Raw genomic sequence first — 288,358 nt, 5'->3', positions numbered from 1 at the left:
TTCTCTGTGATTATCTCTTGGACAACTGTTTCTGTGTCTTTTTACTATCCTGTTGTACTGGAATTTCAAAAATCCTAAAAATTCGTAATTGAATGCCCCAATTCCATTTGGCTTTGTTCACTTTTCTCTGTTCTTTTCTCTTGGAACTTGATGAGTTCAGTTACCCTGTCTTCTAGTTCACTTGTTCTGTCCTCTGGCTGTTCAAATCTACCATTGAATATTTCTCTTGCATTTTCTAATTTAATTATTTTATTCTTCAATTTCACTATTTCTCTCTTTTTTAATGTTTTCAATCTTATTACTGAGTTTCTCATTTTGTTTCCTGATCTCCATTAGTTTGTCTTCTGTGTGTTCTTTGATTTCTTTGAACATATTTAACATTGTGGTATGGAAATCTTCCATTTTTCCCATTAACTTGGTCTCCATGGGAGAAACTTTTGCTTCTTCATGGCTTTCTTTTGATTGGGCTATCTTCTCCTGTTATCTTGAGTGTTTTATTTATTTATTTATTTTTAACATGGGCATTTTAATATCTTACTATATGATAATTTGGAATTCAGATTTTTCTGTATTTCCAGGAGTTATTAACTTCTTTATACTTTAATTCCACATTCTTCCCTTAAGTTCTACCACAGTTCACTCTGGCCTTTTGGTTCTTCTAGCACCGACTCAATCTGAAGTATTTTTGTTGTTGTTGTTCTTAATACAGGGTTCTCCTCTCGCTCCACAGGTTTTAGGTGTTTCATATAATTTTAAGTTTCTGGATGCTTGCTCTGGGTGATTTTCCCCAAGGTGGCTGATGTTACTGGGATATGAAGTTTTCTCTGAGATCTGTAGTTGAGTGTGACTTCAAAACTGGGGCATGCTTTCCTCGTGTTTACATGTGGAGTTGGGATATGACCTCCTCTGTGGCTGATTGTGCCGGGTTGAGGTAGTGTTTTGTTTCCTTACTGCACTAGCAGTCCTGAGCACTCTCTCCTGTGGTGCCTTATTTTTAGGTAGGGAGCCAATTCATTACAGCTGGGTTGCTTGTTTGGTGTACTTTTCTCTTCTTGGCCTATGGATAGGTCCCATGGCTCTTCTGTGGCTCTGGGTCCTCATGCCCTCCCACCTCTGGTCTCAGTGAGACTCAGTAGCACTCACCCTCAGTGTTTCAGCTTTCCTGTGCCCCTCCCCAGGTGTGCTTGGGCTTCCCTGACCCCTGCTTGTAAATTCCCACAGCCAATCTGCACCACTTTAGTCAGATCACACTTTCCTTAGTTTCCCAGATTATGCCAATATGCCACTATATCTCAGTTGTACCCCGATCAAGAAGGCATCTCCACCCCTTTTGTCAGGCCTTTTTTGAGGCTATTTACCTAGTATCTCTGAGTCCTCGGTATAGATGCCATCTGGGTTCTTTGTTCAGGAGCGTTGCCTGTCCACATCCCAAAATAGCTGCAGTGAACTGAGCCGGCAGTAGAGTGCTGGCAGTCAGCAAACCTCAGCCTTTCTGCTGTCCACCCCCCCGCCCCGCCCCCTGCCCGGTTCAGGTCTCACCTCATTTCTAATAATTTAACTGCTTCCAGAGCTCTGAAATCTCTGTCTGTGTTAATGTTATATGTTGTTCACAAGCTTAGTTGTAGGGGGTGTAAGGGAACGACTGCTTATGCTGCCATCCTGCCCCTTCCACTGCTTAATGTATATTTGTCGGATGGATGGATGGATGGATGGATGGATGGATGGATGGATGGATGGATGGATGGATATCCTCTGGGCTTCCTACCCACAGAGGGGTCTGTAGGCCTCACTAACCTGTGGCACCCCTTCACACTGACCCAACCTGCCCAGAGCCTGGCCACCTGCCACCCCATGTGAGAACAACCCTGCCAAGGGCAGCTGAAATAAAATTGAGAACAGATTGGGGGTAGAGGGCTTTGTGCTGGGAGGGGATTTGAGCTCTCAAAGCATCCCCCCCAAACCTCTTTTGCCCTCAGTGCTGCCAAGAAAACACAGAAAGGGGCCCTCTTCACACAAGACTGGACTGAGGCCTGGAGGGCATGAGTTCTGGCCTCTGGCTGTTCAGTGTTTAGAAGACTGGCATCTCTGGGCATTAGTTTCCTCCATGAGAAATGAGCAGTCCATTCATTCTTTCAACCACTGTGTGCAAGGCACTGTGCTTGGCATGGCGACAGGATGTGAAGTAAGACAGGCATGGATCCTGCCATCTGGGAGCTTCCATTCTATGGGGGGAGGAGATCTATGTTAAGTGTCCTACTGTGAGTTCCCTAGAAGTAGAGCCTGAAATGGGTGTGTGTGACCTAATTTGTTAGGGTGCTCTCCAGAGAAGGTGGGAGAAAACAGCACAAGGCTGGACAGCACTAGACAAGGATGCGGGTCCCCCTGGATTCCGGCCTGGTGTCACAGGAGCTCTGAGGTGTGACCTGCATACCTGAATAGTCCCACCTTAAAGCGAGCCTGTCAATGGCTGTGGTCACCAAGGTGGGGGAGCTTGTAGACTCTCAGCCATTTCTGAGAAAGGTGGCCTCTACTGAAGGGGCAGCAATGAGCCATTCACATCTGACCCAATAAGGGGGTCTGGGTGGGGCACCCATGGTATGTCCCCAACAAGCAAGAACAGCACAGCACAATCCTTGGGCCATCATAGGCAGTGCCAGGGGTATGCAGGAAGAAGACACAGGGGAGCCTGGCTGGAGGATCAGATGGGCCTCCCTGAGAAAGCAACTTTTGCTCTGGTTTGTTCTGGGACCTGAGGGATGGGGTGGGGAGGGGCTTGCCAGGTGACTAGGGGAAGAGCACCCCAGGAAGACGGATCGGCACAAGCCAAGGCCCTGAGGCAGTAGAAGGCACTGGAGACAGCAAAAAGAGGCAGCTTGGCTGGAGTGAGGAGGTGGGGTCCAGAGAGCTGGGTTGTGTGGCTGCATGCACACATGCAGACTCTGGCTCTCACATAGTACGTCAGCTCCTGTGGGCCTCTGGGCAGCGTCTCCAGTCACGCTCCCAGACGTCAGCCCTGCAGAGGAGTAGGTAATGTTGTCTCTTGCTCTCTGCCCTGGCCCAGCACCCAGCAGGTGCTCATTGCTTTGCCTGTCTGCTGAAGCTGCCACTTATGATGTACAAGAACCGGGTGATCTATGGGGTTGGTGCTGTCCTGTCTTGTTCCTGGGAGGGGCCGGGGCCTTGCCTAGGGTTGCCGGTAGTAATCACTGGCAATTGGGAATGGAGAGGATGGATGGGCCCTGCAGGCACTAAGAGGCCTCCTTAATGAGGATGGCAGCCCTGAGGCACAAGCTCAGAGTCCACTGCCCAGAGGTGCAGATAGTTTCTGTGCCATGGACTCTATCCCAGGTTAGCACTTTTTTTTTCCCCCTACTTTTTTCTTTTAAAAATTTTACTGTGGTAAAATATAGATGACAAAACTTTGCCATTTTAGCCATTTTAAAATGTACAATACAGTAACATTGATTACACTCAGAATGTTTTTAAATGCATAAAATTAAATACATAGGGTTGCAAAGGAAACCAATTGTCTTGAAATGCAGCTATCAAAATATTAAAATAAATTTGTGGTACACTGATAGATGCGTTTTTTATTAACCTGTTAATTAATTAGCAAGAGCCAATGGTGGGTCCAATGGTAACTGGCATTTCCCACACAACTGAGCACAGACTCCTCTCTAAGTTGCCTGGATAGGAAAGAAGGTGCCTTCGATTCACTGGCTGTGGCTTGTCACCTCTATTCATGAAGGAAGGAAATGCTGAATTTCACCTCTGGGTCAGGCACAATCAGGATGTAGCTGCTTTCTTGTCAAAGTCCATATACTCCTGAATTTCACCCATGGGGCCTTGAGGGGGTATGTACTTCAGCTCCAGCCCCCCATAGGCTCATTTGGTGTGTAGAGGGGCTTGCTGTTTTAAGGCTGGGCTCAGCTAGCTGTTTTGATCAAGTGCCTGGTAGAAAATATTTTCCTCCTGTGGACCACTCAGCTCTGTGCTGTGGCCGAAAGCCTGTAAATGGGTAAGCATGGCTGCCTTCCATAGAACTCCATTTATGCACACGGAAATTTTGAATTTTCTGTAATCCTCACATCACAAAATGTTACTCTTCTTTTGATTCCCCACCCCTGAGTCATCTAAAAACAAAAATTGTTCTTAGCTCGAGGGTCATAATGAAAGCAGGTAGCGGCCAAGGGCCAAGTTTTCCAGCCCTTCCCTAAGGTGGAAAAAAAAAGGACCTGAGTTCTATTCTGTATACATGGGATCACCACGAGTCAGCATTGACCCACTGGCAACTAACAACAACAGCCTGGGGCAGAACAGAAGCATGCATTTCTCAACAGTCCCAGGTGGTGCTGTTGCTGCTGGCAGGGGACCCGATTTGAGAGCTGCTGCTCTTAGGCCAGAGAGAGAGACCAGCAGCCTCTGAGGGGATGGAGCCCAAGGGGTCTGTGATGAGACCCCAGCCTGGGCTCTCAGCCCCAAGGTCATAGCCCCTTCCAGGTAGGGGACTGGAGATGGGGCCTGAGGTAGCCCCTCAGTGACCGTCAGTTTCCTGCTCATGGGTGGTGTTGCCTGGAGCTCTGAGTCCCTGCCGACAGAGATCCTGGGCAGAAGAAGGGGAGAAAATGGCAGATGGAACCATTTAACCATCTTGTCTCTTGCTTATCTTGTTGGGATGAAAAGAATCATGGTGCTGGCCTGGCCTCTCACCTGTAATATGGGGTTGATCCTCAAATAGGTGGGTCTAGTCAGCCTGCCCTTGACCTCTGACATGTCTCACTAGCCCACTGTCCACCTGGTAGCTAAACAGAAGAGATAAAACAGCTCCCTGTCTTGCTCACAGGGCATAAATGGCTGTGAAATGCTGAGCCCAGCCAGCACGGACCCTTGCGCTGTGAGGCTGGACGGTGCCCTAAGCTCTGAGCTAGGACGTGAAGACCAGATAACCCCCAAGGGGCCCTTCTAAGTGATGCCCTGATGGCCCCGTCCTGGATGACCATAGCGTGTGGCCCAGGCTACCAACCTGCTCACCAGGAGCTGTGTCGCTTTAGCGTCAGCTCCCCTGCATTGGAATCCCAGCTGTGCTACCGACCGCCTGTCTGACCCAAGCAAGTAGCTTACATCTGAGTCCCAGCTTTCAGTGGTACAGAATGAAGCAGACGATCCTTTATGACAAGTGTAAATATTTGAAGCTTTAACAAGATTTATTAGTCATCCACGGCCGCATAACAAATGACTCCAAACCTGGTGGCTTAAAACAACCCATGCTTATCATCTCATATGTCCCGTGGGCAGCCAGGAGTGAGTGAGCTGGCTGGCGCTGGGTCTCTCTTGAGATTGTGAGAGAGATGTGGGCCAGGACTGCCATCACCTGAGGCTGAACTGGGGCTAGGGGATCGGCTTCCAAGCACGGGACAAGAAGCTTCAGTTCCCCACCACTAGAACCTCTCTGCTAAGGCTTCTCATGACATGCCTTCCCACAGAGCAAGTGGTCAAAGAGAGAGAGAAAGAGACACACACTGAGAGGGAGGGGAAGAGAGAGAGACACATACACAGAAAGAGAAAGATAAAGAGAGATACACAGAAAGGGGAGGAGAGACAGAGTGAGGAAGAGAGAGATGAGAGACACACAGTGAGAGAGGGAGAGACAGACAGAGAGAAAACAGGAGATGCCAAGATGGAAGCTGCAGTGTTTTATAACCCAACCTCCCATGTCTTCTGCCAAATGCACTTGGCCACATAGACGAGGTGGGAGGGGACTAACAAGGGGATGAGTCCCAGAAAGCAGGTCACCAGGGCCATCTCTGAGGCTGGCTCCCAAAGCTGATGCTTGCAAACCACCACTGAGTGTGGTACTTGGCTGTACTACACACTCAGCAAATCTTTCTTGTCCAGCCTTCAGAACCCCACCCAACCTGGTACAGCTTGGGCAGAACTCACACTCGCTGTGACTTCTATACAGCTTCCTGCAAGTCTGGCCTGGGCCTAGCCGCCAGGAATCCAGGAGAGGGCATGGGAGTCCTGAGCTCTGTGCCCCCCCCACCCCATAGTCCTCACGGTGTACAAACCTCAGAGCCCCCTTCCTTCACCCAGCCCTGGACACCACCCGCAGCATGTCTGAGACCTTCCCCCAAACCCGCCCCTAACCCTCCATGGCTTCATAAGCCTTTCTGGACTTTGGGTCTGGAGGGTCTGGGGCTCCCTGACCTCAGTGAATCAGTTGGCCACACTGCCTGGAGGCTGCTTCAACAGGCAAACGTTCGGCTGGCCCAAAAGGAGTAAATCGGGGGACCTGAGCCTGGCTACATCCTCCTCGAGTGACTCTGCCAGCTGCAGCCCCTCCCTGGTTCTCAGTTTCCTCATATGCATTCTGACTTGTGAGGAATGTGGCTCTCAGAGGGCCCTGAGTGCTGGGCTAGGACGTCTAGGCCTAGGAGTGCTGGAAGACTCGTCCTCTCCCTTCCTGGATCAAGAGGTCAGTGCCCAGGGCCTATGGCCATCTTACTCCCTGGAAAGGCTCGGTGCAGAGGCTACACTGGGACTCTGGCCACAGCCTTAGGACAGGGCCAGCTCCAGAGCAGTACAGCTGGACAGGTTGTGCACTCCACTATCCCAGGGGTGCCATTCACAACCTACACAATCATGCATGGCAGGGGCAGCCTCAAAGGCCTCTTGCCTCTCCTTGCTGCCTCAGGGCACCACGGAGAAGATGTTCCTGGGCTCAGCAGGAGGAGCCACAGTGGCATGGGGGCCAGAGGCACCACGGGTCTGCTTCTGAGGCCAATAGCAGCTTTCTTGTGAACTCATTAACTGGCCGAAAAATGTTTGAAAGGGTGGTGCAGACTCATTCCCACACATGCACATAGACATGCACACACATGCACTGAACACACAAACTCAGAAGAACACGCAGAAACAAAAACGCATGGACACATGCCTAACACATACACACAATGAATACACAAACTCATACAAACACACATAAACACATGGACACACACAAACACATGGACACACACTTAACATGCACACAAACACTATACACACAAACACATGCACACAGCAAACACACACAAGCATGCACACACACATACACCTAACATTCACACAAACATACCAAACACAAACACATGCACACACACACATGCATACACAAACACACACACATAGCCACACAACTAAGACACATACAAACACATACCTTGAGCTCACAAACACACACAATACAAACACATGAACACACCAAGTGCACACATGCATGTACACACACACACAAACACCATATGGAATATGGAGTATTATAAAGCCTAATGCCTTTTTTTTTTTTAATGCCTGCAACACCATGGATGAATCTCACAGGCATAATGTTGAACAAAAAATATGAAATTGATATGAAATTTCTAGAACAAACAACATGATACATGATAGGTGGTGATAGAAACCAGAATAGTGGTTGCCTTTGGGGGGCAGTTGTGGTAGTGACTGAGGGGAGGGCAGAATGTCCCCAATGGAGCAGGTGGCCTGACTCGGCTCCAGGGACACATGCGAGGGGCTAACAAGGCCAGGACCCCAGTCCAGTGCCCTGCCCAGCTGAAAGTGCCATTTCACAGCGGGAGTCCAGAGGCAAGAGGCTTGCCCACAGTCACACAGGAGTGAATGGTGGAGCTGGGGCTCCAGCCCAGGCTGCTCCCATGCTCTGCTATAGCTTCTTCTTGGGCTTCTTCCATCTCCCTGGTTCTTCCTCTGTCTCCATATCTCTGATCTAGAACTCCATCTCTCTGTCTTTGCTTCTCCAACTCTGTCCCTGTCTCTCATTGTTTCCATTCTTCATCTCCATCTCCATCTCTGTCTGTCTAGGTCCCAATCTCTCTGCCCCTGTCCTCATCCCTCTGTTTTCCCCCGACTAGAACAGAACATTCCCGAATGTTCTTTTCTAACATAAACAAGCTTCTTGACTTGCTTCTTTCTGAAATCCCCTGTGAAGGGGACCTCAGCCACACACACACACAGATACACAATGCACATTTGTGCATGCACACAGCCACACGCAAAAAACATGCATATACACACACATACGCACATACAAACACACATAGGCACACATGCCTGCATACACACACTCCCTGTGGGCCCCTGGCCCCAGCCTGGCCACAGGAAAAGAGCCCCAGCTACCCCAGCCTGCAGCCTTGTCCTCTGGATGAAGTCTATGGGTGACATTCAGGGAAGTCCCCTACCTAGCTCTGCAACCCCTCCCTACCCTGGGCCTTCTGGGTTGCCCTGGGATCCTGTATGAGTCCCCTGTGTCCTCTGTGACAAATGACTCCAAAGGTGGTGACTTACAACAACAGAAATCTATTCCCTCAGTTCTGGAGGCCAGAAGTCTAAAATCAAAGTGCTGGCAGGGCCACACTCCCTCTGGAGGCTTCAGGGGTAAATCCTTCCTCGCCTACCCCAGCTTTCGGCAGCTTCGTTAACATCACTCAAATCTCTGCTTGGGCAGCCTCCTCCTCTCTGACTCAACTCTCCCTCAGCCTCACTTGTCAAAGGATTTAGGCCCACTAGGATTATCCAGAATGATCTCCTCTTGAAATCTTTAACTTAATTATATCTGCATAGACCCTTTTTTCCCAGTAAGGTCACACTCACAGGGTCCAGGATATAGGCATATCAACCCACTACAGATCCAAAAGCAGCAGAAACAGCCCCTCAGTCCACCTCACACTTGGTGAGTCACTGTCCCAATGCATGTCTCTTGTACTTTTCAGGACAGGGACTGGGTTATAAACCCCGTGCCCAATATAGGAGACTGAGACCCAAAGGGGCGGGGTCTCACCCAAGACCACATAGCACCCTCTGTCCTGTCAGACCACTGCTAGGAGACCTTGTGGGACCATGCAGCTCAGGCCAGGGTCCTAGCTTTTCTCCTGTGAATCATGGAAAAATCCCCAGGGCTTACGCTAGGACATGGGGAAGGGGGGATTGCAAAGTCAAGGCTCACTCTGGCTTCTCTGTGGAGGAAATTTGGGGGCCAAAGGAGGAATCAGGAGTCACCCAGGCAAGACGTGAAGGTGGACCAGGCCAGGTGGGGTGGTAGAGGCAGGGAACAGGGCTGGGGCTGGCCAGGCTGTGGAGAGGAGGAAGCTGCAATGGTAACTAGGGGGGAGGAGGCCCTGGTTTGTTGGTAGGCAAGGGGCAAGTGCCATTCAAGATGCTGGTATGGGCTCTAGGTCTCCCAGCAACCCCTCAACACAAACACCTCCTCTTCCCCATCATCCAGCCTGCCCAGGGCAGCCATCTCCAAGCCAGCCTCGCTTTCCTTGCCCTCTCAGGAACATCAGCTGGACTCAGGTGGCCAGGGATGGTGAGTGGGGTGTGGGCGCAGATGGCTGGTAGTTAAAACGAAGCCATCATTCTAATTACCTTTGTTAGTCTTGTTGGGGGCGGGGGATTCCAGCCGTGCAACAAGTGCCCCAGTGCCCATAGGCTCAGTCTGTGAGGTTCAGGCCCCAGTGGGGCTGGGCGGGACTACTTTTTGAACCATGTACTGACCCTCAGTGGCCAAGTGTCCCTCTCTGTCCACTGTTCTTTTGGCCAGGCAGCCCCCGTGGACCACTGGGAAAACCAAAGAGGCCATGCAGTCTCCCCGGTACCCTGCTCCGAGGCAGGGCACAGTGACCATGCTTCTGTTCACTGGGAGGTGTCTTAAGGGCACTTCCGCTGTGCATGGTGTAGAAGCGCTAAGTGCCTAAACTCTACAGAGCAAGGGGGTGGAGGAGAATGAGGACAGTCCAGAAGGGCCCTTAGAGGAGGCAACTCTCATGCTGGCCTGGAAACCACCCAAAAGTATCCCTGGGGGCAGCTGGAGTGTCCAGGAACTTTGAAGGTGGCCCTGAGCGTGAGCCCTGGCACACCTCTCCCTATCTCAGGGCCCCTGGCCAAGTGAACTACGTCTGTGTGCTCAGCTTTCTCCTCCTTAAAATAAGAGGATAATCCTTGCTCCCCCTCACATGGCAGTGTGCGAGGATTCAGTAAGTAGGAAACACAGCAACTGCTTGTAACAGTGGCTGGTGCATAGCCAGTGGGAGTCTGAGCCCCCATGATCGTTATCAGAAGCCTGAGGAGCCCCATGTCTTGAGAAGCAGGAGCAAGCCTGTCTGGCTGCTGCCAGGTGGGAGACAAGGACTGGGTCCAGAATGAGGAAGAGTGATGGCCAGGGCGGGGTGGGGTCTGCTGACTCATGGTTTGTTGGGGGCACCGGAGACCCATGACTTGGCTGATTTTTAAGGAGATGGCTCTGGCCACCACATAGAAAATGGCACAGTGGAAGGCACCAGTGTGGTAGCGGAAGAAGAGGTGGGCCTGAGACCAGGGAGGCATTTGGAGGAGTGGGGGAGTTAGGCCAGGTTCGGGAGGCTGATGTGACCCCAACTGTGGGCGGGAGGTGCAGTGAGAAGTCTAGGCTGACTCTGTCAACTTTGGTGTGAGCATCTCAGTGGATGGCCAGGAGCAGGCATGGGGCAAGGGAATAGTTTTATGGGTTGAATTGTGTCCCCCCAAAAGATATGTTGAAGCCCTAACCCCTGTACCTGTGAATATGACCTTGTTTGGAAATAGGATCTTTGAAGATGTTATCAGTTGACATGAGGTCATACTGGAGTAAGGTGGGTCCAAATCCCATCTAAGTGGTGTTCTTATAGAAGAGAAGAGTCATACGCACAGAGAGAAGGTAGCCACGTGAAGACGGAAGCAGAGAGTGGAGTGATCTACAAGTCAAGGAATGCCCAGGAACACCTGGGAATGCCAAAAACTAGTAGAGGCATGGAATACGTTCTCACTCAGAGCCCCCAGAAAGAACCAACATGGCTGCTACCCTTATTTGAACTCCCAGCCTCTAGAACTGTCAGACCGTACATTTCTGTTCCTATAAGCCACCCAGTTTGTGGTACATTCTTGTGGCAGCCACAGGGAACTCATATAGATGACATCTCTGTAAATTTTAAGACGCCAGCAAATAACACAGCCACTTTGGAGGTCAGTCTGGCAGTTTCTTATACAATTAAGCATACACTAATCATGTGACTCAGCAGTCTAGCTCTAGGTATTTACTCAAGAGAAATGAGAACTTAAGTTCACTCAAAAACCTGTAAGTGGTTGCTGATAGCAGCTTTATTTGTAATTGCCAAGAACTGGGAGCAACCCAGATGTCCCTCAACAGGTAAGTGGATAAATAAATTATAGATGATATATAGATACATTGAAATATATAAATGGTAGAGATAAACAGATGGATAGACATAGATATATAGATAGGCAGACAGAAGACCGACAAGTAAACAGATGGAAACACAAACCAAGAGACAGACAGAAGGTAGATAGACATATGGGAAGAAATTTAGACAGATAAACAAGTATACAGAGAGAAGGAGAGAGGCAGATAGATAAAGAGATAGAAATATAGGTGGAAAGACAGAGAGATGAAAAGTAGAGAGAGAATGTTTTCAGAGAGATATACAAACAGACAGAAAGAGATGGATAGACAAATGGACATGTAAAGAGATAGAGAGACAGACTGAGAAACTGGCAGATAACATACAGACAGATAGATAGAACCAAAGGCAGATACAGTTGAAAGTTTAGTATAAAGACAGGCAGACATACAGACATACATAAAGTTACATAGCTCTTTATAAAAGATATAAAGATAAATGGATGGATTGAAAGATAGACAGCTAGACAGAAAAACAGAAAGATAGGCAGCTAGACAAATGGACAGATGGACAGATAGACTGGTAAGTAGATAAACAAAATTAGACCAACAGACAGACATATAGAGAGGTACACATGGACAGACAGGTAGCCAAATTGAGTGATACAGACAGACAGAAACACTACCAGACAGGCAGATGGATAAATGGATACTTAGTCAGACAGTTAGATCGATAAATATATTGTGAGATAGATAGGCAGGTAAGTAGATATAGATAGATGTTGACGTTGTTGTTGTTAGGTGCTGTTGAGTCAGTTCCAACTCAGGGACCTTATGTACAATAATATGAAACACTGTCTACTCCTGTGATATCCTCACATTCGTATGTTTGAGCCCATTGTTGCAGCCACTGTGTCAATCTATCTCATGGAGGGTCTTCCTCTTTTTTGCCAACCCTCTACTTTACCAAGCATGTCCTTCTCCAGAAGCTGATCCCTCTGATAACATGTCCAAAGTACGTAAGACAAAGTCTTGCCACACTTGATTCCAAGGAGCACTCTAGCTGTACGTCTTTCAAGACAGACTTGTTTGTTCTTTCGGTTGTTGTTGTTGTTAGGTGCCATTGAGTCAGTTCCGACTCAGTGACCCTATGCACAACAGAACGAAACACTGCCTGGTCCTGAGCCATCCTTACAATCATTGTTATGCTTGAGCTCATTGTTGCAGCCACTGTGTCAATCCACCTCGTTGAGGGTCTTCCTCTTTTCCGCTGACCCTGTACTCTGCCAAGCATGATGCCCTTTCTTCTCCAGGGACTGATCCCTCCTGACAACATGTCCAAGTATGTAAGACACAGTCTCACCATCCTTGCTTCTAAGGAGCATTCTGGTTGTACTTCTTCTAAGACAGACCTGTTTGTTCTTTTGGCAGTCTGTGGTATATTCAATGTTCTTCACCAACACCACAATTCAAAGGTGTCAATTCTTCTTCAGTCTTCCTTATTTATTGTCCAGCTTTCACATGCCTATGATGCGATTGAAAATACCACGGCTTGGGTAAGGTGCACCTTAGTCTTCAAGGTGACATCTTTGCTCTTCAACACTTTAAAGAGGTCCTTTGCAGCAGATTCACCCAACGCAATGCATCTTTTGATTTCTTGACTGCTGCTTTCTTGGCTGTTGATTGTGGATCCAAGTAAAATGAAATCCTTGACATCTTCAATCTTTTCTCTGTTTATCATGATGTTGCTCATTGGTCCAGTTGTGAGGATTTTTGTTTTCTTTATGTTGAGGTGTAATCCATACTGAAAGCTTTGGTCTTTGACCCTCATTAGTAAGTGCTTCAAGTCCTCTTCACTTTCAGCAAGTAAGGTTGTGTCATCTGCATAACGCAGGTTGTTAACGAGTCTTCTTCCAATTCTGACGCCCCGTTCTTCTTCATATAGTCCAGCTTCTTGTATAATTTGTTCAGCATACAGATTGAATAGGTATGGTGAAAGAATACAGCTCTGATGCACACCTTTCCCAACTTTAAACCAATCAGTATCCCCTCATTCTGTCTGAACAACTGCCTTTTATCTATGTAAAGGTTCCTCATGAGCACAATTAAATGTTCTGGAATTCCCTTTCTTCGCAGTGTTATCCATAATTTGTTATGATCCACACAGTCGAATGCCTTTGCATAGTCAATAAAACACAGGTAAACATCCTTCTGGTATTCTCTGCTTTCAGCTAGGGTCCATCTGACATCAGCATTGATATTCCTGGTTTCACATCCTCTTCTGAAATATACTGCTGCAGCCATTTTTGAATGATCTTCAGCAAAACTTTGCTTGTGTGTGATATTAATGATATTGTTCTGTAATTTCCACATTAGGTTGGACCGCCTTTCTTGGTAATAGGCATAAATATGGATCTCTTCCAGTCAGTTGGCCAGGAAGCTGTCTTCCATATTTCTTGGCACAGACTAGTGAACACCTTCAGCGCTGCATCTGTTTGTTGAAACATCTCAATTGATAGTCCATCAATTCCTGGAAGCTTGTTTTTTGTCAATGCCTTCAGAGCAGCTTGGACTTCTTCCTTCAGTACCATTGGTTCCTGATCATATGCCACCTCTTGAAATGGTTGAACATCATTCTTTTTGGTATAATGACTCTGTGTATTCCTTCCATCTTCTTTTGATGCTTCCTGTGCCATTTAATATTTTCCCCATAGAATCCTTCACTACTGCAACTCGAGGCTTGAACTTTTTCTTCAGTCCTTTCAGCTTGAGAAATACAGAGCATGTTCTTCCCTTTTGGTTTTCCATCTCCAGCTCTTTGCACATGTCATTATAATACTTTACTTTGTCTTCTAGAGATGCCCTTTGAAATCTTCTGTTCAGTTCTTTTACTTCATCAATTCTTCCTTTTGCTTTAGCTGTTCGACGTTCAAGAGCAAGTTTCAGAGTCTCCTCTGACATGCATCTTGGTCTTTTCTTTCTTTCCTATGTTTTCAATAACCTCTTACTTTCTTCACGTATGATGTCCTTGATGTCATTCCACAACTCGTGTGGTCTTTGGTCACTAGTCATGGGGAAGAGCTGCCTCCTCAAAGTAGAGTCAACTGTAATGACGTGGATGGATTAAAGCTTTCGGGACCTTCATTCACTGATGTGGCACTACTCAAAAAGAGAAGAAAGAGCTGCAAACATCCATTAATAATCGGAACCTGAAACGTACGAAGTATGAATCTAGGAAAATTGGAAATCATCAACAATGAGATGGAATGCATAAACATCAATATCCTAGGCATTAGTGAGCTGAAATGGACTGGTATTGGCCATTATGAATCGGACAATCATATAGTCTACTGGGAATGACAACTTGAAGAGGAATGGTGTTGCATTCATCATCAAAAAGAATGTTTCAAGATCTATCCTGAAGTACAATGCTGTCAGTGATAGGATAATATCCATACGCCTACAAGGAAGACCAGTTAATACGACTATTATTCAAATTTAGTCACCAGCCACTAGGGCCAAAGATGAAGAGATAGAAGATTTTTATCAGCTGCTGCAGTCTGAAATTGATCGAACATGCAATCAAGATGCATTGATAATTACTGGCAATTGGAATGCAAAAGTTGGAAACAAGAAGAAGCATCAGTAGTCGGAAAATATGGCCTTGGTGACAGAAACAATGCCACAGATCAAATGATAGAATTTTGCAAGACCAACGACTTCGTCATTGCAAGTACCTTCTTTCACCAACATAAATGGTGACTGTACACATGGAGCTCACCCGATGGAACACACAGAAATCAAATTGACTACATCTGTGGAAAGAGATGATGGAAAAGCTCAATATCATCAGGCAGAACAAGGCCAGGGGCCAACTGTGGAACAGACCATCAATTGCTCATATGCAAGTTCAAGCTGAAACTGAAGAAAATCAGAGCAAGTCCACGAGAGACAAAATATGACCTTGAGTACATCCCACCTGAATTTAGAGACCATCTGAAGAATAGATTTGATGCATTGAACACTAGTTCTTTTGGTAGTCTGTGGAATATTCAATATTCTTTGCCAGCACCACAACTCAATGACATCAATTCTTTGGTCTTCCTTATTTGTTGTCTAGCTTTCAGTTCATATGAGGCAATTGACACTACCATGGCTTAAGTCAGACGCACTTTAATCTTCAGAATGACATCTTTGTTTTTGTTTTTTTTAACACTTTAAAGAGGTCTTTTGCAGGAGATTTGCCCAATGCAATACATGTTTTCATTTTCTTGACTGCTTCTTCCATGGGCGTTGATTATGGATCCAAGTAAAATGAAATCCTTGACAACTTCAATCTTTTCTCCATTTATCATGATGCTGCTTATCGGTCCAGTTGTGAGGATTTTTATTTTCTTTATACTGAGGCATAATCCATACTGAAGGCTGTGGTCTTTGATCTTCATCAGTAAGTGCTTCAAGTTCTCTTCATTTTCAGCAAGCAAGGTTGTGCCATCTGCATAATGCAGGTTGTTAACGAGTCTTCCTCCAATCCCGATGCCCCATTCTTCTTCATATAATCCAGCTTCTCAAATAATTTTCTCAGTATACACACTGAATAAGTATGGTGAAAGGATATAACCTTGATTTTAAACCATGCTGCATCCCCTTGTTCTGTTAAAATGACTTCTTCTTGACCTAGGTACAGGTTCCTCATGAACACAATTAAGTGTTCTGCAATTCACATTCTTCATGACGTTATCCATAATTTGTTACGATTCACACAGTGGAATGTCTTTGCATAGTCAATAAAACAAAGATAAACATCTTTCTTGCGTTCTCTGCTTTGATCCAAGATCCATCTGACATCAGCAATGATATTCCTGGTTCCACGTCCTCTTCTGAAACCAGCCTGAATTTCTGGTAGTTCCCTGTCAGTGTACTCCTGCAACCATCTCTTAATTGTCTTCAGCAAAATTTTACTTGTATGTGATACTAATGATATTGTTCAATAATTTCTGCATTATGTTGGATCATATTTCTTTGGAATGGGCAAAAATATGGATCTCTTCCAGTCGGTTGACCAGGTAACTATCTTCCAAATTTCTTGGCATAGATGAGTGAGCACCTTCAGTGCTGCACCCGTTTGTTGAAACATCTCAATTGCTATTCCGTCAATCCCTGGAGCCTTGTTTTTTTGCCAGTGTCTTCAGTGCAGCTTGGATCTCTTCCTTCGGTACCATCAGTTTTTGATCTCATGCTACCTTCTGAAATGGTTGAACGTTGGCCAAATCTGTTTGGTACTATGTATATTCCGTCTGTCTTCTTTTGATGTTTCCTGCATTGTTCAATATTTTGCCCATGAAATCCTTCAATATTGCAACTCTAGGCTTGAATTTTCTCCTAAGTTCTTCCAGCTTGAGAAATCCCAAGTTTGTTCTTCCCTATCTCCAGATCTTTGCACAGTTCATCGTAATACTTTACTTTGTCTTCTTGAGCTGCCCTTTGAAATCTTCTGTTCAGCTCTTGCACTTCATCATTTCTTCCCTTTAGCTATTCTACATTCAAGGGTAAGTTTCCGAGTCTCTTTTGACATCCATTTTAGTCTTTTCTTTCCTGTCTTTTTAATGACTTTTTACTTTCTTCATGTATGACGTCCTTGATGTCATCTCACAACTCCTCTGGTCTTTGGTGATTAGCGTTCAGTGTATCAGAGCTATTCTTGAGATGGCTTGCAATTCAGGTGGGATACACTCAGGGTCATATTTTTGTTCTTGTGGACTTGTTTTAGTTTTCTTAAGCTTTACCTTGAACTTTCATATGAGCCATTGATGGCCTGTTCCAAAGTTGGCCCCTGGGCTTGTTCTGACTGATGATATTTAGCTTTCTCATCATCTCTTTCCACAGATGTAGTCGATTTGTTTCCTGTGTTTTCCATTCAGTGAGATCCACATGTACAGTCACAGTTTATGTTGTTTAAAAAAGGTATTCGTGATGAGTAAGTTGTTGGTTTTGCAAAATCCTGTCATGTGTTCTCTGGCCTCATTCCAATCACCAGTGTTATCAGTGCATCTTGATTGCATGCTTGATCAATTTCAGACTGCAGAAGTTGGTAGAAATCTTCAATTTCCTTATCTTTGGCCTTAGTGGTTGGTACGTAAATTTGAATAATATTTGTATTACCTGGTCTTCCTTGTAGGCATGGATATTTTCCCATAACTGACAGTGTTGTACTTCAAGATAGATCTTGAAATATTCTTTTTGACAATGAATATGATGCCATTCATCTTCTCTTTGTCATTCCTGGCGTGGTAGACCATATGATTATCTGATTCAAAATGACCAATATAAGTCTATTTCAGCTCACTAATGCCTAGGATATCGATGTTTATGCATTCCATTTCCTTTTTGATGATTTCCAATTTTCCTAGATTCATACTTCATACGTTCCACGTTCCAATTATTAATGGATATTTGCAGCTGTTTCTTTCTCATTTTGAGCATGGCACATCAGCAAATGAAGGTCCCAAAAGCTTGATTCCATCTGTGTCACTAAAGTCGACTCTACTTTGAGGAGGCAGCTCAGTAAAAAAAAATTTCTCTGACATAAAATACTGATTTAAAGAGTATCCTGTTTTCTGAGTATTAAACTTTACCTCCTGAGTAAGATAAATAGGACTAGCCCACAGTAATTACACCATCCCCACACTTCTCCATCCCCTGAAAGATGTTGACTGGCCCTTGGCTACAAAGACCCAAAGGATGATAAGCCCCCACATTTATGCTCATAGGCTTTGGGAAGATTAACGTGTAACGAGCTGGGCACACTTTTATAGTTAAAAAGGAGAAAAGAAGTTGTGCATGAAAAATCAGATTTTGAGTCACAGCTCTCATCAGCTTAATATCCTCCTGCTTTGAGAGTGCTCGTTCCAAATGTATTCCTTTGGTTATACCAAGAAAAGAAAAAAGGAGATGTGTGCAGGTCAGCTGTGATTCAGGAGACACCATTAACAGCACATCTGTCTACACCCACATCTATCCTAGGGAAAATGCTCGGTACAGGAGAACAGCCTGTAGGGAGAGAATAAGCTGGGGAATGGAAGATCACAGTGCAGTGCCACTTTCATTGTTCAGGTGGTGCCGAATAGCTTTTTTTGAGCCATGTGAAGGTACTGGGAAAATTTGGGTCTAGAAGTCAGAATTTGGGTCCACACATGTGAGTTTTTGTGTGTGTTCCTGTGTAAGTTCCTGAGTGTGTATTCCTGTATGTGTGTATGTTTCTATATGTGTATTTACCATGTATATGTGCTCCTGTGTATGTTCCTGTACATGTGTGTATGTTCCTGTATATATGTGCTCCTGTGTGTGTTCCTTTGTATATTACTGTGGACAACATGTGTTCGGCTGAATTTGGTGTAAGCTCTCTGGATTCAACAGTGAAAATCCTTGTACCTTTGTGGACAAAACCAAGTAAAACTCACCTGTAATGTTAAGACTTTGTCAGCTTTACTTATGTTTGGATGAGTCACATGTTGCATTCTTTCTGCTTTATATTAGGACTCGCAGTTGAGGTTCCCTGCTCAGAAAATGGCACAGGGAAGCCACTACAATAAAAAGCCTTTATTGAACTGTGAATGCTTAGATTCCGGCTGAAATGTTACAGCGTTTTGATGATGTTCAAATGATATAAAGGGCAAAACAAGTTAAATCTGTCATCTATTATGGGATCAAAATATTTTTCACATTTTTATTTTCTTTTTACTTGCTTTGTGTTCTAGGGGGAAATTTCATAGAAATTCTACCCTGAAGACATTTTCATTGAACATATCTAGGTAGCACGCAGTTTGCACATGGCTGCTAACCTAAACATTGGTGGCTCAAACCCAGCCAGTACCACAGAAGAAAAGTCCTGATGATCTGCTTCCTTAAAGATTACAGCCAAGAAAATCCTATGAAGCAGTTCTGCTCTGTAACACACGGAGTCACCGAGTCACCGTGAGTAGGAATCGACTCACCAGCAGTGAACATTAAACAAGGGATTCCAGTGGTAACCAACAGAGGGCATTTCGTGCCCTACAAGAAATGCTAAAGGAAGTCCTGGCTGAAATGAAAGGACACTAAACAGTAACTCAAAGCCATATAAAGAAATAAAAAAAAAACTCTGGGAAAGGTAATAGAACCCTGTTGGCACAGTGGCTAAAGCACTCAAAAGGTCAGTGGGTCAAACCCACCAGCCCACTCCATAGGAGAAAGACGTGTGACAGCGGTGAGTAGTAAATTAGGTAACTGCTTTTTTTTTTTTAAATAGGTATATGTAAATCCAGTTATGATATTTTTGATTTGTGACTTCTCTTTTTTCACCAAAATGGAAAAATTAATCTTTATATGGAAGGAAAAAAGGCCCCAAGTAAGTAAAGTCTTATTAAAAAAAGAAGGACAAAGTAGGAGGCCTCGTACTACCTGAGCTCAGAACCTGCTATACAGCCAAGGTAGTCAAAACAGCCTGGTACTGGTACAACAGCAGACATGTAGACCAATGGAACAGAATTGAGAATCCAGACATAAATCCATCCACATAAGGACAGCTGATCTTCAACAAAGGACCAAAGGTTACCGAATGGGGAAGAAACAGTCTCTTCAACAAATGGTGCTGGCAAAATTGGATATCTATCTGTAGAAATATGAAACAGGATCCATACCTCACACCATACACAAAAAGTAAATCAAAATAGATCAAAGACCTAAATATAAAACCTAAAACTATATAAAGATCATGGAGGAAAAATTAGTGACATTAGGAGCCCTAATATATGACATAAATAGATTACCAAACATAACTAAAAATGCACACACAGAAGAAAATGAACTAGATAAATGGGACCTCCTAAAAATTAAACTCGTTCAGCAAAAGAATTCTCCAAAAGAATAAAAAGAGAACTTACAGATTGGGAAACAGTTTTTGGCTTCAACATATCTGATAAAGATCTAATCTCCGAAATTTATAGGATACTTCAACAACAACAACAAAAAGACAAATAATCCAATTAAAAAATGGGCAAAGGAAATGAACAGACACTTCACCAAAGATATTCGGGTTGCTAACAAATGTGAAGAAATGCTTATAATCATTAGCAGTTAAAAAAAAAAAAAAAACCAAACCTTTGCAGTCACGTCGATTCTGACTCTTAGTGACCCTATAGGACAGAATAGAGCTGCCCCATAGAATTTCTAAGGAGCAACTGGTGATTAGAACTACTGACCTGACCCTGTGGTGAGCAAACGTAGCTGTTAACCACTACACCACTAGGGTTTCCAAAAATCTGTTGCTGTCAATTCTGACTCATAGCAACCCTACAAGACAGAGTAAAACTACTCCATAGGGTTTCCAAGGAGCAGTTGATGGGTTAGAACTGCCGACTTTTTGGTTAACAGCCGTAGCTCTTAACTACTAGCCACCAGGGTCTGTCCATTAGCAATTAGCAAGTAGAGAGATGCAAATCAAAACTACAGTGAGATACCATCCCACCCCAACATCACTGGCACTAATCAAAAAACAGAAAATAACAAATGTTGGCAAGGATATGGGGAGATTGGAGCTCTTCTACGCTGCTGGTAGGAATTAAAATGATACAACCACTATGGAAAATGGTATGGCACTTCCTCAAAAAGCTAGAAATAGAAATACCACATGATCCAGCAATCATACTCCTAGGTATATACCCCAAAGAAATAAGAGCTGTGACACCAATAGACATATGCACAACCACGTTCATTGTAGCATTTTTCACAACAGCAAAAAGATAGAAACAACCTATGTGTCCATCAACAGATACGTGGATTGAAAAAACCCTGGTATATGCATGCAACAGAATACTACCCAATGGTAAAGAATAATGACAAGTCTGTGAAACATCTCACAACATGAATGATTCTGGAGAGCGTTATACTGAGTAAAATAAGTCAATCACAAAAAGACAAGTATTTTGAGACCACTTTTATAAAGTAACAACAAAAGGGTCACTATGAATTGGAACCGACTTGGCGGCAACAGGGGTTTTTTTTTTTAATGGTAACTACTGGAGTCCTGGTGGCAGAGTAGTGGCACAGTGATTAAGAACTCAGCTGCTAACCAAAAGGCCGGCAGTTTGCATCCACTCTGTTCTATAGGGTTGCTATGAGTTGGAATCGACTCGATGGCCACAGGTTTGGCTTTTTAGGTATAATGGTTACTATAAAAAAAAAAAAAGCATAGACAATCTTGAAACAATAGAACCAACAAAAAATAATCTACGAATTGATAGATATCCAAGAGGTGAGGGGGTGAGGGACAGAGTAGGGGACACACCCACGAGCAGATACAGGTTCGGAGGTGGAAATTTCTAAATACATAACTGTAGGTGCTCTTCATATATTAATAAAGACAATAGAGCACACAAGTGGCACAGCCAGGGAAAACTCTTAGACATAACTAAACACCTCACCGGATGAAGTTCTCACGCTCAAAGGCAAAGGACCTGTCTAAGTTACCTAGTGCTGCTATAACAGAAATACCATAAGCGGATGGTTTTAACAAAGAGAAATGTATTCTTTCACAGTCTAGTAGGCTAGAAGTCTGAATTCAGGGTGCCAGATCCAGGGAAAGGCTTTCTTTCTCTGCCAGCTCTGGGCGAAGGTCTTTGTCATCAATCTTCCCTGGTGGAGGAGCTTCTCAGCACAGGGACTCCAGGTCCAAAGGACGAGCTATTCTCCCGGCTCTTGTTTCTTGGTGGTATGAGATCCCCCTGTCCCTCTGTTGCCTTTTATATTTTGGAAGAGATTGACTATCTTGTAGATTGAGTCCTGTCTCACTAACAAAACTGTCTCTAACTCCGTCTTACCAACATCATAGAGGTAGGATTTACAATGCATAGGAAAATCACATCACATGACAAAATGGTGGACAGTCACACAGTACTGGGAATCATGGCCTAGCCAAGTTGACACATATTTTTGGGGGACACAATTCAATCCATGACAGGACCATATGCCTGGGGGAACCTATGTCACTTGGCACAACATAGTTCTTAAAGACAATGTTCTACATCCTACTTTGGTGAGTAGTGTCTGGGGTCTTAAAAGTTTGTGAGCAGCTGTCTAAGATACAACTATCGGTCTCTTCTAGCCTGGTGCAAAGGAAAAGGAACAAAACTAAAGACCCAAGGGAATATTTAGTCCAAAGGACTAGTGGACTGCATGAACCACAGCCTACGGGACTTCGAGACCAGAACTGGATGGTGCCCAGCCACCACTACTGATCACTCTGACTGGATTACTACAGAGGGTCCTTGACAGAGCAGGAGAAAAATGTAGGACAAATGGCCAAATTGAAAAAAAAAAAGACCAGACTTATTGGTCTGATACTGAAGCAACCCCCGAGACTATAGCCCCAAGACACCCTTCCATCTCAGACTTGAAACCAGTCCTAAAGTCCATCTTTCAGCCAAAGATTAGACAGGCCTCCAAGACAAGCAAGAACACACATAAGGAACATGTTTCTTAGATCAATCAAGTATACAAGATCAAATGGGCAACACCTGCCTAGGAACAAAGACGAGAATGCAGGAGGGGCAGGAAAACTGGATGAATGGACATGGTGAACTCAGGGTAGAAAGGGACAGGGGGAGAGTGCTGACACAACGCAAGATTGCAGCCAATGCCGTGAAACAATTTGTGTATAAATTTTTGAATGAGAAACTAATTTGCTCTGTAAACTTGCACCTAAATCACAATTAAAAAAGTAAAATATCAATTGCTGACAAGGATATGGAGCAACAGAAACTCTCATCCATGGCTGTGGGAATGCAAAATGGTATCCCCACTTTGAAAGGCACTCTGGGTATCTTACAAAGCTAAACTTAGTCATAGTCTTACCATATAATCCAGCAATGCTCCTAGGTATTTATAAAACTGATTTGAAAATTTAAGTCCACATAAAAAACTACACATGGATGTTTAGAGCAGCTTTATCCATAACTGTCACAAACTGGAAGCAACCAAAATGTCCTTCAACAAGTGAATAGATGAGCAAACCATGATACATTCATACAATGGCACATTATTCAGCAGTAAAAATAAATACTAAATGAGCTATCAAGTTGTGAAAAGACATGGATGAATCTTAAGTGCATAATACTAAGTGAATGAAGCCAACTATACGAAGTTCTGAAAAAGGCAAAACTATAGCAACAGTAAAAATTCAGTCATTGCCAGGGCCTTGTTGAGGGGGGGTGGATTTAGGAGATGAAGCACAGGAGATTTTTTAGGGTAATGAAACTATTCTATATGAAAAAAAAAAATTCTATATGAGCTATACTGAAATTAGAGATACATGACACTATGCTTTTGTCAAAGTGCTTACAATTTTATGGCACAACGAGTGAGCCTTAGTGTATGTAAATCAAAGGAAATAATTTAAGAGATTGGAAAATTCCAGAATGTAATACAGAATGTGACAAAGCAACCTAACTGCATTACAAATGTATGAAAGAACCTTCAGTAGGCAGGAGGGGGCTTGCTGCAGGGAAAGGGTGCTGGCCAAAGTAACTTTGGAAATGAGTGGAGACTGTAAGACTAAAGACAAAAAGAACTGCACCTAAGAACTGTACTCAAGTTAATAAAGTTGTTTCCCCCAGGAGTATGGGTTAATAATTCTGATACTACTATACATGTGTACTAAAAACAAACCTAGAATTGAACAATTACATAAATGAATGGCAAATGGCAGGAGCCAGGTTTCTCACTGTTGGAGAGGAAATTTATAGAGAAGCAAGAGGAGGAGGCTAGAATGATACATGCTGTAATGGGTTAGAGTTGGAGATATCGATGTGAGCTCATGTTTAACTCAATATACATACAGATGATTACATATAAAAATATTTATAGGCATGTGGTTTGGTATATGAAGCCATGGTGGCTCAGCTGTTAACCAAAAGGCCTGCAGTTCAAATCCATCAGCCACTCCTTGGAAACCCTATGAGGCAGTTCTACTCTGGCCTATAGGGTCATTGTGAGTAAGAATTGACTCGACAGCTATGAGTTTGGTTTTGGTTTGGTACATACATAGCTTAGTGTACACACATATATTTCCTTGCTCTGTCAGCTGAGAGGTCCTAGAAGCAACAACACCCCAGTAGCAATGAGCACACCTAACATCCAGATTTTGGTTTCTAATATCATTGTCCAATAAAAGGAACCTGACTCCTTTTGATTCAAAGACTGAGGCAAGAAATACACAAGACTGTAGCATCTTATAGTGCTAGAAAATAAGAATGTACTGAAAACAACAAACAAAAAAACACCATGATGAGGGTATATCAAAAGAACACAGAAGCCAGCTGAAATAGCTCCAAAGTTGGAACAATTTGAGCAAAATGATAGTAATAATAATAGCATAGTTTGGATTATAACCCAAACTACAAAATAGATATCCATGAGTCCACACTGGATATAAATAAACATAGAGAGGTGACAAATCTCGATGCCCCAAAGAATTCCGAGTAATTAATGAAGATATTTGCCCCCAAGAAGATAGAGCATCACTCCCCACTCCTTCAGTGTGGGCTGAGCATAGTGACTTCATTCCAAAGAGCACAGTATTAGGGGACAGGGAGGAAGTGTAACATTACAGTAGACAAATGACAAATGTGACCTCAGCCAGGTGATCAAGATTCACATCAGCAGTGATAAGTCATGTAGATAGTGTGTATCCTTGATACGATATGATGAGAATGGCACTTCCTTTATGGTCTTTTTCCCCAAAATCTAAACCCTTAGTCTAATTATGAGAAAAACACCAGACAAATCTCTATCGAGGGACATTCTACAAAATACCTGATCAGTACTCCTCGATACCACCAAGGTCATCAAAAACAAGGAAGGTCTGAGAAACTGTCCCAGCCAAGAGGAGCCTCAGGAGACAAGACGACTAAATTCAATGCGGTGTCCTGGATAGGATCCTAGAACAGAAAACTAAGCAAACCTGAATAAACCCTTTTTTATTCAGATTTCTTGTAACAAATGTACCATAAGACCTGGCAGTCTAACTCTGAAAAAATTGGCCAGTGAAAACCTTATGAATAGCAGCAGAACATTGTCTAGTATAGTGCCAGAAGATGAGCCCCTCAGGCTGAAAAGCACACAAAATATGTCTGGGGAAAAGCTGCCTCCTCAAAGTAGAGCCGACCTTAATGACATGGATGGAGTCAAGCTTTCTGGACCTTCCATTTGCTAATGTGGCATGACTCAAAATGACAAGAAACAGTTGCAAACATCCATTAATAATTAGAACATGGAATGTACAAGGTATGAATCTAAGAAAATTGGAAGTCATTAACAATGAAATGGAATGCCTAAACAGTAGACCTTCTGTGATTGTCCACCATTTTGTCATCTGATGTGATTTTCCTCTGTGTTATAAATCCTACCTCTATGATATTAATGAGGTGGGATTATCAGCAGTTATGTTAATGAGGCAGGACTCAATCTACAAGATTAAGTTGTGTCTTAAGCCAATCTCTTTTGAGATATAAAAGAGAGAAGGGAACAGGGAGACGTGGGGACCTCATACCACCCAGAAACAAGAGCCAGAAGAATAGCACATTCTTTGGATCTGGGGTCCCTGTGCTGAGAAGCTCTTCAACCAGGGAAGATTGATGACAAGGACTTTCCCCTAGAGCTAACAGAGAGAGAAAATCTTCCCCTGGAGCTGGCACCCTAAATTTGGACTTCTAGCCTACTAAACTGTAAAAGAATGAATTTCTCTTTGTTAAAACCATCCAGTTGTGGTATATCTGTTATAGCAGCACTAGATATCTAAGACAAACAGTCACTGTACCAAAAAAGAATTGGTCAATGCTCGGCCATTTCAGGAGATAGCATACGATCAAGAACTGATGGTATTAAAGGAAGAGGTGTGAGCTGCACTGAAGGCATTGGCAAAAAACAAGGCTCCAGGAATTGACCGAATACCAGTTTGAATGTTTCAGCAAACAGATGCAGCACTAGAAAAACTCACTCATTGATGCTAAGAAATTTTGAAGACAGCTACCTGGATATCTGACTGGAAGAGATTCACATTTGTACCTATTCCAAAGAAAGGTGACCCAACAGAATGTGGGAATTATCGAACAATATCATTAATATCACACTCAAGCAAAATTTTGTTGAAGATCATTCAAAAGCGGTTGTAACAGTACATCGACACGGAACTTCCAGAAATTCAAACTGGGTTCAGATGAGAACTTTGAACAAAGGACATCATTGCTGATGTCAGATGGATACTGGCTGAAAGCAGAGAATACCAGAAGGATGTTTTATTGTGTTTTATTGACTATGCAAAGGCATTTGGCTGTGTGGATCATAACAAATTGTGGATAACATTGTGAAGAATGGGAATTCCAGAACACTTAATTGTGCTCATGAGGAACCTGTACATTGACCAAAAGGCAGGCACTAAAACCGAACAAGTGACGCTCTGTGGTTTAAAGTTAAGAAAAGTGCACTTCAGGGTTGTATCCTTTCACCATGCATATTCAACCTGTAGATTGAGCAAATAATCCAAGAAACTAACTATATGAAAAAGATCAGATTGGAGGAAGACTCATTAACAACCTGCATTATGCAGATGACACAACATCTCTTGCTGAAAGTGAAGAGGACTTGAAGCACTTACTGATGAAGATCAAAGAGCACAGTCTTCAGTATGGATTACACCTCAACATAAAGAAAACAAAAGTCCTCACAACTGGACCAATAAGCAACATCATGGTAAATGGAGAAAAGATTGAAGTTGTCAAGGATTTCATTTTACTTGGATCCATTATCAATGCCCATGAATGCAGCAGTCAAGAGATGAAAAGATTAATTTTGGGAAATCTGCTGCAAAAGATCCCTTTAAAGTGTTAAAAAAGCAAAGATGACACTTCGAGGACTAAGGTGCATCTGATCCAAGCCATTATATTTTCAATTGCCTCATATGCATGTGAAAGCTGGACAAGGAATAAGGAAGGCGGAAGAAGAATAGATACCTTGGAATTATGGTGTTGGTGAAGAATATTGAATATACCATGGACTGCCAGAAGAATGAACAAATATGTCTTGGAAGAAGTACAGCCAGAATGTTCATTAGATGTGAAGATGGCGAGACTTTACCTCACGTACTTTGGATATGTTATCAGAAGGGACCAGTCTCTGGAGAAGAACATCATGCTTGGTAAAATAGAGGTCAATGAAATAGAGGAAGACCCTCAACATGATGGATTGACACAGTGGCTGCAATAATGGGTTCAAGCATAAAAACAATTGTGAGGATGGCATAGGAATGGGCAGTGTTTCCTTCTTCCTTGTACACAGAGTAGATATGAGTCAGAACCAACTCAACAGCACCTAACAACAACAATATAAGATGCTAATGATACAGGAAACTGGGTATGGTGTATGTGGGAACTCTCTGTACTATCTTTGTGATTTTTATGTAAATACAAAAATGTGTTAAAAATAAAGTTTATTTAAAAGAATTTAAATATGTAGATAAAAAGCAATCTACCAGTTACATACTGTATGATCCCATTTATATTGACATTCTGGAAAAGGAAAAACTATAGGAATAGGAAAGAGATCAGGGATCGCCAGGGCAGAGGTAGGGGAGGGGCTGTCTATAAAGAGAAGGGGGTGAAACTATTTTCGGTATTTTAATTGTGGTGGTGGTTATACAAAGGAGGCCTTGTGGCACAGTGACTAAGTGCTCAGCTACTAACTGGAAGGTCAGTGGTTCGAACACACCACCTACTCCGCAGAAGAAAGATGTGGCAGCCTGGTTCTGTAAAGATTTATAGCCTTTGAAAACCTATGGGACAGTTATACTCTGTCCTACAGGGTCACTATGAGTCATAATTGACAGCAGTGGGTTTGATTTTGGTTTGGTGATTATAACGGCTATGTAAACTTACAAAACTGGAAAATTTTTTTAACTGGAAGTGTACCTTTTATGCTTGATACTGGAGCATGAGGTCAGAGTTCTCACTTGTACAAGATTTACACTCAAACAAAATAGAAGTTTAGTTACATGTATTTTAAATACAAGATAAATAAGCAGAATAAATATGGCTATATTGGAAAGGTATAAAAGCAAATATGTAGCAAGGAAGAATGTGAAAGAAGGAATATATATAATATATTTTGAAAATCTACTATTTTCCATGTGCTATTTTTTATGCTAGGAAGTCTACAATTTGTTATCATCTTTAATCCCTTTAGCAACCTTTCAGGTAGACTAGATAGTTACTTCTTTTTTTGTGTGTGCTTTAGGTGAAAGTTTGCAGAGCAAATTATTTCCTCGTTCAACTATTTATACACAAATTGTTCTGTGGCATTGGTTGCAGTCCCTGTGATGTGTCAACACTCTCCCCGTCCCCACCTTGGGTTTCCCATTTCCATCCGTCCATTCTTCCTGTCCCTTCTTCCCTTCTTGTCATTGCTGTTGGGCAGGTGTTGCCTACTTGGTCTTGTATACATGATTAAACTAAGAAGCACGTTCCTCACAAGTGTTGTTTGCTTTATAGATCTGTCTAAACTTTGATTGAAGGGTTGTCTTAGTCATCTAGTGCTGCCATAACAGGAATACCACAAGTGGATGGCTTTAACAAAGAGAAATTTATTTCCTCACAGTAAAGTAGGCTAAAAGTCCAAATTCAAGGCGTAAGCTCCAGGGGAAGGCTTCTGTTGACTCTGGAAGAAGGTCCTTGTCCTCAATCTTCCCATGGTCAAGGAGCTTCTCAGGCTCAGAGGCCCCAGGTCCAAAGGACGCGCTCTGCTTCTCGTCCTGCTTTCTTGGTGGTATGAGGTCCTCAGCTCTCTGCTTGCTTCTCTTTCATTTTATCTCTTAAGATAAAAGGTGGTGCAGGCCACACCCCAGGGAAACTCCCTTTACATTGGATCAGGGAGGTGACCTGAGTAAGGGTGATGTTACAATCCCACCCTAATCCTTTTAATATAAAATTGCAATCACAAAATGGAGAACAACCACATAGTACTGGGAATCATGGCCTAACCAAGTTTATACACATATTTTTGGGGGGACATAATTCAATCTGTGACAACGGTGAACTTTGGGAGTGGCTTCAGTTCTGAGTTAAAAGGGTGTCTGGGGGCCATAATCTTGGGGGTTCCTCCAGTCTCCATCAGACCAGTAAGTCTGATTTGTGTGTGTGTGTGTGAATTCGAATTTTGTTCTACATTTTTCTCCCACACTGTCTGAGACCCTCTATTGTGATCCCTGTCAGAGTGGCTGGTGTTAGCCAAGCACCATCTAGTTGTTCCGGGGTCAAGCTGGTGGAGGCTGTGGTACTTGTGATCCATTAGTCCTTTGGACTAATATTGCCCTTGTGTCTATGGTTTTCTTCATTCTCCTTAGCTCCAGATGGGACTGGTAGAATGTATATTATGATGGCCACTAACTCTAAATTTTGCTGTATGAAATTATACCTTATTAACCTGATTGAAAAACAAATCAAAATCTTCTAGCAATGATTACAGCTACCCACAAAGTTCCCCAATCTCAGACTTTTATTTCTTGCAAAATGTTATCTGGTGTTCTGAAGGCTACCTTTTAGAGTGCCTTGGAATTAATTTCACATATAGTATGTAAATAGGCTATGAATAAATGAAGATTTGGAGTTTATTTTGTATTAAGGAGCCCTGGTGGCTCAATGGTTAAGCACTTGGCTGCTAACCGAGAGATTGACAGCTTTAACCCACGGAGTGGCTCTGCAGGAGAAAAACCTGGCAATCTGCTCCTGTAAAGATTACAGCCTTGACAATCCTATGGGGCAGTTCTACTCTGTCACATCGGGTCACTGTGAGTTGAAAATCAACTGCATGGCACCTAACGACTTACCAGAATAAGGTCCTTGCCTCTCACTGATCAAGAATGAGTAGGTAAGTCACGTAGTTTTCCACAGGAGCAAAGCTTTATTGAAGAAGCTTGCAAGCAGAGAAAAGGAGGGCCTAGAGCAATGCTTACCCTCATCTCACAGAACAAAAGACAGCCCGAGTTTTTAAAAGTTCTTGGGTGGGAAAAGATTTATGTTTATTTACAGGCATAGGCAGGGATATGTTAACTAAGGGGTGGGCGAAGCAGCTTTCCAAGGTGGCTCCTGTCCTGGAGGCCTCTGGGATTCATAGCAGGACTTATTATGGGGTGTCACGCCTGCTCAGCCTCTCATTCCCTGGATTTGATTCCCTGGCTAGGGCTGTAGCCCCTCACTGCCCCTGGTGGAAGGTCACACAGTGGTCACAGGTGTATGTTCTGCTCCTGTCCCTGGGCTTGGTTTTCTCCAGCTGCTTCTGAAGGGCAACTTTAAAGAAATTTGTGGGCTATTTTTAGATACCCTACTCCATTGTTCTGGGGGATGGCTTTGTTTCTGCGCCCTGGCCTATTTCTTGTTACTTTGTTTGCAGATTTTGGGGGCCCCTCTGTTCTCTGTCTTACTAAGTCTCTAGGTTCCACATTCAACCCCCTATTACCTCCCTGATAGTATAGTCTATTTCTCTTTTACTTGCTTCTCCTCTAATCACACCAGTCCCTTCGCTATTTCTCAAACAGGCACCCTCAGATCTCAGGGCCTTTGTTCCCTGTCTTACAACAATAACAAATATATCAATTAATCCTTCCACAAATATTTAGTGCCTGTGGGGGCCTGGCAGTATGCTGGAAGCTGGGGAACAGCAATTAGCAAGAAGGACCTGGGGGGCCTTCCTTCCTGAGGAGACCAATAATAAACAAACCAAAGAGATATTGTTAGGATCACAAATGGGTATATCTATGAAGGAAATAACCAGGGTACTGTCTTCATTTGGTTTTCCTTCAAAGCAGACCCCAAGGCAAAGGTTTAGATCCAAGTAGAGCTCAGCTGCTAACCAAAAGTTTGGCAGTTCGAATCCACCAGATGCTCCTTGGAAACCCTATGGGGCAGTTCTACTCTGTCCTATAGGGTCATTGTGAGTCGGAATAGACCTGACGGCAACCGGTTTATTTTGGAGTATATTTGGGAGGTGGTACTCAAGGAGAAGTGGGAATTTAGAGACAGGGAGTGGAAGGAGGACAGTAAAAAGTGCAGTGATGAGTAGGGTACCACTCTAGGTAATTGAGCCTTGATCTCATTGTGATCCCTATTCAAGATTGTGTAGAATATTCCTCATAATTGTCTCTCCAAGGGGCAAGATGGCTGGAGTATTTCCCCACCAATTCCCATCTTTCATTGATTGAGGGCTGCTCCTGGGCTGTTAACTCGCTGGCCAAGCCAGCTGAGGGCTAAGAAGATCCTGTAACCAGAGCCTGCTCTCAGAAAGAGAGATCTACGTGCTTAAGTCAGGAAGTTGTGGGTATGTGCTAGGACTGTCCCCAGAAGCAGTGAGGAATCTCGGGGAGTGGCGAAGATCTGGTGAGAGCCCCAACAGCACTGCTATAGATGTTTTTATAGAGAATGGTGGGAAGTGGTGGCTGCCATGGTAGGCCTCCAAGAAGGTGGTTAGGAAAGAGAAGTGGTTAGGAACTACTAGCTAGCTAGACCCCCAGTATGTCCTGTTGTTTTGGTGCCCAAAGGGCCCTAGTAACCCAGCCATTCATTGTTTTATTCTGTAGCCTGGCATTGAGCACCTACTGTGTACCAGAGGCTGCAGAAGTGTCAACGAAGCCTCCGCTGAGGCTTCCCCTGCTCCGCCGAGGTTTCCACCCTCCCCTGCTTGCAGCCCACCAAGCCTTGGTTTCTAACTACAGTTTGGCCCGACCACACCATGACCCTAACCTCAGTTTGAATCTGGTGCCAGAATCCTGTGCATGCACGAACCAGGATCTTGGCGCATGCGCAGGACCTGAAGACCTGTGTTCTCAGCCTGACCCCAGACCTGAGCATGGCCAGAAAGGAAGATATCTTCTAGCACACCATGGTGCCTGAGCCCGTTTACAAAGTGAAAGATCCCTTCCTTTGCAACATGACTCAGCACCCAGATCTCCAAATATGGGTGTGGAAGGGATCGAAGGTTCAGGTTTCCGGAGCCAATCCCTAAACCCCTGGGGACTCGAAGTCATAAAAGCTTCCTGCTTCCTTGGGACAGGGAGCTTGTAGTCTTTCAGCTGCTAGGCCCCACCTTGCTCCTTGTTTGTGCAAACAATAAATTTCCACTTTCTGTTTCCCTTGCAACTGGTGGTATGGCATCTGTCTTATTTCGATCGGCCAATAGTACAGGACAAGAACCCGCATTCAGTTACACCAAGGATCCAGTGGTGAGGAAGACAAAGTCCCTACCCTCAAAGAGCTGATGATCTCTAGTGGGGAGACAGAAAATCAACAAATACAAATATAATGTAATGTCAGGCATGATAAATGCCAGAAAGAAAAATAAATTCAAGTAAGGGATAGAGAGTGACAGAAGGTGCTATTTTAGCTTGAGTGGCCAGGGAAGGCCTATCTGAGGAGACGGCACTGGAGCAGAAACCTGGATCAAGTGAGGGCATGAGCCAAGCAAATCTCCAAGTGAGGGGAAGGTACAGCAAGCCCAAAGCCCCGCAGGCAAGAACGAGCTTTTCATGTTTCAGGGTCAGAGGTAAGGCAGTAGTGCAGGAAGGGAGGCAGAAGTTGATGGGGACAAGGTTACAAGTAAAAAGGGCCCAGATTAGGGAGATTTGTAGACTATGGCAAAGACTGCGTTTTATTCTTTGTATTTGGGAACCTATGGTAGCCTTTGGAGCAAGAGAAGCATCATTTTATTTGTCTGCGTCTGCCTGCAGGTGCGGAATTAACAGCGAATGAGAGCCGGTCCGCTACTCTCAAAGGTTTCATAGTTGGTAGAGATGACATCGGACAAATCTTGCCCATGCAGAATGTTGATTTTTTTTTTTCTGAATTACTTTAAGCATTTTGTTCACATAAATGTGAATAAATATTGGCTTGATACATGAATATGGTTCAACAACGTATAGAAAGCCATTCAGTGCCAGAGTTCTTTTCCATCCTTGTACTCCACCTGCCCCAATTCCCATTCCCGCTCCATTTGCCTTCCTTTCCCTAACTGTGCCTGTGCGTGCCTTCGTCCCGCCCTCCGTCAGTCCATCCAGAGAGTGGTAGGTCTATCAATCAAGAGGCTTGCCATCAATGAATGAGCACGTGCCGCAGCTGGGCCAATCAGGCTCCATCTTTAGGGCTTTTATTTTCATGGAGATGTAAAGTCCGAAAAAGGGGGAAAAAAGGTGTGTGTGAGGGATTGGCGGATACGTTCTAGAAGCCGGTGCTGTCTATCTACCGTTTAATTCCTCATCTTTCCTTCCTAAAAAATCCTTTTTTGTCATCGTAACAGGAATCAATATTGATCCTATCTACTCTTCCTTAGTATCAAAGGACCCCGGTCTTCAGAAGACCACGCGGCTTCCCCCACGAGGACTACATTTCCCAGGGCTCTTTGCGCAACGGCGGGGCCAATGAGGTGAAGCAGTCGCACCATGACGGAATCCGGGCGCCCAGGCAAAGCGATGGCGGTGGTCCTGCTCGTGTGCTACGGTTCCGGGGACTGCGGCGTGCTTCAGTGCCCCGTTTGGCGGCTTACAGTTACAGAGGGGTAGTTGTGTTCAGACCCTGGACCACGCTCTTGGGGTGTTTGGCCCGGGCTTGCCTGCGGAAGAAGCAGCAGAGTCAAATGACGGCTAAAGGAAGGTGTAGCCCGCCCTAGGGCCCAGCGATCCCACTCCTCGGTATATTGCCTAGAGAAAGGAGCCTTTGTCCACCAAGAGACGTGCCAGAACGCACCAGCAATTTTATTTGAACAGCCATAAACCGTAAAAAACCGAAATTGTCCATCAACAGATAGATAAGTTGTGGTGTAATCTTACAACGGATAATTAACACAGTCACGAAAAAGGATTAGCCACAGGCAATATGCATGAATAGATGGGTGAAAGAAGCCAGACGGGGTCGGAATAGCGGTGACCTGGGGTGGGGCTGGGTGTAGTGACAGGGAAGGGGCGTGAGAGAGCCTTGTGGTGCGGTAATTAGTCTCTGTCTTGATCTGGGTGATAATTACGTGAATGTACATATATGTAAAAATGCATCTAGCTGTACAGCTGAGATTCGATTCGTACACATTATTGGACATATAATTTTATGCTACACCTCAAAAAAAGAAAGATTCTTGGGTCTATGTTTTCCACCAGATCTAAAACCAGACTACAAGGTTTTAGTAAAAATTTCTACTTTGGTTTTACTCAAAATCTCATTTTTAAATAAGTTACTCCCTACTTTAAGGCAGCGAGTTAGCAGGTACTTTAAGGCTGAGAGGCCCTGGTGGCACAGTGGTTAAGCCTTTCGCTGCTAACCAACCGGTTGGCAGTTTGAATCCACCAGCCTCCTTGAAAACCCTATGGGGCAGTTCTACGGTGGCTATGAGTTGTCCACTAGATGGCAGTGGGTTTGATTTTTTGGTTTATCTTAAGGCTGAAGTGCAAACTCTCTTGATTAGTAACTAATGTATATAATATGGTTAAGGGAGCAGGTTCTGGGGCCAGACTTCCTGGGCTCAAATCATTTCTGCTGCCTCCTAATAGCAGTGTGAGCCCGAAGAAATTAGTTAACCAGTCTCCTAACCTGTAAAAATGAAATAATATTACCTACAATTTTTTACCTCATACCTGTTGGATAGGAAAATTAATAAGACATCTTACTTTGATTTGAAGGGTTTTTTTAATCCACGAAACCAAATATTAATCACAAAAAGACTGCCAGAAACTGCTCTGCAGCAATGTACATTTGTCTTATCTTGATAGAAAAGGATAGTTGTCAAACCATTACCTCCTGATTTAAATCTCAACAAATCTCTTGGCTGCAGGTGGGTGGAGGGCCAAGTTATTGGCAGCCAGGCCAGAAGTAACCTGATACCACTGGATCTCAGTTAAGGGGAGAAGGGTTGGTTCAGTCAATCATGTTAAGGTTAGCCAATGGTCACTTCATCAAAGAAGACATTCAGGTGGCTAACAGATACATGAGGAAATGCTCATGATCAATAGCCATTAGATACTTGCAAATCAAAACTACAATGAGATACCATCTCACCCCAACAAGGCTAGCGTTAATCCAAAAAACACGAAATAATAAATGTTGGAGAGGTTGTGGAGAGACTGGAACATGGAGGAATCTGGAAGTCATCATGCTGAGTGAAATTACTCAGTTGCAAAAGGACAAATATTATATGAGACTACTATTATAAGAACTCAGGAAAAGATTTAAACACAGAAGAAAACATTCTTTGATGGTTATAAGGGTGAGGAGGGAGGGAGAGGGGTATTCACTAACTAGATAATTAGATAGTAGATAAGAATTAACTTAGGTGAAGGGAAAGACAACACACAATACAGGGGACGTCAGCACAACAGGACTAAACCAAAAGCTAAGAAGTTTCCTGAATACAACCAAACACTTCGAGGGACAGAATAGCAGGGCAGGGGTTTGGGGACCATGGTTTCAGGGGACACTGAGATCAATTGGCATAACAGTTTACTAAGAAAATGTTCTGCATCCCACTTTGGTGAGTGGTGTCTGGGGTCTTAAAAGTTAGCCAGTGGCCATCTAAGATGCATCAATTGGTCCCAACCCACCTGGAGCAAAAGAGACTGAAGAACACCAAAGACACAAGGAAAATGTGAGCCCAAGAGACAGAAAGGGTCATAAACCAGAGACTCCATCAGCCTGAGACCAGAGAACTAGATGGTGCCTGGCTACCACCTATGACCACCCTGACAGGGAACACAACAGAGAGTCCCTGACGGAGCAGGAGAAAAGTAGGGTGCAGAACTGAAATTCTAGTAAAAAGACCAGACTTAATGGTCTGTTTGAGACTGGAGGGACCCCAGAAGAAATGGCCCCCCGGCTCTGTTAGCCCAAAACTGAAACCATTCCCAAAGCCAACTCTTCTGACAAAGATTAGACTGGACTATAAGACATAAAATGATACTCGTGAAGAGCGTGCTTCTTAGCTCAAGTAGACACAGGAGACTAAATGGGCAGCTCATGTCTGGAGGTGAGATGAGAAGGCAGAAAGGAACAAGAGCTGGTTGAATGGACACAGGAAATCTGGGGTGGAAAGGAGGAGTGCGCTGCCACATTATAGAGAGAGTAACTAGGGTTGCATAACAACGTGTGTATGAATTTTGTACGAGAAACTAGAGCTGTAAACTTTCACTTAAAGCACAATTAAAAAAAAGAATACATGATGTTATTTCTTAGTATTACTGTTGGCACACACAGCCCTTCATGATTTATTCCTTATCAACCTTCTAGCATCATCTCTCCCCATTCACCCTCAGTTCTCACCCACCCAAGTATACTCTCTTAGCTTCTTAGTGCTGCTGTAACAGAAATACCACAAATGGGTGGCTTTAAAAAACAGAATTTTATTTTCTCACAGTTTAGAAGACTGGAAGTCTGAATTCAGAGCATAGCTCTACAGGGATGTCCTTTTGTCTTTTTCACCTTCTGGTAACCAGCAATTCTTGGAGTTCCCGGGCTTGTAGATTCAGCTTCCTCCATTGCCATCGGATAGTCACCAGTACCCCCAGTAGAGGGCCAAGGAAAATGAAGGAAGCCGTCAATGAGGTGGATTGACACAGTAGCTGCACCAATGGATTCAAACATACCAAAGATCGTGAAGGTGGTGTAGGACTGGGCAATGTTTCATTCTGTTATACGTAAGGTCACCGTGAGTCGGGGCCTACCTGAAGGCAACGACAGCAAAAATTTCAGGCACAATCCTAAATAGTCTGTGAAGTTAATCAACACCCACTTTCCTTATGTAAAATAGCTGGGGAAACCCCCCCCAAAAAACCCAAACCCAGTGCCATCGAGTCGATTCTGACTCATAGTGACTCTGTAGGACAGAGCAGAGTTGGCCCTTAGTTTCCAAGGCCGTAAATCTTTACCAAAGCAGACTACCATATCTTTCTCCCATGAGCTGGGGAAAGGAGGAACAAAAAAAAAAAAAAAAAAAGGAAATTGATTAACATATACAAATATAAACAAAGACACAAGTATGCAAATCCACTTCATTCCTCTTTAACTGGCCATAACTGATGTTTATAACTTCTGTCCTCCACTGCCCATTCCACGTTCCCTTTGCACTCAGCCAGCACCTCAGCTGGTCAGGGTTCTATACTTGGTAAGTGACCTAACGCTTTATTCCTGAAGGATCTGAGCCTTTAATGGTCCCATTTTTATTGGGTTGCTGTAATCTTCCATTGACTTTTACTACTGGACATGAATGTACTGACACCCCAGAGAACCCCCTAGGATGTAGGCATAGTCATTCCTCAGCAACTCTTTTCCCTTTGTAATCAGAATCAATTACCCAAGCCAGTACAGTAACTCCCTTAACTGTCTCTTGGTTCAGTGGAAGCCCAAAATAGCTAGGTGGCAGTCTCAACTTCTAGTTCAATAGAATAATTGTTCCTTTGAAGCATTCCTCTATTAGGAGCTAAGACCTCCAAACCAGCCCAGCCCAGTGTTGTAGGGGTGAGAAGCAAAATTTTTCAAGTGAAGTATTACGTGTAAGAATGAAAGGAATCACAATTCCACCCATGATTTCCAGTTCTAGGTGGTCTGGCTATGGGGAATACAGTGTTTCTAAGTCTATGCTGCTTCCTATAGGACAGTGTCCCCCTGGTGCATGTCCTGCCTCTCAGCTGATGCAAAAAATTACGTCTTCTATAGGTCATTCCAATGGCTTAAAAACCCCAGAGCCTTTCAAAGAGTCTGGGCTCTCACACCAAGGCATTTCTCAATGCGGGGTGGAGGCAGTGTTCTCTGGTGACTCCCAGGGGACATGTTGGGGGAGGGAGTTCAGGCAGGTCACACTTGATAAATCCTCTCCAACATCTCTGTCTCCCTCAGCCTGGATTCTGTCCTCTAAATCAATAGTTCTCAAACTGCAGTCCCCAGACCATCTGGAAACTTGTTACAAGTGAACATCATTGGGTCCCATGACAAACCTACAATGTTAAAACCTTTAGGGGTGTAACTCATCAATCTACTTTTTAATGAGTCCACTCCCCTACTCCCCACACTCCCCATCAAGCTCATGCTTGAGAACTACAGCTCAGTATTGCACTAGGGAAGTTCTGATCTCTCTACCTCGTTGAATATAGGTTGAGATAACCCCGATTTCATTCTGTGAAAGCCGTGTCAAGCTACTCAAGCTAGTAGGTCAAATCCAGAATTTCTCTAAGTAAACGATTATCCATCAATTCTGTCTAATCCAACAGCATGGTTTCTTCTTGATCGAGCGCTCTTAGGATACATTTCCACGCATTTCGCTCAGGTTTTGGCAGAACTAAATTAGTAAAATCTTATAATTCTTTCAGTACCTTGTAATTCTTTCAGTGTGTAAGCTAGTCCCCTCTGCACCACACTACGTACTTGTCCCCACGGGACCTGCTGGGATCTGACTTTAGTTAGGGTCTGAAGGCAATGAGGAGAGATGGGAGTGCGACTTGAGAAAAATAAGTAACCCCTTACAAAGGAATTTTTTTTTTTACAAAGGAACTGCCTCTGATGAGGTTGTTACATGTTCTTCAAGCAAGGGAAGACTTAGGGTGAGTATGAGTTCAGGGCTCTCAGCTTTATCCAAATTCACCCAAATGTTCTCATCTCCAGTTCTTTCCTCATCATTGCAAGGGATCGGTTAAAGTTGAAAAGGCTGGAGGGGCAAAAGAGGAAAGATGGTGTTATCCAGAGATAAGGAAGCCCACCAGGCCACATTTTTACCACGGCTACTGATGAAAGAGTTGTCAGCAGCAGAAAAGTTCCATCTTTCCTTCCAGTTTCAAATCGCACACATCTGCCGCCCACTGGCAGAACCTAATTGGGATGCATCTGACAAGGCAGCCTGGGAAGTGTAGTTTTCAGGCTCCCATCTCCGGCAGAACATGGAAGACTGTATCCCAGCAGGTGTGAGGCTGAGTACCCCCAGACAATACCTGGTTGTATTTACATATTTTTTATTCTTTCTTGAAAAAATTGATACATGCCCATGGTCAAAACATCAGACCTGCAAAATAGGAACATCATAAGCCTCCATCCATATCCCTCTTCTTCCTCAGAGGAAATGGTGGTTACTAGTTACTGAAACATTGTTCTAGAGATACTCTATATACATTATACATAGTTTTGCATATTATAGGGGTAACAGGGGTAGACTGTGATATCTTTTAGATGTGTCTACTTGGTTAGGCTATGGTCCCCAGTAATTCAAACTAATCTAGGTGTTGCTGTGACAGTATCTTATAGATGTGATTGAAATCCATAACCTAGATAATGTGAGCCGGCCCGATTCAATCCATTGAAATAACCTTAAAAGCAGGGCTGAAGCTTCCCCAAGAGAAGAAATTCCACCTGTGGACAGTAGCTGTAGTCTCCGCCAACGAGTTACAGCCTGTCCTTCCGGGCGGCCTGCCCTACAGGTTTTGGACTTGCCTAGCCAGCCTGTGCTATCGTGTAAGCCAGTTCCTTGCAATAAATCTCTTACTAGTCCTGCTTCTCTGGTTGAACCCTGGCTGATGTACTTGCTTGATCACACATACATCCACCTCTCTATCTATCCAGTAAGTCATTATATTTTTTGATGCTTTTCAAAGTAAATTGCAGCCATCACACACTTCCCTCTACATACTTCAGCATGCATATCATTAACCAGAGTCCAATATTTGTTCGGATTTTTCTTTTGATGTAAAATTTATACACAATGAAATCCACAAATATTAGGTTGTGCATGCTGTGCTTTAATGAAATCATACACGTGTGTAACTCAAAACATATCAAGATATAAAACATTACTATAACCCCCAGAAAGTATCTTCATGCCTTTTTTCAGTCACTCCTCATCTACAATCTCCCAGAAGCCCTCATTGTTCTGATATTTTGCAACATAGATTTATTTTTCCTTTTCTAGGACTTCATGGGAAACCCTGGAGGTATAGTGGTTAAGTGCTATGGCTGCAGACCAAGAGATCGGCAGTTCGAATCCACCAGGAGCTCCTTGGAAACTCCATCGGGCAGTTCTACTCTGTCCTGTAGGGTCGCTATGAGTTGGAATTGAGGACTTCATGTAAATAGAATCATTGCAGTATGCTCCCTTTGGGAAAGTTAGAGTATGCTACTTTTGTATAAGGCTTCTTATACTCTGCAAAATGTTTTTGAGATTTATCTACATTGTGGATAGCAGTGATTCATTCCTTTTTATTGCTGAGTAGTATTCCAATGAACGAATTTGCCAGTTTGTTTAACCATTCTCCTGTTCGTGGGTTCTAAGGCTGTTTCCAGTTTAGAGCTATTATGAACAAAACAGTCGTAAGTATTGTTGCATAAGTCCTTTTGTGAAAATATATTTTCATTTCTCTTGGTACACACCCAGGAGTAGAATGCTGGGTCATAGGGTAGGTGAATGCTTAGTTTTACAAGAAACTCCCAGAACTTTTCTCAAAGTGGTTATATCAGTTCCCATTCCCACCAGCAACGTATGAGGGTTCCAGTTCCTCCACACCCTTACAAATATTTGATGTTGTTCACTAATTTAATTTTAATCATTCTGATGAATGTGTAATGGTGTATAATGGATGCATAGTTTAGTTTTAATTTATATTTCCCAGATGATTAATTATGTTGAGCACTTTTTCATTTGCTTATTGGCTATTCACATATCTTCTCCAGCAAAGTTTCTGTTGTAATCTTATGCTTACTTTTAAATTTAGTTGTTGACCTTTTTATTATTGAGTTTTACGAATTTAAAAAAAGTATATTCTGGGTGCTAGTTCTTTCTAGGATATATGTTTTGTGACTATTTTCTTAATGCTGCCTGTTGATGAGCAGAAGCTTTTAATTTAATGAAGTCTATTTTATCAATTTTTACCTTATTGTTTGTTATGGATTAAATTGTGTCCTCCAAAAACCTGTATCAACTTGGCTAGGCCATGGTTCCCAGTATTGTGTGATTGTCCACCATTTTATCGGATGCGATTTTTCCTATGTGTTGTAAATTCTACCTCAATGATGTTAATGAGGTAGGATTAGTGGCAGTTATGTTAATAAGGCAGGACTCAATCTACAAGATTAGGATGTGTCTTAAATCAATCTCTTTTGAGATATAAAAGAGAGAAGTGAGCAGAGAGACAGGGGGACCTTAGACCACCAAGAAAGTAGAGCCAGGAGCATGTATCCTTTGGACCTAGGGTCTCTGCGCTGAGAAGCTCCTAGATCAGAGATAGATTGATGACAAGGACCTTCCTCCAGAGCCAACAGAGAGAGAAAGCCTCCCCCTAGAGCTGGCACCCTGAATTTGGACTTCTAGTTTCCTAGGCTATGAGAGAGTAAATTTCTCTTCGTTAAAGCCATCCAGTTGTGGTATTCCTGTTGTAGCAGCACTAGATGACTAAGTCATTGTTACTTCCTGTGACCTAAGAAACTTTAGTCTACTTCCCAAATCCCGAAGCTATCCTCCTGTTATCCTCTAAAACATTATGAGTTTAGCTATTACGCTTAGATCTATGAATCATCTTGAGTTAATTTTGAATTTTTTATGGTATGTGATATGGGTTGAGGTTCACTTTTTTTTCCCTAGTAAGGACATACAGTAATTCCAGAACCATTTGTTGAAAAGTCTTCCCTTTCTTCATTGGATTGTTTTGGTGCTTTTATAAAAAACCTATTTCTGGACTTTCTATTCTGTTCTGTTGATCTGCCAATCCTTCTGCCACTACCATGCTGTCTTGGTTACTGTAGTTTCATAGTAAGTCTTAAAGTAGGGTGGTATAAATTCTATTTGTTATTCCCTCCTCGTTAACATAAACTCTCTGTCCCCTAAGGTTCCTATCTAAGCTTTTGAGTTCCTGTTGTCAATTTGATCCCATATAGATAGTTCTTAAAAGAGCATTATTTTCAATGCAGACCTTTTTTACTAGGTAAGCTAAACTATAGTTCCATTTTAAGATGGCTTCAGAGGATATTTTTGGTTTAAGGTTTAAAGATTGTTTATGGGCAATAATTTCAGGGATTCATCCACCCTCCATGGCTCCAGAAATGCTAAAGTCCATGAGAGTTTGAAATTCTGTTCTGCATTTCCACGCTTTTGATCCGGATTCTTCTATGGAATCTTTGATCAAAATATTCAGTAACGATAGCTGGACATCATCCAGGTCTTCTTGTCACATAGAAAAGGAGACAGTTGTTCATGGAGGCAATTAACCATACATTCTGTATTCTCCTCTGTCTTAGTTATCTAGTGCTGCTGTAACAGAAATACTACAAGTGGATGGCTTTAACAAAGAGAAATTTATTCTCTCACAGTCCAGTAGACTATAAGTCTGAATTCAGGATGCCAGCTCCAAGGGAAGGCTTTCTCTGTCAGCTCTGGAGGAAAGTCCTCGTCATCAATCTTCCCCTGCTCTAGGAGCTTCTCAGCACAGGGATCTTGGGCCCAAAAGATGCGCTCTGCTCCTGGTGCTGTTTTCTTGGTGATCTGAGATCCTCCTATCTCTCTGCTCGCTTCTCTCTTTTATATCTCAAAAGAGATTGACTCAAGATACAGCCAAATTTTGCAGATAGATCATACCATGTTAACATAGCTGCCTCTAATCCTGCCTCATTAACATTGTAGAGGTAGAATTTACAACACTTAGGAAAATCACATCAGATGACAAAATGGTGGACAATCACACAATACTGGGAATCGTGGGATTTTGTTCCTTGTTTTGAAGGTATAGAGTCATGGTTTCATGGGGCATTCCATTTAATTGGCCTAGTAATGTGTTTAGTGCTTCTGTTATACCTCCTAGTTTATTGCATAGTGCCTGGGGTCTTAAAAGCTTGCAAACAGCCATCCAAGCCACAACAATTTGTCTCTATTCACCTGGAACAACAGAGGAAGAAAGAAAGTCAGGAATAGGAGGATGTTAAGGACTGAATTGTGTCCCCCAAAAATGTGTGTCAACTTGGCTAGGTCATGATTCCCAGTATTTACCTTTTCTTGTCTTTTTCTATAGGTGAGTTCATACAATATTTGTCCTTTTGTGATTGGTCTTTTTCACTCAGCATAATGTCTTCAAGCTCATCCATTCAGTAGCATGTATCAAGACTTCATTTCTCTAACTGGCTGAGTAATATTTCACTGTATGTATGTACTACATTTTAGTTTATCTATTCATCTGTTGATGGGTATTTAGGTTGTTTCTGCCTGTTAGCTATTGTGGATAGTGCTGAAAAAATTGGCCAGTGAGAACCATACGAGTATCTGTGAAACATTGTCTGGTATAGTGCCAGAAGATGAGCCACTCAAATTAGAAGGCACTCAAAATACGACTGGATGGGAAAGAGCTGCCTCCTCAAAATAGAGTCGACCTTAATGATGTGAATAGAGTGAAGCTTTTGGGATCTTCGTTTGCTGAAATGGCATGACTCAAGATGAGAAGAAACATCTGCAAACATCCATTAATAACTGGGACATGAAATGTACGAAGTATGAATCTAGGAAAACTGGAAGTTGTCAAAAATGAAATGAACTGCATAAAGATCAATATCTTAGGTATTTGTGAGCTGAAATGGACGGGTATTGACCATTTTGAATCAGACAGTCAGGTGGTCTACTGTGCCAGGAATGACAAATTGAAGAGGAATGGTGTTACACTCATCATCAAAAAGAACAGTTCAAGATTTATCCTGAAGTACAATGCTGTCAGTGATAGGGCAATTAAGGAAGGAAGACCAGTTAATACAAATATTATTCAAATTTACCCACCAAACACTAATGCCAAAGATGAAGAAACTGAAGTTTTTTTGTTTTTTGTTTTTTACCAACTTCAGCAGTCTGAAATTGATCAAACATGCAATCAAGATGACTTGAGAATTACTGGTGATTGGGATGCAAAAATTGAAAACAAAGAAGAAGAACTGGTATTTGGAAAAAAATAGTCTTGGTGATGGAAACGACGCAGAAGATCACAGGATAGAATTTCTCAAGACCAATGATTCCTTCATCGCAGATACATTTTTTCAACAACGTAAATGACAACTACACAGGTGGACCTCACTGGATGGGAAACACAGGAATCAAATCAACTACATCTGTGGAAAAAGACAATGGAAAAGCTCAATACCAAGCATCAGAACAAGGCCAGCGGCCAACTGTGGAACAGACCATCAATTGGTCATATGCAAGTTCAAGTTGAAGCAAAGAAAATTAAAACAAGCCCACAAGAACAAAAGTACAACCCTGAGTGTATCCCACCTGAATTTGGAGATCATCTGAAGAATAGATTTGATGCACTGAATGCTAATGAATGGAGACCAGATGAGTTGTGGAATGCCATGAAGGACATTGTACATGAATAAAGCAAAAGGTCATTAAGAAGACAGGAAAGAAACAAAAGACCAAAATGGATGTCAGAAGACACTCTGAAACTTGCTCTTGAATGTAGAGTAGCTAAAGGGAAAGCAAGAAATGATGAAATAAAAGAGCTGAGCTGATGATTTCAAAGGGCAGCTCAAGAAGACAAAGTAAAGTACTATAATGCAATGTGCAAAGTCCCGGAGTTAGAAAGCCAAAAGGGAGCAACGGTCTTGGCATTTCTTAAGCTGAAAGAACTGAAGAAAAAATTCAAGCCTCAAGTTGCAATATTGAAGAATTCTATGCAAAAAATATTGAACAGTGCAGGAAGCATCAAAAAAAGATGTAAGGAATACACAGTCATTGTACCAAAAAGAATTGTTTGACCTTGGGCCATTTCAGGAGGTAACCTATGATCAAGAACTGCTGGTACCAAAAAAAGAGATCCAAGCTGCACTGAAGGCACTGGCTAAAAACAAGGCTCCAGGAATTGACAGAATACCAGTTGAGATGCTTCAACAAATGGAGGCAGCAGTGGAAGCACTCACTCATCTATGCCAAGAAATTTGGAAGACAGCTACCTGGCAGACTGACTGGAAGAGATCCATATTTGTGCCCATTCCAAAGAAAGGTGATCCAACAGAATGCAGAAATATTCAAACAATATCATTAATATCACACAAAAATAAGATTTTGCTGAAGATCATTCAAAAGCGTTTGAGCAGTACATCAACAGGGAACAGCCAGAAATTCAAGCCCATTCAGAAGAGGATGTGGAATGAGGGATATTACTGCTGATGTCAGACAGATCTTGGCTGAAAGCAGAGAATATCAGAAGGATGTTTACCTTTGTTTTATTGACTACGCAAAGGTATTCCACTGTGTGGATCATAACAAATTATCGATAATATTTCAAGGAATGGTAATTCCCAGGCACAAAAAAAAAAAATTTTTTTTTTTTAATTGCACTCATGAGGAACATGTACATAGATTAAGAGGTAGTCATCCCAACAGAACAAAGGAATACTTCATGGTTTAAATTCAGGAAAGGTGTGTGTCAGGGTTGTATCCTATCACCATATTTATTCAATCTGCATACTGAGCAAATAATTCAAGAAGGTGGGCTGTATAAAGAAGAACCTGGCATCAGGACTGGAGGAAGACACACCAACATCTGTGATATGCAGAATCCACAGCCTTTCTTGCCGAATGTGAAGAGGACTTGAAGCACTTACTGATGAAGATTAAAACTCCAGCATTCAGTATGGATTACACTTCAACATAAAGAAAACAAAAATTCTCACAACTGTACCAATAACCAACATCATAACAAATTGTGAAAATACTGAAGTTGTCAAGGATTTCATTTTACTTGGATCCACAATCAATGCCCATGGAAGCAGGAGTCAAGAGATCAAACAACGAGGTAGGAAGAAGATGGCAGAGTAGTCAGGTGCTTCCTGTGGTCCCTCTGTCTTGGTTATCTAGTGCTGCCATAACAGAAATAAATACCACAAGTGGATGGCTTTAACAAAGGGAAATTTATTTTCTTGCAGTCTAGTAGGTTACAAGTCCAAATTCAGGGTATCGGCTCCAGGAGACAGCTTTCTCTTTCAGCTCTGGAGGAAGGTCCTTGTCCCCTCAATCTTCTCCTGGTCGAGGAGCTTCTTAGGCACAGACACCCTGGGTCCAAAGGACGTGCTCTGCTCCCGGTGCTGCACTCCTGGTGGTATGAGGTCCCCAACTCTCCACTTGCTTCACTTTCCTTTTTATCTCTTAAGAGATAAAAGGTCGTGCAGGCAACACCCCAGGGAAACTCACTTTACCTTGAATCAGGGAGGTGATCTGGGTAAGGGTGGTGTTACAATCCCACCTTAATCTTTTAACATAAAATTACAGTCACAAAATGGTGGACAACCACAAAATACTGGGAATCATGGCCTAACCAAGTTGATACACACATTTTCGGGGGGACATAATTCTTTTTTTTTTTTTTTCCAATCCATGACACCCTCTTACAACAAAGACCTGAAAAAACAAGTGAATTGATTATATATGACAATCTAGGAGCCCTGAACATCAAAGGCAAGGTTGAGGAATTAGACTGAGTGACAGGGGGTGGGGGAGACGGTTCAGAAGCAGCAAAGAGTTGCCAGACCTGACGCAGTGGGAACCAGCACCCTGCAAGCCAGATCTGCTGGCATGAGAGTGGTAAAACAAGTACTGGCATTCAGGACACATTTTTCACATTGGGAGAGACTGAGTGGCAGAGAGTCAAGTCACACCTCCAGAATCAGTGAACAGCAGCACTCAACTGGGAAAAGATAAGTACATGCATCTAACCTACCATGTGGATCAAACAACACCCCTTTGGGAAAACCTCTCTCCTATTTACCGGCCCCATTCCCGTGCTGCACTGGGTCCAAGCAGGCTTCAGAGATTGCTGCGTTCCCTGGGCTGGAAGTAGGACCTGCCATGCCCCCTGAGCCATTCTCCCTGCCTTGGAAAGGGGAAAAAATTAACAAACAGGAAAAAATCTGCTGGGTCTCCTAAGGCAGAAACATTGGGCAGGCACAGCTCTTTTGCTTAAGCACAGGCATAAGGGGTCCATGGACTTTGAATGCACTTCACCCCTGCAGAGAACTGTGTGAACCCATTTCAACAGCTGTGGCAAGTTTGTGACATATGACACTGCTCTGCCTATTAAGCAGGTTTTGCACTTACCCATATCAGGGACCTGAGGACTGGTGGCTCCACCCATGCCACCTAGCCACCCTCAACAGGACTCCAAGAATAAGTGATGCCTCCCAGTCCTTACAGCCAACAGCGTTGGGTGCCCCTACTCCAGCTGTAAAACCCACCCACCTATGCCCTCTAAACAATAGGGAAATACTTTCTTCTCAGACACTTGGGGCAGCTGTCTGCCCCCTGCTTTGCTCAGATAGTGACCCCCACTGTGGCCAGGCACCCATACCTACACCAATCACCCCTGTCCATCTAGGACTATAGGTGAAAGCATGCACCACACACTTGGTGACTGACTACCTGGACCCCTGAGCTGAATTCATACAAGAAAAGTAAATGGACTTCTTGGCCCACAGCTCTAGCCACCTGATGATAGGATGTGAGACCTTCAAATGTGCCAATAATCAAACTAGCTCACACAGGCAGCCTATTGGAGCACATCAAAACAAAACAGAGGACTTTCGGCCAAGATGGCACCATGGACAGAAGCACCACAATGTCCCTCCACAGCAAAGACCCGAAAAACTAAGTAAAACAGAGACAAATGTCAATTCTGGAACCCGAAGTGTCAAATGAAGAGGTAAAGAACTCAGACAAGCACTAAATGGAATAAGAAATTGACAGAGAAGAGAGAGCAAGGAGAGATACGTGCAGAGGTCTCCTATCAGATAACACACCATGGATTCGCCATCCTGGACTCCTGTTGGAGATCGGTGGACAGGGAACAGAGGAAAGCAGCTTCATGGAACTCCCAGCAGGAGACAGAGCACCCGGTAACCAGTGATACATGCTTTCCCACCCCCCATCCTCTCTCCACTGCTCTACCTCTGCACTTCCTGGCTGGCGGTGGTGGCTTGGCTGGGCAGGAAGTGAAGCGTGTGTGCTGATTGGATTTGCCCGCCCACATCAGAGATCAGCTGACAGAGAGTAAGGGAAAGCAGCTTCTCAAGTTTTCCAGCAGGAGACAGAGCACCCACTGGACCTGCCCAGGTGCACCATAGCTGAGTGACTGGCACTTCACATTGGACAAAGAGGTGAAAAGTATCATGATCACAGATGAGTAAACAGCAAAGAATGCACAGATCACCTGCTCAGACATAACCAAATTAAAAAAAAAAAAAAAGGCAGGACAAAACAAACACATCTACAATCAATAAATGAAGAAAATAATGACTGAATGTCTCTGTTGCTGTAGCGGTTAAGAACCATGGCTGTTAATCAAAAGGTTGGCAGTTCAAATCCACCAGGCATTCCTTGGAAACTCTATGGGGCAGTTCTACTCTGTCCTAAAGGGTAGCTATGAGTCGGAATCAATTCAGTGGCAAAGGATAATGGTCCTGAAGACAGAAGATGATATCAAAACATAAAAAAACAGGACAGGATGGTTCGAGTAGGCTTCCAAAGTAAAACAACAGATAACTTTCCAGTAGATGAAATGGCACTAGAACTACCTGACAGAGATTTCAAATCTCTAATATTCAGAGCTATCCAAGAATTGAATCAAAAAGCAGACAAAAATGAGGAAAAAATTAATTCATGGAAAAGGCAGACAAATTCATGGAAAATAAAAAAACGGAAAATACAGACCAAAAAAATGAAAGAATTCAGGGAAATAATACAGGACCAAAATGCCAAAATAAATTGACAACTAGAAATCATACAGAAACAACTAGAAATCCAGAAGATAAACAACAAGATTTCAGAAATGGACAGTGTCACAGAAGGGCTGAGGAGAGGTTTGAAATCCAGGAAGACAGGAACAGCAAAATTGAAGACAAACACTTGGATACAACTTCGCTTGAGGAAAAATCAGAAAAATGAAGAAACCTTGAGAATTATGTGGGATAAAATCAAAAGCAAAAATATGTGAGTGATTGGAGTTCCAGAACAGGGGGAGAAAAGAGAAAACAGAGAGGATCATTGAAGAATTTCTGACAGAAAGCTTCTCTAATATCATGGAAGATGAAAATCTGACCATCTAAGAAGCTCAACGAACCCCATATAGGATAGACTCCAAAGAAAATCACAAAGACATATCATAACCACACTTGCTATAACCAGAGACAAAGAAAAACCCTGAAAGCAGCTTGAGAAAAACAAAAAGTCACATACAGAGGAGAAACAGTAAGACTAAGCCCTGATTATTCAGCAGAAACCAGGCAAGCAAAAAGGCAATGGCACGACATATATAAAACCTTGAAAGAAAAAAAATTGTCAACAAAGAATAATACCCAGTGCTGTCAAGTTGATTCTGACTCATAGCGACCCTATAGGACAGAGTAGAACTGACAAAGAATAATATATCCTGAAAAATTCTTGCTCAAATATGGTGGTGAAATTAGGACATTTCCACATAAACAGAAATTAAAAGAATGTGTAAAAACAAAACCAAACTTACAAGAATTATTAAAGGTAGTCCTTTACTCTGAGAACAAGTAACATCAGACCACAGCCAAAATCTAGGATGAAAGATTATACCAGCCAGATACCAACCTAGGAAATGAACTCTCAAGGACTATCCAAAACCAAAAGAATTACAACAGGGAACCAAAGAGGTTAATCTATAAATGACAACAATGTCAGAACAATAAAAGAGGGAATAAATGGTGTAGTTATAGAACTTTCTAATGAAGAGGAAGGCTAGGTGATACCAAGTAATGATAGACTGGTTCAAACCTAGGACGATAAGGGTAAGTGTCAAAGTAACCACTCAGACTGTTAACAAACTACTCATCAAAATAAAAAAGAAAAACATAAAATCTCAATAAAACCAAAATCTACCAATAAATAAATAAATAAAAATCCATAAACAAAAAGAATTCAGCACAGGAGAGTAAGTGGAACAAAGAAAATGTCAGCACCACAAGAAAAAGCACTACACAATGACAGCTATAAACTCACACCTATCAATAATAACACTGAATGTAAATGCCCTCGATGCACCCATACAGAGACAAACGTGACAGAATGCATTTAAAAAGCTGGATGCACCAACAAACTGTCTACAAGAGACACACCTTTGAAACAAATATGTGTATTTATTAAAAATCAAAGGATGGAAAAAATATATCAAGCAAATAACTACCAAAAAAGAGCAAGAGTGGCAATACTAATCTCAGATAAAATAGACATTAAAACAAATTTACTATAAAAGACAAAAAAAGGCACTATTTAATGATTAAAGGGACTATCCATCATGGGGACTTAACCATAATAAACATCTACACACCCAACGACAGTGCTCCAAAATACATAAAACAAATTCTAACATCACTGAAAAGAGAAATTGACAGTTCCACAATAATAGTAGCAGATGTCAACACACCACACTTGGTAAAGGACAGAACATCTAGAAAGAAACTCAACAAAGACACAGAAGAGCTAAAGGGCGCTATCAGCCAACTTGACCTCGTAGACATATATAGAATACACTACCCAACAGCTGCAAAGTACACATTCTTTTCCAACATACATGGAACATTCTCCAGAATAGACCACATCTTAGGCCACAGAGCAACCCTCGACAAAATCCAAAACATTGAGATAATACAAAATATCTTCTCTGACCACAATGCCAATCAAAGTAGAAATTAACAACAGGAAGAGCAAGGAAAAAAATCAGTTACTTGGAAGCTGAATAATACCTTGCTTACAAACCACTGGGTAATAGAAGAAATCAGAGACGGAATAAAAAATTTTCTAGAATCAAACAAGAATGAAAACACATCACACCAAAACAAAACCTTTGGGACACAGCAAAGGCAGTCCTCAGAGGTCAATTTATAGCAATAGATGCAAACATCAAAAAAGAAAGGGACAAAATCAAAAATTAGCTACACAACTTGAACAAATAGAAAGAGAACAGCAAAAGAAGCCCACAGCCACCCAAAGAAAGGAAATAATAAAGATCAGAGCAGAAATAAATGAAATAGAGAATCAAAAAACAATAGAAAGAATCAACAAAACCAAAAGTTGGTTCTTTGAAAGGATCAACAAAATCGAAAAACCACTGGCCAAATGGACAAAAGAAAAACAGGAAAGGACACAAATAACTTAAACAAGAAATGAGATGGGGACATTACAACAGACCCAACTGAAATCAAAAAGGATCGTAACAGAGTATTATGAAAAACTACACTCCAACAAATTTGAAAACCTAGAGGAAATTGACAAATTTCTAGAAAAACACTACTCACTCAAACTAACACAAAATGATGTTGAAAACCTGAACAGACACATAACAAAAAAAGAGATTGAAAAGGTGTTTAAAAAACTCCCAACCAAAAAAAAAGCCCTGTCCCAGGTGGCTTCACTGGAGAATTCTACCAAACATTCAGAGAAGAGCTTACACCAGTTCTACTCAAACTATTTCAGAACATGGAAAAGGAAGGGATACTTCCAAATTCATTCTATGAAGCCAGCATAACCCTGATATCAAAACCAGGCAAAGACACCACACACAAAAAAAAGAAAATTACAGACCAGTATCTTTCATGAATATAGATGCAAAAATCCTCAACAAAATTCTAGCGAATAAAATTCAGCATCATATACAAATAAATAAATAATACACCATCACTGAGTAGGATTCATACCAGGTATGCAAGGATGGTTCAACATCAGAAAATCAATCCAAGTAATTCACTACTTAAATAAAAGGAAAGAAAAGAATCACACAATCATCTCAATTGATGCAGAAAAGGCATTCAACAAAGTCCAACACCAATTCCTGATAAAAACTCTCAATAAAATAGATATAGAAGGAAAATTTCACAACACGATAAAGGGCATCTATGCAAAAACAGTGGCCAACAGCATTCTTAATAAAGGGAGGCTGAAAACATTCCCCTTGAGAACAGGAACAAGACAAGGATGCCCTTTATCACCATTCTTATTTAACGTTGTGCTAGAAGTCCTAGCTACAGCAATAAGGCAAGAAAAAGAAATAAAGGGCATTCAAATTGGTAATGAAGAAGTTAAATTGTCCCTATTTGCAGATGATATGATACTGTACATAGATAACTCAAAAGACTCCACAAGAAAACTACTGGAACTAATGGAAAGATTCAGCAGAGGATCAGGTTAAAAGATAAACATACAAAAATCAGTGGGGTTCCTATACACCAATAAAGAGAACAATGAAAAGGAGATCAGGAAAAAATACCATTTATAATAGCCTCTACAGATAGATAGATAGCTGATAGATAGGTAGATAGATAGATCAATCGATAGATAGCTAGATGGACAGATAGATATACAAACCAAAAACACCAAACCCAGTGCTGTCGAGTCGATTCCAACTCATAGCAACCCTATAGGACAGAGTAGAACTGCCCCATAGAGTTTTCAAGAAGCGCCTGGCAGATTCAAGCTGCCTCCCCTTTGGTTAGCAGTCATAGCATTTAATCACTATGCCACCAGAGTTTCCAGATAGATATACACATAGGCATAAATCTAACCAGGAATGTAAAGGACCTATACAAAGAAAATTGCAAAACACTACTGCAAGAAATCAAAAGACATCTAATGGTACAATGACATGTACATTGACCAATGGAACAGAATTGAGAATCCAGATGTAAATCTATCCACCTACGATCACCTGACCTTGACAAGGGCCCAAAGTCCATCAGATGGGGAAAAGACTGTCTTTTTAACAAATGATGCTGGCAAAACTGGATGTCCATCTGCAAAAAAATGAAACTTGGCCCATACCTCACACCACACACAAAAACCAATTCAAAATGTATCAAAGGCCTAAATATAAAGCCAAAAACTATGAAGCTCATAGAAGAAAAATTAGGATCAAAGCTAAAGGCCCTGATATACAGCATTAACAAGATACTAACCACAACCAACAACACAGAAACTCCAGAAGATAAGCTTGATAACTGGAATCTTCTAAAAATTAAACACTTAAGCTCATCGAAAGACTTCATCAAAAAAGTAGTAAGAGGACCTACAGACTGGGAAGAAAAATTCGGCTATTACAAATCAGACAAAGGTCTAATCTCTAAAATCTATAAGAAAATCCAACACCTCTACAACAAAAAGACATATAATCCAATTTTTAAAAGTGGGCAAAGGAAATGAACAGACACTTCACCAAAGAAGACATACAAGTGGCCAACAGACACATGAGGAAATGGTCGCTATCACTAGCCATTAGAGAAATGAAAATCAAAACCGCAATGAGATGCCATCTCACCCTAGAATTACTGGCACGAATCAAAAAAAAAAAAAAACAGGAAATAACAAATGTTGGAGAGGCTGTGGGGAGATTGGAACTCTTGTACACTGCTGGTGTGAATGTGAAATGATACAACCATTTTGGAAAATGATATGGCGCTTCCTTAGACAGCCAGAAATAGAAATACCATATGATCCAGCAATCCCCTCCTAGGAATATATCCTAGAGAAATAAGAGTCAGCACACAAATAGACATATGCACACACTTTTTATTGGAGCATTGTTCACAATAGCAAAAAGATAGAAATAACCTAGGTGCCCATCAACAGATGAATGGTTAAAGAAACTGTCGTACATACACACAATGGAGTATTATGCAAAGATACAGAACAAAGATGAATCTGTGAAGCATGTCATAACATGGATGAATCTGGAGGGCATTATGCTGAGTGAAATAAGTAATTCACAAAATGACAAATATTGTATGAGACCACTACTGTAAAAACTCATGAAAAAGTTTACACACAAAAAGAATCTTTGATGGTTACAAGGGAGGCAAAGGCTGGGGCTGGACAAACACTACATAGACAATAGATAAGGGGTAACTTTGGTGAAAGGTAAGACAGTACACAATACTGGGGAAACCAGCACAGCTTGTACAAGGCAAGGTTATGGAAGCTCCATAGATACATTCAAACTCCCTGAGGGACCGAACTGCTGGGCTCGGGGCTATGGGGACCATGGTCCTAGGGCACATCTAGCTCAATTGGTATAACACAGTTTAAAAAGAAAATGCTCTATGTTCTACTTTGGTGAGTAGCATCTGGGGTCTTAAAAGCCTGTGGGTAGCCATTGAGGATATTCCACTGGTCTCATTCCCTTGAGAGCAAAGAAGAATGAAGAAAACTAAAGATACAAGGGAAAGATTAGTCCAAAGGACTAATAGACCACATCTACCACAGCCTCCACCAGACTGAGTCTAGTACAACTAGATGGTGCTCAGCTACCACCACTGACTGCTCTGGCAGGGATCACGATAGAGGGTCCCGGACAGAGCTGGAGAAAAATGTAGAACAAAATTCTAACTCAAAAAAGAAAAACCAGACTTGCTGGCCTGACAGAAAATGGAGAAACCCTGAGAGTATGGCCCCCAGACACACTTTCAGCTCAGTAATGAAGTCACTCCTGAGGTTCACCCTTCAGCCAAAGACTGGACAGGAACATAAAACAAAACGAGACTAAAGGGGTCCACCAGCCCAGGGGCAAGGACTAAAAGGCAGGAGGGGACAGGAAAACTGGTAATAGGAAACCCAGGGTTGAGAAGGGAGAGTGTTGACATGTTGTGGGGTTGTTAACCAATGTCATAAAACAATACGTGTACTGTCTAATGAGAAGCTAGTTTTTTTCTGTAAGACTTCATCTAAAGTACAACAAAATAAATAAAGAAGCTAGGACACAGTATGCAAACATAAAATAAATAAATACAATAACTTCTTGATGGCTTGGAGCCAACAGTCAATATCGAATCTCAGAGAGAGGGAGACCATGATGGCTTCATCAAGCTCCCATAACAAAGATTCAAGAAATCTTCCAGATGAAGATAACTTCCTGGAACTACCAGAGGTAGAATACAAAAGATTAATGTACAGAACTCTTCAAGAAATAAAGAAGGAGATCAGGCAAAACTCAGAACAAGCCAAAGAGCACACAGACAAAGCAATAGAGGAACTTAAGTAGATGAAAAATTTAACTGGCTGCAAGAATCCATAGAAAGACAGCAAACAGAAACACAGAAGATTAACTATAAAATTTCAGAATTAGACAACTCGATAGAAATCATAGGAGCAGAATTGAGGCAATGGAGGTCAGATTGAAGATAAAGCACAATGATGCCAACATATTTCAGGAAAAATCAGATAAAATAATTTTACAAAATGAAGAAACCCTAAGAATTATGTGGGACTCTATCAAGAGAAATAACCTATGAGTGATTGGAGTACCAGAACAGGGGGAGATAACAGAAAATACACAGAGACTTGTTGAAGATTTGTTGGCAGAAAACTTCTCTGATATTTTGAAAGGTGAGGAGATATCTATCCAAGATGCTCATCAAACCCCACACAAAGTAGATTCCAAAAGAAAGTCACTAAGACATATTATAATCAAACTTGCCAAAAGCAAAGATGAAGAGAGAATTTTAAGAAACGCTAGGGATAAATGAAAAGTCATCTACAAAGGAAAGTCAATAAGACTAAGCTCGGACTACTCAGCAGAAACTGTGCAGGCAAGAAGGTAATGGGATGACATATATAAAGCCTTGAAGGAAAAAAAATTGCCAGCCAAGAATTATATATCCAGCAAAATTCTCTCCCAAATATGATGGTGAAATTAGGAAATTTCCAGATAAACAAAAGCTTAGGGACTTTGCAAAAACTAAACCAAAATTACAAGAAATATTAAAGGAAGCCTTCTGTTTAGAAAATCAATAGCATCAGATAACAACCCAAGACTAGAACACAGGACAGAGCAACAAGGTATCAACCCAGACAGGGAAATCACAAAAATAAGTCAAAGCTAAAATGCTGCAAATAGGGAAATAGAGATGTCACTATGCAAAAGATGACAACAGTAAAACAAAGAGGAACTAAAAAATGTAGTCATAGATCTTTCATACGGAGAGGAAGTCAAGGCAATATAAAGAAATAAAGGATTGATTTAAACTTAGAAAAATAGGGGTAAATATTAAGATAATCACAAAGGAAACTAACAACACTGCACATCAAAATAAAAAACATAAATACTTAGCAAACACAAAATCAACAACAATGAAAAAGATGAAAAGAAAATACATGAAGAAAAATGACTCAGCACATAAAATTAACTGGAACAAAGAAACTGTCAACAACACACAAAAAAAGGCATCAAGGTGATTGCACCGAACTCATACCTATAAATAATTACGCTGAATGTGACTGGACTAAATGCACCAATAAAGAGACAGAGGGTGGCAGAATAGACAAAAAAACGTGATCTGTATATATGCTGCCTACAAGAGACACATCTTAGACTTGGAGACACAAATAAACTAAAACTGAAAGGATGGAAAAAAAATATCATGCAAACAGCAATCAAAAAAGAGCAGAAGTGGCAATATTAATTTCTGACAAAATATACTTTAAAGTAAAATCCACCACAAAAGATAAAAGACACTGTATAATGATTAAAGGGTCAATGCACCAGGAGGACATACCCATATTAAATATTTACACACCCAAGAACAGGGCTCCAAAATATGTAAAACAAACTCTAACAGCATTGAAAAGAGAGAGAGACAGCTCCACAATAATAGTAGGTGACTTCAACACACCGCTTTCAGTGAAGGACAGATTATCCAGAAAGAAGCTCAAAAAAGACATGAAAGATTTAAATGCCACAATCAGCCAACTTGACCTCATACACACATACAGAACACTCCACCCAACAGTAGCCAAGTATTCTTTCTTTTCCAATGCACATGGAACATTTTCCAGAATAGACCACATATTAGGCCATAAAGCAAGTCTTAACAGAGTCCAAAACATCGAAATATTACAAAGCATCCTTTCTGACAATAAAGCCATAAAAGGAGAAATCAATAACAGAAAAAGCAAGGAAAAAGGTCAAACACATGGAAACTGAACAACACCTTGCTCAAAAACTACTATGTTACAGAAGATATTAAAGGAATAAACAAATTCATAGAATCAAATGACAATGAAAACACATCTTACCAGAAACTTTGGGACACAGCAAAAGCAGTGCTCAGAGGTCAAACTATAGCAATAAATGCACCCATCAAAAAAGAAGAAAGGGCCAAAATCAAAGTATTAACCCTACAACTCAAGCAAATAGAAAGAAAGCAGCAAAAGGAGCCCTCAGACACCAGAAGAAAGAAAATAATAAAAATTAGAGCAGAATTAAATGAAATAGAAAACAGAAAAACAATCAAAAGAATTAACAAGACCAAAATCTGGTTCTTTGAAAGATCAAAAAAATTGATAACCCATTGGCCAAACTGACAAAAGAAAACAGTAGAGGAAGCAAATAACCCGAATAAGAAACGAGATGGGCAATATCACAACAGACCCGACTGAAATTAAAAGAATCATAACAGAACACTATGAAAAATTGTACTCTAACAAATTTGAAAACCTAGAGGAAACAGACAAATTTCTGGAAACATACTACCTACCTAAATTAACACAAACAGAGGTAGAACAACTAAATAAAACTATAATGAAAGAGGATATTGAAAAAGTAATTTAAAAACTCCCAACTACAACAACAAAAAAAGCCCTGGCCCTGACAGCTTCACTGGAGAATTCTACCAAATTTTCAGAAAAGAGTTAGCACCACTACTACTAAAGGTATATCCGAGCATAGAAAAGGATGCAATACTCCCAAACTCATTCTATGAAGCCAGCATATCCCTGACACCAAAACCAGATAAAGACACCACAAAAAAAGAAAATTACAGACCAATATCCCTCATGAACTTAGATGCAAAAATCCTCAACAAAAATTCTAGCCAATAGAATTCAACAACATATCAAAAAAATAATTCACCATGACCAAGTGGGATTCATACCAGGTAAGAAATGATTTAACATTAGAAAAACAATCAATGTAATCCATCACATAAATAAAACAAAAGACAAGAACCACGTGATCTTATCAATTGATGCAGAAAAGGCTTTTGACAAAGCCCAACACCCATTCATGATAAAAAAAAAAATCTCAGCAAAATAGGAATAAAAGGGAATTCTTTGGCATAATAGAGAACATTTAAACAAAGCCAAGAGCCAACATCATCCTAAATGGAGACAGTCTGAAAGCATTCCCCCTAAGAATGGGACCCAGACAAGGATGCCCTTTATCACCATTCTTATTCAGCACTGTGCTGGAGGTACTAGCCAGAGCAATTAGGCTAGGTAAAGAAATAAAGGGCATCCAGATTGGTAAGGAGGAAGTAAAGCTATCTCTATTTGCAGATGATATGATCTCATACACAGAAAACCCTAAAGAATCCACAAGAAAACTACTAGAACTAATAGAAGAGTTCAGCATAGTATCAGGATACAAGATAAACATACAAAAATCACTTGGATTCCTCTACATCAACAAAGAGAACTGCAAAGAGGAAATCACCAAATCAATACCATTTACAATAGCCCCTAAGAAGATAAAATACTTAGGAATGAATCTAACCAGAGACGTAAAAGACCTACACAAAGAAAACTACAAAACACTACTGCAAGAAACCAAAAGAGACCTACATAAGTGGAAAAACATACCTTGTTCATGGACAGGAAGACTTAATATTGTAAAAATGTCTAGTCTACCCAAAGCAATCTATAGATAAATTGCAAACCCCATCCAGATCCCAAAGGCATTTTTTGATGAGCTGGAGAAACAAACCACCAACTTCATATGGAAAGGAAAGAGGCCCTGGAGAAGTAAAGCATTACTAAAGAAGAAGAACAAAGTACGAGGCCTTACACTACCTGATTTTAGAACCTAGTGTACCACCTCAGTAGTCAAAACAACCTGGTACTGGTTCAACAGCAGATACATAGGCCAATGGAACAGAATTGAGAATCCAGATGTAAAATCATCCACCTATGAACAGCTGATATTTGACAAAGGCCCAAAGTCCGTTAATTGGGGAAAAGACAGTCACTTTAACAAACGGTGCTGGCATAAACTGGATATCCAACTGCAAAAAAAAAAAAAAAAATGAAACAAGACTCGTACCTCACACCATGCACAAAAACTAACTCAAAATCTAAAACAATAAAAATCATAGAAGAAAAAACGAGGGCAACACTAGGAGCCCTAATACAAGGCATAAACAAAATACAAAATATTACTAACAATGCACAGACACCAGAAGAGAAACTAGATAACTGGGAACTCCCCAAAACCAAACACTTATGGTCATCCAAACACTTCACCAAAAGAGTGAAAAAGCAACCTACAGACTGGGAAATATTTTTTTGAGTACGACAAATCCAATCAGGGTCTAACCTCTAAAATCTACAATACACTGCAAAAACCTCAACAACAAAAAAACAAATAACCCAATTAAAAAATGGGCAAAGGGTATGAACAGGCACCTCACCAAAGAAGACATTTGGGCAGGTAACAGATACATGAGGATATGCTAACGACCATTAGCCATTAGAAAAATGCAAAACAAAACTACAGTGAGATATACCATTTCACCCCAACAAGGATAGCACTAATCCCCAAAACACAAAATAATAAATGTTGGAGAGGTTGGGGAGAGACTGGAACACTTATAGACTGCTGGTGGGAATGTAAAATGGTAGAACCACTTTGGAAGTCCATCTGGTACTTCCTTAAAAAGCTAGAAATAGAACTACCATACAATCCAGGAATCCCACTCCTTGGAATATATCCCAGAGAAATAGAAGCCCTCACATAAATAGATATATGCACACCCATGTTTATTGCAGCATTGTTCACAATAGCAAAAAGATGGAAACAACCAAGGTTCCCATTGACAGATGAATGCATAAACAAATGGAATACTATGCAACAATAAAGAACAATGATGAATCTGAGAAACATCTCATAAGATGGAGGAATCTGGAAGACATTATCCTGAGTGAGATTAGTCTGTCACAAAAGGACAAATACTGTGTGAGACCACTATCATAAGAACTCAAGAAAAGGTTTAAACACAAAAGAAAACATTCTTTGATGGTAGCAGGGTGGGGAACAAGGGAGAGGGGTATTCACTAACTAGATGGTACAGAAGAATTATATTAGGTGAAGGGAAGGACAACACACAGTACAGGGGAAGTCAGCACAACTGGACTAAACCAAAAGCTAAGAAGTTTCTTGAATACAACCAAACACTTCCAGGGACAGAGTAGAAGGGGTGGGGTCTGGGGACCATGGTTTCAGGGGACATCTGGGTCAATTGGCATAACAAAGTTTATTAAGAAAGTGTTCTGCATCCCACTTTGGTGAGCGGCATCTGGGATCTTAAAAGCCAGCAAGTGGCCATCTAAGATGCATCAATTGGTCCCAACCCACCTGGAGCAAAGGAGAATGAAGAACACCAAAGACACAAGCAAAATATGAGCCCAAGAGACAGAAAGGGCCACATAAACCAGAGACTTCATCAGCCTGAGACCAGAAGAACTAGATGGTGCCCAGCTACCACCAGTGACTGCTCTGACTGAAAACAGCAGAGAGCCCCAGATCGAGCAGGAGAAAAGTGGGGTGCAGAACTCAAATTCCTGTAAAAAGACCAGACTTGGTGGTCTGACTGAGACTAGAGGGACCCCAAAAGCTAGATAATGAATAAGGAAGACCAAAGAAGAATTGATTCATTTTTTAATTATTGTGTTGATGAAGAATATTGAATATACCACTTTTTTTTTTTTTTTTTTTCCAGAAGGAACAAGTCTGTCTTGGAAGAAGTATAGCCAGGATGCTCTTTGGAAGTGAGGATGGCAAAATTTCATCTCAGATTCTTTGGACATTTTATCAGGAGGGACCGGTCACTGGAGGAGGAAGGCCCTCAACAAGAGGAATTGACACAGTGGCTGCAACAATGGGCTTAAAAGTGGAAATGATTGTGAAGATGGCATAGGACTGGGCAATGTTTAGTTATGTTGCACATAGGGTCGCTATGAGTCCAGAACTGACTCAATGCCACCTAAAAACAACAACAATCCATTTTGAAATTGTTTTCGTGTACGGCATGAGTCATGGGTCCTGTTTCATTTTTCTGCAAGTGGAAATCCAACTTTCCCAGCACCATTTATTGAAGATACTCTTCTTTCCCCATCGAATGGACTTAGCACCCTTGTCAAAAATCGATAGACATAGATACGTGGGTTTATTTCTGGACTCTCAGTCCTATTCCATTGGTCTATGTGTCTATTGTATTATAGGGAAAAAAATCACAAAGTTTAGTAAAGCAAAAAGAAAGTTATTCAAAAAGGCAAAAGTGAGAAGCGGACAACCATGCTGCCAGAGTCATGTCAGCCCAAGTCCAAGGAAATATTACAGAATAAGCAAGAGTGGAAAAACGGACAAACATGCTGCCACAGCCATGTCTGCTTGAGTCCAAAGAATATTACAGAATAGGCAAGAATGGGAAAATGAACAAGGATACTGCCACAGCCATGTCTGCTTGAGTCCAAAGAACATTACAGAATCATCAGTATATATTAACATTATAAAATGGGCAAAACCACTGAAAGTGTCACCTTTTCACAGATTGGCTAGAAAATGTGATACAACGTTTCAAATTGCCTTTCTTAACAATTATTGATATAGGTTTCAGTAATGACAGTCAGGAGGGTCTTCATTGGTTCAACAAGTTTTCTATTCACTAAATGTTAATAGAAAAGGAAAGAGTGGTAAGTCTTTTGTGTTCTGTTTGATTGGCTTATGCAAAAAGTTCCCTAAAAGATATTCCAAGATTATCCTTGCTATCGTCTTTATACCTCAGAGCCCAGTCAATGTGGCCTTGAGAGTCCTTGTGAGCCCAGCTCCAGCCGGGTCACATTCTTTATGTACAAGGAAGGAAATACTGATTTCAAGGTTATTTTCTAAATCAATTGTTATACCAGTAGCAGGCTGTTTTGATTACTGTAGCTGTATAATGCATTTTAAAATCAAGAAGTGTGAGTCCTCCTATTTTGTTCTTCTCTTTTAGCAATATTTTAGCTTTTTGGAGCCTCTTGCCATTCCAGGTAAAGTTGAGGATTGGTTTGTCTATTTCTGTAAAGAATGCTGTTGGAAGTTTGATTGGGATTGCATTGAATCTATAGATCGCTTTGGGTAGTATTGACATCTTAACAATATTAAGTCTTCCAATCTATGAGCATGGAACATCTTTTATTTTAATTAAGTCTTCTTTAATCTCTTTCAGCAGTGTTTTATAGTTTTCATTGTATAAGTCCTTTACGTACCTGGTTAGAAATTATTCCTAGGTACGTTATTTTCTTAGATGCTATTGTAGATAGAATTTTTTCCCTAATTTCTCTTTCATATTTCTCATTGCAGGTGTATAGAAATGCAACTGATTTTTATTTGTTGACTTTGTACCCTGCAAGTTTGTGAAATTCCTCAATTAGCTCTAGAAGTTTTCTTGTGGACTCTTTTGAGATTTTCTGTATATAGGATCTTCATCTGTGAATTGAGAAATTTTACTTTTTCTTTACCTATCTGTGTACCTTTTATTTCTTTTTCCTGTGTTATTGCTCTGGCTAGGAGTTCTACTACAATACTAAAAAGAAGTGGTGAAAGCAGGCACACTTGACTGATTTAAATATTTTTCTTTCTTAATGAATACAAGTTTTCATGGTGACCAAGTACTTAATGGTTACTGAGCTAAAACTAAGAAGTAACTGCTGAAAATTTTTCCGTTTACCCATTGGTATCTATGAGACCTATTGAAACTCAAACCAAGAAAGCACACAGACCTTATTAAATTAAATCATGAGGTATTGAGTTTGATTTTGACCATGCTTTTCTAGCTGGAAAGAGAAATTTACAATGTTGCATAGCAGTTGCTGGTGAAACAACCAGTCAATACTTTTGCAATTTGGGTCGGATATTTTTATGGCTTATTGGAGCTCTGGTGATGCAGTGGTTAGGAGTTCAGCTGCTAACTGAAAGGTCAGCATTTTGAATTCACCAGCCGCTCCTTGGAAACCCTATGGGGGCAGTTCTGCTCTGTTCCATAGGGATGCTATGAGTTGGAATCAACTCAATGGCAAAGGGTGGGGTAAGAAAAACTCCTTAAAATCAAAGTAATATGTCTGTTATTAATTTTTTTTTCTCTCACACACAATCCTAAAATATTTACTATCTGGCCATTTATGAAAAAGTATGCCAACCCCTACCAAAGATGAATGCAGGCAGAATTGGCATCTTAAGAATATTGAGATCTCTAATCCATGAGCAGGTTTTGTGTGTGTGTGTGTGTGCGTTAGGGGAAAGTTTACAGAACAAAGTAGATTCTCATTTGATAGTTTGTACATAAACTGTTTCATGGCCTTGGTTTCATTCCCTACAATGTGTCACCACTCTTCCCATTTCCACCCTGGTTTGCTGTTACTTTTCATCTTGGTTTTCTACCCCTTCCTGCCTTCTCATATTTGCTTTTGGGCAAATATTGCCCTTTTGATCTGTGTAATTGATTGTTTTAAGGAGCACTTTCCTCTTGGATGTTATTGTTTTATGAGCTTGTCCGTTGTTTGGCTGGAAGGTGGTCTCTGGGAAAGGCATCAGTTCCAGAGCAGAAGACTGTCATAGGGCCACAGTCTCAGGTGTTCCTTCAGTCTCTGTCAGGCTCGTAAGTCTAGTCTTTTTTGTGAATTTAATTTTTTGTTCTACATTTTTCTCCCACTTTATCTGGGACCCTCTGTTGTGATTTTAGGGTTGTGTAGGCTGGGATTCATGTGGTCCATTAGTCCCTTGGATTAATTGCTTCCTTTAGTCTTTGCTTTTCTTCACTCTCCTTTGCACCTGATGGGAAGAGATCATTAGTGGTATCTTAGATTGCCACTTGCTTTTAAGATCCCAGATGCTACTCACCAAAGTAGGATACAGAACGTTGTCTTCATGAAGTATGTTGTGTCAATTGATATACATGTCCCACAAATCTATGGCCCTTTGCCTTTGAGCCAGGAGTTTCATCTTGTGAGGTGTTTGGTTATGTCAAAGAAGATTCCCTGACTGTGCCACTTGTGTATTCTATTGTCTATGTTAATACATCAGGAACACCTACAGTCCTGTATGTAGAAATATCCACCACCAAACTTGTATCTGCCAGTGGGTATGCTCCCTTAAACCCTCCCACACCTCTTGGCATATCTATCTACCTATGTATCCATTTGTAAATTATTGTTTGTTAGTACTATTGTTGCATGCTCGTCTGTGCTATAATAGTTACCATAGATGCCCTTTATTCTTGCATTCCTCTCAGAGTCCTCTCTTACTTTGGCCATATTGTGTTAACTTCTCCTATACTGTGTATTGCCTTTCTTTTCATCAATATTAACACCTATCTTCTATCTATTTGGTAATTTCCCCTCCCTCCCCTCCCATCCCTGATAACCATCAAATAATTTTTTTTCTGGGCATGAACTTTTTGTTGTTACTTTATAATAGTGGTCTCGTACAATATTTGTCCTTTTGTGACTGACTTATTTTATGCAGCATAATGTCCTCCAAATTCATCCACTTTGCGAGATGTTTTGTAGATTTGCCATTATTCTCTATTGTTGGGTAGTATTCCATCATGTGCATATACCAAAGTTTGTTAATCCATTCATCTGTTTATGAGCACTTATGTTGTTTACATCTTTTTTTCTATTGTGAATAATGCTGCTATGAACATGGGTGTAGGTATGTCTCTTTGTGTCATGGCTCTTATTTCTTTGGGGTATATACCTGGGAATGGGATTGCTGGATCATATGGTATTTCTATTTCTAGCTTTTTGAGTCAGCACCACATTGTTTTCCATAGTGGTTGTCCCATTTTACATTCCCACCAGCAGTGCATAACAGTTTCAACCTCTCCACAACCTTGCCAACAATTGTTATTTTCTGTTTTTTTGATTAGTGACAGTAATGTCAGGGTTAGATGGCATCTTATTGTAGTTTTGATTTGCATCTCTCTAATTCAGTGATCCCCCATGTGTCTGTCAGCTTATTGTACTGTGGGGGCTTGCCTGTTTCTGTGATGCTGGAACCTATGCCACCAGTATTCACATATCAGCAGGGTCACCCATGGAGGACAGGTTTCAGCTGAGCTATGAGACTAAGACAGACTAGGAAGAAGGACCTGGCAGTCTACTTCTGAAAAAGCATTAGCCAGTGAAAACCTTAAGAATAGCAGCGGAACATTGTCTGATATACTGCTGGAAGATGAGCCCCTCAGGTTGGAAGGCACTCAAAAGATGACTATGGAAGAGCTGCCTCCTCAAAGTGGAGTCAACCTTAATGACGTGGATGAAGTAAAGCTTTCAGGACCTTCATTTGCCGATGTTGCATGACTCAAAATGAGAAGAAACAGCTGCAAACACCCATTAATCATCAGAACCTGGACTGCATGAAGTATGAATCTAGAAAAATTGGAAATCATCAAAAAAAAATGAAATGGGATGCATAAACATCGATATCCCAGGCATTAGTGAGTTGAAATGGACTGGTATTGGCCATTTTGAATCAGACAATCCTGTAGTCTACTATGCCAGGAATGACAACTTGAAGAGGAATGGTGTCGCATTCATCATCAAAAAGAACATTTCAAGATCAATCCTGAAGTACAACACTGTCAGTAATAGGATAATATCCATATGCCTACAAGGAAGAGCAATTAAAACAACTATTATTCAAATTTACACACCAACCACTAAGGCCAAAGATGAAGAAATTGAAGAATTTATCAGCTTCTGCAGTCTGAAATGGATCGAATATACAATCAAGATTCATTGATAATTACTGGTGATTAGAATGCAAGAGTTGGAAACAAAGAAGAAAGATCAGTAGTTGGAAAATATTGCCTTGATGATAGAAACAATGCTGGAGATCGAATGATAGAATTTTGCCAGACCAACGACTTCTTCATTGCAAATACCTTTTTTCACCAACATAAATAGTGACTATACACATGAACCTCGCCAGATGGAATACACAGGAATCAATCAAATCAAACAAAGAGAGAATGGAAAAACTCAATATCGTCAGTCAGAACAAGGCTGGGGCTGACTGTGGAACAGACCATCAATTGCTCACATGCAAATTCAAGCTAAAACTGAAGAAATTCAAAGAAAGTCCACGAGAGCCAAGATACAACCTGGAGTATATCCCACCTGAATTTAGAGACCATCTCAAGAATAGATTTGACACATTTAACACTAATGACTGAAGACCAGATGAATTATGGAAGGACATCATCCATGAAGAAAGTAAGAGGTCATTGAAAAGACAGGAAAAAAGGAGAAGACCAAGATGGATGTCAGAAGAGACTCTAAAACTTGCTCTTAAACACCAAGCAGTAAAGCAAAAGGAAGAAATGATGAAGTAAAAGAACTGAACAGAAGATTTCAAAGGGCAACTTGAGAAGACAAAGTATTATAATGATATGTGCAAAGAGCTGGAGACAGAAAACCAAAAGGGAAGAACATGCTCAGTGTTTCTCAAGCTGAAAGAACTGAAGAAAAAATTCAAGCCTCGAGTTGCGATAGTGATGGATTCTATGGGAAAAATATTAAACAATGTGGGAAGCATCAAAAGAAGATGGAAGGAGGCAGGGCCAAGATGGCTGACTAGGTAGAACTACCACAGATCCCTCTAGCAACAAAGACTCGGAAAAACAAGTGAATTGATCACATACATGACAATCTACGAACCCTGACCATCAAACATGGAGCTAAGGAGTTGACCTGAGTGAGAGGGGAGTGAAAAGCCACGCCCTGATGCAGTGACTGCTTCTGGAACCGGCGGCCTGCACCACAGCCCTGAGCCTTCGTGGTCCCCTGGTGCCAGAGTGTTGGGGCTGATCGCGGCTTACTGAGACGAGGCAAGCACAGGATGCAGCCCTAACCCTTAACCCCCTGGAATAACCTCGGTAGAGACTCAGCCAACACAGGCAGGCTGCACACTGACATGGCTGACAAGAGAATGAGCAACCACAGGGAAGCAGTGACTGTTTTTGGAGCCTGGAGCCAGTGTCCCAGTCAGAAAACCTTGGCGCTTGGCTTTGGACTAAGCACAGAGGAGCTGAGCATGGCTTCCTGAGAAGGCGCAAGCACAGGACTCAGCCCTAGCCCCCTGAAGTAACCTTGGTGGAAACCCAGCCAGCGAACACAGGCTGCACAACGATGAGGCTGCCAGGAGGAGAAATCGTGGGGAGGCAGCGACTGGTTTTGGAGCCTGGAGTGCAGTGTCTCAGCCAGAAAACCTTGGCACTGGGCTTTGGACTAGGAGTGGAGGAGCTGATCATGGCTTCCTGAGACAGTGCAAGCATGGGACGTAGGCTTGACCCTTGCAGGTCTGACCCTCGGGGACAATCTTGACCCAGCTAGGCTACACACAGGCTACACGCCTCTCTGGAATCTCAGATAAAACAGTCATCACCAAGCAAGATAAGTAACATTGTCTATATTGCTGCGGGCTACTCTCTCCTATCTATCTGATCCCTCCCCTCCCTGCCCCAGGTGGCTTCATTAATATTGGAATTTCCTGTGCCAGGAAGTGAAGTCCTCTGCAGGATTTTTTTTCTAACCCATTCTCCTGGCCTGAGAGAAGCAGCAATTAACAACCCGGGGGGAAAAAATCCTTCCCTGACTTCCCTAAACTGGAATAAAAATACAGAACCAGCTCCAGCCATGCATAAAAGACCCACAGTCTTTGGCTTTCATCCCTACAGGGAACAAGGTGGCTATTGTAATGCAAAGGCAATTTTGATAGAGATCTGACTGTAAGTGTTTTAGTGGAGCAGTGGAAACACAAGTTTTTGAGGTCTGATACATCTCTACCTATTAAACAGAGCCCTCACTGATCCACAGCAGGGAACTGAGGCCTGAAGGTCCATCCAAACCACTTAGTCGCCTGCTAAAGGGGTCTGAAGATAGTGACGCCTGCCAAACTTTAGAGGTACAAGAATTGGGTGCCTAAGGTACAGCTGCAGAGCCCACCCACCAAAGTGCTCCAGGAATAGAGACACACCTACCTCACTGGCACGTGGGGGAAGGCTCTCAGCATCCTGCCCTCTTCAGAGTGTGACCCCCTGCTGCTACTAGAATCTGATGCATACAACTCTCACCAGTACTCCTCTAAGTTAATAGGTGACAGCTTACACGACACACTTGGTGACCCAAAATCAGGACACCTAAGCTGAGTCTATTCAAGAAAAGTGAATGGACTCTTAGGCTTATATATCTGGTAACAGCTCAAACCAGCTGGTAATAGGACATAAGTGATTCAAAGGCTACAACAATCAAGACAGCACAATCTAGTAGCCCAACTGGGTATGTTGAAACAAAACAAAGCAAGAAGATAACTCAGTGAGCAGATATAAAATAAATCATTACAATATCTTATAGATGGCTCAGAGACAGCAGTCGATATCAAATCACATAAAGAAGCAGACCATGATTGCTTCTACAAATCCCCAAATTAAAGAATCAAAATTTTTCCCAAATGAAGATACAATCCTGAAATTGCCAGATGCACAATATAAAACACTTATATACAGAATGCTTCAAGACATCAGGGATGACCTCAGAAATGAAATGAGGCAATCTACAGAAAAAGCCAAGGAACACACTGATAAAGCAGTTGAAGAAATCAAAAAGATTATTCAAGAACAGAGTGGAAAAATTAATAAGCTGCAAGAGTCCATAAAGAGACAACATTCAGAAATCCAAAAGATTAACAGTAAAATTACATAATTAGACAACTCAATAGGAAGTCAGAAAAGCAGAATCGAGGAATTGGAATACAGAGTGGGGGAGTTGGAGGATAAGGCAATTGACACCAATATAGTTGAAGAAAAATCAGATAAAAGAATTAAAAAAAATGAAGAAACCCTAAGAATCATGTGCGACTCTATCAAGAAGAAAAACTTGCATGTGATTGGAGTTCCAGAACAGGGAGAGATAACAGAAAATACAGAGAGAGTTATTGAAGATCTATTCACAGAAAACTTCCCTGGCATCGTGAAAGATGAAAGGATATCTATCCAAGATGCTCATCCAACCCCATACAAGACTGATCCAAAAAGAAAATCACCAAGGCATATTATCATCAATCTTGCCAAAACCGAAGATAAAGAGAAAATTTTAAAAGCAGCCAGGGATAAAAGAAAAGTCACCTACAAAAAAGGATCAATAAGAATAAATTCAGACTATTCGCCAGAAACCATGCAGGCAAGAAGGCAATGGAATGATATATATACAGCACTGAAGGAGAAAAACTGCCAGCCAGGAATCATATATCCAGTAAAACTCTCTCTCAAATATGAAGGTAAAATTAAAATATTTACAGATAAACACAAGCTTAGAGAATTTGCAAAAACCAAACCAAAGCTACAAGAATCACTAAAGGAAATTCTTTGGTCAGAAAATCAATAATATCAGATACCAACACAACATAAGGTCACAGAACAGAACATCCTGATATTAACTCAAATAGGGAAATCACAAAAACAAAATATGATTAATTAAAAAAAAACAAAAAATGCTCAAAACAGGGGATCATTGAAGTCATTATGTAAAAGATTACAATAATCAAAAAAGAGGGACTAAATACAGGAGGCATAGATCTTCCATATGGAGAGGAAAACAAGGCTATATTGGATGATACAAGTTAGGTTTTTACTTAGAAAAATAGGGGTAAATATTAAGGTAACCACAAAAAGGTCTAACAATTCCATACTTCAAAATAAAAACCAAGAGAAACATAACGACTCAGCAAAAATAAATTCAACTACTATGAAAATGAGGAACACACAATTTACAAAAAAAACTCAGCACAAAAAAGTAAGTGAAAAAATGAAATTGTCAGCATACACAAAAAGGCATCAAAATGACAGCACTAAACTCACACTTATCTATAATTACGCTGAATGTAAATGGACTAAATGCACCAGTAAAGAGACAGAGCTTCTCAGACTGGATAAAAAAATACGATCTGTCTATATGCTGCCTACAAGAGACACACCTTAGACTTAGAGGCTCAAACAAACTAAAACTCAAAGGATGGAAAAAAATATATCAAGCAAACAACAATCAAAAAAGAGCAGGAGTGGTAATATTAACTTCTGACAAAATAGACTTTAAAGTTAAATCCACCACAAAGGATAAAGAAGGACACTACATAATGATTAAAGGGACAATTGACCAGGAAGATATAACCATATTAAATATTTATGCACCCAATGACAGGGCTGCAAAATACATAAAACAAACTTGAACAGAACTGAAAAGTGAGATAGACACCTCCACAATTATAGTAGGAGACTTCAACACACCACTTTGGGAGAAGGATAGGACTTCCAGTAAGAAGCTCAATAGAGACACGGAAGATCTAATTGCTACAATCAGCCAGCTTGACCTCATAGACTTATACAGAACACTCCACCCAAGAGCTGCAAAGTATACTTTTTTTTCTAGTGCACATGGAACATTCTCTAGAATAGACCATGTATTAGGTCATAAAGCAAGCCTTTGCAGAATCCAAAACATTGAAATTTTACAAAGCATCTTCTCTGACCATAAGGCCATAAAAGTAGAAATCAATAACAGAGAAATCAGGGAAAAGAAATCAAATACTTGGAAACTGAACAATACCCTGCTGAAAAACGACTGAGTTATAGAATACATTAAGGAGGGAATAAAGAAATTCATAGAATGCAATGAGACTGAAAACACTTCCTATCAGAACCTTTGGGACACAGCTAAAGCAGTGCTCAGAGGTCAATTTATATCTACAAATGCACACATACCTAAAGAAGAAAGAGCCAAAATCAGAGAACTCTCCCTACAACTTGAACAAATAGAAAGCAAGCAACAAAAAAATCCGTCAGGCACCAAAAGAAAACAAATAATAAAAATTAGAGCAGAATTAAATGAATTAGAGAACAGAAAAACAATTGAAAGAATTAACAAAGCCAAAAGCCGGTTCTTTGAAAAAATTAACAAAATTGATAAACCATTGGCCAGACTGACTAAAGAAATACAGGAGAAGGAAACCAATAACCTGAATAAGAAATGAGATAGATCATATCACAACAGACCCAACTGAAATTAAAAGAATCATATCAGATTACTATGAAAAATTGTACTGTAACAAATTTGAAAATCTAGAAGAAATGGAAGAATTCCTAGAAACACACTACCTACCTAAACTAACACAATCAGAATGAGAACAACTAAATAGACCCATAACAAAAAAAGAGATTGGAAAGGTAATCAAAAAACTCCCAACAAAAAAAGCCCTGGCCCAGACGACTTCACTGCAGAGTTCTACCAAACTTGCAGAGAAGAGTTAACACCACTACTACTAAAGGCATTTCAAAGCATAGAAAAGGATGGAATACTACCTAACTCATTTTATGAAGCCAGCATATCCCTGATACAAAATTTTTTTTTTTTAACCAGGTAAAGACACAACAAAAAAAGAAAATTACAGACCTATATCCCTCATGAACTTAGATGCAAAAACCCTCAACAAAATTCTAACCAATAGAATTCAACAACATATCAAAAAAATAATCAACCACCACCAAGTGGTATTTATACCAGGTATGCAAATTTTTTTATGCAAGGTTGGTTCAATATTAGAAAAACAATTAAAGTAATCCACCATATAAATAAAAGACAAAAGCCACATGATCTTACAAATTAGATGCAGAAAAGGCATTTGACAAAATTCAACACCAATTCATGACTAAAAACTCTCAGCAAAATAGGAATAGAAGGAAAATTCCTCAACAAAATAAAGGGCATTTATACAAAGCCAACAGCCAACATCATCCTAAATAGAGAGAGCCTGGAAGCATTTCCCTTGAGAACGGGAACCAGACAAGGATGCCCTTTATCACCACTCTTATTCAACATTGTGCTGGAAGTCCTAGCCAGAGCAAATAGGCTAGACAAAGAAATAAAGAGCATCCAGATTGGCAAGGAAGGAGTAAAATTATCTCTATTTGCAGATGACATGATCTTACACACAAAAAAAAAAAACCTAAGGAATCCTCAAGAAAACTACTGAAACTAATAGAAGAGTTTGGCAGAGTTTCAGGTTACAAGATAAACATACAAAAATCATTTGGATTCCTCTACATCAACAAAAAGAACATCAAAGAAGAAATCACCAAATCAATACCATTCACAGTAGCCACCAAGAAGATAAAATACTTAGGAATAAATCTTACCAAAGATGTAAAAGACCTATACAAAGAAAACTACAAAGTACTACTGCAAGAAACTAAAATAAAAACATACCTTGCTCATGGATAGGAAGACTTAACATAGTAAAAATGTCTATTCTACCAAAAGCCATCTATATATACAATGCACTTCTGATCCAAATTCCAACGACATTTTTTAACATGATGGAGAAACAAATCACCAACTTCATATGGAAGGGAAAGAAGCCTCGGATAAGTAAAGCATTACTGAAAAAGAAGAAGAAAGTGGGAGACCTCACTCTACCTGATTTTAGAACATATTATATAGCCACAGTACTCAAAAAGCCTGGTACGGGTACGACAACAGACACAAAGACCAATGGAACAGAATTAAGAACCCAAATATATATCCATCCACATACGAGCAGCTGATATTTGACAAAGGCCCGGTGTCAGTTAATTGGGGAAAAGATAGTCTTTTTAACAAATGGTGCTGGCATAACTGGATATCCATTTGCAAAAAAATGAAACAGGACCCATACCTCACACCATGCACAAAAACTAACTCCAATGGATCAAAGACCAAAACATAAAGTCTAAAACGATAAAGATCGTGGAAGAAAAAATAAAGAAAACTCTAGGAGCCCTAATACAAGGCATAAACAGAACACAAAACATTAGTAAAAACGACGAAAAGAAACCAGGTAACTGGGAGCTCCTAAAAATCAAACACCTATGCTCATCTAAACACTTCACCAAAAGAGCAAGAAGACCACCTACGGACTGGGAAAAAATTTTCAGCTATGACATCTCCGACCAGCACCTGATCTCTAAAATCTATATGATTCTGCTAAAACTCAACCACAAAAAGACAAACTACCCAATTAAAAATTGGGCAAAGTATATGAACACGCACTTCACTAAAGAAGATATTCAGGCAGCTGACAAGTGCATGAGGAAATGCTCTCAATCATTAGCCATTAGAGAAATGCAAATTAAAACTGCCATGACATTCCATCTCACTCCAACAAGGATGGCATTAATCCAAAAAACACAAAATAATAAATGTTGGAGAGGATGTGGAGAGATTGGAATACTTACACACTGCTGGTGGGAATGTAAAATGGTACAAACACTTTGGAAATCGATCCGGCATTTCCTTAAAAAGCTAAAAAGAGAACCACCGTACGACCCAGAAATCCCACTCCTCAGAGTATATCCTAGAGAAATAAGAGCCTTTACACGAACAGATACATGCACACCCATGTTTATTGCAGCACTGTTTACAATAGCAAAAAGCTGGAAGCAACAAAAGTGTCCCTCAACCGATGAATGGATAAATAAATTATGGTATATTCACACAATGGAATACTGTGCATCGATAAAGAACAGCGATAAATCTGTGAAACATTTCATAACCTGGAGGAACTTGGAAGGCATTATGCTGAGTGAAATTAGTCAGGTGCAAAAGGATAAATATTGTTTAAGACCACTATTACAAGATCTCGAGAAATAGTTTAAACTGAGAAGAACACATTCTTTTGTGGTGACGAGAGGGGGGAGGGAGGGAGGGTGGGAGAGGGTTATTTACTGATTAGATAGTAGATAAGAACTACTTTAGATGAAGGGAAGGACAACACTCAATACAGGGGAGGTCAGCACAACTGGACTAAACTAAAAGCAAAGAATTTCCCTGAATAAACTGAATGCTTGGAAGGCCAGCGTACCAGGAGTGGGGTTTTGGGGATCATGGCTTCAGGGGACATCTAAGTCAATTAGCAAAATAAATTCTGCTAAAAAAACATTTTGCATCCCACTTTGAAGTGTGCCATCTGGGGTCTTAAATGCTAGCAAGCAGCCATCTAAGATGCATCAATGAGTCTCAACCGACCTGGATCAAAGGAGAATGAAGAACACCAAGGTCACAAGGTAATTATGAGCCCAAGAGACAGAAAGGACTACATGAACTAGAGACTGCATCATCCTGAGACCAGAAGAAATAGATGGTGCCCAGCCACAACCGATGACTGCCCTGACAGGGAGCACAACAGAGAACCCCTGAGGGAGCAGGAGAGCAGTGGGATGCAGACCCCAAATTCTCACAAAAAGACCAGACTAATGGTCTAAGACTAGAAGAATCCCTGGGGTCATCGTCCCCAAACCTTCTGTTGGCCCAGGACAGGAACCATTCCCGAAGCCAACTCATCAGACATGGAAGGGACTGGACAATGGGTTGGAGAGAGATGCTGAAGAGGAGTGAGCTACTTGCATCAGGTGGACACTTGAGACTATGTTGGCATCTCCTGTCTGGAGGGGAGATGGGAGGGTACAGGGGGTTAGAAACTGGCAAAATGGTCACAAAAAGAGAGGCTGGAAGGAGGGAGTGGGCTGTCTCATTAGGGGGAGAGTAAGTGGGAGTATGTAGTAAGGTATATATAAGTTCGTATGTGCGAGACTGACTTGATGGGTAAACTTTCACTTAAAAAAAAGCACAATAAAAAAAAAAAAAAAGACGATGGAAGGAGTACACAGAGTCATTACACCAAAAAGAATTAGTTGACGTTCAACCATTTCAAGCAGTAACATATGGTCAGGAACCGATGGTACTGAAGGAAGAAGTCCAAGCTGCACTGAGGCATTGGCAAAACACAAGGCTCCAGGAAATGACGGCATACCAACTGAGATGTTTCCATAAATGGATGCAGCACTGGAAGTGCTTACTTGTCTATCCCAAGAAATATGGAAGACAGCTTCCTGGCCAACTGACTGGAAGAGATCCATATTCATGACTATTCCCGAGAAAGGTGATCCAGCCAAATGTGGAAATTATCGAACATCATTAATATCACATGCAAGCAAAATTTTGCTGAAGATCATTCAAAAGCCGGTGCAGTAGTATATTGACAGGGAACTACCAGAAATTCAGGCCGGATTTGGAAAAGGACGTGGAACCAGGAATATCATTGCTGATGTCAGATGGATCCTGGCTGAAAGCAGAGAATACCAGAAGGATGTTTACCTGTGTTTTATTGACTATGCAAAAGCATTCCACTATGTGAATCATAACAAATTATGGACAACATTGCAAAGAATGGGAATTCCAGAACACTTAATTGTGCTCATGAGGAATCTGTACATAGATCAAGAGGCAGTTGTTCAGACAGAATGAGGGGATATTAATTGGTTTAAAGTCAAGAAAGGTGTTCATCAAGGTTGTATCCTTTCACCATACCTATTTAATCTGTATGCTGAGCAAATAATCTGAGAAGCTGGACTATATGAAGAGGAATGGGGCATCAGGATTAGAGAAAGGCTCATTAACAACCTGCGTTATGCAGATGACACAACCTTGCTTACTGAAAGTGAAGAGGACTTGAAGCACTTACCAATGAAGATCAAAAACCACAGCCTTCAGTATGGATTACACCTCAATATAAAGAAAACAAAAATCCTCACAACTAGACCAATAAGCAACATCATGATAATGAAGGAAAGATTGAAATTGTCAAGGATTTCATTTTACTTGGATCCATAATCAACACCCATGGAAGCAGCAGTCAAGAAATCAAAAGACACATTGCATTGGGCCAATCTGCTTCAAACGACCTATTTAAAGTATTGAAAAGCAAAGACATCACCTTGAAGACTAAGGAGCACCTGACCCAAGCCATGGTATTTTCAATCACATCATATGCATGTGAAAGCTGGGCAATTAATAAGGAAGACCAAAGAAGAATTGATGCCTTTGAATTGCGGTGTCAGCAAAGAATATTAAATATACCATGTACTGCCAAAAAAACAAACAAACCTGTCTTGGAAGAAGTACAACCAGAATCCTCCTTAGAAGCAAGGATGGCGAGACTGCGTCTTACCTACTTTGGACATGTTGTCAGGAGGAATCAGCCCCTGGATAAGGACATTATGCTTGGTAAAGTAGAGGGTCAGCGGAAAAGAGGAAGACCCTAACGAGGTGAATTGACACAGTGGCTGCAACCATGGGCTCAAGCATAACAACCATTGTAAGGATGGCACAGGACTGGGCAGTGTATCATTCTGTTGTACATACGGGTGCTATGAGTTGGAACTGAGTCGATGGCACCCAACAACAACAACAACTCAATGATTGTGAACATTTATTCATATGTTCGTTAGCAGCCTGAATGTCTTCTCTGGTGAAGTATGTGTTTACTTCCTTTGCTCAGTTTTTAATTGTATTGCCTTTTTATTGTTATTTATTTAGTGTTGAAGTTTTCTATAAATTTTAGAGATTAGACTCTTGTCATATATGTCGTAGCCAAAATTTTTTCCCCATTCCATAGGCTCTCTTTTTACTCTTTTGGAGAAGTCTTTTGTTGCGCCTAAGTGTTTAATTTTGGGGAGGTCCCATTTATCTAGTTCATTTTCTTCTGTGCGTGCATTTTCAGTTACGTTTGGTAATCTACTTACGCCATATAGTAGGGCCCCTAGCATTGTCCCTATTTTTTCCTCTATGATATTTATAGTTTTAAGTTTTATATTTAGATCTATGTTACATTTTGAGTCTGTTTTTGTGTATGGTGTGAGGTATGGGCCCTGTTTCATTATTCTACAGATAGATATCCAGTTTTGCCAACACATTTGTTGTTGAATAGACTGTCCCTTCCTCATTTAATGGTCCTTTGTTGAAGATCAGCTGTCTGTAGGGGGATGGATTTATGTCTTGGTTCTCAATTCTGTTCCATTGGCCTATGTGTCTGTCATCGCACCAGTACCAGGCTGATTTGACTACCATGTAGGTTCTCAGGTTCTGAGATCAGGTAGTGTGAGGCCGCCAGCTTTTTTCTTCTTTTTATTAATATTGCTCCACTTATTTGGAGTCTCTTTCCCTTCCATATAAAGTTAGTGATTAGTTTTTCCATCTTGTTGAAGAATGTTGTTGGGATTTGGATCAGGATTGCATTATATCTATGTATCGATTTAGATAGTATTGACATTTGCACAATGTTGTCTTCCTATCCAAGAGCATGGTATGTTTTTCAATTTATGTAGGTCTCTCTTGGTTTCTTGCAATAGTGTTTTGCAATTTTCTTTGTATAAGTCTTGTACATCATGGTTATATTTATTCCTAAGTATTTTATCTTTTGGGTGGTTATTGTAAATGGTATTGTTTTTCCTGATTTTCTTTTCAAAGTTTCTTTGTTCATGTAGAGGAATCCAACTAATTTTTTATGTTGATCTTTTATCCTGCCACTTGGCTGAATCCTTCTATTAGTTCCAGTAGCTTTCTTGTGGAATCTGTGGGATTTTCTACGTATAGGATCATATCATCTGCAAATAGGAATAATTTTACTTCTTCTTTACCAATATTTATGCCCTTTATTTCCTTTGCTTGCCTTATTGCTCTAGCTAGGACTTCCAATACAATGTTGAATAAGAGCGGTGATAAAGGGCATCCTTGCCCGGTTCTTGTTCTCAAGGGGAATGCTTTAAGACTCTCTCCATTGAGGATAATTTTGGCTGTTGGTTTATTATGTTGAGTTCCCCTTCTGTTCCTATTTTGCTGAGAGTTTTTATCAGAAATGAGTATTGGACTTTATCAAATGACTTTACTTCATTGATTGAGATGATCATGTGATTGTTTTCCTTTTTTTTATTTATATGGTGGATTATATTGATTGATTTTCTAATGTTGAACCATCCTTGCATACCTGGTATAAATCCCACATGATCATGATATATTATTTATTTACTTTTTGATATGCTGTTCAATTCTATTGGCTAGGATTTTGTTGAGAATTTTTGCATTTTCATGAGGGATATTGCTCTGGAGTTTTCTTTTTTATTGATGCCTTTGCCTGGCCTTGGTATCAGGGTTATGCTGGCTTTATAGAATGAATTCAGTAGTATTCCTTCCTTTTTTATGTTCTGAAATAGTTTGAGTAGAATTGGTGTCAACTCTTCTAAGAATGTTTTGTAGAATTCTCTAGTGAAGCTGCCCAGGTAGGGGTTTTTTTTTAATTGGGAGATTTTTTTAATGACCCGTTCAATTTCTTCTTTTGTTATGGGTCCACGCAAATTTTCTACCTCGATTTGTGTTTATTTAGGTAGGTACTTTGTTTCTAGAAATTTGTCCATTTCCCTTAGGTTTTCAGATTTGTTGAAGTACAATTTTTCCTAGTAGTCTGTTGTGATCCTTTTTATTTTGGTTGGCTCTGTTGTAATGTCACCCATCTCATTTTTTATTCAGGTTATTAGCATCTTCTCCTGTTTTTCTTTTGTCATTTGGCCAGTGGTTTGTCGATTTTATTGATCCTTTCAAAGAACCAACTTTTAGTCTTGTTGATTCTGTGTGATTTCTGTTCTCTGTTCCATTTATTCCTGTTCTAATTTATATCATTTCCTCTCTTTGGCAACTGTGGGCCTCTTTTACTGCTCTCTTTCTAATTGTTCTAGTTGTGGCATTAATGTTTAGTTTTTTGCCCTTCTTTTTTGACGTGTGTTCATTGCTAGACACTGACCTATGAATGTTGTTTTTGCTATGTCCCAAAAGATTTGGTATGTTGTGTTTTCATTCTCATTTGATTCCAGGAATTTTTATTACATCTTTGATTTCTCCTATTACCCACTAGTTTTAAAGCAGTTTTTTCCCCTTGCTCCTCCTGTTATTGATTTCTATTTTATAGTGTTGCAATCAGAAAAGATGTTTTGTATTATTTCAATTTTTTAAAATTTGTCAAGGCTTGCTTTATTAATGTGGTCTATTCTGGAGAATGATCCGTGAACATTGGAGAAGAACGTGTGTTTTGCTGCCTTTGGATCAAGTGTTCTGTATATGTGTATGAGATTAGGTTAGTTGATTGTGGTATTTAGATATTCTGTGTTTTTGTTGAGCTTCTTTCTAGTTGTTCTGTCCTTCATTGGGAGTGATGTGTTAAAGTCTCCTAGTATTAATGTGGAAGTGCCTGTTTCTCTTTTCAGTGTTAGGGTTTGTTTTATGTATTTTGGAGCTCTGTCATTGTGTGTGTATATATTTATTACGGTTGTGCCCTCTGGGTAAATTGACCCTTTAATCATTATGTGATGTTTTCCTTGTCTTTTATGGTGAATTTTGCTTTAAAATTTATCTTATCAGAGATTAATATTGCCACTCCTGCTCTTTTTTGCTTTTTGTTTGCTTGATAGATCTTTTTCCATTCTTTAAGTTTTAGCTTACTTATGTCTTTGTGTATAGGGTGTCTCCTAAAACAGCATATCAATGGGTAGTGTTCTTCTAGCCATTCTGCCACTGTCTGTACTGGTACATTTAGGCCATTTACATTCAATGTGATTATCAGTAGGTATGAGTTTATTGCTGTCATTTTGTTATGCATTTTCTGGTGTTGGTGGTTTCTTTGTTCCGCTTAATTTTCTGTGCTGAGTTCTTTTTGATTGTGGGTTTTCTTTTCATTTCTTTCATTGTTGTTGATTTTGTACGTACTGAGTCTTTATGATATTCTTATATTTTGATGTGTAGGTTTGTTAACTTTCATTGTGGTTATACTGAAATTTACCTTTATCTTCCTAAGTTTAAAGCAGTCATTTATTTATCGATATTGCCTTGACTTCCTCTCCATATGAAAATTCTAATCCTATACCCTTTATTCCCCCTTTATGTTTCGAAGTGGTTGTCAATTACAGACTGATGTCTCTGGTTCCCTCTTTTCTTTTACCTTTATTTTCTTTTTGAGAGTTCTTTATCTGAGTTGATATTTGGAAAATACTCTCATGTGTTTTAATCTCATATGTTGTTGTCTGGTGTTACTGGTTTTCTGTCTGAAGGACTCCCTGTAGCATTTCTTGTAAAGTTGGTCTGGCTTTTACAAATTCCTTTAATTTCTGTTTGTCTGAAAATATCCTAATTTCACCCTCATATTTGGAGAATAATTTTGCTTGATATATAATTCTTGATTGGCAGTTTTTTTCTTTCAAGGTTTTATATATGTCATTCCATTGCCTTCTTGCCTGCATGGTTTCTGCAGAGTAATCAGAGATTAGCCTTGCAGGAGATCTTTCATTTTTCTGAGTTGCTTTCAGGGCTCTTTCTTTGTCTTTGGTTTTGGAAAGTTTGATTATGATACATCTCCGATTCTTCTTTTGAGATCTATCCTGTATGGAGTTCATTGCGCTTCTTGGATGGTTAGCTTTTCATCTTTCATGATATTACAGAAATTTTCTGTCAGTGAATCTTCAAAAATACTTTTTTTTTTTCTGGTCTCCTCCCCTTCTGGGATTCTGATCACACATGAGTTGCTCCCCTTGATAGTGTTCCACATAACTCTTAGGCTTTCCTCATTCTTCTTTTTGATTGTTGCCCTATCCTTTGAGAGTGAGGCAGCTCTGCTTCATGTGCTCATTGTCTCTTAAACTTCTGCTTCCTGTTTCCTTGGCCTCTCGGCCCCTCAGGCCCTTGGCTTCTTGGGCCTCTTGGGCCGGCCTAGCAACTGACCTGCTTGGGCAAGTGTTCCAAAGCATTTCAAAGCTCTTTAGCTCTACCAATAAGTCCATGGAGGCACCCCACTCTGCTAGTTGACCTTGGCCAGAAGGCACTCAGCTCTTTTGCTCCATGATTGGCAAGCCTAGCTCCACTGATAAGTTCCTGAAGGCACGCAACTCCACCAGGAAGCCTCCTGCCCAAAGGCACTCAGCTTTCTTGCTCCTTGAGTTGACACCCGTGCCATCTTGCTGGTCTCCTTGTTCTGCTGCTGCCCTTTCTCCGCTGCTGATTCTCACTGTCTGCGCCTCCTCTGTTGTTACAGCCCTCCTCACTTCCTTCTGAGTCCTCATCAGAGTTGTCTTTGATGCCCATAATTCCACCGACAGTCTCTTCAAGGCAATCTGGGCTTTTACTATTAGGCACTTTAAAACTCTCCTGTACCTGTTACTGAATTCCAAAACTGCTTCCACACTGTAGGTATCTTTTAGAAAAACACTCCACTCCCACTACCAAACGTCTTAGGGGCTGGGTTCTCTAGAAAAGCAAAGCCAGTGAAGTGTGTGTGTGTGTGTGTGTGTATACAAACAAATCCAGTTGCTGTTGAGTCGATTATGACTCATAGTGACCCTATAGGATAGAGTAGAACTGCCTCATAGGGTTTCCAAGGAGCACCTGGTGAATTAGAACTGCTGACCTTTTTGGTTAGCAGCCATAACTCTCAACCACCATGCCACCAGGGCTTCCATATATATATATATAGAGAGAGAGAGGTTTATATCAAGGAAGTGGCTCATGTGGTTGTAGAGGCTGGATAGTCCCAAGTCTGTGCATCAAGCTGGAGGCTTCTCCTGACTCATGTAGCTGTAGGGGCTGGTGAACCCAAGATCAGCAGGTCAGACAGCAGGCCTCTGGCTCACAGGTTGTAGAGGCTGATGAATTCCAAGAACAGAAGGTAAGATGGCAGGCTGGTGGATCACAGGTTGCAGAGGCTGACAAATCCCGAGATTGGCAGGTAAGATGCTAGCTCTATTCCCAAGAACCAGAGGTCAGATGAACCAGAGAGAGCTGCAGGATCCAAAGCAAGCAAAAGCCCTGAGTTTTTCCAGAAACTCCACATATATTGGATGCAGGCCACATCCCCAAGGAAGCACCCTTTCAACCAATTGGCTGCTCATAGCAGGTCTCTTCATGGGGTTGAGAACATTATATCAGACCTCATTATGGAGGTGATTATATCATTACATAGCTGCCAAATTACATCATAACTGCAAAACCAATGAGACGCATGGCCCAGCCTAGTTGACACACAACCTTAACCATCACAAGTATGCAGCTCTTTTTTTTTTTTTTTTTGTACTTTAAACTAAGGTTTACAGAGCAAACTAGCTTCTCATTACATAGTTAGTACACATATTGTTTTGTGACATTGGTTACCAACTCTACGACATGTCAACACTCTCCCTTCTCGACCTTTAGTTCCCTATTACCAGATTTACTGTCCCCTCCTGCCTTGTCCCTGGGCTGCTGTGCCCCTTTTGTCTCATTTTGTTTTATGGTCCTGTCTAATCTTTGGCTCAAGGGTGAACCTCAGGAGTAACTTCATTACTGAGCTAGAAGGGTATCTGGAGGCCACACCCTCAGAGAAGTGTGGTCTTTTTTTGCGAGTTAGAATTTTGTTCTACATTTTTCTCCAGCACTGCCCAGGACCCCCTATTGTGATCCCTAGCAGAGCAGTCAGTGGTGGCACCTAGGCGCCATCTAGTTGTACTGCATTCAGTCTAGTAGAGGCTGTGGTCATTGTGGTCCATTAGTACAAGTATGTAGCTCTTTTTTGCCTAGCTTCTTTTACTCAGCACAATTACTTTGAGAATCATCCACATTGTCATGTGTGTCTGCAGTTCATGCCTTTTTATTGCTGTTTCATGTTCTGTTGCATGGGTGTGCCACACTTTGTTTATTCATTTGCCATTTGATTTGTTTTCAGTATTTAGCTGTTACAATAGAGCTTCTGTGAACATTTGTGTAAAAGACTTTGTAAGGTCATCTGTTTCCTTTTCTCTTGAGTGAATACCTAGAAGTGTGATGGCCAAATCACATGGTAAGTTTTAACTTTTTAAGAAATAGCCAAGCTGTTTTCTAAAATGCTTTCGCCATGCCGTATTCCCCCTGTGAGGTATGGGAGTTCCAGTTCATCTACATCCTCACCAACCTTTGGTGTGGTTAGCCTTTGTCATTTTGCTTCTAATAGGTGTGTAGTAGACAGATACATTTTAGCAAGTAGGCAAATTCACAAATACAGACTCCATGAATAATTAAGATGACCATACTTTAGAGGAAGAATAGCAGGACTTGGGGATGGACAAGAAAGATGAAGCCTGTGAATGCCCAGGGGAGAGCTCCTTGGAGAGAGAACAGCACCAGGAGAGGCCCTGAGGAGGGAGGTGGGGTGAGAGCTGGCATAGGGCTGGGGGAGTGAAAGGATGGTGCATGCTGGAGCTTTCTGGCTACCAGTTGGCCAAGCTATTGCTTCATTTACAAATGTTTACGGGGAGCCTGTCTTGTGCTAGGCACCTTGCTAGGCCTGAGTACACATCAATGTTGTTAAAAATTCCACCTATGAGAAGCTTACACATGGTGCAGGGAAAAAGAAAATAAATACCATCAAAAAGTAGAGTGCCATGGTGTCATGGATTGAATTGTGTCCCCCAAAAATATGTGTATCAATTTGGCTAGGCCATGATTTCCAGTATTGTGTGGTTTTCCTCCATTTTGTGATTGATGTGATTTTCCTGTGTGTTGTAAATCCTACCTCTATGATGTTGATGAGGTGGGATAGGTGGCAGTTATGTTAATAAGGCAGGACTCAATCTACAAGATTGGATTATGTCTTGAGCAAATCCCTTTTGAGATATAAGACAGAAGCAAGCAAAGAGAGAGGGGGACCTCATACCACCAAGAAAGCAGTGCCAGGAGCAGAGTGGGTGGTTTCGACTCAGGATTCCTGCCCAGAGAAGCTCCTAGTCCAGGGGAAGATTGATGACAAGGATCTTCCTCCAGAGCCAACAGAGAAAGCCTTCCCCTGGAGCTGATGCCCTGAGTTTGGGTTTCTAGCCTACCAGACTGTGAGAGAATAAACTTCTGTTTGTTAAAGGCATCCACTTGTGGCATTTCTGTTACAGAAGCACTAGATGACTAAGACACACAGAAAAATATAAATCGGGCTAAGGTGGATCCAAAATGCTGAGCAGAAGGTGTCTGCAACTTTAAATCAAATGGTCAGGAAGATCACACTGAGGATGTGACACTTGAGCCAAGACTTGAGGGAGATTGCCATGTCTAGAAGCACATGAACATTGGACGCAGGATTGGAACGCAGGCAGTAGGGTCCCAGCCTATGCTCTTATCCACTATGCTGTTCAACTAGAGAATGTGAAGTGAAAAGAGAAAAGGGCTCAAGACAGAAGCCCAAGGGGATGGCAGCAATGTGTGATGGGCAGTGTAGTAAACGGAAGCCAGGGTTTGTCTGGTTCAAGCATTCAGTGACTGCTATCATGTCAGACCAGCAGGTGTGCCTATGTGCACACCACACCACACACACACACACACACACACCCCACAGCATACACATCACACACTCACACTCCACACCGCACACACACACACCACACACTCACACTCCACACCACAGACACACAACCCATACACATACCACACACACACCCCCCACACTTCTATACACATACCACACACATAAAGACAGACACACATACAGGCATACCACATACACCACACGCACACCCCCCCACACACACCACCCCACAAACATTCCCACACACACATCACACGTACACTAGACACATACCATACCTCCTACGCCATGTACCGTACCATAAACACCACACATCACACATAATACACACACCACGCACGTATACCCACACATATATATATACACCACACACATACAGACACATGCATAGAGACATATCACATAATACCATACACACACCCAGTACACCACCCAACAGACACACACATACTCCTTCCTTTCTTGGAAGGCAGCCTTAGTCTCCTAGGGCTGCCATAACAAAATAACAAACTGGGTGGATTTAAAGAACAGAAATGTATTGTCTCCCAGTTCTAAAGGCTAGAAGCCTAAACTCAAGGTGTAAGCAGGACCATGCTCTCTCTGTCAGCTCTAGGGGAAGATCCTTCCTCGTCTCCTTCAGTTCCTGGCAGCCCTGTGTCTCTAGACGTTCCTTGGTTTGTAAATGGATCCTCACTTGCTGTCCTCCCCATGTGACTGTTTCTGTGTGTCCTTGTCTTTTGTAAGACACCACTCAGAAGGAGTCAGGATTAGGACTCATCCTTCTCTGGTTGCTGGTAACATCTGCAAAGATGTTTCATCTGATAACAGAAGCTGGTAAAATCTGCAAAAATGCAAAGATGTTATCATTTGATAACAGAAGCTGGTAAAATCTGCAAAAATGTTTCACCTGATAACAGAAGGTGGTAACGTCTGCAAAGATGTTTCATCTGATAACAGAAGGTGGTAACATCTGCAGAGATGTTTCATCTGATAACATCTGCAAAGAAAAGCCCTATTTCCTCAAATAAAGTCTTGTTCACAGGTACAGGGTTAGGATTTCAGAATATCTTTTTTGGGAACAAACTTCAATTCGTAATAGCAGACAGGGAAACTCTTCTTTGGTGTGGAACTCCTTTGGTTTAGGGAAGACTGTGTGGCCCCATCGCCTGTGGCCCCTGCTGGCTGTGCTGTCTTCCCCCAACTGCACGCTGCCTGGCCTTTCTCCGTGCATGTCATCATAAATGCCTTGTCAGGGACCACAAAGATGACATGGAAATGGAAACACAAAAAACGGGGATGGCTTTGTAAAAAAAGAACTTCTGTCTCCTTCCTGGAGCCTCGGGCTGCCATTTCAGCCCAGCCTGCTGTGTGCAGGGACTTCTAATGTGCTGCCCTCTGGGCAGAGACTGCTCACAGCACAGCAGGGGGCCTCTGTCACAAAGCCTGGAAAGCAGCAAGAAGGGCTTGATATTTGCTTCCTAGAGTCCTAGTTGGCCTGTGAGTGGCAGAGTGCAGCTGTCAAAAAGCGTTTTGCACAAAGAAGATTAAACATTCAAGTTCTAAATAGGCCATTGGAATTTCTGGCTTTAATTCTGATGCAAAACTCAGAATGCTCTAGTTTGGTTCCTCTTAGATACGCGTATTCCTAGATATTTTAGGAAAAGTCTTCCTTCTGTGCTTTCCTTTAGGCACAGGAGAATTTTAATAGCTGAACTATTTCAAGAGACCCCAGTGTGCATTGCTAGGACAAACGAGCAGTTTTTTCATTTAGTAAAAATGAATTCACAACATGATACATAGAAATTAGAACCCTTATCAATTGCTGGTAGGAATATAAAATGGCAGAGCCACTATGGAAAACAGTTTGGCCGTTCCTCAAAAGTTAAACATAGAATCACCGTTTGACCCAGCAATTCCACTCCTGGGTACGTACCCCAAAGACTTGAACGCAGGGACTCAAACAGATATCTGTACACAAAAGCTCATTGCAGCATCATTCACAATAGCCAAAGGGTGGAAACAACCTAAATGTCCATCAACAGATGAATGAATAAACAAAATGTGGTACAGACATACACTTCAACATGATTCGGTCATGAAGAGAAATGAAGTTCTCATACATGTTACCATGTGGATGAACCCTGAAAATATTATACTAAGTGAAATAAACCAGACACAAAAGGACAAATTATATAGGGCCACTTACGTGAAATATCTGAAATACTTTGAGGGCTCGCCTGTTGCTGTGATGCTGGAAGCTATGCCACCGGTATTCAGATACCAGCAGGGTCACCCATGGTGGACAGGTTTCAGCTGAGCTTCCAGACTAAGACAGACTAGGAAGAAGAACCTGGCAGTCTACTTCTGAAAAGCATTAGCCAGTGAAAACCTTATGAATAGCAGCAGAACATTGTCTGATACAGTGCTGGAAGATGAGCCCCCCCAGGTTGGAAGGCACTCAAAAGATGACTGGGGAAGAGCTGCCGCCTCAAAGTAGAGTCGACCTTAATGACATGGATGGAGTAAAGCTTTCTGGACCTTCATTTGCTGATGTGGCACAAATCAAAATGAGAAGAAACAGCTGCAAACATCCATTAATAATCGGAACCTGGAATATACGAAGTATGAAGCTAGGAAAATTGGAAATCATCAAAAATGAAATGGAACACATAAACATCGATATCCTAGGCATTAGTGAGCTGAAATGGACTGGTATTGGCCATTTTGAATTGGACGATCATACAGTCTACTATGCTGAGAATGACAACTTGAAAAGGAATAGTGTTGCATTCGTCGTCAAAAAGAACGTTTCAAGATCTATCCTGAAGTACAACGCTGTCAGTGATAGGATAATATCCATACACCTACAAGGAAGACCAATTAATATGACTACTATTCGAATTTACGTACCAACCACCAAGGCCAAAGATGAAGAAATAGAAGACTTGTATCAGCTGCTGCAGTCTGAAATGGATCGAACATGCAATCGAGATGCATTGATAATTACTGGTGATTGGAACGTGAAAGTTGGAAACAAAGAAGAAAGATCAGTAGTTGGAAAATATGGCCTTGGTGACAGAAACAATGCCAGATATTGAATGATAGAATTTTGCAAGACCAACGACTTTTTCGTTGCAAATACCTCCTTTCACCAACATAAACAGCGACTATACACATGGACTTCACCCGATGGAACACACAGAAATCAAATTGACTACATCTGTGGAAAGAGACGATGGAAAAGCTCAATATCATCAGTCAGAACAAGGCCAGGGGCTGACTGTGGAACAGACCATCAATTGCTCATATGCAAGTTCAAGCTGAAACTGAAGAAAATCAGAGCAAGTCCATGAGAGCCAAAATATGACCTTGAGTACATCCCACCTGAATTTAGAGACCATCTGAAGAATAGATTTGATGCTTTGAACACTAGTGACCGAAGACCAGACGAGTTGTGGAATGACATCAAGGACATCATACTTGAAGAAAGCAAGAGGTCATTGAAAAGACAGGAAAGAAAGAAAAGACCAAGATGGATGTCAGAGGAAACTCTGAAACTTGCTCTAGAACGTCGAACAGCTAATGCAAAAGGAAGAATTGATGAAGTAAAAGAACTGAACGGAAGATTTAAAAGGGCATCTTGAGAAGACAAAGTAAAGTATTATAATGACATGTGCAAGGAGCTGGAGATGGAAAACTGAAAGGGAAGAACACACTTGGCATTTCTCAAGCTGAAAGAACTGAAGAAAAAGTTCAAGCCTTGAGTTCCAATAGTGAAGGATTCTATGGGGAAAATATTAAGTGATGCAGGAAGCATCAAAAGAAGATGGAAGGAATACACAGAGTCATTACACCAAAAAGAACTAGTTGATGTTCAACCATTTCAAGAGGTGGCATAACACCAGGAACCAACGGTACTGACGGAAGAAGTCCAAGCTGCTCTGAAGGCATTGGCGAAAAACAAGGCTCCAGGAATTGATGGAATATCAAATGAGATGTTTCAACAAACAGATGCAGTGCTGGAGGCGCTCACTCGTCTATGCCAAAAAATATGGAAGACAGTTTCCTGGCCAACTGACTGGAAGAGATCCATATTTATGCCTATTCCCAAGACAGGTGATCCAACTGAATGTGGAAATTATAGAACAATATCATTAATATCACACGCAAGCAAAATTTTGCTGAAGGTCATTCAAAAACGGCTGCAGCAGTATATTGACAGGGAACTGCCAGCAATTCAGGCCGGTTTCAGAAGAGGACGTGGAACCAGGGATATCATTGCTGATGTCAGATGGATCCTGGCTAAAAGCGGAGAATACCAGAAGGATGTTTACCTGTGTTTTATTGACTATGCAAAGGCATTCGACTGTGAGGATCATAACAAATTATGGATGACATTGAGAAGAATAGGAATTCCAGAACACTTAATTGTGCTTATGAGGAACCTTTACATAGATCAAGAGGCAGTTGTTCTGACAGAACAAGGGGATACTGATTGGTTTAAAGTCAGGAAAGGTGTGCATCAGGATTGTATTCTTTCACCATACCTATTCAATCTGTATGCTGAGCAAATAATCCAAGAAGCTGGACTATATGAAGAAGAATGGGGCATCAGGGTTGGAGGGAGACTCATTAACAACCTGCGTTATGCAGATGACACAACCTTGCTTGCTGAAAGTGAATAGAACTCGAAGCACTTACTGATGAAGATCAAAGACCACAGCCTTCAGTATGGATTGCACCTCAACATAAAGAAAACAAAAATCCTCACAGTTGGACCAATGAGCAACATCATGATAAACGGAGAAAAGATTGAAGTTGTTAATGATTTCATTTTACTTGGATCCACAGTCAACAGCTGTGGAAGCAGCAGCCAAGAAATCAAAGGATGCATTGCACTGGATAAATCTGCCGCAAAGGACCTCTTTAAAGTGTTGAAGAGCAAAGATGTCACCTTGAAGACTAAGGTGCACCTGACCCAAGCCGTGGTATTTTCAATTGCATCATTGAAAGCTGGACAATGAATAAGGAAGACCGAAGAAGAGTTGACCCCTTTGGATTGTGTTGTTGGCAAAGAATATTGAATATACCATAAACTGCCAAAAGAAAGAACAGGTCTGTCTTAGAAGAAGTACAACCAGAATGCTCCTTAGAAGCAAGGATGGCAAGACTGCGTCTTCCATACTTTGGACATGCTGTCAGGAGGGATCAGTCCCTGGAGAAGGACATCATGCTTGGCAGAGTACAGGGTCAGCAGAAAAGAGGAAGACCCTCAAAGAGGAGGATTGACACAGTGGCTGCAACAATGAGCTCAAGCATAACAACAACTGTAAGGATGGCTCAGGACCAGGCAGTGTTTCGTTCTGCTGTGCATAGGGTCACTAAGAGTCGGAATTGAGTCGGAATTGACTCGACGGCACCTATCAACAACAACAACAATGTGAAATATCTAGGATAGGCAAATACATAGAGACAGAAGGTAGATTAGTGGCTACCAGGGGCTGGGGGGAGGGGGAAGTTAGTACTTAATTGGGGACAGAATTTCTGTTTAGGGTGATGAAAAATTTTAGAAATAAATAGTGGTAACATTTGCAAAGATGTTACTATCATCTATCTAGCTTTATTCATACATTTTCTAAAGTGTTAAGATATTTTTTCTCATAGATATACATGCTGATTACATTCTATAATTTTCAGAGAAAGGGTAGCAGTACCTCAATTCATACAAAATAAAATGATTTATGATAAGGTAAAACCCAGGCATACTATTTTCTGAAACTGTTTCAATTGTGTAAATCTTTAAAAGAAAAAAAGAGTTTGCAGCAAAGTAACGTGGGTGAGTGAGGTTGTGACACCAACTGTGACCAAAGCCCTGTCCAGTGAGGATGACCCGGTTGGGGTGTTGTTCACTGTGCAGTGCCTGTGACTAGCACCCTCTCGGTCTCTGGTATTACTGAGAGTCAGGGTAGGGGATTCACATTCTTGGGGGCTCAGTTCATTTACCCTTAAAAGTGGCATAAGACCACATAACTCGTAGGGCCGTACAAGGGTCAGAGGAGATACCATCTGTGAAAGCCCTTTAAAGCCCACAATGGTAGCTTACTTGCATGGTAATACTATTTTTCAACTCTACTTTCCCCCACCTTCTTAGTGGAAAATGTCATCTGAAGTGATGTACAGCAGTCTCTACTTTGGCAATTCGGATGGCTTGATGCAAAACAAGTCCTCTAATAATATGTTTGTATAGTCATCACCACTGTGAAGAAAAATGATCCAAAACTTGGAAATAAGGTAAAAGCAGATTGTGTGACATTTAGTGTTGTGCTAGGCATTATGTATCACCTGCTCTCCGAGGCAACGTGGCTTTGCCTAACCCTCTATTTCTTCTTGAGCAGTACCCAGACGTTTTACAACGTAAGGATCAGTGAATAGGCTACTAATAACGTGTGATTGTTGTCTTTCACGATCAGTTGTGATGGTTAATTTTATGTGTCAACTCGGCTAGGCTATAGTGCCCAGTTGTTTGGTCAAACACTAGCGTAGATGTTGCTGTAAACATATTTACGTGTGATTATCGTTTAAATCTGTTGCTCTTGAGTAAAGCAGATCACTCTCCACACTGTAAGTGGGTCTCAGCCAATCAGTTGGAGGCTGTAAGAGCAAAACTGGAGGTTTCCAAAAGGAGGAGAACTACACCTCAGGACTGCAACAAAGGCCTCCTGCTGGGGTCTCCTGCCTGTTGCCTGACCTATGGATTTTGGAATTGCCAGCTCCCACAATTGCATGTAGCAATTCCTAAAATTATTGGGTCTGTTTCTCTGGAAACCCCTGACTAATACCCTGTAGAAAAGACAACTCCAAAGCTTATGGTTGTATTTCTCTGGCGAGCAGTAGTTCTCAAAGTATGGTCCCTGGACCAGCTGCATCAGTATCAGCTGGGAACCACTAAGAAATGCAGATTCTCAGGTGGACCTATTAAATCACAAACTCTGGGGGTATGGCCCAGCAATCTGTGTTTTAGCAAACCTCCCCCTGCCCCGCCCATGATTCTGTTGTATGCTCGAGTTTGAAAACCACTCTGTAGGGCATTAAACAATTTTTAATCTAATTTAACAAATCTTATCTCAGCATTTCCTTTTTCCCACTGACTGAAAGAATTAAATTCCCATATTATCTATATTTCCATATTATCTTTTTACCTGTTATCTTCTTCTGGTTCCCTCATTAATAATTTAAACAAAACTTTGACATGACGTCACTACCTGTTTATATGAGAATTGCATTTTTAACATTTTGAAAATTATACTCCAACACTGAGAGGGTCCTGAACAATACAAGATGGATCCTGCCTGCAAAGGACTTTGGGAGAGAACCAGAGTACCTTACCGAGTAGTGATCTGGGCCAGGAAAAAACATGTCTAACACCCGACTTCATGGTAATGTCAGCTGGAACCCATTAACTAGTACCAAACCACCCCATCCATCATCGAGTAGACACGTTTTTTCCTGGCTCTCCTGCACATGTCCTCACATGTAAGCACAAGGTATGTAAACACCCATTCCTCACTATTGTGTGCGGACCTCTACCCAGGTGACTCAGTGTCTTGCTGTCTATCGTGGGAATCTCAGCACCTGATCAACCCGTCTTTTTCCTTCTCTTTTATCGGAATCTGACCTGTGCCCCTTGGAGCCACTCTTGCTACTTGTTCAGTGGGGTGCGACAGACACCAACATTAAAGGAAATATATTAGGTCACTATTTCCCTTTGTGATTCCAGTTGGGTGTTGGAGTAAACACTTGTTGGTATCCCAGCATCTCTGAGCAGCCACCCAGTGTTTGCGAATGTTCCGTGCTAACAGTCTGTCCTCTCCAGGATAGAAAAACCAGAAACTAACCTTCTCAGACTCCCTGTCAGCTAGGGTGCTGTCAGGGGACCCAAGCTCCATCCACCAGGTGTGCCTGAGTGAGGTGGCTTCCAATGAATGAAGCAGGGGGGTGTGGCATGTGTTTTCTGAAATCCATTTTCTGGTGAGGGTAACTGTGGAGGGCTGTGAACTCCCAGAGTGTCTGTAGCCTCCCTGAGAGCTGTTAATGTATTCTTTGTCTGCTTGTATCAGCTGAGGTGTGTGTGGCTAATGAGGTGTGTTTGCCAGCTGGGGTGTGTTCGGCAAACTAACTGGCACAGAAAAAAAAAAAGGAAAAGTTTGATCTGGCTTTCTCCTGTGGTACAAAATTCGAGATAATTCTGTGAACTTTTAAGGCGATAAGTGTTATATCAGGTCTAAGCAACGTCTGATTTAGTAGAAATTAGGTTTGGAGCAAATGAGGCAGTGGTGGTTGAGTGGTGGAATTCTCCTCTTCCATGCAGGAGACCTGGGTTCAGTTTCTGGCCAGTGTACCTCATGTGCAGCCACCAACCATCTGTTAGCGAGGGCTTCTGTGCTGCTATGATGCTGAACACGTTTCAGCGGAACTTCCTGACTAAGGCAGACTAGGAAGAAAGGCCCGGCGATCTAGTATTGAAAATCAGCCATTGAAAACTCTATGGATCATAATGGTCCAATTCACAGCTGATTGTAGGGATGGTGCAGGATCGGGCAATGATTCATTCAGTGGCACATGCGGTTGCCATGAACTGGGAGCCAACTAGACAGCAGCCAACAACAACAAAATAGGTTTGGGCCACATCTTGAATCTGTTTTGGATGGTGGGTGGCTTATGGGGTGCTCATCCATGCCTGGCCCACCTGAATGCCAGGAGATGCTAAAGCCTGACCCACCTGAAGCCGCCTCACCAGGTCCTCACAGAACCAGCCCCTCACCCTCTGTCTGCGGCTCCTCTTGTGGGGAGAAAGAGAAGCACATACACAAAATTGTAAACAAGACTGCTGCTGTGAAGAACTGCAGAGAGGAAGGAAGGAGGCAGTACTCAACAGCCAGCCTGGGAACCATATACCCCAGCTCCTTAATACATCAGGAGAACAACCTTCCTTTACACCAAGTAACCCCAAGAGTCCCTCCAGGAATTGCTTTAGCATTTGCAGGGAAGGGAGGGTCTATACACACGAAGTAAAGAAATTTCACTTATATTTGGCACAAAACCAAATTCGATGTAAGATCCTTGGTTGGATTCTGAGTGGGGGAGAAAAAAGCTAGAAAGGACATTCTTGGGGAAACCTGAATATAGACTACATAATGGATAATTTAAAAAAAAAAAACAAAAAACCATTGCTGTCGAGTCGTTTCCAACTCATAGTGACCCTGTAGGACAGAGTAGAACTGCCCCATAGGGTTTCCAAGGAGTGGCTGGTAGATTTGGACTGCCAACATTTTGGTTAGCAGCTGAAGGCTTAACTGCTGTACCATAAGGACTCCTAACGGATAATAAAACCCAGTGTATTGTATTAATGTCAAATTTTCTGTGCATAATCATAGTATTGTGGTTATGTAGGAGAATGAACTAATGCTTTGGAGATACAAGCTGAAATATGCCTGTAAGTAATTCTCAAATGGTTCAACGACAACAAAAAATTAAATTAAAAAATATAGAGATAAAGTAAATGTGGTAAAATGTAAACAACTGGGAAGTTTAGATAAAGAGTTTATGCATGGGCACATATCACTATTCTTACAACTTTTCTTTAGGTTAGAAAAACAAAAAATAGAGTAGAATTGGGGAGGATTAATGGGAGTACATATATATGAAACAAGATGACTGTGAGTTGATCATCGTTTAAGCTGGATGTTGGGTGCTTACTTGAAGGTTCTTATAATATTCTTAACACTTATGTTTATTTGTTTCACATAGTGAAGTTTTTTTTTTTTTTTTTTAAGGCTATTGTATTTGAATAGTCTTAAGAAAAAAACCTCACTATGTGTAGGGTAAGGCTGTTCAGCTATATACATCCCTTCCTAATGGAGTCAGTTTTGCTCTTCCCCAAAGCATGCTGGGGATGAACTTGGGATGGACTCAGACTAAGGTACAAGGCCGGAAGTGGTGTGACTGGGCCAGTGGCCAAGGCCAAGGAATGCCTTAGTGATAAGAAGACCTCCAAGGATGTCCATCTGGGCCTGGACGTGAAGTCCCTGGGAACTCTGGCTGCCCAAGGACCTGGGAGGAAAAACGATAAGCCTTAGCCCCAGCTGGAATGGTATATAAGCTTGTGTCCCTTGCCAGGTGGTTGCAGAGTGCTAACCTGGTCCAGCCACCTCCCTGGACTGACCGTCCCATAAGCAAGCACCCCCAGTAAACCATATGTCATGATCACTGGTTCCAGAGTCTTTCTTTGGTCTCTTGGAGATGCGGTCAAAGTTGGATCCAGGTGCCAATGGGTTGTTATGCAACACTATGGCAAATAAATAAACATAAGTATTAAGAATATTATAAGAGCCTTCAAGTAAACACCCAACACCCTACTTAAATGAATTAAAAAAAAATTTAAGGCTATTACATTTGAATGGAAATCCTGGTGGCAGAGTGGTTAAGTGCTATGGCTACTAACTAAAATGTCAGTGGTTCAAATCCACCAGGTGCTCCTTGGAAACTATGGGGCAGTTCTACTCTGTCTTATAGGATTGCTACGGTTTGGAATTCACTGGACGACAATATTTTTGGCTTTTGGTTTATTACATTTGAAAAGAGAGTCAAATGTATATTTTGGGAAGAAGAGCGAGATCTCAGTCAGTATTAATTCAAAAGAACAAAGGGGAATCTTTTACCGAAGCTCAGTAAAAGGGTTGCAATAGTTGCTCCTGGGAGAAGAACATTCTGGAACTTTTGGGATAATTGAGTGTTTAAGCTGAGTTCTGCAGATTACAGAGGGGCAATTTTCCTCCCTGTTCTCCACTCTGTGGATATAAAAATCCATCCCTGTACATACATTAAGTTAAAAATACATCTTTTCCAGAACTATAATAAACAGCCAAAGACTGCCAGGGACAAACTTATAGTCCAAAAACTATAGGTTTATTAAGCTCCCTGAAGCTAGAGAGAACACTGGGGCTATTCACCAAAGAAAGAAAGAGACAGAACTATTGTAGGATTTGTGAGAAGGGCAGAGTCCAGGTAAAATTTAAATGAAGCAGTGTTTCCATAGGCTTAAAGCAGAGGCTTATGTGCACAGGAATTAACATTTGTCTGAGATGGGTCCTATTTCCTTAGAAACTGCAAAGTTCACATAAATGTGGAATGCTGTGTCCAAAAACCCCTTATCTGAGGCTCTGCACCTGGATTGGCTGCTTCTCTGGGTCAAAGAATGCCTCATTATCACTATTATTTCAAACAGTCCATGATTTTAGAGACCACAGTGTTTCAGTACTATGTTCTTTGTTATTTTCGAGCCTGGGTTTGAGGTTGTCAACAAAAGCTGTAACCCACACACATGCAATGCTTGGAAAAATGCTAGATCCACATGGAGAAAAGACAGAGCAAGGTCAGACTCAACCATTGGCAACAGGTCCACCGTGGCAGGGCAGGTGTTCTGCGTGCACCCCTTTTGTGTCGCAGGTAAAGGACACCATTCCCTCCCTGCTGGGAACAGTTATAGAAATGGGGTTGACCACGTGCCATATGGTGCAGTCACGGACGAAGCAGAAAGTTTACTGTGTATCCAGAATGGGGAGAGAGTTTCCCCAATGAGGAGAAGAAATGGGGAGAGAAAGGGGCCCAGTTCCCAGCCTCGGTTATCAGGACCCAAAACTTTTGAGTAGGCAGTCCGAGTGGAGGTGGAAGGCTGCACGGTAGACTGCTTTCTCACTTTTCCAGCATTTATGAAAAGCAGATTCCATAGGCTCACAATTGTAATCGACACCACCACTGTGAGAGAACATTGCAGGCAACAGCACAGTGAGAGACAGGGGAGGGCCTCCGGGGAGGTGGGGGTAGCTCCAGCCACACCATGGACAAGATGGAGATTATCCTGAGCCCACGGTCACATTATTCCAGAGTTTCCAGTGTCCAGTTGGAACCATAATCCCAAGGTCATCCTCCAGTGTCTCCACATGGCGTAGTCTTCACTCTGTCGGTCAATGGTACCACCAAGTTACTCTGTTTTCCCTACTAGGCTTCCAGAGCCTTGAGTAGTGCCTGTGATTTTTATTTTTATTATTTTAGTTGTGATTTAAGTGAAAGTTTACAGTTTAAGTTAGTTTCTCACGGAAAAATTTACACGCACATTGTTATGTGACCCTAGTTGTTCTCCCTATAATGTGACAGCACACTCCTCCTTTCCACCCCGGATTTCCCATGCCATTCAACCAGTTCCTGTCCCTCTCTGCCTTCTCATCTCGCCTCTGGACAGAAGCTGCCCATTTAGTCTCCTGTGTCTACTTGCGCTAAGAAGCACATTCTTCACAAGTATCCATTTATGTCTTAGAGTCCAGTCTAATCTTTTTCTGAAGAGTTGACTTCGGGAATGGTTTTAGTTTTGGGTTAACAGGGTCCGAGGGCCATGTCTTCTGGGGGTCCTCCAGTCTCAATCAGACCATTAAGTCTGGTTTGTATTTGCTAGAATTTGAGTTCTGTACCCCACTTTTCTCCTGCTCCATCAGGGACTCTCCGTTGTGTTCCCTGGCAGGGAAGTCATTGGTGGTAGCCGGGCACCACCTGGTTCTTCTGGTCTCAAACTGATGGAGTCTCTGGTTTATGTGGCCCTTTCTGTCTCTTGGGCTCATATTTTCCTTGTGTCTTTGGTGTTCTTCAGTCTCTTTTGCTCCAGGTGGGTTGGGACCAATTGACACATCTTAGATGGCCACTGGCTAACTTTTAAAATCCCAGACACCACTCACCAAAGTGGAATGCAGAACATTTCCTTAGTAAACTTTGTTGTGCCAATTGATTTAGGTGTCCCCTGAAACCTTTTTTTTTTTTGAAACCACAGTCCCCAAACCCCTGCTATTCTGTCCCTCTAAGTGTTTGGTTATATTCAGGAAACTTCTTAGCTTTTGGTTTTTCCAGTTGTGCTGACTTCCCCTGTATTGTGTGTTGTCTTTCCCTTCACCTAAGTTAATTCTTATCTACTATCTAGCTATGCTATGAGTCAGAATCGGCTCGACGGCACTGGGGTTGGGTATCTAGTTAGTGAATACCCCTCTTTCTCCCTCCCCACCCTGCAACCATCAAAGAATGTTTTCTTTTGTGTTTAAACCTTTTCTTGAGTTCTTACATTAGTGGTGTCATACAATATTTGTCCTTTTGTAACTGGCTAATTTCACTCAGCATAATGCCTTCCAGATTCATCCACGTTATGAGATGTTTCGCGGATTCATTGCTGTTGTCTACCGTTGTGTGGTATTCCATTATGTGAATATACCACAATTTGTTTATTCATTCATCCGTTCATGGGCACCTAGGTTGTTTCCATCTTTTTGCTATTATGAACAGTGCTGCAAGGAGCATGGGTGTGCATATACATATTCATGCGACAGCTCTTATTTCTCTAGGATATATTTCAAGGAGCTAGATTGCTAGCTTTTTAAGGAAGGGCCAAATCAATTTCCAAAGTGTTTATACCATTTTACATTCCCACCAGCAGTGTATAAGTATTCTATTCTCTCCAAAACCTCTCCAACATGTATTATTTTGTGTTTTGGGGGGGTTAATGCCTAGCCTTGTTGGAGTGAGATGGTATCTCGTTGTAGTTTTGATTTGCATTTCTCTAATGGCTAATGATCATGAGCATTTCCTCATATATCTGTTAGCCATTTGAATGCCTTCTTTGGTGAAGTGCTTGTTCATATCCTTTGTCCATTTTTTTAATTGTGATTTAAGTGAAAGTTTACAATTCAAGTCAGTTTCTCATGCAAAATCTTATACACACATTGTTATGACACCCTAGTTGCTCTCCCTGCAATGTGACAGCACACTCCTCCTCTCCACCCTGTATTCCCTGTGTCCATTCAACCAGCTTGCCTGCAGACAGGAGCTGCCCACACAGTCTCATGTGTCTGCTTGAGCTGAGAAGCACACTCCTCACCAGTATCGTTTTATATCTTATAGTTCAGTCTAATCTTGGTCTGAAGAGTTGGCTTTGGGAATGGTTTTAGTTCTTGGTTAACAGAGAATCTGGGGATCATGACCTCTGGAGTCCATCCATTCTCAGTCAGACTGTTAAGTCTGATCTTTTTATAAAATTTGAGATCTGCATCCCACTTTTTTCCTGCTCCATCAGGGATTCTCTTTCGTATTCTCTGTCAGGGCAGCTATTGGTGGTAGTCGGCACCATCTCGTTCTTCTGGACTCAGCCTTTGCCCATTTTTTAATCAGGTTATCTGTCTTTTCCCCATTTAACTTTTTCCCCGTTTAACTGACTTTGAGCCTTTGTCAAATATCAGCTGCTCATATGTGGGTGGATTTATATCTGGAGTCTCAATTCTGTTCCATTGGTCTATGTATCTATTGTTGTACCAGTACCAGGCTGTTTTGACTACTGTGATGGTATAATAGGTTCTAAAATATAGATAGTGTGAGGCCTCCCACTTTGTTCTTCTTTTTCACTAATGCTTTACTTATCCGGGGCCTCTTTCTCTTCCATATGAAGTTGGTGATTTGTTTCTCCATATCACTAAAAAATGTCATTGGAATTTGGATCAGAATTGCATTGTATCTATAGATGGCTCTAGGTAGAATAGACATTTTTACAATGTTGAGTCTTCCTATCCATGAGCAAGGTATGTTTTCCCACTTACATAGGTCTCTTTCGGTTTCTTGCAGTAAGTGTCTTGTAGTTTTTTTTGTATAGGTCTTTTAATTCTCTGGTTAGATTTATTCCTAAGTATTTTATCTTCTTGAGGGCTGTTGTAAATGGTATTGATTAGGTGATTTCCTCTTCAATGTTCTCTTTGTTGGTGTAGAGGAATCCAGCTCATTTTTGTATGTTTATCTTGTATCCTGATGCTCTGCTGAACTCTTCTATTAGGTTCAGTAGTTTCCTTGAGGATTCTTTACGGTTTTCTGTGTATAAGATCATGTCATCTACAAATAGAGATATTTTTACTTCTTCCTTGCCAATTTGGATGCCCTTTATTTCTTTATCTAGCCTAATTGCTCTGGCTAGGACCTCCTGCACAATGTTGAATAAGAGTGGAGGTAAAGCCATCCTTGCCTGGTTCCCGTTCTCAACGGAAATGCTTTCAGACTCTCTCCATTTAGGATGATGTTGGCTGTTGGCTTTATATAAATACCCTTTAATATGTTGAGGAATTTTCCCTTGATTCCTATTTTGCTGAGAGGTTTTATCCTGAATGGGTGTTGGACTTTGTCAAATGCCCTTTCTGCATCAATTGATAAGATCATGTGGTCCCTGTCTTTTGTTTTATTTATGTGATGGATTACATCTATCATTTTTCTAATGTTGAACCTTCCCTGCACACTTTGTATGAATCCCACTTGATCGTGGTGAATTATTCTTTTGATATGTTGTTGAATTCTATTGGCTAGAATTTTGTTGAGGATTTTTGCATCTAAGATCATGAGGGATATAGGTCTGTAATTTTCTTTTTTTGTGGTATCTTTACATGGTTCTAGTATAAGGGATATGCTGGCTTCATAGAATGAGTTTGAGAGCATGGCATTCTTTTCTATGCTCTGAAATACCTTTAGTAGTGGTGTTAACTCTTCTCTGAAAGTTTGGTAAAACTCTGCAGTGAAGCCATCCCGGCCAGTGCTTTTTTTTTTGGGGAGTTTTTTAATTTCCTTTTCAATCTCTTCTTTTGTTCTGGGTTTGTTTTGTTGTTCTACCTCTAAAATCAGATAGTGCGACTAAGTGCTAAGGCTGCTAACCAAAAGGTCAGCAGTTCGAATCTGCCAGGCGCTCCTTGGAAACTCTATGGGGCAGTTCTACTCTGCCCTATAGGGTTGCTATGGGTCGGAATCGACTCGATGGCAGTGGGTTTGGTTTGGTTTTGGTACCACTGTTTGTGTTAGTTTAGGTAGGTAGTGTGTTTCTAGAAATTCGTCCATTTCTTCTAGGTTTTCAAATTTGTTAGAGTACAATTTTTCATAGTAATCTGATATGATTCTTTTAATTTCGCTTTGGTCTGTTGTGATATCACCCATATCATTTCTTATTGAGGTTATTTGCTTCCTCTCCTGTTTTTCTTTAGTCAGTTTGGCCAATGGTTTATCATTTTTGCTAATTTTTTCAAAGAACCAGCTTTTGGTCCTGTTAACTCTTTCACTTGTTTTTCTGTTCTCTATTTCTTTTAATTCTGCTCTAATATTTATTATTTGCTTTCTTCTTGTGCCTGAGGGTTTCTTTTGTTGCTCTCTTTCTATTTGTTCAAGTTGTACGGATAGTTCTTTGATTTTGGCCCTTTCCTCTTTTTGGATGTGTGCATTTATTGATATGAATTGGCCTCTGAGTACCGCTTTTGCTGTGTCCCAGAGGTTCTGATAGGAAGTGTTTTCATTCTCATTGGATTCTATGAATTTTTTTTATTCCATCCTTAATGTCTTTTATAACCCAGTCGTTTTTCAGCAGGGCATTGTTCAGTTTCCAAGTGTTTGATTTCTTTTCCTGTTATTGATTTCTACTTTTATGTCCTTCTGGTCAGAGAAGATGCTTTCTGATATTTTGATGTTTTGGATTCTGCTAAGGCTTGCTTTATGACATAATATGTGGTCTATTCTAGAGAATGTTCCATGTGCACTGGAAAAGAAAGTATAATTGGCTGCTGTTGGGTGGAGTGTTCTGTATATGTCTATGAGGTCCAGTTGGTTGATGGTGGCACTTAGATCTTCCGTGTCTTTATTGAGCTTCTTTCTGGATGTCCTGTCCTTCACCGAAAGTAGTGTGTTGAAGTCTGCTACTATTTTTGTGGAGCTATCTCACTTTTCAATGCTGATAGAGTTTGTTTTATGTATCTTGCAGCCCTGTCATTGGGTGCATAAATATTTAATATGGTTATATCTTCTTGGTGTATTGTCCCTTTAATCATTGTATAGTGTCCTTCCTTATCCTTTGTGGTGGATTTAATTTTCAAGTCTATTTTATCAGAAATTAATATTGCCACCCCTACTCTTTTTTGATTGTTGTTTGTTTGATATACTTTTTTCAACCTTTGAATTTTAGTTTGTTTTTGTCTTTAACTCTAAGGTGTGTCTCTTGTAGCCAGCATATAGATGGATCATGGTTTTTTTTATCCATTCTGCCACTCTCTGTCTTTTTTTGGTGCATTTAGTCCATTTACATTCAGTGTAATAATGGATAGGTATGAGTTTAGTGCTGTCATTTTGATGTCTTTCTTTGCGTGTTGTTGACAGTTTCTTTTTCCCACTTAATTTTTCGTGCTGAGCAGTTTGTATTTATATGTTGTCTTTTCCTCTTACTCATTGTTGATTTTGTTTTTGCTGAGTCTGTTTTTTTCTTGTATTTTATTTTGATGAGTAAGATTGTTAGTCTCCTTTGTGGTTACCTTAATATTTACCCCTATTTTTCTAAGTTTAAACCTAACTTTTATTTCTTTATATCACCTTGACTTCCTCTCCATGTGAAAGATCTAGGGCATTTTTTAGTCCCTCTTTATTATTTTAATGTTGTCATCTTTTATGTAATGACATAACTGTTTCCCTGTTTTGAGTGTTTTTTTAATTTTGGCTTATTTTTCTGATTTCCCTATCTGGGTTGAAATCTGGTTGCTGTGTCCTGTGTTCTAGTCTTGGGTCAATATCTGATATTATTGATTTTCTAATCAGAGAACTCCCTTTAATATTTCTTGTAATTTTGGTTTGGTTTTTACAAATTCCTAAACTTCTGTTTATCTGGAAATGTCCTAATTTCACCTTCATATCTGAGAGACACTTTTGCTGGATATATGATTCTTGGCTGGAAATCATTTTCGTTCAATGCTTTATATATGTCATCCTGTTGCCTTCTTGCCTGCATGGTTTCTTTTGCACAGTCTGAGCTTATTCTTGTTGAATCTCCTTTGTAGGTGACTTTTCCTTTATCCCTAGCTGCTCTTAAAATTCTCTCTATTTTTGGTCTTGGTAAGTTTGATTATAATATGTCTTGGTGACTTTCTTTTGAGATCTACCTTATACGGAATTCAATGAGCATCTAGGATATATATCGTCTCATCTTTCATTATATCAGGGAAGTTTTCTGACAACAAATCTTCAACAATTCTCTCTGTATTTCCTGTTATCCCTCCCTATTCTGGTACTCCAATAACTCGTAGATTATTTCTTAGGGTTTCTTCTTTTTTTTTTTTTTAATTCTTTTATCTGATATTTCCTTGAATATATTGGTGCCAAGTGTTTTATCTTTGATCTCACTAATTCTGCCTTTCATCTCTTCAATTCTGCTTCTTTGACTTTCTATTGAGTTGTCTGATTCTGTAATTTTGTTGTCAATCTTCTGAATTTCCGATTGCTGTCTCTATGGATTCTTGCAGCCTATTAAATTTTTCGTTACGTTCTTGAATAACGTTTTTAATTTCTTCAGCTGCTTTATCTGTGTGTTCCTTGGCTTGTTCTGTTTTGCCTGATCTCATTCCTGACGTCTTGAAGAGTTCTGTATATTTATCTTTTATATTCTACATCTGGTAATTCCAGGAAGACACCTTTGTCTGGAAGATTCCTTGATTCCTTCTTTTGAGAGCTTGTTGAAGCGATCATGGTCTGCTTCTTTATGTGATTTGATATTGATTGTTGTTTCCAAGACATCTATAAGTTATTGTTTTGATTTATTTTATGTTTGCTTACTGTATCCTAACTTCTTGCTTTGTTTAGTTTTGATATGCCCATATAGGCTGCTTGAGTGAGCTTGCTTGCTTATTTTTGCCTTTGAAGCTCTAATGTCCTGTCACCATATGGCTAGAGCTGTTTTCAGGTATATGAGCCTGGAAGTACATTCACTTTTCTTGTATGGGTTTGACTCAGGTTGCCAGGTAGTTGGTCATCAAGTGTGTAGTAGGGGCTCTGTCCTATAGTTTTAGAGGGGCAGGAGTGATTGGTGTAGGTACAGGTATCTGGTTGCAGCAAGGAATCACGCCCTGAACAGGGCAGGGGGATGACAACCATCCCCTGAGTGTCTGTGAGGAAAGTGCTTCCCTGTTCCTTAGAGCACACAGGTGGGTGGGTTCTGCAGCTGGACCATGGGCACCCAATGCTTTTTGTTGTAAGGACTGAGAGGTACCATGTATCCTTGGACCCCTGTCACAGGTACATGACATGGTCAGAGCCACCAGTTCTTAGGCCCCAATGTGGGTAGTTGAGGACCCTGTTTAATAGGCAAAGCAGAGTCAAACATCAAACACCCACCTCTCTACCGCACAGCTGAAACAGTTGCACTCTCTCAACAAGGGCCTATTCTCCTGAAATGGGCCCACACAGGTCCATGCAGGGGTGAAAGTATTCAAAGTCCACAGCCCGTTTATGCCTGGACAGGAGCCGCTTTTGTCCTGAGCTCCCCAGCTTAGTGGAGCTGGCAGATTATCTTCCTCCCTATTGTGAATTTATTCCTTCTCCAAGGCTGGGAGAATGGCTCAGAGCATGCAGCAGGTGTATCAGGGAAATCAATAGCCACTGAAGCCATCTTGGGGGCTGGGGGCCACAGTAAAATAAATGCAAGTACTTAGCTTTTGCCAAGAGCACTGTTATTCTCTGGTTCCGGAGGTGTGAGTACACTGAGTGGCTCATTGCCTCTCCCTGAGGAAACTGCCGTGGTTGCTCCAGGGGGTCATGCATGAGGGTTCCCATGGAGTCAACTCCGGCAACTCCTCACCACTTCTGAACCATCTTTCCCTCTCCCTGCTGCTCAGTCCGTTTTCCAACTTTACCTTTCAAGTTCAGGGCTCATAGCTTGTCATCTATATAATCGTTTCACTTGTTTTTTTGGTGTCTTCGTTGTAAGAGGGATCACCGAAGCATCTGACTACTCTGCCATCTCGGCCCTGCCTCTTTCTATGGAATCTTTGATCAAAATGTTCAGTAATTATTGCTGAGCACCATCCAGTTCTTCTGGTTTCATGGCAAAGAAGGTAGTTTTTCATGGAGGCGATTAGCCACACATTCCATATCTTGCTCCTATTCCTGACTCTCCTTCTTCTTATGTTACTCCAGGTGAATAGAGACCAGTTGTTGTGCCTTGGATCACTGCTTGTAAACTTTTAAGACCCCAGGCACTCACAGACTACCTCTGAATAATTCCATAAGCTCTGAAGCCCCCTTGGTGAACTGTGCCTTTCATGTTCCTCATGGCAATTGGAAAGGCCCCAGGCCATTTGCAGTCTGTGTGGCTGTAGTTGAATCTCAGCTACTGACTGATGAGATCTGCCTAGATTCTTGTTTGTGACCTGGGTGGACTGAGCTGAATACTCTGGTTGTTATCTCTATAATTCTGTAATACCTTTAAGGGAGGAGTGGTCACAGGGCCTGATTCTCTGGATCACGTTTTAAGTGTGACCTAGCTCTTCTGTTTGCTCATAGAATACTGCAGCTCCCACTCAAGTTGACATGTAAATGTCTTTATTCTCTTAGCTCTGCATCTGTGATGTCCAGTTCTGTAGTTACCAGCCACATGTAAATAGTACACCTGAAATTCAGTTAGTGTGACTGAGGAGCCGAGTGTTTAATTTTATTTAACTTGAATGACTTTAAATTCATATTAGAAATCTGATACCTGATTCAGTTATTAGAAAACTTGTAAGTATGTTTGGAAAAACTTGGGTATGTGGATCTACTCACTCTCCCCTCTTGGAACTCCAATTACATGTATATTAGGCTGCTTGAGTTTGTCTCTCAGCTCACTGATGCTCTGTTCATTTTTGTTTTCAGTCTTTTTTGTTCTGTGTTTCATTTTGGGTAGTTTATATTGCTATGTGTTCAAGTTCATTAATATATTCTCCTGTAATACCTAATTTGCTGTTAATCCTACGCTGTATATTTTTCATCTCAGTCACTGTATTTTTTTGTCTCTAGAAGTTTGTTTTGTTTCTTTTTTGTATCTTTCATGTCTCTGCTAATGTGCTCAATTTTTCCTCCAGCTTTTTGAACATATGGAATATATTTACACCAGCTGTTTTATGGCCTGTCTATGAAATTTGTCATCACTTTTATTTCTGGGTCTATTTCTATTGATTTCTTTTTCACCTCATTATGAGTTGTATTTTCCTGCTTCTTTCACACTTGGTAATTTTTTATTGGTTGCCAGGCATTGTGAGTTTTACCTTTTTTTAATTCCCTTTTCCTTTTTCTATTCCTTTAAATATTGTTGAGCATGTTCTGGATGCAGTTACTTGGAAAAAATTTAATCTTTTCAGGCTTTTAGACTTTATAAGGAGTGACCAGAACAGTCTTATTCTAGGGTTACTTTACCCTCACTACTGAGGCAGTATCAATACCCACGGAAGCAGCAGTGAGGAAATCAAACAAGACATTGCATTGGGTAAATCTGCTGCAAAAGACTTCGTTAAAGTGTTAAAAAACAAAGATGTCACTTTGAATACTAAGGTGCCCCTGACCCAAGTCATGATATTTTCAATAGCCTCATATGCCTGCAAAACCTGGACAATGAATAAGGAAGACAGATGAAGAATTGATGCCTTTGAATTATGGTGTTGGCAGAGAATATTGAATACACAGTGGATTGCCAGAAGAACGAACAAGTCTATCTTGGAAGTAAGGATGGCGAGACTTCATCTCATGTACTTTGGATGTGTTATCAGGAGGGACCAGTCCCTGGAGAAGGTCATCATGGTTGGTAAAGCAGAGTGTCAGTGAAAAAGAGGAAGACCCCAGAACAACTAGATGACTGCTCTGACAGGGACCACAATAGAGGGTCCCAGACAGAGCAGGAGAAAAATGTAGAACAAAATTCGAATTCACACACACACACAAAAAGACCAGACTTGCTGGTCTGACGGAGACTAGAGGAACCCTAAGAGTACAGCCCCCAGACACCCATTTAACTCAATACTGAAGTCACTCCAGAGGTTCACCCTTCAGCCAAAGATTAGAGAGATTTAGGCGACCAAAAATAACATATGTGAGGAACGTGCTTCATAGTTCAATCGTGTATATGAGACTAAATGGGCACACCAGGCCAAAAGAAAAGATGAGAAGGCAGGAAGGGGCAGCAAAACTGGGTGAATGGAAATGGAAACTGGGTGGAGAAGAGGAGAGTGTTGACGCATCGCAGGGTTGGCAACCAATGTCACAAAACAGTTTGTGTATTGTTTAAAGAGAAACTAATTTGCTTTGCAAACTTCCACCTAAAACACAATAAAAAAAAAAAAAAAAAAAGAGAAAGACCCCCGACAAGATGAATTGACACAGTGATTTGAACAATGGGCTCAAACACAGCAAAGATTGTGAGGCTGGCACAGGACCAGGCAGTGTTTCATTGTATAGTACACAGGGTCACTGTGAGTTGGAACCAACTCAGTGGCACCTAACAACACTAAGGCAGTACCCTCTGGGTACTCTACCTGATGTTCTAAAGTTTCTCCACTCTGGCTGTTACAAAAAAAAAAAAAAAAACATTGCCAGCTAGTGGATTCCAACTCATAGCGACCCTATAGGAGAGAGTACAACTGCGCTTTAGGTTTCCATGGAGCAGCTGGTGGATTTGAACTGCTGATCTTTTGGTTAGCAGGCATAGCTCTTAGCCACTCTGTCCGTGAGCTCCAAAAATGATTTTACCTGCTCCTTTCTGGCAGTTATTTTCCCGGTCGTAGGTAGTTTACTTACATGTCTACAATGACCAGAACTCAGCTGAAGTCTCAAAGAGAGCCATCTGCAGATTTCTGGAGCTCTCTTTGTGCAGTGTCTCCTCTCTGGTTATCTGCTCTGTGGGTTCTACAGAGCTTTGAACCAGTTTGTTCCGGCTTGAACCCCCTCTGAGAATTTGAATTTCCACCCTAGATATACTGAATCAGAGGCTACATTTTAACAAGATCCCCAGGTGAACCTTATGTATAATAATTTTTTCCCTTTGAACTTTATTTTGATGTCCTTTCAGACTTACAAAAAAGTTACAAGAATAGCACAGAATTCTCATATACTTTTCACTCATATCCCTCAAATGTTAACATTTGAGCACATTTGCTTTATCCTTTTCTGTCACTTTTATTCATTTATTTTTTCTAATTATGCTTTAGATGAAGGTTTACAGAACAAGCTAGCTTCTCATTAAACAGTTAGTACCCATATTGTTTTGTGACATTGATTATCAACCCCATTGCATGCCAACACTCTCCCTTCTTGAACTTGGGTTCCATATTACCAAATTTCCTGTCCTTTCCTGCCTTCTAGTCCTTGTCCCTGGGCTGGTGTGCCCCTTTAGTCTCATTTTGTTTTATGGGCCTGCCTTGTATAATAAATTTTGAGAACCACTGCTCCACTAGTGGTTCTCAGAATTGGTCCCTAACCAGCAGCATCAGCATTGCCTGGGAATTTGTTAGAAATACAAATTCTCCGGAGGAGTTCAAACCAGAATGAACCGGTTTGAAGCACTGGGGAGGGGGCAGGGTTCTAGGCACCTTTACTTTGACAAATTTTCAACTTAGGTCATTGGTTTCTATTTGGTAGGATGTCCAACCTTCCCAGTTTTCCTAAGACCAGGGAGGGTTCCCAGGAAATAGGACTTCCAATGCTAAAACCAGGATGAGTTTCTCCCCCTATTTTGGCTTCTATTTTCTTATGCTGCAACCTGCAAACTTTCTAGGCTATAAGCTGCAGCGATCAGGGCTCATCATACTTGTTTCCCTTCTTTCAGGGACCACTGTTATGCACTTCCTGTATTCCATGGTCTGGATGTCATTGCTTCTTATATTTTCTTTGATTTTTGTTGTTGTTGCTGCTGTTGTGTGGCACGAGGCAAAATCTGTCCCTAGTACACCGTAATGGATGGAAGTGGAAGTACTCTAATCTAGTAACATTTATTAGGATTATTGATATGTTTGCATTTAAGTCTACTATTTTATTATCGGTTTATTATTTTTTCCCTCTGATTTTTATTCCTCTATTCTTTCTTTGCTGCCTTATTTTGGAATATTTCGATATTTCTTATAATTCCATTTTAATTTATCCATTTTTTAAATTAATAGACTATTTTTACAGTAGTTTTTCCAACATACATATTTTATTTATTGTATGAATCGCTGTCTTAATTATCTAGTACAGCTATAACAGAAATACCGCAAGTGGATGGCTTCAACAAACAGATGTTTATTCTCTCACAGCCTGTTGTTGTTGTTAGGTGCCGTTGAGTCGATTCTGACTCATAGTGACCCTATGCACAACAGAACAAAACACTGCCCGGTCCTGAGCCATCCTTATAATCGTTGTCATGCTTGAGCTGATAGTTGCAGCCACTGTGTCAATCCACCTTGTTGAGGGTCTTCCTCTTTTTCGCTGACCCTGTACCCTGCCAAGCACGATGTCCTTCTCCAGGGACTGATCCCTCCTGACAACATGTCCAAAGTATGTAAGACGCAGTCTCGCCATCGTTGCCTCTAAAGAGCATTCTGGCCACACTTCCTCCAAGACAGATTTGTTCGTTCTTTTGGCAGTCCATGGTATATAAAATATTCTTCGCCAATGCCACAATTCAAAGGTGTCAATTCTTCTTCGGTCTTCCTTATTCATTGTCCAGCTTTCACATGCATATGATGTGATTGAAAATACCATGGCTTGGGTCAGGTGCACCTTAGTCTTCAGGGTGATATCTTTGCTCTTCAACACTTTGAAGAGGTCCTTTGCAGCAGATTTACCCAATGCAATGGGTCTTTTGATTTCTTGACTGCTGCTTCCATGGCTGTTGATTGTGGATCCAAGTAAAATGAAATCCTTGACAACTTCAATCTTTTCTCCATTTATCATGATGTTGCTCATTGGTCCAGTTGTGAGGATTTTTGTTTTCTTTATGTTGAGGTGTAATCCATACTGAAGACTGTGGTCTTTGATCTTCATCAGTAAGCGCTTCAAGTCCTTTTCACTTTCGGGAAGCAAGGTTGTGTCATCTGCATAACGCAGGTTGTTAATGAGTCTTCTTCCAATCCTGATGCCCCTTTCTTCTTCATATAGTCCAGCTTCTTGGATTATTTGCTCAGCATACAGATTGAAGAGGTATGGTGAAAGAATACAACCCTGACGCACACCTTTCCTGACTTTAAACCAATCAGTATCCCCTTGTTCTGTCCAAACAACAGCCTCTTGATCTATGGAAAGGTTCCTCATGAGCACAGTTAAGTGTTCTGGAATTCCCATTCTTCACAGTGTTATCCATAATTTGTTATGATCCACACAGTCAAATGCCTTTGCATAGTCAATAAAACACAGGTAAACATCCTTCTGGTATTCTCTGCTTTCAGCCAGGATCCATCTGACATCAGCAATGATATCTCTGGTTCCACGTCCTCTTCTGAAACCGGCCTGAATTGCTGGCGGTTCCCTGTTGATATACTGCTGCAGCTGTTTTTGAATGATCTTCAGCAAAATTTTACTTGAGTGTGATATTAATGGTATTGTTCTATAATTTCCACATTCGGTTGGATCACTTTTCTTGGGAATAGGCATAAATATGGATCTCTTCCAGTCAGTTGGCCAGGAAGCTGTCTTCCATATTTCTTGGCATAGATGAGTGAGCACCTCCAGCACTGCATCTGTCTGTTGAAACATCTCAATTGATATTCCATCAATTCCTGGAGCCTTGTCTTTTGCCGATGCCTTCAGAGCAGCTTGGACTTCTTCCTTCAGTACCACTGGTTCCTGATCATATGCCACCTCTTGAAATGGTTGAACATCAACTAATTCTTTTTGGTATAATGACTCTGTGTATTCCTTCCATCTTCTTTTGTTGCTTCCTGTGTCATTTAATGTTTTCTGCATAGAATCCTTCACTATTGCAACTTGAGGCTTGAATTTTTTCTTCAGTTCTTTCAGCTCGAGAAACACCGAGTGTGTTCTCCCCTTTTGGTTTTCCATCTTCAGTTCTTCACACGTGTCATTATAATACTTTACTTCTCGAGAGACCCTTTGAAATCTTCTGTTCAGTTCTTTTACTTCATCAATTTTTCCTTTGGCTTTAGCTGCTCAATGCTCAAGAGCAAGTTTCAGAGTCTCCTCTGACATCCATCCTGGTCTTTTCAGTGATCTCTTGCTTTCTTCATGGATGATGTCCTTGATGTCATTCCACAACTCATCTGGTCTTTGGTCACTAGTGTTCAATGAGTTAAATCTATTTTTGAGATGGTCTCTAAATTCAGGTGGGATATACTCAAGGTCATATTTTGGCTTTCGTGGACTTGCTCTGATTTCCTTCAGTTTCAGCTTGAACTTGCGTATAAGCAGCCTTGTTCTGACCGATGATATTGAGCTTTTCCATCGTCTCTTTCCACACATGTAGTGGATTTGATTTCTGTGTATTCCATCTGGTGAGGTCCATGTGTATAGTCGCTGTTCATGTTGGTGAAAGAATATATTTACCATGATGAAGTCGGTGGTCTTGCAAAACTCTATCATTCGACCTCTGGCATTGTTTCTATCACCAAGGCCATATTTTCCAACTACTGATCCTTCTTGTTTCCAACTTCCGTGTTCCAATCGCCAGTAATTATCAATGCATCTTGATTGCATGTTCGATCGATTTCAAACTGCAGCAGCTGATAAAAATCTTCTATTTCTTCATCTTTGGCCCTAGTGGTTAGTGCGTAAATTTGAATAATAGTCGTATTAACAGGTCTTCCTTGTAGGTGTATGGATATTATCCTATCACTGACAGTGTTGTACTTCTGGATGGATCTTGAAATGTTCTTTTTGACGATGAGGGCAACAGCATTCCTCTTCAAGTTGTCATTACAGCCGAGTAGGCTAGAAGTCCAAATTCAGGGTGCCAGCTCCAAGGGAAGGTTTTCTTTCTATCGGCTCTGAGAGAAAGTCATTGTCGTCAATCTTCCCTTACTCTAGGAGCCTCTCTGTGCAGGAACCTCAGGTCCAAAGTACATGCTTTGCTCCTGGCACTGCTTTCTTGGTGGTATGAGGTCCCCTTGTGTCTCTGCTCACTTCTCTCTATTATACCTCAAAAGAGATTGGCTGAAGACACAACATAATCTTGTAGATCTAATCAATATAATTGCTGCCAACCCATCTCATTAACATCATAGTGATAGGATTTAAAACACATAAAAAAATCAGATCAGATGACGAAATGCTGGACAACCACACAATACTGGGAATCATGGCCCAGCCAAATTAATAGACATCTTTTGTTATTGTTGTTGTTGTTAGGTGCCATCAAGTTGGTTCTGACTCATAGCAACCTATGTATCACTGAACAGAACACTGACCAGTCCTGCGCCATCCTTACAATCGTTGCTATGCCTGAGCCCACTGTTGCCGCCACGGTATCAATCCATCTTGTTGAGGGTCTTCACCTCGTTGAGGGTCTTCCTCTTTTCCACTGACCCTCTACTTTACCAAGCATGACGTCCTTATCCAGGGACTGATCCCTCCGACAACATGTCCAAAGTATGTAAGATGCAGTCTCATCATCCTTGCTTCTAAGGAGCTTCCTGGTTGTACTTCTTCCAAGACAGATTTGTTCGCTCTTTCGGCAATACACGGTATATTCAGTATTCTTTGCCAACACCACAATTCAAAGGCTTCAATTCTTCTTCAGTCTTCCTTATTCATTGTCCAGCTTTCACATGCATGTGATGTGATTGAAAATACCAGAGCTTGGGTTAGGCGTATCTTAGTCCTTAAGGTGACATCTTTGCTTTTCAACAATTTGAAAAGGTCGTTTGCAGAAGATTTACGCAATGCAATGGGTCTTTTGATTTCTTGACTGCTGCTTCCATGGCTGTTGATTGTGGATCCAAGTAAAATGAAATCCTTGACAACTTCAATCTTTTCTCCATTTATCATGATGTGGCTGAGTGGTCCAGTTGTGAGGATTTTTGTTTTCTTTATCCTGAAGTGTAATCCATACTGAAGGCTGTGGTCTTTGATCTTCATCAGTAAGAGCTTCAAGTCCTTTTCACTTTCGGTAAGCAAGGTTGTGTCATCTGCATAACGCAGGTTGTTAATGAGTCTTCCTCCAATCCTGATGCCCTGTTCTTCATCATATAGTCCAGCTTCTCAGATTATTTGCTCAGCATACAGATTGAAGAGGTATGGTGAAAGAATACAACCCTGACGCACACCTTTCCTGACTTTAAACCAATCAGTATCCCCTTGTTCTGTCCAAACAACAGCCTCTTGATCTGTGTAAAGGTTCCTCATGAGCACAATTAAGTGTTCTGGAATTCCCATACTAGACATATCTTGGGGGGACACAATTCAATCCATGACAATCATTATTTTACAAGAGTAATTATTTGTATTCTTCATTTTTAAAATCACATTTGAATCACAATAATGCCATACCTTAAAAGTGATCCTGGGAAAATAAAAAGACTGCTCCTCAGTGTAAAGAGATGTTAAGATTTTAAGCAGGTCTTATAAGCAATGATGTACCTTGCTATTCTTTTCATAATCTCTTATGACTTTCAAAAACAGCATTGGATCTGCCATTATAAGTCAGGTCACATTTTTAAGTTTTTTTTTTTTTTTTTTGGTAAAAATATAGGTGACACAACATTTGCTAATTCAACGTTTTTCACTAGTACGATTCAGCGAAACCAATTACATCAACCATGTGCAACTATAACCAACATTCACTGTCATATTTGACATCTCCATAAACAGAAACTGTTGTCGTTGTTAGGTGCCAACAAGTCACTTCCGACTCATAGCAACCGTACATATAACAGAACGAAACATTGCCCGGTCCTGTACCATCCTCACAATTGTTGCTATGCTTGAGCCCATTGTTGGGGCCACTGTGTCAATCCATCTCATTGAGGGTCTTCCTCTTTTCCACTGACCCTCTACCAAGCATGATGTCCTTCTCCAGGGACTGGTCCCTCCTGACAACATGTCCAAAGTATGTGAGACATAAGTCTCGCCATCCTTGCTTCTAAGGAGCGTTCTGGCTGTACTTCTTCCAAGACAGATTTGTTCGTTCTTTTGGCAGTCCACGGTATATTCAAAATTCTTTGCCAACACCACAATTCAAAGGCATCAATTCTTCGTTGGTCCTCCTTATTTATTGTCCACCCTTGCATGCATATGAGGCAATTGAAACACCATGGCTTGGGTCAGGAGCACCTTAGTCCTCAAGATGGCATCTTTGCTTTTCAACACTTTAAAGAGATCCTTTGCAGCAGATTTTCTCAATGCAATGCTTCTTTTGATTTCTTGCCTGCTGCTTCCATGGGTGTTGATTATGGATCCAAGTAAAATGATATCATTGACAACCTCAATCTTTTCTTCATTTATCATGATGTTGCTTATTGGTCCAGTTGTGATGATTTTTGTTTTCTTTACGTTGAGGTGTAATCCATACTGAAGGCTATAGTCTTTGATCTTCATCAATAAGGGCTTCAAGTTCTCTTCACTTTCTGCAACCATTGTTGTGTCATCTGCATAACGCAGGTTGTTAATGAGTCTTCCTCCAGTCCTGATACCCTGTTTTTCTTCATATAGTCTAGCTTCTCAGCTCAGCATACAGATTGAATAGGTATGATGAAAGGATACACGCACACCTTTCCTGACTAAACCATGCAGAATCCCCTTGTTCAGTTCAAACGACTGCCTCTTGATCCATGTACACATTTCTCATGAGCACAGTTAAATGTTCCGGAATTCCCATTCTCCTCAACGTTATCCCTAATTTGTTATGATCCACACAGTCGAATGCCTTAGTATAGTTAATAAAACACAGGTAAACATCTTTCTTGTATTCTCTGCTTTTGAAGCCTCCTCCGAGACTTCCCCCTCTCCGCCATGGTTCCTCACCCCCCCTCCCAGCCTGCCAAGCCACAGCTTCTAACTGCGGTTTGGCTGACCACACTGTGCCTTAACCACAGCTTGAATCTGGTGCCAGAATCCTGTGCATGGGCAAACCAAGATTTTGGTGCATGAACAGGACCTGAAGAGCGGTGTCCTCAGTCTGTCCTTGGACCTGAACATCACTGATATTATTCAATATCTGGACCTCCAAATGTGGACATGGGAGGGGTATGGGCAGAGAGTTCTGGGCACCAAACCCAACCCCCAGACACCATTAGAAATAAAAAGCTCCCCAACCCCCTCAGACAGCGAGCATGTGGCCTTATGGTTACTAGACCCAGCGTTGCTCCTAGTCTGCGCAGACAATAAATTCCCACTTTCCGTTTCCCTTGCAACTGATGGTGTGGCGTCTGTCTTATTTCAAGCAGCTACTAAGACAGGACAAGAACCCTCGTTTGGTTACACTTTCAGCCAGGATCCATTTGACATCAGCAAAGATATGCCTGGTTCTACGTTCTCTTCTAAATCTGGCTTGAATTTCGGGCAATTCCCTGTCAATATACTGCTGCAGCCACTTTTGAATGACCTTCAGCAAAATTTTGCTTGCATGTGATATTAATGATATTGTTCGATAATTTCTGCATTCGGTTGAAATGCCTTTCTTGGGAATAAGCATAAATATGGATCTCTTCCCGTTGGTTGGCCAGGTAGCTGTCTTCCAAATCTCTTGGCATAGATGAGTGAGCACCTCCAGCGCTACATCTGTTTGTTGAAACATCTCAACTGATTTTCCATCAGTTCCCGGAGCCTTGTTTTTCACCAGTGCCTTCAGTGCAGCTTGGCCTGCTTCCTTCAGTACCATAGGTTCCTGATCATATGTTACCTCCTAAAATAGTTGAACATTTTTGGTATAGTGACTCTGTGTATTCCTTCCATCTTCTTTTGATGCTTTCTGCATTATTAAAAATTTTCTCCATAGAATCTTTCAGTATTGCAACTGGAGGCTTGAATTTTTTCTTCAGTTCTTTCAGCATGAGAAATGTTTAGTGTGTTCTTCTCTTTTGGTTTTCTGTCTCCAGGCCTTTGCACTGGAGACATATAATGCATTATATGTCATTATAATACTTTACTTTGTCTTCTCAAGCCATCCTTTGAAATCTTCTGTTCAGCTCTTTTACATCACCATTTGTTCCTTTTTTGCTTTAGCTACTCGATATTCAAGAGCAAGTTTCAGAGTCTCTTCTGACACCCATGTGTATCTTTTCTTTCTCTCCTGTCTTTTCAACGAGCTCTTGCTTTCTTCATGTATGATGTCCTTGATGTCATTCCACAATTTTTCTGGTCTTCAGTCATAATCTGTTCTTGAGATGGTCTCTAAATTCAAGTGGGATATACTCAAGCATATATTTCGGCTCTCATGGACTTGTTCTAATTTTTTTCAGTTTCATCTTGAACTTGCATATAAGTAATTGATGGTCTGATCTGCAGTCTACCTTGGCCTTATTCTGACTGAGCTTTTCCATTGTCTCTTTCCACAAATGTAGTTGATTTGATTCCTGGGTATTGCACCTGGCGAGGTACATGTGTATAGTTACCATTTAAGTTGGTGAAAAAAGGTATTTACAGTGAAGAAGTCCTTGGTCTTGCAAAATTCTATCATGCAATTTCCAGCATCATTTCTATCACCAAGGCCATATTTTCAAACTACCAATCCTTGTTCTTTGCTTCCAACTTTTGTATTCCAATCACCAGTAATTATCAGAGCTTCCTGATTGCATGTTCAATCAATTTCAAACTGCAGAAGTCGGTAAAAATCTTCAGTTTCTTCATCTTTGGCCTCAGTGGTTGGTGAATAAATTTGAATAATAGTCATATTAACTGGTCTTCCTTATACATGAATAGATATTATCCTGTCACTGACAGCCCAGTACTTCAGCTTAGATATTGAAATGTTCTTTTTGATGATGAATGCAACGCCATTCCTCTTCAAGTTGTCATTCCTAGCATAGTAGACCATATGATTGTCTAATTCAAAATGGCCAATACCAGTCCATTTCAGCTCACTAATACCTAGAATATTTATCTTTATTCATTCCATGTCATTTTTGACGATTTCCAATTTTCCTAGATTCATACTTCATACATTCCAGGTTTCGATTATTAATGAATGTTTGCAGCTGTTTCCTCTCATTTTGAGTTGTGCCACATCAGCAAATGAAGGTCCAGAAAACTTGACTCCACAACATTAAGGTGAACTGTACTTTGAAGAGGCAGCTCTTCTCCCTTGTATTTTGAGTGCCTTCCAACATTCTTTCCCTTTCTCATCTTCTGCCGGGGCTCATCTTCTGGCACTATATCAGACCATGTTCCACTGCTATTCCTAAGGTTTTCGCTGGCTAATTCTTTTCGGAAGTAGGCCACCAGATCCTTCTTCCTAGTCTGGCTTAGTCTGTAAACTCAGCTGAAACCTGTCCACCGTGGGCAATCCTGCTGGTATTTGAATACCGGTGGCATAGCTTTCTATCATCACAGCAACACATAAACCTGCACAGTACGACAAACTGACAGACACATCGGGGAACAGAAACTGAATGGTAGCTAAACAAATATTCTCCTCTTTCCCTTTGCCTCCCACCCCGGTAACCACTGATAAACCCTGATCTCTATACATTTGCCTATTCTAAGAGTTTCATATTAGTGACATTGTGCAATATTTGTGTTTTGTGATTGACTTATTTCACTCAGCAGAATAATTCAGCAGATAATACAGACAGTTCTCATATACCCATTAAAGCCATTCTTCATTTCTGTTACAGTGTTTTGATTTCTAGCATTTCCTTTAGATCCTTCCTTAGAGTTTTGATTGCTTTGCTTACATTACCCATCCTTTGTTACATGTTGTCCTCTTTTTTTCATTAGAGCCCTTAATCATAGTTCTTTTAAATTTCTGGTCTAATAATTCCAAAATCTCTGCAGTATCTGGATCTGTTGTCTCTTCAAACTGTGTTTTTTGTTGGCTTTTAACATATCTTGTAATTTTTTGTTCAAAGCCAGACAGGAAGTATTGGGTAATAGAAACTGAGGTAAATAGGTTAATAGTGTGGGCATCTGTGTTTATCTGGCTAGAGTTATGCTGTGTTTACAGTTAGTTGCAGCTGTAGGTGTCTGAGGCTTCAATTTTCTCTAGTGTCCTTATTTTTGTCTTCCTTGTTGTCTTTGGGTTTCCCTAGAAACTTCTTCTGAAAAGTAGAGCCTGAGCTTTGCAGTTCTTTCAGCTGTAATCCTTTGTTATTTTACTGGAGCCCTATTGATGCTGTGGTAAGGTGTGGGGGAGGAGATTCATTCTATAATCCTATAATTCTGGGCTTTGTCTTTTAGTGAGCCTGTTCCCTGGACTGCGACAAGTGCCTCTTGGCTTTCACAACCCCCTAGGCCCCTTAGGTGAGGCAGGGAGTCTCAAGGGGGTTGGAATTGCATATTTCCCTTTCCTCAAGTTGGTTAGGCTATGGTAAAATAGTTTCCCTCGAGGGAAAGGGAAAACAGAACACTCCAGGTGAATGTCTGAATGGTAACCTTCTCTACCCCTCCACCTCCCTCGTATTTCAAAATGGCTAATTTCTCTTCTCCCTGCTGGAAGCAGGAGGGGATTTTTCTCCAGTCTTCACCTGGTGGGGTGCCTGGAGGCAAAATTCATGAAAGTGTCCCCCCCTCCTCCGAAGACTAGGCTTCCCAGGAGTTATAACTCTCAAGCTACTCCACACTATTCCTCCAATAATTCATCAATAATAGTTGAAGTTTTCCTACCCATTCTTGGCTCCAGGGGCTTCTGTTCCTCTGTATTCACCTGTGTTTCCAGTTTTCAGATCATCAGTTTGCCTTGTGACCTTAGTTCTCTGATGAATATGAGAAGAGTTGTCAATTTAAAGATTGTTCAGCTTTTTTCTTACTGTGAGGATGGGAGTGATGACTTCCAAGCTCTTTACATGATAGAGCAGAAACCAGATGTCCTCCATTGACTTTTTAGCTATACTTCTTTGCATTATTATTATAATTATTTTTCAGTGGTTGTTCTAGGTATTATAACGTATATCTTTAACTTTTTACAATCAACTTAGATTTAATATTGTGTCGCTTCACATAAAATATAGAAATATTGTAATCTTGTAAGTCCATTCACCCCTCCTTCCTGTTCTTTGTGTAACAGTTGCCATATGTATTACATCCATCCATATTATAAACCCCTCAATATGATGCTATAATTTTTGCTTTAAATAGTCATATAATTTTTAACTACATTAAGACAAAAACAGTCTTTTATATTTACTCTGATAATGACTATTTCTAATGTTCTTTACTTATTTCTAACCATCCAAATTTCCATCTGGTACCTTTTTCCTTTGCTCCATAGAACTCCTTAACATTTCTTGTAGTACAGATATTCTGGTGACAAACTCTCTTAGATCTCTTTTATGTAAAATTTCGTTATTTTTGCTTAGTTCTTCATGGATACTTTCACTGCACATGTAATTCTGGGTTGATAATTTTTGCCTTTCAGTAGTTTCAAGATGTTGTTCCACTGTGTTCTGGCCTCCACAGTTTCTGATAAAAAGCCAGCATGTATTCAAATCATCACACCTCTCTTTATAATGTCTTGTTTTTCTCTAACTGCTTTCAAAATTTGCTCCTTATTATTTGCTTTAAGTAGTTTGATCATGAGGTGACCAGGCATATTTTATTTTCATTTCTCCTACTTGAAGTTTACTGACATTTCTAAATATGTACATTTATGTCTTTTACCGAATTTGAGAAAAGTTGTACCGTTTCTCTTGCCTCTCTTTCTGGGACTTCACTTTTGTATGTGTTAGGCCTTTTTAAAAAAATTGTGGTAAAAATATACACAACAAAATGTTAGGTCTTTTGGTATTGTCCCACAGGCCTCTAAGACTCTATTCATTTTATTCTTATTATTTTTTCTCTCTCCGATGTTCTGATTAGATAATTTCTATTACTCTATCTTCAAGTTTACTGACCCTTTCCTATGTTATCTCCATTCTGCTCTTAAGTCCACTCAGTTATCTTTTTTTGCTGTTGTTAATTGTAGATACTTTATTTTTCTATTTCTCTGCTGATATTTCCTATCTTTTTTATTTTTTTTAAGCACATTTTCTCATTTCTCATATTAACTCATTGAGCACAGTTATCATAGCTGCTTTGAAGTCCTCATTTGCTAATTTCATTATCCGATACATCTTGGGGTGTTTAGCTTTGACTGTCTTATCTACTGAGAATTGGTCATATTTTTTCTGTATTTTTTTTCACATTTCAAATAATTTTGGATTGTATCTTAGCTTTGTGCATGTTATATGATTGAAAGCCTGAATTTTGTTGTATACCTCCAAAGAGAGGTGATGTTTTTGTCTTAGCAGACAATTTACTTGGCATTTAAACATTTCTTGGGCAGTAGTTTAAATCTATGTTCAGTTTATTTTTGTTGTTATTGTCGTTCTACCTGGCCTGCTTGAAATCTTCTCCACACAACAGTGATTCAGTGATCAGGTAGAATATTGGGCCTAGTTTATAATAGACCTGGGGATTCACACACTGTGGCTCTGTTCTCACTTTTCAGTAGCTTTGGTTGTTTTATACTCTGTCCTCTGCTTCTTCAGCCCAGAAAGACTGGTGGTTTTCTACCAGAGGTTTAGCCTCCCTGCATATGGCTCCACCAAATGTAGTCTGATCTTAGTCTATAAGCTATAAAAAACCGGTTACTCTCTTTTAGCAGGTTCTTTTTTTTTTTTTTTCCTCCAAGTGTCTACCCCTCCCAAGTCTGCCTGCTTTGGCTCACTCTTCAGTGCCTTCATATGTTTGTTTTTGTATTCTGTCCAGAGATCACAGTTGTTTTCTGAAGGAGGTTTGGTCTAGGAGGATCTTACTTGACAATTTCAGAAGCAGAACTCCATGGGTATTTTTAAAATTTTAAAACTAAGAAAAAAATAACAGATATGTGTACAGAGTAACATTTTAGGCCATGTTTGTCCCATAGATGGTGGGAAATGTATTTCGAGGCAAATCTTTCATCATGTCGCTTGATTTTAAAAACTAGTTAACTCTTACCCACCCTTGTAGACTCAAGTAATGCATAGAAAGCCTTATTAGATCCCCTCTACTACTGATGTCTGGATAGGGTTAGGGTTAGAGGTGTTCTGACATTACCTGGATTTCCCTTTATCACTGCAATATTGTATCACTGCTTACGTTGCTGTTTACCCCACTACACTGTGGGATTCTTGAAGTAAGAAATTTTCTTAATCATTTCAATTCCCTGAAACTACTAGACCAATAATTGCTAACGTACCCTGAGCCCTTAATAAATGACAAGCATTGCTAAGAGTTTTGCATGGGTTAACTCATTTATTCCTCACCAAAATCCTGTAAGGTAAGCAAACAATTGAGTAGATGAATGAAAACATGAATTTTGGACCCCCTCCCCAACTGTTTTCTAGATATTGTAAATGGGTGAACTCCAGCAAGTCCTTTTTCTCTAGGGTTTAGTTTCCCTATGCTCCCTTTTATCTGTGATGTTTTGTCATTTCTTTTAGGTTTTAGTGATTTTAAGTACAAAATAGTGCATAAGAGGCAGAGCTTCTTAGACCCAAAAAACTAAGTAAAACAGATACAAATGTCCTTCCTGGAACCCTAAGCAACAAATGAAGGGAAAAAGAACTCAATCAAGCATAAAATGGAAGAAGAAACTTACAGAGAACAGAGAACAAGGTGAGGTATGGAGTGGAGGTCACCTGCCAATTAATGCAGCACAACTTCGCCATCCTGGAAAATAAACACAGCCAGAAACAAACCTGGACAAGGACTACAGAAAGGCAACTTCACAAGGAGCTCCCAACGGGAGACAGAGCACCCGGTAACCAGAGAAACACACTTTCCCACACCTCACCCTTCTGCCCTGTACGCTGTCTCTGCTGATTCCCAACAGGCCTCTCTGCTGATTCCCAACAGGCCACGACTGTGCAGCCGGAGAAACACCAACTCACCGCTGCTCCAGATCTGCTCCGCCCCTACCAATGGGCTCCCATCAAGCCATTTTTTTCCCCTCTTTTTCTTTTTTCTTTTACTTTAACCCTTCCACCAAGCCACCTGCATACCTCTGCCCCTTCCCAACAGGCCTTCCCACACCACTTGGCTGGGGAGGCTCCAGGCCTCTGACACCCCAGGTCTGCCCTGTCCCCAGAGGCTGGCTCTGCCAAGGCTTACTTTTTTCTTTTTCCTTTTCTTCCTTTACTTTCTCCCTCTCACCTAGCCCCCTGTGCATCCCTGCCCCTTCCTGACAGGCCATGCAGTGCCACTTGGCTGGAGACGCACAGGCTCCCCATCACCCCAGGTCCACCCCACCCCTACCAGCCGGCTTTGTCATACCATATTTATTTATTTTCTCTTTCCTACTTTTTCTTTCTCCCTATTACCTAGCACCATGCACTGTCTCTGCCCCTTCCAAATGGGTAGCACCATGCTGCCTGGGGAGAAAGACACCAGCTTGCTAGCACCCCAGTTCTGCCCCATCCCTACCAGCTGGCTCCCTCAGTGCCATATTTTTTTTCTCTTTCCCTTTCTTCCCTTTCTTTTTGCCTTCCACCCAACTCCAAGAACCACCTCTACCTCTTCCTGACAGGCTGCACTGCAGTGCTTGGCTGGAGGGGCACTGACTTGCCGCACCCCAGGCTCACCTTGCCCCTACTGTTTGGCTCCTGCTGTGCCATTTTTTTTCTCTCCTTCCCTTTCTTCCTTTTCTTTCCCCTTTCTACCTAGCCCCATGTGCCACCTTTGCCCCTTCCCAATGGGCTGTACCATGCCTCTTGGCTAGAGAACCACCAGTACAGTGCTACCCCAGGTCTGCCCCGCCCCTCACGTACTAGCTTCTGCCAAGCGGACATTTTTTTCTCTTTTTTTTTTTTCTGTTTTTTCTGTTCCCTTTCTTCCTCCCACCTAGCTCCATACGCCACCTCCACACCATCCTACTGGGCCACATCTCCCTAGAAAGCCATCAGCCCACAGCCACCCTGGGTCAGCCTTGCCCCAACTTGCTGGCTCCTGCTGCGCCACAATTTTTTTTTGCTTTTGTTTCTTTCTCTTCTTTCTCCTTCCCACCTAGCTCTACACATCACATCTCCTCCCTTCTAACCAGCCCTGAGTCCACTCTGCCTCCACTTGCTGGCCCCCCCCCCACACTGCACTGCCAGCTTTTTACATTTTTATTTATTAATTTTTTTAAATTTTCTTTTCTCTTTCTTCCTTTTCCCTCTCCTTGGACCTACCCCCATATACCACCTTCTCACCCTGCCATCAGACCCCTCTGCACTGCCACTTCTTTTCTTTTCTTTTTTTTCTTTCTTTCCTTTCTACCTCCCACCTAACATCATGCACCACTTCCCCCACCTCCATCAGCCCCAGGTCTGCCCAGACTCCCCTGCTGGCTACACTTTTTAAAAATCTTTTTCTCTCTCTTTTCTTTTTTCCCTCCCCCCAACTAGTCCCATATGCCACCCTGCCCACCAGTCCCTGGAATGCCGCCACAGCTAGAGCACCCTCACTGCTCAGGTTAGCCACCATACTGGGCTAACACTGCCCCCCTCCAGCCACTTGACCAACTGGTGTATAGTGTGAAGCAAGCCCATGCCACTCCCTGTCTGACGCCCCCGCCTATCTGAAAAAAGGCTACAAAAACTTTCACACCACTGAACCAACATCAAGAGACAGACAGCACCCACCCAGTCCACCCTCAGACACCTCGCCAAACCAACGTACAGCAAAGCAGGCTTGCCCTGCCTGCTGCTGTCCTGTCCACTGGGACAAGTGGTGAGAACTATCATGCTCACAGAGAGCAAACAGCAAAACACACCTGCTCTGCCCTGCATGTCAAAACAGAACAAAAAGGCAGGACAGAACAAATAAACTTACACTCAATCAATAAATAAAAAATACTTTAATGATTCAGAGACAGTAGAAAATAGTAAAATATATAAATAAGCAGGAAAAGATGGGTCCAGCAAGTGACCAAAATACAGAATCAGATGACCTTTTGGTAGAAGAAAAGGCAGTGGAACTACTTGATACAGAAGTCAAAAGATTACTATTTAGGGCTTTTTTTTTTTTTTTTTTAAGAGATAAGGAAAGAGATCAAAGAAAACACAAAAGCAAGTTTAAAAAATAGACAAAATTCTGAAAAACACAGACAAAACCAGTGAAAACATAGCCAAAATCAAGAAAAACATAGACAAAGCAATAGAATAATTCAGGAAAATAATACATGAACAAAATTTCAAAATAAATAATTAGAAATAATTCAAAATCAGCAGCTAGAAATCCAAAAGATAAGCAACAAAATTTCAGAAACAGACAACTCAACAGAAAGTTTTAGGAGCAAATTTGAAACAACAGAAGACAGAATAACTGAGATGGAAGACAAATCCATGGGCCCCCCACTTTGTCTGAGGAAAAATCAGAGAAAAGAATGAAGAAAATCTAAGAATTATGTCGGACACAATCAGGAGCAAAAATTTGCACATAATTGTAGTTTGAGAGCAGGAGAGAATACTGAAAACACAGAAGATTATTGAAGATTTCCTGGCAGAAAACTTCCCAAATATCATGAAAATGAAAAGCTGACTGTAAAGGATTGAATTGTGTCCCCCAAAATACGTGTCAACTCCTTAGGCCACGTGTGGTTGTCCTCCATTTTGTGATTTTCCCATGTGTTATAAATCATAATCTCTGCCTGTGATTAAAAGGATTATTACGGGATGTAACACTCTTATTCAGGTCACAGCCCTGATCCAATGTAAAAGGAGTTTCCTTGGAGTGTGGCCCGCGCCATCTTTTATCTTACAAGAGATAAAAGGAAAGGAAAGCAAGCAGAGAGTGGGGGACCTCATACCACCAAGAAAGCAGCACTGGGAGTAGAGTGTGTCCTTTGGACCTGAGGTTCCTGTACTGAGATGCTCCCAGACCAAGGGAAGACTGATGACAAAGACCTTCCTCCAGAGCTGACAGAGAGAGAAAGCCTTCCCTGGGGCCAGCACCCTGAATTCGGACTTTTAGCCTACTGGACTGTGAGAGAATAAACTTGTCTTTGTTAAAGCCATCCATTTGTGGTATTTCTGTTATAGCAGCACTAGATGACTAACACACTGACCATCCAAGAAGTTTGGTGAATCTCATAGAGGAAAGACTCTAAAAGAAAGTCACCAAGAAAGATCATAGTCACATTTGCCAAAATCAAAGACAAAGAAAGAATTCTGAGAGCAGGTCAAGAAAAACAAAAGTCACTTACAAAGGGGAAACAATAGAACTAAGTTCTGACTACTCAGCAGAAGCTATGCAGTCAAAAGGCAGTGCGATGACATACATAAAACATTGACAGGAAAAAACTGCCAACCAAGAAGAATATATCCTAAAATCTCTCTCTCAAATATGATGGCGAAATTAGGATATTTCCAGATAAACAGAAATTAAAGGAATCCCCAAAACCAAACCAAACATACAAGAAATGTTAAAAGGAGTACTTCTGTTAGAGAACCAACAGCATCAGACAACAACTGAAGCCTAAGACACAGGACAGCATCAGCCAGATACTAACTTAGGTAACGATCTCTCAATAAAAAAAAAAAAAAAAGGCTAAAAGACTTAAAAACAAGGAAACAGAGACGTGAATCTGTAAATGACAACAACATCATCCTTCAAATCCAGAAATCCAATCCCTTGAGGTGTCTGGTTATGTCTGAGAAGTATCTATAACTGTGACCCCTATATAATATGAATATATATTTTTTTTATATGCTTTACAGTTACATAGATGCATATGGTGTATATATGCATACTCCTATATATACACATAGAAGCCCTGGTGGAGTAGTGGTTCAGAGCTACGGCTGCTAACCAAAAGGTCAGCAGTTTGAATCCACCAGGCACTCCTTGAAAACTGTATGGAGCAGTTTTACTCTGTCCTATAGGGTCATAATGTGTCGTAATCAACTTGATGGCAACGGGTGTGTTTGTTTGTTATGTGTATGTATATATGTTTATACATATCTAGGATCGCTATAGGGTCTCTATGAGTCAGAATAGACTCGATGGCAATAAATTTTTTTTTTATCCATATATATGCCTACATACATACATACATACCCTCGTATATTTTTTATTGTTTTTGCTGTAGTTTCAAAATTATATATGCCATGGCAATTACCAACAGGTCCTTTTTTGTGTTGTGTATTTTTTAGTGACATCATTTACCTTTGTCAAGCTGAGTATACTTCACCCTCATTTGGTGTTACCTTTCCCATCACCAAAAATAGCAAGTGTCTACTACGTATAGAGGAGCCCTGGTGGCACAGTGGTTAAGCACACAGCAGCTAACTGAGAGGTCGGCGGTTTGAACTCACCACTCCTCCATGGGAGGAAGAGGTGGCAATCTGCTTCCACGAAGATTATAGCCTTGAATTTATGTATATACTTCACCCCTAAGGAAGTGGAGCATAACTTTCCCATTCCTTAAATGTAGACTATTCATAGGGATTTCCTTCCAAGAAGTATCATGTGGAAAGGGGAAAAGGTAACTTTACAGTGGAGATACCTGACAAACACTACCTCAATCAGGAGATTAAGGTCAACACCAGCAGTGGGGAGTCATGATGATTGTATGTGTCCTTGATATGATATGATGAGAATAACATATTTACTTTTGTGGTCTTCCTCCAAATAACCTATTTAAAAAAAAAAGTCTTATTATGAGAAAAGTATCAGACCCCATTAGTGGGGCATTGAACAAAATATCTGACCAGTATGTCTTAAAACTGTCAAGGTCATCAACAAGGAAAGTCTGAAAAAGTATCACAGTCTAGAGGAGCCTAAGGAGACATGATGACTAAATGTAATGTGGTATCCTGGATGGGATCCTCAAAAAGAAAAAGGACATTAGGTAAAAACCATTGATATTTGGATAAAATATGGATGTTAGTTAATAATAATGTGTCAATATCAGATGAGTAATTGTAATTAGTGGACCATATTTTTACTAATGTAAGATGTTAATAATAGGGGAAACTGGGTGTGGGTTATATGGGAACTCTCTATACTGTCTTCATAATTTTTCTGTAAATCTAAAACTTCCAAAATAAAAAGTTCATTTAAAAATGTACATATACATATTAAAAAATTGCAGCTTTGGAAACACTATTGAAATCATTTCGGGTTGCTATGAGTCGGAATTGGCCTGACAGCAATGGGTTCTATAGATGGAGTTCTCCCTCCACTCCCCATCCCTGAAAACCACTAATGAACATCGCTGTTGTTGTTAGGTGCCGTCAAGTTTGTTCCGACGCATAGCAACTCTGTGTACCACAGAACAAAACACTGCCTGGTCCTGTGACATCCTCACAATCGTTGTTATGTTTGAGCCTGTTGTTGCAGCCACTGTGTCAATCCATCTCATTGAGGGTCTTCTTCTATACCCCTCGCCCTCCACTTCACCAAGCATGATGTCCTTCTCCAGGGACTGATCCCTCCTGACAACATGTGCAAAATAATGTAAGGTGTAGTCTCGCCATCCTTCCTTCTAAGGAGCATCTGGTTGTACTTTTTCCAAGACAGATTTGTTTGTTCTTTTGGCAGTCCACGATATATTCGATAATCTTCACCAACACCATAATTCAAAGGTGTCAATTCTACTTCGGTCTTCCTGATTCATTATCCAGCTTTTGCATGCGTATGATGGGATTGAAAATACCATGGCTTGGGTCAGGGGCACTTTAGTCTTCAAGGTGACATCTTTGCTTTTCAACACTTAAAGAGGTCGTTTGGAGCAGATTCGCCCAACGCAATGCGTCTTTTGATTTCTTGACTGCTGCTCCCGTGGGTGTTGATTATGGATCCAAGTAAAATGAAATTGTTGACAACTTCAATCTTTTTTCCATGTATCACGATGTTGCTTATTGGTCCAGTTGTGAGGGTTTTTGTTTTATGTCAAGGTGTAACCCATACTGAAGGTTGTGGTGTTTGATCTTCATCAGTAAGTACTTCAGGTCCTCTTCACTTTCAGCAAGGAAGTTTGTGTCATCTGCATAACGCAGGTTGTTAATGAGTCTCCCTCCCCTGATGCCCTGTTCTTCTTCATATAGCCCAGCTTCTCGGAGTTTTTTCTGTATATTTACTTGTTCATGTCCCTTCATAAAGGTGAGAACATACATTATTTATTTATTTTTGTGATTGACTTATTTCGCTCAACATGATGTCCTCCAGGTTCATCCATGTTCCAAGACGCTTTGGGAACTCATTTTTCTTCATCACTGAGTAGTATTCCATTCTCTTGTAATCTAACTTCTATTTATTACTTCATTTTTAAAAACCTGATCCCTAAAGTTTCTGAACATGAGGAAAAGTTTTTTTTTTTTTTAAACATACTTTATTTCGCACAGCAGTTTTAGGTGTACAGAGAAGTTGCCAGGAAAGTACAGAGAGTGCCCACAGTTTCCTTCACCCCTCTGCAGTTTCTTTTGTAGTACAGAGAGTGCCCACATCTCCCTTCTCCCCCTACACAGTTTCTCTTGTTATTAACGTCTTGCATCCTTGTGATATATTTGTTTTGACGAAGCAACATTGATACGTTGTTATTAATGTCCATAGTTACATTAGGGCTTAGTTACATCTTTGTGTCGTACAGTCCTACAGGTTTTGCAAAGGCATAATGTCATGTATCCACTATTAGGTATCATACCGAATGGTTTCACTGGCCCCCAAATGCCCTGTAGTTCACCTGTTCATCCCTGGATACCTCTATCATGATTTCACTTTTTGTTAAACTGATACTCCTTTCTTAACTTGCCTTGACCAGTACTTTATTCTGGGAATGATCTTGTCAGATTCTCCTATAAAATTTTCTTTGAGTTAATTAATTCAACAGATATTTTTGAGTACCTGCATGTCGCAATACTCTGTTCTGAGAACTGAGGGATAGTGTAGTAACCAAAACAGAAAAATCATTACCCTCACTGAGTTTTCATGCTAGTGGGATGGACGGATTCTGACTCACAGCGATCCCATGTGTGTCAGAGTAGAACTGTGCTCCACAGGGTTTTCAATGGCTGCTTTTTTGGAAATCGTTGCCAGACCTTTCTTCTGAGGTGACTTTGGGTGCGTTCAAACTTGTAACCTCTATGTTAGCAGCCAAGCATGTTAACCGTTTGTACCACCTAGGGATATACTATGTCAGATAGTGATACTTTCTTTGGAGAAAACGAAAGCACGTAAGGGAATACGGAGTTTTGTGGGTGGACACTGATATTTTCAATGGGATGGCGGGGAAGGCCTCATTGAGTAGTTGTTTGATAAAGCCCGGGAGGAGGGTTAGGGAGAACCAGCCAAGGACTGTGGGGTGGGGTGGGGAGCAGTCCAGGCAGAAGGCACAGCAAGTGTAAGATTCTAGGGTGTCATGGATTGAATTGTGTCCCCAAAAAAACGTGTATCAATTTGGCTGGGCCATGATTCCCGGTATTATGTGTTTGTCCACCATTTTGTCATCTGTTGTGATTTTCCTATGTGTTGTAAATCCTGCCTCTATGATGTTAATGAGGGGGGATGGGTGGCAGTTGTGTTGATGAGGCAGGACTCAATCTACTGGATTGGATTGTGTCTTGAGCCGGGTTCTTTTGGGATATAAAAGAAGTGAGCAGAGAGACATGGGGACCTCACACCACCAAGAAAGCAGCGATGGGGGCAGATTGCGTCCTTTGGACTTGAGGTCCCTGTGCTCAGAAGACCGGGGAAGACTGATGACAGGGACTTTCCTCCATAGCCAATAGACAGAAGGCCTTCCCCTGGAGCTGACTCCCTGAATTCAGAGGTCTAGCCTACTGTCGTAGGGTAAAAAAATCACAAAGTTTAGTAAAGCAAAAAGAAAGTTTTATTCGGCATATATTAAAAAAGGCAAAAGTGGGAAGCAGACAAGCATGTTGCCAGAGCCATGTCTGCCTGAGTCCAAGGAAATGTTACAGAATAAACAAGAATGGAAAAACAGACAAGCATGCTGCCTCAGCCATGTCTGCTCCTGTCCAAGGAAAGTTCCAGAGTCACCAGTATATGTTAACATTACAAGTGGGCAAAACCATTAAAAGCTTCACCTTTTCATGGATTGGCTAGAAACTGTGATCCTACATTTTGAATGGTCTTTCTTAACAGTCATTGGCACAGGTTTCAGTCAGGAGGGTCTTCGTGGGTCCAAAAAGTTTTTTATTCACTATATGCTAACATTATTATTAAATGCTAACATTATTATTAAATACTAACAGAAAAAGAGTGGAAAGTCTTTTGTGTTCTGTTTGGTTGGCCTTACGTGAAAAGTTCCCTAAGAGATTTTTTTTTCCCTAAAAGATAATTTACAAGATTGTCCCATCTATTTTCTTTATCTCAGGGCCCAGCTGATGTGTCCTTGTGAGTCTTTGGTGGGCCCAGCTCCAGCTGGGTCACATTCTCTGTGCTCAAGGACAGGAAATAATGATTCCAATATTATTTCCTAAATCGCTACTAGACTGTGAGAGAATAGACCTGTCTTTGTTGAAGCCATCCACTTGTGGTATTTCTTTTGTAGCAGCACTAGAAAACTAAGACATAGGGCAAAAGCGTACTTGGCAATTTGTCCTAACCACAGTGCTTTATTCCAGTTCTCAAGCCATTAAACCCTGCAGCTTTATATGCCAGAGGTTACTATTTTATTTTTTCACTATGATAGCTCTTCCACAGTAGCATGCTTGGATAGCAACTGGCAGCTTTCTTTAATCTCCCAAAGAACTCAATGCCATGAGTATAGGTAAGTAGCACCACACCTGATCCAAGATATTGTCCCAGGTCCATTGGGCCTTTACTCCTCCAAGACATCATTTGCACTGTCTTTACAATTTTTTCTACCGGCTGCCCTGGTTCAGTTTTCTTATGTACTGATTGTGGCGTAGGAGTTATGAGATAGGGGAGAAACAGTGACTGAGCCCCTAGTCAAGGAGCCCTGCAACTTGCAACTTACTTACAAAAATTATATGCTTGGCTAATGATGCAAAACCCCAATCCTTGAATGTGTGATATGGAAAGAACAAACAATGTACTCCCTTGTAAGATGTTTTTCAGGGGAACTGGGCCTGGTGCACACGCGGATATCTGCAAGGTAACACACAGATGACTTCTGCCTGATGCCAGTACCCGCGACAGGAATCCAACCAGCACCACGGGAGGGACTGCGTAGGCGTGACACCCCATAATAAGTTTTGCCACCCAATCCCAGGAGCCTTTGCTGTGAGTTCCATCTTGGATTCCAGATGCCCATGCAACCTAATTTAGTACGTACTGCCATTCTGAGAAGTACCTGCCCCTTGAAAGAAACCTGCTAAATATTCATTATTATCCTCGCCAAACCCATATAAGCCCCAGCAAAACCTTTGTTTGGGGTAACAGAGGCTAGCGTTTCCTGGTTCCTCTCTGTTCCCCACTCCTGAGCCTTTACGCTCTTTCTGTCACAATAAACCTTTGTTCATGTGGAACCTCTGAGCCTCTCCTGGTCATTCTTGGTCAGTAGAAGGCAAGAACCTAGGCAGGGCTCAGTCCCAAGGTGGGAAGCCTTGTCCTGCAAGAGTTAAGAGCTCAGGCTCTTAAAACCAAAAAAAAAAAAAAAAAAATTTCTTAGTTTGAATCCACTAGCAGCGCCTTGGAAACCCTACGGGGCAGGTCTACTCTGTCCTACAGGGTCGTTATGAGTTAGAATCCACTCACCGGCAAGTTTGATTTGGATTGTACTTACACTGTCCAATGTGGTAGCCACTGGCACTTTAAACGTGGCTAGCATGAACTGGATGTGCTCTAAGTGTAAAATACACACAGAATTTCCAAAAATTCATGCAAAAAAATGTAAAAATCTCATCAATAATGAAAAAATATTGTTTACATGTTGAAATAATATTTTGGCTATGCTGCATTAAATAAAATATATTAAATTTAATTTTGCCTGTTTCTTTTGTTTGTTTTAAACTCCCCTTTTCCCCTCTCCTCCTAGACCCTGGAAACCACTAATCTTCTTTAGTCCTGATGGATTTTCCTGTTCTAACTACTTCATAAATGTGGATCTATACATTGCCCTTTTATGTCTGGCTTATTTCTCTCAGCATAATGTTTTCAAGGTTCATCCATGTGGTTGCATGTATCAGAACTTGATTTCTCTTTACGATTGAATAACACTCCATTGTGTACGTGTGTGTCACGTTTTGTTTATTCGCTCATCTGCTGACAGACCTTTAAACTGTTGCCACTTTTTGGCGATGGTCAATAAAGCTCCTGCTTTTTTAAAATGCAGCTACTAGGAAATTTACAATTTTAGATATGTGGCTCACGTCATATTTCTGTTGGACAGCGTTGATGAGACCCTCACTTGAAGGTGGGGTCCTGGTGTAGGGGACTCCGTATGCTCCCTTGAGGCAGTGCCACACCCCGGGTGAAGCCGGCAGCTCTAACTCATGGCTACGGAGCTGTGATGCCTGTGGGATAGGCTGCAAAGATGGAAGAGCCCTGCAGAAAGCCCAAAGGAGGGAATTTCTATTGGCAAAGGCATTGCCCGTGACCCAGGGAAGGCAGAGCAGGCCGAGGGATTCCTCAGAGGCGCAGGAAGCAGTTTGCAAGACTGCAGGTTTTGCACCACCCCCAGCCCGTCGCTCCGCCTCTTTGCGGCAGAGCTCAGGCCGGTGCAAACCGGTTCAGAGCCCTGACAGACACCCCGCGTCACCCAATCCACAGCATGCCCCACCTCCCCGGCGATCGGTGGAGACCAGCACAGTCGGAGCCACTGCGGACTGGGCGCTGCTCTGAAAGAGACGGACTGCAATGGCAGCCAATGGCAGTGGTGGGCGTGGCCACGTGGCGGCCCGGCTTCCAATGGAGCTGGCCCAGGGGTGGGGCCTCGGTAGCATCACTCCCGCGGCCCTGACCACTGGAGGCGCGGCGGTCGCTGGGCGCCGGGGACGGGGGTCTGCGGGGCGGGGCGGCGCCTGCGCAGTGCGGCCGGCGGGGGATGCAGTAATCGCGCCGGCACCGCCCAGGTCCCGCAGACCCGGAGCGAGGCGGTCGCTTGCGAGCTTCGTCCCCGCGCCGCCCTGGCGTCGTCCACGTCCTCGTCGCCGCCGCCGCCGCCCGCGCGCGGCCGGGCCCTGCCCCCTACGGCCTCCCGGAGCGAGGCGGAGGGCGAGGCCATGGACGCCGAGCTGGCGGTGGCGCCGTCCGGCTGCTCGCACTTGAGCAGCTTCAAGGTGGACAACTGGAAGCAGAACCTGCGCGCCATCTACCAGTGCTTCGTGTGGAGCGGCACCGCCGAGGCCCTCAAGCGCAAGGTGGGACACCCCAAATGAAGACCCTCAGCTGGGCGGGGGCTGCACACCTCGCGGGTGGCCGGGTGCTCCCAGCCCCCTGGGGGCGAGGGGCGCGTGGGGAGATTCGCGCAGGCGGCAGGGGGAGGGGCGACAGCCCTCCCTCCGTTCTTCCCCCTCCCCCATTCTTCTCTGCCTTCCATGTTCTCCCCTTCCCCATCCTTCCCCCACCATTCATACTTCTCTCTCCTCAGAAGGTTCTCTTCATAACTTTCTCCCTTCCCTTTTTCCCCACCCTTACTTTCCTCCACTCCCCCTTCCCCCTCCCCTCTTTTTTCTCCTCTCTTCCTCTCCTCCCTTCTCTTCTTCACTCCTTCCTTCTCCCCTTCCCCCTCCTTTTCCTCCTCTCCCCGATCCCCCTCCCCCATCACTTTCCTCCTCTTTTCCCTTCCCCCTCCTTTTCCTCCCCCTCCCATTCCTCCCTCTCCCCACCCTCCCTGACCTTCCCTCCCCTCCTCTTCCGTCCCCCTCCCCCTTTCCCTTCTTCTCCCATCCCCCTCTACCAGGCCACCTCTTTTCTTCCCCTCTTTCCCCCTCCTCCTCCTTTCCCCTCCTTCCCTCACCTTCTTTCCCCCCTCACCTTCCTCCTGCCCTCCCTTCGGGCGCGGGGTAGGGTAGGGCGGGGTCTCGGTGGGCTTGTGCAATTCCAGCGGTGGAGAGAGAGGAGCGCAAGTCTGGGAAGAGGCGCCTTTCTCCTGCAGGGTCTGTGCAGAAGGTCTGCGTTTTTCCAACACGAGGAACCCTACAGGGGCGGGAGTGTTGGGGAGTGGGAATAGGGTGCACTGAGAAAAAATAAGACAATAAAGGGAAGCAGTGTCGGAGACTTTTCCGGCAGCCTGCAGTGGATCAGCTCCTGCCATCTTCTCAAGTACCCTTTATGCTAGTGTCCATTCACGTCCAGAGGCGGGCCGTCTGGCCTAAGGAAACTGAAGAGCCATATGGCTACGACCGGGGCCTATTAGGACGTGGTTACAACTGTGGTCCTTGGGCAGAGCCCCGCACCAGATGCGGGCTTTACGGGAACAAATATGGGCAGATGGCGTTCCCACCAACCCTCCCTGCCCCTGATTCAGGCGTGGACGCGGGTGGAGGCGGCGAGGAGTGGGTGGGCAGTTAGAAATGTAGCAAGCCTTGCCGCCCTGTAGAGCCACCGCGAAGCCGGGACTGCTGATTTATATCGAGGTTTGGAGAATCCCTTGTGCTAAATGAGTGCATTTAAAAGAAAAGCTTAGATGGAAAGGTGAGGCAGCAGGAATTAGAGTCGCATGCCTTGTGCGAAGATAAGGAACTGACCCCTCTGTGAGACATTGAGGAAATACAATTGTGTTATGCCCTTTCAGACATAACGTACATTCCCGTGATTAAGCTATTAAAGATTTGGAGATCAGAAATTCTTTCTTCTGAGCTGAATAGACTTTGACAATTTAACAAGATGATTTTGCAGAATATAGTCTGACGTTGGGAGTTGTTAGGCAATTTCCACATGAATAGCATTTTTTATTGGAAAACTAACAGTCTCACTGATATTGTAGGGAATGGGAAGCATTACCTCTTAGCATGGACAAAAATCTGAGGTGAGGTGGATTTCTAGTGGGATCCGTGTGAGAGTCCAGGAGCGATTAAATTATGACTTGCTAATGGAATTGCGGGAATTGAAATGGCTTTCTACAGGTGGTAACCTTATTCTCCCAAGATGCAGCTCTGTATAACTAATTTCTTGATTAAGACTTAAGCATGTAAGATTGATTTCCACTTGGCATTAAGTAGGCAATTCCTGCTCTTTTCCTCTCCTCATTTTTAACAAAACTGAAGGAATCAAGCTGAAACCATCATTAACTTGGCCTTGTTTCCTAAAGGAAAGAATTTTTTCCTATGTTGAAAGTAATCTTTTACTTTTTCCTTTCAGCTGCTTGGTTTGAAAGCTGCTGAACCACATCTTAACATTATTCATTAGTCAGAACTTGAGCTCTGTAAAAGAGGTAATGATACATGTTTCTTTCAAAATTCAGGGCTGTTACTATCGCAGTGCCTTTTGGTAAAATACCAGCCATGAACTCTTACTGGTATCCTCCCATTCTCTCTGAATCTTTGGGAGTCATTTTCTTGATCACTTCAGTTCCTGTATAACTGCATGTCTAGCACTCTCTAGTGGCCCAGTGAAGGAAGACTTGCTTTGGGAAATAGTTTAACCTTGGTGATTAACGCTGAATAAACCATGTTTGACAGTTTGGATGAGGTTCTCAGCAGATCAGTGGGCTCAGTGCATTAGCTTCTAAAGATACGATGTTCCCTAAAAAAATATGAAATTTATGTTACAATTGTGCAGTCAGAGCTGCCTTTGGAGATTGACATCTTAGTAAGAACACAGCTACAAGTTAGCTACAGAAATTAATGCCTGGACGATTGGAAGTTAAAAGTTTTCTCATCCAAGGTGAGTTATGGTTGTGTATCCAGACTTTGATTCTTCTTTTGTTAGACAAGGAATGAGAAGAATGTGGTCAGATTTGATAACTTTCTGCCCAGGTTAAGCTTTTTATGGAATCAAAGTAAAACTTTGGTACTACTCAGTGTAAAAATGTTCTAGCATATTAGGACTCGGTGGTGCAAACAGTTAAGTGCTTGGCTACTAGCTGAACGGTTGGTGGTTCAAACCTACCTAGAGGCGCCTTGGAAGACAGGCCTGGCGAACTGCTTCGGAAAGGTAACAGCCTTGAAAACTATGGAGCAGTTCTACTTTGCACACACACGCAGGGTTGCCATCAGTCACAGTTGACTCAATGTCAACTAATAACAACAATAAAAACATTGCCACGGTGAACTTACTGCTTTACGTTTCTGGCATGTGTAAAATATCTCTAACCACTTTAGAGTTTGTATGTAAAGATGGAAACTGGCAATAAAAACCGTAGGAAGTATGAGTTCTACTGGTTGTTATGACTTGACATACTCTGTATTTTGAATATATAGGCACGTTTTGCACAGGTAATGTTTTTTAGATAATCGTTTAACTCCATTTTCTTTAAACTGTTTCTTTGACTCTAAAATAGCTTATCTTCAAAACTCAGCTGTTTTGTGGATAGAGTAGTTTCAATACTTTAACCAAATGTACTTTCCCCAAAGTGAAGAGTTGCCAAACATATTGTTGGTAATTCTGGTTTAATTTGTGTGGTGATCTAGAGGACGGAAAACTGCATATCAAGGCTTCTGAGACACAGAATTCGGGGCCTAAAGGGACCCTTTGGGTAAAAATTCCTAGGGAAATCTTTGGGTTTGGGAAAGGGGCTAGCTAGAGAGGAAGGGAAGCTATCTGGGAAACAGTAGGTGAGGGGGTAGAGGACTTTAAGATCCAGAAATCATACCTCATCTGGCATTTTTTTTTTTTTTTTTCTGTTTCTGTGTTTGCGGTCTTAACACTGCAATATAAAGAAATTTGGGATAGACACTCTTTGGAAGAAAGTGGGGCGATTCCGTCTTGTTTGGAACTAAGGTCCAAAGTCAGCTCCGAACCCCTAAAGGAGTTGTGGACTTAACCTTTCTGAGATTAGTAAGATACCCCTGAGCTTCTGCCATGAGGAATTGAAATAAAAATTGTCCAATGGCCATGTAAACAGTATGCGTCAAATAGCAAGACGTTAAATGTCTGCCTTAAATTTTAGATGATTTGTAGATGTCAGTGAAAATTCCTGCACTTAGGATAATTGAGTCTGAATACACAAAAGGAATATGTAGGTAATTCTAGATGTTCAAATGTCAGTTGGTTTTATGCTTAAAATTTGTGAGTCTGCATTTTAAAAAAATAATAAAAACGATAATATCCTCAATGGGTAAAAATAAAGTACTCAAAGGTTTATACAAGGTAAGTTCTCCCTGACCTTCAGGTAATCACTGTTGAGGTTATTTTGCTGTCTGGGTCTTCCAGACGTCTTCAGAATTGCAAACGCATGCATATTGTTATGGGCCCTCAAGTTGATTCCGACTCACAGTGACCCTAGGACAGAGTAGAACTGCCCCCATAGGGTTTCTAGGCTATAAATCTTTACAGGAGCACAGCTGCCAGGTGTTTTCTCCCGAGTGCTTAACCCCTGCACCACCGGGGTTTCTGTTTTTTTTATTTGCCCATACATACAGATCTCACATTTTATTCTTTTCAGCTGTGCCCTTAATATTCCATTGAATGGAAACACCACTGTTTATTTTCTACTTTTTAATAAACTCTTTTGAAACTTAAACCCATTTCCATTGAGTCAATCCTGACTCATAGTGACCCTATAGGACAGAGTAGAACTGCCCCATAGAGTTTCCAGGGAGCTCCTCGTGGATTCGACAGCAGCTGTAGCACTTAACCACTACGCTGCCAGGGTTTCCTTTTGAAACTTAGACCTCTGGTAATCAGCTCAAAGGAGGCATAATCTTACACCAGGTATTTTTCACCATATATGTTTTTGTTTGCTGCAGGGTTGAAATGTGAATGATTTGTCTACTTGGTATCCAACGTGAACTGCACAGGCATTTAAAAAGTACACTAAGTTCGAACAGCCTGACAGTGCCATCCGTAGATGCCAACAGCTCTACCATGAAAGCTGGCCCTTTGATGTATACAGAGGTTGCTGCTTTTTTTTTTTTTTTTTTAAATATAATCTGGTTGATAACTGTTGATGGTTACTGAAGCTAGGTGCGAGTACCTGGGAGTTCATCGTGCCTTTGTGTTTCTTTGAAAGTTTACATAATAAAAAGTTAAGCTGTTAAAGAATACATTCGCAGTTTCGTGTATAGGAAACAACGGGATGGGGGGTGGGATAGAGTGACTAAACGGAGAGAAATACAAACACTCCAGGCAAAGCACAACAGTGAACTTTAAAGAGATCCTTTCATAGGGAACAAGTATACCCTCCCGCCTTCCATTTTGTGCCTTCTACGAAGTGAAGGTGCAGGCCATGGGTCTGTGGACACCTGCTTGAGAAGGAGCGGGCCTAGTTACTAAGCTGGGCTTAAGAGGCCGTCCCTGGCCTTGGGTTATAGTGGGGAAAGGGTGATCACTGAAGTGAATGGACTTGTAGTATTTATCTGGAGTCGTTGGTACTTTGCTGTGTGATTTAGAAAAAGATTTATTCCGTGGTCCTATACGGTCATCTCCTAGTTGCCATCCATTTTTATTGGTGTATTTTGGTTCTGAAGTCTGAGATCTTTCTATTAAGATATGACGTTTTCATGTCTCTTATGCTTGAATTTTTTGAGTAAAAACGGTTCTGTTACTGGTTTATACAAACAGAATACCTGGAGGGACTTTCTGAATGGTCTTGTGGGCAGCCTCAAAGTGTTTCTAGCTCACTTTTTATTTGTTACATCCTTTAAAAAAAGATTTTTTTTTCCCAAACTTCCTTGGAGGAGTTATCTTTTTTAGTTGTTGATGAGTTAGATTTTGCAAACCGTTAAAGCAAAACATTGCACATTCATACTAGGTAGGGAATAGTTTTCCAAGTAAAATGTCTAAAAGTAAAATTTTTTTTTCTTCTATTAGGCTTTTTATTTTGAGATTTACGTGCTGTTACAAGAACTGTTACAGAGCTATCCTGATGATGCCTTTTACCTAGTTTCTCCCATGGTAACATCTTGCAAAACTACAGCAGAGTATCACCACCAGGGTGTTGACATTGATACACTTCACCTTTGATACAATTCCACTGATCTCCTGCAGATTTCTCCAGTTGTGCTCATTGGTGTGTATGTGTGTGTTTTTAAAAACCAAAAACCCATTGCCGTCGAGTCGATTCTGACTCATAGAGACCCTATAGGACAAAGTAGAACTGCCCTGCAGGGTTTCCAAGGCTGTAAATCTTTTTTTTTGAGTTATTCTTTAGATGAAGGTTTACAGAACAAAGTAGTTTCTTATCATAGAGTTAGTACACACATGGTTCTAAGACATTGGTTAACAATCCCACAACATGTCACCAGTCTCCCTTCTCAACCCCGGCTTCTCTTTTACCAGCTTTCCTGTTCCCTCCTGCCTTCCAGTCCCTGCCCCAGGGCTGGTGCACCCCTTTAGTCTTGTTTTGTTCCATGGCCTGTTCAGTCTTTGGCTGAAGGTTGAACCTCAGGAGTGGCCTCATTACTGAGCTGAAAGGGTGTCCGAGGGCCATACTCTCAGGATTTCTCCAGCCTCCTTCAGGCCAGCAAGTCTGATCATTCTTTTTGAGTTAGAATTCCAAGGCTGTATCTCTTTGTGGAAGCAGACTGCCACACCCTTCTCCTGCAGAACAGCTGGTGGGTTCATACTGCTGACCTTTTTATTAGCAGCCGAGGGCTTAACCACTGTGCGACCAGGGCTTCTTTCTGTGCTTTTAGCTCTATACAATTTAATAAACTCAATTGAGACTAGTTTTAGAAGTACAGAAAAGTTGCAATGATGTTACAGAGCTTTCCCATATTGCATTCCCCCCCCCGCCAAGTTTCTCCTATTGTTAACAGCTTACATTACTGTGGTACATTTAGCACAACTAATGACTGATATTGATCCATTATTATTAACTAAACAACATACTTTATTCAGATTTGCTTAGTTTTTACCTGATGTTCTTTTTCCGTTTAGGATCCTATTTAGGATCCCACATTACTTTTAGTCATCATGCCTCCTTAGGCTCTTCTTGGCTTGGGACAATTTCTCAGACTTGCCTTGTTGATGACCCTGACAGTTTTGAGCAGCACTGGTCAGGTATTTTGTAGACTGTCCCTCAATTGGGATTTGTCTGATATTTTTCTCAGGATTAGACTGGGGTTGTGGGTTTCTGGGAGTAAATGCCATTCTCATCATAACACTAGGTGATAAGTCCTGTTGATAGGGTACACACTATCAACAGGACCTATCACTTTGACGTGAACCTTGATCACCTGGCTGAGGTCGTGTTTGTCAGGTTTGTCCACTGTAATGTTAATCTTCCTCCCTGTCCCTCCATACTGTGCTCTTTGGAAGGAGGTCACTATGCTGAGCCCACACTGAAGTGGTTGGGGAGTGATGCCGTACTTCCCTGGGGGTGAGTATCTGCATCCATTATTAAGACAAGTGTGAGTCCATGCTGATGTCTCCAACTCTGATCCAGTACCCCCTGGGCCCAGTCTGGCCTTACCCTCTGGCTTATCTGTAGCTTCACTGCCCAGTGTTGGTCCGAGTAGGGGATGTTGTGTGCTTCTCTGCACTACACTGGGGAGCACATGCTGCCAGCTTGTTCCTTACCGGCACTGATAAAGTGGGTTAAGGGGGAGTCTTACAGATGCTCTGCTGTAAAGGTAGCCCTTTCCCTTTTAGTTAATAAACTGATCTTTAGGGTGATGCTTTGAAACTGAATACCTGATGCCCTAGCATTTTTTTTATGCAGTGGTTTTAGCATTCATTGACGATTCTTGCCTGAATCACTTATTACTATGATGGTTATAAAATTATTTTCTATTTTTGTCTTCTACATTTATTAGATGAAATTCTCTTGTAGAGACTATTTAAATGTGTGTGTGTAGTATTTCAGTATGAACTTTTATCGATCCCTTTTTTATTCTGTGTATAATAATTCATTCTTGTTACTGTTCTTTTTTGTTTTTTGCTTAAATTGTGCCTAATTGGGGCCAGCAAGAAATCTTCAGAGGCTCCTATTCCTTTTCACATGTCCTCGTCAGCGTCTGAGGAGAGAAGTCAGTTTGTCATAAGCCAGTTGCTTGGAAGAGATCTAAGTAAGAACGTGTGTGTTCTCATTTAGGAACTTCACGTAATTCGTGAATTGTTTATGCCTCCAGTATGTGGCAGCTGTTCGCGGTGTCTACGGTGATGGCCATCAGTTGTGCTTGAGACAGCACGTAAGGAGGGCCCGAATGAGGGATTCGATTAAGTGCCTTTAAATGTGTATTGTGCCTGGGCTCTTCCTGAGGAAAAAAGATGTAGTCGAGTCGTGTGTATGTATATTTACGCATATTTGTAATGTTCCTTCCCTGATCTTATTATAGTGTTGGGACACGATAAACTTCCGTGCTTTATAGTTGTAGCTGATACGCTTCTGTGTAATTGTAATGGTTTTCCTTTTTGTGCAGCTAAAGTTCCTGAACCCCTTTTCTTTAGGCAGATTTTTCTATGTTGATGTTCTTGTATAAGAAGAACAGATGACACAATGTCAGATTTAAAATTCAGGGCTCTATTTTGGTCTCTTTAAATTTTTATTTTTTTGTATTTTAAAGAGGTGGTGCTGTGTTAAAATTGTATACTTAATACTGATAAGAATTGTGATGAATTTCTATTTTCAGGGTATTGCTAGTGTTGCATTAACTTTTTGTTCATATAAATAGAATTGGGCATACTTGTTTATTAAGCTCACAGAGGAGTTTTTTTTTTTTTTTTAATGTGCTTTAGATGAAGGTTTACAGAACAAACCAGTCTCTTATCAAACAGTATATACATTGTTGTATGAAGACGCTCCTTGGAAACTCTGTGGGGGAGTTCTACTCTGTCCTATAGGGTCGCTATGAGTCGGAATTGACTCGATGTTAGTGGGTTTTTCAGTGGATTATGACATTGGTTAACAACCCCACAACATACCAACACTCTCCTTTCTCAACCCCAGGGTTCCATGTTACCGGCTTTCTGGCTTCCTCCTGCCTTCCAGTGCCTGCCCCAGTGCTGGTACACCCCCTCAGCCTTGTTTTGTTCCATGGGCCTGTTCAATCTTTGGCTAAAGGGTGAACCTCAGGAGTGACCTCATTACTGAGCTGAAAGGGTGTCCAGGGGCCATACTCTCAAGGTTTCTCCAGTCTCACAGAGGAGTTTTTAAAAATCATGGTCATGCCTTTAAAATATCCTGAACGATAAAAATCAAGAGCACCTCTTAATTTTTCCCTTTCTTTACATGCGTGGCGAATAGTAAATAGATTGTGGTTTGTGGCTATAACTAAGAACCTCCAGAAATCCGTTCATAGCATTGTATTTACGTCTGAAAGGAAAATTCTGATGGTATTTGGAAACATCATTTGTTATTCATCAAGTGTGACCGTCTGTGTAATTTGAAAATTCCACCTGTATGCTGAAAGCTGTTAAAGCCTGTTAATTCCTTTGATTTATCACTGGAAGAAGAAATAGATGATACAACCACTACTTCTACAAGGTTTTAGAAGTCTTTAATACGCCTCAGTGTGCATTACATCAGGACGGTGGTTCTTAGCTGGGGAGTGTGGGGGAAGAGACAGCTATTTCTCCTCCAGGAGACATCTGGCAGTGTCTGGGGACAGTGTTGGTTGTCACACCTAGGAGTAGGATTGCTACTGGCATCTAGAGGGAGGAGGCCAGGGATGCGACTCAAAAACCCACAAAGCACAGGACAAGCCTCCCCCTCCCCACCACAAAGAGTTATCTAGCCTGAAATGTCAGTCATTTTAGTTTTAGTTTCTTCATATGTCAAAGGCTTAAAACCTTCTTCCTGGTGTGGCTTCAAGGAGGGAGCCGCAAACTCACAGCAAGTACCTGACACCTGTGTGAAGCACACCTTAGGCATGTAGTATGTAGTGTTTGTTTTGCCAGCCTTTGTGTTTTGAGCCTTTTATATTTTAACCTTTCCTTCCCTAGACCTTATTTTCTACCTTCCTTCATCTCCCCTGTACCCCATCAAAACAAAAGAGAATTGGATATTGTGGTGTTATTTTAGAAGTTGGAAATCCAGTTTGATGATCTGCAGAAGGTTTACAGTTAGTATAACGGTCAAATAGAAACAAATTTGGACTTGGTAAGGAGAGACTTAACTCCAAAGAATTATTGTGTGGGGGGATGGGGGGTGGGAGGGACCACTGGAAGAGGAAGAGGAGGGGGACTATTGCAGTAGGGGAACACTGACCAATTAGTTCAGTTAGCATCTCAAGAGTTAGGCAAAAATGGTGTTTCTTTTATAGAGGTGAGGATAAACAAGACTACAGAGAACCAGGTATGGGGAAGTGGGATGAGCACGATGGGATAGTAAATCAGAGATGGTTTTACTCTAAGGGCAGCCTTTTCTCCAGGGGAGGCCTTTAAGGAGGGGGGGTATGTTACATCAGGCTGAGGGAATTGGGAGGAGAGCTTAACCACTTTGGTTAATAAACATTTTGTTCTGATTGATCAGTGGAGACAAGCAGTTCTTCTTATCATTTATGAGGCAGGGAATGGGAACTCAGAGGGCACGTATCTGGCCTGTCATAGGTGAACAGGGGGACATCCCTGAGTCTTACCCAAGTCATATGGGGAAGAGTGGTTCTGGAACACAAGAGGGTAGGAGAATTTCCTAACCTTCTCTGTTTTCACGGGCTTAGGTAAAATTGAATGTTGTCAGCAAGTGTAATTGTGGCTTATGTGTTTTGATAGTTGAGGCTGTAGGCTGAGTTTTCTTACATGGAGTTAGTTTTGAATTAAAGTAAGTATCTTTAAAACCTATTGCTGTCAAATAGGTTCTGACACGTGGTGACCCTGTAGGACAAAGTAGATCTGCCCCATAGGTTTCCCAAGGTTGTAATCTTTAGGGAAGCAGACTGCCACATCTTCCTCCCACAGAGTGACTGATGGGCTCGAACTGCTGACCTTTCAGTTAGCAGCCCAGAGCTTTAACCACTGGGTCACAGGGCCTCCTTAAGTACCTTTAGGGGTGTTAATAATCAAAACTTACTGAAATTGGAACATTAAGTTTATTCTGAGCAATTATTCAAATATGCTGTTCTAGAATTAAAATGAAGTACAAGTTATTTTTAAGGAGAAGGATAAATCCTTTATTCGGAGATAGACAACACAAAGCACTTGAGGGACACAGCTTACTGCCTCAAGAGGAAGATCAAATTGAGTCTGCCAATTGATTATTCCTTATGCAGTTTATACCATTTTACCAGGAGAAAGAAAGCAGGAAAACCACTCTTGCCAACAATTTTGCTTTGTCATGCTAAAAAGGGGATTTATCAATATATAGGTTATTTTATAAACAAAGATACCTCTCAAGATTGGTTGACCTTTTCAGGAACGATATCTTTGTGCTTAATGGCTGTGTTTCTCTTTTTCTCTCAACTCCAGGCTAGTCAGAGGATGTTTTGCCTGAAATTACTGAGATTTTGCCTAAAACTACTGGTGTTTTGCCTCAGGGAATGATCTTTTACTTAAAAAGACCCTTTATTCTTAGCCAGCTAGCTCAATTCAACAACCAAAACCAGTTCGGTCAGTTCTTCTGGTATGTTTGATTCCTGGAGAATTTGCAGATTTCTTACTATAATCCTAAATCAATCCCTCCTTTGACCATTGAATTACAGGAGGTAAATCGATGATCATGCAGAAGACAATGCCTTAGGCTTAAGTGGCTCCTAGATGGCAGCCATAGCAGGTACTTTAAACTCAAGGCTCTGTTTATCTGGTTCTTCATTAGGGTGACAAGATGACCCCTCAAAGAGCCCGAGTGTTTTAATACGAGGTAGCCAAGCTGTCCACAGTGTTGCAGAAGTGGGCAGAATTCCCATACATCATTTGTTTGGCAGTTGAATTGGTTCTCTAGTACTGGCACTTGGTGACACAAAAAATAGTGTATTTAATTGGGCTGATTACTATTATTACTAAAATTAAAATAATCAGTATGCCTTATAAAAAGGAATGAGCCCAAAACCCAATTCCCTGAGGCAACCACTCAAGCAAGTGAGGGGCCTGTAGGGGAGTGATATGTAACCAGGTAGTTTGTTGGCGAATTTGATTAATACCTTGTCCCACTTCTCCTGTGGACTTTTGTTCAGCTGCTGTTCCGTCAGCTGCTTCGTCAGCAATTTGAGCCATGGTAATGAATAAATTCCGTAAACATTTTTCTAATTTAGCTATTCTGTATGTAGGGACTTAAGCCCTCAAAAATGACCATCCCCAACCTGCATGTTCAACTAACAGGATTATCTGTCTTTTTTCACTAGGTTTATTACCTTTAGTTTACTGGTCCACTGTAAGCTATCATTATAGCCATGAATGTCTAGGGGCAGTCCCAGAGAGCCCAAAGTACATTGCTCCCTCCTAAATGCCACCCACCAACAAAAGGAATAGCCCAGTTATAAGAATTATCTTTAGGAAAAGGATCATAGATACGAATATAATTTGAACCCCCACATAAAAAGGTATATCCATGTGGGGCACATACCACTTCCTTAGAATGGGAGTACCAAATAGAAAAATTAGCTTTCGCATGTGTTAACCAAGTCTCAAGTAAAGAATTATCACATATGGGTAGGCATCCAAAAAGCAGTTCTTGCTGTGAATAATTACGTGAACATTCATTGTCATAAAGTGGAGGAACGTGCTGGTTAGTGGTTACGCGTCTGAGACGGCCTTCATGCCAGTCAGAATAATAGTACTCTGATGCTCAGTCTGAAAATACTCCTGTTTACAGGGTAAGGAGCACTGGTGGCACAGTGGTTAAGAGCTTGACTGTTAACCAGAAGGTCAGCAGTTCGAATCCACCAGCAGTTCGAATCCACCAGCTGTTCCTTGTAAACCCTCTGGGGCAGTTCTCCTCTGTCCTGTAGGGTTGCTGTGAGCCAGTTTTTTTGGTTACAGGGCATGTCTGGATGTTCCCTCGATAATAATTTATCAAAGCTGTTATCAGTAAGCTGGATGGCAGTTAAATTAGAACAAGGAATTGGTGGTGTATGACTAACAGTCGGGGCTTCCATAATTTTACCGTTATAGCCCTCTTAAGGGCTGAGCCAACATTTTTAGTGTGAGGTGATGTTATATGATAATTCAAAAATGAGAAAGCTAAGGGATCAGAGTTTTTTGTTTTTTTAAAATTGTGCTTTAAGTGAATGTTTGCAGCTCAAGTTAGTTTCTCATACAAAAATTTTTACACGTATTGTTATATGACCCTCGCTGCAATCCCTATTATAAGGTGACAACACAGTCCTCATTTCCACACCAGATTTCCCGTGTCCATTCAATCAGCTCCTGTCCCTTTCTGCCTTCTCATCTCTCCTCTGGACAAGAGATGCCTATTTAGTCTCGTGTATCTACTTGAACTAAGAAGCACACTCTTCACGAGTATCGTTTTATGCTTTATAGTCCGGTCTAATCTTTCAAGAGTTGGCTTTGGGAATGGCTTTAGTTTTGGGTTAACAGAGAGTTTGGGGACCATGTCTTCTAGGGTTCCTCCAGTCTCAGACCATTAAGTCTGGTCTTTTTACTAGAATTTGAGTTCTGCACCCCGCCTTTCTCTTCCATCAGGGACTCTCTGTTTTGTTCCCTGTCAGGGCAGTCATTGGTGGTAGCCAGGCACCATCTAGTTCTTCTGGTCTCAGGCTGATGGAGTCTCTGGTTTATGTGGCTCTTTTTGTCTCTTGGGCTAACATTTTCCTTGTGTCTTTGGTGTTCTTCATTCTCCTTTGCTCCAGGTGGGTTGGGACCAAGTGATGCATCTTAGATGGCCGCTTTCTAGCTTTTAAGAGCCCAGGTGCCACTCACCAAAGTGGGATGCAGAGCATTTTCTTGATAAACTTTGTTATGCCAGTTGACCTGGATATCCCCTGAAACCATGGTCCCCTTACTCCCACCCCTGCTGCTCTGTCCCTCGAAGTGTTTGCTTTTTTGTTCAGGAAACTTCTTAGCTTTTGTGTTAGTGGAGTTGTCCTGATTTCCTCTGTATTGTGTGTTGTCCTTCCCATCACCTAAAATAATTCTTGTCTACTATGGTTTTTATCTAGTTAGTGAATACCCCTCTCCCTCCTCCCCTACGCTTGTAACCATCGAAGAATGTTTTCTTTTGTGTTTAAACTTTTTCGTGGGTTCTTATAATAGTAGTCTCATACAATATTTGTCCTTTTGCGACTAATTTTACTCAGTGTAAAGTCTTCTAGATTCATCCATGTTGTGAGATGTTTCATGGATTCATCATTGTTCTTTATATCGTGTGGTATTCCATTGTGTGAATATACCATAACTTGTTTATCCATTTGTCTGTTAATGGCCTTCTAGGTAGTTTCCGTCTTTTTGGAATTGTGAACAGTGCTGCATTGAACATGGGTGTGCGTTTATCTATTTGTGAAAGCTCTTATTTCAGGATCAGAGTTTTTTTTAAACTGACCTGGGATTTTGGTGACAAATCCAGCGATTTATAAGGTCACTAGCACTGGCTACAGGTTGTGAAAATCTGCCGAAGGCATTTTCCTTCCAAGAATGGCCAGCCTCTGTGATTAGTAACAAAAATGCAGTCACCTTAATAATAAACATGATAATTGAAAAACAGGATATAAAATAATCAAAATTTGATTTCGTGCCAGTACATGGATTAAACTATGCTTCCAGTCAATGAATGAAAAAGAGTAATAAACAGAAACAAGCAAAAGTTAAACGCAAAAGTTCAGCTGGAGGCAAAGGCAGCCTTTGATTCCTCTGATGTGCCTACAGCAGGATTCTCTGCATTTAGAGCAGGGTTGTGGTCTTAGGACAGAGCTTCAACTCCAGCTTCAGTCAACCTGTGGCTTTACTGCCCTGTTGGGAAACTTTTGTCTTCTTAAGCTGTGACCCGGGATTTGACTCCCTGCAGTTTTGCAGCGTAATTGTAAGACTAAATATGGCCCCTTCCATCTAGGTTCTAAAGAGTGTTTTTTTTTTTTTTTTTTTTTTTAATGATTTTCGTTGTGCTTAAAGGGAAAGTTTACAAATCAAGTGAGTCTCTAACACAAAAACCCATATACACCTTGCTACACACTCCCAATTATTCTCCCCCTAATGAGACAGCCTTCTCTCTCCCTCCACTCTCCCTTTCTGTGTCCATTTCGCCAGCTTCTAACCCCCTCCACCCTCTCGTCTCCCCTCCAGGCAGGAGATGCCAACATAGTCTCAAGCGTCCACCTGATCCAAGAAGCTCACTCCTCACCAGCATCCCTCTCCAACCCATTGTCCAGTCCAATCCATGTCTGAAGAGTTGGCTTTGGGAATGGTTCCTGTCCTGGGCCAACAGAAGGTCTGGGGGCCATGACCACTGGGGTCCTTCCAGTCTCAGTCAGACCATGAAGTCTGGTCTTATGAGAATTTGGGGTCTGCATCCCACTGCTCTCCTGCTGCCTCAGGGGTTCTCTGTTGTGTTCCCTGTCAGGGCAGTCATCGGTTGTAGCCAGGCACCATCTAGTTCTTCTGGTCTCAGGCTGATGTAGTCTCTGGTTCATGTGGCCCTTTCTGTCTCTTGGGCTTGTAATCACCTCGTGTCCTTGGTGTTCTTCATTCTCCTTTGATCCAGGTGGGTTGAGACCAATTGATGCATGTTAAATGGCTGCTTGCTAGTGTTTAAGACCCCAGATGCCAGTCTTCAAAGTGGAATGCAGAATGTTTTCTTAATAGATTTTATTATGCCCATTGACTTAGATGTCCCCTGAAACCATGGTCCCCAGACCCCTGCCCCTGCTATGCTGGCCTTCGAAGCATTCGGGTTATTCAGGAAACTTCTTTGCTTTTGGCTTAGTCCAATTGTGCTGACTTCCCCTGTAATTGTGTGCTGTCTTTCCCTTCACCTAAAGTAGTTCTTATCTACTATCTAATTAGTGAATGCCCCTCTCCCAACCTCCCTCCCTCCCGCCCTCGTAACGACAAGAGAATGTTTTCTTCTCAGTTTAAACTGTTTCTCAAGTTCTTATAATAGTAGTCTTATACAATATTTGTTCTTTTGCAACTGACTAATTTCACTCAGCATAATGCCTTCCAGGTTCCTCCACGTTATGAAATGTTTCACAGATTCCTTACTGTTCTTTATCAATGTGTAGTATTCCATTGTGTGAACATACCATAATTTATTTATCCATTCATCCATTGATGGGCACCTTGGTTGCTTCCACCTTTTAGCTATTGTAAACAGTGCTGGGTGTGCATACATCTGTTCGTGTAAAGGCTGTTATTTCTCCAGGATATATTCCAAGGAGTGGGATTGCTGGATCATAGGGTAGTTCTATTTCTAGCTTTTTAAGGAAGCACCAAATTGATTTCCAAAGTGGTTGTACCATTTGACATTCCCACCAGCAGTGTATAAGTGTTTCAATCTCTCCACATCCTCTCCAACATTTATTATTTTGTGTTTTTTGGATTAATGCCAGCACTGGGTTTTTTGTCAGAGTGAGATAAAATCTCATTGTAGTTTTGACCTGCATTTCTCTAATGGCTAATGATCGTGAACATTTCCTCATATTATCTGTTAGCTACCTGAATGTCTTCTTTAGTGAAGTGTCTATTCATACCTTTTGCTCATTTTTTAATTGGGTTATTTGTCTTTTTGCAGTTGAGTTTTTGCAGTATCATGTAGATTTTAGAGATCAGGCGCTGATCAGAAGTGTCATCGCTAAAAACTTTTTCCCAGCTTGTAGGTGGTCTTTTTACTCTTTTGGTGAAGTCTTTGGATGAGCATAGGTGTTTGATTTTTAGGAGCTCCCAGTTACCTAGTTTTTCTTCTTCATTCTTTATAACGTTTTGTATACTGTTTATGCCATGTATTAGGGCTCCTAACGTTGTCCCTATTTTTCCTTCCATGGTCTTTATCGTTTTAAATTTTATATTTAGGTCTTTGATCCATTTTGAGTTAGTTTTTGTGCATGGAGTGAGGTATGGGTCTTGTTTCATTTTTTTGCAGATGGATATCCAGTTATGCCAGCACCATTTGTTAAAAAGACTGTCTTTTCCCCATTGAACTGTTTTGGGGCCTTTGTCACATATCAACTGCTCGTATGTGGATGGATTTATGTCTGGATTCTCAATTCTGTTCCATTGGTCCATGTGTCTGTTGTTGTACCAGTACCAGGCTGTTTTGACTACTGTGGCGGTATAGTAGGTTCTAAGATCAGGTAAAGTAAGGCCTCCCACTTTGTTCTTCTTTTTCAGTAATGCCTTATTTATCTGGGGCCTCTTTCCCTCATGTACAGATCGCTTTTGGTAGAAGAGACATTTTCACAATGTTACGTCTTCCTATCCACAAGCAAGGTATGTTCTTCCACTTATGTAAGTCTCTTGTGGTTTCCTGCAGAAGTGTACTGTAGTTTTCTTTGTATAAGTCTTTTACATATCTGGTAAGATTTATTCCTAAGTATTTTATCTTCTTGGTGTCTACTGTAAATGGCATTGATTTGGTGATTTCCTCTTCGATGTTCTTTGTGTTGATGTAGAGGAATCCAGCTGATTTTTGCATGTTTATCTTGTATCCTGATACTCTGCTGAACTCTTCAATTAGTTTCAGTAGTTTTCTGGAGGATTCCTTAGGGTTTTCTGTGTATAAGATCATGTCATCTGGAAATCTAGATAGCTTTACTTCTTCCTTGCCAATCTGGATGCCCTTTACTTCTTTATCTAGCCTAATTGCTCTGGCTAGGACTTCCAGCACAATGTTGAATAAGAGTGGTGATAAAGGGCATCCTTGTCTGGTTCCTGATCTCAGTGGGAATGTTTTCAGGCTCTCTCTACATTTAGGGTGATGTTGGCTGTTGGCTTTGTATAAATGCCCTTTATTATGTTGAGGAATGTTCCTTCTATTCCTATCTTGCTAAGACGTTTTATCATGAACGAGTGTTGAACTTTGTCAAATGCCTTTTCTGTATCAATTGATAAAATCATGTGGTTCTTGTCTTTTGTTTTATTTATGTGGTGGATTACATTAATTGTTTTTCTAATGTTGAACCATCCCTGCATACCTGGTGTGAATCCCACTTGGTCATGGTGAATTATTTTTTTGATATGTTGTTGAATTCTATTAGCTAGAATTTTGTTGAGGATTTTTACATCTACATTCATGAGGGGTATAGGTCTATAATTTTCTTTTCTTGTGGTGTCTTTACCTGGTTTTGGTATCAGGGATATGGTGGCTTCATAGAATGAGTTTGGCAGTATTCCATCCTTTTCTATGTTCTGAAATACCTTTAGTAGTAGTGGTGTTAACTCTTCTCTGAAAGTTTGGTAGAACTCTGAGTGAAGCCGTCCGGACCAGGGCTTTTTTTTGTGTTGGGAGTTTTTTGATTACGTTTTCAATCTCTTCTTTTGTTATGTGTCTATTTAGTTGTTCTACCTCTGTTTGTGTTAGTTTAGGTAGGTAGTGTGTTTCTAGGAATTCATCCATTTCTTCTAGATTTTCAAATTTGTTTGAGTATAGTTTTTCATAGTAATCTGATATGATTCTTTTAATTTCCCTTGGGTCTGTTGTAATATCGCCCATCTCATTTCTTATTCTGGTTATTTGCTTCCTCTCCTGTTTTTCTTTTGTCAGTTTGGCCAGTGGTTTATCAATTTTGTTGACTTTTTTTCAAAAAACCAGCTTTTGGTCTTGTTAATTCTTTCAGCTGTTTTTCTGTTTTCTATTTCATTTAGTTCAGCTCTAATTTTTATTATTTGTTTTCTTCTGGTGCCTGTGGGTTTCTTTTGTTGCTCTCTTTCTATTTGTTCAAGTTGTAGGGATAATTCTTTGATTTTGGCCCTTTCTTCTTTTTGAATGTGTTCATTTATTGATATAAATTGACCTCTGAGCACCACTTTTGCTATGTCTCAAAGGTTCTGAAAGGAATTGTTTTCATTCTCATTGGATTCTCTGAATTTCTTTATTGCATCCTTAATGTCTTCCATAATCCAGTCTTTTTTTGAGCAAGGTATTGTTCAGTTTCCAAGTGTTTGATTTCTTTTCCCTGCTTTTCCTGTTATTGATTTCCACTTTTATGGCCTTATGGTCAGAGAAGATGCTTTGTAATATTTCAATGTTTTGGATTCTGCTAAGGCTTGCTTTATGACCTAATATGTGGTCTATTCTAGAGAATGTTCCATGTGCACTAGAAAAGAAAGTATACTTGGTTGCTGATGGGTGGAGTGTTCTGCATGTCTACGAGGGCAAGTTGGTTGATTGTGGCATTTAGATCTTCCGTGTCTTTATTGAGCCTCTTTCTGGATGTCCTGTCCTTCACCGAAAGTGGTGTCTTGAAGTCTCGTACTATTATTGTGGAGCTGTCTATCTCACTTGTCAATGCTGATAGAGTTTGTTTTATGTATCTTGCAGCCCTGTCATTGGGTGCATAAATATTTAATATGGTTATATCTTCTTGGTGTATTGTCCGTTTAATCATTATATAGTGTCCTTCCTTATCCTTTATGATGGATCGAACTTTAAAGTCTATTTTATCAGAAATTAATATTGCCACTCCTGCTCTTTTTTGATTGTTTTTTGCTTGGTATATCTTTTTCCATCCTTTGAGTTTTAGTTTGTGTGTCTAAGTCTAAGGCGTGTCTCTTGTAGGCAGCATATAGACGGATCTTGTTTTTCAATCCATTCTGCCACTCTCTGTTTATTGGTGCATGTAGTTCATTTACATCCAGGATACTTATGGATATGTATGAATTTAGTGCTGTCATTTTGATGTCTTTTTTTGTGTGTTGTTGATATTTTCTTTTTCCTACTTGATTTTATGTGTTGAGTAGATTTTCGTTATATATTGTCCTTTCCATATATTTGTTGTTGTTGATTTTGTTTCAGCTGAGTCTATTTTTCCCTTGTATTTTATTTTGATGAGTGGGATAGTTTGTCTCCTTTGTGGTTGCCTTATTATTTACCCCTATTTTTCTAAATTTAAAACTAACTTTTATTTCTTTGTATTGCCGTATCTTCCTCTCCATATGGAAGGTGTATGATTACATTTCTTCAGTCCGTCTTTATTATTTTAATGTTGTTTTCTTTTATGTAATAACATCGCTGTTACCCTGTTTTTGGCTTTTTTTTTTTCCAATAATCTTTGTGTTTTTGGATTTCCCTGTCTGGGTTGACTTCTGATTGCTCTGCCCAGTGTTCAAGTCTTGGGTTGGTATCTGATACTATTGATTTTCTAACCAAAGAACTCCCTTTAGTATTTCTTGTAGTTTGGTTTTTACGAATTCCCTAAACTTGTTTTTATCTGGAAATGTCTTAATTTCACCTTCATATTTAAGAGACAGTTTTGTTCGATATATGATTCTTGGCAGGCAATTTTTTCCTTCAGTTTTTTTAAATATGTCATCCCATTGCCTTCTTTCCTGCATGGTTTCTGTCAAGTAGTCCGAGCTTATTCTTATTGGCCGTCCTTTGTAGGTGACTTTTCATTTATCCCTTGCTGCTCTTATTATTCTCTCTTTATCTTTGGTTTTGGCAACTTTGATTATAATATGTCTTGGTGACTTTCTTTTAACATCTGCCTTATGTGGAGTTCGATGAGCACCTTGGATAGATATCTTCTCATCTTTCACAATACCAGGGAAGTTTTCTGCCAGCAAATCTTCAACAATTTTCTCTGTATTTTCTGTTATCCCTCCCTGTTCTGGTACTCCAATCACTCGTAGGTTATTTCTCTTGATAGAGTCCCACATGATTCTTAAAGTTTCTTCATTTTTTAAATTCTTTCATCTGATTTTTCTTCAAATATATTAGTGCCAACTGATTTATCTTCGAGTTCAGAAATTCTGGCTTCTACTAGCTCAGTTCTGCTCCCCTGACTTTCTATTGAGTTGTCTAATTCTGTAATTTTATTGTTAATTTTCTGAATTTCTGATTGCTGTCTGTGGATTTTTCAAGCTTATTAAACTTTTCATTATGTTCCTGAATAATCTTTCTAATTTCTTCAGTTGCTTTATTTGTGTGTTTCTTGGCTTGATCTGTGTATTGCCTCATTTCCTTCCTGATGTCTTGAAGGGTTCTGTGTATTAAACTTTTGTATTCTGCATCTGGTAATTCCAGGAATGCACTTTCATCTGGAAGATCCCTGGATTCTCTGTTTTGAGAGCCTGTTGAGGTGATCATGGCCTGTTTCTTTTTGTGACTTGATATTGACTGTTGTCTCTGAGCCATCTATAAGTTATTGTATTAGTTTATGCTTGCTTACTGTGTCGTGGCTGCTTGCTTTGTTTTGTTTTGGTATACCCCTATGGGTTGCTTGAGTAAGCTAGCTTGGTTATTTTTGCCTTTGGAGCTCTGGTGTCCTGTCCCCAGCTGGCTAAAGCTGTTATCAGGTATATCAGTGTAGGAGTCCATTTAGTTTTCTTGTATGAATTCAGCTCAGGTTTCTAGGTAGCTGATCATCAAGTGTGCGGTACAGGCTCTGTCCTACAGTCTTAGAGGGGCAGGGGTGATTGGCGTATATACTGGTATCTGATTGCAGCAGGGGGTCACGCTCTGAACGAGGCAGGGGGCTGAGAACCGACCCCCGAGTGTCTGTTCCCTGGAGCGTTCTGGTGGGTGAGTTCTGCAGAGGGATCATGGGTACCCATAGTGTTTGGTTGTAAGGACTGGGAGGTACCAGTTATCTTTGGACCCCTGTCGCAGGTGGCTGGGTGACCTGAGTGGAGCTACCATTCCTTAGGTCCCTGATGTGGATAGGTGAGAACCTTGTTTAATAGGCAAAGCAATGTCAAACATCAAACACCCACCTCTCCACCGCACAGCTGGAGTGGTTGGAGTTTGCCAGCAAGGGTCTATTCTCCCGAAATAGGCCCACACAGGTCCAAGCAGAAGGGAAAGGTACTCAAGGTCCGTGGACGGTTTATGCCTGGTCAGGAGCTGCTTCTGTCCTGAGCTCCTCTGGTTAATGGAGCTAGCAAATTATCTTTTCTCCGAAATGCAAATTTTTTCCTTCCCCAAGGCCAGGAGGATGGCTCTAGGTGCTCACCAGGGTCTATCTCAGGCCCAGGGATTCAGTCTCTGAAGCCCGCTTGGGGGTGGGGGTGGGGGGGCATGGTAAAATATACGCAAGTACTTAGCTTTTGCCGAGAGCACTGTTCTTCTCAGGTCGCGGATGTGTGAGTGGGCTGTGTGGCTGGCTGCTTCTCCCTGAGAAAACTGCCCCCGAACGCTAGTACCAGACCGCTGCGGCCCCTGCTCGGGGAATGGTGCCTGAGGGCTCCCCGCAATTCAGGTCCGGTAACTCCCCTCCACTTCTGAATGGTCTCTTCCTCCTCCTGCCCCTCAGTTCGTTATCTAAGCTTGCCTTTGATGCTCAGGCCTCCCAGCTTGTCACAAATATACTCATTTCACTTGTTTTTTTTTGGTCTTTGTTGTAAAGAGGGCTCGCCAGAAGCGTCTGTCTGTTCCGCCATCTTGGCTCTGCCTCCCTAAAGAGGGTTTTAATTGATGTCTTTTCCAATATACATAATTTCCAGACTCTGGGCTTCTGAATATCTGGAGGCATATCGGTAGAAAAAGCTTGTTGTATTTGGAAAGCATAATGTATCATCCCTTGACAACATTTAAGAAGATTTGGAGCAATTAGGTTATAGAGTCAATGATACTGGCTCTGTAAGGAAGGAGAATTGGCTTCCTGGTCACATTCTTGAAAGGAGTAAGTTTATGTGGAATGGAACAAAGATTCATTGAAACTATAGGGAGTACTTGAGGCCATACCAGTGCTAAGGACACAGTCAGCTTGGCCAGTTGTGTTTTTAGAATTCCATTTATTCGTTCCACCAAACCTGATGATTGAGGATGGTAGGGGCAATGTGGCAGCGGAAGAACTGGAAAAATTCCATGTATGATGAGATTACTTGCTCTGTGAAATGAGAACTGCAATCACTGCATAGCAGTGCTGGGGTTCTCCAAGTGGCAATGATGTTTTCTAGCCACAGAGGTTCTGCAAGGGAAAGCTTCAACCCAGTGGGAGTATCTGCATATCATTACTAGAACATGTTTATGCATGTGAGAAGGAGTCAGTTGTATGAAATCTGTTTGCCATTCTAACATGAGACCAGTTGAAAAGGAATAACTTCCTGGAGCTGGTTGATATGTGTGTCTAGGATTAAATTCTGAATAAACAGCACAAGTTCTAACAACCTAATCTGCAGCTTTCCAAAGGTAACCCCAATAAAATCCATACCTTGAATCTATATATATTGTTACCAGCTGTCCAGAAGCCATCTGGCAGGCTCTGCTTAAAGCTGTCAGCTCAGCCTGTTGAGCAGATGTCACTTCCGGGAAGGGACTGCTCTCTAAGACCTCTGTGATGTGGTAGCAACATATCCTCAATTTAAATTTTATCAGATTGCAGTTCTCAAAAAGGCCACTAGATTGTGCCCTTAACTCTGAGCTTAGGGAAGTAAATGCACCTTAAGATTCTTCCGTCTCGCAAGTCTTGGAGTAGTAAATGAACTGGATACAAACAAAAAAATTCAGATACAAATCCGAACAAGGATAATTCCTCTGGGTTATAAAAAAACAAAGGGATGTTTTCTGAGAGAACTTACCCACACCAGAACTTCGTGAAGGGATGCGGAGTGCATAAAACAGGGTTTAATGGGCCCATAGTGTAGTGGTGTTTGCCGGCGAGTTCTCTTCAGGGTTCCATGGAAGAAGCTGCTTCAGAAATCCTGCCAACTGTGCCATTACTGTTCTAGAATTAAAATGGTGGACAAGTTATTTGCGAGGAAAAGGAAAAATCCTTTATTTGGAGACAGACAAGTCACTGGAGTGAGGAACACTGCCGACTGCCTCAAGAGCAAGATCAAACTGAATCCTCCAACTGATTATTCATTATACAATTTAGACCGTTTTACCAGGAGAACGACAGCAGGAAAATCACTATTGGCTGCAATTTTGCTTCATCATGCTGAAAAGGGGATTTATCGATACATAGGTTATTCTATAAACAAAGAAAGCTCTCAGGATTGGTTGACCTTTTAACTAACGATACCTATGTGCTTAATGACTGTCTTTCTCTTCTCTCTCAACTCTGCACTAGTCACAAGATGTTTTGCCTCAGAGAATTGATCATTGGCTTAAAAAGACTTTATCCTTAGCCACCTCAATCCAACAACCAAACCAGTTTGATCAGTTCTTCTGGTATGTCTGATTGCTGGAAGTTTGCAAATTTCTTCTTATCATCCTAAATCAGTGCACAGAGGGAGACCATTTTGATTCCAGAAGAAGGCAAATGGCTTGAAGAAGCTAGGTGTAATTAGGCTTATAAGGAAAAGAGGAGGGAGAAATATAGATCAACCCATTGGCTAATCTTTTAATTTAGACGAAGGTTTACAGAACAAACTAGCTTCTCGTTAAACAGTAGTCATATTGTTTCATGACATTGGCTAACAACTCCAGGGCATGTCAGCACTCTCCCTTCTTGACTTTCGGTTCCCTGTTACCAGCTTCCCTGTCTCTTCCTGCTTTCCAGTCCTTTTCGCAGGGCTGGTGTGCCCCTTTAATCTTGTTTTGTTTTATGGGCCTGTCTGATCTTTGGCTGAAGGGTGAACCTCAGTAATGATTTCATTACTGAGCTAAAAGGGTGTCCAGGGCCGTACTCTGGAGGTTTCTCCAGTCTTTGTCAGGCCAGTAAGTCTGGTCATTTTTTGTGAGTTAGAATTTTGTCCCATGTTTTTCTCCAGCTCTCTCTGGGACCCTCTGTTATGCCTGTCAGAGCAGTCAGTGGTGATAGCCAGGACCCAGTCTGGTGGAGGCCGTGGTAGTTCTGGTCCATTAGTCCTTTGGACTAATCTTTCCCTTGTGTCTTTAGTTTTTTTCATTCTGCCTTGCTCCCGAAGGGGTGAGGCCAGTGGAGTATCTTAGATGGCCACTCACAGGCTTTTGTGACCCCAGACGTTACTCAGCAAAGTAGAATATAGAACGTTTTCTTTATAAACTATGTTATGCCAACCGTTGGCTAATCTTAACATGATTGATTGAATCCTCCTTTCCCCCTTTATTGAAATCAACTGATACCAGATTACTTGTGGCCTGGCTGCTAATAATTTGGCCCTCCACCTACCTACAGCCATGAGACTTGGTTGAAATTTAAATTAGGAGGTAATGGTTTGACCGCTCTTCTTTTCTAGCAGGATATGACAAATTTGGAAACCCTAGTATCTAGTGGTTAAGAGCTATAGCTCCTAACCAAGAGGTTGGCAGTTGGAATCCACCAGGTGCTCTTTGGAAACCGTGTGAGGCAGTTCTACTCTGTCCTATAGGGCTGCTGTGAGTTGGAATGGATTCGATGGCAACGAGGGTTTTTTTGTTTGGTAGAGCAGTTTCTGGCAGGCTTTTGCAGTTTGGGTCAGGCTTTTCATGGCTGGTATATGGTTTTGTGGATAAGGAAAAAAACCTTAAAATCAAAATAAGAAGCCTTATTAATTTCCCTATTTAACATTTCTCCCATTCTGATCATGATTCGATTAGAATTTTTGATCACTAAAGTTCTTTGGGTTTCATAACCCAGTAAACCAGTGCCGTCGAGTCGATTCTGACTCATAGCGACCCTACAGTTGGGTTTCATAGATACTGCTTTATAGGGTACCTATTTGTGAAACATTTGTTATTTTTTGTTGGTTCTTTAGCATCTTCTCTTCATTTTTCCTGTAGTCAGAATGAGCCAATTTGCTTTACCTTAGATGACTGCTCATAAACTTTTAGGATCTGAGATGCTAAGTAGCTTAGTAAGTTAATATAAAAGATCAAAATGAGGAGACTGCATAAGCCAATGGTCTGAAAGGCTTGTCTGGTCCAAATTTCTTAGCTGTGACCACAGATCACAAGGAGATGCACAAGGAGCGTCTGCAGCATGCATTGTCTCTCCAGTAATGAGCTTTTGCTAGGTTTATGTCTCGGTATACTTCCACTTAGGTGTCATTAACATGTCACAGTAATTCTGTTTTTAAATGCAAACTCTTGCTTGGGAAGTACGTAAACAATCAAGAGCTAATCTTTTTTATCCTGTAATTACTGTTTCAGAAAGAGAGTGTATAGCTACATTATTAACAGAGCTGCTTTGTCTAATATCTCCTGTAACTATATATATATATGTGTGTATTTGTATACGTACATAGGAAACTGTAGTGGCATAGTGGCTAAGAGCGACAGCTGCTAACCAAGAGGTCGGCAGTTCAGATCCACCAGGTGGTATTGGGTTTGGTTTTATATATGTGTGTGTCTGTGTGTGTATATGTATATATATATATATTTTTTTTTTTTTTTTACATAGTTTAAACCAGTTTCAGTAACTAAGGGCCCTGTGGCTGGTACGGAATCAAAAGATTTTCCAAAGTGGCCTTTTAGCATAGGAAGACGTGGAGCATACTTTGGTGCCTCCTTTCTCCAGTCAGTACACCGTCTGTGGATCACTTGACTAAAATGCTTTTCTCTGAGAACTGCTGTCCTACTACTTGCTGTTCATCAATTTTTTTCTTCTCTGAATTCCAGGCCAAGTCGTGCGTCTGTCATGTCTGTGGTGCACACTTGAACAGACTCCACTCCTGCCTCTACTGTGTCTTTTTTGGCTGTTTCACAAAGAAACATATTCATGAACACGCAAAGTCGAAACGACACAACCTGGGTAAGGCGCCCCCTGAAATGTTTTACCAGGCTTCCAGGAACAAACACTTCCCCCACCTTCCTGTCCTTGGAATTTCGATTTGCAGTCCACTTCTTCCATAAGTGTGCTTCATTTTCATCGAAAATATCTGTACTCTCCCTGTGAATCTTCACCAAAAACCAAAACCAAACCCATTGCCTTCGAGTCAGTTCTGACTCATAGTGGTCCTGTTGGACAGAGTATAACTGCCCCACAGGGTTTCCAAGTCTGTAAAGGAGGCCGCCACATCTTTCAAACTGCCAGCCTTTCGGTTAGCAGTCAAGTGCTTTAACCACTGTGCCACCAAGTCTCCTTGAATCTTCACAGGGGAGGTAAAAGAGCTATAGTGAGCTCAGATGGAGTATGCACCTTGCTTGCCTTAAGGCTTTTAAAGTAGGTGTTATTTTAGATAACCCTAATTGACAAATTACTGAGGCTTAATGTTAGTTATGTCCATCCAACTTTCTGTGAAAAATTAATGTGAAACCATTGCCAGAATCTAAATGTGCAGAAAAACAAAAACAACAAACCAAAGCTGTCGAGTCGATTCTGACTGTCGAGTTGATTCTGGCTCATAGTGACCCTATAGGATAGAGTATTACAGTCCTGTAGGGTTTCCAAGGAGCGGCTGGTGGATTTGAACTGCCGACTTTTGGTTAGCAGCCATAGCTCTTAACCACTGCACCACCAGGGCCCCAGATGATAAATTGCTGAGGCTTAACGTTGGTTATGTTCAGCCAAAATTAGTGTGAGACCATTGCCAAAAACCACAATGGGCAGAGAAACACAAAAAATCAGTGGAAGGGAATGTATTTATTGTGAATAGATACTATTCAAATTGGCAGCATCACCTGAACACATCATCTAGAAGGGAAGGTGCTCCAAAGAGGGAACTAGTGGAAGCAGGTTATATGGGTCATCGTTAACGTTAATTTCTCAGGTGATAACATCAAAGCACTAGCAGGGTTTCAGGGTCCCTCAGTTATAGGAACAGAAACCAGGGGACACATTATATGTCCTAAAACACAGCCTCTAGTCAGACCCTGGAGTTCCTGCTTCTGGAAGATGGCTGTACGTAGGCAAAACACTCTCCACTAAGCTGTTCACTGAGCTCTGTTAGACCTGAAGGCGACTCCAGGGAACCAGCTCCCGCAAGGTTCAAAAGGACACCTAAGGGCAGATGGCTTGGGTGGTCACCCCAGTTCCATGAACCCAGAAACCTGGACTCCAGGAGAATCATGGATTGCCACCTTCAGTCCCTTATCTGCTGATGGAACATCAAGAGCCTCCCCTTTGTCTTTGAAATGCATAATTAAGAGTTAAGCAGACATTTACAGAGAAATGTCTTAAATGCAGTATTTGGGCCATTAATGCCAACATAGGTGATTTTTATTGCTCTCAGTAATGGGTTTTCATTGTTTCCACTATGACACTCACAAAAGGCAAGCTTTATACTGTGTGTGGAGTTGGGTGTATATAGGTGATTTTTACCGCTCTCTGTAATGGGTTTTCCTTGTTTCCACTATCACAGTCACAAAAGGCTAGCTTAACACTGTATGTGGCATAATATACCTAAAAATTGAAACTGTAGTGGTAGATTCTGGAAGCAATACAAAACAAAGTTTACTCTTGGTTTCATTTCCTGACTGTAGTCATTAGGTGCTTCTTTCTCTCCTCTAAAATAGTGTTTTGTGTTAGCTGTTGTGATGTTAAGACACCCTTAAGAAGATCACTTTCCAAAGGTCCAAGCCAGAGGTCCCATTCTAGAAAGTACTTCATGTAGACCTAAAAATTCCAGCTAAGAATATTTTTAGACTTTTTCTGAAGTTCTGTGGTTTGTTGCTATTAAAAAATAATCAAAACTCACTGAAATTTGAACATAAGGTTTATTTTGAGTAGTTATTTTGTATGCATATGTTGTTGTTAGGTGCCGTGGAGTCAGTTCCAACTCATAGTGACTCTACATACAATAGAACGAAGCACTGCCTGGTCCTGTGCCATCCTCACAATCATTGTTACGTTTGAGCCCGTTGTTGCAGCCACTGTGTCAATCCATCTTGTCGAGGGTCTTCCTCTTTTTCATTGACCCTCTACTTTACCAAGCATGACATCCTTCTCCAGGGACGGGTCCACCACTTGCCTGTCAGTTTGTTATACTGTGGTGTCTTGCGTGTTACATCGTTTGTTGATATATGCATATAGGGAGGCCATTTTGATTCCAGAAAAAGCAAATGGCTCAAAGAAGCTAGGCAATTTTGTAAATACAGTATCTGTGAATAATGAGGATCATTTTTGAGTGTATAAGTATAAATATCAGATAGACTTTTCCTGACATCAACTATGAGAATATAACAGATCCCTACCTTTCAGTTCTCCGTTCAGTTTTGATACCTGTAGCACTTCTTCCTCTGACCGTAGCCACCCAGAGCTAGGTCAGATCTCAAAAGTTGAAGGGCACACACACAGTCCTCCAGACTGCCCAGTCTGCCCGAGACTTCACATGCCAGCCACAAGCTCAGGAGTCCCCATGGCATATTCAGTTCTGACCTGCTAGGAACAAATTTGAGGTTTTCTCACTACCCCTTCAAGATGCCAGCTGCAAGCTCGTGCCCCTGCCCCCCTTGACTTCTGACCTGGCTACAAATTTACGGATTTCCTCTACCCCTTCAGGACACCAGCTGTAAATGCAGGGGCTCCTGGACCCCCTCACTTCTGACCTGCTGGCTCCCACTATTCCTTTGGGTTCGGTGATTCACTAGAACAACTTACAGAACTCCTGGAAAGTGCTGTACTTACATTTACAGCTTTATTATAGCAAAAAAAGAATACAAAGGAAGAGAAGCATAGAGCAAGGTCTGGGAGGATTCCCACTGTGGAGCTTCCATGTCCCCAAAAGGGATGCCCTGTCCTCCCACATGCATCGATGTCTTCCACCAACCAGAAAGTCCATGGAGCTTTTGTGTCCAGATCCTTCTTGGGGGCTTTATTGTGGGGACTCCTGAGCTTGTGGCTGGCGTGTGAAGTCTCAGGCAGACTGGGCAGTCTGGAGGACTGTGTGTGTGTCTTTAACTTTTGAGATCTGACCTAGCTATGGGTGGCTACAGTTGGAGGAAGAAGTGCTGCAGCCATGTTGGCTGATACCATGAGGCTGTCTTTCTGCCCTGGCCAGCCCATCCCCTGATGTCCATATCGTGAGGTCATCAAGCAAAAGTCACCTCATAACTTCAGCTAACCTGTTAGGTTTGGTTTGGAGCCCTTATCAAAGACATTTTCAAGGCTTTTTAGAGATTATCTCTCAGGAACTGAAGACAAAGACCAAATTCTTTGGATAAAATTAATGTAAATCCCATAGTTGTTTTATGTGAGCAGCGTATATAGTAAAAGTAAAAAATCCATGGTTTTAGCTGAGGTTTTTGTTACTCTGCGCAATCAATTTTTTTCTTTTAAGAATTGATACCATTTAAGGTAAAACAGATCTCTTACAATTTGGTGTTCTTACAAGCTAGTTGCTTCTTCGTGGACACATGGAAACCATCACTTCAGTGTCATGTTGTTTGCAGCATCTATGGTTGTTGTAAAGGAAAAGTCATTTTAGTTTGTAGGTGACATGTAGTGTGCCAGTTTGTTAAAGCATGAAAATTCCACAGAACAAATTCCACTCGATTCATTTTATAATTTACCTCAAAATTTTTTCATAGTTTAATCGAGTATCCAGCTGTTTCTCCAAAGAGGATATTTAAATGGTTGACAAGCACATGAAAAAAATGTCCCATGTCATTAATCATTACCCATGGCCATCGACTGGATTCTGACTCATAGGGACCCTTCTAGGGACAGAATAGAACTGCTCCGTAGGGTTTCCAAGAAGCGGCTGGTGGATTTGAAACTCCCAACCTTTAGGTTAGCTGCGTGAACTTTTATCCACTGTGCCACCAGGGCCCCCATTAACCATTAGAGAGATGCAAATCAAAACCGCAATGAGATCATCTCACCGCCATTAGAATGGCAGAGATTAAAAAAAAAAAAAGTGTTGGTGAGGTTGTGGAGAAACCGGAACCATCATCCATTGCTAGTGAGAATGTATAGCCTCTGTGGAAGGCAGCTTGGTGATTCCTCAAAAAGTGGAACATCAGGACTACTGTATAGCCCAACAGTACCAATTCTAGGTGTGGACCCAGGAGAAGTGAAGGCAGAAACACAAACATATGCCTATACAGCGATGTGCATTGCAGCATTTTTCATAGGAGCCATAGGTGGAAACAACTGAAATGTCCATCAGCAAATGAATGGATAAGCAAAATGTGTATACACACAATGGACTCTGCTACTCAACCATAAAGACAGATGCAGTCCTGATGCACACCACAACATGGATGAACCTTGGAAAAAAACATGCTGAGTGAAATAAGTCAGTCACAAAAGGACAGATAGTCCGTGGTCTCACTTACATAAAACAAGCAAATATATGAAAACCAAAGATTATTAGTGGTTACCAAGGGTGGAGGGAGGGGAGTAAAGCTGAAGTTTCTGCTTGGGGCGGGGGCGGGCATCGAGTTTCTGTTACGGTGGTATGATTTGGAAATGGATGGCAAGAATGGTGCACGATTTGATGAATGTAATCAGTGTCACTAAATTTATACATTACAAATTGTTGAGTTGGTGTATGTTTTGTTAAGTGTATTTTCACCACAGTAAGAAAAATTTAATGCGTATCAGCAGTAAAGATGTTTGTTTTTTTCTTTTTGTAGTGAAGATGGAATTGTACTAACTCAGGCATCTTAATTGGATGTGTCTGATTCGCAGCTAGTAACTAATAGCAAGCATGTACAAAAAGGCTGCTTGGAACTAGGGACTCAAGCTCTGCCTGTGAGCTAACCGGTCCTTTTGGAAGAACTAATGGTGTACGGCGCTCTCATCAGCTGTAGATGAGCTGGTTGCCTGCTGTAGATGAGCAGAGAGGCTGGGCATTTACTGGCGACTTCCTTAAGTTGTGTAACTGAAGGGAAAAGACGATGCTGAGAGAGTATGGATGGGATAGAATCCTGTGGTATCTACTTAATCATTCCCTTTTAACATGATGAAGAGCATCCCTGCCATATTGGATTCTCATACCAGGCAGTTTAGGCTATTACCCCTGGGCTATGATTCACAGTGGTCAAAAGGGTTTTAGAAAATGGGAAAAACTAGAAATGTATTTATACTTAAAGTTGTCTGAAGAATCTTACTGTTTCCCAGCATCGTCTGTAGAAATCACTTCAGAAATCTGTGGTGTGAATTCATTCTGTTAACTTGATGTTTCCTTTATGACGTATGTGAATAAGGTACACATCAGGACCCATACTTTGATTTTATGGTTTCTTTGTTAGGGCCATCCATATGAAAAACTACCCTTTCACTGTAGAGCCACAGTTAGTCTCCACTTTATAGGACAAAATAAATTGTGATTCTGAAACTTACTTTTTCAGTAATTTTTATACTCAATATTTATGTGGGGGAAGAAAGAACTCAGTAATTTGAATCAAAAACGTAGTGGTAAGATAAAGCTTAATGGCCTGGACAGGTTTAACCATGACATAACTAAGAATATTTTAAAATTGTTGCTTATGTTCTTTACCATGGCCGTTTCTTTGTCACCAACCATTCTTCCAGACCTGTACTTTTATCCAGAATAAGCCTGTCACATGATGTCTTTATTTTTCTTTGGATTTCTGTAGCAGCTCATCATCGTGAATTACTTTCTAGTTGTTTTCTATGAGAAACAAGTTACAATTTTGTCTTTCTTATTAAATCTAAAGCCTTTAAAACACAGTTTTTTTTCCCCCCTTTCTTTTTGTGTTATATATTCTTCTGTGGAGCTCTGGGAAGAGACACCTGACTTGTTAAGTAAGTGCATGAGTAGGTGACATCTTCATAGGAAAATATCAGCAATTGTCACCTGCCCTATTTCATTCGAATTCATCTGTGATGGCTACTTTAAGGAATAAGTAGTAGTTGTTGTTAGGTGCCATCAGGTCGGTTCCGACTCATAGCATCTCCTATGCACAACAGAACAAAACACTGCCTGGTCCTACGCCATCCTTACAATCGTTGTTATGCTTCATCTCATTGTTGCAGCCACTGTGTCAGTCCACCTCGTTGAGGGTCTTCCACTTTTCCGCCGACCCTGTACTCTGCCAAGCGTGATGTCCTTCTCCAGAGACTGATCCCTCCTAACAATATATCCAAAATATGTAAGATCCAGTCTCACCATCCTTGCCTCCAAGGAGCATTCTGGCCTCGCTTCTTCCAAGACAGATTTGTTTCTTCTTTTGGCAGTCCATGGTATATTCAGTATTCTTTGCCAACCCGAGAATTCAAAGGCGTCAGCTCTTTAGTCTTCCTTATTCATTATCCAGCTTTCACATGCATATGATGTGATTGAAGACACCGTGGCTTGGGTCAGGTGCACCTTAGTCTTCAGGGCGACATCTTTGCTCTTCAACACTTTGAAGAGGTCCTTTGCAGCGGATTTGTCCAAGGCAATGCATCTTTTGATTTCTTGACTGCTGCTTCCATGGCTGTTGATTGTGGATCCAAGTAAAATGAAATCCTTGACAACTTCAATCTTTTCTCCATTTATCATGATGTTGCTCATTGGTCCAGTTGTGAGGATTTTTGTTTTCTTTATGTTGAGGTGTAATCCATACTGAAGACTGTGGTCTTTGATCATCATCAGTAAGCGCTTCAAGTCCTTTTCACTTTCGGGAAGCAAGGTTGTGTCATCTGCATAACGCAGGTTGTTAATGAGTCTTCTTCCAATCCTGATGCCCCTTTCTTCTTCATATAGTCCAGCTTCTTGGATTATTTGCTCAGCATACAGATTGAAGAGGTATGGTGAAAGAATACAACCCTGACGCACACCTTTCCTGACTTTAAACCAATCAGTATCCCCTTGTTCTGTCCAAACAACAGCCTCTTGATCTATGGAAAGGTTCCTCATGAGCACAGTTAAGTGTTCTGGAATTCCCATTCTTCACAGTGTTATCCATAATTTGTTATGATCCACACAGTCAAATGCCTTTGCATAGTCAATAAAACACAGGTAAACATCCTTCTGGTATTCTCCGCTTTCAGCCAGGATCCGTCTGACATCAGCAATGATATCTCTGGTTCCACGTCCTCTTCTGAAACCGGCCTGAATTGCTGGTGGTTCCCTGTTGATATACTGCTGCAGCCGTTTTTGAATGATCTTCAGCAAAATTTTACTTGAGTGTGATATTAATGGTATTGTTCTATAATTTCCACATTCGGTTGGATCACTTTTCTTGGGAATAGGCATAAATATGGATCTCTTCCAGTCAGTTGGCCAGGAAGCTGTCTTCCATATTTCTTGGCATAGACAAGTGAGCACCTCCAGCGCTGCATCTGTTTGCTGAAACATCTCAGCTGATATTCCATCAATTCCTAGAGCCTTGTTTTTCGCCAATGCCTTCAGAGCAGCTTGGACCTCTTCCTTCAGTTCCATCGGTTTCTGATCATATGCCACCTTTTGAAATGGTTGAATATCGACTAATTCTTTTTGGTATAATGACTCTGTGCTGTGTATTCCTTCCATCTTCTTTTGATGCTTTCTGTGTTGTTTAATATTTTCCCCATGGAATCCTTCACTATTGCAACTCCTCGAGGCTTGAATTTTTTCTTCAGTTCTTTCAGCTTGAGAAATGCCAAGTGTGTTCTTCCCTTTTGGTTTTCCATCTTCATCTCTTTGCACATGTCATTATAATACTTTACTTTGTCTTCTCAAGCCGCCCTTTGAAATCTTCTGTCGATGTTCAACCATTTCAAGAGGTGGCATATGATCAGGAACCAGTGGTACTGAAGGAAGAAGTCCAAGCTGCTCTGAAAGCATTGGCGAAAAACAAGGCTCCAGGAATTGATGGAATATCAATTGAGATGTTTTCAACAAACAGATGCATCGCTGGAGGTGCTCACTTGTCTATGCCAAGAAATATGGAAGACAGCTTCCTGGCCAACTGACTGGAAGAGATCCATATTTATGCCTATTCCCAAGAAAGGTGATCCAACCGAATGTGGAAATTATAGAACAATGTCATTAATATCACACGCAAGCAAAATTTTGCTGAAGATCGCTCAAAAATGGCTGCAGCAGTATATGGACAGGGAACTGCCAGAAATGCAGGCCGGTTTCAGAAGAGGACGTGGAACCAGGGATATCATTGCTGATGTCAGATGGATTCTGGCTGAAAGCAGAGAATACCAGAAGGATGTTTACCTGTGTTTTAGCGACTATGCAAAGGCATTCGACTGTGTGGATCATAACCTATGGATAACACTGCGAAGAATGGGAATTCCAGAACACTTAATTGTGCTCATGAGGGACCTTTACATAGATCAAGAGGCAGTTGTTCTGACAGAACAAGGGGATACTGATTGATTTAAAGTCAGGAAGGGTGTGTGTCAGGGTTGTATTCTTTCACCATACCTATTTAATTTGTATGCTGAACAGATAATACGAGAAGCTGGACTACATGAAAAAGATCAGGGCATCAGGATTGGAGGAAGACTCAGTAACAACCTAAGTTATGCAGATGAGACAAACTTGCTTGCTGAAAGTGAAGAGGACTTGAAGCACTTACTGATGAAGATCAAAGACCACAGCCTTCAATATGGATTGCACCTCAACATAAAAAACACAGAAATCCTCACAACTGGACCAATGAGCAACATCGTGATAAATGGAGAAAAGATTGAAGTTGTCAGGGATTTCATTTTGCGTGGATCCACAATCAACAGCCATGGAAACAGCAGTCAAGAAATCAAAAGACAGATTGTGTTGGGCAAATCTGCTGCAAAGGACCTCTACAGAATGTTGACGAGCAAAGATGTCACCCTAAAGACTAAGTGCGCCTGACCCAAGCCATGGTATTTTCAGTTGCATAATATGCATGTGAAAGCTGGGCAGTGAATAAGGAAGACCGAAGAAGAATTGACGCCTTTGAATTGTGGTATGGGTGAAGACTATTGAATATACCATGGACTGCCAAAAGAATGAACAAATCTGTCTTGGAAGAAGTGTGGCCAGAATGCTCCTTAGAGGCAAAGATGGCGAGACTGTGTCTTACATACTTTGGACATGTTGTCAGGAGCGGTCAGTCCCTGGAGAAGGACATCATGCATGGCAGAGTACAGGGTCAGCGGAAAAGAGGAAGAACCTCAACAAGGTGGATTGACACAGTGGCTGCAACAATGAACTCAAGCATAACAACGATTGTAAGGATGGCTCCGGACCAGGCAGTGTTTCGTTCCGTTGTGCACAGGGTTGCTATGAGTTGGAACCGACTCAATGGCACCTAACAACACCAACAACCACCACCCTGAAGGGAGAGATTCTGAGGTACCAGGTTCTGGAGTTTCTACGTATCTTGGATTAAAAGTAGAACCCTCAGCACAGAGGCGTCCATAGGTTGTAACAATGATGTATTCTGTCCTGACACACTGAAATTAAGGTGCTGGCAGAACACCGTGATAGAAGTAAACAACGGCACTTTGGAAATTTGAGGTTGGAGTGGAGGAAAATAATTGGCTGCAGAACTGGCACTTTGTAAATCAACCATTATTAAGCTTGTGGGAACAAATATCCCGTGGGCAGAGGGGAAGAGTGTAGAAGAAGGAGAAATAAAAGCAGTGCAAGTTCCTTGGTGGTACAAAGGGTTAACATGGTCAGCTGCTAACAGAAGTGTTAGAGGTTTGAGTCAACCCAAAGACACCTTGGAAGAAAGACCTAGCGATCTACTTCTGAAAAATCAGCCATTGAAGACCCTGTGGACACAGTTCTACTCTGACACATACGAGGTCCCCATGAGTTGGAGTCACTGCATGGCAGCTGGCTTGGTTTTTGGTTTAGGTAGAGGATGCAGGTGGAAGCAGCAGCAGAGAAGGTGGGACAGGAATGATGAGAGCTGTGAGGATAGAATGGGGAGCGGGCTGTGTTGTAAGTTAAAGGGGCCGAGTAGGAGAGAGGAGCGTGAATCCTTCCACTCACGTGGTGCAGACAAGTTGAGAAAAATGGGGACTAGCAATAAGTCAAATACTTAGTGATAGCAAGCTATTGGTTGACTTTTTTTAACTAAACTTTTTATTTTGGAATAATTTAAGATTTACAGAGAAGTCGCAGCTAGTACAGAGGGTTCTTATAGACCCTCCACTCAGCTTCCCTTAATGTTAACATCTCACAGAATCAAGTTAATTTGTCAAATTAAGGAAATTAACATTAGTACGTCCTTGGTAATAGTTTATTATTCATTATTAATAATTCATTCAGATTTCACTGTTTGTTTTTTTTTCCTACCGATGTGTTACTCTGTTGTAAGGTCCAGTTCAGGATTCCACACTGCATGTAGATTGGTTGGGGACTCGAGCAGAGTTGAGCAGCTTGAGACAGCATGGTGTTCAGGTGCCAGAGCACTGCTCTGAGACGGGAGCACTGCTCTGAGAGGGGACATCTTGAAGGAGCTGGTATAGTCAAGAGATGGTTTCTTTTTTCTTTTGAAGACAGAGACTAAGAGCCACGATTGGGTCCACACTCCTTAGAAGGGTCAGTCTGGAGAGAACAGAGGAGAGAGGCTTTCAGGGAAAGAGGAGGAAGTTGTGGTTTACGTTGCATCAGCCAAGAGTAAAGAGTTAAAAAGTTGCATTGTAAGAAATAGAACCTGCCACAGGCTTTATAACACCTGTTTTTACCATTTGGCTTATTTCAGGTGGTTTTGGGTTTGCGGGATAATTATTTTTCATATACTTGAGGAAAGCTTTCCAGGAAGGCAACAGTTTCTTTAGCAAGTAATTAAAGCAGATAAAAGAACCAGTATACGATTTGAGAGAGATTAATGCCAAAGCATGTAGAGGTAGGAAAAGAACGTTTCCTCTCTTCATATAGACAAAACTAAACCAAACCCACTGCCGTCGAGTCAATTCTGACTCATAGCGACCCTATAGGACAGAGTAGAACTGCCCCATAGAGTTTCCAAGGAGCGCCTGGTGGATTTGAACTGCCGACCTCTTGGTTAGCAGCCGTAGCACTTAACCATTACGCTACCAGGGTTTCCTGATACAGACAAGAACTCAACAATAAGAAAGAAACGTCAATTGGGAAACTACAGAAAAGTGACTTTTTAGATCACCCCTAGTTTTTTACCTTAAATTAGCAGACAAAAATTATAAACATACAGGCACGAAATGTCAGAACAGTGTCTGACACGTAGCAAGTACTTTGTGTGTCAGTTTAGGTCTTTGATCACAACCAAGTAGGCTTGATCAGACAAACACCTAGCCTTGCATTGCAGTGGGCATTGATACTTACTCTTATGAATTTTTAAAGCAGTTTTATTCATTATATTTTGTACGTAAAATATACAAAAGAATAGACATAGTATATTATAGTTTTAAAAAGTAGAGATGGCTTATCTAACTGAGGATCCCCAAACTTTGAGTTCAACCTGAGCTGGGATGAAGGCAATGTGAAATTGGAGTTTTAATTGAGCAGGACTGTTTAGTATCTGAAAATGAGCCTTAATTGCCCAAAGGTGGTTCTTCTAGTTCAATATCAAAAAGCTGTGGAGCATAATTTACTGGGGGCCATTTCGCCCAGGGCTCTCTCGTCCTTTGTCCTTGTGTCTCGGTGCAGTCGGAACATTGCCCTTAGAGGGGTAGTTTTGGCTATGAGTTAATTCTTCTGGGGCTCTGCCTTGATGGCAGACATTGCCTCATCAGGGCCTCCAAACAGGTTTCATCCAGGGGGACTTTCAAACAACCAGTGGAGATCATTAAGGGGAATGAGCTTTCCCTGTGTGGGTGTTTCTGCTGTTGTCTGTCTGCTTGGCCTGTTTTTCATCGAGCTCTGCTTTCCTCAACATTTCCGTCATCATCATTGTAAGCCTGCCTTTGGCAAGCTGTCACTTTGCCGTCTGCATGCTGGGCCGCTTCTGTTAGTAGATGTCTTGCCTCAACAGGCAGTGAGCCCCAACCAGCCCTGCGGAGGCGTTTAAAATGGCCCCTGTGAATTTGCCAGGTTGGGGGGAGGGGTGACAGTAGGCATTCGGTCTGTAAATTGTTATTTTGTTTATTATTTCTTAAATCGTTGTTTAGTAGATCTGCTTTAGAGGTCTTCAGAGAGTCACATAATTAAGGCATAGTAACTTAGTGATTTATTAAGACATTACTGTCTACCAGAAGGGTATACCTTAGTTAAGTTATACGTATTAATTTATCAGACAATCCTATGAGGCGTTAGTACTACTATCATCGCCATTTTACCACTGGGGAAACCAAGACTTAGAGAAGTGGAGTAATTTCTCAAAGATTATATAGCAAGGAGCTGGAGCTAGAATTGATAACCGTTATTCTAAATCTGGGTTCTTTCCTCTGTGTTACAGTGCCTCCCAAACATCTGATATTGCTTGGCGAGTATAAGTTCCTCCCCAGCTTTTTTGTTGTTGGTGAATTGAGGTAGTGCCTTTCTTCAGAGGGGCTCAAAGTACTGATGTTCATACTGAAGCAATCAAGAGCAACAGGCGTACTCCTATTTTTAGATAGTGCAGTTGAGACAAGGTATAAGACCTGCCAGCAGGTGGCAGTAGGCAGGTCTGGGTCGAGAAGTCAGGATTGTCTGGTCAGAAAACACTTGCCCGCTGCCCTCAGAGCAAGAGTAGGCAGACAGCCCCTGCATTCCTTTGTGGCGGTAGTGAGTATGGGAAACCCTAGATGCAGTGAAACAGTGGCGTCAGGTGGCTAGGAGTCCTCGTGAATTTACCATATTCCATGACATTTCACTCTTGTTTTAAGCATCACACTTACGGGGAGAAAGGCAGAGGGCCCAGATAACTTGAGTATGGGGTGCTTCACAAAATGTGGGTGCTGCTCTCGCTCACTCAGACTCCTTCACCCTGGCTGGAACCTCCAGAGCAGGGAAGTATGCTTTCTCCACGGCTCAGGATAAGTGCCCTGGAGTGGGAGGATTCCTTCTGTAACAGAGTGTAATGATTTGAGAGTCAGAAAATGGTGCATCCAGTCACATAGCCACAGGGCCTTAATTATACTCATAACTTTGTATCCTAAGGTGTTACCTTTTAATTTTCAATTAAACGTCTCTTCCCTAACCCCCTTTCTTCCCTCCTTCCTTTTTTCAGCCATAGACCTGACGTATGGAGGTATATATTGCTTTCTGTGTCAGGACTACATATACGACAAAGACATGGAGATAATTGCCAAAGAGGAACAGCGGAAAGCGTGGAAAATGCAAGGTCCGGTTTTGCTTACATTTGTCTCCCTGATTTGTGTCTTAAGCCTGCGGTCCCCTCATGTCTGTCGCTTGGTGTCCTTGCTGTCTCTTCTCTTTTATGAGGACACCAGTCAAGACAGGATTGGGACCCACCCTACTCCGCTGTGACCTCATGTTAATTGATAACATCTTCAGAGATGCTATTTCTAAACAAGGTCACGTAGACAGGTCCCAGGGTTAGGATTTCAACATCTGTTTGGGGGGATACAGATTCACCCTGTAACGGTCACCAGTGTGCATACTGATGACTCAGTGGCTGACACTTTCTCTGCATGTTGCATAAACTCTTCGTTGGATACATGTAGAGTTTGAGATACACAAAAACTGTATGCATGTATTTTCTTTTATTACTCATCTTGGTTTCTCACATTTTTTTCTTTGAGTTTTCAGTTCCAGCAAATGATTATTGCCAGTTCACAGTGACAGTAATAGATATAGCTTACCCAGTGGACTGATGCGTATCTCTCCAATGGCAGAACTATCCAACTCTCTTAGCTCGCTGTCTATAAAGAGAACATATAAATCTGGCATCCGTTTAACAGATTCTGCCTTGATTGTTCTGCTTCAAAAACAACCCCCTTTTTTGAGAAAGGAAGACTAGAAATAGGTTCCCTCAGCGACCAGAATTATTTGTGTTTAACAAGTCTCTTCTGGAGAACAATCTGTTTGACTTCAGCTTCCTGTTTCCTCCCCCTCAGAACATAGAACAACATTGCAGTTTAGTCTGAGTGGATGATTTATTTGTGCAGGACATTGGAACAGAGCTAAGTAAACACATGCCACAGAAGAACATGGAATTCTCCTAAAATCATTTCACAATTCCATCTGGCAGCAAGATGCTATCTCCTTAAAGGTTACTGAATTATGCAGACATTTTAGGTGGCACCGAACAGGCACCATTATTAGAATGAAATATGACGCTTATTATATGTACTTAAATCATCATAGTCTCTGGTTTGATTCTTTTATGGGACATAGCTGTTCGGTAAGTTGAGTGTATTTTAGTTTGCTCAAAAGTCCACTTTCTCGTTCACAGTAGAGTCCTTCATCCAAGTTGCCAAGTATTTCCCATTGCTGCTAGTGTTTTGATCTGTCTATGCAAGGACTAGATGTGGAAAACCACCATATTGACACTGTGTTAGAGTGGCTTTAATTGAAGGCTCTGTTTTCCTTCTTTGTATGGAAGCGTAGCTTGTTCACAGCACAGTCTATAAAAGAAACTCCTGTGAGTGTTCTTTTTGGCCATCTTGGCATAGTAGGGCTTTAGGGACTTCTGTCTTTGAAATGCAATCCGATAGGAAAGTGTATTCTTAACAACTTTCATTTATGAACACCCTTAATGAAAACGTTGCTAGCAGTGCCTGAAACTATTTTGTCTACTTAGGTGTTGGGGAGAAGTTTTCAACTTGGGAACCGACCAAACGGGAGCTTGAACTGCTGAAGCACAACCCGAAAAGGAGAAAGATCACCTCTAACTGCACCATAGGTAGGTGGAGGACGTGCTTGCAGCCGTATCTGCTCATTCTCCTGTAGCAACCGCTGAGTTGGGCTTACTTCCTCAGGGCTTCAACGTAAATGTGGGTTATATAACTCCAGGAGACTCTTCCTAAGGCCCTGTATTGCAACACCTGTTCCCTGCTAAGGCCTGGGGATGGGCTAGGATGTGGCCCTGACAGTCTGCTGGGGTGGCAGGCTCAGCTGACTTTGGCTGGTTGAAAATGGGCGCAGTGATCTGCAGGGACAGAAGGAACAGTGTAGGGGCATGGAGTGGTCATCACATTTTCGAAGAAATGAGGAAATGAGTTGTAGAAAATAACAGAAAAGGCTTTTTTGTTTTTTTTTTGAGGGGGAAAGCCTTCACTCTGACCTGACTGTTACTCTAGAAAATCTCTGGGTAATTCTGCTCAAAACATAGGAAGGCTGAAGTGGGGTGGGTGTGATGGTGGTGAACAGTCCTCAGTATAGTTCATATGAAAGTGGCAGAAATATTAGAAAAAACATTGTATTTCTTCTTACCCTTTATTGTTTGGTGAATGATGAGTAAAAGCAAGTGATGGCACACACACGTAGTGGAGCGCTGCAGGTGTTGCATCACTAGGACTGAGCAGAGCGTGTGCCTCAATGCTCAGGTAACAGTGCTCTCCCTGCCTGCTCCTCCCTAGGCCTGCGAGGGCTGATCAACCTCGGGAACACATGCTTCATGAACTGCATCGTGCAGGCGCTCACCCACACACCACTCCTGCGAGACTTCTTCCTCTCCGACCGGCACAAGTGCGAGATGCAGAGCCCCAGCTCGTGTCTGGTCTGCGAGATGTCTTCACTCTTCCAGGAGGTGCAGCCACTGGCTTCCTCAAGGAGGCTTTTCTGCAATCATTTATTTTTTATTTTTTGCCCTTTTTAAAAAATAAGGTGGACTATAGTAAAAAAAAAAAAAAAATTTTTTTTTATAGTAAAGGAAAGAGGGCAGTGGTGGCTCAGTGGTAGAAGTCTCACCTTCCACGTGGGAGATCTGGGCGCAGTTCCCAGTGTGTGCACCTCAAGGACAGCTACCACCCATCTGTCACTGGTGACTTGTGTGTTGCTATGATGCTGAACAGGTTTCAGCAGAGCTCCCAGATTAAGACAGACTGGGAAGAAAGGTCTGGCAGTCTACTTTTGAAAATGAGCCAGTGAAAACCCTGTGGATCACAGTGGTCCAGTCCCATTGTGTGTGGGGTTGCCATGTGCCAGGGACCAACTTGATGGCAGCTAACAACAACGAAAGGAAAGCTAATTTTGTAGCGAGTACATATTTAGTATGCGCATTCTTTACGGATGACAGACATTTTTTACTAGAGTTGTTAGAGACTTTGGGTGTTAGAGGCACACCTCTGACTGAGAGGAAGGTGCAGAGCCGTAACTGGTGGGTAGCTCCCCCTCGTCCTCCACCACCTGCTTTTCCGACCCCAGTGCAGTCCTTACCTGGGGAGGATGGGCAGTGTGGGTATGAATGTCCCCATTCCTCTTCCTGGCTTCACTCTCCAGGAGGGTGGACCCTCCTCTGCGGCCAGACCACTCAAAGAGTGCTTTGTCTCTGTTTCAGTCAGGGACTCCAGAAAGCCTCCATCCTGTGCCTCCCTGCCTAGACTGTCAGGTTCTAGCCCTGATGTATCTGTGTCCTACCTCTCAGCGTGGTGACTCCTCATCAACCGTGAGAGCATGACAGAGCTCCAGCCTGGGGTCAGACACGCTGAGGCTGGAGCCTCTGCACTGCCTGCTCACTGACATCAGATAAGGTTCTCCGAGCTGCAGCAACTCAGGGGCCCAACTAAAAACTGGATGCTGCCCTACAGCTGGCTGAGAGACTCTAGCTGCACACGAAGGCCTGGCACAGGAGTCAGCAAACAGCACCCTAGTCTGTTTCAGGGAGTAAAGTTTTCTTGGAACTGAGCCACACCCGTTGTTTACATACTGGTTAGCAGCTGCTTTTCTGCTACAGTGGCCAAGTTGAATAGTAGTTGTTGAGTAGTTGGGACAGAGCCCTTGTGGCCTGCAAAGCCAAAAATATTTGCTATCTGGTCCTTTTCAGAATTGTCTGCCGAGTCCTGGTCTAGTCTAACCGTGTCCTAAGTATGACATATGACTGCTGGGTTGCAGTGGTGAGCATGCCTGAAAGAGACTGGTTGGGCTAGAGTGAGAGGAAGCGGGTGTGAGGGGAAGGAATCCATGGGGGTTGTGTCACTTAGACTCGTGGATTTTATAGTTGTAACTGCTACAGTTAGGTGATAAATTCAACTCTATTAGATTGCTTTTAAACCCATGTTATGAAGATGTAATTTACGTACAGTATATAGTTAAGAGTTTTGACACATGCATACGGTTGTGTCACTACTGCCACAATCCAGCTACAGGACAGTCCCATCACCTCCGAGTTCCCTCGTGCCCTCTGATGCCATCCTCCTCACCCCAGCCCTGGCAACCACACATCTGTCTTCTGTCCTATAGTTTCCATTTCCAAATGGCACGTGAATGGAGTTATATAGCGTCTAGCTTTCCCCAGTTTGGCATTTGGGGTTCATCCTTGTTGCCTCTGTCAGTAATTTACCGCCTCAAGTGTTCTCATGTTCCATTGTTATGGAGATACCGTGACTTAGTGATCCATCCCCAGTTGGAAGTTTTATTTGGTTGTTTCCAGTCTTTAGCGATAATGAATAAAATTGATGTAAACATTTGTGTACAGGTTTTTTGTGTGGACAGAAATATTTGTCTGTAGTATATCTCTCCATTTATTTAGGTCTTAAATTTCTTTCATCAGTGTTTTGTGGTTTTAGTATACAAAGCTTGCACATGTTGTGTTATATTTATCCCTAAGTAGCTCATGTTTTTGAAGCTATTGTAAGTAGTACTATTTTTAGTTTGTTTTTAATTGTCCATTGCTAGTATCTAGAAATATAGTTCGTTTTTGTTCTGTGTGCTCCAGCCTCACCTTCCTTATCCTCTGTTAGGATTAGCAGTTTTCTGTCATCTGTCAAGAGCAGCTCTGAATTCTTCTTTCTGTAAGATAAGCGTATTAGCGTCTCCTTTCCTTATATGTGTCCCTCGCCCTCTCACCTTTTCCTCATCTCTGTACTAGTAAGTATAACCCTAAGCCTACTTAGGAATTTGGTATTTCTTACTTCCTTGCCCACCTCATCTGGCTTCCGTGTAAACAACTGCCGGTTAATGGGAAGTGGATGAGTACTGTGGGTGCGTGTAAGCCCGTTTGGAACTTGAAACAAAGCTAATTTCATTATTACCAATTAATAATAGTATATCTGTTACCATGTCATTTTGTTTCCATGATTATTTTTGGAATTTAGAATTACAGATCTGCTATTAGATAAGGCATATGGTGCATGCGCTCTAAGCAGACTTAACAGATGTTACCTCGGAAGGTAAAACCTGAAATACTTATATCAGACAATAATACGTTTTCCTGCTTCCATATCTGAGCAGCCAGGGAGGAACCTTCTGGATTCTTACCTAGTGCTCTGTGCTGCTAGGGTGGTGTCATAAGGGACTCGGTGGAGTATTTGCTTCGTCGAGATGGCTGGCAGGCCCTGGAGCCAGCTGTAGTTAGCCTTGGAGCAAGGATGGTGCGTAGCTGATGGCTCCTGGAATTATGCATGCTCACTGCAGTGTTTTGAGTCCTACTCCAGCAGGTGTGGTTCCAGGTGTAAGTGTGGGCAGATGCGTGTGCGGGTTGGTTTAGCTAGTGCTTTGAGTAAGCTAATGTTGGGCAAGTCAAGTTGTTTTTATTTGCATTTGCTCTCATATTTGCAAGTCATAATTCATCATTTAGAATTATCTGTGGAAACTAGCTGGTAGAAAGGGAGAAACCATATGTAGACTCAAAAAGTCCAGTGAGTCAAAATAAAAATAGAGTTTGTGGAAAAAAAGTAAATTGAATCATTTTTATCAAACGACCTGTTGCCATCGACTCATAGCAACCCTAAAAGCAGAGTAGAACTGCCCCATAGGGTTTCCAAGGAGCGCCTGGTGGATTCGAACTGCCGACGTTTTAGTTAGCAGCCATAGCTCTTAACTACTGTGTCATCAGGGTTTTCTTTATCAAACTAGCCATAATAAAGTCCAAGCGTGTGTGTGTGTGTGTATATATATATATATATTTTTTAATTGTGCTTGTGTTCAGAGTGTAACCTTGGTCGATGACGAGTGTTTTCCCCATGTGTCTGTCTCTCTCGGAGCAGTTTTACTCCGGGCACCGGTCCCCCCACATCCCGTACAAGCTGCTGCACCTGGTGTGGACGCACGCCCGGCACCTGGCGGGGTACGAGCAGCAGGACGCCCACGAGTTCCTCATTGCGGCACTGGATGTCCTCCATAGGCACTGCAAAGGTGGGGGCCTGCCACCAAGTCTGCTCCCCCGCCACCCCTCGGGGTGCAGGACTAACCTTTTCCCTATGAACGAGAGATACAACAGGGCTGTTTGCACTGTCCTCTCTGGAGGTTGCGAGTGACCAGCTGTATTTTGACTAGTTTTCTCTTAAACTGATGTCTTTTAAAGAGCCAGGTCGTATTTCTGCAATGGCCTACTTAGCTGGCTTTTAAAACCTCTGTGTCGGTTTCTCTTAGGGGCACTGGGCTGCTTCACAAATGGTCTGTGGCATCCTCAGTTACAAATCAGAAGCAACCTAAACTTGAAATACAGTGGCTTCTTTTGATAACCGTGAGGGTGTTAAATTCTGCTTTTTTGTGTGTTTATTTTTTCTTCTACTGAAAACATATACCAGATGTTTGCCATAGGGATTGAATAAAAGTTGCTTGATAGCTTAGGTAAGGTTTGGTTTCTTAGTATGAGACATAACTTACAAGCAGAAAAAAGCACTGTGAAAGAATATTTTTAAATTATTAATTCAGCTACTTGAAAATAATTGAGAGCCTTCTGTAACCAGCAGAACTGTATTTAAAAATCAGTTCTTTGAAAACACATTGTTGTTAAAATGTTCATACAACAAAACAGAACAAGACCATTGTGATCTACTTCTCTGACATGATTCTATTTGAAAGGCCTGAAAAGGAATGTGAAATTCTACTTAGAAATCTGGTCATCACAGTCCTGCATTGGAGTTGCCAGCTTACCAGTACGTCACGTAGCCAGGCCCAGGGTGCATTTTGAACCACATACTTTTATGAACCACATAGCTCAGTTTATTTTTCTTTATGTCTTCCAGTATGTATTTTTCCGTATTCTAAACGTTCTGTTGCATGAAATTGAGATCCTTCTGGGTTGCGCTTTCTCCGTAAGTTTAAATGTTATGAAAAGACAAAGAGACCGTCCTTTATTCCTCTGTAATAATTTAACTTTTTTGATACTTTTTAGTTAGATGATAGAGCTACACACACAATCCTCATTCTCTAGTTGAATGAAAATTATATAGGATATATATGGTATGTACTACGTTATGTTGTTGTTTGTTACTGTTGAGTCAGCCCTCGACCCCTGGTGACCCCACGTGTTACAGAGTAGAAGTATTCAGTAGGGTTTTCTTGGCTGTAATCTTTACAGAAGCTAGGTGGGTTCGGACTGCCAACCTTTAGCTTACCAGCCAATGGCAAACCACTTGTGCCAGCCAGGTTCCTGTATATTACATTATACAAACCTAAAAAAACCAAACCCGTTGCCAATGAGTTGATTACGACTCAGTGACCCTATAGGACAGGGTAGAACTGCACCATAGAGTTTCCAAGGAGCACCTGGTGGCCTTTGGTTAGCAGCCATAGCACTTAAACACTACACCACCAGGGTTCATATATTACAGATGAGTATTTCTTAAATTCTGCTATTTAAGTTCTGCATTCGTGTGTCAACACACATACCTAAATAAAACTTGGGATGAACTAGAGAAAATGAGAATGGTACTTACTTAGATGCAACTGAGTTGAAAACAGAAACTGTTCCCCTAAAGTTCAGGAGTACAGGAGCTGGTGAGCAAAACGGGTTCTTGGGTAAAGACTGGGTTGGAGCTATGTGGTACGGCTTACTGAAGTCAAAACACCCCATATTAAACTGGCAGTATGTCTAGTGTGGGGAGAGAGGTGGTGGCTTCCCGAGGAGGGTTGTTGTGCTGCCTTACTGGAAGTATTCAGTGATTCTGCAGATGAAAAAGGAAATCAGTGACTCCCCTGTTAATTGGACGTTAGATGTGCTTTCTTGTCAAGATAGACGTTTAGGAGATCTTAGGAAATGGAAGAAAGAAGGACATTGGCAATCCGAGTACTGTCATTTTTCATCAAAATATAGTAAACTGGCTGGTCTGCCCCCACAAGTTTCTCTGTTTATGTGGTAAACATCAAATACCTTTATAAAGCTTCAGCCCTACTGTCTTTATTGTGTATCTGCTGGATAAGCTTCTTCCCTGATGTGTGGCACAAAGCTGCAGTCTCCTCTGGACTCGAGTCATTTGTTGTCCTCTCCCCTAGGTGATGATAACGGGAAGAAGGCCAACAACCCCAATCACTGCAACTGCATCATCGACCAGATCTTTACGGGTGGGCTGCAGTCGGATGTCACCTGCCAGGTCTGCCAGTAAGTGTTCAGCTGCACAGGCGCTGGGTGTTCCTCCGGAACGCCGAAGGGCATCTAGTCTGGGCTAGGTGGGCCCACGTACCGGGCTCTCTGTCCTGTCCGTGTAACTGATGTCACTGTGGATGTTGCTTTATTGAACATCACGGTGCATTTTCCAGCCAACAAAAGAAATTATTGTGTTCTGAAGTTTTAAAAGTATCAGTCTTTGAGCTCTGGTAGAACACACAAAAGAAATGATGGATTACGTGAGTGCTAAATGCTGTCCAAGATGATGAGCAGACCATCCTTCTTAGGGAGGCCTCTGGGCTAAGGTCAGTGTGTGAGGCAGCCATGGTAAGGCCCCTTTCTCATTGTCCATGACTAGCGGTGTTTTCTTTGAGGCTTCTTCCCGCATTTCTCCACTTTCTTTTAGTCTTGGACACCAGAAACCAAATAAGAGCTGCCTTTTTTTCAAGGACTAGAACACAGATTCAAACTTTTCAGCATACCCCCACATTTGATACTTTTACTGACGTTTGATGAGCCTTAGAGAACGCAGGACCTAGCCTCTATTACAAGACAGCATGAGAGCCCCAGTTTTTTTAATAATGGAAAAATGTGAATTTTTGGAAGTGTTTTTGGCCTTTCTGAAGAACTGATAATTTTCCAGATAGCGTTTTATAATTATAAGGAAACTTTTAAAAGTATGGTTGTGAGCTCTTTGAAGGCTGAATCTCTATTTTTACGTTGTATACGCAGTGTCTGCACATGGGTGTTAGTGTTTTTTGCATTCCTGTATGACTTATTTTTTAACATTAAAAAAGATGTATTTAAAATTGTCTGCATTTTAAGCAGGTCTGCTATTACTTTACGCTATGTCCCTCTGCATTTGTGTCATCCCCCTTTCCTCCTCCTTGAAAAACCTTGCGGACTTGGTGTTGTCTGTGGAGAGAGGCAGAGCCAGTCCTTGGGTGCTGAGAGTTTCCCAAAGGCCTCCTTGTCCGTTTTCTCTGTGGCCGTGTCTGTCGTTTGTTGTAAGTGTAGCCTCTCTGCTTGCTGCCGGAGTCAGAGCGCTGGGAGCCAGACGGAGCGTGCGTTGATTTGTGATTTAACCTCGGCACTCTGGTATTTATTTTAATTCCATTTCATTTTTTAAAAAAAATTCTGGCCATGAGACTTACTGGTCTGACAGAGACTAGAGAAACCCTGAGAGTATGACCCCTTGGGCACCTTTTTACCTCAGTACTGAAGTCACTCCTGAGGGTCACCCTTCAGCCAAAGATTAGACAGGCCCGTAAAACAAAACAAGACTAAACGGGCACAGCAGCCCAGGGACAAGGACAAGAAGACAGTAGGGGACAGAAAAGCTGGTAACGGGGAACCCAAGGTTGAGAAGGGGAGAGTATTGACATGTCGTGGGATTGGTAACCAGTGTCACAAAACAGTATGGATATTAATTGTTTCTTGAGAAACTTACTTTCTCTGTAAATCTTCACCTAAATAAAGTACAATTGAAAAAAGAATCTGGTCATAATCGTCTAAAATTGCTTAGGAAGTTGCTCTGAGCTTCTGCTTGAAGCTTTGTCAGGTAGATGAGCTAACACGAGGGTCCATTTTGCCTGTAATAGTTGTGCCGTTTCTGTTACATTGCATGTTTTGTTAGGGGGCCAGCGCCCCACGTGGTTTAGACCACGGTTTTGAACAGCCTCTCGTTGGCATAAGCTACTGAACTCTGGTAGCCGAGATGGTCTCAGGGGTGTATCTGTAGTAAATTTCCTGCTTATGTATCCAAAAATGGATCTCTAGGAAGGAGTTGGCTTCGTCAGGGTGCAAAGTGCAGCTAGTCAGCGTGGATGTTGCACCTGGTCCACGCACACTCTCAGAGTGCAGTTTGGGTCCTGAGTTACCACCTGGGGTAGAGCCATTGATTCAGAGCCTCTGGACATGGGGCCTGGAAATTTTTACTTTTTAAAAAATCCCAAGTGGTTGTGAAGGCCTTCCACGTTTGGAGGCCATTGTGTTAGGAGCAGCCCTGGCTGAAGTGGTTTGCATGTGCTGTCCCTCCCTAGAGCTCTACCTGGGAGCCGGAGATGAGCTGGGTGGAGCGTCCCTACTTAACCGGTATAGTCCGTCTAGGACCTGATTTCAGGCTCCATTTGGACAAAGGGGCAGAGTGGCAGAAGAATATTTAACAGTACCCCAACAAATGGTGACCTCTGTGGAGCCTTAAGTGGACTGTCGGTTTTCATGTACGTTCTTATCTCTTTTTGCTTCTAGTGGCGTCTCCACGACCATAGACCCATTCTGGGACATCAGCTTGGATCTGCCTGGCTCTTCCACCCCATTCTGGCCCCTGAGCCCAGGGAGTGAGGGCAGCATGGTGAATGGGGAAAGTCATGCATCGGGTACCACCACACTTACAGACTGCCTGCGGAGGTAAGGAGCCTGCCAGTGCTTGTGCAGGAAAGGAAAGGCTTCCCTGTGCTCTCTTTTTGCCTTCAGCAATGGTGGTTGGTCAGAATACAACCCTAAATCCAGGGCCATGCCAGGGTCCCAGTAGGGTTTTCTTACACATGCCCAGCGTAGAGCACTGATATTAACCTGCATATGGCTACAGCTGACACCCAGCAGCTCGTGCTAGTTTGTCATGTTTTTGCATGATGAACACATATTTCTTTCCACCTAGTTCTGTAAAAAGCTATAGGATCTATGTATCATAAGTGTCTTAGTTTCCTAGTGCTGCTATAGCAGAAATACCACAAGGGGGTGGTTTTAAAGAACAGAAATTTATTTTGTGACAATTCAGGAGGCTAAAAGTCTGAGTTCAGGAGAGGTCCTTTCTTGTCTGTTTCTGCAAATCTTAGGGTTCCTGGCTTGTAGACTTGTCTGTCTCCATCGTCTTCCCCAGTGTCTGCTTGCTTGCCTGTGTACCTCTGCCTATGCTGCTCCTTATATTCCTCCACAGTGATTAGGTTTAGGACACACCCAATGCTGATATGATCTCATTAACGTAACAAAACCTCTCTCCCAAATACGATTACATCAGCATGTCTAATGGAGGTTAAGATTCCAGCACGTATTTTGGGGGGTAGTCTCCCTCCCCCAAAATTCATGTTTTTTCCAGTGTGCAAAACATACTCAACCTATCATATCATCCCAGAAATCTTATGTCAGCTCCGAGTCCAAAATCTCATGTTCTGAACCATCTAAATCAAGTACGGGTGAGACTCTGGGCATATTCCATCCTGGGGCAAAATTCTCCTCCATCAGTTGATTTGTGAAACCTAGAATACAAGATACTTGCTTCCATACAGTGGTAAAATAGCCATAAGGTAGACATTCCAGTTCCAAGTGGGAGAAATCATGGGTACCAAGCAAGTCCACAGTCCTGCAGAGCAAATTTCATTAGCTTTGAAGGCTTGAAAACAATCCTCTGTTCTCGGACTATCTGAGCATTGGCCATGTTCTTTGGATTCTGGTTGGAGGCCCCTCAGCTCTGGGGATCACTCACAGGCTTAATCACTTAAAAAAAAAAAAAACTGTGTATCCGTGCCCTTGTGTAAGTTCCAGGATATGTCCCTAGTTTGTACAATCTTATAAGTTATGGTTTTGTTTTACACAGTTCATTTTTGAAGTCTCTTTCCTCTTGCATTTTACTATAAGCAGCAAGAAATCACACTGTCCCTTCAAGATTTCGCGTGGAAGTCGCCTCAGCCAAATGTATAGGATTATCACTTAGAACTTCTACTTTCTGCCAGGCATTTGAATAGAATTCACACACATTCTTTGCCTCTTTATAAAATGGGTAGCCCTTCCTCCATTGTCCAATAACCTCTTCGTTATTTCCTTTTAAAGCCTAAACAGAAGCACACTAAATGTCCACAATTCTAGCAACTTTCTATTTATGGTGTTAAAAGTAAACAGTATACCATTAACAGATTGCTATGTAGGTTTCATGGACAATTTAATTGGGCAACATGTCATTACCAAGTGAATCAGCGTTTTGACTTAAGGTTTTTAAGTGTTACGTATAGAATTTTATTAGGAACTTTGAAAAAAATTTTTTGGTTGACGTATTATGTCAGAATACATAAATCTTATAGGAAAGCAGAATGTGTTCAAACACCATCAGGTTAAATAGAAGCCTTGCCTAAGACAGTCACAAGATCAGTGAGCCATGATTAAAAGAGCTCTGGTGTCTTGGAAACAGGACGTGTTTATTAATCTTTGATTGTGTTCTGAAAGAATGAGTTCCAAGCATTTTAATGAGCCTGATTACCTCGATACAGTTACGTGAAACTAGATAAGCAATTTTTAAAGATCAGTTATAGTTCAAGGTATAGCTATAAGCTTTAAAAATTATACCTTTATGATTATACAGCACATACATTTTTAACATTTAATAAGATCTTTAGAATCGTGGGTAAGAGAACTCTGTTTTCATAAAGCAAAACTTAAAATTGTATTTCAGAATTGCCCTTTTTGATCATGATTCGGTTAGAATCTTTGATCAACTAAGATTTGTCCAGGCGCTATCGAGGTTCTTTGGGTCTTGGTAATTATAAGTACCAGTTATAACACATAAATTATTTTTATTGGTTCCATGGCTGCGTTTTTTGTTGTTTCAGTTGGAAGGAGACCATTTGCTGCATCTTAGATGCCTGTTCTCGAGCTTATAAGACCCCAGTCACTAAACAATTTAGCAATCTGAAAAGGATATGTATTACTCTATATTACCCTTATCAGGCCAGTGATCTGAAAGACTTCTTTAACCCACGAACCTAAAGTTTTTAGTCAGGAAAACAAGTCCCAAGAAGTGTTAGAGGGAACCTCGGCAGCATTAGCTGCTTCTGTGTGTGCACTTTAGTCTTTAGTATATCTTGATATATTTTAGTTTAGGTATCGTTAATATACACATTTTTTTTTATCATTAAGGCACACACTCCACTTTGGGGAGGAAGCAAATAAGTAAGAGCTAACCTGTTTTGTATAGTCATTATTCTTAACTTGAATTACTTTAGTGAACCAAGAATATATGATATTATTTAGACTATTAGTAGAACTCTCAAGATTTAAGGCAACCTTATCTAACACTAATTGTAATCTAATAATTTTTCATCTAACACAAGCAAAGCCTGTGCTGGTGATTTTATGGATTATGACTGCCACAAAACAACCAGTTAAAGTTTCTTTAGTAAGAGGTCGTCTTTTTTTTTTTTTTTTTTTGATAGCTATTTTGTCAGATGTTTGATGGCTTTTTTTAAAACAATTTTTTATAGGGATTATGGCTCTCACCTTTTTGATTTTTTTATTAGAAGGTAGTTTAGAGCTGAAGCACCAGGCACTCGTTAAGCCAAATAACAAGTTTTTACTCAGTTGGGTGGTAGCACTTTGTAGGCATGACAACCACATACAAAATAATGTCTTTTAAGCCACATGAGGGAAGGTTTCTCAAGGTCTTTGCAAAGCTAAAGAGGAGTAAATATTAAAAGGAAGCATGTGACTGTTAACTATTAGCCACAGCTTTTCAGTACCCAGGCAAGGCCTTGGCCACAGGATTTAGTTGTCAGGTATAATAAGCTACAGGTCTCTGCTTTTTATGTTTTTGAGTTAACACCCCCAAGGCTTCACCCTTCCATTTCTGAACACGTAAGTAAAAGGCGTAAGTAAAAGACTTTGTTGTACTTAGGGTGTTTTAATGCCGGAGGTTGAACAAGGGCTATTTTTAAATTTACAAAAGTTTCTGATTGAGTTTTAGACCAAAGCAGAGATTTTGAGCTAGATGTCTTTAATAATTTGTATAAGGGGGCTACCAAAAGGGAAAATTACTGTATTTTTATGCAAATAACACACTTTCTACGTTTGTTTGCCAACCATGCCTTTCCCCATGAGATATTTTCATATCTGTACTATGCTTTTTTTTTTTTTTTTTTTACAGCAACATGTAAAAAAAAATGGTTTGGTGACGTTTATGAAAATACCTTGAGGTGGGTGGGTGCAGCTGGTAAACGGAGGTAGAAGGTGCACATTATTTGCATAATAATAAAGTGGGTACCCATTAGCAGCAGTATCCAGTAAGTTCCAGGAATCCTTGTAATTTTTGTTTTTTAATTTAATTGCTGGAACTGTTGAATTGTCTGAAGCCTTTTAGAGGCTAACTTTATACTTTCTGTACTTAGTTTATGCCCTAGGTTTTGAACTTGGGACAGACAAAAATGTAATTTATCCTTGGAGATCTTATGGCCCTTCTCAGCTAATTTGTTGTAAAAGGTAGAATGAAGCAGCTTGACTGTATTTGAGAGTATTAGGGCATAAAAGGAGATCATTCATGTATTGAAGGAGGGTTGAATTTTGGGGAAAATTTAAAGTTGATCTTGATTTAAGATTTGGTATAAATAGGAAGGTGATTTAGTAAATCTTTGGGGAAGAATGGAAGCTTTCTCAGTGAAAACAATCAGAGATTGATTAGAGTGTTCTATAGAAATGTTGAAAAAGGCCGAGTACAAGCCAATAACAGTAAACCATTTTGCAGGGAGGGGCTGTTTAGTGAGTAAAGTGTGAGGGCTAGGTACTGTAGGAAAACGGGGGATAATTATTTACTGCCCTTAGATCTCAAACAAACTTTTAATCTTGGCTGTGTGGTTTTTTTAACTGGTAAAACAAGGGTATTGCAAGGGCTTGTATAAGGGATAAGTTTTTTAGAAATGAATCGATTACTAACGGGTTTAAGTTGTAATAGTGAGCCCAGGTGATGCAGTGGTTAAGTACTCGGCTGCTAACCAAAGATGGGTGTTTCAAACCCATCAGCCGCTCTTCGTGAGAAGGATGTGGCAGTCTGCTTCCATAAAAAGATTACAGCCTTGGAAACCTTTTGAGGCAGTTCTGCTCTGTCCTCTAGGTCCCTGTGAGTTGGAATTGACTTGATGGCAACAGACTTGGTTTGGTTTTTGGTTTGGGCAAGGTAGGGTAAAGTTTTAGTTGAGTCTATTTTTACAGTACTGTGAATATGACCAATATCAGTAGAGTCGTTTACCCGTAATTGACCTGGTACTTGATTTAATAGTTTAAAATTAACATTTGCTCTTGCAACTTTAGTTTTTAATGTGATGCCACTTTGAATAAAGCAGATTAACTCTTTTTTTATTAGGTAATTTGAATAACATGTCTTCCAGATGAGAAAAAGAAAAATGGCTTTGGATCTTAATTAAGGGGTTTCTCTTTATTAAAAGTATGGGAGTAGAATTATAAAGCAAAAAAGAATGATTTTTGGTGAATGGACCCAGTTTTATAGGAAGAGGTTTAGAAACATGTACAGTTTGAGTTTTATTATTTATTTTACAACGGTTTTTTTGGTCACTCTGAGGAGGAAGGATTTAATGTAACAGTGTGTGGAGTTTAAAGTAGATACTGTAACATCAGTATCTATTAGAGTTGATAATGGCTTTCTATTTATAATTAGTCTCTGCATATTTAAAGTTATGAGGACTAAGGCACTTGGGTATTTATCAGAGTAACTTCATATTTATTTATTTATTTAATTGTGCTTTAGAAGGTTTACAGAACAAACTAGTTTCTCGTTAAATAGTACACGTTTTATGACATTGGTTAACAACCCCACGACATGTCAACACTCTGCCTTTCAGACCTTGGGTTCCTTATTACCAGCTTTCCTGTTGCCTCTTCCTCCTGCCTTCCAGTCCTTGCCCCTGGACTGTTGTGCCCCTTTAGTCTCATTTTGTTTTATGTGCCTGTCTAATCTTTGGTGAAGGCTGAACCTCAGGAGTGACTTCATTACTGAGCTAAAAGGGTGTCTGGGGGCCATACTCTGGGGGTTTCTCCAGTGTCTTTCAGGCCGGTAAGTCTGGTCTTTTTTGTGAGCTAGAATTTTGCTCTATGTTTTTGTCCAGCTCTGCCCGGGACCCTCTATTGTGATCCCTGCCAGAGCAGTTAGTGGTGGTAACCAGGTACCATCTAGTTGTACTGGACTCAGTCTGGTGGAGGCCATGGTAGATATGGTCCATCAGTCCTTTGGACTAATCTTTCCCTTGTATCTTTAGTTTTCTTCATTCTCCCTTGCTTCTCAGAGTAACTTTATTTAGAATTTTTGAACATTATTTGAGCTCTTTTTTTTTTTTTTTTTTTGGAGCTGGTGTTGGTGAACAGTTAAGAGTTCCTGAAAGCTTTGGACAATCTCATTTTTAATGTATAAATTCCTTATAATAAAGACATTGATTTTTTTGGACCTGAGTTTGAGAAGATTGAGGATTTGAAAATGATTGAGGAGGACTTAAAGAAGGAAGGGGCAAAGGTTTGTAAGAAAAAGGGAATTGGTCTCCCCCAGGGCACTGAGGACCTTGAGGACCCTGGAGCTGTTTTTAAAAGTCATGATTAGCCACACCTTATAATCTCAGATTTATCTTTCTTTTGTTAGTAGGACTGTACAATTGGCCAGTTTATTTTGGGGGGGGAAATATCTTTGGAATGGCATTTAACGATTTTTTAGTAATAGTCCTGGCCCTTTTAGGGGTGTTTTTATGAGTCAGTGAGGGGTCTTGGACTTTTTCCTAAACATTATTCCATTTAGCCTCTTTTATTTATTTTTGCGTATCTTTTGGTCCCAAAAACATGTGAATAAGCTGATAAGAGATCAGGTAAAACTGGGTCATCAGCACTAATTAAAATTTTAAATTGTTCAGTGAGTTTTGGGGGATCCTCCCTGGGTTTACAGAATTTTTTTTATTATACTTTATAAAAAAAAATTAATTTACGTTTATTCTAAGGAGAACATACAACTTTTTAAAAGGCTCCTGGAGTTTCTGAGGGCTAAATTTTAAAAGGAGTTTGGGGTGTGACCTCTTCTTTATAGAATGGATATTCTTACAATAGACCAAGTGTGGGGTTAGTTTTAGGGGATTCAGGGAGGACAGGATAGATAAGAGAAGGGGAAGAGAATTACGGAATGGAGGAGGCAATTCAGAAGGAAAAATGTGTCCATTTCACAGATCTTTAAGTCATTTCTTCAATTTATGCAAGAATTTCTGTATGTTTAACAAAGTCTTTTAAGCCATATGATTTTACTTTTGTCTGTTTATGGACTCAGTACCAGTTAAGTATCCCACTGAGCTTCTTTGACTTCCTTAACATTTTCTAATTTTTCCCTAAGATAAACTAATTTGTCTAGTGAAAAAGAACCCCATTTAGGCCATTGAAATTTTAAGTTATTTTTTTGTACCATCTATTCGTTTATCAAGGAACAAACAAGAACAAAAACTGTAATGTTTTTCCATGAATCCTACTGGCATGCCAGCAGGGGGAGCTGTAAGCTCAGGTTTAGAATTTGAGGATTCTGTTATTAGTCTCTGATTCTGTCTAAACTTTCAAGTGCCACACACTGACTCAAAGTCTTTCCACTGAAATGTCGCCAGAATCAGAGATTTTGAATAACCTTGTTGAAATAACAGAAACAAATAAGAACAACCAACCATGTAACAGAGAAACTGCACAGCAGTCTTAAGGAGCAACGCTAAAAGCGTGGACTCAAGAGACCAAACAAGTCCAAATTAGGAAGGGGAAGCAGATGAGGGAAAATACCCCTCAGCTGTTACCAACATCTGGTTCAATCCTTATGATGGAATTGTTGGGAAAGGAACTTCAATCCCACTTCCGACACCAAATAACTTTCAACTCAAAACACCATTAACAGATTACTATGTAGGTTTAATAGATAATTTGCAAATTGGGTGACATTGCATTACCTAGTGAATCAGTGCTTTGATTAAGATTTTTAAAGTGCTGTGTATACAATTTTGTCAGGAAATTTGAAAAAAAAATTTTTTTGATTGGTTGACAAATATGTCAATACATAAATCTTAAAAGAGTGCAGTGTTCCTCAAACATTGTAAGTTTCAGGTGTTAGTGAGCCTCATCACCTAGATATAATTATGTAAAACCAGACAAGGTGCGTTTTAAAAACTCAGTTATAGTTCAAGACACAACTATAAGCTCTAAAAATTACATGTTTATGATTATACAGCACATAAGTTTTTAACATTTATTAAGATGACCTTTAGTGTTACGGGCAAGAGAACTCCCTGTGTTTTCATAAAACTTCACAGTGGTGATAGACACTTTCCCCATAGTCTTCAATTTTTTCTAAGCCTAAAGAATCGTCCTTAGTATCCGTAGTTCTATTAAACAGTCTCTTCTCTTCAGGGCAATCTCGGACCTTACTATCAAACACACCAGAATTTCTGTAGCCTCTGTCCATTACCCAATCCCAAAACCACTTTTACAGTTTAGGTGTTTGTTAGAGCAGGACCCCTACTTCTCAGTACCAAAATGTGTAAGTCAGGGTTCTCTAAGAAACAGAACTAGTGATACATATGCACAGAGAGAGAGATTTACTGCAACGGTTTGGCTTACACAGTTGTGAGTGCTGGAAAGTTAAAAATCTGCAGGACACTTGGCACACTGGAGACTTCTGTAGGTTTGTATCGCAAGGTCTGTAGGTCAGGTGGCAGGAAGAAAACAGTTCAGAGAGTGTGCATGCATGTACACACAAACAAGCATGTGATCTCTGCCAAAACACCTATGTACACCTACTTCTCACTTACCATCGCGTTATTCAACGTTTCGTATTTACGACAGTAGTAAAAAATCTACTATTCCAACTATTTTACACATTAACAATCGTATGTCTGGCAGTAATGAATTCCAAGGTGCCAAGAGAGAGTAACTCTGGCTGTTTTGGGTAAGGTTATTTATCAGTTTGGCCGAGCAGTGATTCTAAGTGGTTTGCCAGTTATTTAATGATGTAATTTGGCAGTTGTGTAATGATGTAGTCATCCTCCGTTTTTACGTAATACTGATTTTGGGATAACAGCCTGGTCTTTGGAACCTAAAAAGGTCGATAAGTGAGGAGTGGGTGTATAGTCTGAAGGCATACCACAGCCTAAGGAAACTCTCCCTTTAACTGATTGCATTATAATAGATGACATTATGGGCGGTGATTACATTGCAATACATTAGATTACATTACGTAATAGCAGCTAGTGTAGTGTTTGCCAAAACTATTGAGAACCATAGCCTAGCCCGGATGACACGTAAAACTAACCATCACAACAGGCTACTATTCCCCCCACCCCCATTTGAGTTAACAGAAAGTTTGAGGGAGTGTTGATGCCCATGTACTTTTTGTGGGTAATAGCCTAAACTAGAAATGCCCCCTCCCCTCCCACACCAGTCCTATGACATGGACTTTTCTGCAAATAATTAAAACATTTATGGTATTCTGCACTTGAATTTATTCTTTAATTTGGCAATTTGCTACATCATCAGTCTAGATTAGTGACAAGATTTATGATGCAGTTGCTGTAAAATGTGTTTAAATTGCTATAGCATACACTTGTGGAGAGATCAGAATACCTTTTTTAAACTTTATTTCAGTTAAGTTCAGTGTTTGATGACCTTGACTTTCTTGCATTAGTTGATGGTGACTATAGGGGAGGCTGATGAAGGGCGCACACCTCTTGGTTTTCATCTTGTTACACTGTCAGCAGGACCAGGTTTGCACATTTGGAATCTTAGAATGCATCAGTTTTGCAGCACTGATAGTGATAGTTCCAGGTATAAAATAGGGCACCATACATTCAGTTTGGAAAACAAGCAACAACCAAAACTAAAAAATTGCTCACTAGAGGAAAAAAAAGGTCTTTGCCTTGGCATCAGGTCCTTGTGCCCTAAAGAAATTACAGACCTTAAGAGGGGAGACAGATACGTAAATTGATGGTCACTGACATGCATTAATTGCCTAATTGTACCCAGTTATTGTTGTCAGCACTGTACAGACTACACATAACTGAATTTGAGGTCAGAGGGAGCTCTTATGTACTCCGGAGTGCTAAAAGGGAGTCTTCAGAACTACTTTTGGTAATAGAGAATAAAATTGAAACTGCAAACAAAACAGGCAGCGAGGGAGAAACCAAACTTCCCAAACTAAACTGTGTAGGAAGCAGTCTGCGGTTAGCAGTCACAGGACGTGTGGTGGGGAGGATAGCTTGAGTGCACTCATCTCTAGATTTTTATTGAAAGCCAAAGGTCATGAGAATCATGGCCCAGCCAAGATGACACATAATCTTAACCATCACAGCCACGTTACTCCTGTCTTGCATCTTGATGTTCATTATTACAAGATGTACATTGTTAATGCACAAAATAGTTGTATAGTAGATTTTTTATTATTGTCATAAATGCAAAGTGTCAGATAACAAGATTGTTGATAAGTGAGGAGTAGGTGTATGTTCAAGCCATATGTTCTTTATGTCTGACATGAGATTCTTTGGTATACTTTTAGTGATGTCAAGGCAGGTTTGTGTGACACCTGTGGTGGCAAAAACTTAGTGTAGTTGGCAGAGATGACAAGGGCTTGGCAAGTATTTCAACTCGAGAGCACTTAAGGTGAGAAACATGACAAATCATCAGAAACTTACAGAAGAATAAAAATGAACAAACATCAAAAAGTGTCTTGACTGATGAGCATTTTGTGTACTGCATTGGTATAAATTTTTTTTTAAATGTGTATTTTCATGAGAAGCTCTGTGCTTACTGGTCATCTAATCTGTAGTTTAATTTTATGCAGTGATATGCAGTGAACTCACCAGTCGTCTGATCTGTGGTACACTTTATGCAGTGATCTGCAGTGCACTTAGCAGTCATCCGATCTATGGTACACTATATGCAGTGATCCACAGTGCACTGACCAGTGATCTGATCTGTAGTATATTTTTTGCAGTGATACACAATACACTTAGTAGTCATCTGGTCTGCGGTACACTTTATGCAGTGATAACACAGTGTACTGACCAGTGATCTGATCTTTGGTACACTTTATACAGTGATATGCAGCCGCTTTGTCATCTGATCTGTGGTACACTTTTATGCAGTGATATGCAGTGCACTTAGCAGTCATCTGATCTGTGGTGCCCTTTTATGCAGTGATATGCAGTGCACTTAGCAGTTGTCTGACCTGTGGTACACTCTTATGCAGTGATACACAGTGCACTGACCAGTCATCTGATCTGTGGTACACTTTATGCAGTGATAATGCAGTGCACTTGGCAGTCATCTGATCTGTGGTATATTTTATGCAGTGATAATGCAATGCACTTAGCAATCATCCGATCTGTGGTGCACTTTATGCAGTGATGTGCAGTGCACTAGGCAGTCACCTGATCTGTAGTACATTTTATGCAGTGATATGCAGTGCACTTGGCAGTCATCTGATCTCGGGTACACTTTATGCAGTGATAATGCAGTGCACTTAGCAGTGATCTGTGGTACACTTTATACAGTGGTTAAGTATTGCAGTGCACTGACAAGTCATCTGATCTGTAGTACACTTTATGCAGTGATAACGCAGTGCACTGACCAGTCATCTGATCTGTGGTGTACTTTATGCAGTGATTCACAGCGCACTTAGCAGTCATCTGAACTGTGGTACACTTTGTGCAGTGATCCACAGTGTACTAACCAGTCATCTGAACTGTGGTACACTTTATGCAGTGATTCATAGTGCACTCACCAATCATCTGATCCGTGGTACACTTTGTGCAGTGATTCACAGCACACTTAGCAGTCATCTGAACTGTGGTACACTTTATACAGTGATAGGCAGTGCACTTATTAGTCCTCCAATCAATTGATAGTAGCCAAGTGAATGTGCCTGACTTGAAACCTATGACTCAGATGTGAGGGTATATCATTAGGATGTTTGTGCCCCCAGCTGTTGGCAAGCAAAAGAATACTGCCTTTCAGAAGGCTTGAGCCCATCGTAGATTAAAAAAATAGTTCTGGAACTTAAAAGTCTCTTCATGTTTCCGAGTTGTTCTTCATGTTTCCTCAGGGAGGAAGGCATTTGGGGGCTCTTGAAGGAAGTGGTGGGTCAGGGTGTTCCTTGAGCCAGGGATGGAATCTGGTGTGTGTGTTTCTGCTTTCTGCCCTCTGTCACTAATTTAGAGCTGTGGGGTGCTCGTGTGAGGGACACATGAACTGTCCTCCTGATGTTAGCTGTGGGCTGGCCTGTACCTCCAGTTTTAAACTTAAGTCTTTTTTCTTCAATGTGGTTCAGAAGACGACTGCAGTTTTATACATTGTCTCTGCTCAGTGGTGACAAATGTCTGCGTGTTTGAGCTACGGAACCTGCTGTCGCCAGCAGCCAGTGGTGCATGCTGATCCAGAGATGGTGAAAGAAACCCAAAGAGGCCTCTCAGGTGGCCTTGAGCAGCTGGGTTCAGGTGGGGCAGACATCACGTTTGAGTTGAAAAATTGCAGTATGGAGAATTGTTTTGGCGACTGTGTGTGTATCCAAAGCCTTCACTTTTTCTCCTCCCAACAGGTGTTGAATCAGGATTCAGATTGCACTAGCTGTCTGAAGAACACACCAGTGGTTTTTTTCACAGTTTGTTCAAATTAGGACCCAGTCTAGGTCCACATATTACATGCACGTGGTTGATTTGTCACATTCATCACTTTTAAGTATATGGGCTTCACCTCCCCGCCTTTTTTTCTTGCCTTGTAGGTCACCCTCCTGTAGAACTTCTGATAGCCTGGGCTCTGATCGCCTGGGCCTGTATTTCCTCTTCGCAGAAGGGTTTACTGCCCTCGCCCCCTTTCTGGGTATCTGAGGGGCCAGACAGGGTCAGCTCAGGTTAGAGGGACCATCACCTTGCCCTGGCAATATCATGAAACTACCCCAGGATGAGAAAGGACTTGCCATACCTGGTTGTAAAAGGGTGAATTTTTCTGTTGTTTTTCTGCTTTAAACTTTAAAATTTGGCATACACTTGAAACATCTTTTTATGGGTTTTTATCTTTAGAAGCTACTACTTTGCCAGAAATGTTTGCTGACTGACTTAGTCATCTAATGCTGCTGTAACAGAAATAACACAAGTGGATGGCTTTAACAAAGAGAAATTTGTTTCCTCACAGTGAAATAGGCTTTAAGTCCAAATTGAGGGCGCCGGCTCCAGGGGAAGGCTTTCTCTGTTGGCCTTCTCATCAGTCTTGCCCCGGACTAGGAGCTTCTCCGCACAGGGACCCTGGGTCCAAAGAACGTGCTCTGCTTCTGGCACTGCTTTCTTGATGGAGTGAGGGGCTCCCAGCTCTCTGCTTGCTTCCGTTTCCTTTTATCTATTTAAGGTAAAAGGTGGTACAGGCCACAACCTGGGGAAACTCACTTTACGTTGGATCAGGGATGTGACCTTAGTGAGGGTATTACAGTCCCACCCTAATCCTCCTTAACATAAAATTACAATCACAGGATGGAGGACAATCATACCATACTGGGAATCATGGCCTAACCAAGTTGACACACATTTTGGGGGGCACAATTCAATCCGTTACACTGACTTATTCAGTGTAGCCTTTCACGTAATCTCTCTTCACGGTTAGAAAATAACCATTTCCGTAGACCTCTTATCTTTTAAAATTAAAGATGTCTTTTTTAATTTAAATTAAATTAGTTTCACAGCAGTAGTAAGAAATACAGAGATCCTTGTCTCCTTCACCCCATTTCCCCCATGGTAACAACCTGCAGCACTGTGGATACTACAGTATCACCAGCAGGATATCGACATTATAACCGTCAGGAGACAGCACATTTCGTCCCCACAAGATCCCTGATGCTGCCCTTTATAGCCACACTCACTTCCCTGCAGCTCCCACCCTACCACTCACCCCCTAGGAGCCACTTCTCTGTTCTCCTTTTCTGTACTTTTTCATTTCAAGAATGTTATATATACAGTATCGAACCGTTTGGGGTTGGCTTTTTTCACTCAGCATGATTCTCTGCAGTTTCGTACAGGTTCTGTATGAGTAGCTTGTTCCTTTTTCTTGGTGAATGGTATCCCACGGTGAAGGTGTACCGCAGTCAGTGTATCCATTCACCTGTTGAAGGATGTCTGTGTTGCTTCTGGCTTTTGGCTATTGTGAATAAAGCTGGTATACACATCCGTACGCAGGTTTTCGTGTGAACACAGGTTTCAACTCCCTGGAATGAATGCCGGGAGTATGGTTGCTGGGTTGTATGGTAATTAGAAAATTGCTGTTTACTAAGACCTTTAGTTAAAAAAAAATTTTTTTTTTTTTTTTAAAGAAATAGGGGAGAGAAGATAGTTTTTCTTTCTTTCATCATGAAATTATAAGCATCCTTAATTACATATATTTGGTTTTAGTAGGGAAGCTAACCCTGTTGAAACCAGGAAAATAATTCTTTTTCTCTCTTACCTCCTGCATCTTTTTTTTCTTAAAAAGGTGTATTTACATCTATGTATATCTGTATCTAGGAATAGATATATAAAAGATACATAAAATTGTGGTTATATATATAAAACAAAAGGCGGCAATTTTAACCATTTTTTAAGTATGCAGTTCAGTAACATTAATTATAGTTCATCATGTTGTGCAACCATCACCACTATCCATTTCCAAAAGTTTTTCATCACCCCAAACAGACACTCATTGCCCTTTAAGTAATAGCCACCTGCCGCTTCTTCCCCCAGCCCCTGGTAACCGCTGATAAACTTTGGCCTCTGCATTTACCTGTTGTTGATATTTCATGAGTGGGATCATATAGTATTTGTCCTTTTGTATCTCACTTACTTCACCACTTGGCATAATCATATTTTCAAGAATCATCCATGTAGCATGTGTCAGAGCTTTATTTCTTTTGATGATGGAATAACATTCCATTGTATGTATATAAGGAGTCCCTGGGTGGCACAAAAGGTTAAGTGCTTGGCTACTAACCTGAAAGGCTGGTGGTTCTAATCCACCCAGAGGCACCTGGAAAGAAAGGCCTGGTAATCTGTCTCTGAAAGATCACAACCGCCCAGTTCGATTCTGATACATGGGGTCACCATGAGTCAGAATCTCTTCACTGGTCACAGGTTTTGTATGGACGTATACCATGTTTTGTTTATCCATTCGTCTGTTGATGGACACTTGTGTTGTTTCCACCTTTTGGCTATGGTAAGTAGTGCTGGAGTGAACACTGGTGTTATCGGTATCTGAATTCTTGTTTTCAAGTTTTTGGATATATACTCAGGAGCAGAATTGTGGGACGTATATTAATTCTATGTAACTTTCTGAGGAATTGCCAGACTTTTTCGCAGCAGCTGCACCATTTTGCATTCCTACCAGCAGTAGATGAGAGTCCCAATTTTCCACATCCTTGCCAACACTTCTTATTTTCTATTTTTCTGATAATAGCCATAGCCATCTGTTGGGTATGATGTGGTATCTTAGGGTGGTTTTGATTTGCATTTCCCTAATAGCTAATAATGTTGAGCATCTTTTCATGTGCTTGTTGGCCATTTGTTTATCTTTTTTGGAGAAATGTCTATTCTTAAAGTCCTTTGCCCGTTTTCTATAAATTGTCTCTTCCCTTTCTTAACAAAGTTCTTTGGTGCACAATAGTTTTTATTTTTGATGGAATCAGTTTATCTGTTTTCTTCTGTAGCTCGTGCTTTTGGTGTCATACCAAAGAATCCACTGTCAGAAACTACATCTTAAAGCTTTACTTCTTTTGTCTTTTTCTAAGAGTTTTATAGTTTTTGTTCTTATATTTAGGTCATTGATCCCTTTTTGAGTTAATTTTTGTATGTGGTATGAGGTATGGATCCAGCTTCATTGTTTTTATGTTGAGACCCAGTTGTCCAAGCACCATTTATTCTTTCCGCTTTGAACTATCCTGGCATCCTTGTTGAAAATCAGTTGACCATAGATGATATTCCATTGGTCTATATATCTGTCCTTACACAAGTGCTACAGTATTTTGATTACTTTATAGTACATTTTGAAATCAGTAGGGGTCCTTCTACTTTGTTCTTTTTCAGGGTTGTTTTGGCCATTCAGGGCCCTAGCCATTCCATATGAATTTGAGGACTGATTTTTCCATTTCTTCCAAAAAGACTGTTGGAATTTTGATAGGAATTGTATTCAATCTATACATGACTTTGGCTAGAATTGACATCTTAACAATATTAAGTCTTCCAACCCGTGAACACAGGATGTCTTCCCATTTATTTAGATTAGATCTTTAATTTCAGCAGTATGTTATTATTTTTCAGTGTACATGTCTTTCACCTCTCTGGTTAAATTTCTTTCAGAATTTCATACTTTCAGATGCTATTGTAAATGGAATGTTCTTAATTTCCTTTTCAGATTGTTCATTGCTCATGTAGAGAAACAGAACTGATTTTTGTGTGTCGATTTTGTACCCAGTGACTGGTGAATTGGCTAAAAATATATTTTTAAATGCCTTACAGATTTACCAGACCAGAGCACTTAGGAAGCAGTGCCAAAATCAAGTGTAGTGGTTGCCATAGCTACCAGGAATCCACTAAGCAGCTCACCATGAAGAAATTGCCCATTGTTGCCTGTTTTCATCTTAAAGTAAGTTTTCCAGAAAACCAACCTGAGTGGCAGACTCGATGTTTATCCCCATACAACATATATAGCCTATTGGTTGGGCGTACTGAGTGTGTTTTATAACTGCACCTGGTTAGTGAGGAATGCTAAAGAGATTGGGGGTAGTAAATTGGACTTAACCTTCCTCTGCTGCTGAAAGAAGTTTATTGTGGTAAACAAAGAATAATTTACTCAGAATGAAAATAGCATGTGAGTTACACCACTGTTTTTGTATGGATATATATCACATGGAGCCTTGGTGGCACAATGGTTAAATATTATGGCTGCTAATCAAAAGATCGGCAGTTCGAATCCACCAGGCGAGCTCCTTGGAAACCCTATGGGGCAGTTCTACTCTGTCCTAGAGGATCACTATGAGTCAGAATTGACTCAACAGCAATGGGTTTGGTTTGGGTTTATATCCCATATATACCATTTTTCTTGCCCAGTAGGTTACCTGTCCTGTAAAACTTCCTGTGCCAAAAAAAAGGTTTTTTGTTATTACTCCCCTGTGCAAATTATTCCACCCTCCCCCCAAGTTTTCAGATTTTCTTTCACTTAAAAACAAACAAAAAAAACCCAAATCCTTTGTATTATGATCTAGTGGAGGGGTTGGCAAATTTTTTCTGTAAAGGGCCAGATAGTAAATATTTTAGGCTGTGTGGGCCACATAAGTCCTTTGTTAAGATATTTTTGTTTTATTTTACAATCCTTTAAAAATATAAAAACTATTCATAGCTCACTGACTGGATTTGGTGACTGCGATCTAGTCAAATTAATGCCTTTTGTTTGGTGAAAGAAGCAATATGCTTGTTTTCTTTCCTACCACCTGGCACTTTCATGGTTGGTTGTTAGATTTCTTTTTGTGTCTGTATTAGTTTATCACTGTGATCAATCCCATAATTTCAAGATTTGACTCAAACTTCCTAAGTTAGATTGATAAGGAATAATATTCTGTTATGGAATCTGTAAGCTCCAGATACAGCCAAAAAGCAATTTAAAAAAAGATAAAAAGCTCATCTTCAGGAGGACTCAGAGAAAAACCATTGGTGGAACCCTTAAGGCTGACACTTGGTCCTTCTTCCTCTCCCTTCTCTGCTCCCATCTGCTTCACTTCTGTAGCGGTTTGAACACTCTGCCAAGCTGAGACGGAAGATTACCACATATGTGTCCTTCCCCTTGGAGCTGGACATGACTCCCTTCATGGCCTCAAGGTATGGAAGGGTTTGTTCTGTGTCCTGTGGTCAAGGAGGCGTCCTCTTGGTATGTCAGTAACACAGCACAGGGTTCCACAATGAAGCAGTTGGAGGAGTTAATGTCAACCTTCACTTAACAAACCCGGTCACCCTGGCCTGAGCCCATGTAGGAGTCCCCGGGCGGGTTAATGTGCTCGGCTGCTAACTGAAACGTTGGCAGTTCAAGTCCATACAGAGGTGCCTTGGAAGAAAGGCATGGTGATCTGCTTCCAAAAAATCAGCCATTGAGAACTCTGAGAGCACATTTCTACTCTGACACACACACGGTCACCATGAGTTAGAATTGACTCAGTGACAACTGTTTTAACCCAGGATACATTTTAGTTTAATGAATTCTCTTTCCTCGGGTATAATGGGTATATTTCTGCTTCAGTTTTTTCTAGCAACCCTTTATCATCTTTCACACTTGGAAAGTCAGCATAGGTAGAGTCACAGCTAAAAGGCGCTTTTTAGCTGACGGAACAGGTTTTGAGATACGGATTTAGCATAGTTGATTTTGTGGTTGTGAATTCCATTTTTCTTGTTTTCAAATCATACATCACAGACCGCTTGAAATGTACCCTCCAGAAAATCCATGGCACCATCTAAAGCAAGTTGCCTCGTTATTAGTTGTGGCAATTTGTGTCTCCTTTCTCATGGTGGTCCTGTCCCTGTAGAGGGGCCATCTGGGTCAAAAGTGACAAGACCATCAGAATTACCTCTGTATCTCTGTGACATGGAAATGTGCCTGGGAAAATTGGTCGACTTAACCATGATATCTCTCACCCAAGAAGGCAATAATAATTGCTGATATCAAGGTATCAAAGATCTTAATATTTTCAGCACAGGATAATAGTTGCCATCAAGTTGGCACTGACTCATAGCAACCCCACATATGACAGAATGAAACGTTGCCTGGTCCTGAGCCATCTTTACAATCGTTGGTATGCTCGAGGCCTTTGTCACAACCATTGTGTGGTGTCTTCCAATCCCAGAGGCTCATTTCCCAGCACTGTATCAGACAATAATCTGTTGCAATCCATAGGGTTTTCACTGGCAAATTTTTGGAAGTAGATCGATGGGCCTTTCTTCCTAGTCTTTCTTAGTCTGGGAGCTCTGCTGAAACCTCTCCGCCGGGGTGATCCTGCTTGTATCTGAAATAAAGGTGGCATAGTTTCCAGCATCACAGCAACACACAGGTCACCACAGTACAGCAACCTGGCAGATACAAGGTGTCAACTCATAGTAGCAGGGGATATATACATTAAATAAAGCTTGGAACTTCACATTTCCAGCATTGCCTCCACCCCACCATTTTAAAAAGAGGTATGGTGGCACCAGTCTTTGAGTGGCGCAAATGGTGAAGCACTGGACTAGTAACCAAAAGGTTGGCAGTTCACACCCACCCAGAGGCGCCTCAGAAGACAGGCCTGGTGATCTGCTTCTGAAAGGTCACAGGCTTAAAAACCCTATGGAGCAGTTCTACTCTGCACACATGAGGTCACCAAGAGTTAGAATCAACTCAACAGCTAACAACAAAACTACATGACGGTGGTAAAATAAATAAGCAGCAATTTTGGTTCTTTTAAGGAAGTATCTAAATTGTTGAACAGGTTTAATTTATACTTTTTAAAATTAACCTTTAAGTTTGTGAGGAAGAGTATTCATGCCACCTGTGTGTCCAGATCTAATCCTATCACAAAGCCTGTTTAGAAGCCTCCATGAGTGATGACGGGCCAGGGCTTTCTCTCGAGGTGGTCGTCCAGGAAGTGGGGTCTGGTCAGTCTGGGGTGACCCAGCTCCGAGGCAGCAGGTGTGTGTGCCCTCCAGCAGCTGAAGCAGCCATTCTGAGCCTCAGTGTCCTCCCCTCCAGTGGGGTAATTACTTCCTTAAAGGGGCAGTAGTTGGAAGAATTGGAAATCCTATGTGACGTACCTAGTACAGTGCCTGACATAGACTCTCAGTGAGCGTCAATGTTGTTATGCTTCTCTTTGACTGGTCATTCTAGTGACACTGAGTTTTGGTGTTATTTGTCACAGCAAAGAGAGCAGGATGAATGGGCAGTACCAGCAGCCGACGGATAGTCTGAACAATGACAACAAGTAAGGGCCATTGTGGTGTTTTGTCCTGGGCGTCTCCATCTGTGAGCAGGGAAGGAGGGGTGTCTGTCTGCCTTACAGGAAGGGCCAGCCCATCTTCATGAGCAGACAACTGTTCTTGTCTTAGAGCTCTTGGCTTTTTTTGGCCACTGGCCGACTTACTGCCTTGCCACTCATTGACCTGTGTTGAAAATAATCCCTCTGTTAGGAAAGGTCTTTCCATACCTGTGTCTGTCTGATAAATGCCCCCTGATCCAGCTTTCTTGGTCCTTGTGGGTAAGAAGGCTTTTGTCCTGGTAGTTACAGTCCTAGAGTGAAGAACCCTGCATCCAGACTCTAGCCTTGTGCCTCTCACTGGTATCAGAACAAAGTTTTCTTTCTTTCCTGTGGTGAAGTTGATTTCTTCTCCTGTCCTTTCTATCACTGGTGTGGAAGAGAGAAAGAAGGAATCTTAATCTCGTTAAAAAGAAAGAACAGTTACAATGTCCGCACACTGATGGTTCTGTGAAGGCAGCCAGTGGAGTCCTGGCTCCACGTGGACACGGTGGAGCCTGGGCCAGAGCTCAGCAAGGCAAGCCAGCCTCTCCTCCCCCTGTATCCCCCTGCACAGCCACTTCAGTTCTTGGTGCTAAATATCTGGGGTCAGTAGAGCATCCCTTAATGCAAAAGCTTTTCACTCAGACGTAGGCTTCTAACTGCTTAAAATGTGATATGGTTTCTGATGGTAAAATTGTTCTGTTGCTCCTCCACCCGCTTCCTCCCCACCCAGGTACTCCTTGTTCGCAGTTGTTAACCATCAGGGGACCTTGGAGAGTGGCCACTACACCAGCTTCATCAGGCAGCACAAGGACCAGTGGTTCAAGTGTGACGATGCCATCATTACCAAGGCCAGCATCAAGGACGTGCTGGACAGCGAGGGGTATGTCCCCAGGCCCCCCAGGAGGGAGGTGGCACAGCTAGCCACTTCCCGGGGGGGTGTCCACACCCCAAGTGGGCCCTGTCTTTAGTACTGTTCAGGCGTGTTCACCTTCACGTGCTCTGTGGGATGCCAGCTTGAGCCATCTTTGGACAGGAGAGACCATAGCTGACTGCAGTCACCCTACAGACTGGTTCTCTTGCTCACACCGAGCGTGTTGGGGCAGCCATTTGTTTTAACCACAAGCATGAACTGAGCACACTGGTTCTCTAGCAGTCCTTCCTGTCCCATTCCTTCCTAACACAAGAAAACGCCGCCCCCCCCAACCAGGAGCCCAGGGAAAGCCCCTTGTGTAAGTCACCTTCTGCTTTCACTGCGTTCATAGTCCAAGGCTCACCGGGACTCCCAGCCTGCAGTGTGAGAAGCAAACCAGCTACTGTAATGACCTGGGGAGTCCCAACTTTATATTTTGAGCTGTGGGGAAGCTGTTGAGAGATCTTAAGTAGTATGACATAGTTGGATCTGTGCTTAAAGGCAGGCCTGAAGCCTAGAAGTGCCTTCGTCCCAGCACAAACAGGCCCTAAACGAAGGCAGTGGCAGTCACAGGGAGAGGAGCAGAGCCCAGAGGTATTGCAGATGAGCGAGATTTGATGGCTTCCTAATGAATGAGGGAGAGGGTGGGCCCCGAGTGATGTGGGCATGGGAGAGGGGGTGGTACCACTTGTCAAGGTAAGGAATCTTCCCAACTTCGGGACTAAGAAGCTATCCAGCTGTGAAACTTTATCCTGCAGACACCTGCAGAGGATGTCGCACAAGCCTCCTCATTTAAGGAGGGCGGTTTTTGTTTTAACTTCTCGTGAATCAGAGTGTAAGCATGCTTTCTCTCCTCTGCCTCCTCAGATACTTGCTGTTCTATCACAAGCAGTTCTTGGAATACGAATAGTCTTAGCAGCAGCTGGTCAGAATGAAGGGAATGAGTTGACGAGCCTCACACTGCAACCCCCTGCCCTTCCAACGTGGAGACACCACCACCCACTCAGGAGCCACCACCCTGGTTGGGCTCCCTGGCCTGGGCCAAAGGACAGGGAGCAGGGTGTCCAGGACTCAGGTGGTTTGCACACGGACCAGCTCTGCAGTTGGGGGCGAGCTCCGGGAACTCCACAAAGGAGAAAATTAAATGTGGGGTGTGTTCTTGGGTGGGGAAGGAGCAGAGCGGACCTGTCACTAGTCGTGTCCTCTGCTCCTCAAAAAAATGTAGGGGTAAGTGGCGGGGGGGGGTGCCCTCATCAGCACAGAGCATCTCCTGCCTGTGCTTTGATTTTAACTGACCAGTGGATAACAATGAAAAAAGCTTCCAGAGGCCCATTGAACAGTTTTTATAGGTACATTAAAGCCGTCAGGTAGAGGAGACAGGATATTATGCAAGGACAGAGGACTTGCACATACCTTTCTTTCTGTGAGTTTTAGCGTTAGATACATATAGCCTGAGATTTCGAGATTCTTCGCTGCGTGTTTTCAGCAGATGCAGAGAACAACCCACAGGGCTGTGGAACTGAGGATGCGAACTCGGGATTCCAAGCATGTCTGTTCTGCAGAAAACTTAGCATCAAGCTGCATGTCGAAGCATCAGCCCAGATACTCTTTCTCGGTTTTCTAGAAATAGGCATTTTCTTATCCCCTCTTCCTTTTTAACGGTGAATTTCATAAATGTTGTAGTAGTGAAGTGAACGAATTACCGAGTTTCTACTGAAATCTAGATTTTTTCCCCTTAATTCTAGAGAGTGACCCCTGCTTCTTCACTGTTGCTATTTTGTTGATTCCTTCCACTCCCCACTGCCCGCCTGGGACATGTGTGCCACCGCTGGTGGGGGGCATGGGGGAGAAAAAGCTAGTGAGCTGCTAGTTAGTACAGGACCCCTTATACGGTGGAGCATTTTCTGTGGTGTCCTGCTGGTTCCCTGCGCATCTTCAAACCCCCACCCTCACCCCCTGCACGGTAGCTCGTGTGTTGGATTTGAACTAGCGTGACTTCGTGTGGAGACTGCATCAGACTGTTCTTCGGCCTGCTTTCCATGTTGTGTCGTTCTGACTGTAGTGGAAATGACTCGTGAAGTGAGCTGTTAAGGAGAACGAATTGAGGAAGTAGAGTATTAGTTTGTTGCTTGTAAGATATCTTGCACGTGTCTATTTAAGCCCAAGCATAGATTTCTGTTTCGGAGACATTTTTTCGTTTACAACCTAGGGGCATGGGGGAGGGAAGTTTGCTTTCGCCTGGTTTGTGGTATAACTATCTCTCCAGGTGCCTGTTTCGGACCTGTCCATTCTTTAGTCTAGAGAAGAATTAGAGTAAGCCATTTCTGTAGTCAGTAAACTTTTTCTGTAAAGAGCCTGAGTAAATGCTTTAGGCTTTGAGGGCCAGAGGGCTTTGTCCCAAAAGCAGCCACAGGCAGTACAGAGATTAGTGGGCGTAGCTGTGTGCCAGTGAAATTTATATTTATGGGTACTGAAATTTGGATTTCACAAAACTTTCATGTGTCATAAGATTTTACTTTGATTTTTAAGAAATTATTTTAAAATATGAAGCTATTCTCAGCTCACATACCCTGCAAAAACAGGCAGCAACCATATTTGGCCCTGGGCTTTGGTTGGCCAGCCCTGACCCAGCTAGTTTCAGAAGGTGGGCGGTAACAGTAGGAGCTGAGTAGCAGCTGCTCCAGGTAAAAAAATGCTACAATCATACAGCAAGTGTTGTTTGCTGCAGAATCATCATGTGGAAAATCCTGACTGGTAGACTTTAAAACAGTTATCTAAATTATTCTCTGCCTTGTTTAGGGAACACATCTAACGGAAAGGGGAGGATTCATGTAAGTTGGCCTACAGGATGCTGGGCCATGTCGTCTGCCACCTTGCTTGCATTACTGGGCTGTCCTGAGTGGAGCATATGACACAGCACATGTGCTTGTCATGGGCAGTTCTGCAGGCTGCCTGTGGTTAGATGGCTCCTGTCCACTTGCTGTGATGGCTCTGAGCTGTGGTGGCCAGCCCCTGGCCCCAACATTTGTCTCCATCTCCCCTCTTCGTTGGCCTCCCCAACCCCATTCCCATTATCCCTCATGTCCACCAAGGACCGAGGGAGCTTCATTGGTTGTCCCTGGACTTATTTTCCACTGTTTGCATCCCCTTATTTGCTCTCAGCCAAACTTGGCTCAGGTGGAGCCTGTCTCCACAGAGGGGCACAGGCTCCAGGCTTGCTTGGCCACGCCTCTGCCTACATTGTCTGCGTGCATGCCTCTGTTTGACGCTCCGTCTTGGATTTGCCTTTTCAGAAACAGATGAGTTTGGGGATTTCTTCTCTTACAGCCCTAGCCAAGTTCAGGAGGCTGTTTTCCTGTTCCCTGGTAACCACCCTGCATAGTGTTTACATGGTCACAAAGTGTGTCTCATTATTAAGGACCTCGTCGTGTGCTCTCCCCATCCTGCTGGTGTACTGAAGCAGCATGTACCTCCAAGCTGCCACCGTCAGCACAGTGTTCTGCAACCTGTTGCTGGGTCCCCTCAAAAATGTCCTAAGGGGGTGTTAGTTGGCCATCAGGGCAGCGTTCCATAGCCCCGTGCTGGGTCTCCTGTCAGATTTCCTAAGGGAATGTTTTGAGCATGGTTGATTTGCTGGCCTAAGGGGCACCAAGGGACATAGAGTTGGGCAACTCAAGGATTAAGTGGATGGCTGCCCCTGGAGCTGGGCTGGGTCTCCTTTCTCCTGTCAGGCGCTAGCACTGTCCCAGACTCCCTTTCCCTGCAGTGCATACACCCGAGTGCTGCCACGGTCATATGCTTCCTTTGTATAAAACTGCTGTTCTGCGGACAACTCAAGTGACTGTTTACTATAATTCTGAAAACAAAAATTGTAAGAGAAATTTCAATGATTGTGCTGTGGTTGGATATTTTATTACCGAGATGTTTACACCTGCTCTCACCTGTCTCTGAGGAGCTGTGTGACTCTCCCACTTCTCCTGCAGTGGCTGTAGTGTTTCCTGTGTCATAATAAAGCTGCATTTTGTCCTGAGACCTGGCCGTTTTCCTCTAGCTAACTCGACAACTAGGGGGAGGGGGTGGAGACCAGAGGCAGGACACTGTCTCAAAGTGAGGGCCAACTGCGCATCCTCAGGCCCTCAGCGTCTGTGATCCACATGTAGTCATTGTCTCTGACCCTCTTTCCCTCCTTCTGAGGCAGGAGGGTAGCATGCCCAGGATGCAGACAGCCAGTATCTTCATACCTGGCATGCAGCGATGGCTGGGGTCCCCACACCTGGGGTGCAGGGGCAGCCAGGGTCCTCATACCCGGCATGCAGAGACGGCTGGAGCCCTCACACCTGGCAAGGTCAGGGTCCTTTACCAAGGGAAGTGACCCAGCCTCAGGGTTTTTTTTGAGCTTTAAGTGAAAGTTTACAGTTCATGTCAGTTTCTCATACAAAAGCTTGTACACATGTTGTTACTTGACCCTAGTTGTTCTCCCTGTAATGTGACAGCACACTCATCCTTTCCACCCTGGATTTCCCACATCCATTCAACCAGCTCCTGTCCCCTTCTGCCCAGCCTTCATTCTTGAAGAGTCTGAGTGCTCACCCCACGCCCCAGCATTTGGAAACTGCAGTTTCCATTAATCTTGGCACAAGTTTCTTGGCTACTTTTCCATGGAAGTACAAAGAGACCCTCTGAAGATCCCCAGGGTTCCAGGCAGGCCTCCCTGCCCACGTTGCATGGCAGTACCCCAGGTTCCCCTAGGTAATCAGGGTCAGGGTGACAGTTTCTTTTTTGCCTGTTGGTTCAGTGCATGAGGAGTCCAAAATGGTCAGATGGCCTGCATTTTCAAGTTAGGTGGAACCATATGTCCCTTGGGGGACACTTCCTCCACTAAAGACTGAAATCTATAAAGAAGTAAAGTTCAGATTTGCCAGGAGAGAAATAAAATTATGAGTGGGTTGTTGCATATAATAAACGAGCCAATTGCATTTCTACCCTTGATTCTGAGACCATGTGTCTGGTCCTGGGGGGAGTCGGCACCGCATAATAATAATCTCTAGTTAGAAGCATAACAGCCATCTTGTCCATCTCTTCAGGAAGCTGTCACCTTTCAGTTAGCCCAGCTGCCTCTGGGTGATAGGGTATTGTAGTGACATGAGTTCCTTTATGTGGCCAAAATTTTGCCTTGAATCTTTGAAAAACCAGTTTGAGCGATTTTCCTGCTAAACCCTGAAGAGTTACCTTTGCCCTAGTTTTCTACACCAAAGGGTTTGTTACTTTTGTCCAGGTGGATTGGCATTTCCTGGGTAAGCTGTAAACAAGTTGTAGTTTGATACTTTTAACATAGCTCAGGGCTGCAGTCTGCCCTGTGATTGGTATGCACTTTGCAGGGATTGGTAAATAGACTATGCAAATGAAGTGTCTGTGCTACTATGCAAATGAAGTACCTGTGGCTACCAAGAGGATATTGGTCAGTTTGTGTTCCCCACTGAGAGGGGCTGTGCCTTGAAATTGATGATGAGTTTGTAGATATAAAGCAGTAAATTCCATAGAGGTTTTCAGAGAAAGACAAAAGCAGGAGGAAGCAAAAGGAAGAAAAGAGGAAAGGAACCTCCTAAAAGAGCTGTAACACTGAAGACAGCAACAGGCCTGGAAGGGGCCCTGTGGCAGAGTTGTTGGTGACAGATGGCAAGGCCAAGAGAAATCTGTCTTCGGGGCCAAGAGGAGTCCTGTACAGTCAAGAGGAGCTGAGAGAGCTGTCTGTACTGAAGAGAAGGGGCTTTGCCTACATGCTTCATGATCCTCATGCTGATTTGTAGCCTGTTCTTCCTGATCTCGAGTTGAACGCTGTTCCTTAATAAACCACTTAACTGTAAGGATGGTTTGAGTTCTTTGTGGCCATTTCAACGGATTATCGAACCCAGAAGACAAGTAGAGAGTGCCACGGGAGGGACGGCTGGCGTGAGAATTGGTAAAAGGGTTGGAGGGTGAAGGTATGTCTGAGCTCCACCTCATAGGAATCAGCTTTGGGTTGATCCTGGTCGTCATCCCCGCTGAAGTTAGGTTCTGATACTACTATTACTCCCACCATTTTACAGGTATGTAGTACAAAGAGTTAATTTCATGAACGGGAGCCTGTTGTTGCATGCCCTGTGCTGTGAACTGAGGTTCCTGATGGAGGCAGTGCTTGTGGAATGCGGGATGGTGGGTGGCGGGGCAGGCAAATCCTCTCCCTGAGTGTGGGTTTACTCCAGTGGAGATGAATTTACCACTCTGTGAGAGGCCCTGTGTCGCGCCCTCGTAGCTGGCCATCTGCCTTGGAGGTGATGCCACATCAGGGATCAGTGTGTCTCTGCTGCTGGCAAATTAGGCACCAGTGGCATTGTTAGCCTTGGTAAGGGCAGGCTAACGATGTGGAGCACATCCCAGGCTCTCCCTCTCACAGCAGCTGCTTTGCCCAGGGTCTTTTGAGAAAGCCTGAAGCCTGGATAAGACAATGTCCACAAGGCAGCCCATGGTGTCCACCTGGCTGTTGAGCCTTCTCTGGGGGGGCTCTGGTGGGCTTGCACTGGACCTTTTACCAGTCTCACCCTTTGAGGGTTCATCCCCCTTCCCCCAGACATCACCTGCTTTTTAACCATACTCCTTCCAAATTTGGGGGGCCCTGGTGGAGCAGCGGTTAAGAGCTCAGGCTGCTAACCAAAAGGTTGGCAGTTCGAATCCACCAGCTGCTCCTTGGAAACTGTCTTGGTTGTCTAGTGCTGCTATAACAGAAATATCACAGCGGCTGACTTCAACAAACAAACGTTTATTTTCTCACAGTCCAGTAGGCTAGGTATAGGGCGTCAGCTCCAGGGGAAGGTGTTCTGTCTCTGTCGGCTCTTGAATAAGGCCCTTGTCATCAGTTTTACTCTGGCCTAGGAACTTCTCAGTGCAGGGACCCCAGGTCTAAAGGACATGCTCTGCTTTTACTGCTTTCTTGGTGGTATGAGGTCCCCTGTCTTCTTCTTGATTCTCTTATATCTCAAAAAAGATTGACTCAATAAACAACCTAATCTTTTTGAGTTCTGCCTCATTAACATAACTGCCTCTAAGCCTGCGTCATTAACATCATAGAGGTAGGACTTACAACATAATAGGAAAATCAGATCAGATGACAAAATGGTGGACAGTCACACAATACTGGGAATCATAGCAAAGTTGACACATTTTGGGGAACACAATTCAACCCATAACAGGAACCTTATGGGACAGTTCTACTCTGTCCTGTAGGATTGCTGTAACTCAGAATCGATGGCAGCAGGTTTTGGTTTTTTCCAAGTTTTTGACCACCCAGCCAAGCTGTTAGCAACTCCCTGTGAATCAGTGTGGATCAATACTTTGGGCCATATCACATTCTAGACAAGATAGGTAATCAGACATACTATAGTTTGAAGATCCACTCACCAGGAGGTTTATCTTTACTGCCCTCCAGTCTCATCACTGCACAGGCCAAGAGTTGCAACTCCACTTTTCACGTGGTTTCAGCATATCATGGAGACACATCTGTGAGGTGGATTTGGGTTTTTCTTCCTCAGTCATATGGTCATAAGGAACAGGAGGAGGCCGTGGGCCTAGCTCAAGAGAGGCAGCAATGCAGCAGTTGTTGGTGTTGAAGTAAATCTGACCTTGTGTTGATGCAACTCTTAACTCCTGCCCATGGTTAGTCTCACCTACCGTTTCCACTCCATGATAGATGGCTGCTGCACACACGCCCAACCTTACGGTGAGGTGGGTCAGACAATGCCCATTTTACCGTGGAATGATTACGCGTGGAGTCTTTCCTGAGTCCTAGTAGCAAAGAGAAGCTGATTCTCAAAAAGGGAATATCTGCAGAAGAAGACATGGCTCAGATTTGCTTCCAAATGCTGGAGGTCTGCACCGTGACTCTTCTGTTGGTCCTTGTGAGAGCCTCCACAAAGCAGCCTCATTTGCCATGGACATTTCAAGTCCCATTGGATCTTCTGGATCATAAGATTCAAGTAGTGGAGCAGCATGTGTGGCAGACAGCCTGGTTCCACTTCACACGGGCCACCATATGGTGCCTCCAGATGGGTCGAAAGAACTAAAATGTGGTTATCTTGTCTCCAAAATCTGAAAAGGCCTGCCAAACAATTTTCGTTGATCTACCATTTTTACAAGGCACAGCAGCTTGTCATTCCCATTGGAGGGGCTATCTTGACATGCTCCAGACATCTGATCCTGCAGAATTCACTAAGTTGGGAATCCCTGAATTTTAGGGGGTTCATTGCTCAACCTCTAGTTATGTCTTTTTAAAGCATCTATATTTGCTACTTCCTGCTTATCAGATCCAGTCCACAAAACGTCACCAATGGAGTGACCAGAGTGATGTTAATGGGTTGTCAAGATGGCCAATATATCTGTAGACTCTACAGCAGAGAGCAGGAGAATGGACGCAGCTCTGATGCTCTACCACATAGGTATCCTGTTGGCCCTGTCAGATGATAGCAAGCTACATTTGGTGGTGTTTACAAATTGGCATGAGGCATTGTGGCTCAGTGGTAGAATTCTCCCCTTCCATGTGGGTTTGGTTCCCGGCCAGTGCACTTCATGCGCAGCCACCATCCGTCAGTGAAGGCTTGCATGTTGCTATGATCCTGAACAGGTTTCAGCAGAACTTCTAGACTTAAGATGGACTAGGAAGAAAGGCCTGGTGATCTACTTCCGAAAATCAGCCAGTGGAAACTGTGAATTACAACAGTCCAATCTGCAACTGATAGTGGGGATGGCACAGAACCGGGTAGTGTTTTGTTTTATTGTGCATGGGGTTGCCGTGAGTTTGGGGCTGATTTGAGGGCAGCTAACAGCAACACAAATTGGTATGGGAAAAAAGGCATTAGCCAGTTGAGTAGGTGCATACTTAGTGTCCCGGGCAATGTTGGTTTGATCCAGTAAAGATACTCTAATCATTGACAGCAGCTGCAATTTGAGTCGTCACCTAGTTAAGTCTACAGTCATCAGTAGTCATTCTCTAAGATCTGTTGACTTCTGTACAAGCCAAACAAGTGAGTTAAAAGGGGAAGTGACAGATATTATCACTGCTGCTCCTGTCAAGTCTGCAATAGGAGCATTGATGTCCGAAATCCCCGAGGAATACGATATTGCTTATGATCTACAATTTTGGTAGGAAGATAAAATTCCAGAGGCTTCTATACAGTTCTTTCTACCATAATAGCCATCATGCAGTTGACCAAAGAGTTAATGTGGGGATCCTGTGTCACATGCAGGAACTGGGGAAATAACTGCAGGGTGGACCTGTGGACCAACTGGGCCTGGTGTGAGTTGGACTTGAGCTTAAGACTCCAGTAATGACCTGACTGCCACAGCCCCTCTTTGATTGGTGGGTCCCAAGGAGTTGCATCAGTCAGAGTCTCTTCATGCTCTAAAGGCCTGGGCATTTTCCTGTTTCCTAGGGCACAGCCACTCTTGTAAATGGCCACAGGTCTCAGGGGAAGATATCTGGTCTGTACTTGTAGCAGTCGTGATTGGTCCTTAATTGGACCTGGAAGGGGCTCTGGGTCTGTGAGTTGACTAAGTTTGGAAAATGAAATGAGGTCATGACTCTGCTGGCATTACATCAGGCTTCTGGCTGCTACTCCTAGATATGAAGACATGTCTCCAAAAAGACCCATTTAAGAATGTTCATACAAACCAGATGTAACCCAGAGTCTTATCAACAGGAGAATGGATAAGAGAATTGTGGTATATCTGTGTAATGGAACACTTAAAACCAGTTGCCATCAAGTCAGCTCCAACTCATGGCAACCCCATGTGTTGCCGAGTAGAACTGCCCCGTAGGGTTTTCACTACAAAACAGTAAAAACACACGAACTGCTGATATGTGAAACAAATGGATAAACCTCTGAAACATATTGAATGAAAAAAGCTAGACATAAGAGTACACATGGCATTGTCCATTTACATAAAGTTCAAGGTAAAACAGAACTAATCCATGGTGTTAGGAATAAAACCAGTTAGTTTGGGTGAGTATCACTGGGAAAGAACAAGAGAGAACTCTTGGGGGTGATAGGAGTGTTCTGTATCCTAATTGGGGTGTGGATCACACTGATATGTTAAAACTCAAAGTCTAAAACCAGTGTACTTCATTGTATGTAAAATATGTTGTTAGTTGCCTTTGAGTCAAGGCCTAAGCATGATGAGCACATATGTGCAGAGTAGGACTGTTCCATAAGGCTTTCAAGGCTGCGACCTTTTGGAAGTAGATAGGATCACCGGGCTTGTCTTCTGAGGCATTTCTGGGTGGGTCCCAACTGCCAATCTTTCATCTGGTAGTTGAGTCCTGAACAGTTGGCACCACCCTGGGAACTATTATTCTTAAGTTTATCAAATTAAGTGTAGGTTAATTATCAAATTAACCTGCAGGCCAACAGTGTTTCCCTAGGCTTTCCCTTTCTCTGCCCAGAAAACTGGCACTGGTTAGGCTGTGGAGGCTCTACCAATCAGATGCCCTGGATAAAGGGTGGCAGGGAGGAACACCTCCAGGTGACACTGAGGGACATATGTAAGCAAAAATGACACTGGTTGTTAAGAAAGCTGTTACCTTGGGATGCATTAATAGTGTCTAAAAATATGGAGCCGGCCAAACCTAGTCTTTTTTTATATTCACAACACTTAGTGCCTACCCACAATAAATACTTATTGAATAAATGATTATTCTGCTTGGGTATGGCCTCCATAACCAAAAAGGGCCAGGGACATTAAGATGATCTAGTTTTATCACCATCTGTGAGAAATGTAGATGAGGGGGTGGGGTGGTCTGTAACACTGGCAATCTGGTTTCACGGTTTTCACAAGCTGGGTCTCAAAGGCCTGCTGAGGAAGTGGCATTGAACAGTTGGGGGTGGTGGTGGTGGTTGGGGGCACTAAGAGGGAACAACACAGACAAGTGCCCCAGGACAGCAGGGGCCCTGTGACTGCTGAAAGACCAATGTGGCTGGAGCACAGGAGAGCAGAGATGAAAGACCCCCATGGGCATTGGTGATGTTAAGAGTAGCTGGTGAGGTGGCCACACCAGGAGTGATGGAGGAACTGGAGCTGTTTACTTGAAGAACTGTCAAATCTTCATACAGTTAGGGGTCAGCACATGGAGGAAGGATAAATCTCGGTTCTATGTGGCTCTGAGAAGGAGAACCAGTGGACAGGAGTTAAAGTAGATAACCTCTGTAAACATTCTAAAGAAGAGTTTTCTCCCAAGGAAGTGATCTAGAAATGGGGTGGGTGGGTGGAAAATCTGTCCAAGCCACTGTTCAGCTCAGCGCCAAAGTATTGGCATCTGGAACTTGAGTATCTGATTGAATGTGACTGGCTGTTTCCTTGAAAAGAAGACCTGGTGACATGGGTTAGCATGCATAAGGGTTTGGGGGAGTGCTCACAGTCAGTACTTGTGAGGGTAGCAAGGCCAAGCAGAGGGAGAGGTGGGGAGGTGATGTAGCCGTGACAAAAGGCCTTGCTGACCCTGTGGGAACTCTTGACACTGAGGCGGCCCCACAGAGATATTCCGAGTTGGAGCAAAGGGACCAAGACTTTCAACTCCCACGGAGCTCCATCCCTGGACAGGTCATCCTGGGAAGGGTGTGACCTTGGGTGAGGCCATGATCTTGATGAGGGGGTGTGACCTTGGGTGAGGCTGCTCTGACATAGAAGAGGTCCTAGCAAAGACCTCAGTTGTGAGCCCTCTACAAGCAGCACCCCTACAGTGGGGGGAATTAAGTAAGGCTCAGTCCTAGGGGTCAGTGTCCACTCTGAAGTCACACCCTGTGGGCTCCTGGGATTTTAAGACCCTCAACTCAGTGTGGCACAGCCCCACCCCAGTGCAGACCCCGGGGTCTGATTTAAATCAGAGCACACCTGAAGTGCCAACCTGGACAGTTCCTGGGGCCGGACCCTGTCCCCTCTCAGTGACTCTCTCAGCCTAGCTCTCTGCACAGAGGACCCTGTCCAGGAAGGGGACTATCTTCCCTTTCCACGGAAAGAAATATGTCTGCCTGCAGTCTTGCCCACTTTATCGATTGTGGGAGTTCATGTCAGTATGAGATATTGCTCTCTGCAGAATATGTGTGAACACAAGTCCAGATGCATTACAGCTCCAGGAGACCCCTGATCCCAACTTGGGGCTGGGGGCCTCACTCAGCAGTGACAGGGCAGGGCACTGGCAAGGTTCTGCACTTGCAGGCAGGGTTTCTTGGGGCTGGCCGGGCATGATGATCACATGATGATTCTAAGGTTTTATTTTCTCTCAGCTCCACCCTCCAAAGGTGATGCCAGTAAGCTTTGAGTGGATTAAAATGTCAGGGACAGGAGAGGAAGAGGAAATGTACATACGTTGCATTTTTGTAGGATTTTAAAGCTAGAAGAGGGGTAAGAACACCCCGTCTGACTGGCATTCTTTCAGTGACCATGATGGCTGCCATGTGGGATGCCGCTGCAGACCTGGGGCATGGAAGACTGAGCCTGCGCTCACTGAGAGAGAAGTCTTGTGGGGACACAAATGTGTCAGACTGTATCAGTGCTCAATAGAACAGGCGAGGGGCTAGAGTGAGGGCAGTGGGTCTGCTGTTTAGAAGGAGTGATGAGTGTCCTAGGGTGGCTGTAAGAAATCAGCAGAAACTGGGTGGCTTACAACAACAGAAATCTATTCTCTCAGAGTTCTGGAGGCTGATGTCTAAATTCAGGGTGTCAGCAAGGCTATGGACGCTTACTAAAAAATAAACAAACATGGTGAGAGATGTGAGAAGGCCTCCATCAGTGGTGTAGGCCTGCAAGAGGAGGTGGCCACTGCTCAGGAATAGCACAAAACCCCATCCAGATGCTTTTGTCCTAAGGAAAAAAAGCCTTAAGCTGCTAGGAAAGGCCAGCAAATTTTGTTGGCCCCAGGATACAGGTAAAGGCCTACTGAAGGTGGAAAGGAAAATACCTCCTACTGCAGGCAGAAGGCAGGAAATTGTTCTGAGCTCCCCCTCCTGGGGAGGGGTGGACTCACTGGGAAAGCCTCATTTCCCTAGACCTAGGAACATAGGGCCTGCCTAAGACTGAGACTGGAACAGGGCAACAGACAACCCCCTGCCCTTCCAAACCGGGTTAGCAAGCACTAAGTAACAGCTAATGTGGGGGAGGGGGAAAATGTGGAGAAGGAACCTCTTAGAGGCACACAGGAAAGGTGTAAACAGGAGCATGGAGCAGGAACATTGTGAAAAACACTTTGGCAAATCAGTCCCCTCAAGAACAAGGCAACATTAGGGGAATTTGAAGCCAGTAGTGCATTGAAAGTATACATAACAACAACACAAAACTCAAATCCAGCTCAACTCCTAACTAGGTCAACTCAACCCTGTGCACTAATGGCTGAGAAGAAAAGGCATATCCATTTTCAGGCATAAATAACTCTTACCTCAGTCTCTGCTGTCCTACCGATGTCTGGCATTCAGTAAAAAATTACAAGATGTATAAAAGAGCAAGTAAAATCAACCCACTGTCAAGAGACAAATCAACAGAACCAGACTCAGATGATCAAGATATAGAAGCTATTAGGCAAGAAATTTAAAATAATTATGATTAATATCTTGAAGCCTCTAGTGGAAAAGATGAACCACATGCACAAACGGGAAATTTCAGAAGAGAGATGGAAACTATAAGGAAGAGTCAAACGGAAATGCTAGGGGAAAAAATAGTAACAGATGACGAATGCCTTCTACAGGCTTATTGTAGAGGCAACACAGCTGAGAAAAGCACTGAACTTGATGACCAATAGAAATAACTCAAACTGAAACAGGAAAAGAAAAAAAAAAGAGTGAAAAATACCCCAACACTGTAGCGGACTAGAGGTTAGAAGAAATATTAGAAGAGATAGTGGTTAATAATTTTCAAGAAATAATGAAAACATCAAGCCACAGATTCAAGAAACTCAGAGAACCAAAGCAGGATAAATACTGAAGCAAAGCAAACAAAAACACCTAGATACATCATACTCAAACTGCTGAAAAGGTAAGATAATGAGGAAAACTTGAAGGTAAATTAAATACAGAGGAACAAAGATAGGAATTACAGCAAATATCTTGTGAGAAACTATGCGAGCCAGTAGATAATGGAGTGGTATCCTTAAAATGTTGAAAGGAAAGAACTGAACTCAGAATTCTGTACCCAGAAAGAAAATATCTTTCAAAAATGAAAGAGAAAGACTTTTAAAAACAAACCCAAACAGAGAATCCATTACTAGTAGACCTACATTATAAGAAATTTAAAGAAAGTTCTTCAGATAGAAGGAATATGATACCAGATAAGAGGATTGGATTTATACAAAGAAATGAAGATCTCTGGAAATGAAGGTAAATATAAAATACATTTTTCTATCACTTTAAAAGATAGTAACTTTCTAAATAAAAAATAGTAGCAATGTATTGTGAGTTTATAGAATATATAAAAGTAAAATGTATGACAACACAAAAAATGGGACAGAGGAATTGGGAGTATACTGTTAAAAAGTTACTGTTGTAAATATACTGTTGAAGGGTATATTATTATTTGAGGGTTGACTGTGATTAATTAAAGATGTACGTTGTTAACCCTAGGCAACCACTCAATTTTTTTTTAAAGACAAAAACACCAGCCTGGCCATGAAGTAGTATAGGGATTGGTAAACTATGACTCATAGGTCAAATCTGCCCACCACCTCTTTTTACAAAATAAAGTTTTATTGGAGCACAGCCATCCCCATTTGGCTGCTTTTCTACTACAATAGAGTTGAGTAACTGTTGAGTAGTTACATCAGAAACTGTATGGCCCACAGAACCTAAAATATTTATTATTTGGCCCTTTACAGAAAAGTTTGCCAACCCCAAGAGTAGGGGGACACGGTGGCAACAGAGAGGCCAGTGAACAGACTGTTGTCTTCATCGGAGTGAGAAATGATGGGAGGTTAGACTAAAGAGGCTATGATGAGTGTTGGAATATATTTTGGAGGAGGACCAACAAAAGATGGATAAAACTGACAGTATTTAGAGAAGTTATTTTCAGACTTTCTAGTGCAGAAGCCTTTCCTTTTTTAAAAAAAAAAAAAGTTAAACAAGAGCCAATTTATCTGAGTGAAGTTGGGGTAGGGGACCCAGCACCAGTACTCTGTTTTCTCACCACCCCAAACTTCCCTTACCCTCCCACAGAGCCCCTCAGGTTTGGATGAGCAAGCAGAATTTGAAAACTGGACACCCAAAGAATGGATATCTCCACATCTTGTGATGTCACTTTGCAGTGTCTACCCAGTCACAGGATTTAGTGTCACCGTGTTATAAGATAGGAAGCTACTTGCATGAAGCATGGTGGTGAGAAAACAATTCAAACAAAATGCCGCCATTTGCCATGTTGGGCTGACTGTATAATGGGTCAGACACATGTCTTGGACAGATACTTTCTAGATGCCTACTTGCCTGGAGACTACAATGGGGTAGAGGTGCCCCTGAGGAGGGCGTGATAGCCTGTGGCTAGTGGAAAGATGGAGTATTGATTGGATGGGGCATTAGGCTTCCTGTCTACACCTTCCAAAGTGTGTTATGTGAATCTCAAGTATATGTAGATATGCAAGATAATTTGGGGTGGCATGGGATGAATTTTAATTTACATAATCACATATTTCCCTTATTGAATAAATGCTTCTGAGAATAGTTATGTATTTTAAGGTTTAAGTGCTACTGAAAATATAAGCTTAATGCTAATATAAATATAAATGCTAATAAAAATAAAAATGTATTGGCAGCATTTTAAAATGTGTGAATATTCAAATAGTATTACTTAGTGTTGAAAGCTGGACAATGAATAAAGAAGACCAAAGAAGGATCGATGCCTTCGAGTTATGGTGTTGGTGAGGAATATTGAATGTACCATGGACTGCCAGAAGAACAAACTAGTCTGTCTTGGAAGAAGTACAGCCAGAGTGCTCCTTGGAAGTGAGAGTGGTGAGACTTCATTTCACATACTTTGGACATGTTATCAGGAGGGATCAGTCCCTGGAGAAGGACATCATGCTTGGCAAAGGGTCAGCGAAAAAGAGGAAGACCCTTGACGAGATGGATTGACACAGTGGCTGCAACAATGGGCTCAAACATAGCAACAATTGTGAGGATGGCACAGGACTGGGCAGCGTTTTGTTCTGTTGTACATAGGGTCATTATGAGTCAGAACTGACTTGATGGCACCTAACAACAACATTGCTTAGTGTACCATTCAGAATCTGTAACATTTAGCATGAGATTAAAGTAGGTGTATTTAAAATGTAAGTCAGTTTAAAGAAAAATATTAACAAAACACTAGAGCAGATTGGAAACCCTAGTGGCGTAGTGGTTAAGTGCTACGGCTGCTAAGCAAAAGGTCAGCAGTTCAAATCCACCAGGTGCTCCTTGGAAACTGTGGGGGCAGTTCTACTTTGTCCTATAGGTCTCTTAGGGTCCTATGAGTTGGCATCAACTTGACAACAACAGGTTATTTATTAGGTTTTAGAGCAGATTGGTGGCTAGATAGGGCAAAAGGTAGGATGTAAATGAAAATCTTTTGCTGCGTTCCCAGGAAATATCAGTCATCCTTTGAGGGCAGCTTGTCCCACTGAAGTTGAGCTGCCCCCCCTCCTGCCCACCCCAGGCCCCCCTCCCCTCCCACACACACACTGTCTTCATACCCTCGCTGAGGTCTCAAGGAAGGGAATCTGTGTTTTTAAAAGCCTCCCATCCTCCTGGTGTTTGCCTCTGTTGTGTGCTGTGCCATGCCCTTCTTTAGTCTTCTCTTTCTCTCTTTCCCTCTTCACAGAAAGAGAGTAGAAAAGACCCCACTGTCACTTGCACCCAGCTGCTTACAACCCAGCACAAGTTAATAAACTTTCCCATGAGTCCAGTGAGACCTTTGAGACTGCAGCTGTGCACAGAACCAAGTGGCTTTGCCATGGGTCAGCCCCAGGAGGGTAGGTGTGAGGGCTGTGTAAGGGCACAGCCAAGACCAAGTATGAGAGGCTGCAGACACCAGAGGCTTTATTTCTATGGGAGTGGTGTTCCCAGGGCATGACCAGCAGGCAATGACTTTATTTTTAGGTAATTGTGAGCCACAGTTTACATACAGAACTGGGATCAAGAGAATGAAGTGGCCTCCTGCTCTGAAATCTCCCTATCTCTGTCTCTGTGTCTGTCTGTCTCTCTCTGAGCTCTATGTGGTGGGACCTCTTTCCTGGGAGGGAGCACATATGATCTTGAGGCCGCTGTCCTCGTCGCAGGAGGAAGGCTGCACAGACGTGGTCCTGGGAAGGGGTCGCCACCTCTGTGTGGGGTCCAGGCCCTGTCCCCTGTGGTCTCCCGCACTTTCCTCAGTGGGTGCCCTCTGCTCTGGGAAGCAAAAGCTGCACGTTTCCACCGGCTCTGGTGTCCCGGCCCCACCGCTTCCAACTTCCATCAAGTGATCTGAGAAAGGGGTGGAGAGGTGTTGGCCCAGCCCTGCCCTCCTCATTCCTGCACCACAAGCGACATACACACTGGTATGGGCACAGGTCGTGATGAAAAGGAAATACTTCATGCAAACTGGTAAGTCGCCACCGCCTCCCTCCCCTAAACCTTCCCAGCCCTCCAGCCAGCCCAACTCCATGCACCGGGACTCCAGGCACCTCCTCAGGCCCAAGAGCTACTGAGCAACTGCCCAGCAGAGCAGGGCCCTCTAAGGCCCAACTCCGACCTCCCTTCTGATTGTTTGCACCCCCAAACAATTAACACCACTGGGGACAACCCTGCTTACTGGGACTTTTTCGCATCCCTTCCTCAGGCTCCATGTCCCTGTCTGCCTGCCTATATACCTGTTTAAACCGGGAGAGAAGGAATACTGCAGGGATATGCTCCAGGCCTCTCAAAGGATGATTTGGCAAAATGCCCTCCACTTAGAGCTGGGGCAATGACAAGACAAAGGGGTTGCTCCCTGCCAGTGACACGCATGAGAATGGGAGAGAACTCACCCTGGGAGGATTCGGCCTGAGCGGGGTTTGGCCTGGGGGGCAGCTGGCAGGAGCACTGGCCCCCCTTCCTCTTGAGGAAGCAGGCCATGGCCACGAGGAAGCAGCAGACAACGGCACACAAGCAGAGGCCCAGTGTAGTGTAGACCAGTACCAGCTGGCCTCCACTCAGCTTCAGCCCTTGGGGTGCTGCAAGACAGGGGGACACCCAGAACTCAGGAGGAGCTGTTGCTCCCTAGGCCTTTCACCTCTTAGGCCAGCAGCTTCCAACTCTATGGTCTTTCTTTTCCCTTTATTAGGTCCATGCAGTCCACACTAAATCCACACCCACATGCAACCCACATGTGCTCCACATGCAGCCCCCACACAATCCTCATATAACCCACATGCAATGCGTGCAATCCACATGCAGCCCACATACAACCTATGCAATTCACACAAGTCCACATGGAACTGACACAGTCCACACACGGCCTAGACACAATCCACATGCAACCCACAGGGCCATCCCTACCCAGCTATGTGGTTGCTGGGCCTGTGGCTGTGGCGGGCCTAGTCCCCAGACCCCTGGTCTGCTGTAGGCCTTCTGGACCCTGAAGCTTGGTTGACTGACACACTCAACCCTGGAGGAAACTGTCCTCCCACACAGCATGCCAGTGGCAGCTTCTTCCAAGACCTCAAGGCTAGAGAAAACATCCTTGAGTTGGTCCTTTAAATTGTCTCCACTTGACACAGGGATATAGATTATGGCAGAACCAGAGATGGATGGATGGGGGTGGGTGGGTGGATGGATGGATGGATGGATGGATGGATGGATGGATGGATGGATGGATGGATGGATGGATGGATGGATGATAGCCCAGGAGGATGCCTCTGTCTTTCCTGAAGCAGACTCTTCCTCCAAGGAGAAGCCTGTCCTTGCCTGGACAGCTTTGAGAGTGAAATGGAGCACGCTTACTAATTAGTCTGGCATGACAGGTATGGACTAGGACTGCCCTAGGGAGATGGGGCACATGGTCTTTACTTCTAAACAACTCAAACCTCCCTGTTTTGATGTCAGAGGAAGAGTCAGCCCAGGACCAAAGCTCTCCCTTTGAAAGTTTGCCTCATTCCGAGCTTTTCCTGGTCCCTGGATTTGGGCATCCTCCAGACCCCAGGGCAGGACAAATGAACCAGACTGAATATGATATATATGTAATAAACTAATGATATGGACCATTTATTGAGTCCTTACTATATGTGAGGTGTTGTATGTACATTATCTCCCTTAATCCTTTTGGGCCTATGAAGGAGGATTGATTACCCCATTTTTTAAATTGAGATATAATTCATATACAAAAATCACCACTTTAAACTGTACAACTCAGTGGTTTTCAGTATATTCACAAGGTTGTGCAATCATGACCGCTATATCACCCCAAAAGGAAACCCTGTTTCTGTTAGCAGTCACTCCCCAGTCTCCTCTCCCTCCACCTCCTCTCTCTCCACCTCTGGCAACCATTGTTCTACTTCCTGACTCTCTAGATTTACCTATACTGGACATTTCGCATAAACAGAGTTATAAACAGAGTTATCCAATAAGCGGTCTTTGTGACTGCCTTCTTTCACTTAGTGTGTTTTCAAGGTTCACCTGTGTTGTAGTATGTATCAGAACTTCATTCCCTTTTATAGCTGAACAATATCCCATTGTATGGCTAGAACATATTTTGCTTACCCAACATGAGTTGGTAGACATTAGGGGTGTTTATTCCTTTCTACTATTATGAATAGTGCTGCTATGAATATTCACATCAAGTTTTTGCAAGGACATATGTTTTCAGTGACCTGGGTATACAGCTAGGAGTGGAATTGCTGGATTACATGCTAACTCCATGTTTAATTTTTTGAGGAACCTCCAGACTCTTTTCCAAAGTGGCTTCACTGTTTTAAACGCTATTTTGAGATGGCGAAACTGAGTCTCAAAGTCACACTGTTCCCAGTGGCCGAACTGCAGTTGGGAGCCAGGTCTGACTGACTGGCACACTAGTGCTTCGGACTGAGGACCAGCACCCAACACAAGGCAGAGAGGCAGGAGGCTGCCTCTTTGCCCTGACATGTGCTCCTGAGATTCTGGAGCTACCGGTTATCTGGTACAGTCAGTAGCTCACAGTCTGCTGGTCTCAAGCAGGAAAGGGCACAGGCACAAATTATTGTCAGCCAAAGGGATGCATCTCTGTCCTCCTGGAGACAGTCCCCTGGTGGTGCAGTTCCAAGAACCACCACCAGGGGTGTTGCTCCCACTCTGCCTTCCAGGAGTCCAGGCTGGCCCAGCACTAAAATCGATCACTTCCAGTTTTGTTTTTTTTTTAAAGTTTTCAAAGCCATCTCTCACCAAAAAAGTAAGATTTCCCAGGCCTGCTGCTGCCTCCAACCCAGGTTTGGGCTGGCCCGTTGGGCAGCATTGTAACTCATAGCTTAGGGGCAGAGCAGCATGGTATCTGGGCTTAAGAGAGCAGCAAGGCCCATGGTTTCAGGCCCGGGCTCTGCAGCCTGACTTGCCTGGGATGAACGTGAATTTGAACACTACTCAACTTCTTTAAGCCTCCCTTGTTTCTTCATATGTACCCCTGTCTCAGAATTACAATACCCATAAATATGCAAGAGGCCTGGGTGGGAAGTTCCAGCAAGCCACCAAGCATCCCCTTGTCTCTACAGCTCAGTAGCAAGGAAAGTCTGTCCTTGGGAAAGTGCACTGGCTCCTGCTGAAAGGGACAAGGTGGGTTGGGTCTGGGGAGCACACCTTCTCCGTGCCCCACCTCTGCTCAGCACCTCTGCCCTCACACTCAAAGGCAGGGCTGTCTTCTCGGCATGGGAGGACTTGTCCAGCATTTGGCCCACAGTTTTGCTCAGCTCACCTCTGCCCCCTGCATTGTCTCTGTATCCCTCAGAGGCTGGATGTTCACACTTAAGAGATGGCTTCTTGTGGCAGGGGGAGCCTCACCAGTAGGTCATTGGAAACCATTTTTGCTCTTTGCTGGTCAGTTTCTCACGTAGGAATCCCCCAATCTCCGTGTGTGTGTGTGTGTGTGTGTGTGTGTGTGTCTGGAGTGTCCATCCCTGGAGTCCAGTGCCTCGTAAACAAGAAGTGTCCTGCCTCATGCCCCTGGCAGTAGGCCAGCCTCAAGGAGTTATAGTCCTATGGATGCTGCCCTGGGTTTTTGGCTGTGGCAGAGTGGAAAGCTTTGGAATCCACAGAATGGGCTCCAATCCCAGCTCAGCTGTGCCCATGCTGTGCGGCTCTTAGCAAGTCACTCCGTCTTTTGAGACTCGGTTTCTCCAACTGTAAAATGGAAGTATCTGTCACTTTGTTGTACCTTGGTAGTTTGTGTGTTACTGTGCTGCTGGAAACAGTACCACTGGTATTTCAGATACCAGCAGGATCACCCATGGTGGATAGGTTTCAGGAGAGTTTCCAGAGTAAGACAGACTAGGAGGAAAGGCCTGTCGATTTAGCTCTGAAAATTGACCAGCGAAAACTTTATGGATCACAACAGATTTTCTGATGTAGTGCTGAAAGCAGTCCCTGAGTGATGCAAATGGTTAAGCCCTGTACTACCAACCTAAAGGTTGTAGGTTCAAACCCACCAAGGCTCCTCAGAGGACAGGCCTGGCTATCTGCTTCCAAAAACTCACAGCCTCGAAAACTCTGCACACCTGGGGTCCCTATAAGTTGGAATCAACTCGGCAGCAACTAACAACAACATAGTGCTGGAAGATGAGCCCCCAGGTTAGAAGGTTCTCAAAATACACAGTGGCCACAACAATAGACTCGCGCATACCAACAGTCTTGAAGATGGTGCAGGACCAGGCGATGTTTTGTTCTCTTGTATATGGGATTGCCATGAGTTGGACAGCTTGACAGCAACTAACAACATTGATATGAAGCAACTCCATTGCGTGGGAGGTGGGGAAGGTCCCAGGTTGGTTGGAAGAGTTGAATGTTGTGGACTAGGGGAGGGTGCACAGGCCTGGGGACGCTAGGAGGAGCAGTACAGCCCCACCTCCACATCCCAGCTCTTCTCCCTGCATCCATGCCCTCAGCCATGAATTTGCATTTCCTGTCGCGAGAGGCTGCAACAGATTACAAAGGGCCACACTCCTCCCAGCAGGAGGTAGAGTGTATCCCCATTCTTGAATCTGCTGTCCTTGTGATGTGAGTAACAGAACACAGTGGGGGTGATGTATACAGAGTCCAAGCTGGGGTTCAAGAGGCCTGGCAGCTTTCCTTTTGCCCACTTAGAACACTGCTCCCACAGAGACCAGCCCAGGCTGCCTCTTGAGGATGAGGGACCCATCCCAGCAAATGACCCAGATATGGGTTGGAGTTCAGCCAGCATTGTGAGTGCAGACACGAGTCCCGCTGCTGAACCAGGCCCAGACCACTGACCTGCAGAGTTCAAACAAACAATTGCTGCTTGAAACGATCACTTCTCCGCCCAGCTTGTTCCACAGCAAGAGATGCCTGACACAGATCCAGATTCCCCAGCATTAATTCGAAGCTGAGCTTCCCGATGAGATGGGCATGCATGACTCCAACCCTGTACTTCCATAACCATCATGAGAAGGACACAGCTGGCCAGCCCATGGTCCCAGGATGAGGACAAGACATGTGAACATAGTCTGGCCCCAACCAACCACCAGACTTGAGAAAGGGCCAAATTTGGGGTGGTTTGTTATGTAGAGAGCAGGCAGGAGTAGGATACTGCAGTCTAGCCAAGTGGGACGTGTGGCTGGGTAACCTCTAGTATCAGGGCACATGGGGCCCATCTCTTGGTGTCCTGGTATTGGGGCCTAGCCTCACGGAAACAGTGTGATCATGCGAGCATCACAGGTAAAGGAAATAAACTAGCCAACCTCCCAGGAGCTGTACGCCTCCTGTCTTCTCCACCAGCAGACGGAAGGCAGTGGAGATATCATCTCAAATGTTCCTGGATCCCATGGTCTCTCCCTCTGGTCCTTTCTGTCACCGAGAAACAAGGCAGGGGAGCCAAGAGCGGTTGGCCAGGACACCCTTATTACCATGTGCAAAGGGCCAGCTCCACTACAAACTCTTCAGTAATGTCTTTCCCTTCTTATTCTTAGGCAGCCTCTGTGGCCTGTGACTTTAACTCCAAATCCTCTGCAGACATGAGCTTAGTCTCGTGCCCTGACTACAGCAAGGCCAGTTCTGCTTGGGTCTTGCTGCCTCGTGCTTTGAGAACTCACTCTGCCTCGGAGTCTTCTTTATAAGGCTCCAACCCCCATCCTTTCTCTTTCTGCTTCCTTCATGCCCATAACTTCTAAAATTTTGCCTACATTGTTCATATCCTGTGATGCTTCCTGGTTCCTGGCCATGTGCCTGAACTCTGGTTGTCCTGCATGCAGCCCCTCCTTGTTTAGGACTGGGGCCTGACCTCCCACTCATTCTGACCCACAGACCCTCAGGAAGCTTACCTGAACCTGCCTCCGAGCCTCTGGGCTCTGGTCCCTGGTAGCTTCCTGAGTTGTTCGGCTTGGCTTCACCCTCCTCAGTCCTCTGCCTTTGGAGCTGTGGAGGAAGGTTCAGTAGGCTCCGTTCCTTGAATTTGTTCTCACAGAAGTGTGCACATTGCTTGGGGTGTTGTCCACAGATGGTGGCACAGCTGATGCAAGTGTTCAGGAGATGGTCATAGTAACTGCCTGGCTCCTTGTGGCAACTGAGTGACTCTGGGAGACAAATGAGTGATGCTAATGGGTGACAAAGAATTGTAGGAGCTGTGGGTCTGGTCTCAAAAGGCATCAAAGTTAAAAAAATTAATAATAAAAATTCAATCACCAAAAGCAATTCCAGAGTAATTCAAGTCCAAATTTAAGGCTGTACATTGCCCTCTAAGTACTATTTTAGCTGCATCCCACACATTTTGATATGTAAAATTTTTTAAATAAATTAAATATTTTTAATCCAAAATGTTATTTTACTTTTCATTGTTATTTCTTCTTTAGCCTCCAGATTATTTAAAAGGGCATTTCTTAGTTTCCAAACGTATAAGGATTTTCCAGTTATCTTTAAATTGGTATCTAGGTTAATTACATTGTCACTCAAGTTCTTTACCTGCATTTTTTAAACCTATCAAGAAAAAACATATTTTATATTAATATAAGGAGTGGTAAAGAAAAAACCAGAATCCTCCTTGGCAACTTCAAGGAAGGGGCTGAATGGCAGGTGGGAAAGATCACATTAATAGTTTTTCTTCTGTCTTATTATTAAATGAGAATGGCAGGTGCAAGAAGCAGAAACCAAGGAAATTAAGGCCCAATCCTACTTCCTTAGGGCTTGCCTTAAGAGTGATTAAAGAAATAGATTTGAGACAATCATTCACCTTATGAAAAGGCTCAGAATATTTTTACTTTCATGGGGCAAGTTTCCCTTGTCAGTAAAATAAGACTCTATTTATAAAAATGTGACAAACACAGGAATTTAAGGACACATCTCAGAGGCAGTGTAGGAGAGTGGTTAAGAGCACAGACTTCAAAGCCAGACAAACTGGAGTGGTCTCTTGCTCTACCACTTGGTATATCCATAGAATGGATTTGTTTTAAAATACACAAGCAAAAAAAACTCGTTGAGGAATAGAAAAGCAGAATTTTTATGATTTCACAGCTGGTGATGGGTGCACAGGGGTTTATCATGCTCTTCTCTCTATGCTTGAGTATGTTTGATAATTTCTATAATAAAACATTTCAAAAAAAATTAAAAAATAAGAGCATGACAAAAAAGGCTGAATTTCTATTGGGTAGTCACAGAAGATCTCTGCAAAGAAGAAATATTTGGGCAGAGACCTGAAGTAGGAGGTAGGAGGGAGCCAAAGAAAGAAGAATGGGGAAATGCATTCCAGGCAGAGGGAACAGCATGTGCAAAGGCCCTGAGCAGGAAAGAATGAATCATGTTCGAGAAACTGAAAGGAGGCCAGTGTGGCCAAAGCAGAAAGATGGAGGAGGAAACAAAAGTGCCACATTGTACATCTTCATTCACCACCCCTCCACAGCCACCCAACTGCAGTGGAGCCATCCCATGCCCTGGGCTCAGGTCCTAGAACTCACTGCAGAAGTCTGCACAGATGTTTTGGCTCCGACGGCTGCAGATGAGTTTGCAGGAGATGCAGGCGGTCAATAGGGGATCCCAGTCGTGCTCTTTGGGGCAGGGCCTCATGGCCACTCCCATCCATGGACCCTGTAGGGCTAAGAGGCAGGAAGCTGTGACGGCAGCTGGTGGGCAGCCGCAACCAGCCTCTTGTTTGTGGCTGGAACCCAGGTGGCCTCTCCAGCTCACATTCCAACTCTCTGTCTCAGTGAGCAGAGGGGAAGCCAAGAAAAGCTAGATTCTAACGTCAGCCATACTTGCTGGGTGAACTGATATGACTGCCTCACCCCTCTGAGCCTCAGTTTCCCATTTGTGAAATGGTTGTTGTGAGGGTTAAATGAGACTCCATTCTCATATCAACTCATGCCCTACTTGGCCCTGCTCTCCACCCTCTTTAATGTGCCACACCTCCTCCCAAACAGGGACTTTGCTGATGCTATTCCCTTTGCATAAAATGCTCTTCCTTCTCCTCCTCTACTAGTTAATTCCACCTCATCCTTTAGGTCTCAGTTTAAGCTTCACTTCTTCAGGGAAGCCTTTCTGACTCTCCCTCAGATGAGGACATGTCCCCTCTTCTACAGACTGATAATGTCCTTTACTTGTCCCTGACCTCATTTTACTTCTGTGTGTGTGATTATTTGATCCTATCTCCCCCGATAACTGTGAGCATCCTTCGGGCAGCGGTGGTGTCTATTTTTTTGTTAGTTGCTGCATCCCCAGAACCTAGACAGAACCTAGTAGGTGCTCATTAAATGAGTGAATAATAATAAAATGCAGACCTAGCCAGTGCCTAGCATACAAAAAGCACTCAATACATGCCAATTTCTTTCCTTTTATATTGTGTGGTGGGATGAAACACACATAATAAAGTATATCAGGTGCACAGATCTTAAGTGTACAGCTAGATGAATCTGTACTTATATATATATATATATACCTGTGTAACTACTACCCACATGAAGATACAGAACGTTTCCCACACCCTAGAACACTCCCCAGGGCCACCTCCCATTCAATACCCAGCCAGAGGTAACCACTATTCTGACTTTGTCACCATAAGCTGGCACTGGCTGTTCTTGAACTTGGTATCTGGCTTCTTCTGCTCCACGAGGAACCTGTGATTCATCCATGTTGATGTTTTCTTGGCCTTTTGGCTTTGTCTTGCTGTGAGTCTCCCGTGATTTGAAGGCATCACCTCTTCTATAATTTCCTGTCTGATTTAGTGACATTTGCTTCTCCAATACCTTCTCCTTTTAAATGTTTTCACAAGGCGTTTGTTAATTCTTTCAGTGGAAGTAAGCCAAGAAAAGATAAGTGGCTTCCCATTTAGCATGGCAGCTTAAACACATGAATGTGTCTTACTTCCCTCTTGGAACTCTCTTTACTTCCCTGACAGTGAAGGATATTTGTCCTCAAGGATAAAGAAAATGGGAGAAGTGGCCACAGCAGAGGATTGACAGAAGACAGATGGACCTAGGTAACTGACTTCAGCCTAGGATTTCTCTACTTTGATGCCCACACGGGGACGGGGCGGGGGGAGCGGAGACAAGAACCCCAGAAAGTCTTTGGAATTGGAGGCAACAAGTATCTCTGAAGGTAGGGTGGGACGGGGCGAGGCTGTGAAAGGAGGATTATTTGGAAATCTGTATAAAGAGGGCTTGACTCCAACTTGAATCCCAGCCCCAGCCAGGTGGCAGCCCCTCCCCATGCAAGCTGAAGACTGGGAGTCTCCTCAGGCCCAGCTTAAGGGTCCTTCTTGAAAAGAGGGGGCTTATACGAAAATTCTTCCTCCCAAAGGGTCAGGTTCCCCCTCCCACCCTCGCCACCATCACCACCACCTCCATCATCACCACCACTCTCACCCCAGCTGTCTACAGAAGGGGTGCTTGAGGCCATGTTGTTAAAACACCTCCCTCCGCACTCCCCAGCTGGCAGGAAATCCAGACTCTACTTACTGGTCCAAAGGAAAAGACTTAGAGGCACTGACTGGGGGAGTTCCTCTCAACAAGATGGCCAAATCCTTGCCTGATCAGCCCTGAGCAAAGCTTATACACTAACAACCCACCTATTTACCCAGAGCTTCAACTAACTGTTAGTGCCTCTGTCTTAATTATGAACCATCAGCCAAAGGAAGAACACCAGTAGCATGAAAGAGGACACGCAAACCAAATGAGCAGAAGAAAAGCACTTGGAGCCAACAGAGACAATGCAGGGGACAGAAGAAAACTTAAGTAACCACAGCAACAATCAATTGCCTCAGAAAGATAAGATTTTCCACTCATAAAAGAACAGTGCACTAGGAGTCCCTGGAAATGGGCGTGGCATAGTGGTTAAGAGCTACAGCTGCTAACCAAAAGGTTGGCAGTTGAAATCCACCAGGAGCGCCTTGGAAACTCTATGGGGCAGTTCTACTCTGTCCTATAGGGTTGCTATGAGTTAGAATTGACTCGACGGCAATGGGTTTTGTTTGGTTCGGTTAGGAGTCCCTGGGTAGCACAGGTGGTTAAACCCTTGACTACTAACCAAAAGGTTGGCAGTTCAAACCCACCCAGAGGTACCTCAGAAGATAGACCTAGTGATCTGCTTCCAAAAGGCCACAGCCTTGAAAACCCTATGGAGCAGTTCTACACGTGGGGTCATCGTCAGTTGGAATCAACTGGCTGGCAACTAACAACAACAACAAAGAAACATGACAATCAAATTTAATGTGTGAATCTTGATTGCATCCTGGATTTAAAGAAACAAAACAGTGTACTATTAAAAAAAAATTCCTAGAACAAAAATTTTTGGAAGTTAAAAATGTAATAGAGTAAAAACATTAGTCGAAGGATTGGAAGATGAAATTGAAGAAGTTTCCCAGAAAATAGGACAGAAAAGAGAGGAAAATTATGGAATCAGTTCAGGAAATCCAACAGTTGCCTAATAGGAGTCTTAGAGAGAATAGGTTTGAAGAACATGAGCTTCCAGGTAGAAAAGGCCAATCAAGTATCCAGCGCAATGAATTTTCACTAATCATCATGAAATTTAGGAAAATCAGAAATTAAGAGAAGATTCTAAAATCTTCTTGAGAATAAACAAGCTACCCATGAAACTTTGTGGGTTAGGAAATCAGCGGACAGCTGAAAAGCAGTATTGGAAGTGACAAGGAAGTAGAACAATGTCTTTACATTTATGGTAAAAAATAAGAAAATTATAGAAAAATACAGAAAAATATTTTTTATTGTGCTTTTGGTAAAAGTTTACGGAGCAAATTAGTTTATCATTAAACAATTAATATACAAATATTTTGTGACACTGGTTGCCAACGCTGCTCTGTGGCAACACTCTCTGCTTCTTGACCTCAGGTTCCCCATTTCCATTCATCCAGTTTTCCTGTTCCTTCTTGCCTTCTAGTGTTTGCTTTTGGGCTGGTGTGGCCATTTAGTCTCGTATATATGGTTGAACTACCTGTGTTATTGTTTGTTTTACAGGCCTGTCTAATCTTTGGCTGAAGGGTGAACTTCAGGAGTGACTTCAATACTGAGTTAAAAGAGTGTCTGTGGGCCATACTCTCAGGCTGTCAGACCAGTAAGTCTGGTCTTTTTTTGTGAGTTTGAATTTTGTTCTACATTTTTCTCCCTCTCTGTCCGGAACCCTCTATTGTGATTCCTGTCAGAACAGTCAGTTGTGGTAGCTGGGCATCATCTAGTTGTGTTGGATTCAGTCTGGTGGGGGTTGTGGTAGTTGTGGTCCATTAGTCCTTTGGACTAATCTTGCCTTGTCTTTGGTTTTCTTCATTCTTCTTTGCTTCAGATGGGGTGGGACAAGTAAATGTATCTTAGATGGCCACTCACAAGCTTTTAAGACCCGAGATGCATCTGACCAAAGTAGGATGTAGAACATATTCTTTATAAACTATGTTATGCCAATTCAGCTAGATGTCCCCCAAGACCATGGTCCCCAGCCCTCAGCCCAGTAACTCCATTCCTCAGGGAGTTTGGATGTGCCTATGAAGCTTTCATGATCTTGCCTTGGTCAAGTTGTGCTGACTTTCCCAGTATTGTGTACTGTCCTGACCCTTCACAAAAGTTATCATTTATCTACTGTCTAGTTAGTATATTTCCCTTCCTATGCCTTCCCTCCCTCATAACCATCAAAGATTGTTTCTTTCTGCATATAAACCTTTTCATGAATTTTTATAATAGTGGTCTCATAGAGTATTTGTCCTTTTGTGATTGACTTATTTCACTCAGCATAATACCCTCCAGATTTATCCATGTTGTGAGATGTTCACAGATTCATCCTTGTTCCTTCGTGTTGTGTACTATTCCATCATGTGTATGTACTACAGTTTATCCATTCATCTGTTGATGGGCACTTAGGTTGTTTCCATTTTTTGCCTTTGTGAATAATGCTGCAGTGAACATGAGTGTGCATATGTCTATTCGTGTGATGGCCCTTATTTCTCTAGGATATATTCCTAGGAGTGGAATTGTTCGATTACATGGTATTTCTGTTTCTAGCTTTTTAAGGAAGTGCCATACCATTTTCCAAATTGGTTGTACCCTTTAGCATTCCCACCAGCAGTGCATAAGAGGTCCAATCTCCCTACAGCCTCTCCAACATTTGTTATTTTCTATTTTTCTTTTGTTTTGTTTTTAGTGCTAGTAATGTTGGGGTGAGACGGTATTTCATTGCAGTTTTGATTTGCATTTCTCTAATGGCTAGTGATTGCGAGCATTTCCTCATGTGTCTGTTAGCCACCTGAATGTCTTCTTTGGTGAAGTGTCTGTTCATATCCTTTGCCCATTTTTAATTGGATTATTTGTCTTTTCATTGTAGAGGTGTTGAACTTTCTTATAGGTTTTAGAGATTAGATCTTTGTCGGATATGTCATCGCCAGAAATTTTTTCCAGTCTGTAAGTTCTCTTTTTATTCTTTTGGTGAAGTCTTTTGATGAGCATAAGTGTTTAATTTTTAGAAGATCCCAGTTATCTAGCTTATCTTCTGGTGTTTGTGTATTGTTAGTATTGTTTTGTATCCTGTTTATGCTGCATATTAGGGCCTCTTTGAGGGCACTGAGTTTTTAGCATTGACATTATTTTTTCTTCCATGATCTTTACGATTTTAGGTTTTATATTTAGGTCTTTGATCCATTTCGAATTAGTTTTTGTATATGGTGCAAGTTATGGGTCCTGTTTCATTTTTTTTTTACAGATAGACATCCAGTTTTGCTATCACCACTTGTTAAAAAACTGCCTTTTCCTCATTTAATGGACTTTGGACCTTTGTCAAAGATCAGCTGACCATAGGTGGATGGATTTATATCAGGGTTTTGACTTTGTTCCATTGATCAATGCGACAGAAAATTATTTTTGTCTGGAACACTATACATTATCAGTCAAGCATGGTTTGAAAGTTTTTTTCTTCCATGCAACATCTCTTAAGAAGCTACTGGAGTATGCACTCCATCAAAACTAGGGAGTAAACAAACAAAAAAAGGAAGACAAACAGGGTCCATCTCAGCAGAGAAGTGAAGGTGGAAATTCCCAAATGGTGGTGAAGGAAGCCTGCAGTGACAGTTGCTTATAGGCCTAGAAAGGCCTCCTATCCTGGCTAAAATAGAAGACTTGGAAGGATGTTTCCAATGAAAACATGGAAACATAGATAAGTAAGTGGGTTTGACCACACTGAGAGGGGTACAACTGCTCTGTCACAGAGCTGGGGATAAACTATTGGTACGTGTATAGAAAACTAAGCCATCCTCAGCTCCAGGAACACTAAAGAGGTGAACAAGAAATGTAATCATTGTACATGTATAGCTGGGCTGTGAACAATATTTATGTCATCATCAAAACGTGAAAATTGTTAACGAATAACTCGGAGACATTGAATTATCTCTAGGAGAAAACAATTTACTCACTCATGTGAGGGGAGACAGCCCTCAGACACTTGTCCATGAACAAAGGTAAAAAATTGGATTTACAAGTGAGAGGAAGAAGAAAGGAGAGAAAAACTGCAGAGGATTTCACACTTCGGGGCAAACTTATTAGCAGCCAAGAGCTCAGTCTGGGGCAGCTAGGGGAGTCAGAGACCATTTCATTTCTTTATGAATTCTCCAGAAAACCCTAAAGGTGTCTCTAGGGGACAGATATGCTGGAGATCTGGGTGTAATGTCCACTGGGTACTCCCACCATCACTTCTGCCTTAGTTAGGCTTGTGGGTCCCATGTCCTGCATTGAAATCGCTCACAATCTACACGCATATAAGCACAAGCTTTGCTCTGACTTTGTTGGGGCGGGGTAGAGAGGAAGCTGTGTGTGTAGAAGGTGATGTAAGTGTAAATTCTCATCTTAGAAAGCAGGAAATCAATATATGATGCCTAGAATTGAGAAGTCAAGAAATAGCAGTGCAAGCTTATTGTATTCTGAGAATCTTTGGCGGGGGGGCCTCGTGATGCCATTGGGTGGCAGTCCTGGGAACCACTGGACTGTGTGCCCAGGTCCAGTGTTCTCTGGCTGTGACCTTGGGTGGGTCACTTTACCTCTTCAAAACCCAATGTTCTCACCTGTAAAATGGGCATGCTTTTTGCTTACTTCATTGGGTCATTGAGAGAATTACATGCAGAACAAGTACTTAGTATGAGGCTAAGTACATTGATAAAGGCTTAACCCCCTGAGTTATTGCCCTTATTAATATGGCCATTGCTTGTGATGTGGAATGCCGTGCTGACCGAGGTCTGGATGGGGACGGGGGTGTAAAGCACCATCAGAAATCACCTAAATTCCTGAATGATAAGAATCAGGATCAGCACAAAAGTGGTTCCTTTGAGTTGAAAATCAGACATACCTCCACTCTCCAACTTCTTCACCATTTCTGACACCACCATTTCCCCCACGGCACTCTCTACTTCTTTGCTGGGTTTGATAATTCATTGCAATGGCCACACAGAACTCTCAGACCATGACTCACAGTTACGTGGTTTGTTAGGGAAATAACAGGCTACAACTTGGGATCAGGTTCAACTTGGAAGTAACAGGAACAACTCAGGATCAGGATCAGGAAGCACATAGGCAAGGTCTGGAAGGCTCCCCTGAAGTGGGGAGCACATCCCTTTCCTTTCAATGAACAGCTTCCAACCCGGACAGTTCTCTTAGCTGTCTCTGCCATCAGGCTTCTCTGCCATCATCCCTCTCTGCCATCAGGGCTCTCTGCTGCAAACTGGCCCAACTCATGGCTAGTGTAGCAGCATACTCAGCTCTCTTAACTGCTTACTGGAGTCAGGCCTCTCTGCCATCAGCCTCTCTGCCGCTAAATGGCCCAGCTTACAGTCAGTGTAGCAGCTCTCTCAGCCATGCAGGCCCTCTGTTAAGCCATGCAAGCCCTCTCTTAGCCGTGCAAGCCCTGTCTCAGCCATGCAGGTTTCTCTCAGTCATACAGGCCTCCCCTGCTGTCAGGCCTCATAGCCAGGATAGCAGCCTGCCCAGCTGTTCAGGTCCTCTCATCCCTCCAGCTCTGCTGCTGGGCCCCTTCTGGGGCTCTCAGCCCTCCAGCTCTGATGCTAGGCCTCTTGACATCTTCAGTGTTTTCAGCTCTTGACCCATATTACAGCTCTTTTAGGAGGTTCCCTGTGTAGGAACCCCAGGTTCAAAACTCTCCGCTCCAGGCTCTTCTTGGTCTTGAGGTTCCTTCCTCCCCTCTCAAAACCTCTGTGGGGTTGGTGGCTAACATAAGAAAATTCCTTGTCAATTTCAAGATGTGGCCCTCCCAATAGGACCATGAACTGACCAGTCCCCTCAATGGACCACAAGTCACTCAATCCTATTGGGTGGTTTTATATACCACCATTCCAACTAGTAAACTGACTAATTCCTGCAAGGTGAGTAAAATAGACTCATCATAGGGAAGACTGTGGCTCAGGGCCAGAAAGGCCATATATAAGAGAAACCTATTGCACTGCAGGCCATTCTCTGGCCATTTTGGCCATGGATTCTTAGACATACTTAAGATTTGGAGAATTATTTCTCCCTCCTCATACATTTTACGAGTCCAAATCAGTCATTAACTATTAGTCTATCCGTAGGGCAAAAGGAAACCCTGGTAGCGTAGTGGTTAAGTGCTATGGCTACTAACCAAAAGGTCGACAGTTTGAATCTGCCAGGCACTCCTTGGAAACTCTATGGGGCAGTTCTACTCTGTCCTATAGGGTCGCTATGAATCGGAATCGACTGGATGGCAGTGGGTTTTTTTTGGTGGGTAGGGCAAAGACTCCCCTCAGGGTGCAGTCACTCAGGGACCAGTCACATAGGTCTGGTGTCCATCTGATCTGGTCAGGTTGTCCAAGTGGTATCATCTCAGCTTCACTTCCTCTGGCATCTGGGATTGTTGGCCTAAGAGACTACCACATCCCTTGCTCTAAGATTCTCCTGAGGTATCAGTATACCAGACCTTTTAGGGGACATTAGGTTTGGCCGCTGTACTGGTCTAGCCTAGCATGTACCTCCCCCTTAGTCCACTCTTTCACAGTTACAGCTTCTACAATTACATTTTTCACAATTACAATAGCCTCTGTTTAGCAATCATTACTTACAATAGTCATATAAGCATCTTCCCCACCCTACCCATCAGTAGCGATCCTAGCTTTTCTCTCTCATTTTGAGTGTAAGCACACTCACAAAAGCATGTAAGCCAACCACTTCATGCCCCTTTAACTCTCCCTATTTTGGATAACCAATGTTTAAATTGCTCATTCCTACCAAATCAGTACTCTGAGGAGACAAGCATGTTCCTTGGTCCGAAGAATCTTTTGTTCCAGTTAGCATTCTGAACATCTGTGTCCATCAGCAAAGCCCTGTCCAGGGCAAGCCTCCAAATCACAGCGAATCCTGTTCTCTATGCCAATTTTAGAGCATCAAAAATTTCTCTCTCTTTCCCCTTCACCTCGGGCCAGGTTATGTCATCCTCATTCACCTGGGGCTATGTCAATGGGTACCAGCCATCCAGCCCATACAACTCCCTGCACTTCAGACCAGCCATCCCCTTTTCTCTCTCTCATCTCTAGCCACCTAGGCAGTCAACAGATGACAGAGGAACATGTCCAAGCTTAGCCCATCTCTTCACAGCTGCACCTACCCTACTTTCACTCAGCTCATGGACACATGTAGTAATCTCAAGTGAGCATACCAGGCTATCTACTCACTCTCTTTCATTAACTTCCAGCCCCAGAAGGTTGTTCTTCTGATGGGCACTGACATGTCCTATTCCATAGCACCCTTCAGATTCCATAGGGCTATGACCTAATGGACATCCTTTTACTGTTCATTCACCAAGCAGCTCTTTAGAATTGAGTCTTCAATCATCATGGTACTCTCAATTAAAGACCAATGTAATTGAAAGGATTCAAGATGGCAGCCTAGTCAGATGGCATGCCATCCCTCTACAGCAAAGACCTGTGAAACAAAGTGAAACAGATACAGATGACAACCCTGGAACCCTGAGCATCAAATGAAAGGATATAGAATTAGACTGAACACCAATTAGAAAAAGAAACTGAAAACAGCAGCAAACGGGGAGGGATATGGAGCAGAGGTGCCCTGCCAGACAGCCTGGCACAGCAGGGTATTTTGAGGCAAAGCCAGGAGTGACCCTGGGTGAACAGCACAGGAAGACAACATCGTGGAACTCCCAACAGGGGACAGATAAACTGTGTCAACATATCCGGGGTGAAGCAAGGTGAGCAGGACATGAACTGGAGCTAAGGAGGGAAAGTACAGCATATACAGAACAGGGAGAGAGCCAGGACCCAGAGAAAGGGCAACTGTCCAATGGTGGTACCTCACCAGAAGGGTGGGTGGCAAGCAAGGAGCAATAGATGAATCCCTCTTTTTTTTTCTCTTTCTCTCTCCTTCCACCATGAGGGTGTGCCTATGCATCCCCAGGCAGACCACGCTGCCTCTCCTAGAGGTTGCCTCCTGTAGGTTGCCTGTGCAACCACCAATCTCCAGCCCCATCCCTCCCCTGCCAGAGAGAATGCCTGCACAACCCCCAGTAAATCTCCCTGCCCCTCCCCCACCATAGAATGTGCCTGTCCAGCTGCCGGCCCTGTCCCTCCCCTGCTGGAGAGAGCACCCGCACAACCCCAAGTTGCCCATCCCACCTCTCGCCCATCAGACAGAGTGTCTGCATGTCCCCTAGGAGACTGCCTTGCCCCTCCTCCACTGGGAAGAGCATCTGCGCACACCCAGCTGACTCCTCTGCCCCCCCAACAGAAGGAGTGCCTCAGAGCCCCCCAGACACCTGTCTTGCTCCTTGCTCATCACCTGCCCACCTGCTGAATGACTGTGAGCATCCTCTTACCATCGAATAGCGTCTGCTCTATATACCAACAGCCATCTCACATGTAGAGTGGACAGTGACAAGTGCTCACCTTGCCTGCTCTAGTCCTGTCCAACTGGGGGCAGGAAGTGAATGCTCCTGTGCCACCAGACAAGCAATCAAAAAAGCATGCCAGACCTGCCCACCCTGGTAAATCAAAACAGAACAAAAAATTATAAATAAATAAAATAATGCCTTAAGGCCTCGGAAACAGCAGACAATACCAAATCATATAAAGACACAAGACAAGATGGCTCAACCAAATGACCAAAATAAAGGGCAGAAAACCTTCCTGAGGAAGAGATGGTAATGGAATCACCTGATAAGGAATTCGAAAGGCTCATATGTAGGAGTCCTCAAAGAGATCAAGGAAACACACAGACAAAACCCTAGAAAATTTCAGGAAAACAATACAAGAACAAAATGACAAATTAAATAGACAATTAGAAATCATACAAAAAAGGCAACTAGAAATCCAGAAAATTAACAATATCAGAAATACATAACTCAATGGAAGGACATAGAAGTAGAATTGAAACAATGGAAGAAAGAATTAGAGAAATAGAGGACAAATCCCTTGATGACATTTTTTTGAGGAACAATCAGAAAAAAGAATGAAAAAAAAAATGAAGAAAGCCTGAGTTATGTGGACACTACGAAGAGGAATAATTTATTCATGATGGGAATCCCAGAACATGAGTAGACAAAAAAAAAAAAAGCACAGAGAGAATTTTTGAAGATTTGTGGAAAGAAAACTTCGCCATCCAAGAAGCTTAACAAACCCCATAGAGGATAGACCCCAAAAGAAAGTCACCAAGACAGATCATATTCAAACTTTCCAAGTACAAAGATAAAGAAAGAATTCTGAGAGCAGCTTGGGAAAAACAAAGTATCACCTACAAAGCAACTCCGATAAGACTAAGCTCTGATCTTTCAACAGAGACCATGCAGGCAATAAAGCAATGGGATGACATATATAAAACCCTGAAAGAAAAGAATTGTCAACCACGAATAGACATATGCACACCCATGTTCACTGCAGCATTATCCACGATAGCATAAAGATGGAAACAACCTAAGGGTCTATCAATAGATGAATGGATAAATAAACTATGGTACATACACACAATGGAATAAATACCATGGGATAAAGAAAAATAATGAATCCATGAAACATCTCACAACACATGAATCTGGAGGGCATTATGATGAGTGAAATAAGTCAATCACAAAAGGACAAATATAGTGTGAGAACACTATTATAAAAACTCAAGAAAAGTTTGGACTCAGAAAGAAACAATCTTTGATGGTTAAGAGGGAGAGCTGAGGTGGGGGGGATGGGAATCACTAAATAGATAGTAGACAAATGTTAACTTTGGTGAAGGGAAAGACAATATACAATATAGGAGAAGTCAGCACAACTTTACCAAGGCAAAGGAAGACACTTAGAGGAACACGGGAATTAAAAAAAAAAAGGGCAACCATAGTAAATAGCATATACAACAACAGTAAAAACAAGTAATAACTTACAAGCAGATACACAGACAGATACATACGCTGAATACGAGAAGGTGGGCATATAATAGTAAACCCATGGACACATATAGGCTATGCTGTGGATATTTTTACATACATATTTTTATGTACAACACATATATTTATATGTATAGTAGAGCACAGAGGGGACACAGTCATAGAAGTTTCCTAGACACATCCAAATGCCTTGAGGGACCGAGGTGCTGAGGCTGAGGCTGGTGACCATGGTCTCAGGGGACATCTAGGTCAATTGGCATAAGATAATTTATAAAGAAAATGTTCTACATCCAACTTTGGAGAGTAGCATCTAGGGTCTTTTCAAAAGCTTGTGAGTAGCCATCTAAGATACATTCTGTCCAGAGCAAAGAAGAATGAAGAAAACCAGACACAAGAAAAATATTAGTTCAAAAGACTAATGGGCCACATGAACAAAATTCAAATTCACAAAAAAGACCAGACTTACTGGTCTGACAGAGACTGGAGGAACTCCCAAGACTATGGCCCCCAGACACCCTTCTAACTCAGAATTGAAACTACTCCAGAAGTTCACCTTTCAGTCAAAGATTAAATAGGTCTATAAAACAAACAATAACACATGTGAGGAATGTGCTTCTTAGATCAATCAAGTATACGAGACCAAATAGGCAACACCTACCCAAAAGTAAAGACAAGAGGGCAGGAAGGGACAGGAAAACTGGATGAATGGACATGGGGGAACCTGGGGTATAAAAGAAAAGGGGGAGCGTGCTGACACATTGCAGAGATTGCAACCAATGTCATGAAGCAATTTGTGCATAAATTTTTGAACGATAAACTCAATTGTACTGTAAACCTTCACCTGAAGCACACACACAAAAAGTAGCCAACGTAATTGTCTCAAATACATATCTTCTGATCTCATTGGCTTTTGGCATAAGCCGCATTTACTATTTTCTTTTTTAGTGTATTCAATCAAGTATTGCCTGAAGGGTGGAGTTACACACTCTGTTTTTTTTTAACAATACCCAATATTCATTTCCATCATACATTCATACATATAACAGGTAGTCAGACTAATAATATTCATAGTATGTTCAGATAACTACGTAACCTTTTTAAACATTCTAGTTTTATCTTCTGTTTTCCACCTTTTGACTATCTTACTCATTTGTGAGCATATGGCCTTGATCTCTGGGTGGTTCAAACCAAAAGACCCTGGCCCCCCATCATCATCTTGTTTAACCTGGTAGGCTTTCACCCAAGCCACTCTAGATGCAGCTTTCCTGTTCACTGCTGTAACATAACATCTCTTACTTTTCTTTTAACCATTACAGATAGCAGGAACCAAAATAACCATCCCAGAATCAAAAGTTTCTCATCCCATGCCAGTTCATTCGCTTCCAAAATTCCATGCTTCCATGAGTCAGGAACCATTGCAATGAATACCAGTCCTGACACCAGCCATAAAGCAGCACAAGGCATCGCCTAAACTCCTGTGGGATAAGAATCAGGATTAGCACAAATCTGGTTCCTATGAGGTGGAGGTCAGACATACCTCCACTCTCCGACTTCTTTACCATTTCTGACACCGCCATTTCCCCCACAGCACTCTCTACTTCTCTGCTGGGCTGGATGATTCATTGGAATGGCTATACAGAGCTCTCATACATAGTTATGTGGTTTATTAGGGAAGTAATAGACTTCAACTCAGAATCAACTTGAAAGTAACAGGAATGACTTTGGATCAGGATCAGGAAGCACATAGGCAAATTTTGGAAGTCTCCCCTGAAGTGGGGGAGCACATTCCTCCCTTCCTCAGTGAAGAATACCTTCCAACCAGGACAGCTCTCTCAGCTGCTGTCTGCCATCAGCCCTCTGCCATCAGCCGTCTCTGCTGTGAGCCTCTCTGCTGCTAACGGGCACAGCTCATAGTCAGTGTAGCAGCTGTCTCAGTCATGAAGGCCCTCTCTCAGCCATGCAGGCTTCTTTTAGCTGTTCAGGCCTCTCTTTGCTGTCAGGTCTTTTCACTGCTAACTGGGACAGCTTATAGACAGCCTGTTCAGTCCTCCAGCTCTGCCACCAGGCCTCTTCTGGGCCTCTCAGCCACCAGCTGTCCTGCTGGGCCCCTTCTGAGCCTCTCACTGCTAGCTCTGGTTCCAGGGCTCTCCTGGGCCTCTTGCAATCTTCAGTGTTAACAGCCCTTAACCTGTGTTACAGTTCTTTTAGGAGATTCTCCATGTAGGAGCCCCAGGTCCAAAGCACTGTGGTTCAGTCTATTCTTGGTCTTGAGGTTCCTTCCTCCTCTCTCAAAACCTCTGTGGGGTTGGCTTCTTGTGTAAGTAAGCTCCTTATCAATTTTAGGGCATGGCCACCCCAGCAGAACCATGAATGCACCAACAGCCTCGGTGGACTTCAAGCCACTCAATTCTACTGGGTGCTTTTACACACCAACTTTCTGACTAGTAAACTGACTAATCCCTGCAAGGTGAGTAAAATAGACCAATTGCAGAACAGACTGCAGCCCAGGGCCAGAAAGGCCTATTCCACAGCAGGGGGTCAAGAACAAAAGGGCCAATTCCCACCAGATGAGCTGAACCCCCATGAGAGGTAAAAAAGGAGCAGGGAAAGGCAGAAGTGCTGCCTCCTCACTCTTGCTCTTTACAGTTTTGCGATGAACACTTTTAGCTGTGACTTGAAGAGAAAGGAGAGTAAAACTGTCATAGATAGGAAGACTCTCTTATTTGCTCTTTCAGAAAACACTGATTACAAATGTCCGCCAGTGCCAGGCTGGGAACTGGGTGATCACTTGTGGGGCCAAGAGGGTACCATGTGAAGAGATGGAACCGGGGCAGACACACAGGAAGAGACAACGACCACACACCAAGCACTTTTTAATCAGAGAGAAGAAGAAGGAAGAGGAGAAGGAGCAAGGGGAGGAGGGAAGGGAGAGGTAGGGGGAAGGAAAGGAGGAGTGGGACTGGTGGGAGGACTAAAAGAAGAAGAAGGCAGCTTTCTATTCTCATTTGTGATTTCTCACCAGGCCTTTTTGAAATATTGAAAAACGCTCTCTGACTTGCCCCTGCCAGTCCCCACCCATGTACACTAACTTTTAGAGATTCTCAGGGTTGTGAACCGACCATTTCTATGCTGGCTATAAAGTTGGAAGAACTTAATTTCATCCTGGGAGAACCAGTCCAGTCACTTTCTCAGTTTTTCTGTTTGAAAATGGGGACAGTTCCAACTATTGTAATTTTTGCATCCTTTATCTCGTTTTGAAAATGATTTGCCACAGTTCAGTGAATGCCTATGGTGACAACCAAGTCACCTCGGAAAGGGGCCTGGGCCATGCCAGACCTCAGTTTTCCTTATCTGTAAAATAGGGATTATAGCTTTCCCTTGCAGGTTTTCCCACAGCTGTGAATATGCCAAGTGTGAACTGATCCAAGACATGGCTGACAAATGGTTGTTAATGTGATATAAATAGCGTAAAATATAATGGATTAATAATAATTATTTTATAACAATATGTAATAGTTATATATCGAGGCATTGGTGGTTCTGCGGTAGAATTCTCACCCTCCACGTGGGAGACCCAGGTTTGGTTCCTGATACACCTCATGTGCAGCCTCCACCTGTCAGTCAGTGGAGTCCGCATGTTACTATGATGCTGCACAGGCTTCAGCGGAGCTTCCAGACTAAGACACGGCTAAGGAAGAAAGGCCTGGCAATCTACTGCCGAAAATCAGCCAGTGAAAATCCTATGGATCACAACGGTCCAATCTGCAACTGATCATGGGAATGGAACAAGACTGTGCAGTGTTTTGTTCCATTGTGCATGGGGTCACCATAGCTAACAACATACATTAATAATTATTAATAATAATTGCAGTAGCATCAAATTATCATTCCAGGCCTGGGAACTGCTCCCAGGACCTGAACTCAGGGATCATAATTTTCCTAAGACATGTGCCGTCATACCTGCCTGGCCACCAGCCCTTGGCCATGTCCTCTTCCTCTGAGCTGCCTCACATGAGCCTTCCTTGCTGATCATGTGGCCTGAGCAGTCATGACCTGTGTGGTTTCTTGTTTTGTAATTTGACATTTTGGGCTGTAGCCATTCCGCTTCCATACACTGTCTGGAACACTCGTTTATCTCTGAACCCAGTACCTGCCATAATACCAGGCATACAAGAGGCACTTAATAAACGCTCATATGTAACCAAATACCTTGCACACACCTGTGCTCAGTAAAACTTGTTGAACCAAAAGCAGTCCACCTCCTGCAAAAGAAGCTCAAAATTTATAATCTGAAAGCTAGAAAATGTTGAAAGAAATTAAAGAAGATTTAAATAAATAGAATAACATCACATGTTCACGGACCAGAAGACTTAATAGTGCTAAGATGGCAATACTCCCCAAGTTGATCTACAGACTCAGTGCAATCCCCATCAGAATCCCAGCTATCATCTTTGTAGAAATTGACAAGATGATCCTAAAACTCACATGCAAATGCAAAGAACTCCAAATAGTCAAAACAATCTCAGCAAAAAACACTGTTGAAGGACTTACATTTCCCAATCCTAAAACTTATTACAAAGTGGCAGCAATCAAGCTGCATGGTACTGGCATAAGGACAGACATACAAATCTATGGAAGGGAACTGAGAGACAAGAAATAAGCCAATGCATTTATGATCAATTGACTTTCTATAAGGGTACCGAGATAATTCAATGAGGGAAAGAATAATCTTTTCCACAGATAGTGTTAGGACAACTGGATATCCATGACAGAATCAATTTGGATCCCTACCCCATACCATACACAAAAAATTAGCTCAAAAGGAATGATAAATCTAAATGAAAGAACTAAAACTACCAAACTCTTAGAAGAAAACACAGAAGAAATCTTCATTATTTGGGATTAAGCAGTAGAACCAAATGCACAAGCAATAAAGACAGAATGGCTGATAAATTGGATCTCGTCAAAATTAAAAAGCTTTTGTGTTTCAAAGGACACTATCAAAAAAATGAAAAGAAAATCCAGAGCCAGAGAAAATATTTGCAAACCATATATTCAATAAGGGACTTGAATCCACAGTATATAAAGAACTCTTCCAACTCAGTAATGAAAAGACAAATGACCCAATTAAAAAATGAGCAAAAGACCCCCCTCCATGATAGATTATCAAACACAGCAATGAATAGACAAGCAACAGAAAAACAAAATAGGTAATCGGGACCTCATAAAAGTTAAATAGTTATGTTCATTGAAAGACTTTATCAAAAGAGTAAAGACAACCTACAGACTGGAAAAAAAACCTTTGGGAATGATATACCTGATAAGGGTTTAATACCTAAAATATACATAAAAATCTTTTACAACTTAACAACAAAAAGACAACCCAATCAAAAACTGGGCAAAGGACATGAACAGACACATCACAAAAGAAGATATTCAAATGGCCGTCAGCCACATGAAAAGATCCTCAGTGTCATTGGCCATCAGAGAAATGCAAATCCAAACCACACGAGATATCATTTCACTCTGACTAGGATAGCCAAGATTAAAAAAACAGAAAATAACAAGTGTTGCAGGGGATGTGGAGAAATTAGAATCCTTATCCATTACTGGCGGAAGTGCAAAATGTATAGATATTGTAAAAAAACAGTCTGGAGATTCCTCAAAAAACTAGAGGTAGAGCTTCCATATGACCCAACAATTCTACTCCTAGGTATATACCCTAGGGATCTAATAGAAGTGACATGAACAGACATATGCACACCTACGTTCATTGCAGCACTATTCACAACAGCAAAAAGATGGAAACAACTTAAGTGCCCATCAACAGATGAATGGATAAGTAAAGCGTGGTACACATATACAATGGAATACTACTCAGTGATAAAGGAAAACAAGTTCCCAAAACGTCTTGGAACATGGGTGAACCCGGAGGACATGATATTGGGCAAAATAAGTCAATCAGAAAAAAACATTGTATGCTCTCACTTTTATGAATGACATGAACAAGTAAATATACAGAAACTAATGTTCATTAGGAGCCCTGGTGATGCAGTGGTTAAGATAAATTCATTAGTGGTTACTGGAGATGGGGGGCTGAGGGAGATTCACTCTACAGATATTGTTGTTGTTGTCGTTAGGTGCCATCAAGCTGGTTCTGACTCATAGCAACCCGACGTACAACAGAACAAAACACTGCCCGTTCCTGTGCCATTCTCACATTGTTGTTATGCTTAAACCCATTGTTGCAGCCAGTGTGTCAGTTCATCTCATTGAAGGTCTTCCTTCCTCTTTTTCACTGACCCTCTACTTTACCAAGCATGATGTCCTTTTCCAGGGACTGATCCCTTCTGAACAACATGTCCAAAGTATGTGAGATGTAGTCTCGCCATCCTTGCTTCTAAGGAGCATTCCAAGACAGATCTGTTCGTTCTTTTGGCAGTCCGTGGTATACTCAATGTTCTTTTCCAACACCACAATTCAAAGGCATCAATTCTTCAGTCTTCCTTATTCATTGCCCAGGTTTCACGCGTATAGGAGGCGACTGAAAACACCATGGCTTGGGTCAGGTGCACCTTAGTCTTCAAGGTGGCGTCTTTGCTTTTCAACACTTTAAAGAGGTCTTTTGCAGCCCATTTGCCCAATGTAATGCGTCTTTTGATTTCTTGACTACTGCTTCCATGGGTGTTGATTGTGGATCCAAGTAAAATGAAATCCTTGACAACTTCAATCTTTTCTCTGTTTATCATGATGTTATGTATTGGTCCACTTGTGAGGATTTTTGTTTTCTTTATGTTGAGGTGTAATCCATGCTGAAGGCTGTGGTCTTTGATCTTCATCAGCAAGTCCTTTAAGTCCTCTTCACTTTCAGCAAGCAAGGTTGTGTCATCTGCATAATGCAGGTTGTTAATGAGTCTTCCTCCAATCCTGATGCCCCATCCTTGATATAGTCCAGCTTCTTGGATTATTGGCTCAGCACACAGATTGAATAGGTATGGTGAAAGGATACAACCCTAACGCACTCCCTTCCTGACTTTAAACCACACAGTATCCCCTTGTTCTGTCTGAACAACTGCCTCTTGATCTATGTAAAGGTTCCTCATGAGCACAATTAAGTGTTCCGGAATTTCCATTCTTCAAAATGTTATTCATAATTTGTTATGATCCACAAAGTCAAATGCCTTTGCATAGTCAATATGATACAGGTAAACATCTTTCTGGTATTCTCTGCTTTCAGCCAGGATCCATCTGACATCAGCAATGATATCGCTGGTTCCACATCCTCTTCTGAATTTGGCTTGAATTTCTAGCAGTTCCCTGTCGATATACTGCTGCAGCCACTTGTGAATGATCTTCAGCAAAATTTTGCTTGCATGTGATAATAATGGTATTGTTCAATAATTTACACATTCGGTGGGATCACCTTTCTTGGGAATAGGCATAAATATGGATTTCTTGCAGTCAGTTGGCCAGGTAACTGTCTTCCAAATTCTTAGCATAGATGAGTGAATAATTCCAGTGCAGCATCTGTTTGTTGAAACATCTCAGTTGGTATTCCGTCAATTCCTGGAGCCTTGTTTTTTGCCAATGCATTCAGTGTAGCTTGGACTTCATCCTTCAGTATCATTGGTTCATGATCATATGGTACCTCCTGAGATGGTTGAACGTCAACCAATTCTTTTTGGTATAGTGGCCCTGTATTCCTCCCATCTTCTTTTGATGCTTTCTGAGTTATTTAATATTTTCCCCATGGAATCCTTCAATATTGAAACTTTAGACTCAAATTTTTTCTTCAGTTCTTTAAGCTTGAGAAACGCAGAGTGTGTTCCTCCCTTTTGGTTTTCCATCTCCAGGTCTTTGCACATGTCATTATAATACTTTACTTTGTCTTCCTGAGCTGCCCTTTCAAATCTTCTGTTCAACTCTTTTACTTCATCATTTCTTTCTTTTGCTTTAGCTACTCTGTGTTCAAGAGCAAGTTTCAGAGTCTCTTCAGGCAGCCATTTTGGTCTTTTCTTTCTTTCCTGTCTTTTTAATGACCTCTTGCTTTCTTCATGTAAGACGCCCTTGATATCCTTCCACACTCGTCTGGCCTTTTAGTCATTAGTGTTCACCAGATCCTTCTTTCTAGTCTGTTTTAGTCTGGAAGCTCAGCTGAAACCTGTCTGCCATGGGTGACCCTACTGGTATTTGAATGCCACTGGCATAGCTTCCAGCATCACATCAACATGCAAACCCCCACAGTACGACAAACTGACAGACATGTGGGGGCTATAGATACTAGACAGCTGTTATTTTTGTTGATGGGAAAGGTAACACTAAATGACGATGAAATATACACAGCTTGACAAAAGTAAACAATGTTACTAAAAAGTACACACACAAAAAGGACTGGTTGGTAATTGCTATGACATGTATCATTTTGAACAACAAAAACAACCCAAAAATACATGCATGGGTATATATGGATGTATATAGGCATATATGTAAATAAACAAAAAAAAGAAACCCATTGCTGTCGAGTTGATTCCAACTCACAGTGAAACTATAGGACAGAGTAGAACTGCCCCATAGCATTTCCATGGAGCAGCTGGTGGATTCAAACTGCTGGCCGCTTTGGTTAGCAGCCATAACACTTAACCACTGTGCCACCAAGGCTCCATATATGTGAATAGGTGTGTATATATGTATGTATATATAGGTGTATACATGTGTATACATATATGCATCTATATGACTGTACATATATTCATATTATATAAGGGGCATGGTTACAGATACTTCCCAGACGTAACCAAACACTTCACAGGATTGGATTTCTGGGTTTGAAGGATTAGGACCATAATCTCATGGGACATCTCAGTCAATTGGCATAGTATAGTTCATAAAGTTATGTTCTACATTTCGGTTTGGCAAGTAGTGTCTGGGGTCTTAAACACTCGTGAGTGGCCATCTAAGATACAACTAGTAGTCTCTACTTGCCCAGAGCAAAAGAGAAAGAAGGAAACCAAAGGCTCAAAGAAGAAACTAGTCTACAGGAAAACTAGTCTACATGAACCGCAGCCTCATCTACCCTGAGACCAGAAGAACTAGATGGTGCCCATCTCCCACTACCAACTGTTCTAATCAGGGCCACAATAGATGGACCCTGACTGAATGGGAGAAAAATGTGGAACAGAACCTCAAATTCCTAAAGAAAAAGAAAAGACTTACTGGACTAGTTGAGACTGACAGACTCCTCGAGACTATTGTCCTGAGATACTCTTGAAACAAAAATAACCCCTGAAGTCACCTTGTAGCTGAATAACAAATATCTCAAAAAATTACCATTACCACCCATGAGTATTGTGCTCCTTTAAAAAATCACTGTATGAGACCAAACGATCAACACCTACTTTAAAACAAAGATGAGAATGTAAGGGGGCAGAGAAACTGGATTAATGGAAATGGAACAATCAGAATGGAAATAATGTTCACACATTGTGAAAAATGTAAACAATGTCACTGAACATCTTGTGTAGAAATTGTTGAATGGGAACCTAAACTGCTTTGTGAACCGTCACAGAAAACACAAAATATTATTTTTTAAAACTGGGCAAAGGACTTGAACAGACATTTCACCAAAAAGGATATACATATATGGCCAGTAAGCACATGAAAAGATGGTCAACATCATTAGTCATTAGGGAAATGCAAATCAAAACCACAGTGAGGTGCCACTTCAAACTCAGCAGGATGGCTTTAATGAAAATAACAAGTGTTGGTGAGAACGTGGAGGAATTGGAATTCTCCTACGTTGCTAGTGGGAATACAAAATGGAGCAGTCACTTTGGGAAACAGTTTGGCAGTTCCTCAAAATGTTAAACAAGTTAAACACAGAGTTACCATATGACCCAGAAATTCCGCTCCTAGGTATCTACACAAAGTTCATGGCAGCATTATTTATAATAGCCCAAAAGTGGAACAATCCAGACGTCCATCAGTTGATGAATGGATAAACAAAAGATGGTTCACAATGGGATGTTGTTTGGCATTAAAAATGAATAGGTACTGATATAAGCCGCAGCATGACAAACTCCAAAAACCTTATGCTAAGTGAAAACGCTACATGTTGCATGATACCATTTCTATGAAATGTCCAGAATAGGCAAACCTATAGACACAGGAAGAGGATCAGTGGTTGCCCAGGGTTTCAGAGAGAAGAGCAAGAAGGAATGAAGAGTGACAAGGTTTCTTTTTAGGGTGACAAAAATATTCTAAAATTAGATATGACGATGGTTGTACAACTCTGTAAATATACTAAAAAACGTTGAATTGTACACTTGAAATAGAAGGACTTTATGGTATATAAGTGATATTTCAAAGCTGTTTATCCTAGGGGAGGCAGGAACCCGGCAGATAGAGGACAAGGAGGGAAGAAAGAGGTCATGGATTGAATTGCGTCCCCCAGAAATATGTGTAAAGTTGGTTAGGCCATGATTTCCAGTGTTGTGGGGTTATCCTCCATTTTGTGATTGTAATTTTATGTTAAAGAGGGTTAGGGTGGGATTGTTACACCCTTGCTAAGGTCACGTCCCTGATCCAATGTAAACTGAGTTTCCCTAGGGTGTGGCCTGCATCACCTTTTATCTTACAAGAGATAAAAGGAAAGGGAAGCGAGCAGAGAGTGGAGGGACCTCGTGCCACCAAGAAAGAAGCACCAGGAGCAGAGTGCATCCTTTGGACCCAGGATTCCTGTGCGGAGAAGCTCCTAGTCCAGGGGGAGATTGATGACAAGAACCTTCCTCCAGAGTCAACAGAGAAAGCCTTCCCCTGGAGCTAACACCCTGAATTTAGACTGCTACTAGGCTTTGAGTGAATAAACTTTTGTTTGTTGAAGCCATCCGCTTGTGGTACTTCTGTTACAGCAGCACTAGATAACTAAGACAGGAGACTTTGATTATATGTCTTCTATACTTCAAATGGAAACCCTGGTGGCATAGTGGTTAAGTGCTATGGCTGCTAACCAAGGGCTCAGCAGTTCGAATGCGCTAGGCGCTCCTTGGAAACTCTATGGGGCAGTTCTACTCTTTTCTATAGGGTTGTTATGAGTCGGAATCGACTCAACGGCAGTGGGTTTGGTTTTTGGTATACTTCAAACGGAGCCCTGATGGTGCAGTGGTTAAGAGCTACAGCTGCTGACCAAAGGTTAGCAGTTCAAGTCCACCAGCCACTCCTTGGAAACCTATGGGGCAGTTCTTTTCTGTCCTATGGGGTTGCTGTGAGTCGGAATCGACTCAACAGCAAAGGGTGTGGGTATATATATATATATATACATATATAAACACATACATATTTCAAACAGTGAGACTATACTCTCTATTAAAAAAGTAAATTTAAAAAACAAACGAAAGAAAAAAGAGATAGATCCCTGCTCCTTCCCCAATTTGAGTGGGGAAAAGGAGAGAGCTGTTGCCTATGCCCGACCCCAGTGCAAGCCCATGACTGGGTGGACAGCCGATTAGATGGGACAAACACAGCCTTAGCAAATTTTCCATTCATGGCCTGGAAGCCAACAAAGGCACCACCCACAGTGCCCGGATAACCAGAGGGTCCCAGTCCCGCTCCTTCTCCCACTGCCACCACCGGGGAACGTGTAAAATCCCAGAAGCATATTGCAACCCCACAGACTAGCAAGAAAACCCCAAGACTGACCCCAGCCAAACAGAATGGAAGCTTGAGAAACAAATTCCATTGTTGTACCAGGAACAGAGAAAACTCTTTCTCGCACACCTGAGCCTGTGGCTGGTTCAGACTCCGGGCCACAGCCAGGACTCAGAAACAGGACAGATGCCTGAGAGATGGGGATTGAGACTTGGCTGCACCAGTGAGGCCAGCGCAGCAAAGAGGGGGGATTCTCAGAGCACCTACCATGTTTCCTGAAGGGCCTTGGCTTGTTAACCAAAGTAAGAGCCCTGCTGTCACATTAGCTTAGAAAACCCCAGTTCAAGGAAGTCCAAGCATTTTTATTTGTTTGTTTACTACAGACCTCCTCAGAGCCTTTGCTATGGACTCTTCCAGAGGGGCCCTGGCAGATGCAAAGGACTTTTTTGATTTTGAGGAACATCTAGCGGGACAGGGGCTTATCTTTATTTTACAGTGGCGGCGAGGGGTTTGTCCGAGGTCTCACAGTGAGTCTGTGGGCAGCAGCCTTAGAAGCAAGTCTCCAGACTCTGGCCAAAGCTGACACTGCTGCTCCAGGCAGTCAGCATTCTGGCTGTCCCCTGAACCTGGGCCGGGACCCGGGCGATTTCATGCTGCGTCATCAGCAGTCTCTGGTCACTGTCTCTCTCAGAAATTTTCTATGTTTGAGCCCTTGCCTGGGTGCATGTCTGGGGGTGTGGTTGCTGAAGACAAAGGAGACTCAGAGAAAAGACAGGCTCCTGCCTGAGGAGAGGGGCCAGCAGCAGGGGCCAGGGCGTGCGTGCTTGCTGCGAGGCCTGGGGCCCCTGATGGCCCCTCTGGGGCTAGGTCCCAACTGTGCCACGAAGGACTCAGACTTTCATCTGCTTTAGTGATTTATCCTTTGAATAAGCCTCTAAAACTCTCCATGGTAAAAATTCTACGGGATAAATGATTCATTGCTGAAGCTGGGTGAGGGGTGCGTGTAAATTTCAACACGAAAATAAAATATTCAAAAACTGCCCTGGCTCTTGATCCTCTGCATGGCTCAGAAGGGAGGGTCACAGTGGAAATTCCTGCCTCAATGACTGAGCCTCAAGCCTCGGCCCCCTCCTTACCTGGAATACAAGCCTCATACCTGCACCTTGAAGGCCCCCAAACTTGGGGCTGTCAGCATGCAGGGGCTTGGGGAGGCTCAGGGTTGCCCAAGCATCCCTGTGTGCTGTCCTTGCCACCGCCACCCATTGCTAACCCACACCTGGGCACTCCAGGCCCAGCCACCCTCCTCCCCCACAGCCCCTGCCTCCCAGACCCCAGCTGCAGGCCCTAGCAGGCTACTCACTTGGCTCCTCCTGGCCCGCCCCGCTCCGGACGCCGTGCCGGCTCCAGCCGAGGCCACTCATTACTCAGGATGTTTATTATTAGTCTTTGATTTGATTAGTGCCTGGGCTGTACTTCCTGGGTTTTCCCCGCAACCTACCAAATGTAAATCAGCACCTCTCCCTGCGCCTGCGTGCTCAGTCTCAGGAGCCAAGGTGGGTGGACATTGCCTCACACTCAGGGTTCCCATCAGGACGTCTGCTGGGCACCTACTGTGTGCTACCCACCAAGCAGGTAGAGAAATGAAGGCTGGCCTTGGCTTTGGGATGAAATACAAACCCTGGTACAGCTCCCACAACTCTCCAAACCCTGGCCCTTGCCCACTCATGGGCCTCACCTTTTGCCACCTACTATATTTTTATACATACCTCCGGAACCCTGGTGGCATAGTGGTTAAGTGCTATGGCTGCTAACCAAAGGGTCGGCAGTTCGAATCTACCAGGAGCTCCTTGGAAACTCTATGGGGCAGTTCTACTCTGTTCTCTAGGGTCGCTATGAGTTGGAATCGACTCGACGGCACTGGGTTTGGTTTTTTTTTATACATACCTCCAGCTCCAACAAGTTGAGTAGCTCTCTAGTCTCTGGGCATTTGCTCAGGCCCCTTCCTCTGCCTGGACCAACTTTTCCTATGGCATTGCCTGGCCAGCTCGTCCCCTGCTTCTTCTAGGCTCAGTTGAGGTATCACCTCCCCTGGGAAGCCCTCCCTGACTGCCCTGGGACACGTCAGATGCCCATTCTCTGATTGCTTAGCCCTACCCTTACCCCACCAAAGCACTTTCAAGGCTCAATACTAGAGTCTGAGACCTCGGTTGGAATCTTGGCCCTGTCCCCAACCCACTGGTGGCTTTGAGCAATTTGCTTAAACTCTGTGCTTCCATTTTCTCATAGGTTTATGAGGATGAAAGAGTTAGTACCATCAAGTTCTTAAAACCAGCTCTTGGCATACAGTGAGCTCTCAATAAACGATGATGAGGATTCATATACTGCAGCCCATGAGGCAGCGTACTGTGACTTTCTGTATATTTCTATGTCTTCCCAACTACTCTGAAACGCTCCCTCTCCCCATAGCAACGGCCAAGGCTGAAGTGCTAGGATTTGAAGCCAGGGAGCCCCAGGCAGTGAGGAAGAAATCTCAGAGGATGGGCAAGAGCCAGAGAGGTGGGGAGCAATGAGGGAAGTCCTCCCAGGAGCAGCTGGCTTGGAGCAGAGGTGGGGGAAGCGGGGCGGGACACAAGGCCAATTTGGATAGCAGGGAGCAGAGCAGGAGGGGAAGTACATTAACGTGCTCAACCTTGTCGATAATCAGAAAAACATAATTTAGGCAATAATGAAAAAACTATTTCTCGTCCATCGGGCTGGCAAAGTTTAAAGTTTGTCGACGTCAGGTGGTTGGGTGACACAGGAGTGGTGAACCCATGCACAGCTGGTGACAGAACAGGTCTGCATGCCATTTTGGAGGCTGGTTAAAACTCAGGTTGTGCTCACCCACCCGCAACCTTCTGTCCTCTATAAGCGCCCTGAGAAACGCCGCCCCTACACGTGGACTTTCACTGGGGCATTGTTGGTAATAGTGGAAAACTGGGAACAATCTCAATGCCCACCCAGTAGAGGACGGCTAAAGAAGCTAGGTACACAGGTCATAGGAGGAATTCCACACGATTGTTTAAAAGGTGAAGTAGACCAGTGGAAGGGATATAAGAAGATCACCAGGACGTATCGTTGAGTGAAGAAAGGTAGCTATATAGCATGATACTTACAGCATAATGCCTTTTAGTAAACACACACACACACACACAATGTGGCCATTGTGTGTTCTGTGACTACTTATGATGAATGCGATGTGGAGGAAGCAGTCTGGGAGGACACACAGGATGACAGTGGCCATTTTGGGTAGAGCAAGAAGGAGCTAGGATTGAAGGTGATGGTGAAAGGGACTTTAGCCTTGTTCTTAACCGTTTGATTTTTACCTGGAAAAGATACTCATGTTTTATTTGTGTCGTGAAAGTCATAAAAGCCACAGTGGATATATAAGCTGGACTGGTGGGATGGATTTGTGAGCAAGGGGTGGTGGTAGATCCATTGTCTGTTGGAACTGGATGAGCCCAGAGCATCTGCTGGTCCCTCCTTGGGCCCTCCTTACCTTCTGTTTGCATACCCCTAGGGTCGGGACTCTGCCCACCTCACAAAAAGCCAGCTCCCTGGGGGTTAGCTCTGCCTGTTAGAAAACTCCTGTCTGTGGAGCAGAAATATGCCTTCCAATCTCGGACTTACTGGGCTGATTGCTGCCTTTGACCCCACACAGATTGTGGGTCAATGTGATAGTGTTTGGGTGTTTTAGAGTTAGCATGTGTTAGCATGTGAAATGAAAAACAAGCAAAGTCCAGCTGGACTTTTAGGGTGGCTGAGAATTGAACGGTAGTTTCCCTAATGTCTCGTCGTCGATCACACCTTGCTGAAGTTCAAATGTGGTTTAGAGAGAATGGGTTTTATTTGCTTTTTATTTTCTCTAATTAGAGGTATAATTTACATGCAGCGAAGTGCCGGCATTGTAAGCGCACAGCTTTAGGAACCTTAGAGTCTGTGACACCAAGATGTGGGACGTTCGCAGGCCCAGAATGCTCCCTTGTCCCCCTTTCACCCACCCTAGACATAGCCACTCTCCTGCTTCACTCACCGTGGATTCACTTTGCCTGTTCCTGAGCTTCGTATAAACGGGGTCATACAACACGTCTGCTCCCCTTTTCCAGCTTCTTTCTCTTGATAATAGATTTTATTAGACCAGATGGATCAAAGCTGCCTGACTTTTTCAGACAAGTTGTTGAATCTCTGTGGGCCTCACTCTAAAACGAGCACTTTCTTCTGATGTGTCAAAGAGATCAAAGCAGAGCTCAAATAGGACAACCCAGAGGGGAGCACTTGTGGGCACCCTCCCATTGTCACACAAACATAAGGAATGATGACTATTGTTGTTCGAGGGATGCTCAGACCTCAGGTCTGATGAAAATAGATTCCTCTCTGCACCGGGCTCCCTCAGAACAGGTGCCAGAGGTTTCTGAACCTCATTCTGAATCTTCCAAACCTCATTCTGAAACCAACGTTTTCTGGGCTATCTCCCAGGGGGTACAGGTTCTAATTTTAAACTCCATGGTTGAGATGACAAAAGAGCTTTGGGACCCAGAGTAAAGATACCTGGTAGACCTCAAGATTTGGGAGCCGATCCATTGACGTATGTACTTAAATAGTTAAAATATGCACATGGTAAAAAAAAAAAATTAAACAGCATGAAAGCGAATGTAGTGAAAAGTATCTTTCTCTCCCCTCCAGGAATCCTAGCTTGCCGTTTCCCAGCTCAGCAGCAACAGCTATTGGAAGATCTTTCTTGTTCACTCACCTTTCCAGCCAAGCCCACACATTCTCAAATACGTGTATGTAACTTCTATGTTTTGCCTTCCCGCGACCATTTTACACAATTACCAGACTGAACACACTGTTTAGCACGCTTCTTTTCTCAGTATACCCTGCCAGTCAGTCCTTACTTTTTATAAGAGTTCTTAAAATGCAGGCATAGTAACGATAGGGAGCATTTGTGCAGCACTTATTATGTTCCAGGCACTGTTCCCAACACTTCCCATATGCTCCCGTAACATGTTTTTTATCTTCTTTGCATCTCACTGAATGGCTTGCATTCCTTGAGGTGGAATTACTTGGTCAAAGGGAATATTACATTTTAACCAATATTTCCCAATGAAATTGTTCATATTTACAAAAGAGGGTCTGCAATACTTGATCGAAGTGTCGTGGTCTTCTCGGAGGCAGCAGGGAGAGTTTTTCTCTCTTTCCCGCCCTCCTCCCATCTCTCCCGGGGCTTGCTGCCACCTCTGTGGCCTTTTTGAAGCCGTGCTGTTGAACCTGCTCTAATGGAGTACTACAGGTAGGACAAAAGCAAAAGTACCCAAAAAGGGCTATTTCTTAGAAATGCAGTGAAAGCCCTGATTTTCATGATTGAAATTTACATAAACGACTCATTTTTCTATAGTGAATTTCCTCCTTTGCTAATGTACCCGTCCCCTCGATGTGTACTAATTTCTCAGAAACACTAGATGCCATTAGCAAGACGCACTTCAAAGAGCGAACAGTGGTTTCTTTACAATAACAGCCTCAGCCTTTCGTGGGGAAGAGCTACTTTCTTATTTTCAAAAATTTCCCCAAAACTTTTATTATGTAAAATTTGAAACATAGAGAAAAGTTAAAAGTCAAGTACAATGAACACCTGTACAAATGGCATGGGGGCGGTGTCTGAGCTTCTCTAACTTCAAAAGGGGGAAGGAGAATCAAAACCAACAGCCCACGGCTGACTCCCATGAGGCAGAGGTCAGACATGTCCCTTCTCTCTGCCTTCTTTTCCAGTTCTGACACCAGCCATCCCTCCCATGGCACTCTCTACTTCTCTGCTGGGTTCAATAAATCATTGCAGTGGCTACACAGACCTCACAGACAATACTCATGATTATGGATGAAGTTTATTTAGGGAAGTAAAAGGTAATAATTCACATTCAGGAATGCTGAGGATATAGTTCTTCCATCAGAACAGCCTTTTCCTAACTGTGCCACAGGTACGTCTCTCTCTGACCCCTTGGCTTCTGCCCTGCTCAGGCAAGTGTTACGAAGCTCTTTTAGCTCTGCCCTTAAGTGTCCAGAGGCACTCTACTCCACCAATAAGCCTTGGCCCAAAGACTTTCAGCTTTCTTTGTCCGTAGGCCAGGAAGCCCACTGCGCTGTCTCCTGTCAGTCTCTCCTGCCGCTGTTTCTCTGCCACTGACTCCTGTCATCCGCAGTGTAACAGCTCTCTCTCTCAGTCTCCTGGCTCCAAGAGCTTCTTAGCACAGGGATCCCAGGTCCAAAGGACACGTTCTGCACTTAGCTCTCCTTCCTTTGTGGTGGTGGGATTCTTCCTTTCCTGCCCTTGGGATGACTCATTTCAAGCTCAGCGGGTTGACGAAACTGCCCAGTTCCCTTGGTGGGCCACTATTACCTTATTTGCACAGTCCCACCCAATCAGATGTGTGGAAGTTACAAGACCCTGGCGAGAAAGGCCACACAAAAGCAATCCATTGCACCACAACATACACAGACCCTCCGCCTAGATTCAACAACTGTTAACACTGATATCTATATCAATCTCTATATCTACACATATCTCTATATCTACATCAACCTCTAGATCTACGTCAATCTCTACATCTACATCTATATACCTACACATATGTCTAGATCTATATCAACCTCTAGATCTACATCAATTTCTACATCTACATCTGTCTCTACATCTAACCTGTAGCTCTACATCTACCTCCAGATCTACATCTTTCTTTGTTTTAACAATTTGCAGATTTTATGACACTTCACTTCTAAATGTTTCAGTAGACATCTCCTGAGAAATTTCTTTATATAGATTACCTTTATCACAACTAAGAAAATCAATAATTCAATATTATCACCTAATATCTATTCTATTTTCCAAATTGTCTGAAGACGTCTTTTATGAATGTGTCTTTTTTAAATCAGAACCCAACCAAGGGTCACACATTGCATTTGGTTGCTGTGTCTGTTTAGGGGATTTTGTTTTTAGTCTAGAATAATCCTCTATCTTTTTTCTTTTCTCTCCGCTTCCTTTCTTTTGCTTGTTTGACATTGACTTTCTAAAGAAACTTGGCCACTGTCTTGTAGAATGTCCTGCAGCTAGATCTGTCTGACGTTTCCTCCTAGGTGTTGTCTGACATGTTCCTCTCTCTTCGGTTATTTCCTGGAAATAAATTGTTAGGTCAACATGCTTACCTGGGCTTGGGATCAGAGTTGTTGATGAGAATACTTCCCAGGTGATGCTGACTACCTCCTACTGAATCACACCAAGAAGTACACAATGCAAAAATAAAATAAAAAGAAGTACACAATGTCAGGTTGGCTCACCAGCAGTGCTGCTGACTTTGGTCACTTGTTAAGGTGGTGACAGCCAGGTTCTCCATGTAGAGGGACACTGTTCCATTTGTAAGTGTCACCTGTGGGGTGACACCTTGTGAGCATTCTGTTCCTTAGCAACTTTTCGCTCGTTGACTTTAGCCTTCATTGATGACCCTTGACTGAATTGAATGTCACATTGGGGCTTTCGAAGGTGATGAGTTTCCAAATTTGTCATTCCTTCTCCATTGCCTAGCTGGTGTTTTTCTGTAAATAGTTTGCTTTTATCTCCTTTTCTGATTTAAAAAAAAAACAAACAAATAGAAAATGACCATGAATCATATAACAAACACTCATATTGTCACCACCCAGAATTTTGTATTAAAATGTTGGTATATTCACCTTCAAATTTTTTCTCTTAAGAAACCAAACCAAAACCAATCCAGTTGCCACTGAGTTGATTCTGAATAATGGCGACCCATATGTATCAGGGTAGAACTGTGCTCCACAGGATTTTCAATGGCTATGACCTTTCAGAAGCAGATCACCAGGCCTTTCTTCCAAGGCACCTCTGTGATCAAACCAATTTTTCCATTAGTAGCTGTCTGTGTGACCTTTTGCACCACCTAGAGTTTCTTAAGAAAGAAGACATTAATTACAGTCAAAGTTCTGAAACCCGTCACCCCCACCCACCTCTTCCCCTCACCAAAGGGAACCACCATCATAAACATCCCATTTTTATACCCTTATAAGCATGTATTTTGCATGAGTTATTTTTAAATTTTTATATAAATGGCATTCTGTGTACATCATTATGCATCTCAACATTGTTGAGAGCAGCTCATATGAAAACATATATAGCTAATTCATTCAACTACCGTATTCCATTGTATAAGTACTATATTCCACATTGAACTTTCCATCCCTATTCTACATTTGTTTCAGATTCCTTGCCATTATAAACAATGCTACAAATGGACAGCCTCTTTGTGCAGAGGTATGAGAGTCTCTTTAGGGTGAATGTGCACAGACAGAATCTTGAGTTGGGGGGTCTGCACCTTACCAATGTCACCAGATATTGCCAAGCTGGCCGTGATAATTTACACTCCCAGTAGCAATGTGTAACTATCTCCATTTACTCATTCTTTTATCTACATTAGAGAGTGTCACGCTTTTAAATTTTTCCTAATCTAGGTGGGAAATGATGTCCTGTTGCTTTACTTTGCATTTCCCCATTACCAGTGAGGCCGTGCACGTAAGTTTATGGTTGCAGGAGGCAGAGGGGCTCTTCCGGTTCTCTGAAGGCTGCAGTCACTCATTGGGAACGAAAGGGTGTTATGAAGAGGGCAGGGTTCCTGAGCAGGAGAGGGCTCCCCAGGGGCAGCCAGAGACATCTGGGGAAGAGGAATGGCCCTGTGGGTCTGAGTTGCAGGTGATGACCGCCCTCTCCTTCAGAGATGTCTGGTGCCACTGAAGCCCACCTTAAGCCAGTAGAGATGCTACCTTGGTGGAAATCCATGGACTGCCAAAAGAATGAACAAATCTGTACAGCCAGAATGCTTCTTAGAAGAGAGGATGATGAGACTTCATCTCATATACTTTGGACATATTATCAGGAGGGACCAGTCCGTGGAGAAGGATACCATGCTTGGTAAAGTGGAGGGTCATTGAAAAAGAGGAAGACCCTCAGTAAGACGGATTGATACAGTGGCTACAACAATGGGCTCAAGCATAACAACAATCATGAGGATGGCGCAGGACTGGGCAGTGTTTCGTTCTGTTGTACATATTGAGTCAGAACTGACTTGACAGCACCTAACAACAACAACGACCATGGAGGGAAGGTAACTATTCTCGACGCATAATGTCCCTATGTTTGACCAATCATCATACTCAACACCTCATGCTAGTAAGCACTTTACTGATACCTCGTTTAATCCTCTCAGGAATTCATTTATCACTATTTCCATTTTACTGAAGAGGAAACTGAGGGTCAGAGAGGCACAGTGCTTTACCTAAGGTCATAGAGCTGGTAAATGAGCTGCCTCCAGTGCCCAAATCCTTCCTTCTGTACAGAATTGTCTCTTCTCTTACCCACCCAGTTGTTCCCGGACAGGATAAAAGATGGGTTTTTACTGAAAGAAGAAGACAGGTTCTGGTTTTCCTGTCCCCTTCTGGCTATTAGCAAGACAGTTGTTTCTTAGCCTCAAAGTGCAGCCTTGCAGATAGCTCCCAGCCTGCTGGCCCAGGGTTCTTAGTCAGGAGACAAACAATACCTCCTTCTCAGTGCAGCTCAGTTTTTAGGTTGGTTGTTACCAGAATAGGGTGGGGGATGGAACTAGGGACTCAATAACTGAGAAACATTTAGATCTTATGTCAGGAGGAGAAAGAATGTCTCTCTCTAGTGAAGTCCTAAAGTCCTCTGTTGTACATGTGGTTTTAGGCAGAGGCATTTCAGGCTTCAGAAGAGAGGTACCTTATAGGTGGATGAAACCTTGGGAATTTTGGTCCAGACTGCCCACTTTATAGATGTGAAAGCTGAGGCATTGAAAGGAGAGGGAGCTTAACTTCTAGGCTCTAGGCTCTTTGAGCCTATGTTTCACTCGGACAGTGCCTTTTTCTCATAGCTAGCAAAGTAGCCAGCACACAGCATACATTCCACAAATATTTGTCCAATGAACAAATGAATGAATGAGAAATTTGGACATTAAAAAAACAACCCAAATTTAAAAAAAAACAAAACAAGCTTTTGGTTCCTCAGATTTTGCTGTATGAAGATGACCAGTATGGGGAAGGAGAATCAATGAACTGGGTCTTCCACGAGGAAGGTCTCTCAGAGTAAGGTTGTTGGTGACTCAGCAAGCAGAGACAGCACAGACGTCTTGTTGGAGAAGTGCACGCTAAACACAGAATCTGGACAAGGTTACCTGACCTCCTTTCTTACCACCTCATGCTCCCTCCGCTGAGGTCATCCTGCAGACATGCTGGGTACCTCCCCACCTCAGGGCTTCACCCCTGCTATTCCCACTGGCAGAAAAGACAGCTCACTGGCTTTTTGTGCAGCGGAGTCAGCTCCAACATCACCCCTCAGAGGGGCCTTCACAACCATGCTCTCCAGAGTCCCTTCCCCAACCATGCCCTACCGCTTCAATCAAGTTTATTTCTCTCTGAGCAGTTCTGCTTACAATGAACTGTTTTTTTCATGTGCTTACCATGGTTATCTGCATCCCCTACTAGAATGTCAGCGCTAGGAGCTAGGAGCTTCGTCTTTATACCACTGTGTCTCTGGCACCTGGAGCTGTGCCTGGCACACGAAAGGCACCCAATGGACCACTGTTGAATGAATGAATGAGAGAAAGAAGAGGCTGTTGAGCTGCCAGGTGTGGAGGTGAACAAAAGCCAACCTGAAAGTAACACTCCAGTCTCTATTCACTTACTGTGACAGGGCAGGCAGGAGGTAAAAGATAAAGGTGCTGGCTCCCCAGTGTTCCATTTCCCCTCAGAAAGGCACTGGGTGACGTCAGATGACAGGCAATGCAGCCGGGAACTTCTCACTGCCAAGTCACCCCGAAGAGAAGGATCCTGCCTTTTTATGGTTCCCAGGGGCTGAGGAAGGGGAGAGGGAAGAGCTAGGAGTGGAAATGTAGGGAGTCAGACTGGGGAGAAGCACCTCCAAACCAAACTAACTGCTGTCGAGTCAATTCCGACTCGTAGCAACCCTATAAGACAGAGTAGAACTGCCCCATAGAGTTTCCAAGGAGCGCCTGGTGGATTCAAACTGCTGACCTCTTGGTTAGCAGCCATAGCACTTAACCACTATGCCACCAGGGTTTCCAAGGCCCACCATAAAGAGGTCTCCAAATTGAGGCACCTGGTTGAGGAATGCAGATGTGCCCGTGAGCATGGCCAACTCACTGGGGCAGGGGCTGATTCCTTGACTGTATCTTCCTCCAGAGACTGAAGCCGGAAGTGGAGAAGCAGGTCATTTCTCCCTCTGTGAGGCCTGCCAGGCAAGCCTCGTAACTGCCCATGGCTGGCCTGAAAGATCACACACAGGATTGTGACCTGGAGCCAGATTTTTCAGGGGTTGGGGCTGGTTTCTGGGCCAAAGCCTGTGCGCCTCAGCTGGAAAAAGGGCTTGGGCCCCCATGGTGAAAGTGACAGTGTGTATGTGTGTGTTGGGCGGGCCTTAGGTTAATAATAAATGACTATGATTAGTTGAATACTGTGAGGAAGTATTCTTTCAGACAAACCCAGCTTTGGTCTTCTCTGTTCCTCCCCCTGCTAGCATCTTTAGGCCTCAGAGCAAACCACCCCCGCCCCCCCCAGCCAAGCCTAATTGTTTGTCTAAATAAGCAGCAGGGCTAAAGAGATACCTTTCTGGGTTGGCACCACGATGCCTGATGCTTCTCCCATGGTGATTAGGAGGAAAAATCTACGTTTCACTCCACATAGCGTCTCATATAAGCTCTGGGGTATAAAAATGGCTGGGCGAGGGGCCTTGGGATCCTTCAGTTAAAAAATTACTGTTCTGGAGGAGGCACATGTAGAAGACTGCTCCATCTCTACTGGGACAGCTTCCAGAAGCCGTGGGGCACTGGCTCCATGCAACTGTTCCCTCTGAGTCCCTTGGCTACAGCGCAGAGTGGAAGCACCCGTAGCAGAGCTTCCAGTCCCCAAACTAAGCCTACCTAGTCAAGGCGGGCTGGCATGAGGCTCTCACCTACAGTACAAAGTGGGGTTCGTGTAGAAGAGTTTTCCGTCTCAGCCTGGACAGTCTTTTCAAGGCAAGGGAGGACTGGTTCAAAAACGGATCCACATGTGTTCTGAGGTGCTGTCTGCTGCTTGTAAATAATAAAAGCTTCTCTCCATGTGCTGACACTCTGGGAGCGTCTGGTGTGTTCAGGCTCTGATCAGAATGATGTGATAGTCATGGAGAAATCAGGATTAGCGATTGGTTTCCTTTTTTTAGTGGCCCCTGTTTATTTAGAAATTTGGGATAACCTGTGAGTGTATCACAAATACGTACTGTGTGCTGCGCACAAACTTTATTTTAAATTACTCATTCTCAGAACAAAGCAGAAGCTGCCATGATCTCCTACTTGCAGATAAGGGGGTGAAGCCTTGGAGACTGAGCACTTTGCCTGTAGCCTAAGATGAGATGGAGACAGATTTGTCCCCATGAATCTCTGGCCCCATAGCCCATGCTGACCCAAAGCCTAGTGGATGCTGAAGAGCTGAGGCTGTTACAAGCTTTCATCAGGATCCAAATATGAGCCCAAGCTCCTGCTTGACTCTGTTGTTCTTCTGCCCAGCACTGACGTGTGCTGGGATAAAGGAGGATGATGTAATCAGGGTGCCTGGGGGGTAGCAGAGTGGGGCTACCTAGATGGGGCAGACAGGGCAGACTCGCTGCAGGAGGGCCTTTGAGAAGAAGCCAACCTTGCAAAGATCCAGGTGAAGGGCAATCCAGGAAGCTGGAAGGACCTTAGTTTAGCCCAGCAGAGGAGTAGAGTACAAGGCAAGTGGGGATGGAGCATGAGGAGCAAGGAGGAAATGTTTACTGAACGAACTAATGACTGAAATATCATTTTGGGCCCCCCCACTTTCTGGCCCAGTCATTGGCACAGAGAAGTCCCTCAAGAACTATCTGAATTAAACTGAATTGAATCAAGTCAATGTCCTGCTTGGCAAAAACAAAAATAACTTCTGGCATAACCTGTCTCATAGGAAAATTCCCTCCTGGGAGAATTCTGGGTGATTGCTCATCGCCAGGTGGTTGGCAAACCGAGAACAATATACGCAGATGCAATAAGACAGATTAGTAACGCTCAGGTTGCAGAAGCAGAATTTAAAAGTTTTGGGTAAAGGAGAAAAAACACTTGAGACTTTTTGTGTTGCAGAATTCCAGATTAATCCTTTGCTGGTATTAAAGACTGATCTGTTTCCCCCCCTTTTTCTTGGTACGTGGGAAGTAGGCTTTGGTGCAGGAGGTTAGATCAACACGGAGGCCTCTAAGCCACACAGCTGGGCTGGCCTGGTGGTTTCAGCTCTGCATCAAAGATGGCAAAGGAAAAAGGGGTCCTGCTTCTAGTGCCTGCCCTGAACTGTTGACTCAACATTTCCACTTGGATATAACAATAAATCCCCCGCCCTCTGCAAAAAAAACTCTACTGTCGAGTTCATTCCAACTCATAGCAACTCTATAGGGCAGAGTAAAACTACCCCATAGGATTTCCAAGACTGTAACCTTTTTCCCCCAGCACTTCTGCTTGGCCCCCTGAAATTCTAGAAATAACCCACAGAGTCAGAGATACAGTCAGAACTTTCTTGGGGCACAATAAGGCAATAAGGCCTAGGGAGCATTAGCGGGATGCCCTGAGAGAATCAGGCTTGTTTTGGTGACCATTGTGTTCCCAGCACCTAACATGAGGCCTGGTGCATACTAGGAACTCCATAAGCAGGCGTTGAATAAATGAACTTTCAGAATTCTGTGCAGCATTAGGACTTGGACCTTTCCATGGGCTCACCATGCTCCTGGGAAAAATCACCGAGTGCCTTCAGTTTGCCAGGCCCTGTGCAGGCCACGTGGGGCTGGGAAGGGGCTCTGCATAAACAGGGCGTCATCAGGGAGGGTATCCAGAGCTCTCTCCCACAAAGAAACAGACTGTGCATCCCACACAAAAGAGAAGGTCCAAGTGACCCAGTGGCAGCCCCCACAGACCCAGCAGGCTGTCCTACAGGTCATCCCGCACAGACTCCGCAGGCACAGCAGAGTTCAACTCAACTAAAAGAAAAGTCCCTCGCCCCTCGGGGGATATAATTCTAAGGCATTACAATAGTACTCCACTTCCAGGGTTTCCCCGTACGATTGCTGTTAGGTGCTGTGGAGTCGACTCCATCTCATGGTTTCCTTCTGTACAACAGAATGAAATGTTGCCTGTTCCTACGCCATCCTCACAATCATCAGCATGTTCGAGCCCATCCTCATAGGGTTAAGCCTGGTTAAGTAGTGAGCTCCCTGTCACTGCCCCTGAAATCTTCAGAAGAAAACAAGGACCTGCCCTCAGAGTCCACAGTCTGGTTGAGAGGACAAGTCATCACCATGCATAGAGTTGGTATAAAAAGAACAGGCTTACAAGGAACAGCACAAGATGAAAATACCCAGACTCAGTTCCTGGTTGGGCAAGCTCGCACTGGGCTAGTAGGTTAAGTCACTCTATTTGATTTTTCTGTATAACCGTACAGTATTGTGTTTCAAAGGCCTCCCCTTGATCCATTGTTCAAGGGCCTTCTTATACGAGAGGCCTTTGCTGGGTTTCAGTACAGATACCTGTACTGAGGTGGGACCAGCCCAGAAGGAAACTGCTGGGAAACCCCAGGAAAGCTAAAGAAAACTGGGCATGTTTCTGGAAACCACAGCTGGATCTCTGGCATCTCTGTCCCTCTGCTTCCCTTGGCCTGAGTTTAAGGCATGGAAAAATAATAATAACAACAGCACTGGGGGAAAGAGGACTCAATGCTTAGGGGACACTGAGCTTCTATTAAGGGTGATGGAAAAATTTGAGAACAGTTTAGGGTGATGGTCAAACAACACGATGAACATAAGTTAATGTCACTGAACTGTACATATGAAGAATGTGGAAATCGCAAATGTTCTGTTACATATATATTTACCATAATAAAACAATAATAATAACAACAGCACCCAAATTCACACCTGCAGCCTGTACCTCTTCTCTGGCCAGCAAACTTGGGTACCCAGTGGTCTACTCAGTATCTCCTTGGGATTCCTCATGGGCATCTCAGATTTAACATGGCCAAATGTGAGCTTCTAGCCCTTCCTCCACAAGCTCCCTACCCCCACTGTCCCTCTCAGTGACGGGCACCTGCTGGCTGCTCAGGCCCTAAACTCTGCAGTCACCTGCACTGCCCACTCTCTCTCTCTCTGTCTCTACCTCCCTCCAACTAATCCAGCAACAAATCCTGTGAACTTCAAAATATGCCCAGAATCTTCTGACCTCTTTCTCCACCTTCCTGCCTGACTTAAGCCACCCTCAGCTTTCCCCCCATTGCACCTGAAACCTAACTTGCCTCTCCATGTCCCCACTTGCCACCTTCTGGTGTAGTCTGCTCTCAGCACTGTAGCTGAAGGGATCCTGTGAAAACTGAGACAGTCCCTCCTTCCCCTGCTCAAACCCTGCCCATATTCTCACCTTGCTCCACTCCAGACAAAGCCAAGGTCCTCGCCAAGATCTACATACCTCCTTAACCTGGCTCCAACGCTGCTCAAACCCCCCTCCCACCATTCTCCCTCCATCACTTTTCTCCACCCATACTGGCTTCTTTGTTGTTCCTAAAACTGGCCAGGCAAGCTCCTACCTCAGGGCCTTTGCATCTGTTGATCTCTCTGCCCAGATGCTCTGCATCCAAGCATCTGAATTCATTCTCATGCCCTCTGCAGCTTTCTGCTCAAAAGTCACCTTCTTGGTGACTCTTCCTTGACCTCTCCATTTAATATTTCAATTCCTCCCGACCCCTGCTCCATGGTTCCCAGTCCCCAGTGAAGTGTCTATAGAGAGGGAGAGAGAGAAATTGATTTACATCAAGGAAATGACTCATGAGGTTGTAGAAGCTGGCAAGTCCCAAGTCCATGGGTCAGGTGTCAGGCTGGAGGCTTCTCCTGACTTATGTGGCTACAGGGGCTGACAAACCCAAGATCGGCAGGCTATACACAGGCTGCTGGTTCAAGTCCCAAGAACCAGAGGTCAGATGATGATGAGCCAGATGCAGGATCCAGAGCAAGAATCCTCGCCAAGGCTGATGTTTTTAGGAGAGGTGTGGGCAGCTCCAAGCCAATGCCCATAGCTGGATAAATATGGAAGCCTCATAGCTAGAAAACTCTATTTCTGTTTTTTTTTTTTTAATTAAAAATTTACTAAAAGATGACTTACATATATCCTAAGCATTCAGCTTCAAGAGCTTTCATAAACTGAACACAGCAGCCCCCAGATCAAGAAACAGAATGGGACCAGCCCCAGCAAGTGCCCTGCCCCAACCTCCCATCAACCACTACTCCAACTCCCCTCACCGCAGACTTGCCTGATGTTGTACTTTATGTACATGGAACAAGAACTGCCTCTGCTTTTTTAATGCACTTTTAATTTTGGAATAATTTTAGATTTACAGAAAAATTGAAAATCTACTAGAGAGTTTGAGTATCCCCTTCATTCAGCTCGCCCTAATATCAGCATTTTACGTAACCATGGTGCCTTGGTCAAAATGAAGAAAATGAGACTTTTTCTAGCTCAAAGTATGTGGAAGACTCCTCATTATCAGAAAGTGACCAGAAAAGTCATAGGCTGCCCATGTCTTCAGAGTCCCTAGGTGGTACACACAATTATTGCGCTCGTCTGCTAATCAAAAGATTGAAGATTTGAGTCCACGAAGAGGTGCCTTGGAAGAAAAGTCTAGCAACCTATTTCTGAAAAATCAGCCATTGAAAACACCATGGAGCACAGTTCTACTCTGACACACAAGGGGTCACCATGAGTTGGAATTGACAGCAACTGTTTTGTTTTGTCCACATCTTCATCCAGGGACAGAGGAAGGGGACACGATTAAAAGCAGACTGGTTCTACACCCCTATGATGGGCTTTCAGCATCCAGAAAGACATGGAAGTTTCCAGGCACCGTCAAGTATTTGCATCCCTTGCCTGAGTGTCCCCCCTCCTCCCTTGAAGCTGTGTCTCCATCCCTGTGACCCCATGACCACCGCATGTTGTCCCCTCCCCACTGGGTGTGTGCTGTGAAAAGATCAGGAGAAGCGACAAAGGGCCTCTGAAGAGTCAGCACTTACTTTATGCCAAGGATTCACTTCCTGTGACCTGTGTGACACTCCAGCCCAATTGTGTCATCAGGGTAGGAGCATAGATTACTTTCTTTTTTATTGAGGATGAACTGAAATATAGTATAGTAAGTGTACAGCTTAATGAATTTTTACAGGTGAATATGTCCAGGTAATCAGCAACCAGATGAAAATACACATTTCCAACCCCACAGAGGTTCAATCCCTGCCCCCCTCCCACAGGTGACAGTTATTCTGAACACCCTCTAGAGATTGGTTTGGACTGGTCCTGAACTTCGTATAAATGGGGCTAGACAGTAACTGTTCTTCTGAGTCCAGCTTCTTTCACTCAACATTACGTCAGTAAGTGCCATTCGTGTTGTTGTGTGTCACTTTTATTCACGCATCTTCAGTGCTGTGTCATATTCCATTCTGCAAATACACTATGGTTTCTTTATCCCTTCTCCTGGTGATGGATATGTGAGGAGTCCCTAGTTTGTGGACATTATAAATGGTGCTGCTATGAACGTCCTTTTGGTGGACATACTGACAACCCTGTGTGGAATATTTTCCCGGGAGTCATGGGAGGCATGCATTTAGCTTTAGTTAATATTGCCAAGTCCTTCAACCTTTTCCAAAAGCTTTGTACCAGTTGACCCTCCCACCAGCCATGGAAGAGGGTTCCAATAACAGCATGGGCTTCACTACCAGAAAGACCTCTCCAAGTCTCTGTTTCCTCATATGTAAAATGGGGATAGTGCTGGTCCTCACCTCAAAGGACAGTTGTGAGGATTAAGTGAGACGTGGCCCAGTAAGCTCTTTACCCAGCGCCTATTCCTATGAATGGCACGACTTTTCCCTTCCTCAGAATCAACTGGAAGGTGCCTCCATTGCCCTAATTTGGAGGCCCTTGGAAAGACATGAGATGCCAGATCTTACCTGTCCCAGGAAGATAAGCCCTGAATCTTTGCTTCCAGAAACAACTTGCATCTCTGAAACCAGGATGGGTCCAAATTCCCAGAAGTCCATGCTCCCCACCACACCTTGTAGGGCTTCCCCAGCAGAGGGGAAGGTGTTGTCTTGTGCCAGCATCACTCCAAGCCACCACCTTCCCATGTAACTTAGAGCCAACCAAGGCCCAGAGCAGAGCAGGGCCTGTCCCTTGTCCCTGAGCTCCATCAGCCTCCCTGCCATAGATGGCCCCCATCTCAGCGAGGCCCAATGCCCCAGGGCCAGGAGGGGCTCTCCCTCCACAACTGTGTCTCTGTCCATGCTGTTTGTCTGTTGTTAATGGGAATGTGTGACATCTTGTTTTGGACCACTTTGGGGACCAGGCACACACATTACCCACTTGTGTGTAACAGCTGCCACCCACCTCTGTGTAGTGACCATTGCCCACTTCTATAACAACCAATGCCCACTTCTGTATACCAGGCACCACCGACACCTGATTATCAACCATTACCCACCTGTATGAAACAACACCTGCCCACACCTGTCTAACAACCATCACCCACACCTGTATACCAACCATCACCTAGACCGGTATGCCAACCATTTCCCAGACCTGTCTAACAACCACCATCCATATCTGTGCAACAACCATCACCTATACCTGTATTCCAACCATCGCTCACACCTGTATGCCAACCATCCCCACACCTGTCTAACAACCACCATCCGTGTCTGTGCAACAACCATTACCCGTACCTGTATGCCAGCCATTGCCCACACCTGCCTAACAACCACTATCCATATCTGTACAACAACCATCACCAGCTTCTATGCGACAACCAGGGCCCCCACAAATCTAATAATCACGGTCCATATCTGTGTAACAACCATCACCCACGTCCCGATAGCCCTTCCTTGCCTGCAAACTCTTTTACACGCCTTCATTCAACACTTAAAAACTCCCTCCTCTCAGCTCCTCACACACAACCAGTCCTCTCCCACCTAAGATGCTGTCCCTTCGGCCTGATGCTTTCTCCTTCTTCATGCCTCAGCTCAAACATTCCCCCTTGGGAAGGTCTTCCCTGACCACCATAACCAGAGTGTCTCTGACTCTTTTGTTTCCCTTTCAGCCGTCGCTGGTGTCCCTCACGGCCCTCGGCACAACTTGCAGTCACTTTATGTGTTAGCCCACCTACTTTTGGCTGTCTGTCTCCTCGGGGGAGCCCCGGGACTCCACGGGGTTGGGACTCTTCCACCTCACTGACATATCCCAGGTTCTAGAAGGATGGAAGAGGTCCAGAAATACTTGTTAACCCACTGTATGCATTTTACAAGGAAAAAAACATGTGGAGATGAGAAAAGACTTGCTCCAGATAGAGTCACTGTCACTGTTATTGTCGTAGCTGCCGTTTCATGAATGTTTGCTGTGCACTAGGTGTGAGCCAGATATGCATTGCCTGGAACCCTGCGGGGTGTTCACCATTCATTTGCAGACAGAGGATGGAAAGTTGGGGGTCCAGCCATGACACAGAGCCATGGTCACTAGTGGAGCCCAACTGGGACCTGGCTAGCCTGGCTTCCACCCTGCACACAGGGAAGATGGACTTGACCCATATTCCCCTCCACACCCTACCCTGTCCAGGTTGCCACAGATCCTTCAGGCGTCCCCTGCAAAATGATCCTGGAGCAGCCACTCCTCAGCATCCCTGCCCCACCCTCAACTGCCTCCTTCCTCCTTCCACCCATTTCTTGGTGTGAGCTCCCAGCAGTCTGAGTCACTGCACAGCCCTCATCTACCCAGGAACCCCGCCACACAGATCTGAGCTGGCTCCTCACAATGGCCTCACACATAGAACCCTCAGAGCTGTGCCTTCCCTCTGCTCAATCACTCCAGCTATGTGCCCCCTGGGCCTCTGGCCTCAATCACGTTCCTTTATCCTCAGGGCCTTTGTACCTGCTGTTCCTTCTGCCTGGGAAGTTCTTCCCCCAGTTATCTTCTTGGCTCGCCCCATTTTTTTTTTCATGCACATCTTTGCTCACATCTCATCTCTTCATTGAGGACAACCTAGACCACGTCTAGATCAGCACCTGGGAAATAATAAGTGCAGAAGTGGAAGGGAGGGAGGAGGAAAGGAATCAGTGGAATCAGGTTACAACGAATACCAAAGAACAACTCAAACCAAAAACCTATTGCCATCAAGTCAATACCAACTCATACTGACCCCACAGGATAGAGCAGAACTGCCCCATAGAGTTATCAAGGAGAGGTTGGTGGATTCGAACTGCGAACATTTTGTTTAGCAGCTGGACTCTTAACCACTGAGCCACCAGAGCTCTCAAAGAGCAATCCAGAGGTGGAAAAAGACCTGAAAAGGCCAAAAGAAGGGGGTTGGGGGAAGGCTCTGATGACGGCTCTGAGGCCCTGTGTGAGTGTGGGTGTGTGAGTCTCACCACTGGCTTCTGGGCAGCCCCTTCTCTGCCCCTCTCAGCTGCTCTTTCTCTCCACCTCTCAGCCTTGCCCTCCCCCAGGGGTTGCGGACAATACTCTGAGGCCCTGCCCCACTCCCAAGACCTGAGGGAGGTGTTCAGTGGTGCTCAAGACTCTTTTCATTTCTGTTCCACCCCCTGGGGAGCGACCTCACCCTGGCATGAGTCCAGGCAATAGGTCCTAGGCCTGTCAATGTCCCCACTTACTGCGTGATCTCAGACCAGGCGCTTAACCATTCTGGGCCTCAGTTTCCCCTTCCTCAGAAATCAGGGGCCTGGATATCTGAGGTGCCATAAATACAGTGTGCACAGTGCTCACTTACCCCTGAGGAAATGACTAGGCCGGACTTGCCCTGACCTTCTAAGATGGGCTTCACTCTTAGACCAGAACAGCTGCACCCCAGACCAAGGGTGAGGTCACCTGGCTGCCCCCCTTCCCCATACTCTTTCCGCTCAGGAGGGACTGGGGTTTCACACGGAGCAACGAGGCCCATAAATAGCAGCTGGCCACTCATAGGCCAGCCCCCCTCCAGGCCCCAAAAAGGAAGTGAGAGAAAGGAGGGCAGTTTTGTTCTGCTGCAGAAGGAAGACTGTTTCTGCAGTGTTCCCATCAGGCACTCCCCAGGGCCCGCACAGACTGGCTGTCTGTATCTCTTTCAGATTTGCCTCCCACCACGTGGTCCTCTCTTGGGGCTACTATAAGGTGGGGAGCTGGGGCCCAGGAGCCTGTCTACGGAAAATAGCACCTATGGCAATTAGTTTTAAATTGCTGAATGATCTCTCACAGCTGGTGATGGAAGCTGCAACGGCCAATAGAAACTGCTCATTAGCGCCCCTCCTCAAGCAGCACCCAGGGCATGCACCCCACCTGCCAAACCTTACTTAGGCCTCTGCTGGGGTCAGACTGGGAGTGTTTGTAGGACATGCAAAATGATTACTGTGTTTTCAGAGGGATTACTCTGGTGAGACTTTAGAGCACATTACCATGAAAAGAAACCCCCTGGGGAGCCCTTGGGTAACTTAAGAGGAGCAGGTGACTCAGGGTAAATTCCCTTGGGAGGTGTACTCATTTTAATTAGAATAGACATTCCCAAACTACTTAGGTAAAACTAGATTTTCAGGTATCGCAGTGTCTGAGAATAGCCTGGTCCAGCAAGTTTCCCTCTAGGGGCTCTTGGGGGATCTTTTGTGCACAGATACTTACGGCAGCATCAGTTGAAATAGCAAAAACAGGAAAGGTGCTAGGAGTGTTGCCTCCCTGAACCCTGCCACACATTCCTACATTGTCCGTTTCTTCAGTTCTTGCCATTTTGAGGGATTTGTCCATTTCCTGCCCTGATTCTGCCAGATACATCCATAGGGAAACGGATGAATAAAATGTGATATACTCTTATAATGGAATGTTATACAGCAGATAAAGAGAATGAATCAACCTCTGCCTGTCTCAAACACACAATGGTAAGTGAAGACAGGCGGGTGTGGCTTCACTGATGTGCATTTTAAAAACACACCCCAAATAATAGTAGGTATAGTTCGCAAAAACCTATGCCTGTACAAAAAAAAAAAAAAATTTTTTTAATGGACTGAAAGCATGTAGCCCAGACTCCCAAAAGTGCTTACCTAAGTGGTGGAGAATGGAACTGGTGGAGTTGGTCAAAGGGACTGCATTAGCTTCCCAGGGCTGCTGTACAAAATGATGCAAAGTGTTATAAGATCTTATAAGAACAAAGTTCAGATGGCAGGAAGGGGCAGGAAAGATGGGCAAATGGAAACAGAGAGCTCAGGGAGGAAGTGGGCAGAGTGCTGTCACATTGAGGGGATTACAGCTGTCATGAAACAAAATGTGTATAAATTATTGAACGGGAAACTAACTCTGCAAACTTTCACCCCAAACCACAAAAAAAGTTAAAAAAAAAAAACTTTATAAGAACAGAAATTTAAGGCCTCACAATTCTGTGCTTCATTCCATGAAGCAAACATAACCCTAATACCCAAATCAGGCAAAGACACTACAAGAAAACTATAGGTCAATATTTCTTATGAATATACATGCAAAAATCCTCAACAAAATACTAGCAAACAGAATCCAACAGCATGTTAAAAGAGTCCTACACCATGACCAAGTGGGATTTATTCCAGGAATGCAACATTAGAAAAGCAATCAACATAATACACTACATCAGTAGAACACAGGAAAAGAACAACATGATCATCTCTGTGGATGCAGAAAAAAAGTATTTGGATAAAAATCCAACACCCTTTCTTGGTGAAAACCCTAAAGAAGACTGGAATAGAGGGGAAATTCCTCAATATGATTCAGGACATATATGAAAATCCAACAGTCATTATACTTAATGGAGAAGGACTGAGAGCTTTCTCCTTGAAATTGGGAACAAGGCTCAATATTGTATTAGGAGTCTTAGCCGTAATACTAAGACAAGAAAAAGAAATAAAAGCTATCCAGATTGGAAAAGAAGTAAAATTATCTCCACTGGCAGATGATATGATCCTATATATAGAAAACCCCAAAAAGTTCACACACACACACAAAACTTCTAGAGCTAATAGAGGAATTTAGCAAAGTTGCAAGGTACAAAGTCAATAAACAAAAATCGGTTGGAATTCTATACACCAGCAATGAGATATCTCAAAGGAAAATTAGGAAGCAATTCCATTTACAATAGCACCTAAGAGAATAAAATACCTAGGAATAAATCTAACCAGGGACGTGAAGAACTTATATAAAAATTGTAAAACACTGGCAGGTGGGCCAAGATGGCAGAATAGACAGATGCTTCCAGTAAGCCCTCTTACAACAAACACCTGAAAAAACAAGTGAAATGAGTATATTTATGACAAGCTAAAAAAAAACAAGCTAGGAGCCCTGAATATCAAAGGCAAGGTTAGAAAACAAACTGAGGGGCAGGGGGAGGAAAAGATGGTTCAGAAATGGAGAGGAATTACTGGACCTGAATCGCTGGGAGCCCTCAGGCACCATTTCTGCGAGCAGCTGCGGCGGGCTGGTACTAGCATTCAGCCGCAGTTTTCTCAGGGAGAAGCAGCCAGCTGCACAGCCTACTTACACCTCTGGAACCAGAGAAGAACATCTCTCTTGGCAAAAGCTATGTACTTGGGTATATTTTACCATGCCCCAGCCCCCAAGCTGACTTCACCAGCCGTTGATTTCTCTGGGCCTGAGATATGCCCTGTTGAGCACCTAAAGCCATCCTCTAGGCCTTGGAGGAGGAATAAATTTGCAACCTGGGGCAAAAGATAATTTGCCGGCTCCATTAACCGGGGGAGCTCAGGACAGAAGCAGCTCCTGTCCAGGCGTAAACAGTCCATGGACTGTGAGTACCTTTGTCCTCTGCATGAACCTGCGTAGGCATATTTCAGGAGAATATGCCCTTGTTGGCAGACTGCAAGTGTTTCAGCTGTGCGGTAGAGAGGTGGGTGTTTGATGTTTGACACTCCTTTGCCTATTAAAAAGGGTCCTCACCTACCCACATCAGGGACCTAAGGACTGGTGGCTCCACTCAGGTCACCCAGCCACCCATGACATGGGCCCAAGGATAACTGGTACCTCCCCGTCCTTACAACCAAAAACATTGGGTGCCCATGGTCCATCTGCAGAACCCACCCACCTGTACACGCTAGGGAAGAGGGACATGCTTTCCTCAGAGACTCATGGGGGACAATTCTCAGCCCCCTGCCTTGTTCAGAGCGTGACCCCCTGCTAAAACCAGATACCGGTACCTATATCAACCATCCCTTCCCCTTTAAGACTGCAGGACAGAGCTGGTATCACACACTTGATGATCAGCTACCTGGACACCTAAGCTGAATTCATACAAGAAAAGTGAATGGACTCCTAGACTGATATACCTGATAACAGCTCTAGCCCTCTGGTGACAGGACGTCAGAGCTCCAAAGGCAAAAATAATCAAGCTAGCTCACTCAAGCAACCCATCTGCTCATATCAAAACAAAACAAAGAAAGAAGCTACAATACAGTAAGCAAACATAAAATAAACTAATACAATAACTTATGGATGGCTTGGAGAAAACAGTCAGTATCAAGTCACATAAAGAAACAGACCATGATTGCCTCAACGAGCTCTCAGAAGAAAGAATCAAGGGATCTTCTAGATGAAAGTGTCTTCCTGGAATTACTGGAAGCAGAAAACAAAAGATTAATATACAGAACCCTTCAAGATATCAGGAAGGAAATCAGGCAATACACAGAACAAGACAAGGAACACACAGATAAAGCAGTTGAAGAAATTAAAAAGGTAATTCAAGAACATAATAAAAAATTTAATAAGCTGGAAAAATCCATAGACAGACAGCAATCAGGAATTCAGAAGATTAACAATAAAATTATAGAAGTAGACAACTCAATAGAAAGTCAGAAGAACAAAATTGAGCAAGTGGAAGGCAGGATTTGTGAACCTGAAGATAAAGCATTTGGCACCAACATATCTGAAGAAAAATCAGATAAAAGAATTTTAAAAAATGAAGAAACCTTAAGAATCATGTGGGACTCTATCAAGAGAAATAACCTACAAGTGACTGGAGTACCAGGACAGGGAGGGATAACAGAAAATACAGACAGAATTGTTGAAGATTTGTTGGCAGAAAACTTCCCTGATATTGTAAAAGATGAGAAAATATCTATCCACGATGCTCATGGAACGTCACATAGGTAGATTTTGAAAGAAAGCCACCAAGACATATTATAATCAAACTTACCAAAACCAAAGATAAAGAGAGAATTTTAAGAGCAGCTAGGGATAAACGAAAAGTCACCTACAAATGGCAGTCAATAAGAATAAGCTCTGACTACTTGGCAGAAACCATGCAGGCAAGAAGGCAATGGGACAACTTATATAAAGTATTGAAGGAAAAAAAAAACGCCAATCAAGAATCATATATCCAGCAAAACTGTCTCTCAGATATGAAGGCGAAATTAGGACATTTCCAGATAAACAGAAGTTTAGGGAATTCATAAAAAACAAACCAAAACTACAAGAAATACTAAAGGGATTTCTTTGATTAGAAAATCAATAATATCAGGTATCAACCCAAGACTAGAACACTGGGCAGAGCAATCAGTTGTCAACCCAAAAAGGGAAATCACAAAACTAAATCAAGATTAAAAAACACACACAAAACAGGGAAACAGCGATGTTATTATGTGAAAGAAGACAACATTAAAACAATAAAGAGGGACTAAGAAATGTAGTTACAGATCGTTCATATGGAGAGAAAGATAAGGCAATACAAAGAAATAAAAGTTAGGTTTAAATTTAGAAAAATAGGGGTAAATAATAAGGTAACCACAAAGGAGACAAACCATCCTACACCTCAAAATAAAATACAAGAAAAAAATAGAGACTCAGCAGAAACGAAATCAACAACAACAAATATAAGGAAAAGACAACATATAAAGATAATCTACTCAGCACAAAAAATTAAGTGAGAAAAAGAAACTGTCAACAACACACAAAAAAAGACATCAAAATGCTAGCACCAAATTCATACCTATCCAAAATTTTGCTGAATATAAACGGAGTATATGCACCAATAAAGACACAGAGAGTGGCAGAATGGATGAAAAAACACAATCCATCTATATGCTGCCTAAAAGACACACACCTTAGACTTAGAGACACAAACAAACTAAAACTCAAAGGATGGAAAAAAAAATATCAAGAAAACAACAATCAAAAAAGAGTAGGAGTGGCAATATTAATTTCTAACAAAATAGACAAGTTAAATCCATCATAAAGGATAAGGACAGACACTACATAATAATTTAAGGGACAATATAGCAGGAGGATAGAACCATATTTAATATTTATTTACCCAATGGCAGGGCTGCAAGATACATAAAACAAACTCGATCAGCATTGAAAAGCGAGATAGACACCTCCACAGTAACAGTAGGAAACTTCAATGCACGACTTTCAGTGAAGGACAGGACATCCAGAAAGAAGCTCAATAAAGACAAGGAAGATCTAAATGCCACAATCAACCAACTTGACAGAACACTCCACCCATCAGCAACCAAGTATACTTTCTTTTCTAGTGCACATGGAACATTCTCTAGAATAGACCACATATTAGGTCATAAAGCAAGCCTTAGCAGAATCTAAAACATTGAAATATTACAAAGCATCTTCTCTGACCATAAGGCCATAAAACTAGAAATCAGTAACAGAAAAACCAGGGAAAAGAAATCAAACACTTGGAAACTGAACAATACCATGCTCAAAAAAGACTGGATTATAGAAGACATTAAGGAGGGAATAAAGAAATTCAGAGAATCCAGTGAGAATGAAAACACTTCCTATCAGAACCTTGGGGACACAACTAAAGCAGTGTTCGGAGGTCAATTTGTATCAATAAATGCACACATACGAAAAGAAGAAAGGGCCCAAATCAAAGAATTATCCCTACAACTTAAAACAAATAGAAAGAAAGCAACAATAACAACAACAAAAAAAAACCCTCAGGCAGCAGAAGAAAGCAAATAGTACAAATTAGAGCAGAACTAAATGAAATAGAAAACAGGAAAACAATTGAAATAATTAAATTTCCTAAATTTAAGCTGGTTCTTTGAAAAATTAACAAAATTGATAAACCAGTGGCCAAGCTGACAAAAGAAAAACAGGAGAGGAAGCAAATAACCAGAATAAGAAATGAGATTGGCGATATTACAACGGACCCAACTGAAATTAAAAGAATCAGATTAGTATGAAAAATTGTACTCCAACAAATTTGAAAACCTAGAAGGAATGGATGATTACCTAGAAATGCACTACCTACCTAAACTAACACGAACAGAGGTAGAACAACTAAATAGACCCATAACAAAAGAAGACATTAAAAAGGTAGTCAAAAAAACTCCTAACAACAAAAAAAAGCCCTGGCCCAGATGGCTTCACTGCAGAGTTCTACCAAACCTTCAGAGAAGAGTTAACACCACTAATACTAAAGGTATTTCAGAGAATAGAAAAGGACAGAATACTACCAAACTCATTCTATGAAGCCAGCATATCCCCGATACCAAAGCCAGGTAAAGACACCACAAAAAAAGAAAATTACAGACCTACATCTCTCATGAGCTTAGATGCAAAAATCCTCACCAAAATTCTAGCCAATAGAAATCAACAACATATCAAAAAAATAATTCACCATGACCAAGTGGGATTCATACCAGGTATGCAGGGATGGTTCAACATTAGAAAAACAATTAATGTAATCCTTAATATAAATAAAAGACAAGAACCACATGATCTTAGGAATTGGTGCAGAAAAGGCATTTGACAAAGTTCAACACCCATTCATGACAAAAACTCTCAGCAAAATAAGAATAGAAGGAAAATTCCTCAATATAATAAAGGGCATTTATACAAAGCCAATAACCAACATCATCCTAAATGGAGAGAGTCTGAAAGCATTCCCCTTGATATCGGGAACCAGACAGGGATGCCCTTTATCACCACTCTTATTCAACATTGTGCTGGAGGTCCTAGCCAGAGCAATTAGCCTAGATAAAGAAACAAAGTGCATCCAGACTGGTAAGGAAGAAGTAAAAGTATCTCTATTTGCAGATAATATGATCTTATACACAGAAAACCCTAAAGAATCCTCAAGAAAACTACTGAAACTAATAGAACAGTTCCGCAGAGTATCCAGATACAAGATAAACATACAAAATCAGTTGGATTGCTCTACACCAACAAAAGGAACATCGAAATGGAAATCACCAAATCAATACCATTCATAGTAGCCCCCAAGAAGATAAAATACTTAGGAATAAATCTTACCAGATATGTAAAAGGCTTATACAAAGAAAACGATAAAGCACTTCTGCAAGAAACCAAAAAAGACCTACATAAGTGGAAAAACATACCTTGCTCATGGATAGGAATATTGTGAAAATATCTATTATACCAGAAGCTATCTATAGATTTAATGCAATTCAGATCCAAATTCCAAGGGCATTTTTTAATGAGATGGAGAAACAAATCACCAACTTCATATGGAAGGGAAAGAGGCCCCGGATAAGTAAAGCATTACTGAAAAAGAAGAAGAAAGTGGAAGGCCTCATTCTGATTCTAGAACCTATTATACTGCCACAGTAGTCAAACAGCCTGGTACTGGTACAACAGATACATAGACCAATGGAACCGAACTGAATTCAGACATAAATCTATCCACATATGAGCAGTTGATATTTGACAAAGGCCCCAAAACAGTTCAATGGGGAAAAGACAGTCTTTTTAACAAACGGTGCTGGCATAACTGGATATCCATCTGCAAAAAAATGAAACGAGACCCATACCTCACACCATGCACAAAAACAAACTCATAATGGATCAAAGACCTAAATATAGAATCTAAAACGATAAAGATCAAGGAAGAAAAAATAGGGACAATGCTAGGAGCCCTAACACACGGCATAAACAGTACACAAAACATTACTAACGATGCAGAAGAAAAACTAGATAACTGGGAGCTCCTAAGAATCAAACACCTATGCTCATCCAAAGACTTCAAAAGAGTAAAAAGATTACCTACAGACTAGGAAAAAGTTTTTAGCTATGACATTTCCGATCAGCACCTGATCTCTAAAATCTACATGATACTGCAAAAACTCAACTACAAAAAGACAAATAACCCAATTAAAAAATGGGCAAAGGATATGAACAGACACTTCACTAAAGAAGACATTCAGGCTCCTAACAGATACATGAGGAAATGCTCATGATCATTAGCCATTAGAGAAATGCAGATCAAAACTACAATGAGATTCCATCTCGCTCCAACAAGTTTGGCATTAATCCAAAAAACACAAAATAATAAATGTTGGAGAGGTTGGGGAGAGGAATGGAAAATGGTACAACCACTTTGGAAATCAATTTGGCACTTCCTTAAAAAGCTAGAAATAGAACTACCATACCATCCAGCAATCCCGCTCCTTGGAATATATCCTAGAAAAATAAGAGCCTTTACACAAACAGATAAATGCACACCCATGTTCAGTGCAGCACTGTTTACAACAGCAAAAAGATGGAAGCAACCAAGGTGCCCACCAACGGATGAATGGATAAATTATGGTATATTCACACAATGGAATGCTACGCATCGATAAAGGACAGTGAAGAATCTGTGAAACATTTCATAACATGGCAGAATCTGGAAGGCATTACGCTGACTGAAATTAGTCAGTTGCAAATGGACAAATATTGTATAAGACCACGATTATAAGAACTCTAGAAATACTTTAAATAGAGAAGAAAATATTCTTTGATGGTTATGAGGGGGGGAGGGAGAGAGAGAGGTATTCACTACTTAGATAGTAGATAAGAACTACTTTAGGTGAAGGGAAAGACAGCACACAATACAATCGAGGTCAGCACAACTGGACTAAACCAAAAGCAAAGAAGTCTCCTGAATAAACTGAGTGCTTCAAAGGCCAACGTAGTAGGGGCGGAGGTTTGGGGACCATGGTTTCAAGGGACATCTAAGTCAATTGGCACAATAAAATCTATTAAGAAAACATTTTGCATCCCACTTTGGAGAGTGGCGTCTGGGGTCTTAAATACTAGCAAGCAGCCACCTAAAATGCATCAATTGGTCTCAACCCACCTGGAGCAAAGGAGAATGAAAAACACCAAGGACACAAAGTAATTACGAGCCCAAGAGGCAGAAAGGGCCACATAAACTATATATTACATCAGCCTGAGACCAGAAGAACTAGATGGTGCCCAGCTATAGCCAATGCCTGCCCTGACAGGGAACACAACAGAGAACCCCTGAGGGAGCAGGAAAGCAGTGGGATGCAGACCCCAAATTCTCATAAAAAGACTAGACTTAATGGTCTGACTGAGACTAGAGGGACCCCCGGTGGTCATGGTCCCCAGACCTTCTGTTAGCCCAAGACAGGAACCATTCCCAAAGCCAACCCTTCAGACAGGGATTGGGCTGGACAACGGGATAGAAAAAGATGCTGATGAAGAATGAGCTTCTTGGATCAAGTAGACACTTAAGACTATGTTGGCATCTTCTATCTGGAGGGGAGGTGAGAGGGCAGAGGGGGTTAGAAGCTGGCAAAATGGACAGGAAAAGAGAGAGTGGAGGGAAGGAGCACGGTGTTGCATTAGGGGGAGAGCAATTAGGAGCCTACAAAATAGTCGTTTAGCAAGGTGTATATACATTTTTGTATGAAAGACTGACTTGATTTGTAAACTTTCACTTAAAGCACAATAAAAATTTTTTAAAAATTATAAAACACTGCTGAAAGATTAAAGCAGACTTAAATAAATGGAAAAATGTCCCATGTTCATGGATTGGAAGAATTAATAGACTTAATCTATAGATTCAAAGCAAACCCGCTCAAAATTCCAACAGCCTTCTTTACAGAAATAGAAAAAGCAATCAACTTTGTATGGAAAGGCAACTTAAACTTAATCCGTTGCTGTGGAGTCGATTCCAACTCATAGTAACCTTATAGGACAGAGTAGAACTGCCCCACATGGTTTCCAAGGAGTGCCTGATGGATCTGAACTGCTGAACTTTTTGATTAGCAGCCATAGCTCCTAACCACTACGTCACTAGGGTTTCCATGGAAAGGCAAGAGGCCCCGAATAGCTAAAACAATGTGATAGATACATATATATGTATATATATATATATATATATGACACACTTTGTTCATCCATTCATCTGTTGATGGATATTTCAGTCGTTTCCACCTTTTGGCTCTTACGAAAAGTGCTTCAATAAACACTGGTGTACAGGATTATGTTTGCATTCCTGTTTCAACTTCTGTATATGTACCTAGGTTTGGAATTGCTGGGTCATATGGGAACCCTGGTGGCATAGTGGTTAAGTGCTACAGCTGCTAACCAAAAGGTCGGCGGTTCAAATCTGCCACACACTGCTTGGAAACTCTATGGGGGCAGTTCTACTCTGACCTATAGGGTTGCTATAAGTCAGAATCGACGGCAATGGTTTTTTTTTTTTTTTCAATGGAAGTTCTGGAGCCCTGGTGGCGTAGTGGTTAAGAGCTATAGCTGCTAACCAAAAGGTCAGCAGTTCGAATCCACCAGCGGCTCCTTGGAAACCTTATGGGGATAGTTCTACTCTGTCCTATAGGGTCACTATGAGTTGGAATCCAGTCGATAGCAACATGTTTATGGTAGTTCTATGTTCAGTTTTTTGAGGAACGGACAAACTGCTTTCCACAGTGGCTGTATCATTTTACATTCTCACCAGCAATGGATGAGGTTTTCAGTTTCTCCACAGCCTTGCCAACTACTGTTGCTGTCCAGTTTTTGGTCATAGCCATTCTAATGGGTGTGAGGTAGTATCTCATTGTGGTTTTGACTTGCATTTCCCTAACGGCTAATGGGTAGCGCAGTGGTTAAGAGCTCTGCTGCTAACCTAAATGTCAGTGGTTTCACCCACCAGCCACTCCTTGGAAACCCTATGGGACAGTTCCACTCTTCCTATAGGGTCACTATGTGTCAGAATCTATTCTATGGTAACAAGTTTTTTTGTTTGTTTAGTGGCTAATGACATTGAACATCTTTTATGTGCTTGTTGGCCATTTAGTTTTCTTCTTTGGTGAAGTGTCTGTTCAAGTCATTTGCCCACTTTTTGATTGGGTTGTCTTTTTGTTGTTAAGTTATAGAAGTATTTTATATATTTTGGACATTAGACCCTTATTGGATATAACCCAACCCACTGCCGTGAAGTCAATTCCTATTCACAGCGACCCTATAGGACAGAGTAGAACTGCCCCATAGGGTTTCCAAGGAGCACCTGGTGGATTCAAACTGCCAATCTTTTGGTTAGCAGTCATAGCTCTCAATCACTACGCCACCAGGGTTTCCTTATTGGATAGATGGTTCCCAAAAATTTTCTCCCAATCTGTAGATTGTCTTTTCACTTTGTCGATAAAGTACTTTGATGAACAAAAGTATTTCATTTTTACGAGGTCCTATTTATCGATTTTGTCTTTTTTTGCTAACAATTTTGTTGTAATATCTGATAATGCATCATTAAAAACTCGGTACCACAGCCACGCCCCTATATTCTTAGATTTTTATGATTTTAGTTTTTACATTTAGGTCCTTGATCCATTTTGAACTGCTTTTTGTGTATGGTGTGAGGCTTGAATCCCAGTTCATTCTTCTGCATCTGGAAATCCAATTTTCCCAGCACCGTTTATTGGAGAGAATCTTCCTTCCCCATTGAACTTAGCACACTGGTTGAAAATCAGATGACCATAGATGTATGGATTTATTTCTGGACTTTTAATTCTATTACATTGGTCTATATGTGTATTATTATACCAGTGCCAGGTTGTTTTAATTCTGTGGCTTTATTGTATGTTTTTAAATCAAGAAGCGCGAGTCCTCCTTTATTCAAGACTGCTTTAGCTCCCTTTCCCTTCCATATAAATTTGAGGATTTGCTTTTCTATTTCTGCAGTGAAGGCTGTTAGAATTTTGATGGGGATTGCATTGAATATACAGGTTGTTTTGGCTAGCACTGACATCTTAACTGTATTAAGCCTTTCAATCCATGAACACAGAATGTCCTTCCATTTATTTAGGTCTTTTTTAACTTCTTTTAGAAATGTTATATAGTTTTCTGTGTACAAGTCTTTTACCTTGCTGGTTAATTGAGTTAATTTTTGTATTTGGTATGGGATAAGGAGCCAAGTGCCTTTTTTTTTTATTGTGCTTTAGATGAAAGTTTACCGGACAAATTAGTTTCTCATTCAAAGATTTATACACAAATTGTCTTGTGGTATTGGTGGCAATTCTGCATTGTGTCAGCACTCTCCTCCTTTCCCTTTCCACCTCGGGTTCCCTGGTTCCATTAATCCAGTTTTCCTGTCCTTCTTGTCTTTGTTTTTGGGCAGGTGTTGCCCATTTGATCTTGTATACTTGATTGATCTAAGAAGCATGTTCCTCATGTGTGTTATTGTTTGTTTTATAGGCCTGCCTAATATTTGGCTGAAAGGTGAACTTGGGGAGTGGCTTCAATTCTGAGTTAGAAGGGTGTCCAGACGCCATCGTCTTGGAGGTTACTCCAGTCTCAGGTCAGCAAGTCTGAACATTTTTGTGAATTTGATCATTTGTTCTACATTTTTCTCCTGCTCTGTCTGGGACCCTCTGTTGTAATCCCAGTCAGAGTGGTAGTGGTAGACAGGCACCATCTAGTTCTTCTGGTCTCAGGGTTGTGTAGGCTGTGGTTCGTGTGGTCCATTAGTCCTTTGGACTAATAACTCCCTTGAGTCTTTAGTTTTTTTCACTCTCCTTTGCTCCAGACTAGGAGAGATTAATAATTGTATCTTAGATGGCCGTTCACAAGCTTTTAAGATCTCAGACATTACTCACCAAAGTAGGATTTAGAACATTGTCTTTTAGTCACGTATTTTAAAATTTCTTCCACCGAACCTGTATTTACCAGTGGGGTACTCCCTTACCCCTTCCCTCACTTCTTGGCGTATCTATGTATCTATCTATCTAAAGTATCCATTTGTAGATTATTTGTTGATTCTATTGTTGCAGGATTGTCTATGCTACAGTAGTTACCATAGTTGTCCTTTATCCCTGCATTTCTCTAAGTGTCCTCTCTTGCCTGGATCATGTTGTGCTGACTTCTGCCGTATTGTGTATTGCCTTTCCCATCACCCATTTTAATACATGTCTGCTATCTCTTTGGTAATTTTCCCTCTCTCCCTTTTCCACCCCTAGTAACCATCAAAGAGTTTTGTTTTGTTTCTCTGTGTATAAACATTTTGTTGTTACTTTATAAAAGTCGTCTCATACAATATTTGTCTTGTTGTAATTGACTTATTTCACTCAGCATAATGCCCTCTAGATTCATTCATGTTATGAGATGTTTCACGAACTCATTGTTATTCTTTATCATTGTGTAGTATTTCATTGTGTGTATGTACCACAGTTAATCCATGCATCTGTTGATGAGCACTTAGGTTGCTTCCACCCTTTTACTATTGTGAATAATGCTGCAATGAACATGGGTGTGCCTATGCCAATTCGTGTCATGGCTCTAATTTCTATAGGGTATATACCTAGGAGTGGATTGCTGGATCATATGGTATTTCAATTTCTAGCTTTTTGAGGAAACACCATGCTGTTTTCCATGGTGGTTGTACCATTTTACATTCCCACCAGCGGTGTATAAGAGTTCCAATTTCCCCACATCTTCATCAACAATTATTTTCTGTTTTTTTTTTTTTATTAGGGCCGTTAATGTTGGACTGAGATTGTATCTCATTAGTTTTGATTTGCATCTCTCTAATTGCTAATGATTGTGAGCATTTCTTAATATGTTTGTTAGCAACCTGAATGTCTTCTTTGGTGAAGTGTCTGTTCATATCCTTTCCCCATTTTTTAATTGAATTGTTTGTCCTTCGGTTGTTGTTGTTGTTGAGGTGTTGAAGTTTTCTATAAATTTTAGAGATTAGACATTTATCAGATATGGTGTAGCCCAAATTTTTTCCCCCAACCTGTAGGTTCTCTTTTTACTCTTTTGGAGAAGTCTTTTGAGCATAAGTCTTTAATTTTTGTTTGTTGTTGTTAGGTAATGCCGAATTGGTTCTGACTCATAACGACCCTATATACCACAGAATGAAATACTGCCTGGTCCTGCACCATGCTCCCAATCGTTGTTATGCTTGAGCCCATTGTTGCAGCCACCGTGTCAGTCCACCTCACTGAGGGTCATCCTCTTTTCTGCTGACCCTGTACTTTACCAAGCATGATGCCCTTCTCCAGGGACTGATCTCTCCTAATAACATGTCCAAATTATGTAAGACACAGTCTCGCCATCCTTGCTTCTAAGGAGCATCCTGGTTGTACTTCTTCAAAGACAGATTTATTTGTTCATTTGGCAGTCCATGGTGTATTCAATATCCTTTGCCAACACCAGAATTCAAAGGTGTCAGTTCTTCAGCCTTCCTTATTCACTGTCTAGCTTTTGCATGCATATGATGTGACTGAAAATACCATGGCTTGGGTCAGGTGCACCTTAGTCTTCAACGTGACATCTTTGCTTTTCAACACTTTAAAGAGGTCCTTTACTGCAGATTTGCCCAATGCAATATGTCTTTTTCTTTAATTTTGTTTGGATTTTTATTGCTGGTCTAAGAATAAAGGGAAGCAAATATCCAGAGTTCTAATATTTATGGTTTCTCCTGCATCCTTAGTAGCAGTAAAAATGCAGTAAAAACCAGTTGCCATCGAGTTAAATTTCAACTCATGGCGACCCCATGCTCCATAGGGTTTTCAATGGCTGATTTTTTGGAAGTAGATCACCAGGTCTTTTTTCCAATGTGCCTCTGGGTAGACTTGAATGTCCAACTTTTTGGCTAGCAGCCACTGCTTAACCATTTGTACCACCCAGGGATCCCAGGAGTAACTATAGGTCATATTTATACCATAAGAGTCCACAAGCGAGAGGCGGGGCCAAGATGGCGGACTAGGTGGACGCTACCGCGGATCCCTCTTGCAACAAAGACTCGGAAAAACAAGTGAATCGATCACATACATAACAATCTACGAACCCTGAACAACAAACACAGATTTAGAGACGGAGAAAGAACAAATACAGAGAGGCAGTGATTGTTTTCAGAGCCTGGAGCCAGCGAACCAGTCAGGTGACTTTCGGCGCCCAATTT

The 288,358-nt window shown here is 42.4% G+C and overlaps 2 protein-coding genes and 1 long non-coding RNA gene across 7 annotated transcripts; 1 reads left to right on the top strand and 2 right to left on the bottom strand.

Moving 5' to 3' along the window:
- The first annotated feature begins 132,645 nt into the window (after nt 1–132,645).
- On the top strand, nt 132,646–207,315 carry USP22 (ubiquitin specific peptidase 22). Its single transcript, XM_064279427.1, has 13 exons — nt 132,646–132,817; nt 159,007–159,139; nt 172,339–172,452; nt 173,875–173,976; nt 174,653–174,822; nt 178,220–178,367; nt 180,453–180,558; nt 182,815–182,973; nt 198,861–198,987; nt 200,125–200,216; nt 202,277–202,339; nt 203,106–203,255; nt 204,153–207,315. Exons 1-13 carry the CDS (start codon nt 132,680–132,682, stop codon nt 204,193–204,195), a joined length of 1,545 nt encoding a protein of 514 aa, XP_064135497.1. The 5' UTR covers nt 132,646–132,679; the 3' UTR covers nt 204,196–207,315.
- Nucleotides 207,316–219,991: 12,676 nt separating this feature from the next.
- TNFRSF13B (TNF receptor superfamily member 13B) lies at nt 219,992–253,470 on the bottom strand. The gene is made up of 5 exons (XM_003420680.3): nt 253,347–253,470; nt 228,418–228,555; nt 226,792–227,043; nt 221,323–221,508; nt 219,992–220,780 (listed from the first exon to the last, which is right to left on the bottom strand). The coding sequence occupies exons 1-5, from the start codon at nt 253,405–253,407 to the stop codon at nt 220,530–220,532; spliced, it is 888 nt and encodes a 295-aa protein (XP_003420728.2). The 5' UTR covers nt 253,408–253,470; the 3' UTR covers nt 219,992–220,529.
- Nucleotides 253,471–257,864: 4,394 nt separating this feature from the next.
- Nucleotides 257,865–275,831, bottom strand: LOC111748017 (uncharacterized). Of its 5 annotated transcripts, none has more exons than XR_010321056.1 (9): nt 275,597–275,831; nt 274,248–274,308; nt 264,063–272,228; nt 263,211–263,377; nt 262,777–262,968; nt 262,552–262,672; nt 259,742–259,974; nt 259,220–259,635; nt 257,865–258,464 (listed from the first exon to the last, which is right to left on the bottom strand). It is a non-coding gene; the product is annotated as an uncharacterized LOC111748017 (long non-coding RNA). The 5 variants fall into 5 exon arrangements; XR_010321054.1 differs by having other exon boundaries at nt 257,865–259,635; nt 264,063–271,417; nt 272,095–272,228; XR_010321053.1 differs by having other exon boundaries at nt 257,865–259,635.
- Nucleotides 275,832–288,358: the final 12,527 nt, after the last annotated feature.

This window comes from Loxodonta africana, chromosome 2 (genome assembly GCF_030014295.1).
Source record: "Loxodonta africana isolate mLoxAfr1 chromosome 2, mLoxAfr1.hap2, whole genome shotgun sequence".
Lineage (NCBI taxonomy): Eukaryota > Metazoa > Chordata > Mammalia > Proboscidea > Elephantidae > Loxodonta > Loxodonta africana.
This window is presented reverse-complemented; position numbering and strand designations above follow the sequence as displayed.

What these genes read in the sequence shown, in the direction of transcription:
- USP22 (XM_064279427.1), top strand. Translation starts at nt 132,680, where the DNA reads ATGGACGCCGAGCTGGCGGTGGCGCCGTCCGGCTGCTCGCACTTGAGC. An exon ending in CACCTCTAACTGCACCATAG is followed by an intron (nt 173,977 to 174,652) that starts GTAGGTGGAGGA and finishes GCTCCTCCCTAG; the next exon opens with GCCTGCGAGGGCTGATCAAC. An exon ending in GTCACCTGCCAGGTCTGCCA is followed by an intron (nt 180,559 to 182,814) that starts GTAAGTGTTCAG and finishes TTTTGCTTCTAG; the next exon opens with TGGCGTCTCCACGACCATAG.
- TNFRSF13B (XM_003420680.3), bottom strand. Translation starts at nt 253,407, where the DNA reads ATGAGTGGCCTCGGCTGGAGCCGGCACGGCGTCCGGAGCGGGGCGGGC. An exon ending in CATCTGTGCAGACTTCTGCA is followed by an intron (nt 227,044 to 228,417) that starts GTGAGTTCTAGG and finishes TTTGTCTCCCAG; the next exon opens with AGTCACTCAGTTGCCACAAG. An exon ending in TCAGGCCGAATCCTCCCAGG is followed by an intron (nt 220,781 to 221,322) that starts GTGAGTTCTCTC and finishes CCCCTTTCTCAG; the next exon opens with ATCACTTGATGGAAGTTGGA.